General features: G+C 45.0%; 1 protein-coding gene across 1 annotated transcript; it reads left to right on the forward strand.

Annotated features, from left to right (window-relative positions):
- Positions 1 to 45957: 45957 nt before the first annotated feature.
- Positions 45958 to 210265, forward strand: LOC143808515 (saxiphilin-like). The gene is made up of 20 exons (XM_077291265.1): positions 45958 to 46085; positions 82417 to 82580; positions 90690 to 90795; positions 107802 to 108017; positions 110245 to 110451; positions 112347 to 112562; positions 138415 to 138606; positions 141510 to 141645; positions 146026 to 146081; positions 149355 to 149518; positions 150321 to 150468; positions 150575 to 150723; positions 150838 to 150934; positions 157782 to 157823; positions 159514 to 159678; positions 161499 to 161649; positions 170489 to 170553; positions 174472 to 174656; positions 209222 to 209423; positions 209800 to 210265. The coding sequence occupies exons 1-20, from the start codon at positions 46046 to 46048 to the stop codon at positions 209829 to 209831; spliced, it is 2733 nt and encodes a 910-aa protein (XP_077147380.1). The 5' UTR covers positions 45958 to 46045; the 3' UTR covers positions 209832 to 210265.
- The last annotated feature ends 44729 nt before the right edge of the window (positions 210266 to 254994 follow it).

The raw sequence follows: 254994 nt of genomic DNA on the forward strand, positions 1-254994 counted from the left end.
TTGTGGTCTCGTACCTTCCGGGATCTAAGAATGTGAAGGCTGATGCCCTTTCTAGGAGTTTTTTGCCTGATTCTCTGGGAGTCCCTGAGCCGGCTGGTATTCTCAAAGAGGGGGTAATTCTGTCTGCCATCTCCCCTGATTTGCGACGCGTGCTGCAGGAGTTTCAGGCTGATAGACCTGACCGCTGTCCAGTGGAGAAATTGTTTGTCCCTGATAGATGGACTAGTAGGGTTATTTCTGAGGTTCATTGTTCAGTGTTGGCTGGTCATCCTGGGATTTTTGGTACCAGAGATTTGGTTGCTAGGTCCTTTTGGTGGCCTTCCTTGTCGCGGGATGTGCGTTCTTTTGTGCAGTCCTGTGGGACTTGTGCTCGGGCCAAGCCTTGCTGTTCTCGTGCCAGTGGGTTGCTTTTGCCTTTGTCTGTCCCGAAGAGGCCCTGGACGCATATTTCCATGGATTTTATTTCCGATCTTCCTGTCTCTCAAAGCATGTCTGTCATCTGGGTGGTTTGTGATCGGTTTTCAAAGATGGTCCATTTGGTACCCTTGCCTAAATTGCCTTCCTCCTCTGATTTGGTTCCATTATTTTTTCAGCATGTGGTTCGTTTGCATGGCATTCCGGAGAACATTGTGTCGGACAGAGGTTTCCAGTTTGTTTCTAGGTTTTGACGGTCATTTTGTGCTAAGATGGGCATTGATTTGTCTTTTTCTTCAGCGTTCCATCCTCAGACAAATGGCCAAACCGAACGAACCAATCAGACCTTGGAAACCTATCTGAGATGCTTTGTTTCTGCTGATCAGGATGATTGGGTGACCTTCTTGCCATTGGCCGAGTTCGCCCTTAATAATCGGGCTAGTTCTGCTACTCTGGTTTCGCCTTTTTTTTGTAATTCTGGTTTTCATCCTCGTTTTTCTTCAGGGCAGGTTGAGCCTTCTGACTGTCCGGGTGTGGATTCTGTGGTGGACAGGTTGCAGCAAATTTGGACTCACGTGGTGGACAATTTGACGTTGTCTCAGGAAAAGGTGCAACGTTTTGCTAACCGCCGTTGCTGTGTTGGTCCCCGACTTCATGTTGGGGATTTGGTTTGGTTGTCTTCTCGTTTTGTTCCTATGAAGGTTTCTTCTCCTAAGTTCAAGCCTCGTTTCATTGGTCCTTATAAGATTTCTGAAATTATCAATCCTGTGTCATTTCGTTTGGCCCTTCCAGCTTCTTTTGCCATTCATAATGTGTTCCATAGGTCATTGTTGCGGAGATATGTGGCGCCTATGGTTCCTTCCGTTGATCCTCCTGCTCCGGTGTTGGTTGAGGGGGAGTTGGAGTATGTGGTGGAGAAGATTTTGGATTCTCGTATTTCGAGATGGAAGCTTCAGTACCTGGTTAAATGGAAGGGCTATGGTCAGGAGGATAACTCCTGGGTTGTTGCCTCTGATGTCCATGCTGCGGATTTGGTTCGTGCCTTTCATTTGGCTCGTCCTGATTGGCCTGGGGGCTCTGGTGAGGGTTCGATGACCCCTCCTCAAGGGGGGGGGTACTGTTGTGAATTCCGTTCTCGGGCTCCCTCCTGTAGTCGTGAATGGTACTTTGGTGAGTTCTGTCCTTGGACACCCTTTGGTGGCTTTGAGTGGAACTGCTGATCTTTGAGCTTGGCTTTCTCAGCTGCCCTCGTTTATTGCTTCTGCTTGTTTCCCTATTTAACTCTGCCCAGGCCGTTAGTCCATGCCAGCTGTCAATGTCTCAGTATTGGTTCAGATCTCTCTTGGATTTCTCAGATGACCTGTCTACTCCAGCAGAAGCTAAGTCCCTGCTAGTTCATTTGCTGTTCATTGGTTTTTGAATATATTTCTCGTTACATGCTATGTTTCTAGTCAGCTTGCTATTATGTTATTTTCTTGCTAGCTGGAAGCTCTGGGGGTGCAGAGCTGCACCTCCACACCGTGAGTCGGTGTGGAGGTCTTTTTGCACACTCTGCGTGGTTTTTTGTAGTTTTTATACTGACCGCATAGTTCCCTTTCCTATCCTCTTTCTATTTAGAAAAGATTCGGCCTCCTTTGCTAAAATCTGTTTCATTCCTGTGTTTGTTACTTCCCTCTTAACTCACAGTCAATATTTGTGGGGGCTACCTTTACTTTGGGGAATTTCTCTGAGGCAAGTTAGGCTGCTATTTCTATCTTTAGGGGTAGTTAGCTCTTAGGCTGTGAAGAGGCGTCTAGGGAGAGTTAGGCACGCTCCACAGCTATTTCTAGTGTGTGTGATAGGATTAGGGATTGCGGTCAGTAGAGTTACCACCTCCTCAGAGCTTGTCCCAGGTTTCCTGTTCTAACCATCAGGTCATTTCGGGTGCTCCTAACCACCAGGTCCATAACAGTGTGATAGCTCAAGAAAATAGTTACAAAATAACCCAATGCTACACAACTCCAGAGGTTTATACCTTCATATTTGGTGGTCCTGTCCCATTATACAAAAATTTTGGAAAATCGTATCTCAAACTTTAGATCAAGTGATACGTCTTCATATAAAACTAACACTGGAACACGTTTTCCTAAATCTTCCAAAGGTCCCAAATAACAAACTTATATCTAGATTGGCCTCCTTCATTCTGACAGCTGGTAAGCTTCTAGTACCCACTTCATGGCGCACGTCTAATATTCCAGTTCTAATATTGCAAGTGAAAATCAGCTATTCCTTAAGATTGACCAACTGTATTATACTGAAGAACTAGCAGCGCTTTCCACACATAATTTTTCCTCCTTTACACGTGTCTGGAACTCCTGGGTAACTTTTAGGAACTCGGATAAATTTATATCCATATGTGTGCCTAATTCCACACCTTGATTTCGGACATGACCGATGCACCAGCGGACCTATTTCCCTTCCATCTTCCCTCCCCCTTTCCAGGACACCGTCCTTCAGTTCCATTTACCCCTTTATGTGTTCTTTGTTTCTAGTTGGTTTCAAAACTATCTAATGGCAAGTTTTTGATCCCCAGTGCTTCAGTTAACCAACTTTATTTGGTTTATTTGTTAATAGAAATAAAAAATCTTTCATTTTCTCTATTAATGATGTTTTGACGGAGGCAATTTTTTCTTATTCCTGGCATTTTAGGTACTTTACTAGATGTCATTTATTTCTTTGAGACTTGAATGGCTTTTAAAAAAGTGAAAATTCTATGCCTCTTCTGTTTTTCGAGTTTACCCTAATTGATTCTTTGTTTGCTGATGTCAACCATCTTATGATTCTCAATAAATAAGACATTGAAAACTAAAAAGCAGCCACAAGTGAATCACAAACACAGCAATAAAATATGCGTAAAAATGTGTAAAAAGACAACATTAAAAAAGTATATGAGGAGAGATCACTCCACTGTGGTGACTGTTCAAGTGCAGCACTGTCTGAACCAAAAGAGCAATCAGAGCTATAGAATGCTCAAAGTGCAAGTGTACAAATAGGGAAAGCGAATTGGGGGCAATGTACCTTTAAGGTCCGCAAGGTCCCAGATGATGCCCACACCCCGACACACGTTGTGGAAATAATTCCTTTGTCATTATGATTTAAAAAGAGAAAACACAGTAGTTTGACAATAAATGGCATAAATCATTCATATTCTCTAAAAAAAAGGCCAAGAAAGCAAAAATTCTGCCAGGGAGACGGGCACACACCGCTGACCCGGTGGTGGGCTGGTTTCGCTACATTGACGATGTTCTGATGATTTGGAACGGTGGCAAAGCCAGCCTATCCAATTTTATGCAGGAGTTAAATCACAATACTTTTAATTTAAAATTTACCTACTCTTGGCATAAAACTACCATTGACTTTTTGGATATTACTTTATGTGTTGCCGGGGATGGTTCTATCGAGACGGATCTTTACCGAAAGGAAACATCTGTTAATTCGTTATTACACGCATCCTCGGCACACAATTATTCTGTTATTAATGCCATCCCAGTTGGGCAATTTTTGAGGAACAGACGGGTATGCTCTACGGAGGCCCGCTTCGAGAGGCAGTCCGCCATCCTATCGGAACGTTTTCGGGCAATAGGGTATAGTCGCCGGAGCATCAGGGCAGGGTATGGAAGGGCAAAGTCCACACGGAGGGAGGACTTGTTATTGCAAGGGAAGAAGTCCAAATCAGACGATGGGTCTGGGGTCAGATTTATATCAACTTCCAACTGTCAGTGGAACCGCATCCGGGAAATACTGAATAGGCACTGGTCTGTATTACAGACTGATGCCATATTGGCCTCACATTTAACGGAATTTCCCCTTATGACTCAACGTAGGGGTAAGAATTTAAAAGATAGCCTGGTGAGGAACCATTATGTAGTTAAAAACAAGAATAGAAATTTCTTGGATGCGGGGAGCCCAAGACAGGGTTGCTATCCATGTGGCTCATGTGTCGCGTGTCCGAATATCCTTAGATGTGGGGCCTTCAAGACTTCAGATGTTAAAATAAGAGATTTCATTTCGTGTAATACGACTTTTGTCGTTTACTATGCCACCTGTCCCTACTCCCTAATTTATGTTAGTCTCACATCTAGGGAATTAAAAATTTGGACGCGCGAACATGTACGTGACATTATAGCCACAAAAGAGGCAGTGGATGTGTCAGGTTTAAAGACCTTACCAAGACACTTCCGGAAGTGTCATGGATCTGACCCCAGAGGCCTGAAAATAAGAGGTATTGAGAGGATACATGGAGGGATTAGGGGTGGCAACACGGTTAAAACACTTGCACAACGTGAATGCAGGTGGATTGTCACCCTCGATACCCTAGCTCCGAGGGGATTGAATGAGAAATTAAGTTTTGCCCCTTTCCTCTGAATCCTTTGGTCCTGGACCCATATTATATGTATTATCACTCTCTTGATATTGTTACACCTGTGTAGCATTGGAAATTCTAATATATTGGACTATTTGTCCAGTTCTTTCTCTTTACTCTTGAGTCAATTCACCATTCTGTTTTAAATATTTTTGTATTAATTTGTCTTGTGTTTGTTTTTTATTGTAGTTTATTCTTTGAATATGACCATGGCTTCAGATGGCATTTGGGCTGTTTAGTATTCCTTTCCCCCATGCACAAAAATCACACTGAAATTTGAAGAAGAAATAAAGAAGAAAAAAAGAGGAGAAATAAGGCAAAAAAGAAGAATGGAGTCTTATTATTATCATTTTATATTTGTCTCCTGTCCTTTTGATTGTTTATGTGTCATGTCGGACGCTGTTAGGACCAGGTCGTTCGACAGACAGCGGTAATTCCGCTTTTGACCACTATTTGCTCATTGGCGTCGGCTGGATTTTGTCTAGCTGTTCTGGGGTTAATTTACCTGTTCCTCGGATTGGAAGCTGGGCCATGCCCATTGCCTTTAAATAGTTCTCCTGATCATTGGGCATCACCGATTATAGCTTCTGTCTTGTGCGTTGTTATCTCGGTCCGGAGTGGAGAGCTGGTTGTTGGAGATTCGTTGCTGGTGGTGTATTTTCCTTAGTCTTATTTACTCCTTCCTATATTTGTATTTATTTTGCCCTGCACATTTATAGTGTATTCCTGTGTGACTGCGGCGTAGTGTATATTTTCCTTTATCCTTGTCTGTGCTAACTGTGGGTATTGGTGTATTACTTCTTCACTGGGTGGTGGCGGTTGGTTTCAGCCTAGGGTTGAAACAGGAGACAGGGCGAGGGTCGAGGCCTGGACATGCACACCATCAGTGTAAACTACAGGTAGAGGGTCAGTCAGGATTTCCCTAGTCTGAGGGAAATTGCAGGGGCCCGGGTTGTTAGCTCTCGCTCACCTAGTCTCCCCGTGACATTATAATCGCCCCCCCCCCAAAAAAAAAAGGGGTTTCCTTTTTTTTTTTCTCTTGTCATGGATCCCATGACTTCCATAACCCGCCAGTTGGAGGCGCTGTCCCTACAGGTCACTGAGTTGAGGGGGGCAGTTCAGCAACAGGGACTAGCAGTATCTAATGTGCAAGCTGGAGCGACAGGAAGAGTTGCCGAGCCTAAATTCCCTTTGCCTGAAAAATTTGCTGGGGAACGCAGTAAATTTGTTTCTTTTCGTGAAGCTTGCAAACTTTATTTCCGTATGCGCCCGATCTCCTCGGGTAATGAGGCTCAGCGTGTGGGCTTGGTGTTGTCATTGTTAAGCGGGGATCCGCCAGCATGGGCATTTTCTTTGCCATCTGATTCTGTTGCATTTGACTCTGTGGAGAGTCTTTTTTCTTCTCTTGGGAAAATCTACGATGAACCTGACAGAATGGCTCTAGCAGAATCTAAGATACGCACTATTCGCCAGGGGGAGCGAGTTGCAGAGGATTACTGTTCTGAATTTCGTCGCTGGGCGATCGATACACAATGGAATGATCCAGCATTGCGGAGTCAGTTTATTCATGGGGTTTCTGGAAGGGTTAAAAAAGCCCTTCTGATGTACGAGACTCCTGCTTCTCTAGATTCCGCTATGAGTCTGGTTGACCGCATTGATCGCCGTTTGCGTCAGGGGAAGCATGAGACACCGCCTATGTGAGAGGGTTTAGGTTCACGTGTGGTTGCTGCAGGTGAGCCGTGCCCACGGAGCCTATGCAAATCGCAGAGGTGTCACATGTGAAGCGTCGAGCCCCTGAGCTCAGGAAGCAGGGAGCCTGTTTTTACTGTGGTAAAACTGGTCATTATATTAACATCTAAGAAATAAACAGAAGGCTGACAGCACTCATTAGCTGGGGCGCCCGTCCACGTCCAGGGAACCATCCAGGACCATAGAAATTTCAAGCAATAGAAGAACAGCGCTCCATCCAGGTGTGTAGTATAAAAAAGAAATTTTATTTTGCCATACAACAGCTGTTGTATGGCAAAATAAAATTTATTTTTTATACTACACACCTGGATGGAGCGCTGTTCTTCTATTGCTTGAAATTATATTAACATCTGTCCTCTGCTGTCTAAGAAAAACGCAACGGCGGAAAACTTCTGAGCTCAGAGGGTGTGGAGGAGACCAATCTGAGCTTATGTATATCCTCCATGGTGGTTTCTCAATGCATGCTCCCTGCTAAGGTTTTTATCGCTGGCAGTGAGCTGCCAATTACTGTTTTTGTGGATAGTGGTTCAGCCACAAATCTCATTGATGAGGAGTTTGCACGCACAGCAGGTTTTAGGATTGAAAAACTGCCTCATCCTATCCACGTGGTCACCATCAATGCTGCTCCTCTCTCTCAGGGGGAGATTACTGAATTTATGGCTGAGGTAAAACTCCACATTGGGGTTCTACATTCCGAGCGGGTTACATGTAAGGTGCTCAGGAATCTTCCTACTCAGGTGGTTTTGGGTTTTCCTTGGTTGTCCATGCACAACCCGGTAATTGACTGAAAAACTCAGGACATAATTCAGTGGAGCGAGTTCTGTCAGGAGAATTGCCTGGCCACATGTGTGGCTGCGGTGACTTCAAGCGTTCCGGAGTCACTTCTGGATTTTGTGGATGTGTTCTCTGAAAAAGGGTTGTTCAGATTTGCCGCCACATCGTCCCTATGACTGTTCTATCAGGTTTAAACCAGGGGCCAAGTTGCCTAAAGCAAGGAGGTTTAACATCTCTGGTCCGGAGTGACAAGCGTTAAAAGATTATATTGCTGAAAGCTTGAGCAAAGGGTACATCAGGCCGTCATCCTCGCCGGTGGCAGCAGGGTTCTAATTCGTGAAGAAGAAAGATGGCAGATTACGCCCGTGTTTGAATTTCAGGGAGTTGAACCAGATTACGGTTCGTGATCCATACCCGATGCCACTGATACCAGATTTGTTCAACCAGGTGGTGGGTGCTAAGTGGTTTAAAAAATCATGTAAAAATAACCCTGTCTAAAAAACCACTTTTATTATTAAAATCAAAGCAGACAAACATTGACCACAAAAGAAAACAACACAACCCAAAAAAAGTGCTCAAACCAAAAAAATTGTGTGGGAAAACTAGATGCCCCTAGCTCCAGCACCTATAGTAACCCCTACCTGTCTGCGGAGGTTGACACCCTAGGGGGAACGTTGTGGCGCCCCCGCTCCACGATGGCTGACCCTGAAGGCCCTGATGTACCCTACCACCGCTAGTGAAAAGCCTCTACCCACAGGCTATAGGGTCCTCTCACACTAGACAGTGGGCTTCCTGCGCTAGGGAAAAACTAGGTCCCCAAACATGTGAAAATAAAAACACTGTATGAACACTAGGCGCATAATCATTGGGCAACAAATATAACCGCTTATATAGAGAGAGCTACTATTCAAGTCTGTGTGATTATCATATCACTCTTATAGATCTCCCATATACTAACACAGAGATCACCAAATGTCCTGTATATCGTACTCATATAGAGACAGTGCAGTGCAGGAGATTCCTGTATTTGGTTGTATCGATATATCATTAATTTACTCCCCTGCACATTAACCTGGTGCTGCACTGACAGACACCTTGCACATAGATCAGAGCAATTGGAATATCGTTATACTCATCTCAAGATGTACTTGCGGTCATTTCCCATACGCCATTTCTAATTCGCGCCTCGACGCGTTTCACCCTTTAAGGCTCATCAGGAGGCCGATACAAAGATAATATGTGTCATAGCCAATGATCAGTAGCAATCTGCCAAATAGTATGTACCTACTTTATATATCCCGCCAGTTCCACCGCACATAGGACTCCTCCCTTTCACTTCCTGTGGCGTTCAGGGCCCTCGACTGCGCATGTCCATTCCGAACTATATGCAGAGTCAGAGGCACCTTAGCATACTCATAGCAGCGCCTTAGCGCATTACTGTGCATGCTCCCTTTGGACCGCACAACAACAGGACGGCAGGGACACCTTTCAGTGCCTATAATCAATGTCCACTTCCGGATCTCAGTCTTACGTACGAAGGGGATGTGCCAATATGATCCTACTGCGCATGCCACCTACTAAAGATGTTACCTTGGTAACCATATAGAGTCGGAGAGCGTCCAGTCCGTCCCCGTCGTTCGTGACCAGGGCAGCTGTTAGGAAGTAGGGGCGTTAGATAAGCGCCGTAGATATAGATGCTTAAGCGCTAAACATAATGTCAATACATCCCTTTATATTCTAAGCAGCTTATGCCACTGCCCACATAACCCCAGTGACCCGGGAACGTTGCAAAGGCATCTAAACGCTATGAATGCAGTATATCAATGCATCCTTTGATGTTCCTGGGTGGATTAACCACTGTCCAAACGCACTATATACATATTTTATTAGTGTGATGATTACAAATACCAGATAATATCACCTGAATCATTTCAGTCCATTGCGGGTTGGTTAAGATGCCTACAGATATAGGCCTTCATGGTGACATACATACTCCTTCATGGTGACCAAGTGGAGGTAGAGTGCCCACATCTCATGGACCTGCCCAATATCTAGAGCCTCACTGTACAATAACTTTAGCGGCCCGTGCCTTAGCTACGGGAAATAGATTTTAAATTTAATGGGCATATTCGCCATGGGTTGCCTTTATCAATCAGGTACAACCCATCCGGCCAAAGGGCACCGTATACCAATCCATCATGGTAACTCCAAATGTATTGCTGTTCAGATATAACTTGTGGTTGGTCAGAAGTGCGGAGTTAGACGGTGCATATTTAGGTAGGTACACATACAAGTATATAAGGTGATATTTCTATTAATATGTCATGGAGATCCATGTAATTCCCCAAAATATGGGGAACCCATCAAAAATCTAGTATGGCTCATTATCTTAGTAGGGACATAAAGTCAAGATTAATTTGTATTCAGATCATAAGTTTACAAGAAGCACATATAGGACATCTGTTCATTAAGGCCCTTCGGCTGAAAGGATTCCAGCCTAAAGATCCACTCACACTCCCGCTGGAGGATCACTTTATCATGATTTCCCCCCCTTGGATTCGCCTTTACCACCTCTATAATCAAGAATCTCACATCCGTTGGGTCTCCACTATGATGGGTGTGCATATGTTTAGCCAGGGGGGTATCTCTTTTATTGCGGATGTCTCCCATATGCTCACCCACTCTTCTCCTAACTTCCCTCTTGGTCTTCCCCACATAATCTCTTGGGCAGGAGCAGGACGCCAGGTATACCACCCCTTCTGACTTACAATTAGAAAATTCTCGCTGATAGAACATTTTACCCGTGGCAGAACACTGGAACCTTTTGCACGGTCTCATCCACTTGCAAAGGCTGCATTCCCCACATCTAAAGAAACCACAAGGTCTTCTGTTTAGCCATGTGTCCATAGGTTTAGGTCTCTGATATTGGCTATGCACCAGCATATCTCTGATGGATTTTCCTTTCCTGAATGTTATATTGGGATGCTCCCCTACTATATCCCTAAGGTCCTCATCGAACCTATGTATGTCCCAATGTCTAGAGAAGATCTTTTTAATATCCTGATGTTGAGTATCAAAAGTACCAATGATCCTCAGCACATCACCTGTCTCCTCCCTTGTACGTTTCTGTAGGAGGGCCTGTCTGTCTGCCCTTTTTGCGACATCGAAGGCTCTATCAAGGACGTGTCTTGGGTATCCCTTCTCATGGAATCTATTATACATGTCCCCTGCCTGACTCTTAAACATGTTGAATCTAGAGCAATTCCTCCTCAGTCTAAGGAATTGTCCCTTAGGAATCCCTCTCCTCAAGGGAGCTGGGTGATGGCTCTGCCAATGCAGTAGGCTGTTTGTACTTGTCGGTTTCCTATATATGCTGGTTACAACCCCTCCATTAGCCTCTTTTTCAATCTTTACATCCAAAAACGCTAAGTCCTTATCCGTGATCTCAGATGTGAATCTCAGGCCTACATCATTCACATTTAGATGTTTCATAAATTTTTCAAATCGCTCTCTTGAGCCAGTCCACACCAGAAAAACATCATCAATATATCTATACCAAATAGATATATATTCATCCCACCATCTCCCGTCACCCCCAAAAACAGTAGTCTCCTCCCACCAGCCCAGGAACATGTTTGCATACGATGGGGCACAGGGACACCCCATCGCAGTGCCCCTGAGCTGGTGGAAGTATTTCCCGTCAAAACTGAATGCATTGTGGGTAAGGATAAAGTTAAGTATATTAAGCACAAATTCATTGTGTGCCTGACACCTTATCGATCTTTGTTGCAAAAAGTGCCTTACTCCTTCTAAACCTGCTTGATGCGGTATGCTACTATAAAGTGCTTCGATATCAATCGAAGCCAACCACGCATCTTGCCCCAAATGCATTCCTTCTAATTTAAGTAACAGATCGGATGTGTCCCTCAAATAAGACGGGATGGAGGTGACAAAGGGACGAAGAACCTGATCTACATAGATTCCGCAGTTTTGTGTTAGGGAATCAACCCCAGAGACGATAGGACGTCCCTTGAGGGGGTGGTACCCCTTATGTACCTTGGGGAGTGTATAAAATGTCGCCACCAGGGGACACTTAGGCAACATAAAATCAAATTCACTTGAGGAAATCAGTTTTTGGACCATAGCTTCCTCCAAGATAAGCCTCAGCTCACCCTTAAATGTCTCGAGTGGGTTACTACAAAGCACCTCATATGTTGTCCTATCCTGTAGAATTGTAGTGCACATAGTGCGATATTCCAGATGATCCATAAGGACTAAATTTCCCCCTTTGTCTGAGGGTTTTATAATGAGTAGGTCATTTTTCCTTAGGGTCAATAATGCCCCACGTTCACTCACTGTCAGATTATCCTCAGTATGCCAATCCTTCTTTCCAAGTTTCTTGAGGTCCCTTTCCACTAGTAACGAGAATAGATCAATATTCCCCGTATCCCCCTGTGGCGGCATTCTCACACTCTTATTTCTCAACGTAGTGAATGGACCTACACCCTCCTCCGGGGTCCTATTATTCTCCTGTAGTAAGCCACATAGGGCTTCATATCCTTCTAGGTCTTCTTCATTCAGTCCTAGTGTATGGCATTCCTCACGGGTCTTATGCTTGAAGAATTTTTGCCATTTTAATTTTCTACAGAACAAGTTGAGGTCACTACGTTGAGAAATAAGAGTGTGAGAATGCCGCCACAGGGGGATACGGGGAATATTGATCTATTCTCGTTACTAGTGGAAAGGGACCTCAAGAAACTTGGAAAGAAGGATTGGCATACTGAGGATAATCTGACAGTGAGTGAACGTGGGGCATTATTGACCCTAAGGAAAAATGACCAACTCATTATAAAACCCTCAGACAAAGGGGGAAATTTAGTCCTTATGGATCATCTGGAATATCGCACTATGTGCACTACAATTCTACAGGATAGGACAACATATGAGGTGCTTTGTAGTAACCCACTCGAGACATTTAAGGGTGAGCTGAGGCTTATCTTGGAGGAAGCTATGGTCCAAAAACTGATTTCCTCAAGTGAATTTGATTTTATGTTGCCTAAGTGTCCCCTGGTGGCGACATTTTATACACTCCCCAAGGTACATAAGGGGTACCACCCCCTCAAGGGACGTCCTATCGTCTCTGGGGTTGATTCCCTAACACAAAACTGCGGAATCTATGTAGATCAGGTTCTTCGTCCCTTTGTCACCTCCATCCCGTCTTATTTGAGGGACACATTCGATCTGTTACTTAAATTAGAAGGAATGCATTTGGGGCAAGATGCGTGGTTGGCTTCGATTGATATCGAAGCACTTTATAGTAGCATACCGCATCAAGCAGGTTTAGAAGGAGTAAGGCACTTTTTGCAACAAAGATCGATAAGGTGTCAGGCACACAATGAATTTGTGCTTAATATACCTAACTTTATCCTTACCCACAATGCATTCAGTTTTGACGGGAAATACTTCCACCAGCTCAGGGGCACTGCGATGGGGTGTCCCTGTGCCCCATCGTATGCAAACATGTTTCTGGGCTGGTGGGAGGAGACTACTGTTTTTGGGGGTGACGGGAGATGGTGGGATGAATATATATCTATTTGGTATAGATATATTGATGATGTTTTTCTGGTGTGGACTGGCTCAAGAGAGCGATTTGAAAAATTTATGAAACATCTAAATGTGAATGATGTAGGCCTGAGATTCACATCTGAGATCACGGATAAGGAATTAGCATTTTTGGATGTAAAGATTGAAAAAGAGGCTAATGGAGGGGTTGTAACCAGCATATATAGGAAACCGACAAGTACAAACAGCCTACTGCATTGGCAGAGCCATCACCCAGCTCCCTTGAGGAGAGGGATTCCTAAGGGACAATTCCTTAGACTGAGGAGGAATTGCTCTAGATTCAACATGTTTAAGAGTCAGGCAGGGGACATGTATAATAGATTCCATGAGAAGGGATACCCAAGACACGTCCTTGATAGAGCCTTCGATGTCGCAAAAAGGGCAGACAGACAGGCCCTCCTACAGAAACGTACAAGGGAGGAGACAGGTGATGTGCTGATGTGCTGAGGACCATTGGTACTTTTGATACTCAACATCAGGATATTAAAAAGATCTTCTCTAGACATTGGGACATACTTAGGTTCGATGAGGACCTTAGGGATATAGTAGGGGAGCATCCCAATATAACATTCAGGAAAGGAAAATCCATCAGGGATATGCTGGTGCATAGCCAATATCAGAGACCTAAACCTATGGACACATGGCTAAACAGAAGACCTTGTGGTTTCTTTAGATGTGGGGAATGCAGCCTTTGCAAGTGGATGAGACCGTGCAAAAGGTTCCAGTGTTCTGCCATGGGTAAAATGTTCTATCAGCGAGAATTTTCTAATTGTAAGTCAGAAGGGGTGGTATACCTGGCGTCCTGCTCCTGCCCAAGAGATTATGTGGGGAAGACCAAGAGGGAATTTAGGAGAAGAGTGGGTGAGCATATGGGAGACATCCGCAATAAAAGAGATACCCCCCTGGCTAAACATATGCACACCCATCATAGTGGAGACCCAACGGATGTGAGATTCTTGATTATAGAGGTGGTAAAGGCGAATCCAAGGGGGGGAAATCATGATAAAGTGATCCTCCAGCGGGAGTGCGAGTGGATCTTTAGGCTGGAATCCTTTCAGCTGAAGGGCCTTAATGAACAGATGTCCTATATGTGCTTCTTGTAAACTTATGATCCGAATACAAATTAATCTTGACTTTATGTCCCTACTAAGATAATGAGCCATACTAGATTTTTGATGGGTTCCCCATATTTTGGGGAATTACATGGATCTCCATGACATATTAATAGAAATATCACCTTATATACTTGTATGTGTACCTACCTAAATATGCACCGTCTAACTCCGCACTTCTGGCCAACCACCAGTTATATCTGAACAGCAATACATTTGGAGTTACCATGATGGATTGGTATACGGTGCCCTTTGGCCGGATGGGTTGTACCTGATTGATAAAGGCAACCCGTGGCGAATATGCCCATTAAATTTAAAATCTATCTATTTCCCGTAGCTAAGGCACGGGCCGCTAAAGTTATTGTACAGTGAGGCTCTAGATATTGGGCAGGTCCATGAGATGTGGGCACTCTACCTCCACTTGGTCACCATGAAGGAGTATGTATGTCACCATGAAGGCCTATATCTGTAGGCATCTTAACCAACCCGCAATGGACTGAAATGATTCAGGTGATATTATCTGGTATTTGTAATCACACTAATAAAATATGTATATAGTGCGTTTGGACAGTAGTTAATCCACCCAGGAACATCAAAGGATGTATTGATATACTGCATTCATAGCGTTTAGACGCCTTTGCAACGTTACCGGGTCACTGGGGTTATGTGGGCAGTGGCATAAGCTGCTTAGAATATAAAGGGATGTATTGACATTATGTTTAGCGCTTAAGCATCTATATCAACGGCGCTTATCTAACGCCCCTACTTCCTAACAGCTGCCCTGGTCACGAACGACGGGGACGGACTGGACGCTCTCCGACTCTATATGGTTACCAAGGTAACGTCTTTAGTAGGTGGCATGCGCAGTAGGATCATATTGGCACATCCCCTTCGTACGTAAGACTGAGATCCGGAAGTGGACATTGATTATAGGCACTGAAAGGTGTCCCTGCCGTCCTGTTGTTGTGCGGTCCAAAGGGAGCATGCGCAGTAATGCGCTAAGGCGCTGCTATGAGTATGCTAAGGTGCCTCCGACTCTGCATATAGTTCGGAACGGACATGCGCAGTCGAGGGCCCTGAACGCCACAGGAAGTGAAAGGGAGGAGTCCTATGTGCGGTGGAACTGGCGGGATATATAAAGTAGGTACATACTATTTGGCAGATTGCTACTGATCATCGGCTATGACACATATTATCTTTGTATCGGCCTCCTGATGAGCCTTAAAGGGTGAAACGCGTCGAGGCGCGAATTAGAAATGGCGTATGGGAAATGACCGCAAGTACATCTTGAGATGAGTATAACGATATTCCAATTGCTCTGATCTATGTGCAAGGTGTCTGTCAGTGCAGCACCAGGTTAATGTGCAGGGGAGTAAATTAATGATATATCGATACAACCAAATACAGGAATCTCCTGCACTGCACTGTCTCTATATGAGTACGATATACAGGACATTTGGTGATCTCTGTGTTAGTATATGGGAGATCTATAAGAGTGATATGATAATCACACAGACTTGAATAGTAGCTCTCTCTATATAAGCGGTTATATTTGTTGCCCAATGATTATGCGCCTAGTGTTCATACAGTGTTTTTATTTTCACATGTTTGGGGACCTAGTTTTTCCCTAGCGCAGGAAGCCCACTGTCTAATGTGAGAGGACCCTATAGCCTGTGGGTAGAGGCTTTTCACTAGCGGTGGTAGGGTACATCAGGGCCTTCAGGGTCAGCCATCGTGGAGCGGGGGCGCCACAACGTTCCCCCTAGGGTGTCAACCTCCGCAGACAGGTAGGGGTTACTATAGGTGCTGGAGCTAGGGGCATCTAGTTTTCCCACACAATTTTTTTGGTTTGAGCACTTTTTTTGGGTTGTGTTGTTTTCTTTTGTGGTCAATGTTTGTCTGCTTTGATTTTAATAATAAAAGTGGTTTTTTAGACAGGGTTATTTTTACATGATTTTTTGACTGATTCCCTGATATAAATATATTTTTTGAAAGAATTCTAATACGTTCCACAGTTTGGTATGGCGAGTTTCTTAGCTGGACCTGTCAATTCTGATTTATGGTTAGAGGATGCTAACCAGGCGTTTAGTGTAGGTGGCACACAGGAGGTCGGTACAGGCCCTCTTGCCCTAAAAAATCTATTTAATGAGGTATATGGTGGATACAAAGAGTATCTCAAATCCTGGTGGGAGATCAGGACATTGGAAAACTATTTGAAAAATAGAATTGTTCCAAGGGGATTGAGGATTAATATCTCCCCTTCACAAAGGATTGCATCACCTGAATTTTTGAATATTTGGTTCAAGGAATCTATAGAATCGTCTATCAGGTTTATGCAAATCCTTTTGGCTAAGGAGAAAAAAGTTTTTGAAAAAGCCACTAGTCAGTTGAATCAACTCATTGAACGGGTTCTGAAATGTAAATCAGACCCAGATTTTAATAGAAGGGAGGGGCTGTTACAGACCTCAGTTGAGAGATACCAAGCACTGTTGAAGGAGAGGAAACATCTACAATTCCAAAGGGATCTAAAAGACTTTAATGAAAATCAGATCTTTACCCCCCAGGTAGAGAGACCTTCGGAAGCATCGTCCTCAGATATAGACACATCTGACACGGAGAGATCTAACACTACAGGGAGGGGGACACAGTTCTTCAGGGGCCACCAGACAAAACAGAGATGGCAGGGAGGAAGGGGAAGATCTGGAAAAAGGGGGAGAGGTGCACACAGAAGTGGGTTGGGCACAATGACTCCTTTTTTAGCAGCAAACCCAGCACAGGGTCAACCATCTATGGCCTCCTCATCATCCTCTGCCTCTTTTTTGGAGCGAGGTGCGGGTACGGGTTACCAACTCAGAACCCTGTTCAGCTAAATAGGGGTCAAATTATAAACCTGTCCTTGCACACACTCTCAAAGGATGAATATGGTGTACTCCAGCGAGGCCTCAGCTTCGTACCAACAAATTATTTTAACTGTTTCGAGTGGGTTAAAGACCTCAACTTGTTCTGTAGAAAATTAAAATGGCAAAAATTCTTCAAGCATAAGACCCGTGAGGAATGCCATACACTAGGACTGAATGAAGAAGACCTAGAAGGATATGAAGCCCTATGTGGCTTACTACAGGAGAATAATAGGACCCCGGAGGAGGGTGTAGGTCCATTCACTACGTTGAGAAATAAGAGTGTGAGAATGCCGCCACAGGGGGATACGGGGAATATTGATCTATTCTCGTTACTAGTGGAAAGGGACCTCAAGAAACTTGGAAAGAAGGATTGGCATACTGAGGATAATCTGACAGTGAGTGAACGTGGGGCATTATTGACCCTAAGGAAAAATGACCAACTCATTATAAAACCCTCAGACAAAGGGGGAAATTTAGTCCTTATGGATCATCTGGAATATCGCACTATGTGCACTACAATTCTACAGGATAGGACAACATATGAGGTGCTTTGTAGTAACCCACTCGAGACATTTAAGGGTGAGCTGAGGCTTATCTTGGAGGAAGCTATGGTCCAAAAACTGATTTCCTCAAGTGAATTTGATTTTATGTTGCCTAAGTGTCCCCTGGTGGCGACATTTTATACACTCCCCAAGGTACATAAGGGGTACCACCCCCTCAAGGGACGTCCTATCGTCTCTGGGGTTGATTCCCTAACACAAAACTGCGGAATCTATGTAGATCAGGTTCTTCGTCCCTTTGTCACCTCCATCCCGTCTTATTTGAGGGACACATCCGATCTGTTACTTAAATTAGAAGGAATGCATTTGGGGCAAGATGCGTGGTTGGCTTCGATTGATATTGAAGCACTTAATAGTAGCATACCGCATCAAGCAGGTTTAGAAGGAGTAAGGCACTTTTTGCAACAAAGATCGATAAGGTGTCAGGCACACAATGAATTTGTGCTTAATATACTTAACTTTATCCTTACCCACAATGCATTCAGTTTTGACGGGAAATACTTCCACCAGCTCAGGGGCACTGCGATGGGGTGTCCCTGTGCCCCATCGTATGCAAACATGTTTCTGGGCTGGTGGGAGGAGACTACTGTTTTTGGGGGTGACGGGAGATGGTGGGATGAATATATATCTATTTGGTATAGATATATTGATGATGTTTTTCTGGTGTGGACTGGCTCAAGAGAGCGATTTGAAAAATTTATGAAACATCTAAATGTGAATGATGTAGGCCTGAGATTCACATCTGAGATCACGGATAAGGAATTAGCATTTTTGGATGTAAAGATTGAAAAAGAGGCTAATGGAGGGGTTGTAACCAGCATATATAGGAAACCGACAAGTACAAACAGCCTACTGCATTGGCAGAGCCATCACCCAGCTCCCTTGAGGAGAGGGATTCCTAAGGGACAATTCCTTAGACTGAGGAGGAATTGCTCTAGATTCAACATGTTTAAGAGTCAGGCAGGGGACATGTATAATAGATTCCATGAGAAGGGATACCCAAGACACGTCCTTGATAGAGCCTTCGATGTCGCAAAAAGGGCAGACAGACAGGCCCTCCTACAGAAACGTACAAGGGAGGAGACAGGTGATGTGCTGATGTGCTGAGGATCATTGGTACTTTTGATACTCAACATCAGGATATTAAAAAGATCTTCTCTAGACATTGGGACATACTTAGGTTCGATGAGGACCTTAGGGATATAGTAGGGGAGCATCCCAATATAACATTCAGGAAAGGAAAATCCATCAGGGATATGCTGGTGCATAGCCAATATCAGAGACCTAAACCTATGGACACATGGCTAAACAGAAGACCTTGTGGTTTCTTTAGATGTGGGGAATGCAGCCTTTGCAAGTGGATGAGACCGTGCAAAAGGTTCCAGTGTTCTGCCACGGGTAAAATGTTCTATCAGCGAGAATTTTCTAATTGTAAGTCAGAAGGGGTGGTATACCTGGCGTCCTGCTCCTGCCCAAGAGATTATGTGGGGAAGACCAAGAGGGAATTTAGGAGAAGAGTGGGTGAGCATATGGGAGACATCCGCAATAAAAGAGATACCCCCCTGGCTAAACATATGCACACCCATCATAGTGGAGACCCAACGGATGTGAGATTCTTGATTATAGAGGTGGTAAAGGCGAATCCAAGGGGGGGAAATCATGATAAAGTGATCCTCCAGCGGGAGTGCGAGTGGATCTTTAGGCTGGAATCCTTTCAGCTGAAGGGCCTTAATGAACAGATGTCCTATATGTGCTTCTTGTAAACTTATGATCTGAATACAAATTAATCTTGACTTTATGTCCCTACTAAGATAATGAGCCATACTAGATTTTTGATGGGTTCCCCATATTTTGGGGAATTACATGGATCTCCATGACATATTAATAGAAATATCACCTTATATACTTGTATGTGTACCTACCTAAATATGCACCGTCTAACTCCGCACTTCTGGCCAACCACCAGTTATATCTGAACAGCAATACATTTGGAGTTACCATGATGGATTGGTATACGGTGCCCTTTGGCCGGATGGGTTGTACCTGATTGATAAAGGCAACCCGTGGCGAATATGCCCATTAAATTTAAAATCTATCTATTTCCCGTAGCTAAGGCACGGGCCGCTAAAGTTATTGTACAGTGAGGCTCTAGATATTGGGCAGGTCCATGAGATGTGGGCACTCTACCTCCACTTGGTCACCATGAAGGAGTATGTATGTCACCATGAAGGCCTATATCTGTAGGCATCTTAACCAACCCGCAATGGACTGAAATGATTCAGGTGATATTATCTGGTATTTGTAATCACACTAATAAAATATGTATATAGTGCGTTTGGACAGTGGTTAATCCACCCAGGAACATCAAAGGATGTATTGATATACTGCATTCATAGCGTTTAGACGCCTTTGCAACGTTACCGGGTCACTGGGGTTATGTGGGCAGTGGCATAAGCTGCTTAGAATATAAAGGGATGTATTGACATTATGTTTAGCGCTTAAGCATCTATATCTACGGCGCTTATCTAACGCCCCTACTTCCTAACAGCTGCCCTGGTCACGAACGACGGGGACGGACTGGACGCTCTCCGACTCTATATGGTTACCAAGGTAACGTCTTTAGTAGGTGGCATGCGCAGTAGGATCATATTGGCACATCCCCTTCGTACGTAAGACTGAGATCCGGAAGTGGACATTGATTATAGGCACTGAAAGGTGTCCCTGCCGTCCTGTTGTTGTGCGGTCCAAAGGGAGCATGCGCAGTAATGCGCTAAGGCGCTGCTATGAGTATGCTAAGGTGCCTCCGACTCTGCATATAGTTCGGAACGGACATGCGCAGTCGAGGGCCCTGAACGCCACAGGAAGTGAAAGGGAGGAGTCCTATGTGCGGTGGAACTGGCGGGATATATAAAGTAGGTACATACTATTTGGCAGATTGCTACTGATCATCGGCTATGACACATATTATCTTTGTATCGGCCTCCTGATGAGCCTTAAAGGGTGAAACGCGTCGAGGCGCGAATTAGAAATGGCGTATGGGAAATGACCGCAAGTACATCTTGAGATGAGTATAACGATATTCCAATTGCTCTGATCTATGTGCAAGGTGTCTGTCAGTGCAGCACCAGGTTAATGTGCAGGGGAGTAAATTAATGATATATCGATACAACCAAATACAGGAATCTCCTGCACTGCACTGTCTCTATATGAGTACGATATACAGGACATTTGGTGATCTCTGTGTTAGTATATGGGAGATCTATAAGAGTGATATGATAATCACACAGACTTGAATAGTAGCTCTCTCTATATAAGCGGTTATATTTGTTGCCCAATGATTATGCGCCTAGTGTTCATACAGTGTTTTTATTTTCACATGTTTGGGGACCTAGTTTTTCCCTAGCGCAGGAAGCCCACTGTCTAGTGTGAGAGGACCCTATAGCCTGTGGGTAGAGGCTTTTCACTAGCGGTGGTAGGGTACATCAGGGCCTTCAGGGTCAGCCATCGTGGAGCGGGGGCGCCACAACGTTCCCCCTAGGGTGTCAACCTCCGCAGACAGGTAGGGGTTACTATAGGTGCTGGAGCTAGGGGCATCTAGTTTTCCCACACAATTTTTTTGGTTTGAGCACTTTTTTTGGGTTGTGTTGTTTTCTTTTGTGGTCAATGTTTGTCTGCTTTGATTTTAATAATAAAAGTGGTTTTTTAGACAGGGTTATTTTTACATGATTTTTTGACTGATTCCCTGATATAAATATATTTTTTGAAAGAGTGCTAAGTGGTTTACCAAGCTTGACCTCAGGGGGGCGTACAACCTCATAAGAGTCCGTCAAGGTGATGAGTGGTAGACAGCTTTTAATACCCCTGAGGGTCATTTTGAAAATTTGGTGATGCCTTTTGGGTTGACTAACGCACCTGCAGTGTTCCAACATTTCATCAATGATGTGTTCTCGCATGTTTTGGGGAAATTCGTTATCGTGTACCTAGATGACATTCTCATATATTCTTGCGACCGTGATACTCATTTAGATCATGTCAGGCAGGTGTTACAGCTTCTCGGAGAGAATAAGCTGTATGCTAAACTTGAGAAATGTGTATTTTCTGTTCAAGAGTTGCCTTTCTTGGGTTATATTGTGTCTGCTTCTGGTTTTAAAATGGACGCCGCTAAGGTACAAGCGGTGCTGCATTGGGAACGTCCTGATAACCTGAAAGCACTTCAGCGGTTCCTTGGGTTTTCTAACTACTATAGGAAATTTATCAAGGATTTTTCCATCATTGCTAAACCGCTAACTGACATGACTAAAAAGGGTACCAATTTCTCCGTTTGGCCTGAGGCTGCTATGTGCGCATTTGAATTTCTTAAGAACAGTTTTATTTCAGCCCCCATTCTTGTGCAGCCAGACGTATCAAAACCCTTTGTTGTGGAAGTCGATGCGTCTGAGGTTGGTGTGGGGGCGGTGCTATCTCAAGGCTCATCTTTGAGTGGTTTGCGTCCGTGCGCCTATTTCTCCAAGAAACTGTCGTCCGCCGAACGTAACTACGATATCGGCAACAGGGAGTTGTTGGCTATCAAGTTGGCCTTTGAGGAATGGCGACACTTTTTGGAGGAGTCGGTACATCAGGTTACTGTTATTACCGATCATAAGAATCTGCTGTATTTGGAGTCAGCCAAGCGTCTGTCCCCCAGGCAGGCTCGCTGGGCATTGTTTTTCACGCGGATCAATTTTGTGGTCACTTACAGACCGGGGTCTAAAAACACTAAGGCGGATGCTCTGTCCAGGTGTTTTCCAGGGGGTGAACCTCGGGAAGATCCAGTACCCATCCTCCAAAAGGGTGTTGTGGTTTCGTCTCTCACTACCGAGGTTGAGACTGAGATTGCCGAGGCTCACGAGGAGGTACCATCTGAGCTTCCCATTAACAAATCTTTTGTACCGCTTCATCTCCACTTGAAGGTTTTGGCGGAGCATCATGATGCTGTCCTGGCTGGCCACCCAGGGGTTAGAGGTACCTTGGAGTTGGTGTCACGTCAGTTTTGGTGGCCCAAGATCCGACAGGACATGGTCTCATACGTGTCAGCTTGTACCACGTGCGCTAGGGCTAAGACGCCCCGCTCCCGTCCTGTTGGCACACAACTTCCTCTTGAAGTACCTAGTAAGCCATGGACAGAAATCTCCATGGATTTCATCACTGATTTGCCCTCATCAGCTGGGAACACGGTCATCTTGCTGATTGTTGATCGGTTTTCTAAAATGTCGCACTTTGTGTCTTTGCCTTCGTTGCCTAACGCTAAGACTCTGTCCCAGGTATTTGTGCAGGAGGTGGTCAGACTTCATGGGGTTCCGTCTGACATCGTGTCTGATAGGGGGTCTCAGTTTGTGGCAAAATTTTGGAAAGCATTTTGCTCACGGCTGGGGATCAAGTTGTCTCATTCTTCGGCGTTCCATCCTCAGTCAAATGGTCAGACTGAGCGTATGAACCAAAATTTGGAACAGTACTTACGCTGCTTTGTCTCTGATAACCAGGAGGAGTGGTCTACCTTTCTTCTGTTGGCTGAGTTTGCCATCAATAATCACCGCCAGGAGTCGTCTGGGGAGTCTCCGTTTTTTTGTGTTTACGGGCTACATCCTCAATTTTGTACCTTGAGTCAGAGGGGCTCTTCCGGCGTTCCGGAGGAGGATCAGTTAGGAGCACATTTGTCATCAGTCTGGAGGAGAGTTAAACAGAGCCTGTTGAGTGTGGGTGCTAGGTACAAACGTGTGGCTGACAGTAGGCGTGTGCCAGGTCCGGACCTGAGTGTGGATGACTGGGTGTGGTTATCCACAAAAAACATAAGACTCACAATACCGTCCCTTAATTTGGGTCCACGGTTTATTGGTCCACTTAGGGTCACCGCCGTCATTAACCCAGTAGCGTACCGATTGGAGCTCCCTACGGTGTATAAGATACACAACGTGTTCCACAGGTCTCTTCTAAAGAAGGTGGTGGGTTCTGTGGACGCGACGCCTATGCCACCTCCAGTCTTGGTGGATGGTAATTTGGAGTTTGAAGTCTCCAAGGTGGTTGACTTTGGTGTAGTGCATTGCACTTTACAGTACTTGGTACACTGGCGTGGTTATGGGCCTGACTAGAGGTCCTGGGTACCAGCCTCGGATATTCATGCGGATCGGCTGGTCAGGTTTTTTCATCGTCGCCATCCAGACAAGCCAGGTCCTGTAAACCGTGAGGGCCCTGTACTGTCATGTCGGACGCTGTTCGGACCAAGTCGTTCGACAGACAGCGGTAATTCCGCTTTTGACCACTATTTGCTCATTGGCGTCAGCTGGATTTTGTCTAGCTGTTCCGGGGTTAATTTACCTGTTCCTCGGATTGGAAGCTGGGCCATGCAAATTGCCTTTAAATACTTCTCCTGATCATTGGGCGTCGCCGATTATAGCTTCTGTCTTGTGCGTTGTTATCTCGGTCCGGAGTGGAGAGCTGGTTGTTGGAGATTCGTTGCTGGTGGTGTATTTTCCTTAGTCTTATTTACTCCTTCCTATATTTGTATTTATTTTGCCCTGCACATTTATAGTGTATTCCTGTGTGACTGCGGCGTGGTGTATATTTTCCTATATCCTTGTCTGTGCTAACTGTGGGTATTGGTGTATTACTTCTTCACTGGGTGGTGGGCGGTTGGTTTCAGCCTAGGGTTGAAACAGGAGACAGGGCGAGGGTCGAGGCCTGGACATGCACACCATCAGTGTAAACTACAGGTAGAGGGTCAGTCAGGATTTCCCTAGTCTGAGGGAAATTGCAGGGGCCCGGGTTATTAGCTCTCGCTCACCTAGTCTCCCCGTGACATTATGTATATGCATTATATCATTATGATAATATTGTAAGCACATGTCACTTTAAGTCCGCATAGGCACATGATCTGCATTTGTGTATTTTTGTATTTTATCTTCACTGCTATGTCGGCTGTATGGATTAGTGTGTTATTTCCCCTGTGCACCATACTTACCGTATTGTAGCAGTATTGTCTATTCACTATTGCTTTCACTTATATGGTGAGTAGGAATACGCAGCTCCATGATCCTTCTAAATATGGCCGCCGCTGTGGTCTTCTTAAAAATGGCTGCCGGGTGTGCGCATGCCCGCTGTCGCCCGGAGTGTATGTCTTCTGCTGTGGCCGTCTGTATTAGCAGGGCGTGCGTCACATGACGTCTATGGGTGGATTTCCCCCTTACGCCCGCCCTGCTATGACGGCTCAGGCGATGACGCACTTCGGGCACCACCGCGCATGCGCCGCTGTCCCGGTACCACTTCCGCTTTTACTATTATTTAAACTGCATGAGACTGGCCACATATCAACCCTGCTGAGAAAGCGAATACGCGAAACGCGCGTCCAGGAGAGCCATACCAGGAGGGGGAACCTTTTCCAAGTAATCATAATGGGTAAGCCTGATTGAATATATGGTGCATTTTATGCATCATAGCTTTGTCACCTATATTAAGGGGATACCGGTAGGACCTTATATTTGATGATTTGTGGGCTATACATCCTAGTGATAAAGGTGTGAAAGAAGCATAATACATTGTGCTTTTCCCTCCTTGTTTTTGGCTATCATCATGTCTCCTTCCTGTTACCTTTCTGTGTGTGCAGAGTGCGTACAGCACTCATTGCAGTGTTAATATTGGTGTTATTTAGATGGAATTACTTAATAAACGTTATATCTTTTTATATATAACTATGTTGTCATGGATGTTCTTGCTCCGTTTTTTTTGCATTAATATCTCTGAATGAAGTATTCCAATTGCAAATTTTTATTCATTGCATAGTGGAATGTGTTCAGAGCAATAAAACATAAAAATTATCAATGTAAATCAAAATGAATATCCCATGGAAGTCTGGACTTGGAATGATACTCAAAATCAAAGTGGAAAATCAAATTACAGGCTGATCCAACTTCAGTGGAAATGCCTCATGACAAGGAAAAGATGCTCAGTATTGTGTGTGGCATCCACGTGCCTGTATGACCTCCCTTCTGTACAATGCCTGGGCTTGCTCCAGATGAGGCAGCGGATGGTCTCCTGAGGGATCTCCTCCCAGACCTGGACTAAAGCATCTGCCAACTCCTGGACAGTCTGTGGTGCAACGTGACGTTGGTGGATGGAGCGAGACATGATGTCCCAGATGTGCTCAGTCGGATTCAGGTCTGGGGAATGGGTGGGCCAGTCCATAGCTCAATGCCTTCATCTTGCAGGAACTGCTGACACACTCCAGCCACATGAGGTCTGGCATTATACTGCATTAGGAGGAACCCAGGGCCAACCGCACCACCATATGGTCTCACACGGGGTCTGAGGATCTCATCTCGGTACCTAATGGCAGTCAGGCTACCTCTGGCGAGCACATGGAGGGCTGTGTGGCCCTTCAAAGAAATGCCACCCCACACAATTACTGACCCACTACCAAACTGGTCATGCTGAAGGATGTCGCGGGCAGCAGATCACTCTCCGCGGCATCTCCAAACTCTATCACGTCTGTCACATGTGCTCAATGTGAGCCTGCTTTCATTTGTATAGAGCCCAGGGAGCAAATTGCCAATCCTGGTGTTCTGTGGCAAATGCCAAGCATCCTGCACGGTGTTGGGCTGTGAGCACAACCCCATCTGTGGATGTCAGGCACTCAGACCATCCTCATGGAGTCGGTTTCTAACCGTTTGTGCAGACACATGCACATTTGTGGCCTGCTAGAGGTCATTTTGCAGGGCTCTGGCAGTGCTCCTCCTGTTCCTCTTTGCACAAAGGTGGAGGTAGCGATCCTGCTGCTGAGTTGTTGCACTCCTACAGCCCCCTCCACGTCTCCTGGTGTACTGGCCTGTCTCCTGGTAGTGTCTCCAGCCTCTGGACACTATGTTGACAGACACAGCAAACCTTCTTGCCACAGCTCACATTGATGTGCCACCTTGGATGAGCTGCACTACTTGAGCCACTTGTGTGGGTTGTAGAGTCCGTCTCATGCTACCACGAGTGTGAAAGCACAACCAACATTCAAAAGTGACCAAAACAGCAGCCAGAAAGCATTGGTACTGAGATGTGGTCTGTGGTCCTCACTCCTTTATTGAGGGTGTCTTGATAATTGCCAATAATTTCCATCTGTTGAACAACAGCATGTGAAATTGATTGTCAATCAGTGTTGCTTTCTAAGTGGTCAGTTTGATTTCACAGAAGTTTGATTTACTTTGAGTTATATTCTGTTGTTTAAGTGTTCCCTTTAAATTTTTGAGCAGAGTATATATACTGTATACATACACCTGTCAGAAGCCATACTGGTGAATACCTAATCAGAGCACCACATGATGACCCCTTCACAGGCCCACCCTGAGAACAGGCATATCATTAACTCAAAACTGAAAATAAAGATTAAACAACAACCACAAGATGGATTTAATCAACCAAGAAATCATTTTAATCAGTATAAAGTCGTCAACCTGACACTGTCTGTAAGTTACTGAGCGCAATCCTGCTGACAGGTTCCCTTTAAGAGGTACAGTGATAACCCCCATCCTCCAGTGAACTATAACAAGGACACTAAATCAGCTGTGAGGCATTAAGGGAGATCATATATTTGGGCTGGTATTTGTCCCCCAGGATGCGTATATAGACATACTAAATCAGCTGGAGCGCATTGTGATTACAGCAAAATGTCTGTGATAACAAAGCGGAGTAAGGCCATGTTCACACTTTGCGGGTTTTACCGCGGACCCGCAGCGTTTCTGCAGCTGCGGGTCCGCAGCAGTTTCCATTGCGTCTACATTTACATGTAAACCCTATGGAAACCGCAATCCGCTGTGCACATGCTGCGGGAAAAACCACGCAGAAACGCAGCAGTTTACATTCCGCAGCATGTCACTTCTTTGTGCAGAATCGCTGCGATTCTGCACCCATAGGAATGCATTGATCCGCTAACTTCCCGCATGTGGCTGTGCCCATGATGCGGGAAGTAAGCGGATCATGTGCAGATGGTACCCGGGGCAGAGGAGAGGAGACTTTCCTACAGGTCCTGGGAACCATATTTGTGTAAAAAAAAAGAAATAAAATAAAAAAATAATGATATACTCACCTCTCAGCGCTGCACGCGGCCGTCCGGTCGCTGCGTTGCTATGCGAGCAGGACCTGCGGTGACGTCGCGGTCACATGACCGTGACGTCGCGGTCACATGACCGTGACGTCGCGGTCACATGACCGTGACGTCACGAAGGTCCTTCTCGCACAGCATCTTTGGAACCGGACCACCGCTTGCAGTGCCGAGGAGATCGGGACGTCAGAGGGTGAGTATAAACCATTTTTTTTATTTTTAACATTACTATTGATGCTGCATATTGCTGCATATGCAGCATCAATAGTATAGGAGTAAACCCGCAGCGGAAACCGCAAAACAAACCGTGATAAATCTGCAGGGATAACCGCAGCGGTTTTGCCCTGCAGATTTATCAAATCTGCTGCGGGAGAATCCGCAGAGACCCTTCCTACGTGTGCACATAGCCTAAAAGGGAGCGTGGATTTGGTCAAAGTTGTTGACCAAGTCATATTTTTAGCCCTGACTGGGCTTTTAGTTTGGGAGGGACTGAACAGTATTAGTTCAGTATTTCTTTCAATTTCTGTTATGTATGTAGAATATAAAAAGTTCTTACAGTCATCGTACAAAGACTGTACTGAGCAGTTGGCAGTGACACCAAAATAATCCTATGACGCTAATCACTACTCACGGACGTTCCGGGGTCAATACCAAGAAAGTACGTGGATAACCAAGGGAAAAGACAAAGGTGTAAGTGAGGTCACAGTCCAGAGTCAATAACAAGAGATAGCGGATCAAAAACCGAAGAACAAGACAGAGGTATAGTTAGAATACAATATTGCCTTGCGCTGGCGTGTACTCAGGAGGACAGAGAATGAACTTCAATCCAATATTGCGGCCAGCATGCAGCCAGCGGGTAAGGAAAGGGTGAATAAAACACCCAAAAACCCTGCCCATATGACCCAAAACCGGTCCCGCCAAATTCAGGTGACAGGTTCCCTTTAAAGTGAAAGAGTGGTAAAAATTACAACATGATACAAACTGACAAAAAATGAATATAGAATTATAACATTTACTCAGACAGGGCTCCTCTATACTTCTGCAATTACTAAATCCAGTAGCGTAGCTACCGGGGGGCAGAGGGTGCGGGCGCCCCGGGCACGGTGCTCTGAGGGGGCCCACCCGGAACTACGCTACTGTAACTGTATCAGCGCGTGTAGCGCGCCGATACAGTTACATTCTGCGGCAGAGCAGGGAGAATCAATCTCCCTTCTCTGCCGCTATGGGGCCCCTGAGCAGGAGGGGGTGGTGGTGCCAACAGTGGGCCCCGGATATAAATAATCATGGTACCGCTGAAAATGTCATCTTGTCCCACAAAAAACAAGCCACCATATAGTTCCATCACCGGAAAAATAAAAAAGTTATAGCTCTTAGAATAAAGGGATGCAAAAATAATTATTTTTCATATAATAGTTTTTATTGTATAAAAGCGCAAGAACATAAAAAAATATATAAATGAGGTATATTGCTGTCATCGTACTGACTGAATAGAACTGCTTTATCAATTTTACCACACATGGAACAGTGTAAACGTCCCCTCCCCCCCGCAAAAGAAATTCATGAATTGCTGTTTTTTGTCCATTCAGCCTCCCAAAAATTGGAATAAAAAGCGATCAAAAAAGTTTTGTGCCTGAATATGGTACCAATAAAAACGCAAACTCGACATGAAAAAAACAAGACCTCACAGGACTCTGTGGGCCAAAATATGGAAAAATTATAGCTCTCAAAATGTGGTGATGCAAAAACTATTTTTTGCAATAAAAAGCGCCTTTTAGTGTGTGACAGCTGCCAAACATAAAAACCCGCTATAAAAACCTGCTATAAATACTAAATCAAACCTCTCTTTATCACCAACCTAATTAAGGGAAAAATAATAAAATAAAAAACATTTATTTCCTCTTTCCGGTTAGGGTTATGGTTGGGGTTGGGGTTAGGGTTGAGGTTAGGGTTAGGGTTGGGGCTAAAGTTAGGGTTAGGGTTGGGGTTAAAGCTGGGGTTACAATTGGGATTAGGGTTAGGGTTGGGGTTAGGGGTGTGTTTAGGTTAGGTTTGTGGTTAGAGTTATGGTTAGGGTTGGGTTTAGGGTTAAGGGTGTGTTGGGGTTAGGGTTGGAGTTAGAATTGGGGGGTTTCTACTGTTTAGGCACATCATGGGCTCTCCAAATGCGACATGGCGTCCAATCTCAATTCCAGCCAATTTTGCATTGAAAAGTCAAACGGCGCTCCTTCCCTTCTGAGCTCTGCCATGCGCCCAAACAGTGGTTTACCTGCATATGTGGGATATCAGCGCACTCATGACAAATTGTACAACAACTTTTGGGTCTAATTTCTCCTGTTACCCTTGGGAAAATAACACAAATTGGATCTGAAGCACATTTTTTGTGAAAAAAAGTTAAATGTTCATTTTTTTTAAACATTCCAAAAATTGCTGTGAAGCATCTGAAGGGTTAATAAACTTCTTGAATGTGGTTTTGAGCACCTTGAGGGGTGCAGTTTTTAGAATGGTGTCGCTTTTGGGTATTTTCTATCATATAGATCCCTCAAAGTGACTTCAAATGTGATGTGGTCCCTAAAAAAAATGGTGTTGTAAAAATGAGAAATTGCTGGTCAACTTTTAACCCTTATAACTCCCAAACAACAACAAAAAAATGTTGGTTTCAAAATTGTGCTGATGTAAAGTAGACATGTGGGAAATGTTACTTATTAAGTATTTTATGTGACATATCTGTGTGATTTAAGGGCATGAAAATTCAAAGTTGGAAAATTGCGAAATTTTCGCCAAATTTTCATATTTTTTAAAAAATAAACGCAAGTCATATCAAAGAAATTTTACCACTATCATGAACTACAATATGTCATGAGAAAACAATGTCAGAATTTCCGGGATCCGTTGAAGCGTTCCAGAGTTATAACCTCATAATGGGACAGTGGTCACAATTATAAAAATTGGCCCGATCATTAACGTGCAAACCACTCTTGGGAGTAAAGGGGTTAAAGAAAACCTGTCAGCAGGATTATGCTGAGCAACATACAGACAGTGTCAGGTCAGCACCATTATACTGATTAAAATGATACCTGGTGATGAAATCCGTCTTGTGGTTGTTGTTTAACCTTTACTTTCAGGTTGGTGTTAATGATATACCCGTGCTTCAGGCTGGGGCTGTGGGGTGTCTTCACATGTTGCTCTGCTTAGGTATTCATCGGTTTGGCTTCTGACAGGTCACTGATCCCTCAGTGACCTGCCCCCTAGTATACATAATGATTAGTATATATATTCTTTAAAAAATATCCCCTTCTGCAGGCAAGCGGCGCTGGCGATGCAACATGATCGCATCCATATTGTGCATTTAATAATTCTTTTTGATGGTATCCATAAATTTCTAAAAAAAAATAAAAATCAGTTTGAAAATTGAGCCGGCCGCTCCTGCGCAGTAATAGCTATCAGTCATCCGATAGCTGCTACTATACAGGTGCCGGCAATGCCATCTTGCTACAGAAAAAAAATGTTTCCTCCAAGATGGCACTGCTGGCACCTGCGCAGTAACATCTATTGGATCAACGATAGCTGCTACTGCACAAATGCCAGCAGCGCCATCTTACTAGAGATAAAAAAAAAATTGTCTCAAATAAGATGTTGCGAGCTAAGTAACATCTATCGGTGATCCGGCACCTGCCTGCAGAGGGTGATTTTTGCTTTTTTTCAAGTATATATAATATTTATTATGTAAAATAGGGGCAGGTCACTGAGGGATCAGTGAGCTGTAAGAAACCATACTGGTGAATTGGTGAATACCTAATTAGAGCACTATATGAAGACCCCCCCCACAGGCTGCCCCGGAGCATGAGCATATCATTAACTTAAAATTGAAAATAAAGATTAAACAATTACTACAAGACAGATTTTTTCAACCAAGGTATCATTTTAATCAGTATAACGGTGCCAACCTGATAATGTCTGTAGGTTACTGAGCACAATCCTGCTGATATGCTTAGGTTAAAGGGAACCTAACTGTGCCTTGCTCACGCAGTGAGGTGGGGGAGGGGATGAGTTCGGTGCTGTATCTCTCTCACTTCTATCTTGAGGTAATAAAGATGCTCCTGGCTGTCCTGACTGCTTCTATGATTACAGCACTCACTTCCCAGGAAGAACTTATTTATACAGCTTGTCTGATATCAGCCTGACAGGAGACTCTCTAACACACATCTTCCTCTTTGATGTCCAGGACACAATAACAACTTTGTGATCAGGGGCATGGTCAGTATCCACATTCGCCAGTCTATGCTGGTGTAACTATACCCGTTTTTCAAAGGCTTTTTTTGAATGGTCACCTGTATGCATAAAAAGCTGATCCCATTACTTTTAGCCACTATCATCGAAGAAGGCAAGGACATAAGCCCACGTAGGGGACCTGGCATACTCTCTCCCAGCTCTGGTAATTATATTTATTAGATTAGTGATTTTTGCTTCACCTTACCTCTGAGCCTTTTACTCTATTAGCATAGGTTTTGTGCTTGTTAACTAAGCTTGATTGATCACTGGATGGCGACTGATTCTCTACAATACCACTGTTTGACAACACTGGTACTGATCTTCTGCTTATGCATCTAATCAACTACTTACTCTATTTGCACGTTGGCTATCCGCAGTGTTCCCCAACTCCGGTCCTCAGGAGCCACCAACAGGTCATGTTTTCAGGATTTCCTTAGTATTGCACAGGTGATAATTGCATCACATAGACAGGCAAGCATACAATAACATGTGCAATACTAAGGATATCCTCAAAACATGACCTGTTGGTGGCTCTTGAGGACTGGAGTTGGGGAACACTGGAGCTAAAGCAATCTCATATTCTGTTTACCATTATACCATTTGCTGGGACTGGTGACTTAACTTTTGGTTCAGCTGTATTTTAAATTGGTCTAATAAAGATTTAATTCTATTTTTTTACTATCCTGCTACATAGTCCTTTCTGCACCATTTTCTATATGATCTTTAAAGAAGGATAGAATTGCTTGTTCATCTTATCCACACAAGAAGTAAATTTTCCATTGGAAGCTTGTAATTTCTTAGTACAGATTTGCACTGAGGAGCAGCATCTCCAAAATTAATTTTATCCAAAAAATCCACAGTGGGTAACTCCACATCAAATCCAGAATAAAAATGTGCATGTTACAGAATTTGATGAATAGTTGCTGTAGATTTCACAAAATTAAAATTCACAAATCTCGATTTAAAATCTCTTCCATAACTGCTCCATGTGAACAAACCCTAAACTCAAATAAATCAGTTGTTTTACAACAAAACAAGACTAAAGTAAACTAGAGACACAAAGTGTCTCCATGTAGGTGAAAGGGTTACTGCTACCTAATTCAGAGCATCCATTCAACCAAACAGTTATTTCTGCCAGAAATTCATAAAACCGAAAAAAAAAAATGAATGAGCCCATTCAGAGCTGTTTGAGGGGAAGCAGAGATGGAGTGTAATATTGGGAAATATTATGGACTATGAAGCAACATCTGCACACAGCGGCTCATCTGTCTGTATAAATGGCTTCGCTCTACCAATGGTGAGAGAGGAACACTCTCACTCCAGCCCCTAGAGACAGTGGGTGATGGCTCCTTACTGGGGTGGATTAAGAGTAGCCAGGGTCTCAGGCAGTTTAGAAGGCATGGCCACCTCAGCACATGACATGTCACATGATTTCCTTGAGAGATCATGTGATTGGTCATGTGGTTAACCCCTTTCTGACATCGGGCGTAATAATACATCCCTGTGCCCTTGGCCTATTTTACCAGTGATGGATTATTACTTGTTTTTTCATGCAACACTGCAACCAAAGTCCCGGTGATCACATTAAAATTCAGGATTCATCTTAGCTCAGAGTAGATGGTGTCGGCATCCTGGGGGGTGTCGCTGCCCCCCCCCCTAGCAACTATGATCACTGTGATCGCAGCATGTCTCAGTGTTTCAGGCAATCAGGCATGGAGTGGGCACGATCTGATTGGTGCGATCGCATGGTCCCTACATGAAGATGTAAACCTTGGATGAGTAAAATACCCCTGTCTCAAAGGGGTGGAGTTGATGGCGATCATGGGTATGAGTCTGGACAGAGAATGTGGATTGATGCCTTGGACCTGGACGATCCTAGCGTCGATCAAGTTAAACCCTGCCCCACTGTCCAGAAATGCAGACACATCTACCTTTATTTCACCCAGGTGAATTTCAGCTGGCAGAAAAAATTGTGTCCTATCCACAGAGGTGATGAGTACACCCAGGTTGCAAACCTCTCCGTAACCCAGGCCTTAGTTTTCCGGCGGTTGTTTACTGTGAGGTCGGGAAGGACACGTGCCCACGAAATGGCCCTTTTTACCACAGTAAAAACACACTCCCCCTTTTGCGCCAAACAGACAGTTTTCCAGAGTGAATTGCCACTCCCACCTGCATGGGTCCCTCAGACTTAGTCCTGATCTTCCTTGGCCCCGGACCTCCCGCATACAGGGGTGTTGTCTCCCTATGTCTCTGGTGAAGACGGCGATCAACCCGGATTGCAAGAGACATGGCCACCTCAAGGGAGACCACACTGGTCCCGCAGCCTCCAACATAATAACGTACTATTATATATAATAACACCACATATAATAGTATGTTATTTATGTTAAATATTTTACCACATTTTTTTTGCTTCAAATATTTTTTTCCCTATTTTCCACCTCTAAAACCTGGGTGCGCCTTATAGTCCGGTGCATATTATAGTCCAAAAAATACGGTATATATATATATATATATTCTCATGAATATGTTGGGTCAACCATGACGTCAGCTCCACTTGGTTGGAGCCCTGGAACAAAAGAGTTCAAGTTCTTTTAACTTGGGTCTGACTGACCCCGGTCCCCTTGATCCTGGGACACGCACACGCATTGTGCTTACTTGCAACACTTCAGGCCATTGGGCCAGTTCTTTCCTGCTCCGGGTAGCCAAACACAGAAAGTCACTTTTAACACATGGCCCAGTGACCAATTCAGCAACAGTCCATCTAGTCCTGACCCGGCCCCCTCCTTGGGTCACAAATTTCTCTCCCTCCTTTGAGTGGATCACAGGCTCTTTTACACATACGTCGGCAGCTTTATCATGGAACAGTTCAGGGTTGAGTTAGGTACAATTTGAGGAAAATACAGGTAAGATGTAGTGTTAAAACAACACAGTCCTTAAAGCAACCGCATACACAGTCCATAGTGATTAACCCTTTCAGGGTTTCAGTCCTGAAATCCAGCAGGCGATTTGCAAACTTGTGCAAATGAAACTTGGATGAGGATGGGAAAAAAAAAACACAGTCCTTTATTCAGGACCATTCAGGTCACCAACGACAATCAATCCTGGCATCGTCCTGGGCTTCCGGCCCTCTCAGAGATGCGGAACAGTCTCTTCCATTTATCAGTTGCAACCGGCGCAACTCTTTTCTTTATCACTCCACATCATTTAATGCAAGGCAACAGAGCAGCACAATGAGCTGCATTTGGGCCCTGCACCACTATGTACATGTGGCCTGAAGATCCGCTGGAAGAGGCATCCCTGCTGTTTCTCTTTTCCTTCAGCGGCAGATCCAGGGTGGATGGAGCCAAAGAGGGTGACAGCGCAGGAGTCAGTACGGCCACTGGGACAGGCACAGATTCACCACTCACCGATGCTGCGTTCAATGATCCTCTCACGTGGCCATGTGAGCCAGGGACAACAGTTGCGACTACCCCTCGCAACACGACATCCAGCATTCTTTGAGCCTCTTCTGACTCTGGTTCCTCCGGTCACATGATTCTCAGGCTCCCGGCATACTCCTTCCTCCACCATCTGAGGGGAAGCCATTCCTCTAGGTCCCTCTACTGCCAGCATCTACGATGGTCCATCCCCACCCAGGCCACAGACCGCTCCCAAACCTGGCGTCCGATGCCAACACGGACGGACATGCTTCACCTCTGCCTGTTGTCAGTCAATGGTGTCTCCCCTCCAGACACATTGGTTCGTCCTTCTGGGCTCCTCCCGTTCATGGGCAGAGTCACCTCCAGATGCTCCACCTGTTTCCTCACACTCTGTTGTACAGGCTGAAGCTTCTTCGCCTCCACCCATTTTGGGTAGGCAGTAGTCACAGTGGGATGTGGCCTTCTTCCTTTTGGCGCCTGTTTCTCATCAAGTCATCCACAAAGGGTGGTACCACTCCCAATTTTCACGCCACTGACCACTATCTTAATGGCAGCATTCGGCGCCATCTTTAAGTCACTAGCAGCCACCATTTTAACTCACAGCTGTTATATTCAAAATTTCCTTCACTTTCTGCACACACAGCATCGGGATCCTGCTGACAACGCCAAATGTAACAAGGTGGCACGGGGTGGTAGTCGTGGGCGAGTCTATTAAGCAACAGTCAGTGAAAACACCAGCACCTTGCACATGAAGAGATGGGTACTCACTGTGTCTGCTGGAATTCTAGTCCCATGAGCATCACAGAGTCACAGTTCTTTTCCAACAATTGAACTTTACTAAACAGCAAGGCTTCCATCACATCAACAGAACAGTTCACACAGGGAAACATTTCCTGTACTTTCCCTGCCTTGCAGGCAGACTCTAGTCTTTCTGTGTTTTCCTTTCCACTGCTATACGGGCAGTCCCTCTGGACAGTTTGTGTCCCAACTGTACCATCAGTATCATCAGCTCCGTGTCAGCCCCTTGACCTTCCTGGGAAAGATCCTGTTGAGCTGGTGCCCGACTGCTCTATTCTCCAGCCTGGCTTTATCTCTACGGCCTATAACTGTCTCCAGAACTGCATGCTCCTTGCCCTTGGGCAGGCTACCCCGCAGTCTGCTTCCAAAACAGGAAGTGGCTTTCCTATATCTCCCTGCACTGTACTGCTCTGCACCACTCCTATCTACTTAACTCCTTGCTGCCTGTGCCTAAACTAATACCATTATCTATCCTAGTCTCCATCTTTAATGTGCCCTTTTCCATTGTAATCCCTCTACAGTCCTACACTTCTTCCTAATCTAACCCTAACTCTATGCATTACACATATTAAAGATATCCACATTACAGTACATGTACATTGCAGTATACAACAATACATCAATAAATGCTGAGGTGCCGCAGGTAACCGTGTGAATAGTGTCCAGGAGAGAGAAGGCACACCTCCTTACAAGTGCAGAGCAGGAGGGGAAGCGTACAGGGACCTGTAGGGAGGCTGCATGATCTCATTAGCTGAAGGAGTGAGTGCATGGGTGCGCATGTGGTCACCAAGCTGCTCTCCCGTCGCACTATGGCACTTTACAGTAAAATTGTCTGGGTCCAAGCTAGGTGTTGTGTGGGCTTTGTGCCCGAGCAAGCCTCCTTTAGCCAATGGTATTGGCTAGCCAGGACCACAACTTCCATAGATTATTAAAGGAGAGTTCCGTGCAAACATGGGATCTTTAAGGGTGATGTACAAGAAATAGCAAGTGCACAGTCTTAAAGTGGTCCCATCACTACACTTTTATTATTTATTAAAAGCAGAGGCAATAATAATATTAATAATATGATAACAACAAGTGGGAGAAAAACTACCTGCCTTGGCACCAGTCTCTCATTCAGCTGAGCCCACTTCAGCTGAAGTCTCCTCCAGGGAGGGCAATTTCCAGGTTTATCTGCTCTACTGAAGTCACTCTTTCAAGATGCAGTTCAGCAAGGAAAGTGAGCAGCAGTCTCCTGGTTTGTGCTCAGGCCAGAATGCTGGTGGGCCTCTGTGCTGCTGACATTTATGTGAAGGGTAAGGCTACTTTCACACTAGTGTTGGTACGGGCCCGTCGCAGTGCGTCAGGCCGACGTACTGACGCATACTGTGAAATGAAAGCACAATGGGGGCAGCGGATGCAGTTTTTCAACGCATCCGCTGTCCCATTGTAATGTCTGGGGAGGAGGGGCGGAGTTCCGGCCGCGCATGCACGGTCGGAAATGGCGGACACGACGCACAAAAAAAGTTACATGTAACTTTTTTTGTGCCGACGGTCCACCAAAACACGACGCATCCGTCGCACGACGGATGCGACGTGTGGCAATCCGTCGCAATGCGTCGCTAATGAAAGTCTATGAGGAAAAAACGCATCCTGCGGGCAACTTTGCAGGATGCGTTTTTTCTCCAAAACGACGCATTGCGACGGACAGCAAACAACGCTAGTGTGAAAGTAGCCTAAGCTGGGCTGCTCTGGCAGGATCGCTGGGCTGCTGTATATAAAAGCAACCATTGTGCTGGTGAGTCAGCAATAACCCAGTGATCCTGCTCTGCAGCTGCTGGGTGGATCAATTGGGCAGCTCTGCACTGAAGTCACAATGTTCTGAAGACTCCAGCTTGCCAGTGTACTTATTGTGCCCCTCCCCCACCATGTCACAGCAAACGGGTGAGAGGAGAGGTGCTGGCAACAGAAACTACGTACTCAGAGAAGAAGTATGCTGGACAAGATGGGTTTTAATTATTTCCAATACTTGTACAGGTGCTTCTCACAAAATTAGAATATCATCAAGAAGGTTATTTTTTTCAGTTCTTCAATTCAAAAAGCGAAACTCATAGATAGAGTCATTACAAATAGAGTGATCTATTTCAAGTGTTTATTTCTGTTAATGTTGATGGTTATGGCTTACAGCCAATGAAAACCCAAAAGTCACTTTTTTAGTAAATTAGAATACTTTATAACATCAGCCTGAAAAATTATTTTAAAATCCGAAATGTTGACCTGCTGAAATGTATGCTCAGTAAATACAATACTTCGTCAGGGCTCCTTTTGCATCAATTACTGCATTAATGCGGCGTAGCATGGGGGCGATCAGCCTGTGGCACTGCTGAGGTGTTATGGAAGCCCAGGTTGCTTTGATAGCAGCCTTCAGCTTGTCTGCATTGTTAGGTCCGTTGTCTCATCTTCCTCTTGACTATACCGCATAGATTCTCTATGGGGTTAAGGTCAGGCGAGTTTGCCGGCCAATCAAGCACAGTGATACTGTTGTTTTTAAACCAGGTATTGGTACTTTTGGCAGTGTGGACAGATGCCAAGTCCTAATAGAGAATGAAATTTCCATCTCAAAATGCTTATCGGCAGAGGGAAGCATGAAGTGCTCTAAAATTTCCTGGTAGAAGGCTGTGCTGACTTTTGTCTTGATAAAACTGCAATGGATTATATACGGCACTCAAAGTAATTGGAATAGGTGCTCAAGTAGGGTATCCATCCCAAAATCAATATAAGCAAAAACTCGACACTCAAAATGTATCGTATTGAAAAAAAGGGTTCCAATTTATTTTGCATACAGTGATCAATTAAATGTTTTCGATCTGGGTATAGACCCTCATCAGAAACTATGGAGATATACAAAAGAAATGTGTCAAAGAAGTGACAAATACATCAAAATAAAGTGGTGGTGACGAACATAAAAATTGGTTGACATCATTGTAAAGACAATAGTAGAACGTCCTTTCTTGAATACAGTATGAGCCCTAATACAGCCAGGGAGAAAATATTCAGAGTTACGGCTATAAACAACATCACATCTTTATCAATCTTTTAGCTAGATTTTTAGAAGAGCTTCTAGCATAGCAATGAAATATAAAGGATGCAACGGTGTCCCATTGAAAAGTCAAAATGGGAGGTATTTCAGCCAGTATAGCAAAGAATAGAGCAAGAAGATCAGTGCTCTTTAGAAAGATCCAGTGTAATAAGACCTAGGGGTAGCTAGTCACCAGATACCTGGAGGGTTGAGGAAAGGGTTAATAGAATAACATGTATGTGTTCTGTCACACAAGGTAGTAGTACAGTATGTAGTAAATTTGATTACGTGCATTGTAGTGGCCATAAGGTTTTCTAACGGCCGTACCTGTATGTTGCTTGTTTAGGGAACCACGTGTCCTAGCACAGGGAAAATTACCAGTGCCGTGCGTCTGACAATCAGACCTGGTAAATGTAGTGTAGCGGTGAGGGTAAATAGGATAAATCGTTGTTTATTCTGTAATAAAGGAAATGGCTCAGTTTGAAGAACAAAAAAAGTCACATATAGTGTGCACAAAGTGGTCATATGGGTTCGATGGAGTAGTAGTACCAGTTTTCCGCTTAATGAATAAATCATGTGTCCTGGCGCAGGGAATGTGACGAGCTGCATCGCCTGTGATAAGCGCTGTTGGTCTATTGCACAGACTGGGTTTTTATATCCTGGTAAAACCAGGAAGTGCGCTGGTCAGGTGTGTCAGGCCATGTGATCTGGATGAGATCACATGACCACAGCAGGTGGAAGGTCCTGTTATATAGTTTAGCAATGTGCAACCATGTGACAATAGGAGTTGTAAGGTCCTGAAACCAGATAGTGTGTACACACTGATTGTTTTGGTTATACTGCCCTTGGCAATAGCATTTGTTAAGCTGTGTAGGTATCGTGCCCCATTATGGAAATGAGACTACTATGCAAAAAAAAATATACAGGAGGGAAGACATACTGTACTATGTGATTAACAGAAGAGGATGGTGACAAGGGGAGAATCTATCGATTCTGAAATGAAAGGATTGAGAAAACAAGCATTAGTGCAAATGGAATATGTATTGCAATGCATAACACTGTACATATAAATATCAATGGAGGCATCATTATTCCCAAATGGGCAACACATTAAAGAAAACTCGCTATGTCGTAATCTCTGTTCAGACCTTTTGGTTCCAGTGTCTGTAAAGAATAAATCCAAAATGCTTCCTTTTTCTTCAGGATTTTGTATCCTGTCCTGTCCCCTTCTGGATGGCTCAATTTGTTCCAAAACCTGGAATCTTAACTACGTTACACTGCGACTAGAGATGAGCGAATATACTCGTTACTCGAGATTTCCCGAGCACGCTCGGGGGTCCTCCGAGTATTTGTTAGTGCTCGGAGATTTAGTTTTCCTCACCTCAGCTGAATGATTTACATCTGTTAGCCAGCATAAGTACATGTGGGGATTCCCTAGCAACCAGGCAACCCCCACATGTACTTATGCTGGCTAACAGATGTAAATCATTCAGTTGCGGCGATGAAAACTAAATCTCCGAGCACTAAAAATACTCGGAGGACACCCGAGCGTGCTCGAGTATGAGTATATTCGCCCATCACTAACTGAGACCCATTTTTTGGAAGTGGTAATTGTGTTTTGTTACATCTAATGTTTGATTTATGTTGTGAAATTCTGTCCTTGACTGAACAGCTTTTGGCCAGAATTAAAGTTCACACTACTGCACAACATGAACAAGATCAACTTTCTCGACACACTGGTACAAAAGAATGACAATGGTAACCACTCAACAGATCATAGTGGATGGGATTTCATGAAATCCCATGTCCACTATGTGTGCAACGGATGCCTCCGGCTTCGCTGCGCAGACGGACAAGTGATGCGACTTTCCAGACCGCATGTCTATTTATCTTGCGGAGACACTCAGTATCTGCAAGATAAATATCACCAGTGCAATGTATAGGACGTGGTGATTCTGCACAATTCAATGAACACATGCGGAATCACCTGCGTTGCTTTGTACGGAGTGGACATGTGCTGCCTCCAAAGTGCTGCTGGTTACTGACTGTGGGAACATACCCTAAGTGCTTTCATGCACTAGAGAAAATACTCCAGGTTACATCACAGAGACAAACCATCTCTGCGACACAAACCTCCCATCGACTACGCGACCATTAGCCTCACTACAGTGTTTATACATCTGTGAACTGTTTGCATTTGTGTAAAGTGCATGCATGAGTCTAAAGTGTATAGAAGAGCTGTATATAAACATGTGCAGTGTGTACGTATACTGTATGTGCGCAGCCTGCGTGTCTATGTATACTGTCTGTGCGCAGCCTGCGTGTCTATGTATATGGAGCGCCCGCTAGGTCCGTGGGGTATTCGGGCCGGATCCATTGGTCGTTAAAGGGGTAGTCACGGTGGCTGTGACCTGGTCCGTGGCCCTGGACGTCCAAGCTAAAGGGAACGTCTTTAAAGGGGATGGCTTGTAAGAAAATAAAAACAGTATTCGTGACGCCACCTGTGGTACTCGGTCAGGGATGACCAACGCTGCTAAAGGGGGTCCTCTAGGGATGATGGTATTGCAGCAAAGATGGTCTAGTTCCCCACAGGTAGAACTTAGTCATCAAGGCTCCCGGTGTAGTTGGTAAGGATGATAGATGGTGAGGTGCAGGAAACAATTAGAGGACACACGGTTGCAGTCTCTTTACCTTTTACTGGAAGAATTCAGGCACAGTCCAGGTTACAGGTAACAGGTGATGGTGAGGTCTGGGCAGCCTGGAAGTGATTCAAAATCCCCCTAGCCAGGTGGGGTTGGAAGCCTTCCTTACTGCGCTGTGTTCTAAGTCCCTTGCTCCCTGAGGCTTTAAACAAGGTTCTCTCTCACTCTGTCCCTTAGAGGTGGACACTACCTGCATGGCAGGCAACTCGAGCCTTTTTACAGGAGTCCCTTCTCGTGGTGACTCCGGGCTCTATCTGCTGCTGTGCCTTCGGGTGTAATGATGGCCAGGAGACTTGGAATCTCCTGCCCGCCGGGTTCTGCTGTGAGGCATACAGATACCCCAACCTCGGAATTCTGGCCTCCAGTTTCTTGCGCTCAAACCTGGAGCGAGCCCAATCGCAACTCCACTCCAGCTTCTCTCTCCTCCTTTGCTCCCTCTCCACTCACAGTCTCCTACAGACTGCTCTGTCAGGAGCTGCAGAACGAGCCGTCTGCTCAGCTCCAGCTCTCCTCTTGACTCTCTCCAGACTAACTGATGAGCTAACTCCTCCTCCAGCCAGAATATATAGGGGAGTTACCCTCAAACTGGGTCTTGAGCTCCCACTTCTGGTCTGGAGTCAGAACAATGTTATGTGTACGTGTTACCTGTTAAAGGGATCTTCCTCGCTTCCAGGCATGGCATCATGCTCCACGTGAGGAAGGCAATACCACCGTAACAACCGAATTCCTGGGGTGTTTGTGCGCAGCCTGCGCATCTATGTATACTGTCTGTGTGCTCAGCGTGTATATATATATATATATATATATATATATATATATATATATATATATAGTATAAATGTGTTTCAAAGGGAGTGTGCCGTATAACGTATATGTGTGTGCAGTGTTTATATGCTGTGCATGTATGTGGGCAATGCATAAATGTGTGCAATGTATATGCTGCATATGTGTGTGCGCACATATACCATATGTGTATCAGATTCAGCTCAAATTTACCCAGGAAATTTGTTTTGGATTTAAATTATGTGAAGAGCGAAGCCGAACTGTAATGTTTGGGGTTTGTATTAGTGCTGCTGAACTCTGAACGTCGACTTCTCCCAGAAGTTCATTTTAGTGTTCGGAGTTCCGGGAGGAGAGAGAGAGGGAGGGAGACTCTGTGGGGGTACGCTGCTTCCTTTGGCAGCCCTTTTACAATAATAAAGTGTGGATCTTCATTGACGTCTTGGGGTTTTGTTAGATTTTTGGCATCCGAATCGAACATTGGACAAAAGTTCAGTCAAACCCGAACATTTCCGGGTTCGGTCATCCCTATCCAGAGCATAATAAAAGTGGGGTGAAAAATACCTTCATGCTGTCCTGTCCTACCACTGCAGCCCCCTGTCCAATTCTCATCGTAGCTCTCTCCAACCACTCCTTTCTGTCATTATTGCATTTGATGGACTTTTTCTGGATCTTCACTCTGCAGTGGGGATTTAGATGAAGAGTAGGCCTTTTATGTCACCAAAGACCACGTAGTCCTCTCTTTGGGCAATGCACATTTTGACACAAGAGGTATACCATACTTGATGCCAGAATCTGGAGATGACAGTGTCCGTGTGTGTAATACTTGCGGCACACGTGTGGCGCCCATTTGCCAGATCAGTGCCACATGGACGGGCACCGGGAAAGAAGCAGTAAAGTAAGCGCTATTCCCCAGCACCAGGTGCTGAAGACTGCTCTCATCATTCTCCCTTGCTCTGCCGGTGATCAGCTCGAGAAGGGGAGAATAATGAGAGTTGTTATTCAAGTGATAACAATGACAGGTGGCGGTGGCTGACGGAACTATTACTCCCATCAGCTTACACCTGCTGCCGCTAATAACAGTGACAGCAGGAGCAGCTGATAGGAGTATTAATGAGCCAGTGCCTGCACTATAAATAAATAATTTAAAAAACAGCGTAGGTTCCCTTCTATTTTCTGTAACCAGCCAGGCAAAACTCACAGCTGGGGGCTGCAACCCTCAGCTGTCAGCTTCTGCAAGGTTGGTTATCAAGAATATTGGGGTCCCCATGCTGTTTTTTTTTTTAAATATTTAAATAAATAATTTAAAAAAACCGGTGTGGGGTCCCCCCTATTTTTGACAACCAGCCTTGCTAAAGCAAACAGCTGGGGGCTGATATTCTCAGGCTGGTAAGCGGCCATGGATATTGTCCTCCACAACCTTAAAATAGCTGCCCTATTAGATACGCCAATTCTGGCGCTTTGCCCGGCTCTTCTCACTTGCCTTGTAGCGGTGGCAAGTGCGGTTCATATTTGTGGGGTTGAATGATGAGAGCCGTATTCAGCACCTGGCGCCGGGGAACAGTGCTTTCTGTACTTCTGCTTCCCTGGCGCCAGTCTGTGTGGTACTGATGTGGCACACGGTTGTCACACATGTTCCGCAAGTATTACACACATGGACACTGACATCTCCAGTACTGTTTTTTTCGGTAAAGGACATACCAGGATGTGTGAAACTGGCCTCAGCCGCAGCCTCCGACTTCCAACAGTGGCCAGGTGATCACGGGTGCTGGCTGCTTAAGAGAAATTAATATTCACCTCTCTCCACTCCCATAGGCATGGAGCGCAGTGAATATTCATTACCTTAAGTAGCGGGGACATGTGATTGCTCAGCCGCTGCAGCTGCTGGCAATGGAACAGGATGCTGCAAGGGAGTGCAGGGATGGTAAGAAGGATTCCAGTTCCCATCTCCTTTAAGCTGTGGATCAACCTTTGCCAGCACTGCACACTCATTGCTTTCCAGCTTCTCACTGCCTCTATTCAGGAAGTAATCTCCTGTCCCTGGCACTAGCACTCCCCCTGTGGGCTATTCCCAAACATTAACTATATCATAACTCTTCCTGTCTCTGCTAGCTATCTGTGACTGGGCAGACTACAGCTTCAAATGAACAATGTAAAACATCTCTATATACTAAGCCTATTGCACTTATAATGCTTATCCTATACTGTATATTGCTTCCATCACTACATACATTACATAGGAAAATATCTTACACTTCACATGACACAATATGTACACAAGGCACAGGACATTATTCAGATTACACAACACATTATATATATCACTGATGTCATCAAGGAGGAGCAGGACAATATGTCCATCTCCTTACATGTGTGTGAATGTGTCTGTAGAAAAGCTATGTGTATGTAAATATGCATGTAGCAGATCTTTGTGTGTCTATATGTGCATATATAGCAGAGCTGTGCGTATATATCTGCATGTGGTGTGCATGCAGCAGAGCTGTGTGTGTCCAAATGTGTATTTAGTAGAGCTGTGTGTTTTTATAAGCATATGTAGCCTGTGCATGTAGCAGAGCTGTGTGTCTGTATATTGTATGTGCATATGTAGCAGAGCTGTGTGTCTGTATATTGTATGTGCATATGTAGCACAGCTGTGTGTGTCTTTATAGTGTATGTTTATATGTAGCAGAGCTGTGTGTGTATATATAATACACACTGCAAAGAAACATTAAAAATAGCTTTATTACTTCACTATTCTACCCTAGTACATTAAAATTAGTGAAACCACCACCAGGGAAGTTTTGATAAACAGGAAATATGTTATTTCCTATTTTTTGCTGTCTGTTTAGCTTCTTAGTCACTCATCATCATCTCATCAGCACACAAGTTCTTACACTACAGACACTGTGGATCTGTGACATCTGTGACCTGTAGGAAGATGCAAGCAATCAGCAAGGACATTATACTGGCAAAACACCAGTATTAGTGACCTACCCACATGCCCTGGTTGGCAATCTAGTGGTGCTGCTCTACAGTACAGTGCTGCATGTTCATAAGAGCCCACTCATGTTTTTCGCCCAATGTGTTTTTTGGCCCCTCTCAGTCGCTCCTCTGCAGATTAAAGTTTGGCAACTGGCAGCTAAAGTTTCAAATTGGCAGAACAATGTTTGTCACATGAAAGAATAAAAAACTGGCTTTGTGCAAAAAAGACACAGAGGTGAGTGGGTCTTGTTGCGAAACATCTGTGTAAATAGCACAAGGACATCTGCTCTGCTCATTCAGCCGCCCCCTTATCAATAGAAGACAATATTATAACAGGCAAACAGCAGCTGGATGAGACGTTCTTCGCATGCTGCCTAGTAAGAAACGATGATGATTCTCCGAGTGCTGCTATGTCTCTGCCTGTGGGGTAAGTACATGTCCATACAAGCTCATGATGGAATATGTCAATTTGGAAATTGCATATTTAGTGTTTAATTTCTTGAAAGAAGAGTTCAAATTCACAATATCTTAATTTCTAGTTGGTTCCATCAGTCTCTGGATCCAAGCAGTTTTAACCCCCATAATCAGCTGTTATTCTGTGGCTGTCACTGTAAAATTACTCATACAGCAAAATATACATAAGTTGTAGTGATGAGTGAATCTGACAAATTTGGATTTGCCTAAATTTGGCTAGAAACATGAGATTTGCATTAATTATATTTGACATAACTGTAGGAAAAGACATGGACCGCAGATCTGAAAACCATATACTGTTCTCAAGCCACTAGGTAAAAATTTACCAAAGTGAACATGAGGTTCTTAGTTTAACATTCTCATCAGACTGTATGAAGCCCACTGTCACACCATGTCACCTGAACCATTATTCTGTGTGAAGGACTTTGTGGGGCCCACTATACTGTATACTAGTTGGCTCGTGACTTTGTCCAAGTTTTTAATTTTGGTCCTCTGTGTGTTTGAGTTTGCCATCCCTGTCTTAGTGGGTCCATGGCTAAAACAGTTCAGCGCCGTGCGCCAACCACTCTCAGGGTCTGCAGAGCAGTACGGTATAACAATACTATTTATTCTTTAATGGTAAAAGGTAAAGTAATCTCTTCGCAGATGGTTAATAGGCAGTAGCAAAGAGCTATTGGAACAACAAGGGTTAAATGAAATAAGCAAAATGAGTGCGACAGTCTAAGGCTACTTTCACACTAGCGTCAGGCTCGGCCCGTCGCTGTGCGTCGGGCCGACGTTCCCGACGCTAGCGTTGTCTCCGCCGCACAACGGGTGCAGCGGATTCATTTTTCCAGCGCATCCGCTGCCCCATTGTGAGGTGCAGGGAAGTGCGGGGAGGTGGGGGCGGAGTTCCGCATGCGCGGTCGGAAAAAGCGGACCGTCGGGAGCAAAAAACGTTACATGTAGCGTTTTTTGCTCCCGACGGTCCGCCACTGCTTGACGCATCCGTCGCACGACGGGTGCGACGTGTGGCAATCCGTCACAATGCGTCGCTTAATGTTAATCAATGGTGAAAAAACGCATCCTGCAAACACTTTTGCAGGATGCGTTTTTTCGGCAAAACGACGCATTTTGACGGAATGCAGTTAACGCTAGTGTGAAAGTAGCCTAAGTTTCAAACAAAACTTATCGTAGCTCCTGGTGGTTTCCTTAATCCTCAGTCCGATGGGGGGTAGTAGTACCGGCAATGGCAGGTGTAGGGTCCTCAGATGGGGTTCAAAGTTAACAATCCGTCTTCTGGCGGCAGCGGGCGGTCTCCGGTTTTACCCAATGAGCCCCTAGTCCATTTAACTGCGGAGCAAAATAGTAAAGCAATCAAAGCGGGAAAAGCTGCAGACTGTGGGGTGATGCATACTGGCCAGCAAAGGAAACCACACTTCAATGTCCTCCAACCAGCCCACGCTTCTGCAACACCCCCTAGGGCTGTGGGGTACTCAGAACTGGGCCGCACGGCTCTTAAAGGGGTGGTCACAGCAGTGATGACCAGGTCCGTGGCCCTGGGCGCGCAATAAAAATAAGAAAGGGGAAGTTCATAAGGGATTGTATGTGACACCACCTGTGGCCGATGGTGATGCAGCTGGGATGGTTCTGCTCCCCACAGGTGGAGCGGGGCTCAAGGGCTACAGGTACAATTTTGCAAGGGACTTGTGGACGTTGGGTGCAGGACTGAGGGTGCAGGAAAAACTAGAGGACACAAGGATTGTAGTTTTCTTTACCTTTAATGCCAGGTTGCAGGTGCAGTCCGGGGCACAAGTCACAGTTGGTGATGGAGATCCAGGCAGCCTGGAAGCAATTCAGAGTCCACCTAGCCAGGTGGGGTTGGACACCTTCATGCTGCGCTGTTCTCTGAGTGCTTGGTGCTTTTAGTTCTCCTCAAGTCCCTCTCTTAGTCTGTCTACTAAGTGAAACACTACCCGCATGGCAGGCAGCTTGAGCCTGTTCCAGTTGTCACTCCCTCATGGTGACTCCGAGCTCTCATATGCTGCTGTGCCCCAGGTGTCAAATGGGGCCAGGAGACCTGCAATCTCCTGTCCCCTGCATTTGGTTGCAGGGCCTGCAGTACCCACACAACCATGGACTCCGGTGTCCAATCTTCGGCGCTCAGTCCTGGAGTGAGCTCAGTCGCAGCTCCAATCCCCCAGGTTCTCCTCACTTCTTGCCTCTTCCTTCTTCTCTGTCTGCTCCCTCACACTGACTAAGACTCACTAACCTCGCCTCCAGACCAGAAATTATAGGGAAGTTCCCCTGAAAACCAGGTTAGAGCTCCCCCTTCTGGTTTGGAGTCAGGAAAGGTGGTGGATGCGGACATCAGCAAGTAAGGGGACCTCTCTTTGCTTCCAGGCATGGCATCACCCCCCTGAGGATGGCAATGCCACTGTGGCAACCGGACTCCTGGGGTGCCACACTTCTCTGCGCCTGATCTTATGTTTAACCAGGTATATGGTGCTTCCCACACTCCCTGTCCCACTGGCGTTACCCAGAGATCTTGGCTGCCGTATGTCGCAGTGCCGGGGCTCGGGGTGCGAAGTGCACTTCTCACTCTGCTGCACTCTCCCTGACGGCGAGAAACTGACCTCTTGCTTTGGGCGCTTTTTCTCTGTTTCCAGCTTAAACACGCCCCCTATTCCCAGGTCATGTGTCCTGTCCAGTCCCCTATTCCTTCCCCCCGGGCAACATGGGACGCAGCCTCGACAGTTCTGGACCCAGCTCAGTGCGGGTACCCGCAGCCCGGTCTTCCTCCTCACAAGTACGTCAGCAGGAAGAGTAACCCAGTGCTCCACACCTCCCTGGCTGCTAGGCGATACCCCCAAAGCTCCAGGCCACACAACCCCATGGGCAAATAATCACAGCATCAATGGCTGCCACACAAGTGAAAGGAGCTGAAAAAAACTCACCTTCCACAAGTTCTCAGACTATGAACTGAGAGCAAAAAATAGGTAGCACCCCTCTTAAAGTCTTCTGCAAATTAAAAACACCAGGACTGATCAACACATGAACTCTGATATTGCTGCAATCGTTAAAAATTTAAGGTAACTAGATAACATTTTTTTTAATCAAAAAGTGCAAAAGTTATCCAGCCACGTCAAAGTGTACCCAAATATGGATGTTCACTAAGGGCAGCACGTTGTCTCGGTGTTTAGCACCACAGCGCTGGATCCTGAGTTCAAATCCCACCGAGGGCAACATCTGCAAGAAGTTTGTATGTCCTCCCCATGTTTGCTTGGGTTTTGTCAATGAGGACAGTGCTGAGCACAGGCAAAACAAAAAAAAATTTCAGGTGCCAAAAAAACAATAAAAGTACACATATTTAGTATCGCCGCGTCTGTAACGACCCCACCTATAAAACTGTCCTGCTAGTTAACCCCTTCAGTGAACACGGTAAAAAAAACAAAACGATGCAAAAAACAACGCTTTATTATCATACCGCTGAACAAAAAGTGGAATAACACGCGGTCAAAAAGAAGGATATAAATAACCATGGTACCGCTGAAAACGTCATCTTGTCCCGCAAAAAAACAAGCCACCATACCTCATCATCAGCTAAAATATAAAAAAGTTATAGTCCTCAGAATAAAGCGATGCAAAAATAATAATTTTTTCTATAAAATAGTTTTTATCGTATAAAAGTGTCAAAACATAAAAAAAGATATAAATGAGGTACCGCTGTAATTGTACTGACCCAAACAATAAAACTGCTTTATCAATTTTACTAAATGTGGAATCGTATAAACGCCCCCCCAAAAAGAAATTCATGAATAGCTGGTTTTTAGTCATTCTGCCTCACAAAAATCAGAATAAAAAGCGATCAAAAAATGTCACGTGCCCGAAAATGGTACCAATAAAACCAACAACTCGCCCCGCAAAAAACAAGACCTCACATGACTCTGTGGACCAAAATATGGAAAAATTGTATACAAAAACAAAATAAGATGATGGCTAAAAAGCCATGGCCAGCTCACCGATCCTTGCAGGCGCACGGAGCTTCGTCTCGGATCCAGACGAGGGATAATTACAAAGTAGAAACAGAAGGTGCTCCAGCTCCAATAAAAGAGATTCTTTATTAATGGTTAAAATCCAGTGACATAATAGATCCTTGCTGTAGTACAAATGTGGGGGTACAGAGCCCATGCAACGCGTTTCGATCGCTGCCGATCTTAATCAATGCATTGATGCTTTGATTAAGATCGGCAGCGATCGAAACGCGTTGCATGGGCTCTGTACCCCCACATTTGTACTACAGCAAGGATCTATTATGTCACTGGATTTTAACCATTAATAAAGAATCTCTTTTATTGGAGCTGGAGCACCTTCTGTTTCTAATATGGAAAAATTATAGCTCTCAAAATGTGGATACGCAAAAACTATTTTTTGCAATAAAAAGCGCCTTTTAGTCTGTGACGGCTGTCAATCATAAAAATCCATTAAAAAAATGCTATAAAAGTAAATCAAACCCCCCTTCATCACCCTCTTAGTTGGGGAAAAATAATAAAATAAAAAAAATGTATTAATTTCCATTTTCCCATTAGGGTTAGGGTTAGGGTTAGGATTAGGATTAGGGCTAGGGTTAGGGTTAGGGTTAGGGCTAGGGTAAGGGCTAGGGCTAGGGTTAGGGCTAGGGTTGGGGCTAGGGTTAGGGTTTCAGTTAGAATTTCAGGTTTCCACTGCTTAGGCACATCAGGGACTCTCCAAACGCAAGATGGCGTCCGATCTCAATTCCAGCCAATTCTGCGTTGAAAAAGTAAAACTTTTTTTTATTTTCAAGGCTCTGCGTTATAAACTGTAGTGAAACACTTGGGGGTTCAAAGTTCTCACAACACATATAGATAAGTTCCTTGGGGGGTCTAGTTTCCAATATAGGGTCACTTGTGGGGGGTTTCTACTGTTTAGTTACATCAGGGGCTCTGCAAATGCAATGTGACGCCTGCAGACTATTCCATCTAAGTCTGCATTCCAAATGGCGCTCCTTCCTTTCCGAGCTCTGCCATGCACCGAAACGGTGGTTCCCTCCACATATGGGGTATCAGCATACTCAGGACAAATTGTACAACAACTTTTGGGGTCCAATTTCTCATGTTACCCTTGGGAAAATACAAAACTGGGGGCTAAAAAATAATTTTTGTGGGAAATTTTTTTTTTTATTTTCACGCCTCTGCGTTATATACTGTAGTGAAACACTTGGAGGTTCAAAGTTCTCACAACACATCTAGATAAGTTCCTTAGGGGGTCTACTTTCCAAAATAGTGTCACTTTTGGGGGGTTTCAATGTTTAGGCACATCAAGGGCTCTCCAAACGCAGCATGGCGTCCCATCTCAATTCCAGTCAATTTTGCATTGAAAAGTCAAATAGCGCTCCTTCCCTTCCGAGCTCTGCCATGCACCCAAACAGTGGTTTACCCCCACATATGGGGTATCAGCGTACTCAGGACAAATTGTACAACAACTTTTGGGGTCTATTTTCTCCTGTTACCCTTGGTAAAGTAAATCAAATTGGAGCTGATGTAAATTTTGTGTGAAAAAAAGTTAAATGTTCATTTTTATTTAAACATTCAAAAAATTACTGTGAAACACTTGGAGCTGCCGGCCCGGGATGATGGAGAAGCAGGGATGGGCCAGGAGGGGGTGAGTATGACGGGGGAGAGTGAGCCATGCGATATTCACCTGTCCTCATTCTACTGCCGGGCTCTGTCTTCCACATCCTCTGGCTGTGATGTTCAGGTCAGAGCACACGATGACGTGTTTAGTGCGTACCCTCTGCCTGAACAGTCACTGCAGAGACCCATAAGACACAGCGTCGCTCGATGATGGAACGGGAAAGGCGGACAAGGGGTTAAAAGTCAGTTTTTTATAACACATTTTATTGTTTAACTGGCGAAAAGCCTCTTTTTCATAGTCCCCTTGTCCACCTTTACTAAACAATTGACAACCATCATAAAAAGAGCTCAAGCAGAAGGCATAATAACTAAGGAATTGGCAGAAGCAATGATGGTTGCCGAACCGACCATTGCAACATTTTATATGTTGCCCAAGATCCATAAGGACGCGCAGTCACCTCCAGGACGGCCAATTATTTCAGGTACAGGAAACTACCTGGAAAAAGTCAATCAATGGATAGACTCCAAATTACAACCCCTGGTGGAGGAGTTGCCCTCCTTTTTGAAGGATACGGGTGAACTCCTCCGCAGGGTGGATGGTTTACATCTGGAGAGTGATGCGATGCTGGTGACGGCAGACGTAGAATCGCTGTACACCAGCATACGCCATAGAGATGGACTAAGTGCTGTTGAGTTCTTCTTAGGTATGTCCACACTCCCGCGAGGTATTAGCAAGTTAGTACTTGAGTTGTTGGAGTTTGCACTTATGCATAATTTTTTTGTTTTTAAGGGGTCCTTCTTCCTGCAGCTCCAGGGAACGGCCATGGGGGCGTCCTTTGCGCCAGCCTATGCTAACCTTTTCCTAGGGCTGTGGGAGAGGGACCTCTTCCTGTCAGATCGGGTGGAGTCAATGTGCCGCGTCCTCTCCTGGATGCGGTACATTGATGACGTTCAATTGGAACGTTGGAAACCTTTTTTATTGATTTGAACAACAATGATCGTAACATCTTTCTCACTTTCTGTAGTAGTAGTGAGGAGATTGAGTTTCTCGATGTCAAACTGAGGAGAGACACCAATGATGAGATACAAACAAATATTTTCCGTTAAAAAACGGCGACAAACATGTTATTGCATGCCTCCTCCTCACACCCCAGTCATATTATACGCTCAGTGCCAACGGGGCAGTTTCTACGCTTGCGTAGGCTATGTTCTACTGAACAGGATTTCCTTATACAGGCAGAAGATCTAAAGACTAGATTGATCGACAGGGGGTATAGTGGGAGAATGATAAAACGAGCTTTCAATAGAGCAAGGCACTCCTCTAGGGATGATCTTCTATATAAGAATCGCAATAGAGAGAATAGTGATATTGTCCGGTTCGTTACCAACTACCATTCCCAGTTCCCCATGCTCAGGAAAATATTTGAGAAATCGTGGCATATTCTTAGAGCTGACCCAGTCCTTGCCAGATTTCTGCCCGAGAGGGCTGCCATCACTGCCAGAAGGTCGCGTAATCTTCGTGACATGTTGGTTCGCAGCCACTATGTCAATAATAAACCAAGAACTTTTTTAGATACAGTGGCTGCAAAAGGTGGATGTGTCCCTTGTGGCCGCTGTGTGGCATGCCCGAATATAGAACGCTGTAATACGTTTGCTGATGCAGGAAATGCCTGAGTATATAACATCAAAAGAAGGATTACCTGCCTAAGCAGAAACGTTATTTATTATGCTACGTGCCCCTGCACTAAAATATATGTCGGTCTGACGACCAGGCAGCTGAAAGTGCGGGTGAGAGAGCACGTGTTGGGCATTCCTGCAGCTGCGGATTGTGAGGACACATCTACCTTGAAAACGATACCACGCCATTTTAAACAACATCATGGGTGTGATGGTAGCCTTCTGAGGGTCAGAGGTATTGACATGGTGGAACTGGGAATTCGTAGGGGGGATACCCCTAAGAAACAAGCCCAGTTAGAGTCTAGATGGATCTGGACGCTGGGCACCCTATATCCTCCTGGACTTAATGAAAATTTGAGTTATGCTCCTTTTCTTTGATTATCTGTCTGAACATCTTACCATATGGTTGGTTCCAATCCTGTTTACAATATTGTTTTTAAAATTGTTTTAATTTTTGTACTAATTTTTAATTTTTATTTCCGGTATTCCGTGTAGTAATCCCAGCTGCAAATTTATGCGCTATCTTCCTAATATTCGACTGATGGATTGATGTGTTGTATCGGCTCTTTTCGGACGTCTGCGCTCCACAAGTGGCAAGAAAATATGCACTGGCAACAGACTTATGTTGTAAATTGTAAATTGCTATGCTTTATAATCTATATTATTTGTTTGTGGTAGCATAGATATTATGTGCTCTTAGAATCTCTCTTTAGGAGAATGAATATAGAACAATATATATAGAACAAGTTATGGCTACATACTGTGGTGTGATATCTACACTGTAGGTGCCGACTTAGACGCCCCTGCCTGACGCGCGGTCCCATGGCTTCCGTTGGCTTCTCGGGGCACTCGGTGTCTATACACGGCATCGCGCATGCGCGGTGCTGTGTGACGCTGATGCTCCTCGGCGCCGCGGTTGCTATGGAGACGCGCACGTCACTTTCCGGCAGTGACGCCACATCCGGGCGACGCCGCAACACACCATTGGTAGCGCTATGGGAGGTTAATGTATTTAAAGCACGGGGCCCGGGGAGGTGCCCCCTGACGAAGGACGGACCGAAACGCGCGTTGGGGCGGGCACTCACCCCCCCCTGGTTTCCCACATTCACTGCGCGTTATTGTAAGTACTGAGCAACTTCTTATAATATGAGGCTGGGTTCAGTGGACCAACTTAGATATTTTCACATGGCCTGTTACTTTGCATGGCTTTTGAACTGACACTTAAATGTCTGGGTTTATTTGGAGGGTATTATTATGGTCATGGTATAGATCATACTAATTGTGGCTATATATATTTTGATACTAGTGCAAATAGCCCTAAGAGTAATAAATAAAAAAGCCCCATATATGATTAGATAGAGGGATATTTGTCAGCTTGCATTATGCGTGACAGGTGCAGGTGCACATGCACCGTTATCTAGGCCGCTTTCAGTTTGTAATATATAGGAGCTCAGTCCACACATATGGTGGGATAACTGGTGGGGGGTGGGGCCCTTGGTGGATATTGTTTCAGTTTGTAACTTCCATACACCTGGTTATGTCTTTTCTTGTATTTTAATGTTTCTAATAAAGAAGTTATATATTTTATAAATGGACTGGCACATCAATTTTTCCCTATGGGAATTAGGTTCTTTGTCTGATTAAACAGATTATTATTAGTTATGATTAGTTACTGTAAACCAATGATTTATTGTAAACTGATCGTGCATTGTATTTGATTTTTTTCATTGCTTATATTTAGTCTGCAGAAGGTCCATATAGTGACCGAAATGTTACAAATGAATATAAACCGTTTGGATCACTTCACTGTGAATAAATAACCAATTTTTGCTGAAACGGGAGTCCCAGATTTTTTTCTACATACAAATGAGGGGAGGCTGACACTGGGGTATATACATGAAGGGAGGCTGACACTGGGGTATACAAGAGGGGAGGCTGACACTGGGGTATACACATGAGAGGAGGCTTACATTGGGGTATACACAGGAGAGGAGTTTGACACTGGGGTATACACAGGAGGGGAGGCTGACACTGGAGTATACACAGGAGAGGATTCTGATACGGGTATACACATGACCGCGTATGCCGAGTACGGTCTTTTCCTTCATGTGTAATCCTAAACTGCCAAAAAAAAACAACCCATTCCTTAAATAAAAACACAACCAATTATATTCTTTTTGGATATTTTGGACACAGCGGCCAACTTTTATTAACATAAATAACATAAACAGTAATACAATCAATACAAATGTAACACCTGCACCATGGCTCCCAACCGTCCCTCATTGTGCGGGACTGTCCCGGTTTTCATGGTTTTCCCCTCTGTCCCGCACGGAACACTACTTCCCTGCAGACAACAGAAGCAGCCGTCACACGCCCCCTTGTGTTAGGCCACGCCCCTTCCCCATGTTCCTGACTGAGCAGTCTTCCAGTGCTCCCCGAGCCGGTCACTTAGCAGCGATTCGGGCTGTTCTCTATGTCCCGGCCAGCTGCATCATCACAGTGGAGCAGACACGCCCCTGCTCCCTGTGTGCGGCCTCCTGAAGAGGGAAGGGAACATGGCTGCACCTAACTGCAGGAGAGGAGCTGGTGGATGACAGACATCAGTGGGAGCTTCAGCTCTCTGTGAGGTGAGGAGATGGACGCTGCTGCTCACCTCCCGATAAGTCCAGGGCCGTGTCCCTCTATAGTATGGATAGCTCTATTATACAGTGTTATTAATGGCGGAGTCAGCTGACACAGCTTAGATCACATGACCCATGGAGATGCTCTTTCACTTTCTCCACACTTTACATGCTGTTGTTCCAGTCTACCATTCCCTGCAGTATATGTAGCAGCAATGCCTGCTGGGAGTTGTACAAGATTAAAGGGGGTTTCCAGGACATTAATCTTTGAGATAGGTCATCTTATTGGTGGGGGTAGCCCTGTCGATAAACTGTTGCTGCAGCCTTAAGTGGGGAGCTGCAGAGCACAGTGTTCTGATCGCGGTATTGATGACCTATCATAAGGGCTCATGCACAGATCCGTATTTTCCACAGAACATTGGATCGCATTGGGACCAGTGTTAGTTAATATGGGGTGGTGTACATCTGTAATTTTTTTCTTTCCTCGGACACAGCAGGTCCAAGCAAAAAGTCGCCTCACGCCAGAGTTTGATTCAATATTTGGATGGCACTCAACCATGCAAGTCAATGAGTCTGTTGGAAACATCGGACTGCACTCGGATGGCATCTGAGTGCAGTTCAATTTTCACAGAATGGACTGATCAAAGTGTCATTCGCATGATTGACCCTATTCTCTTGCATGAGAGCGTATACTCTGGTGTGACCTATAGGATAGGTCATTATTGTAACAGTCCTGAACAACCCCTTTTTTGAGGCAGACAGACGGCCGTATTCCTCATGCAAGGTCCGCATCGCAATGCTCAGACAGACCATCGGCCCTCCTGACCTGAGTGTGACAGCTGCATAGAAGTATGTCGTGCTTAGATTAGGAGAGGTGCCGGGCCAGTCCGTGCAGTGCAGTCCGATCCTCGCACGAGAAATACGGCCGTCTGTCTGCACCCTTAGGCTAAGTTCCCGTAATGAGTATTTGATGCACATTTTTCCCTGTCTATTTCTGTGACCAAAAACCACAGTACATTACAGATCCAGCAAAGTAGATGGGATTTGTAATCATCTCATGCCCACTGTGCTGTTTTCTTTCTTTTTTTATGCTGCAATACGTTTTTGAAAGTTGCAACATGTCAATTAATTTTTATAATAAAATGAGTTTTATTAGCGATTATTTTCTCCATAGACTTGAATGAGATGCATAAAATCCGCAAATAAGAAAAACACACAGATGTTTTGATTCTGTTTGTGCAGTGGAAACTCACTAAAAACGCATGTAATCTGTGTATGACGCTGTCGGTATTATTATTATTTATTTATATAGCACCATTAGTTCCATGGTGCTATACATGAGAAAGGGGTTACATACAGGGTTATAGATAGCGTTTACAGTAAACAAGTTTACAGTGACAGACTGGTACAGAGGGGAGAGGACCCTGTCCTTCCGGACTTAAGGTACCGTCACACTCAGCAACTTTGCAGCGAGAACGACGACGATCCGTGACGTTGCAGCGTCCTGGATAGCGATCTCGTTGTGTTTGACACGCAGCAGCGATCTGGATCCCGCTGTGCCTTTGCTGGTCGGAGCTAGAAGTCCAGAACTTTATTTCATCGCCAGGTCGGTGTGTATCGTCATGTTTGACATCAAAAGCAACTACGCCAGCAACGAGCATAGGGGGCGTCGCAGCGTCTCCTTCTAGCCAGTCGGTACACTCCGGCTGTTTGACATGGAGCTAACAACCAGCGAGAACGAGAAGTGAGTCACCGTTACATCACAGGATCGCTCCTGCATCGTTCTGGAGTTGCTGTGTTTGACGTCTCTACAGCGACCTAAACAGCGACGCTCCAGCGATCTAGTTTAGGTCGGCTCGTTGTCTATATCGCCGCAGCGTCGCTGAGTGTGACGGTACCTTTACATTCTACGGTAAAGTTTTATCAAAGTCGGGTAAGTCAGCAAACAAGAAGTTTTCGAAACAAAGTTGCTTTACTTAAAACCTGACCTTACCAGAAAGAGACAAAAATCAGCAACAGAAAAAAAATGCAATAAAAAGGCAGATAAACAAAAAAAAGCACACTCTAAGGCCTGTCCCACACGTCCAGATAATTCCGGTACCGGAAACAATCGGTACCGGAATTATCCGTGTCCGTGTGCCCCTACGTTTCTGGTGTACATCAGTGTGGCACTCCCTATGGGAGGTGGAGCCGCATATTCATTATTATTATTATTATTATTTATTGTTATAGCGCCATTTATTCCATGGCGCCTTACATGTGAGGAGGGGTATGCATAATAAAAACAAGTACAATAATCTTAAACAATACAAGTCATAACTGGTACAGGAGGAGTGAGGACCCTGCCCGCGAAGGCTCACAATCTACAAGGGATGGGTGAGAATACAGTAGGTGAGGATAGAGCTCGTCGTGCAGCGGTTTGGTTGATCGGTGGTTACTGCAGGTTGTAGGCTTGTCGGAAGAGGTGAGTCTTCAGGTTCTTTTTGAAGATTTCGATGGTAGGCGAGAGTCTGATGTGTTGTAGAGGGTTCCAGAGTAGGGGTGATATGCGAGAGAAATCTTGTATGCGATTGTGGGAAGAGGAGATAACAGGGGAGTAGAGAAGGAGATCTTGTGAGGATCGGAGGTTGCGTGTAGCTAAGTACCGGGAGACGAGGTCACAGATGTATGGAGGAGACAGGTTGTGGATGGCTTTGTATGTCATGGTTAGGGTTTTGTACTGGAGTCTTTGGGCAATGGGGAGCCAGTGGAGGGATTGACAGAGGGGAGAGGCCAGGGAATAGCGGGGGGACAGGTGGATTAGTCGGGCAGCAGAGTTTAGAATAGATTGGAGGGGTGCGAGAGTGTTCGAGGGGAGGCCACAGAGCAGGAGGTTGCAGTAGTCAAGGCGAGAGATGATGAGGGCATGGACTAGGGTTTTTGCAGATTCTTGGTTGAGGAATGAACGGATTCGTGAAATATTTTTGAGTTGAAGTCGGCAGGAAGTGGAAAGGGCTTGGATATGTGGTTTGAAGGAGAGATCAGCGTCAAGGATTACCCCGAGGCAGCGAGCTTGTGGGACTGGGGAGAGTGGGCAGCCATGTACTGTAATGGTTAGGTTCGTTGGGGGGGTCGTGTGAGATGGGGGAAAGATGATGAATTCTGTTTTGTCCATGTTAAGTTTCAGAAATCTAGCGGAGAAGAAGGATGAAATAGTGGACAGACATTGAGGGATTCTGGTTAGTAGGGAGGTGATATCTGGTCCAGAGATGTAGATCTGTGTGTCATCAGCATAGAGGTGATACTGAAAGCCATGAGATTCTATGAGCTGTCCCAGGCCAAAGGTGTAAATGGAGAAGAGCAGGGGCCCAAGGACTGAACCTTGCGGGACTCCGACAGATAGGGGGCGAGGTGAGGAGGTGGTGTGTGAGTGGGAGTCGCTGAATATCCGGTCTGTTAGGTATGATGAGATCGAGGATAGGGCCAAGTCTGTGATGCCAAGGGATGAGAGGGTCTGTAATAATAGGGAATTGTCCACTGTGTCAAAGGCAGCCGACAGGTCGAGGAGGAGGAGAACAGAGTAGTGTCGCTTGCTCTTGGCGGTTAGGAGGTAGTTGGTGACCTTAGTTAGGGCAGTTTCAGTGGAGTGGTGTGACCGGAAGCCAGATTGTAGGCGGTCAAAGAGGAAGCAAGAAGAGAGATGGGAGGACAGTTCAAGGTAGATGTGTTGTTCCAGTAGTTTGGAGGCATAAGGGAGAAGTGATATAGGGCGATAGCTAGATACAGAGGATGGGTCAAGAGAGGGCTTTTTGAGGATAGGTGTGATGGAGGCATGTTTAAAGCTTGAGGGGAAAACACCAATTGTTAGTGATAGGTTGAAGAGATGGGTTAGGGTTGGGATGAAGACTGGTGAGGTTTGGGATTAGGTGGGATGGGAGTGGGTCAAGTGCACAGGTGGTGAGATGTGATCTTGAGAGTAGAGTGGAGAGTTGATCTTCTGTAATGGTGGAGAAGTTGGTTTTGGAGGTGGAGGGCTGGGAAGTCGGGAGGAAGGGCTATGCGGCTTGTTGACCAAAACTGTCTCTGATGCTATCAATCTTCTGCTTGAAAAATGAGGCAAAGTCTTCAGCTGAGATGAGTGGGGAGGGAGGAGGTGCTGGGGGACGGAGGAGAGAATTGAAAGTGTTGAATAACTGTTTAGGGTTGTGAGACAGGGAGGATATGAGAGATGAGAAGTAGGTTTGTTTAGCTGTGGCGAGTGTGGTCTTGAAAGTAGTGAGGGACTGTTTGAATGCGATGAAGTGGTCGTTGGAGTGGGATCTTTTCCATCTGCGCTCAGCAGCCCTGGAAGCTCGCCTCAGTTCTTTGGTCAGGCTGGTGTGCCAGGGCTGTCTGTTGATTTTGCGAGCTTTGGTATGTGTAAGTGGGGCAGCAGATTCCAAAGCTACAGCTATTGTGGTGTTATATAGAGCGGCAGCGTCATCCGCATTGTGTATGGAACTTATGTCTGTGAGAGGGAGGAGGGATTCAGAGAATGAATGTAGGTCAAGATGTTTAAGATTTCTGCGAGGGTGTGAAAGTTTGTGGGGTGGGGATTGTAGACATGGAGTGGAGAGAGATGAGAATGTGAGAAGGTTGTGGTCAGAGAGTGGAAGAGGTGAGTTAGAGAGGTTAGATAGGGAGCAGAGGCGGGTGAAGATGAGGTCCAGTGTGTGACCATCTTTGTGAGTGGCTGCAGAAGACCATTGAGTGAGGCCGAAGGAGGAAGTGAGAGATAGAAGTTTATTGGCAGCCGAGAGTGAAGTGTCAATGGGGATGTTGAAATCGCCCATGATGATAGTGGGGATGTCCACGGAAAGGAAATGAAGTAGCCAGGTGGTGAAGTGGTCAAAGAAGATGGTGGCTGGCCCTGGGGGGCGGTAAATGGCAGCCAGTTGGAGGTTGGAGGGGGAGTAGATGCGCACAGAGTGCACCTCAAAGGAAGGGAGGGTAACAGAGGGTGGCAGTGGGATTGGGGTGAAGGAGCAGTTATCTGACAGCAGAAAACCAACTCCTCCGCCATGCTTGCTGCTGGGGCGGGGTGTGTGAGAAAGGTGGAAGCCACCGTAAGAGAGTGCAGCAGGGGAGGCTGTGTCAGAAGGGGTGAGCCAGGTTTCGGTGATGGCAAGGAAGGAAAGTTTGGTAGTAACAAAGAGATCATGGATGTAGGAAAGCTTGTTACAGACAGAGCGAGCGTTCCACAGAGCTCCTGTTAGTGGTACTGGGGAAGTGGGGGCTGGGCGAATGGGTATAAGGTTAGAGAGGTTACGGAAGTTTGTGATGGAGCGTGGATGGGAGGTAGAAATGACTGTGGGAATATGGTGAGGAGGACCAGGATTTGGAGAGATATCACCAGCAGTGAGAAGGAGGAGAGATAGTGTGAGCAGGTGGGAGCAGGAGAGGGCATGAGGGGGCTGCCTGTGCTTTGAGACAGAGAATTGTATGTTAAGGGACAGTTCTGAGGAGGAGGTGAGATGGATGGGGAGGATTGAAGAGGAGATGAACAGTTCCTTACTTGGTGTGGGGATTGGGGGTGGTAGCAGAAAGTGAAAGAATATAGGGGTGAAAGTGACAACAAACTGAAACATTGTTTGCAGTGCCTGGCCAGTTAGGCTACTTTCACACTAGTGTCGTGCTCGGCCCGTCGCTGTGCGTCGGGCCGACGTTCCCGATGCTAGCGTTGTCTCCGCCGCACAACGGGGGCAGTGGATGCATTTTTCCAGCGCATCCGCTGCCCTATTGTGAGGTGCGGGGAGGTGGGGGCGGAGTTCCGGCCGCGCATGCGCGGTCGGAAAAGACGTTTACGACGGAGCAAAAAACGTTGCAAGCAACGTTTTTTGCTCCCGACGGTTCGCCACTGCACGACGCATCCGTCGCACGACGGGTGCGACGTGTGGCAATCCGTCACAATGCGTCGCTTAATGTTAATCAATGGTGAAAAAACGCATCCTGCAAACACTTTTGCAGGATGCGTTTTTTCGGCAAAACGACGCATTGTGACGGAATGCAGTTAACGCTAGTGTGAAAGTAGCCTTACCTTCAGTTTCCTTCAGGTTCAATTCAGGTTTTAATTCCAATGTAATCCACACTTTTAGGACACACTTCTAGGGATCACACTGCAGACTGAAGTCTATGCAGACTTTGGCTATGCAATATATGTAAAACTAAGTGCGTTCAGGTGTGAAGCAGAGAGGAGTGGTCTCTGCTCATCTTGGTCAGAGAATTAAGGGTGGACCAGATGCATACAATCAAGCCTAAGTAAACAAGGTCATAAATATCACAGGGTAAGTTGGGGTTAGCTGAAAGGCATACCATGAAATTGCTAGGAGCAGAGGAAAGTCTGTGTGCAAAGCTGGGTGATGTACTATGTGCACTTCATAGCAGGAGAGCTGGGTGGATGAACATACCTGTTGGAAGAATAGAGATGCTTGTTAGAGTACGATGGTGGTAGGTAGCAGGGCACAGTCTGTATACATCTTTCAGGTTTTAATTCCAATGTAATCCACACTTTTAGGACACACTTCTAGGGATCACACTGCAGACTGAAGTCTATGCAGACTTTTGCTATGCAATATATGTAAAACTAAGTGCGTTCAGGTGTGAAGCAGAGAGGAGTGGTCTCTGCTCATCTTGGTCAGAGAATTAAGGGTGGACCAGATGCATACAATCAAGCCTAAGTAAACAAGGTCATAAATATCACAGGGTAAGTTGGGGTTAGCTGAAAGGCATACCATGAAATTGCTAGGAGCAGAGGAAAGTCTGTGTGCAAAGCTGGGTGATGTACTATGTGCACTTCATAGCAGGAGAACTGGGTGGATGAACATACCATGAAATTGCTAGGAGCAGAGGAAAGTCTGTGTGCAAAGCTGGGTGATGTACTATGTGCACTTCATAGCAGGAGAGCTGGGTGGATGAACATACCATGAAATTGCTAGGAGCAGAGGAAAGTCTGTGTGCAAAGCTGGGTGATGTACTATGTGCACTTCATAGCAGGAGAGCTGGGTGGATGAACATACCTGTTGGAAGAATAGAGATGCTTGTTAGAGTACGATGGTGGTAGGTAGCAGGGCACAGTCTGTATACATCTTTCAGGTTTTAATTCTAATGTAATCCACACTTTTAGGACACACTTCTAGGGATCACACTGCAGACATGACTGTAATCGGCGGCCCCACGTGACCGCATACAGTAGAAGGGGCGGCCAGGACAGGAAGCAGCGACAGTCAACGAGGGAAGCGGGTGAGTATTTTCAGAACAGCGGGGGGGCGCACAGGGGGTGGGAGGGCGGCGGACAGATAGATCTTTCTTTTAACCCCTTAATCCCATATGACGTACTATCCCGTCGAGGTGGGGTGGGCCTTAATTCCCACCGACGGGATAGTACGTCATAGCCGATCGGCCGCGCTCACGGGGGGAGCGCGGCCGATCGCGGCCGGGGGGTGTCAGCTGCCTATCGCAGCTGACATCTGGCACTATGTGCCAGGAGTGGTCACGGACCGCCCCCAGCACATTAACCCCCGGCACACCACGATCAAACATGATCGCGGTGTACCGGCGGTACATGGAAGCATCGCGCAGGGAGGGGGCTTCCTGCGTGCTTCCCTGAGATGATCGGTACAAGGTGATGTACTCACCTTGTACCGAGCGTCTTCTCCATGCAGGCCCCAGATCCAAAATGGCCGCGGGGCTGTATCCGGGTGCTGCAGGGAGTACTTCCGGGTCAGAGCAGGCTGATGAAAGTATGATCGCCGATCTGATAGAGTGCTATGCAAACTATCAGATCGGCGATCTGTGATGTCCCCCCCGGGACAAAGTAAAAAAGTTAAAAAAAAAATTTTCACATGTGTAAAAAAAAAATAAATAAATTCCTAAATAAAGAAGAAAAAAAAAATAATATTCCCATAAATACATTTCTTTATCTAAAAAAAAATAAATAAAAGTACACATATTTAGTATCGCCACGTCCGTAACGACCCAACCTATAAAACTGTCCCACTAGTTAACCCCTTCAGTGAACACCGTAAGAAAAAAAAAAAAAACGAGCCAAAAAAACAACGCTTTATTATCATACCGCTGAACAAAAAGTGGAATAACACGCGATCAAAAAGACGAATATAAATAACCATGGTACCGCTGAAAATGTCATCTTGTCCCCCAAAAAATGAGCCACCATGAAGCATCATAACCAAAAAGATAAAAAAGTTATAGTCCTCAGAATAAAGCGATGCCAAAATAATTATTTTTTCTATAAAATAGCTTTTATCGTATAAAAGCTCCAAAACATAAAAAAATGATATAAATGAGATATCGCTGTAATCGTACTGACCCGATGAATAAAACTGCTTTATCAATTTTACCAAACGTGGAATGGTATAAACGCCTCCCCCAAAAGAAATTCATGAATAGCTGGTTTTTGGTCATTCTGCCTCACAAAAAACGGAATAAAAAGCGATCAAAAACTGTCACATGTCCGAAAATGTTACCAATAAAAACGTCAACTCGTCCCGCAAAAAACAAGACCTCACATGACCAAAATACGGAAAAATTATAGGTCTCAAAATGTGGAGACGCAAAAACTTTTTTGCTATAAAAAGCGTCTTTTAGTGTGTGACAGCTGCCAATCATAAAAATCCGATATAAAAAACGCTATAAAAGTAAATCAAACCCCCTTCATCACCCCCTTAGTTAGGGAAAAATAATAAAATTAAAAAAATGTATTTATTTCCATTTTCCCATTAGGGCTAGGGTTAGGGTTAGGGCTAGGGTTAGGGTTAGGGCTAGGGTTATGGCTAGGGTTAGGGTTGGAGCTAGGGTTGGAGCTAAAGTTAGGGTTGGGGCTAAAGTTAGGGATAGGGTTGGGGCTAAAGTTAGGGTTAGGGTTGGGGCTAAAGTTAGGGTTAGGGTTGGGGCTAAAGTTAGGGTTAGGGTTTGGATTACATTTACGGTTGGGATTAGGGTTGGGATTAGAATTAGGGGTATGTCAGGGTTAGGGGTGTGGTTAGGGTTACAGATGGGATTAGGGTTAGGGGTGTGTTTGGATTAGAGTTTCAGGTAGAATTGGGGAGTTTCCACTGTTCAGGCACATCAGGGGCTCTCCAAACGCGACATGGCGTCCGATCTCAATTCCAGACAATTCTGCGTTGAAAAAGTAAAACAGTGCTCCTTCCCTTCCGAGCTTTCCCGTGCGCCCAAACAGGGGTTTACTCCAACATATGGGGCATCAGCGTACTCGGGAAAAATTGGACAACAAAATTTGCAGTCCAAGTTCCCTTGGTATCCTTGGGAAAATAAAAATTTGGGGGGCTAAAAATCATTTTTGTGAAAAAAAAAAAAGAATTTTTATTTTCACGGCTCTGCGTTATAAACTGTAATGAAACACTTTGGGGTTCAAAGTTCTCACAACACATCTAGATAAGTTCCTTGGGAGGTCTTGTTTCCAATATGGGGTCACTTGTAGGGGGTTTGTACTGTTTGGGTACATCAGGGGCTCTGGAAATGCAACATGACGCCTGCAGACCAATCAATCCAAGTCTGCATTCCAAATGGCGCTCCTTCCCTTCCGAGCTCTGCCATGCGCCCAAACAGTGGTTCCCCCCCCACATGTGGGGTATCAGCGTACTCAGGACAAATTGGACAACAACTTTCGGGGTCCAATTTATCCTGTTACCCTTGTGAAAATACAAAACTGGGGGCTAAAAAATAATTTTTCTGAAAAAAAAAAGATTTTTATTTTCACGGCTCTGCGTTATAAACTGTAGTGAAACACTTTGGGGTTCAAAGTTCTCACAACACATCTAGATAAGTTCCTTGGGAGGTCTAGTTTCTGATATGGGGTCACTTGTGGGGGGTTTGTACTGCTTGGGTACATCAGGGGCTCTGCAAATGCAACGTGACGCCTGCAGACCAATCAATCTAAGTCTGCATTCCAAATGGCGCTCCTTCCCTTCCGAGCTTTGCCATGTGCCCAAACAGTGGTTCCCTCCCACATATGTGGTATCAGCGTACTCAGGACAAATTGGACAACAACTTTTGGGGTCCAATTTATCCTGTTACCCTTGTGAAAATTCAAAACTGGGGGCTAAAAAATCATTTTTCTGGAAAAAAAAAGAATTTTTATTTTAACGGCTCTGCGTTATAAACTGTAGTGAAACACTTGGGGGTTCAAAGCTCTCAAAACCCATCTAGATAAGTTCCTTAGGGGGTCTACTTTCCAAAATGGTGTCACTTGTGGGGGGTTTTAATGTTTAGGCACATCAGGGACTCTCCAAACGCGACATGGTGTCCCATCTCAATTCCAGTCAATTTTGCATTGAAAAGTCAAATGGCGCTCCTTCCCTTCCGAGCTCTGCTATGCGCCCAAACAGTGGTTTACCCCCACATATGGGGTATCAGCGTACTCAGGACAAATTGCACAACAATTTTGGGGTCCAATTTCTTCTCTTACCCTTGGGAAAATAAAAAATTGGGGGCGAAAAGATCATTTTTGTGAAAAAATATGATTTTTTATTTTACGGCTCTGCATTATAAACTTCTGTGAAGCACTTTGTGGGTCAAAGTGCTCATCACACATCTAGATAAGTTCCTTAGGGGGTCCACTTTCCAACATGGTGTCACTTGTGGGGGGTTTCATTGTTTAGGCACATCAGGGGCTCTCCAAATGCAACATGGCGTCCCATCTCAATTCCAGTCAATTTTGCATTGAAAAGTCAAATGGCGCTCCTTCCCTTCCGAGCTCTGCCACCCAAACAATGGTTTACACCCACATATGGGGTATCAACGTACTCAGGACAAATTGCACAACAATTTTTGGGGTCCAATTTCTTCTCTTACCCTTGGGAAAATAAAAAATTGGGGGCGAAAAGATCATTTTTGTGAAAAAATATGATTTTTTATTTTTACGGCTCTGCGTTATAAACTTCTGTGAAGCACTTGGTGGGTCAAAGTGCTCACCACACATCTAGATAAGTTCCTTAGGGGGTCTACTTTCCAAAATGGTGTCACTTGTGGGGGGTTTCAATGTTTAGACACATCAGGGTCTCTCCAAACGCAACATGGCGTCCCATATAAATTCCAGTCAATTTTGCATTGAAAAGTCAAATGGCGCTCCTTTCCTTCCGAGCTCTGCCATGCGCCCAAACAGTGGTTTACCCCCACATATGGGGTATCAGCGTACTCAGGACAAATTGTACAACAACTTTTGTGGTCCATTTTCTCCTGTTACCCTTGGTAAAATAAAACAAATTGGAGCTGAAATACATTTTGTGTGAAAAAAAGTTAAATGTTCATTTTTATTTAAACATTCCAAAAATTCCTGTGAAACACCTGAAGGGTTAATAAACTTCTTGAAAGTGGTTTTGAGCACCTTGATGGGTGCAGTTTTTAGAATGGTGTCACACTTGGGTATTTTCTATCATATAGACCCCTCAAAATTACTTCAAATGAGATGTGGTCCCTAAAAAAAAAGGTGTTGTAAAAATGAGAAATTTCTGGTCAACTTTTAACCCTTATAACTCCCTAACAAAAAAAAATTTTGGTTCCAAAATTGTGCTGATGTAAAGTAGACATGTGGGAAATGTTATTTATTAAGTATTTTGCGTGACAGATCACTGTGATTTAAGGGCATAAAAATTCAAATTTGGAAAATTGTGAAATTTTCAAAATTTTCGCCAAATTTCCATTTTTTTCACAAATAAACGCAAGTTATATCGAATAAATTTTACCAATAACATGAAGTAGAATATCTCACGAGAAAACAATGTCAGAATCGCCAAGATCCGTTGAAGCGTTCCAGAGTTATAACCTCATAAAGAGACAGTGGTCAGAATTATAAAAATTGGCCCGCTCATTAACGTGCAAACCACCCTCGGGGCTTAAGGGGTTAAACACTATTATTCATATCTTCTATGCAGCAAACGCTGCTGCACAGAAGATATGAATGGCGGCTTCAGCACCATGTGGGGGGGACAACGCTTACTGTAGCGCTGTCTCCTGCACGCCACACGGAGAACGTCTGTGTGCGGTACGTGTTTTACACGGACCCATTGACTTTAATGGGTCTGTGTATTAAGTGCGCTCCCACGAACACTGACATGTCTCCGTGTTTGGCACACGGAGACACGGTCCGCAAAAAATCATTGACATCTGCACAGATGCATTGATTTTAATGGGTCTACGTGTGTCAGTGGCTCCGGTACGTGAGGAAACTGTCACCTCACGTACCGGAGCCACTGACGTGTGAAACCGGCCTAAATGCAATAAGGACCCAAGTAACTGAAATTAGCTAATTGATGTAGTTTCTACAAGTAAAGTTTACTTAGCATTGTCAAGATCTCTGCTTGCTGTCATCTTACAGGAGCTTTCTGGGTCATGTGATGGACATACAGGTTGCCTGCCTAGTAAAAGGGAGCACTAATGACCGTACTGTAATGATTGTGTATGCTTGTCACACAGTAAGCAGAGTTTGAAAGCATAAGGAAATTGCATACATATATGGAAATACATAAAGACTTGTGTTTTGTATGCCAGTCCTGATCCAATGTCCTTCACGCCTTTTAAAGGGGTTATATGGGACAATTTACATTTTTTACTTTTGGCCTAAAAACTAACATGCAGGTCAGTTGCTAACTATCTTCTTTTTCTACCCGGAACAAGCTCAGAGAGGCCACTGCCTAGGGCGCCGACCCTAATGGGGCGCCAGAGAAAAAATAGAAAAAATTATAAAAAATCTTTTCAAAAGGCAAAAGGTGTATGGAGCGGAGCTGAATGTGTATGAGGTGTATGGAGCGGAGCCGTGTGTGTATGAGGTGTATGGAGCGGAGCTAAATGTGTACGAGGTGTACGGAGCGGAGCTGCGTGTGTACGAGGTGTATGGAGCGGAGCGCGTGTGTACGGAGCGCAGCCGCGCAGTATGGAGTATCATGTGTGGCCATTATACAGTATGGAGCATCATGTGTGGCCATTATACAGTATGGAGCATCATGTGTGGCCATTATACAGTATGGAGCATCATGTGTGGCCATTATACAGTATTGAGCACTGTGGCCATATTTTTTGTTTAGAATTATTCTTTATGAAACAGTGTGATAGGCAGTGCTAAATGGGTGTGGTTGGGACGTGGATATGGGTGTGGCTAGTTATGAATGGGAGTGGTCAGAGGCGTGGCCTAAAATTTGCGCGCCGCAAACTTTGTCCCTCTTTCCCATCTTCAAAAGTTGGGAGGTATGCCTGCACTGGGAACTGTCAGGACAGCTACTGGTATACTGGGATTTACAGACACTAAGCAGAGCTTTGCAGCTGCTGTTATACAGGGACCTACAGACATTAGCAGATTTTCCTCTGAGCTGCAGTGGACTACAATTCCCAAGGACCCTTGGACTACAATTCCCAGAGATCTTTGTTTCAGTCAGATGACACAGCCTGGATTGGATGAAGAGGGACTTGGAGGGAGGAGCTGGGCAGAAAGTGAAAGCAAGAATTCAGAGAAAGAAAAGAGCATGGCATCTTGCTGGGAGAGACTGAGCACGGTGGATTTGCATCGCACCAAGCTGCAGGGTTGCTGTCCCCTCAGATATACCCACGCTGCTGGAGAATATGCGGCTTTGTTTTACCCTCTGGAGCAAGTTGCATCAAGAACTTGGAGAGTTCTGCCAGCACTCCCACCGTATAAAGGACTGAATCCGGCCGCCCCCAGCTGGGGTCCAGAGAACCATCTGACCGTTGGAGACGCGCAGTGAGTGCCCTTCTGAGACTTGTGATCCTACCAGTGCTATTTACAGTGAGTACATTACAGCCCAGACTATTGCCATTGATATTCGTCTAAGTGCACCAACTGTTCTAATTTGCGCGCCAACATCCGTGGCAACTGGGCCCCAACGTTTGGACTGAGTTAAACTAGAAGAAACAAAAACTCTGCTACATTATACTTGCAGGGTTGAAGTAGAATTAGAGTGTGATGCGTATATGACTTTGACAGAGCACAGTTACTTGTATTGCATGTTATTCTTTTAAATCCATCTCATTTATGCTGCATAGCAATAAACCTGTTAAACTGTTTTACTCCTGATCCCTGTGAGTGTGTATTGAGTGTGGCAGGGGCATCCCGAGTCAGCCCCTGGCAGAAGATAATAGTCCTTCTGCAGTCCCAGAGAGAGCTCCAATCAAGATTCTGGTGGAGGCACTGCGCCCTGGAGAGGTGAGACCCCCCATAACACCCAGTGTACCGTGGTAGCCCTAAAGGGGTGTTACACATAAATTCGAGGGGAGGGTTCTTGGAGCTAAAAGATCTGGCAAAACCCCACAAAAGAAGATCAACCACCATATTACCCTCAGCCGTACATCACCAGCTCGAGGGCACCGTACATCCCGTTCCGGGAAGAGAAAAACCACCAACAGCTCCCAGGGTAAAACCCCGTCCAGAGCCCATACCAAAATGCCAGATCAAACCCCACAACATTTTAAATTGCCTGTAATTATGTTCCAATTCCTTCCACCTACCAATCAGCGTCAACTCCAAGAACCCCCACCCCCCCACCATACTGCCACTGTGACAATAACACAAATAAAGATATACAAACTGATACCCAACATTCCTCCCCAAACGCATATAAAGTATACGCCCATACCCCCCTCCCTTTTTTTTTTTTTTTTTTTTACATAACTTACATAAACATATCAATATATAAAATTTACATGACAATTCCCCCCCATAAAAAACCCCCAGGCAAAAAGCAAAAAAGGGGAGGGTGGGTGGGTCTGCCTCAGCCTGGAATATGGGATGGAATGGCGGTTTTCCCGCACTTTTCCTCCCAACTCCCCCCTCCTTATAGCTCCTCCCCCACTGCAATCCTCCTATCCCGACCCACGGCATTATTCAAAAAAGACCGCCCGGCCAAAAGCAGTCATGGGGGGCCTCCGTCTAGCTGCGCCCTACGCCTCCCCCCGTCTTGACCTCGTATGCCGAGTACAGTCTTTTCCTTCATGTGTAATCCTAAACTGCCAAAAAAAAACAACCCATTCGTTAAATAAAAACACAACCAATTATATTCTTTTTGGATATTTTGGCCACAGCGGCCAACTTTTATTAACAAAAATAACATAAACAGTAAAACAATCAATACATAAATTCGAGGGGAGGGTTCTTGGAGCTAAAAGATCTGGCAAAACCCCACAAAAGAAGATCGACCACCATATTACCCTCAGCCATACATCACCAGCTCGAGGGCACCGTACATCCCGTTCCAGGAAGAGAAAAACCACCAACAGCTCCCAGGGTAAAACCCCGTCCAGAGCCCATACCAAAATGCCAGATCAAACCCCACAACATTTTAAATTGCCTGTAATTATGTTCCAATTCCTTCCCCCTACCAATCAGCGTCAACTCCAAGAACCCCCCCCCACCACCACCACACACGAACAGCCCTAACCACCTCAGGCTCGTGAGTGCCCCAATGCCACCAACGCCCTTTCCACCCCTTCTTGTAATGCCAAAGTCCACAAATCAATTCCATTCGCATTTAAGTGAACTCCGTCCTCCAACCAGTAATTACCAACCCCCGACTCCAATTCAAAATGCCTGACGCTAATACCCCCATTTCTGGAAACGAAACCTGATACTGCCCTGTTTAACTTTACCCTAGCTCTGTTAATACCCTTCAAAGATCTAGCTACCCTCCACCCCTTCCTAGGCACAATATCCGACCACACGATCAACACACCAGGAAACGATACCCGCAACCTCAAAAAATCGAACCGTATGTCTCTGATTAATTCTCTGACAGGCTGTACTACCAAATCATTCCCCCCCAAATGCACAATCAAAATGTCAGGCTGTCTATCCAAACGAACAGCACTGGATAATTCAGAAAGGGCCCTGCTCCAAACCATCCCCCTAAATCCCAACCAACGAATGACCACTTGCCGCCTACTAAAACCCAGTTGCCTACCGTCCGGCCTGACATCAGCACGCAGCGCCCCCCAATGAACGAACGAATGTCCGAAGATCCAGGCTAGGTAGGGGGAACCACCTGCAACAAGATACACGAAGAAAAACACTCAAATCAAATACAAAATCATAACACGGCACCTAAAAATTAATGACGAACGTAACTTAAGTAGCGATCCGATGTCCACCTGCCAATTCTCCGTATGTCCTCCGTGCCCAAACCCAAACTATCAGCTTCCGATGCAGCCTCGATCCTAAAGGAATGTGACCCGAACAAATCCGGGGAAAGGCCCAACTCCTGCAAACCTCTTTTCAATACTGCAATAAACTGAAAACGAGACAGAAATGACCCCTCCGCGTGACACAACAAAGGGCCTGCTCTGCCTGACCACAATCGCCAATACGCTTCCAGACATCCTCTAGGGCACATCAATGACCCGTTAACCTTCCCCAACACCACGCGTTGTCCTCTCCCAAACTGGTCAGTCTTCAAACGCCGAATCCAAAAAATGATACCCCCGTCCAAAATTCCACATCCTCTGCCAACAAACCCCCTGCCCTATCCCTGGAGCCTGACACAAGCTCACCAACACGCATTGCCCCCCACAAAAAAAAGCAAGACAAAACAACGCCGACTCAAAATTAGAGCAACAAATAGTCTCCAAAACTCCGCCCAACCGCTCCAAAAGGCTAAAAGAAATGGGACGGCGCCGATCAAGCGTCTGATTACCTCTCCTAAAACCCCTTAGTGCCTGTCTAACCAAAAAATGTTTCATAGCGTCCGCCAAACCCTGCAACTTAAAAGCAAAAGCCAGTCCAGCAACGAATTTATTTACTTTAGAAATCAACCAATTTACCTCGGCCGCCTTGCCAATGAAAAATAAAACCGCCAACATCCTATCTTCTTCGGACACCAAATGGCCCCAAACAGGCACCCAACTTTGCCATACCCGCCACGAGGCCTCATATGATGACCAGGTTTGGCTCGTAACAGACTCCTGAATCAACCGGCCCGCTCGTCCATAATCACGTTCCATAGATGCAAAGGGCATTCCTCTCCCGAGATCTCCGCATCCGGTGCCAATTCCCGAAAACGCTCCCACTGAAAATGAGACAATGCATCCGCAATTGAATTCTGGACACCTGGCACATGAACCGCCGAAATATAAGCATTCAGCTCCAAGCACCTGAAAACTAGCTCCCTCACCAACTTAATCACAGGGGGGGACTGTAAGCACAGGGGGGGACTGTTAATCACCTTAATCACCGACAGGACACTCATATTGTCGCAATGAAAACGAACCCTCCTGTTAGCGAACATTCCCCCCCAAATGGAAACCGCCATGACAATAGGAAACAATTCTAACAAAGCCAGGTTTTTTGTAACGCCCAACTCCCTCCAATGGTCTGGAAACGTCCTGCACACCACCGACCCTTGCAATAGGCCCCCTAACTAGCCGCACCAGCCGCGTCCGTGTATATCTCGCAGTCAAAATTGGTTAAAACCTCCTGTTGAATCAATGACCGCCCATTGTAATTGTTCAAAAAACATTGCCACACTAGCAAATCATCCCTGTGCTCCTTGTTCAAACGAATAAAATGGTGCAACGTCTTCACCCCCGCCGTCGCGACCGACAACCTGCGACAAAATATCCTACCCATGGGTATGATCCTGCACGCGAAATTCAACCTACCCAACAGAGACTGCAACTCTTTCAATGTCAACTTCCGCATCTTCCTAGCTCTATCCACCTCTTGTTGCAGGAGGGCCAGCTTGTCCTCCGGCAACCGACACTCCTTTCTCTCGGAATCAATTAAAATGCCCAGAAAACTCAAAACGGTACTAGGACCTTTCGTCTTTTCCGCCGCTAACGGAACCCCAAAATGCTCCGCAACCCAAAACATAGCCGTTAACGCATTCCGGCACACTGCTGAATCAGGCGGACCAATAAACAAAAAATCATCCAAATAATGGATAACTGACTGAACTCCCGCAACTTCCCTAACCACCCACTCCAAGAAAGTACTGAATGTCTCGAACAAAGAACAAGAAATGGAGCAACCCATTGGCAAACATCTATCCAAATAGTAACCACTAGGGTTGAGCGACTTTTATTTTTATAGGATCGGGTCGGGTTTCACGAAACCCGACTTTCTCAAAAGTCGGGTCGAGTGAAATCGGCCGATCCTATAAAAAAGTCGGGGTCGGCCGAAACACGAAACCCAATGCAGTGCAATGGGATACTATGGTTCCCAGGGTCTGAAGGAGAGGAAACTCTCCTTCAGGCCCTGGGATCCATATTTAAGTGTAAAATAAAGAATTAAAATAAAAAATATTGATATACTCACCTCTCCGACGCAGCCTGGACATCGCCGCTGGTAACCGGCATCTTCCGTTCCTAAGAATGGCGCTTGAAAGACCTTTCGATGACGTCACGGCTTGTGATTGGTCGCGGCGGCCCACGTGACCGCTCAGCGACCAATCACAAAGCCGTGACGTAATTTTCAGGTCCTAAATTCCTCATTCTAGGAATTTAGGACATGAGAATTACGTCACGGCTTTTGATTGGTCGCTGAGCGATCACGTGGGCCGCCGCGACCAATCACAAGCCGTGACGTCATCGAAAGGTCCTTCACGCGCTCATTCTTAAGAAGGAAGGCTGCCGGAAAGAAGCCGAGGGTGAGTATATTCCTATTAGGTATATACTCACCCTCGGACGCGCCCTGCTTCTTTCTTTGGTACCAGAGATTTGGTTAGTAGGTCCTTTTGGTGGCCTTCTTTGTCACGGGATCTGCGTTCTTTTGTGCAGTCCTGTGGGACTTGTGCGCGGGCCAAACCTTGCTGCTCCCGCGCCAGTGGGTTGCTTTTGCCTTTGCCGGTCCCTGAGAGGCCTTGGACGCATATTTCCATGGATTTTATTTTGGATCTTCCTGTTTCCCAGAGGATGTTTGTTATCTGGGTGGTCTGTGACCGGTTTTCTAAGATGGTTCATTTGGTACCTTTGCCTAAATTGCCTTCCTCTTCTGAGTTGGTTCCGTTGTTTTTTCAGCATGTGGTTCGTTTGCACGGCATTCCGGAGAATATTGTGTCCGATAGAGGTTCCCCGTTTGTTTCTAGGTTTTGGTGGTCCTTTTGTGCTAAGCTGCGCATTGATTTGTCTTTTTCTTCCGCATTTCATCCTCAGACAAACGGCCAAACCGAGCGAACTAACCAGACTTTGGAAACTTATTTGAGATGCTTTGTGTCTGCCGATCAGGATGATTGGGTGGCTTTCTTGCCATTGGCCGAGTTTGCCCTTAATAATCGGGCTAGTTCTGCTACCTTGGTTTCACCATTCTTTTGTAATTCTGGGTTTCATCCTCGTTTTTCTTCAGGGCAGGTTGAGTCTTCTGATTGTCCTGGGGTGGACTCTGTGGTTGACAGGTTGCAGCAGATTTGGGCTCATGTTGTGGACAATTTGGTGTTGTCTCAGGAGGAGGCTCAGCATTTTGCCAACCGTCGTCGGCGTGTGGGTTCCCGGCTTCGGGTTGGGGATTTGGTCTGGTTGTCTTCTCGTCATGTTCCTATGAAGGTTTCTTCCCCGAAGTTCAAGCCTCGGTTTATTGGTCCTTATAGGATTTCTGAGATTATCAATCCAGTGTCTTTTCGTTTGGCCCTTCCAGCCTCTTTTTCCATCCATAATGTTTTTCATAGATCTTTGTTGCGGAAATATGTGGTGCCCGTGGTTCCCTCTGTTGATCCTCCTGCCCCGGTGTTGATTGATGGGGAATTGGAGTATGTTGTAGAGAAGATCTTGGATTCTCGTTTTTCAAGACGGAGGCTTCAGTATCTTGTCAAGTGGAAGGGTTATGGCCAGGAGGATAATTCTTGGGTTGTTGCCTACGATGTTCATGCTGACGATTTGGTTCGTGCCTTCCATTTGGCTCGTCCGGATCGGCCTGGGGGCTCTGGTGAGGGTTCGGTGACCCCTCCTCAAGGGGGGGGTACTGTTGTGAATTCTGTTGTGGGTTCTGCTCTTGGGCTCCCTCCGGTGGTTATAAGTGGTAGTGCGGCTGTTTGTCCTTCACAGCAGTCATCAGGTGCTTCCACTTTGGACGGGGCTATTTAGTCTGGCTTCACCCTTTAGTGAGTGCCAGTTGTCCATTGTTTTTCTGGAGGATTCACATCTCTGCTTGGTTTCTCCTACTGGATTGTCCAAATCATCAAAGATAAGTCCTGGCTTTGTTTTTTCAGTCCACATGCGGTGGACTTTATAGTTCAGTGAATTGCTATGTTTTTTCTTGGCCAGCTTTTCTGTGTAAGGATTTATTCAGCCAAGTTGGAAGCTCTGGAGTCGCAGAGTTACCCTCCATGCCTTTAGTTAGGTGTGGAGATTTTTGTATTCTCTGTGGTGGATTTTTGTAGTAATTTAATACTGACCGCACAGTACTCTGTCCTGTCTTTTCTTTTTAGGTAGCGTGGCCTCCTTTGCTAAATTCTGGTTTCAGTCTGCGTTTGTAATTTCCCTCTCCTCTCACAGTCAATATTTGTGGGGGGCTGTCTTTCCTTTGGGGATTTTCTCTGAGGCAAGATAGTTTTCCTGTTTCTTTCTTTAGGGGTAATTAGTCCTCCGGCTGTGACGAGGTGTCGAGGGAGTGACAGGAACATCCCACGGCTACTTATAGTTGCGGGGTTAAGTTCAGGGTCTGCGGTCAGTACAGAGGCCACCTACTCCAGAGCTCGTCCAAGCTGCTCCTAGGCTACCAGATCATAACACGTGTCTCCTCACCCTCTGCACCGCCGCGTCAAAGGATGTATATTCAACGGAGCACAACTCTTGGGCAATGCCATCATTCACCGACCAGCCTTTCGGATAGGACAAATGCTGAATCAACCGAAATTTATTCAGCTTTTTTAGGCACTACCCCCAAAGGAGAAACAACCATCCCTTCCATTGGCGGGTGCAAAAACAGCCCCAACATCCTACCCAACTCCACTTCTTTTTTTAGCTTAGCATCAACAACCTCGGCATGCAACATTGCCGACCGCAAATTCTTAATCGAGAAAGGAACCTCGTGGCCCGGGGGAGGAATCCTAAAACCATCCGCAAAACCATGAAAAATAATACCAGCCTTTACTTGATCAGGGTACCTATTTAGAAAGGGGGCCATCTCTTGAAGCCTCACCGGGCTCTCCCCCTTGACCGGCACCCAATGCTGGCTTTCCTTTCCCCTTCTTGAAACATTTTGAAGTCCCATGGGAGCTTCTGTTACAGTGGGAACACACATGCTTAAACTTACAGGTATTCCCGTATTTACACTGGCCGTCATTAAACTGCCAGCAGGCTTCGGACTGCTCCTTTGATCCCTGTGCACCCTGACTACCGCTTCCGTGTCGCGCCTGCTGGCTGCCACCACCTCCAGCCCCGTGAAAGGACTGCCCATGCCTAGCTGGGGCCATAACCTTCAACCAAAGGCCTATATCCTTCTGGTCCCACCTAATTTCTGGCCTCACCGCCTTTCTCTGCCTAAACTGCTCCTCATACCGCAGCCACGTCTGACCGCCATATGTACGATGCACTTCCCCAATCGAGTCCAAATAGCAAAACAATCCTGAGCAATTCTCAGGCGCCTTCTCCCCCACCACACTCGCCAATATTGCAAATGCCTGCAACCAATTCACAAACATCTGCGGAATTAACCTCCACCTCCGCTTTTCTTCCTCCTCCTTTTTGCTATCGTCTTTTTTTCCTTTATCTAAGTTAAACTTTTCCAAAGGAAGCAGGGAAAAAATTTCCACATACTCATCCTGCCAAATCTTCTCTTTTACCTCCTTCTTCAAATGAGCACCCAACGGCCCTTCAAAGCACACATAAACTTCCCCTTTTGCTCTGTCATCTAATTTAACCGTATCGCCTTTTTCCTTCTCTGTCTGAACCGAAACCGATACACCTGACTATGCTACCTCCAACACCCGACCAGGACTCAACAACCCACTCCCCGACGGGGGTTCCACCCACCGCCCTAAAATCCACACCCGACTGGCGACGTATCAACCCCAGTTGCCTCCCCGACATCTAGTCTCCGCAAAATTTGTGACATACCTTGCAATAAATCCTGCAGGCCTGGCACCTCCACCACAATCGGCCCACCCCTCTGCTGGTCCTCACTCCCGACTACCCGGCTCCCCCTAGCCTCCTGCAATCTGGCCCCTGCAGGCAACAAACAAGAGATAGAATCATACTCACACCGCTGCGCGGGTGCTGTGTCCCCACCAGCCGAACCTCCGGATCCCTGTCGCTCCGTCTCTCCGTGACGATCCCTGCCGGACCCCGATACCTCCTCGCTATGTTGCCGCCCCAGGCCCGCGCCCCTGGCCTCCTCGTCACCAGGGGGGACCCGAGCGTGTTGGGACCGCTGCACCGCTAGCCCTCTTTGCCCCATGCCCACGCCCCTGGCCTCCCCGTCACCAGTGGGGACCCGAGCGTGCTGAAGCTGCTGGAATGACCCACTACTCCGTCCACGGCCATTACCCCCGGCCTTCTCGCAGCTCGACAGGTTCCGGGTATGTGCTGATCTTTGCTCAGGAGACCTCACAGGTGACCTCGACCGATCCTGATGCACAGACCCGGACGGACCAGCCCGGTCGTATACCCTTCCTCGCTGACTGGCAGGCAGCTCGACACTGCTGCCTGCCACTCTCCCCTCACTACGCTGTACCCTGGATGCAGGCAGCAAGGGGGCTCCCAGCTGCTGCCTGCCTGCTGCTTGGGCGCTTCTGGTGGTGATCCCAGCAGGCACCCTGGAAGGAGCTGCGCTGGGGGTGCCTGCCGCAGCTGGAGGGTCCGTACTCCTCACTTCCGCCGCTGCCCGTCCCTGCTGCACTCCTCTTCTTCCTGCTGCTGAGCGCCCCCTGGGTGCCGGGGACTGGCTGGAATCCAAGGGAGCGCCGGCTGCGCGCTGCCTGACTCATGCAGGCCGCACTTCCGGTCCAACACTCACAGCAGCATCAGCGGTGTCCTGGGCCTGACGCCGGGCGCATTCAGGCCGGGTAGGTGGATTCCTGCTGGAGCAGGAGCGGTGGGAGGGGCAGCACCGCTGGACTCACCGCCCGCAGGGTCCCTGGAGGGGCTCCAGAGCCTGCGCCTGCCACGCGCCGCCACTTCGGGGGAAAGTCTCTCTGGGGCCTGGCCCTCCTGCCCGGTGCGCTCACTCCGGATTCCTCTGCAGCTCCTAGGATCGAGGACAGCTGGGCTTCCAGCCAACCTCCCCTCCTGGACCGAGCCACCTCCTGCAGCCGGGACATCAGTGATTCGGCAGACTCCATGAGGTAAGTCTGCCTCAGCCTGGAATATGGGATGGAATGGCGGTTTTCCCGCATTTTTCCTCCCAACTCCCCCCTCCTTATAGCTCCTCCCCCACTGCAATCCTCCTATCCAGACCCATGGCATTATTCAAAAAAGACCACCCGGCCAAAAGCAGTCATGGGGGGCCTCCGTCTAGCTGCGCCCTACTCCTGCCCCCATCTTGAGAGGAGGCTTATACTGGGGTATTTACATGAGGGAAGACCGACAATGGGGTATACACATGACATGAGGCTGACACTGGGGTATATATGTAAGCAGGTTGCGGGATGCAGTGACAGACAAGAGGCAGAGCAAGGGTTAACAAGATATAACAATTTATTAAACAGAGAATTCACTCCTCGCAGGGAGGTAAATGGTTAAAGGAGGGATAATGGGGGTAGCAACTGTAAAGCAATAGCAGTCCAATGAAAAAAACTTAGAGTGTCCTGTATGGTCCACTGCAGCAGATGATCCCGCAGAGAGGTTGTAGAACCGGCGGCTGGGCGATGTCCTCAGATGGTGTCCTTTAAGCGATGGTCCGTCTTCTGGCAGCGGCGGTCGGTCTCCATTACCTTCCGCTGAGCCCCTAGTCCATAAGCACGAGCGGCTGAAACAAACAAGGCTGTGGCACTCTCAGAGTCAAATGTAAATGGGTGGGAAGTAATTGGCAAGTTAGGCCGCAGAAGTTTGCCCGTTGCCTTCTCTCCTCTGCACATGCACGGTACTGAGTCATAGAGCGCACAACACTTCTGTTTCTGGCAGCTACTGAGCGTATGGCACTTCTGTCACTGGCAGCTACTGAGTGCATGGCACCTCCTCTGCAGCATTACTGCTGGAGGACCAAACAACGCAGCCCATAGCGGCATCGGTGCTCAGAGGATGGAGCAAGCTGCTCACTCGGCTGCACGTGGCTGCTGAATCCCGCCAAACTGCCAGCGGCTGCACAAGCTTTGCTTTTTAAGCTGCCCCTCCTACCCGGGTTATGAGGTCGGCCCCGCTCCTCATTTCATCCCCCAGGCAACAAGGGAGGCAGCCTCAACAGTTACAGGTACCCACGTTCCAGTCTTCCTCGTTACATATACATCACATAAGGCTGACACTGGGGTATATACAGCACTGGGGCCGGGACTGCCCCATACAGTAACAGATGCTCCATGTCTGTGAAGCGATGGCCGGGGAACCACCACGGTGCAGGGAGACTACCGTACACAAGATGAAGTGCAAGCAACAAATTTATTGGAAGGCAAAGAATGAAATGGAAGAGCAAGGTGCAAACAGGGGTATGCAATGGCAAAAGATAATTTACAAGAGTTGTATTCTTTAGCTGGGCCGTCAAATAGCACGGTGCTCCAACTATTACAGAATTAATATACGTATACAAGCAAATGCAAACAATAAACAAAAATGATGCTACTCTACGTATAGCCTCTCTGGTCTCTCTAAGCAGGCCACATGGCTGCTGTGTTCTGTCTGTTAAAGCCTACACTAGGCCCTGACATGTGCACAAAACAGGAACAAACTCACGGTGACGTTGGGGACTCAGATCCAGTCCCGGGGGCCAACAGTCTAGTACAGTGGTGCGCACGGCTCTCTTCCAGCTCCGTGAAACGTGGTCTTCTCCTTGCTTCTGGGTCCTCCTTGCTTCTGAGTCCGGGAGGTGCTCTTGGAAATTGTAAATCCCTTTCTCAGTACCTTTGTGGCTTCTCAAACTAGCATTGGTCAGCCACCCTTGCTGCACCCAAAGAGTTTGTCCAATTTCACTAGACTGCTACGTCCCAGGCTGTGGATCCTCTTTCACAGCTACAAGCACCAACGTTCTCTGCAGCAGCTTTTTGCTCACACGCTCTGAAGGCTCAACCCCTCCCCTCAGCACAGCACAGGGCAGTTCATTCACACAGTCTATTGCAGGGGGGAGCAGGACATTCCATCACACCAGAAAAGGGGGTGCTGCCTCTTAAAGTGTCAGCGTGTTCCTTCCTGTCCATAAAAGCACCACCCCCTTACTTCTGGACTCACCCAGATCCTGATGAGGGGAAGATTAAAGGCAGCAACGAAGAGCAGATTCCATAGAGACAGGGACAGAGCAAAGAACGAACTACATCCACAGAAAAATTTCCTGGCCAACATCAGACATGGTGATGTCCCTCTATGCACTGTGACGGCGTCATAAGTGTGCTCATGTGCTTTCACTTAACCCTAGAATGTGTAATCCAGGCTTTTTAGGCCTTGGTAGCTTACTTTTTTGCTATTTTCAAAAAAAAAATTACTTTAGTTAGTTTTTCATATCTTACTTTGCAATTTTGAAAAAAAACTAGTAAAAGTTATTTATTTGAGTTCCTCCATATAATTTGCACAAGGGCCTCAAAGGCTTGGGTGATGTGAAAGTGTATGTTTCAGACATCACGCATTCTAGTTAACCGACAAGTGGCCGAAAACTGGGGCTGCCGGCCCACTTTGCAGCTCAGTGCTGCTGCATAGCGGGCATTTGCCAGCTTGGGCAGATGGCCTGTCCAGGCCTGCATATTACCATATCAGTGTATATCATAATATATGTAAAAGAAGCACAATCTTTTTTCACACTATATTATAACGTCATTAGTGACTTCAGGGTCAGGAGCACAACAGTACAGTCCACCACTCTTACAAGTACCTTTCTTTTTCTAACGTTTACAGCAATATTGGAGTTCAGGCATTCAATAATTGCAGTATGATGATGCATAGTGTATGTATTAGTGTCATCTGAGCATACTTGACAGACAGCACTACTGGTGGATCATGGATGGATTCAGTGGCAACATAGGATGCAGAGCTCTGGGGGATCACCATAATGGGGATAATAGCTGCAAGTCAGTGCAAAGTTAAAAATAGGTTTTATTGGTACACATGAATAATGTTATAGAGAAAACTGATACCACATTATGATTTTGTGTATAACCCTACAGGTCATTTCAGTTTCAGGACAATCAGAACTTCTGACACTACAAATCAGACTTGGATTTATTAGAAAGACATATTTTATGAATAATATTTTATTTCCTTGATTAATCTTTATTCTGAAATTTTTCAGCTCTGAGCTCTGCAGCTCCCAATGCAAGAAATGTACGTTGGTGTGTGACGTCAGATACTGAAGAGCAAAAGTGCAATGATCTGGTGACCTCTTGTCATGTAGATGAAATTCTACTCACATGCGTGAAAAAATCCAGCACCGAGGACTGTGTGAGAGCGATCAGTGTGAGTATATCGTCATGGAAGTCCACTTTAGGCATTGTCTACTTGATAGAAAGGTCTGTTCCTACAAAGTTTTTAAGGCTGAAGGAAGACTTTAAGTCCATCTAGTTCAACACATATCCTAACCTAACATGCCCTAACATGTTGATCCAGAGGAAGGCAAAAAAAAAACCCATGGGGCAAACAGTAATCTCCACATTGGGGAAAAAAATTCCTTCCTGACTCCACATACGGCAATCAAACTAGTTCCCTGGATCAACACCCTATCGAGGAATCTAGTGTATATAACCTGTAACATTATACTGTTGACAATGACCTAATCACAAAGTGTTTCGCCAGCAGGGGCCAATGACTTTCAGGTTTAATCTGTGGGGAAATTGCAAAATTAAAATCAATGGTTTGTCTGTGTGATTCAGGACAGGTCCTCTAAGGTGAAAAAACAGCTTTGTAGTCTGACTCCATTCTGGCCAACACATGAGATTGGGTATATGAAAATGGATTGTTGAAATGAGTGTTTCCAACTCTCCTAGAACATCCGGTTGATTCATGGGGGGAAAAAAACTCATGGATTTCCCAGGAGAACTGGTAAATCTCCTAGGCACAGGCCTAATCCCCTCAAAACTTTCCTGTGTAAGGTGTAACCTAGTGTAGACCTCCCTCGCAATAAAAATGTAAGCTGTCAGACACATGGTGATTAGTAGGTCATCATTTAGAGAGAAGATATCCACATGATAATACCCTTTAAGCCATTTCTTTTGTAAAGGAATAAATTTACTATTCAGTTATTTAGTTTCTGTGAGGCAAAAATTACTGTTTTTTAATCCCTTTCTGACACTGCGTCTGCCAATTTCCGTTTTTGTTTTTGTTTTTTCTTCCTTTTTTCCACAACATAACTTTTTTTATTTTTCTATCCACATAGAAATATGAGGGCTTGTTTTTTGCAGAAAGAGTTTTACTTTTGATTTGATTTGGCATTATTTAGTTTTTCGGTAGATGCAGCTGTGTGAGTACATTTTTTACTAGGAGAGAACATTTTTATTGATGACATTTTGATTAAGACATGACATTTTGGTCCCTTCTTTGGGCATTTTTTTAGGTGATGCGGTGACCAAGGAACTACAGTTTTTGAGTTTTTCATTTTTTTCTGTTTACAGTGTTGACCGATCGGGTTAATTATATTTCTATTTTCATAGATCAAACTCTTATGGTTGCGGTGATACCACATATGCATCATTTTTTCATTATAATCTCATTGTTATTTTTAATGCTGGAAAGAGTGTGTGATTCAAACTTTGTTTTTATTCATAGTTATTAAACTTTTTTTAGTTTTTACTGTATTTATTAGTCCCATTAGAGGACTTGAACCAGCGATCATCTGCTATATACAGCAGTATCATAGTATTGGCAGTGAGGGGGATCATATGCTAGGGTCGAAATGTGTCCCCCAGGATGCAGACGGAGTCCTATTAAACCCACTGGAGTGCCTTGTGTTCACAGCAGGATGCCTGACCATTTGGTCAAGAGCCAGGACATGTGGCTATCAACTGACCAGGACAACTGAACCGATGGACTGCAAGTTTACTCGCCGTATGTCGATGTATGCCCAGGCAGTTTTCACCACGGATCTGGGTCTATGCCAGGTGTTCATCAACGGACACCAGGCCGAGGCCCTCCTGGACTCATGGAACCTAGTGACACTTGTGCATGGGTCATGAATCTCAGGCTTAGAAACCACTACAAAAAATATGGGTGTTGTTTGTATTCATGGTGAACTCCGCGAGTACCCAATAGTGGAGGTCTCATTTGTTACGCCCTGTGGGGAGATTAAACATATGGTGGGGGTAGTGAAGACCCTTCCTTAGGGGGCTGTCCTGGGAAGGATTTTGCCCCTCTTCTGGTCCCTGTGAAAAAATAAAATTAACCCTTCCCGGGCAAATATTTTTCTGGGTGCAGAGCCCAAAGATCGTGACACAGAGATTCCTGCCATAGGGGCCACCCCCCATAGGAAAAGTGTATGAACCTGATAGGTTTCCCCTAGAGGTGATGGCAGGAGAGGTCGACAAGACCCCAACAATCCCCGAGCTGGAAATGGCTTTGGAACCTTTTGGAACAGCCCAGCTACAGGATCCCACATTGACCCAGGCACGGGAAAAGGTAATCAAGGTAAACGGAGTGGCTCAGCAATCAAGTGTGGAGTCGGTGTTCCCACGCATGGCGATCAACCGCGAGTTACTCTATATGGTTGATAAAATCCAGGATGAGGTAGTAGAACAACTGGTAGTACCCCAATCCTACCATCAGGAGGTGCTCGAAATGGCTCACACCCACATGCTGGGAGGGCACTTGGAGGCCAAAAAGACACAGGAACGCATATTGCAGCATTTTTTTTGGCCTGGGGTCTACGCTGAGGTACAGAGGTACTGAGAAACGTGTCCCGAGTGCCAACTAACCTGACCCACTGCAAACTATTGGAGTCCGTTGGTATCTTTGCCCATTGTAGAGACACGTTTTGAGGGGATTGCGATGGATTTGGTAGGGTCGATAGCAAAATCTGCCTGAGGCCACCAATAAATATCAGTGGTCATTGACTACGTCACCTGTTACCCGGAGGCCATTCCACTTCGGCACACCTCAGCTAAACTTATCGCCCAGGAGTTGTTTGCCATGTTCTGTCGCCTTGGCTACCAAAGGAGATCCTTACTGATCAAGGGACTCCTCTTATGTCCAAGGTGAGGAAGAAACTGTGCAGGCATCTCAAAATAAAGCAGTTGGTGTATCACCCCTAGACCGACAGATTAGGGGAGCGCTAAGGACGGAAGGGATTGGGACATGTTGCTGCCCTACTTGATATTCGCCATTCATGAGGTACCGCAAATTTCCATGGGATTTTCACCCTTTGGGCTACTGTATCGCAGTCACCCAAGGGGTCTGCTGGACGTAGCCAAAGAGACATGAGAGCAGGAACCTATGCCACATAAGAGTGTAATTGAGCACGTGGCCAATATGCAGGACTGGATTACAGCAGTCATGCCTATAGTAAAAGAGCATTTGGTGGATGCTCAGGCGTATATAACAAAAACGCCACAATACGCTCCTTTAAAGCAGGAGATCGGGTTTTAGTCTTGGTACCCACCGCCAAAAGCAAGCTTATGGCCAAGTGGCAAGGGACATATGAAGTTTGGTAAAACGTTGGGGAAGTGAACTACCGAGTTTACCACCCCGGGAAAAGAAAACCTGAACTAACTTGAGTGAATGGCACCAGAACGCACAATACTATAATGGATCGGATGTATGTAACCCTTTTCAGACCCACAGCATGCAGTGTAAATTGTAACTGCAAAGCGGTGCTCAGCTTTCAAAAATACAAAAGCCTGCAACACAAACACAGAGCCGAGAACAGAAAAAAGCGGCACTCACCAATGTCAGCGCAGTGATGTTCTTTTATGTGTCATATTTGTTAAAATACAACAGCAGGTTGTAGGCGATGAGGGTGCGGGGAGGGTGAACTGGACGACGGTCGTTTCACGCAATCAGCGCTTCCACGGGTCTAAACCTGAACTGTTGTATCATGTCAATCTGTTGAAAGCGTGGAAGGACTGGGAGTGTATGCTTATGAATACGACTCCAGACATATCATCTGGGGACCCTCCTATATCGGCCCGGATAGAGGCTGAGAGAGAGGTAAAGATAGGAGATGCTCTCGAAACAGCAGCATTGAGAGTTGCGGAAATTAGTACAAGAGAATACGGAGGTAAGACAAATACTCCAGGTAGGAGTAATTGAGAAGTCCCGGAGTGAGTGGCCTAGCCCCATTGTACTGATTCCGAAGCCGGACGGATCATTACAGTTCTGTAATGATTTCCGTAAGTTGACCGAGGTGTCGAAAATCGACCTTTATCCAATGCCCCGGGTGGATGAGCTGATCAAGCGACTGGGGAAGGTCCAGTACTTTACCACGCTCGATCTAACCAAGGGATATTGACAGGTGCCTCTTACGGAGTTGGAAAAAGAAAAGACCACCTTCATAACACCGGCGCATCTTGCCCTTTGGACTACATGGGGCACCAGCCATGTTCCAGAGGCTGATGGACATAGTGCTAGAATCCCATTGCATCAGAGTACCTGGATATCATCATCTATAGTACTGACTGGCATACACACTTGTCCCAGGTACAAGCGGTAGTGAATTCACTCAGAGCCGCAGGCTTGACAACGAATCCCCAAAAATGTGCGATAGGGCTCGAGGAAGCCCGATACTTAGGCTACGTGATCAGCTGTGGGGTTATTAAACCCAAAATAAATAAAATCGAGGCCATACTGAACTGGCCCCGGCCGGCTACCACCAAACAGGTGAGAGCATTTCTCTGCATTATCGGGTAGTACCGGAGGTTTATACCCAATTTCTCTGGGAGAACGACTCCCCTAACCAATCTCCTAAAGGAAAAGAAGTCGGTCATGGTCCGATGGAACCCTCAAGCAGAGGAAGCATACCAGTCCATGAAGTTGGCACTGTGCTGACAGCCCATCCTCATTAGCCCCAACTTCCAGAAACTCTTCGTCGTGCTGACAGATGCCTCTAACATTGGCCTAGGAATGGTCCTGTCGCAGGAGGTGAACAGAGAGGAACATCCGGTCATATACCTAAGTTGGAAACTCACCCCGGCCAAGAAAAATTATAGTGTAGTGGAGAAGGAGTGCCTAGTCATTAAGTGGGCCTTGGAGTCCCTACGCTATTATTTGCTCGGTGGACAGTTTCACTTAGTGACAGATCATTCCCCCTTGGTCTGGATGAGAAATGCCAAGTAGAGGAATGCTCTGGTCAACAGATTGTTCCTGTCTCTGTAAAATTTCAGTTTCACTGTCGCAGGCACCCTGTATGGTGACAAGTGTTCAACCTTCCAAAAATGAACAGAGGGGCGATGTTTGTGAGTCAGTGAGGGGGATCAAATGTGATTGTCGATATGTGTCCCCCTGGATGCGGACTGAGTCCTGTTATACCCGTATACCCGCTGGAGTGCCTTGTGTTCACAGCAGGATGCCTGTGAGTCACAAGGCAAAATAAAAGAAAGAGTGGATTGGGCCAAGTAGTGACTCATTCAGATTTTTAGGATAACTCGTTAAGTAATTTTAGTTTTAGAGGGATTTGCAGGTTTGGTAGTGGTGCGAATTCCTCTCTGCACTCCGGTTTTTGGAAGTGGCTCTATGGCCACGATTCCATTTAAATCTGTCAGTTTTTGCCATGGGTGGTTCAGTTTGGAGTTTGCAAGCTGCAGAGCAGCAGGCTCTGTGCAACATAGGTCTGTGTGGAGCTAACACAGAGCCAGGGAACTCAAGGCGGCTGATGCACCTAAGAGACACGACTGTGTCATTGTCCACGGTAACGGGCCGTGAACACGGACTGTGTATATGGAAACCCGGCTGCGACCCGTAGGATACCATGCCTGTATGTGAGTCTGCAAATAAAGACACTGCTTACATTGAACTTTCTGTGGTCCCTGCCTATCTGTCGCACTGCACCAACCCCGCTGCACTACACCGGCCACAGGATGACAGGCATGGAGGTCATAGCAACCCCTCAGTACCCCACAATCGCATTATGGAGGAGCGGATGGGTGCATAGAATGACGTGCCCCCATGCTGGCGCATTGTTAATCCCACTGTCAGAGTTTGATAGCTGCATTTAACTACTTCACCATATCTGTCAGAGGGCAGTCTTGGTTGGATGTAAGGGCTCATTTTCATGCAAGCATATAACATGGCTGAGTGCTATGCGATGTATTATTGCACTTGGACCAAGATTATGCTATGGGGCAGCTCAGATCTGTGATTATTTTCGCATGTCGATTCGGAATGAAAAAGCAATCACAGCATGCTGCATGTGCATTCAAGAATCAGATCACACGCACCCATACAAATCTATGGGTTCGAGTGAAATGTCGGACTGCACTCAGATGTCATTTGAATGCAGTCGGATTACCGCGGATGTCTGCATTGGAGGGGATGGAGAAATTACTTTCTCCGTCTCCTCCTCACCTGTGATGCGATTCTCTCGTAGGAGAGAATCGGAGCACAGAGCACTGACACTCCCCAATTTTCTTGGATGACAGAATATGCCCCAGGCCTTGCAGCCATTATCTGCATGGGGTACCCTGCTAGTCTGCTCCATATACTCGTTATTGCTGTGCATGTATGGCGGATGTCATTATGGGGTTAATATATGAGTAACAATGACATTACCTCTCAATAATGATTTAAAAAATATAAAATGATTAGAAATAAATCATTAAACTCTTTAAAAGTGAAGATCTGCTGTATATGAAGTATTTACTGTCTATTTGATGATAGATAAGATATAAAAGAGATTTCCTGGTGTAACCTAACAATGTAGTTCAAAGGAGCGGATTCTCTGTTCAGGAATATAGTAGCCAAAGCAGAGAATGGTTATAAAGAGCAGCACTTCTCTAATGTCTGTGTAATATTTCATCTATCCTCTCGGGGCGCTGCAGAAAATCAAGCCTTTATTGCTGAATTTGCCATAGATTCACCTGATTGCTGCAGATTATTGTGATCAGATTATAGATAGGGATTAGTGATGAGCAAATATACTCCTTACTCGAGAGTTCTTGAGCATGATCGGGTGTCCTCAGAGTATTTTTTAGTGCTCGTAGATTTAGTTTTCATCGTCGCAGCTGAATGATTTACATCTGTCAGCCAGCATAAGTACCGTATTTTCCGGCGTATAAGACGACTGGGCGTATAAGACGACCCCCCAACTTTACCAGTTAAAATATAAAATCTTCTTAAAAGTCGGGGGTCTTCTTATACACCCTATGTCGTCTTATAGGGCCGGTGAATATGTGCCTTTTGGGGGGGGGGGAGTGATCCTGATGAAGACGAGGGGGCGTCTCACAGGAAAGTGAGTATCCCCCATTACCTTATCGTAGCACTGCAGCGTGGGGGTTTCTGTGCTGGGAGCGGCGGCTGCTGTGCTGTGGTGCGGCGGCTCCTCTTCTGCAGTGTGGGGCCTCTGTGCTGTGGGGTGGCGGCGGCGTATCTTTATGCAGTCGGGGCTCCTCCGGCATCTCCTTAAAGCCTGGAGGCCCCGCCGGCAACTCCATCGGTGCAATGCAGCGGCCATTTTCCCGGAGGCAGCTCAATAGGTGCGATGCGGTGGCCTCCGGGAAAATGGCAGCTGGGGGCTGCGCATGCTCAGATTCAGATCTCGTCCCGAAATCTCGGGACACGAGATCTGAATCTGAGCAGCGGCCATTTTCCCGGAGGCCAGTCACCGCATTGTACCGATGGAGTTGCCGGCGGGGCCTCCAGGCTTTAAGGAGATGCCGGAGGAGCCCCGACTGCATGAAGATACGCCGCCGCCCCACAGCACCAGAGGCCCCACACTGCAGAAGAGGAGCCGCCGCCGCCGCCCCACAGCACAGCCGCCGCCGCTCCCAGCACAGAGACCCCACGCTGCAGCGCTACGATCAGGTAATGGGGGATAGTCCACGCACTTTCCTGTGAGACGCCCCCTCGTCGTCATCAGGACCACTCCCCCCCACCCACCATATACACCAGCGTACAAGGCGATACCCGGCGTATAAGACGACCCCCGACTTTTAAGAAGATTTTCAGGGGTTAAAAAGTCGTCTTATACGCCGGAAAATACGGTACATGTGGAGGTTGCCTGGTTGCTAGGGAATCCCCACATGTAATCAAGCTGGCTAACAGATGTAAATCATTCAGCTGCTGCAAGGAAAACTAAATCTCCGAGCACTAAAAAATACTCGGAGGACACCCGATCATGCTCAAGAACTCTCGAGTAAGGCCGGAGACACACTGGTGCGAGATACGGCCGAGTCTCGCTGGTTAAAAGCAAGCTGTGGCACCGGCACTCCGGAGCGGAGCGTGCTGCTCCATGTATTGCTATGCAGCTGCACGCTCCGCTCCGGTGTGCAGGTGCCACAGCTTGCTTTTAACCAGCGAGACTCGGCCGTATCTCGCACCAGTGTGTCTCCGGCCTAAGGAGTATATTCACTCATCAGTAATAGGGATACTTTTAACAAATAAATAGTAAAACAGATTTTTATTAGAGATGACCCTATTGTTTTTCAGAATGGAGAAGCAGATGCTATTTCTCTGGATAGTAAAGACGTTTACAAAGCTTCATTACATCCATTTAATTTGAAGCCCATCATGGCTGAAGCTTATTCTGAGAGAGGTGAGTGCTAACCATTGTTGTCACCTCTATTCATTGCTGTGGAAGAACTACATTACTTTTTAAACATATAACTAAGAAAATCCAACTGAAAATGTAACAGAGCCTTAGCCTGTGTTCCCACCATGAGTTTTTGGTGAGTTTTTGACGCTGCATATTTTGACTGCATCAAAATTGCATCAAAAACGCAGCGTCTTACAGTTCCAACAATGTGGATGGGATTTATAGAAAGCTCATGTCTACTGTGCTTTTTTAAACTGCATAAACTGACCCGCAGTGCGCGTTTCATATCCGCAACTTGTCTGTTTTACTTGCGCTTACGTTGAGTTTTCTGTGCAGATTTTCCTCATAGACTTATTCTAGATGCAGAAAATCCACAGGTAAAAAATGTGTGTATCTAAAGAAAGTAGTTTTATTTAAAGCATGACACATCAACAAGAGACAAAAACTGCAGTCAAAAACACGCTGAAAATGTATGTTTGTATGTTAAAAAAATCACACAAGAAAACAAACGCAAGTAACCTATTTTAAATAATAGGTTCAGAAGTGGTGCAGAAATTCTGTAACATGAAAAGCTCATCATGGGAATGTAGCCTTGATTGGAATTTCCAGGACTCTTTTGCAGACACCATCAATATCAGTTGACTTGTGGTCCAGCTTCTGCCAACCCCACCGATCACAGCTTCATGCGCTGCATAGTAGATGTGAATGGTATTGCTGCTCCCTGCTTTTCAATGGAGTGCGAAAGAGCGTGCATAACCAGACCGGACAACAACACAATGTACGGAGCTGTGCCAGTTCCATTGCACTGTGGTCCCAAAATCAGCAGATCGGTGGGAGAACCTATATGTGTTACGAGAAAATAACAACTTCTGAGAAGCAGGATTCATTATACAGTGGGTACGGAAAGTATTCGGATCCTTTAAATTTTTCACTCTTTGTTTCATTGCAGCCATTTGGTAAATTCAAAAAAGTTCATTTTTTTCTCATTAATGTACACTCTGCACCCCATCTTGACTGAAAAAAAAACAGAAATGTAGTAATTTTGGCAAATTTTCAGAAAAACTGAAATATCACATGATCATAAGTATTCAGACCCTTTGCTCAGCATTGAGTAGAAGTATCCTTTTGAGCTAGTACAGCCATGAGTCTTCTTGGGATTGATGCAACAAATCTTTCACAACTGGATTTGAGGATCATCTGCCATTCTTCCTTGCAGATCCTCTCCAGTTCTGTCAGGTTGGATGGTGAACGTTGGTGGACAGCCATTTTCAGGTCTCTCCAGAGATGCTCAATTGGATTTAGATCAGAGCTCTGGCTGGGCCAGTCAAGAATGGTCACAGAGTTGTTCTGAAGCCACTCCTTTCTTATTTTAGCTGTGTGCTTAGGGTCATTGTCTTGTTGGAAGGTGAACCTTCGGCCAAGTCTGAGGTCCAGAGCACTCTGAAAGAGGTTTTCATCCAGGATATCTCTACTTTGCCGCATTAATTTTTCCTTCAATGACAACCAGTCGTCCGGTCCCTGCAGCTGAAAAACACCCCCATAGCATGATGCTGCCACCACGTTTCACTGTTGGGATTGTATTGGGCAGGTGATGAGCAGTGCCTGGTTTTCTCCACACATACCACTTAGAATTATCACCAAAAAGGTCTATCTTCGTCTCATCAGACCAGAGAATCGTATTTCTCATAATCTTGGAGTCCTTCATATGTATTTTAGCAAACTCTATGAGGGCTTTCATATATCTTGCACTGAGGAGAGGCTTCTGTCGGGCCACTCTGACTTAAAGGCCCAACTGGAACTTTCTCCCATCTCCATTGTCCTGCTGGAAGACCCATGACCTCTGAGGGAGACCCAGCTTTCTCACACTGGGCCCTACATTATGCTGCGAAATTTGTTGGTAGTCTTCAGACTTCATAATGTCATGCACACGGTCAAGCAGTCCAGTGCCAGAGGCAGCAAAGCAACCCCAAAACATCAGGGAGCCTCCACCATGTTTGACTGTAGGGACCGTGTTCTTTTCTTTGAATGCCTCTTTTTTTCTCCTGTAAACTCTATGTTGATGCCTTTGCCCAAAAAGCTCTACTTTTGTCTCATCTGACCAGAGAACATTCTTCCAAAACATTTTAGGCTTTTTCAGGTAAATTTTGGCAAACTCCAGCCTGGCTTTTTTATGTCTCAGGGTAAGAAGTGGGGTCTTCCTGGGTCTCCTACCATACAGTTCCTTTTCATTCAGACGCTGACGGATAGCATGGGTTGACTGTTGTGAATTTGGATTCTGGGCTCCCCCGGTGGCCGCTTGTGGAATTGGACTTGTCATCCTCTTTCCTGTTTCACCTGGTTCCATCAGTAGTGGGTGTCGCTATTTAAGCTCATTTCTCTGGTGGTTTCTTGCCGGTCAACAATGTTATCTGATGCCTCTCAGTGCTTGTTCCTGCTTCTAGACAACTACTAGTTAAGTTGGACTTTTGTCCATGTTTTGTTTTGCCTATTTGTTCCAGTTCACAGCTGAAGTTTTGTTACTGTGTCTGGAAAGCTCTCGTTGATCAGGGATTGCTACTCTGGCGTTATGAGTTAATGCCAGAGTTTAAGGTAATCTCTGGATGGTGTTTTGTTAGTGTTTTTCTGCTGACCATGAAAGTATACTATCTGTCTTCTGCTGTCTAGTAAGCGGACCTCAAATTTGCTAAGACTATTTTCCTGCTGCGTTTGTAGTTTCATCTGAACTCACCGTCATTATATGTGGGGGGCTACTGTCTTCTTTGGAATATTTCTCTAGAGGTGAGCCAGGTCTTATATTTCCCTCTGCTAGCTATTTAGGTCTTAGGCCAGAGCTGGGCATCTAGCGATAAATAGGAAATGCTACCTGGCTATTTCTAGTTGCGCGGCAGGCTTAGTTCATGGTCAGTATAGTTCCATCTTCCGAGAGCTTGTCCCTCTATAGGCTTGCTATGATCTCTGCCTGCAGAGATCATGATAGTTTGACCGGCCTATAAAGTGTTAAAGACCCAGGTTGAGAAAGGAGAGTTATAAGAAGTCTGCTGGTATTTTTTTTTTTTTTTTTTCCTCCAGTCTGCCTTGCTGCAGTCTTTTTTCTCTCTCTCCTCCTAATCTCTGTATGCTCTGTGTGCACCTGACACTAATGGATCTCCAGAGTGTAACTGCGGGTTTGAATAATCTCATCACGAAAGTACAAAATTTACAAGATTTTGTGGTACATGCTCCGGTATCTGAGCCGAGAATTCCTTTGCCGGAGTTCTTCACAGGGAATAGAGCTAGCTTCCAGAATTTCCGAAATAATTGTAAGCTTTATTTGTCTCTGAAGTCTCGTTCAGCTGGAGACCCTGCTCAGCAGGTTAGGATTGTGATTTCCTTGCTCAGGGGTGACCCTCAAGATTGGGCCTTCTCATTGCCAGCAGGGGATCCTGCGTTACGCGATGTGGATGCGTTTTTTCTGGCCTTGGGCTTGCTTTATGAGGAACCTCATTTGGAACTTCAGGCAGAAAAAACTTTGATGGCACTATCTCAGGGGCAAGACGAAGCTGAAGTTTTCTGCCAAAAATTCCGTAAATGGTCTGTGCTTACTCAGTGGAATGAGTGCGCCTTGGCGGCAACTTTCAGAGAAGGTCTCTCTGATGCCGTTAAGGATGTTATGGTGGGGTTCCCTTTGCCTGCAGGTCTGAATGAGTCCATGACAATGGCTATTCAGATTGATAGGCGTCTGCGGGAGCGCAAACCGGTGCACCATCTGGCGGTGTCTATGGAAAAGACGCCAGAAAGTATGCAGTGTGATAGAATTCTGTCCAGGAGCGAGCGACAGAATTTTAGACGGAAGAATGGATTGTGTTTCTATTGTGGGGATTCTACTCATGTTATATCAGCATGCTCTAGGCGTACAAAGAAGCTTGATAAGTCTGTTTCCATTGGCACCATTCAGTCTAAGTTTATTTTGTCTGTAACTCTGATTTGCTCTTTGTCATCCATTGCTACGGACGCCTATGTTGACTCTGGCGCCGCTCTGAGTCTTATGGATTGGTCCTTTGCCAATCGTTGTGGTTTTAATTTAGAGCCTTTGGAGACTCTTATTCCTCTGAAGGGGATTGACTCCACCCCATTGGCTAATAATAAACCACAATACTGGACACAAGTAACCATGCGTATCAATCCGGATCACCAGGAGATTATTCGTTTCCTGGTGCTGTATAATTTACATGACGATTTGGTACTGGGATTGCCATGGTTGCAGTCTCACAACCCAGTCTTGGACTGGAGAGCAATGTCTGTGTTGAGCTGGGGATGTAAGGGTATTCATGGGGACGTACCTTTGGTTTCTATTTCGTCGTCCATTCCCTCTGAAGTCCCTGAGTTCCTCTCTGATTATCAAGACGTCTTTGACGAACCCAAGCTTGGGTCGTTACCTCCGCACCGTGAGTGCGATTGTGCCATAGATTTGATACCGGGTTGTAAATATCCAAAGGGTCGTTTGTTTAATTTGTCTGTGCCGGAACATGCTGCTATGCGGGAATATATAAAGGAGTCTTTGGAAAAGGGACATATTCGTCCATCTTCTTCTCCCTTGGGAGCTGGGTTTTTCTTTGTCTCAAAAAAAGACGGCTCTTTGAGACCATGTATTGATTATCGGCTTCTGAATAAGATCACTGTTAAGTATCAATACCCATTGCCATTGCTTACTGATTTGTTTGCTCGTATAGAGGGTGCTAAGTGGTTCTCTAAAATTGATCTTCGTGGGGCGTATAATTTGGTGCGGATCAGGCAGGGGGATGAGTGGAAGACCGCATTTAATACGCCCGAGGGCCACTTTGAGTATTTGGTCATGCCTTTTGGTCTTTCTAATGCCCCTTCAGTTTTCCAGTCTTTTATGCATGATATTTTCCGCGATTTTCTGGATAAATTTATGATAATATATCTGGATGATATTCTGATTTTTTCTGATGACTGGGACTCTCATGTCCAGCAGGTCAGGAGAGTTTTTCAGGTTCTGCGGTCTAATTCTTTATGTGTGAAGGGGTCTAAGTGCGTTTTTGGGGTCCAGAAAATTTCCTTTTTGGGGTATATTTTTTCTCCCTCTTCCATTGAGATGGATCCCGTCAAGGTGCAAGCTATTTGTGACTGGACTCAGCCCTCCTCTCTTAAGGGTCTTCAGAGATTTTTGGGCTTTGCCAACTTTTACCGCCGATTTATTGCTGGTTTTTCGGATGTCGTTAAACCACTGACTGATTTGACCAGACAAGGCGCTGATGTTGCTAATTGGTCCCCTCATGCTGTAGAGGCCTTTCAGGAGCTTAAGCGCCGTTTTGCCTCTGCCCCTGTGTTGCGTCAGCCTGATGTGAATCTGCCTTTTCAGGTTGAGGTTGACGCTTCGGAGATCGGAGCTGGGGCAGTGTTGTCGCAGAAAGGTTCCGACTGCTCCGTCATTAGGCCTTGTGCCTTCTTTTCTCGCAAATTTTCGCCCGCAGAGCGGAATTATGATGTTGGGAATCGGGAGCTTTTGGCCATGAAGTGGGCGTTTGAGGAGTGGCGCCATTGGCTCGAGGGGGCTAGGCATCAGGTGGTGGTATTGACTGACCACAAAAATTTGATTTATCTTGAGACTGCCAGACGCCTGAATCCTAGACAGGCGCGCTGGTCTTTATTTTTTTCTCGCTTTAATTTTGTGGTGTCATACCTACCGGGTTCTAAGAATGTTAAGGCTGATGCCCTTTCTAGGAGTTTTGACCCGGACTCTCCTGGTAATTCTGAACCCACAGGTATCCTTAGGGAGGGAGTAATTTTGTCGGCCGTTTCTCCTGATCTGCGGCGGTCCTTGCAAGAGTTTCAGGCGGATAGACCGGATCGTTGTCCGCCTGATAGACTGTTTGTTCCGGATGATTGGACCAGCAGAGTCATCTCTGAGGTACATTCTTCTGCATTGGCAGGTCATCCCGGAATTTTTGGTACCAGGGATTTGGTGGCAAGATCCTTCTGGTGGCCTTCCCTGTCACGAGATGTGCGAGTCTTTGTGCAGTCATGTGACGTTTGTGCTCGGGCCAAGTCTTGTAGTTCTCGGGCTAGCGGACTGCTGTTGCCCTTGCCTATTCCTAAGAGGCCTTGGACACACATCTCGATGGATTTTATTTCAGATCTGCCTGTTTCCCAGAAGATGTCTGTCATCTGGGTGGTCTGTGACCGTTTCTCTAAAATGGTCCATTTGGTTCCTCTGCCCAAGTTGCCTTCTTCTTCTGAGTTGGTTCCTCTGTTTTTTCAGAATGTTGTCCGATTGCACGGTATTCCTGAGAATATTGTTTCTGACAGAGGTACCCAATTTGTGTCTAGATTTTGGCGGGCATTCTGTGCTAGGATGGGCATAGATTTGTCTTTTTCATCTGCTTTTCACCCTCAGACTAATGGCCAGACCGAGCGGACTAATCAGACCCTTGAGACATATCTGAGGTGTTTTGTCTCTGCTGACCAGGATGATTGGGTTGCTTTTTTGCCATTGGCAGAGTTCGCCCTCAATAATCGGGCCAGTTCTTCCACCTTGGTGTCCCCGTTTTTCTGTAATTCGGGGTTTCACCCTCGATTTTCCTCCGGTCAGGTGGAATCCTCGGATTGTCCTGGAGTGGATGCGGTGGTGGAGAGATTGCATCACATCTGGGGGCAGGTTATGGACAATTTGAAGTTGTCCCAGGAGAAGACTCAGCGTTTTGCCAACCGTCATCGTCGTGTTGGTTCTCGGCTTTGTGTTGGAGATTTAGTGTGGTTGTCTTCTCGTTTTGTCCCTATGAGGGTCTCTTCTCCTAAGTTTAAACCTCGGTTCATCGGCCCTTATAGAATATTGGAGATTCTTAATCCTGTTTCTTTCCGTTTGGACCTCCCTGCGTCCTTTTCCATTCATAACGTTTTTCATCGGTCGTTATTGCGCAGGTATGAGGTACCTGTTGTACCTTCAGTTGAGCCTCCTGCTCCGGTGTTGGTTGAGGGTGAGTTGGAGTACGTTGTGGAGAAAATTTTGGACTCTCGTGTTTCCAGACGGAAACTCCAGTATCTGGTCAACTGGAAGGGTTACGGCCAGGAGGATAATTCTTGGGTCAATGCATCTGATGTTCATGCTTCTGATCTTGTTCGTGCCTTCCATAGGGCTCATCCTGGTCGCCCTGGTGGATCTGGTGAGGGTTCGGTGCCCCCTCCTTGAGGGGGGGGTACTGTTGTGAATTTGGATTCTGGGCTCCCCCGGTGGCCGCTTGTGGAATTGGACTTGTCATCCTCTTTCCTGTTTCACCTGGTTCCATCAGTAGTGGGTGTCGCTATTTAAGCTCATTTCTCTGGTGGTTTCTTGCCGGTCAACAATGTTATCTGATGCCTCTCAGTGCTTGTTCCTGCTTCTAGACAACTACTAGTTAAGTTGGACTTTTGTCCATGTTTTGTTTTGCCTATTTGTTCCAGTTCACAGCTGAAGTTTTGTTACTGTGTCTGGAAAGCTCTCGTTGATCAGGGATTGCTACTCTGGCGTTATGAGTTAATGCCAGAGTTTAAGGTAATCTCTGGATGGTGTTTTGTTAGTGTTTTTCTGCTGACCATGAAAGTATACTATCTGTCTTCTGCTGTCTAGTAAGCGGACCTCAAATTTGCTAAGACTATTTTCCTGCTGCGTTTGTAGTTTCATCTGAACTCACCGTCATTATATGTGGGGGGCTACTGTCTTCTTTGGAATATTTCTCTAGAGGTGAGCCAGGTCTTATATTTCCCTCTGCTAGCTATTTAGGTCTTAGGCCAGAGCTGGGCATCTAGCGATAAATAGGAAATGCTACCTGGCTATTTCTAGTTGCGCGGCAGGCTTAGTTCATGGTCAGTATAGTTCCATCTTCCGAGAGCTTGTCCCTCTATAGGCTTGCTATGATCTCTGCCTGCAGAGATCATGATAGTTGACACTGTTGTACCCTCGGACTGCAGGGCAGCTTGAACTTGTTTGGATGTTAGTCGAGGTTCTTTATCCAACATCCGCACAATCTTGCGTTGAAATCTCTTGTCAATTTTTCTTTTCCGTCCACATCTAGGGAGGTTAGCCACAGTGCCATGGGCTTTAAACTTCTTCATGACACTGCGCGTGGTAGACACAGGAACATTCAGGTCTTTGGAGATGGACTTGTAGCCTTGAGATTGCTCATGCTTCCTCACAATTTGGTTTCTCAAGTCCTCAGACAGTTCTTTGGTCTTCTTTCTTTTCTCCATGCTCATTGTGGTACACACAAGTACACAGGACAGAGGTTGAGTCAACTTTGATCCATGTCAACTGGCTGCAAGTGTGATTAAGTTATTGCCAACACCTGTTAGGTGCCACAGGTAAGTTACAGGTGCTGTTAATTACACAAATTAGAGAAGCATCACATGATTTTTCGAACAGTGCCAATACTTTTGTCCACCCCTTTTTTTATGTTTGGTGTGGAATTATATCCAATTTGGCTTTAGGACAATTCTTTTTGTGTTTTTTCATTTAAGACAAATTAAATGAAGATAATAATAACAAAGAATTTGTGTTTGCAATCATTTTCAGGAAGAAACTGAGTATTATCTGACAGAATTGCAGGGGTGTCAATACTTTTGGCCACAAATGTATATATATATATATATATATATATATATATATATATATATACACTCACTGGCCACTTTATTAGGTACACCTGTCCAACTTCTTGTTAACACTTAATTTCTAATCAGCCAATCACATGGCGGCAACTCAGTGCATTTAGGCATGTAGACATGGTCAAGACAATCTCCTGCAGTTCAAACCGAGCATCAGTATGGGGAAGAAAGGTGATTTGAGTGCCTTTGAACGTGGCATGGTTGTTGGTGCCAGAAGGGCTGGTCTGAGTATTTCAGAAACTGCTGATCTACTGGGATTTTCACGCACAACCATCTCTAGGGTTTACAGAAAATGGTCCGAAAAAGAAAAAAAATCCAGTGAGCGGCAGTTCTGTGGGTGGAAATGCCTTGTTGATGCCAGAGGTCAGAGGAGAATGGGCAGACTGGTTCGAGCTGATAGAAAGGCAACAGTGACTCAAATCGCCACCCGTTACAACCAAGGTAGGCCTAAGAGCATCTCTGAACGCACAGTGCGTCGAACTTTGAGGCAGATGGGCTACAGCAGCAGAAGACCACACCGGGTACCACTCCTTTCAGCTAAGAACAGGAAACTGAGGCTACAATTTGTACAAGCTCATCGAAATTGGACAGTAGAAGATTGGAAAAACGTTGCTTGGTCTGATGAGTCTCGATTTCTGCTGCGACATTCGGATGGTAGGGTCAGAATTTGGCGTAAACAACATCAAACCATGGATCCATCCTGCCTTGTATGGAGCATCTTTGGGATGTGCAGCCGACAAATCTGCGGCAACTGTGTGATGTGTTGTGAAATTGGATTTTGGGCTCCCCCGGTGGCCACTGGTGGAATTGAACTGGTGTGCATCATCCTCTCTGTTCACCTGTTTCCATCAGGATGTGGGAGTCGCTATTTAGCCTTGCTCCTCTGTCACTTCCATGCCGGTCAACATTGTAATCAGAAGCCTTTCTGTGCATGTTCCTGCTGCTAGACAACTCCCAGCTAAGTTGGACTTAGTCCTTGTTTGTTTTTGCATTTTGTTCCAGTTCACAGCTGTAGTTTCGTTTCTGTGTCTGGAAAGCTCTTGTGATCTGAAATTGCCACTCTGATGTTATGAGTTAATACTAGAGTCTTAAAGTAATTTCAGGATGGTATTTTGATAGGGTTTTCAGCTGACCATGAAAGTGCCCTTTCTGTCTTCCTGCTATCTAGTAAGCGGACCTCAATTTTGCTAAACCTATTTTCATACTACGTTTGTCATTTCATCTAAAATCACCGCCAATATTTGTGGGGGCCTCTGTCTGCCTTTCGGGGAAATTTCTCTAGAGGTGAGCCAGGACTATATTTTCCTCTGCCAGGATTAGTTAGTCCTCCGGCCGGCGCTGGGCGTCTAGGGATTAAACGCAGGCTACGCTACCCGGCTACTGTTAGTTGTGCGGCAGGTTTAGTTCATGGTCAGTTTAGTTTCCATCCTTCCAAGAGCTAGTTCTTATGTTTGCTGGGCTATGTTCTCTTGCCATTGAGAACCATAACAGTTTGACCGGCCAAAAAAGGGTTAAATTAATTGACAGAGAAAGGAGAGAAAAGAGAAGTCTGCTGAAGATTTTTTTTTTTTTTTTTTTCTCAGTTCTGAGTGTGCTTGTAATTGAATCTCTTGCAAGTCTGCCTATATTGCAGCCTTTCTCTCTCTCTCTCCTTCTAATCCTGGAATGGCTCTGTGTTCACCTGTTTAAAATGGATATTCAGAGTTTAGCTGCAGGTTTGAATAATCTCACCACGAAAGTTCAAAACTTACAAGATTTTGTTGTTCATGTTCCTATATCTGAACCTAGAATTCCTTTGCCTGAATTTTTCTCGGGGAATAGATCTTGCTTTCAAAATTTCAAAAATAATTGCAAGTTGTTTTTGTCCCTGAAATCTCGCTCTGCTGGAGATCCTGCTCAGCAGGTCAGGATTGTGATTTCTTTGCTCCGGGGCGACCCTCAGGATTGGGCTTTTGCATTGGCTCCAGGGGATCCTGCGTTGCTCAATGTGGATGCGTTTTTTCTGGCCTTGGGGTTGCTTTATGAGGAACCTCAGTTAGAACTTCAGGCGGAAAAGGCCTTGATGTCCCTATCTCAGGGGCAAGACGAAGCTGAAATATACTGCCAGAAATTCCGTAAATGGGCTGTGCTTACTCAGTGGAATGAGTGCGCCCTGGCGGCGAATTTCAGAGAGGGTCTCTCTGATGCCATTAAGGATGTTATGGTGGGGTTCCCTGTGCCTGCGGGTCTGAATGAGTCCATGACAATGGCTATCCAGATCGATAGGCGTCTGCGGGAGCGCAAACCTGTGCACCATTTGGCGGTGTCTACTGAGAAGACGCCAGAGAATATGCAATGTGATAGAATTCTGTCCAGAAGTGAACGGCAGAATTTTAGACGAAAAAATGGGTTGTGCTTCTATTGCGGTGATTCAACTCATGTTATATCAGCATGCTCTAAGCGTACTAAGAAGCTTGATAAGTCTGTTTCAATTGGCACTTTACAGTCTAAGTTTATTCTATCTGTGACCCTGATTTGTTCTTTATCATCTATTACCGCGGATGCCTATGTCGACTCTGGCGCCGCTTTGAGTCTTATGGATTGGTCCTTTGCCAAACGCTGTGGGTATGATTTGGAGCCTCTTGAAACTCCTATACCCCTGAAGGGGATTGACTCCACCCCATTGGCTAGCAATAAACCACAATACTGGACACAAGTAACTATGCGGATTAATCCGGATCACCAGGAGATTATTCGCTTTCTTGTGCTGTATAACCTACATGATGTGTTGGTGCTTGGATTGCCATGGCTGCAATCTCATAACCCAGTCCTTGACTGGAAAGCTATGTCTGTGTTAAGCTGGGGATGTAAGGGGACGCATGGGGATGTACCTGTGGTTTCCATTTCATCATCTATTCCCTCTGAGATTCCTGAATTCTTGACTGAATATCGTGACGTTTTTGAAGAACCTAAGCTTGGTTCATTACCTCCGCACCGGGAGTGCGATTGTGCCATAGATTTGATTCCGGGTAGTAAATACCCTAAGGGTCGTTTATTTAATCTGTCTGTGCCTGAACATGCTGCTATGCGAGAATATATAAAGGAGTCCTTAGAAAAGGGACATATTCGTCCTTCGTCATCTCCCTTAGGAGCCGGTTTTTTCTTTGTGGCTAAGAAAGATGGCTCTTTGAGGCCGTGCATTGATTATCGGCTTTTGAATAAAATCACGGTTAAATATCAATATCCGTTGCCACTGCTGACTGATTTGTTTGCTCGCATAAAGGGGGCCAAGTGGTTCTCTAAGATAGATCTTCGTGGGGCGTATAATTTGGTGCGAATTAAGCAGGGGGATGAGTGGAAAACCGCATTTAATACGCCCGAGGGCCACTTTGAGTATTTGGTGATGCCTTTTGGTCTTTCAAATGCCCCTTCAGTCTTTCAGTCCTTTATGCATGACATTTTCCGTGATTATTTGGATAAATTTATGATTGTGTATCTGGATGATATTTTGATTTTTTCGGATGACTGGGACTCTCATGTCCAGCAGGTCAGGAGGGTTTTTCAGGTTTTGCGGTCTAATTCCTTGTGTGTGAAGGGTTCTAAGTGCGTTTTTGGGGTTCAAAAGATTTCCTTTTTGGGATATATTTTTTCCCCCTCTTCCATCGAGATGGATCCTGTCAAGGTTCAGGCTATTTGTGATTGGACGCAACCCTCTTCTCTTAAGAGTCTTCAGAAATTTTTGGGCTTTGCTAACTTTTATCGTCAATTTATTGCTGGTTTTTCTGATGTTGTTAAACCATTGACTGATTTGACTAAGAAGGGTGCTGATGTTGCTGATTGGTCCCCTGCTGCTGTGGAGGCCTTTCGGGAGCTTAAGCGCCGCTTTTCTTCCGCCCCTGTGTTGCGTCAGCCTGATGTTGCTCTTCCTTTTCAGGTTGAGGTCGACGCTTCTGAAATCGGAGCTGGGGCGGTTTTGTCGCAGAGAAGTTCCGATTGCTCCGTGATGAGACCTTGTGCTTTTTTCTCGCGTAAATTTTCGCCCGCCGAGCGGAATTATGATGTTGGGAATCAGGAGCTTTTGGCCATGAAGTGGGCTTTTGAGGAGTGGCGTCATTGGCTTGAGGGGGCTAGACATCAGGTGGTGGTATTGACTGACCACAAAAATCTAATTTATCTTGAGTCCGCCAGACGCCTGAATCCTAGACAGGCGCGCTGGTCGTTGTTTTTCTCTCGGTTTAATTTTGTGGTGTCCTACCTGCCGGGTTCTAAGAATGTTAAGGCGGATGCCCTTTCTAGGAGTTTTGAGCCTGACTCCCCTGGTAATTCTGAACCTACAGGTATCCTTAAGGATGGAGTGATATTGTCTGCCGTTTCTCCAGACCTGCGGCGGGCCTTGCAGGAGTTTCAGGCGGATAGACCTGATCGTTGCCCACCTGGTAGACTGTTTGTTCCTGATGATTGGACCAGTAAAGTCATTTCTGAGGTTCATTCTTCTGCGTTGGCAGGTCATCCTGGAATCTTTGGTACCAGGGATTTGGTGGCAAGGTCCTTCTGGTGGCCTTCCCTGTCTCGAGATGTGCGAGGCTTCGTGCAGTCTTGTGACGTTTGTGCTCGGGCCAAGCCTTGTTGTTCTCGGGCTAGTGGATTGTTGTTGCCCTTGCCTATCCCGAAGAGGCCCTGGACGCACATCTCGATGGATTTTATTTCGGATCTTCCTGCTTCTCAGAAGATGTCTGTCATCTGGGTGGTGTGTGATCGTTTCTCTAAGATGGTCCATTTGGTTCCCCTGCCTAAGTTGCCTTCTTCTTCCGAGTTGGTTCCTCTGTTTTTTCAAAATGTGGTCCGTTTGCATGGTATTCCGGAGAATATCGTTTCTGACAGAGGTACCCAATTCGTGTCTAGATTTTGGCGAGCATTCTGTGCTAGGATGGGCATAGATTTGTCTTTCTCGTCTGCTTTCCATCCTCAGACTAATGGCCAGACCGAGCGGACGAATCAGACCTTGGAGACATATTTGAGGTGTTTTGTGTCTGCAGATCAGGATGATTGGGTTGCTTTTTTGCCTTTAGCGGAGTTTGCCCTCAATAATCGGGCCAGTTCTGCCACCTTGGTGTCTCCCTTTTTCTGTAATTCGGGGTTTCATCCTCGATTTTCTTCTGGTCAGGTGGAATCTTCGGATTGTCCTGGAGTGGATGCTGTGGTGGAGAGGTTGCATCAGATTTGGGGGCAGGTAGTGGACAATTTGAAGTTGTCCCAGGAGAAGACTCAGCTTTTTGCCAACCGCCGGCGTCGGGTTGGTCCTCGGCTTTGTGTTGGGGACTTGGTGTGGTTGTCTTCTCGTTTTGTCCCTATGAGGGTTTCTTCTCCCAAGTTTAAGCCTCGGTTCATCGGCCCGTACAAGATATTGGAGATTCTTAACCCGGTGTCCTTCCGTTTGGACCTCCCTGCATCTTTTTCTATTCATAATGTTTTTCATCGGTCATTATTGCGCAGGTATGAGGTACCGGTTGTGCCTTCCGTTGAGCCTCCTGCTCCGGTGTTGGTTGAGGGCGAGTTGGAGTACGTTGTGGAAAAAATCTTGGACTCCCGTGTTTCCAGACGGAAACTCCAGTATCTGGTCAAATGGAAGGGATACGGTCAGGAGGATAATTCTTGGGTGACTGCCTCTGATGTTCATGCCTCCGATTTGGTCCGTGCCTTTCATAGGGCTCATCCTGATCGCCCTGGTGGTTCTGGTGAGGGTTCGGTGCCCCCTCCTTGAGGGGGGGGTACTGTTGTGAAATTGGATTTTGGGCTCCCCCGGTGGCCACTGGTGGAATTGAACTGGTGTGCATCATCCTCTCTGTTCACCTGTTTCCATCAGGATGTGGGAGTCGCTATTTAGCCTTGCTCCTCTGTCACTTCCATGCCGGTCAACATTGTAATCAGAAGCCTTTCTGTGCATGTTCCTGCTGCTAGACAACTCCCAGCTAAGTTGGACTTAGTCCTTGTTTGTTTTTGCATTTTGTTCCAGTTCACAGCTGTAGTTTCGTTTCTGTGTCTGGAAAGCTCTTGTGATCTGAAATTGCCACTCTGATGTTATGAGTTAATACTAGAGTCTTAAAGTAATTTCAGGATGGTATTTTGATAGGGTTTTCAGCTGACCATGAAAGTGCCCTTTCTGTCTTCCTGCTATCTAGTAAGCGGACCTCAATTTTGCTAAACCTATTTTCATACTACGTTTGTCATTTCATCTAAAATCACCGCCAATATTTGTGGGGGCCTCTGTCTGCCTTTCGGGGAAATTTCTCTAGAGGTGAGCCAGGACTATATTTTCCTCTGCCAGGATTAGTTAGTCCTCCGGCCGGCGCTGGGCGTCTAGGGATTAAACGCAGGCTACGCTACCCGGCTACTGTTAGTTGTGCGGCAGGTTTAGTTCATGGTCAGTTTAGTTTCCATCCTTCCAAGAGCTAGTTCTTATGTTTGCTGGGCTATGTTCTCTTGCCATTGAGAACCATAACAGTGATGCCATCATGTCAATATGGACCAAAATCTCTGAGGAATGCTTCCAGCACCTTGTTGAATCTATGCCACGAAGAATTGAGGCAGTTCTGAAGGCAAAAGGGGGTCCAACCCGTTACTAGCATGGTGTACCTAATAAAGTGGCCGGTGAGTGTATATATATATATATATATATATATATATATATATATATATATATATATATATATATATAATATATCTCCTGTATATATAGTGTGGTAGTGTGGTAGATCTTCTCACTCAGCTGCACATGTAGGTAGACACGGGAACACTGTCTCTTTAAGTCCTCCACTGGTTTACTGTAGACATGCAGCAAAAACCATGGTAAAGTAAAAATAAACTTTGACCTTTGTTTTATTTTCCTGCTTTTTCCCAAAGAGGTAATGCAAAGCACAGTCCTTGTGGTAGGCACATCATGGGGTGGAGATAAGGTGGACAACCTCCCATCCAGCTCTATGGTTGTCCACAAAAACCCAGCCCTTAAAATCGCCGATTAACCCTTCTCAACACATAGTGTGCTTGAGCAAACTTCTGAGTTTCAAATCAATGAAGCTAATAACCTCCGCGAAATGTATCTCCCCTCCAGCAAGTTAAATATGACACATTCCCATTGTATTTTAGGGAAAAAATATGTATTTTTTTCATCTTTAACATTTTAAAAGTAGCATAAATAACCTTTGATCATTGTGGCCAAATAATTCTACTTTAAACTCATCAGTCCACAGGACTTGTTTCCAAAATGCACCAGGCTTGTTTAGATGTTCTTTTGCATTCTTCTGACACTGAATTTTATAGTGAGGACTCAGGAGAGGTTTTCTTCTGATGACTCTTCCATGACGACCATATTTGTGCAGGTGTCTCTAAATAGTAAAACAATGTACCGCAACTCCAGAGTCTGCTAAATCTTTCTGAAGGTCTTTTGCAGTCAAATGAGGTTCTGATTGCCTCTCTAGCAATCCTATGAGCAGCTGTCACTGAAATTTAGCTTGGTCTTCCAGACCTTATCTTGATCTCCACTGTTCCTGTAAGCTGCCATTTCTTAATTATATTTTGACCTGAGGAAATGGCAACTTGAAAATGCTCTCTTCTTATAGCCTTCTCCTGCTTTGTGAACCTCCACCATTTTCATTTTCATAGTGCTTGGCACCTGCTTAGAAGAATCCATGGCTTCTGGTTTTTGTTACATAAAGATGGGAAATTCGCATCACCTAGCCTTTCCTAATCATGATGGTGAACAAGACATAACCCTAACAGGCTAATTAATATCTGAAACCATGATCAAACTTATCTGAGAACACAAATCTCCCAGCGTGCCCAAACCTTTGCATTGGCCCATTTTCATTTTTGTAATTTTTAAAATTAATTTAAAATTATTTTTTAAAGTAATTCAATTATTTAATTAATATTTTCAATAGTAATTTGTTCACTGCAGAATTTATATATTTTTTTTCTACAAGTCACTGGCCAAACTGCATCATAAATATGTAAAAACTTTGTGATACATGTACTGTATATCACGCATGGTAAGTATTCTAACAGAACTGTAAATTAAAAATGCCAGAACAGTTATTTACTTGTCTCCTAAGGCTCTGTTCATGTTATGCTCAGTCCACATTAGGCTTTCTCCTGAAGCTTTGAAAAATGTGATTTGGACACTACGTCTGAAGGAACCATTCACTATGAGCCAAACATAGCCAGATCTCACAATCTGGCTCTGTTTTACTTTGGACGCATTAACTCCTTATACTAACTGCAAAAGAATAAATTATATAGTTCCTAAATATCTAGGAATCCACAATGAAGCATAATCATCTCTATTATGTGAATAGTTTTTCTTTACTGATCAATTTGTTTTATTTGCATAGAACATACCCCTTGTATGAGGCATCGGCAGAGTGTGCTCGGAGGAAAGAAGAATATGATGGGGGCATTTCTACCAAAATGTGATAACAAGGGAAACTACATTCCAAAGCAGTGTCATGGCAGCACCGGTTATTGTTGGTGTCTTAATGAAAATGGTGAAGAGATCGAGGGAACAAGAACTCCACCAGGCACGAAGCACCTAACGTGTGAAGATGCAGGTACTAACTAATCCACTACAGCAGTATTCTCACCTCAGTGTTTACATTGGGTTAGTTATGCCCTTTCTTCCTTCTTCCTTCCTCATTCTTTACTTTTTTAAGTCAGTTAAGACATATATAATAGTAACAGAAATACAATTCCTAAGGTTAGATAGAAATATTCACAATTAATAGCAAGTGGGGGTGAGTAGTATTCTACACAAAAGGTATGCTACCATACGACTATAAAAAGGGACCCAGGGGACATGTGAAAAAATGGAGTTGATAAGTGTTGTTGGTGGAGAGAGCCGGAGTACCATGGGACGACCAGAAAAAATATTTTTGGGGAACACTATGTAGTTTCATAGAAATAGAAATAATACAACATGGTGTAATATAAAACACAATGGTCTACATTTATCAAACATGGTGTAATTTGAGTCAAATCTTTCTTGTACTCACTTCAACTCCACCACTAGAGATTTATCAAATGTTGCCCATAATGATAAATTTGGTGTAAATTAAGTAAGTACAGCATTTTAGGCATGGTAGTACAATTCCAATGTTAAAAAAAGAGCTGGAGACCAGTCTGTCAAATCTTGAATAGTCATGTAATTTTGTAAAAATTGTGACTTTATATGCATGTTAAAATTGGTTGGAATTTAAATGTAAGGTATTTGTTTTATGCCTTTTTTTAAGACAGCCAGGGTCATGACGATGCACTCCCTCTCCCCAATTTAAACATCATTAATCCCTTGGCAAAACTGAACGTAGCAGTACATCCATGCCAGGGTTTGTACATGATACGAGTTTTTCTCGCACCCATAGACTTTCATTGGCTTTTACTGCCGATATACGGTGCAAATCGCAACATGCTGTGATTTCACTCGCACGTATAATACAACCGAGAAAATATCAGATGATGGGAGCTGCCCCACAGATTAACATTGGTCCGAGTGCTATGCGATTTTTTTTATCGCATAGCACTCATCCGTATTACGGTCTAGTGTGACTCCGGCCTTAGACTCACAGTATGCGGAGTTTTCATGAAATCACACCCACTTTGCTTGGACATTTGGACCGTGTTAATGCTTTTTTCTGGGGGGGGTTTTTTGCACAGAAATTCTGCTTGTTTAACTATGCAAACAAAGAGGATATGATTTCATGAAAACTGCATTATACTCTATGGGGGGCTGCATTATACTCTATGAGGGGCTGCATTATACTCTATGAGGGGGCTGCCTTATACTCTTTATGGGGGCTGCATTTTACTCTATCGGGTTCTGCATTATACTAATGGGGAGGCTGCATTATTCTCTATCAAGGACTATGGGGTGCATTATACTATATGTACTACAAAGGAGAAAATAAGTATTTGATAAACTGCTGATTTTGCAACTTTACCCACCTACAAACAATGAAGAGGTCTGTCATTTTTATTGTAGGTACACTTCAACTGTGAAAGACTGAATCTAACAAAATAAAATCCAGAAAATCACATTGCGGCTGCATTATACTATATGAAGAGTGCATTATACTGTGTCAAGGACTATGGGGAGGATACATTATACAATCTAGGGGACTATGGGGAGTGGATTATACTGTAATGAAGACTATGGGGTACATTATATTGTCTGGAGAACTTTGGGGTGGATTATACTATATGGAGGACTATGGGGTGTGCATTATACAACATGGAAGAGTATGGGATGCATTATACTATGTGGAGGACTATGGGCTGTATTATACTAAACAAGCAAAATAATGCCTATTCATCAAGTGTGCAAACCAGTCTGAAATCCCTAAACACTCCGAGTAGGGAGCGATATAGGTTAACCAGAAAAAGCACAAAAAGTACAAAATTGTAGTAAATCAATAGACAATCTTCATTATAATCATGATAACATTCAAATGTATCTCCTATTAAAAGGATGCCTCAAATGCGAGTGACGTTTTAGGCTAAGAACCCTGCTATACATCAACTGCCAGAATAATGATGATATAAGGTGAATTATTACAGTTCATCATAAATTCTGTATCAAGCTTACATTTAAAAAAAACACCAAATAATATCAATTATAAAGTGCATGTGTAAAACAAAAATAAAATTAAGTGAATGTAGGCAAGCTATGAGCTGGTTAAACGCTTAATCCATCGTCCTCCTTAAAGAATGTAATGTACAATACTGGTAATGTGTTTGTATCATTCAGTTCTCATCAACTTTCACTCATCTTATATCCATTTTCAGCAAACAAACCTCCCTGCTTGAAGAAACGTCAAAAACTGCTCAGTTCTAAACCTTTACCCACAATTTTTGTTCCGGAATGTGATGAAAAGGGTAACTATCGACCTCAGCAGTCCCATGTCTACACCTGGTGTGTGGATGAATATGGGGAAGAGGTTTCTGATTCCAGAAATTTCCCTGGAAAACCACCAAAACCATGTGAAGCTTCTGGTAAGGATCTACTTTACTCTTCCATCCTCTCCCTGTGTATCGATGTTATTACAAGCAGTGATTACAGATACAGTGGGGCAAAAAAGTATTTAGTCAGTCAGCAATAGTGCAAGTTCCACCACTTAAAAAGATGAGAGGCGTCTGTAATTTACATCATAGGTAGACCTCAACTATGGGAGACAAACTGAGAAAAAAAAATCCAGAAAATCACATTGTCTGTTTTTTTTATCATTTTATTTGCATTTTATGGTGGAAAATAAGTATTTGGTCAGAAACAAAATTTCATCTCAATACTTTGTAATATAGCCTTTGTTGGCAATGACAGAGGTCAAACGTTTTCTGTAAGTCTTCACAAGGTTGCCACACACTGTTGTTGGTATTTTGGCCCATTCCTCCATGCAGATCTCCTCTAGAGCAGTGATGTTTTTGGCTTTTCGCTTGGCAACACGGACTTTCAACTCCCTCCAAAGGTTTTCTATAGGGTTGAGATCTGAAGACTGGCTAGGCCACTCCAGGACCTTGAAATGCTTCTTACGAAGCCACTCCTTCGTTGCCCTGGCGGTGTGCTTTGGATCATTGTCATGTTGAAAGACCCAGCTATGTTTCAACTTCAATGCCCTTGCTGATGGAAGGAGGTTTGCACTCAAAATCTCACGATACATGGCCCCATTCATTCTTTCATGTACCCGGATCAGTCGTCCTGGCCCCTTTGCAGAGAAACAGCCCCAAAGCATGATGTTTCCACCACCATGCTTTACAGTAGGTATGGTGTTTGATGGATGCAACTCAGTATTCTTTTTCTCCAAACACGACAAGTTGTGTTTCTACCAAACAGTTCCAGTTTGGTTTCATCAGACCATAGGACATTCTCCCAAAACTCCTCTGGATCATCCAAATGCTCTCTAGCAAACTTCAGACGGGCCCGGACATGTACTGGCTTAAGCAGTGGGACACGTCTGGCACTGCAGGATCTGAGTCCATGGTGGCGTAGTGTGTTACTTATGGTAGGCCTTGTTACATTGGTCCCAGCTCTCTGCAGTTCATTCACTAGGTCCCCCCGCGTGGTTCTGGGATTTTTGCTCACCGTTCTTGTGATCATTCTGACCCCACAGGGTGGGATTTTGCTTGGAGCCCCAGATCGAGGGAGATTATCAGTGGTCTTGTATGTCTTCCATTTTCTAATTATTGCTTCCACTGTTGATTTCTTCACTCCAAGCTGGTTGGCTATTGCAGATTCAGTCTTCCCAGCCTGGTGCAGGGCTACAATTTTGTTTCTGGTGTCCTTTGACAGCTCTTTGGTCTTCACCATAGTGGAGTTTGGAGTCAGACTGTTTGAGGGTGTGCACAGGTGTCTTTTTATACTGATAACAAGTTTAAACAGGTGCCATTACTACAGGTAATGAGTGGAGGAAAGAAGAGACTCTTAAAGAAGAAGTTACAGGTCTGTGAGAGCCAGAAATCTTGATTGTTTGTTTCTGACCAAATACTTATTTTCCACCATAAAATGCAAAAAAAATGATAAAAAAACAGACAATGTGATTTTCTGGAATTTTTTTTCTCAGTTTGTCTCCCATAGTTGAGGTCTACCTATGATGTAAATTACAGACGCCTCTCATCTTTTTAAGTGGTGGAACTTGCACTATTGCTGACTGACTAAATACTTTTTTGCCCCACTGTATATCACTACACAGAGTCACTATCATTTATCACTGATACATTGTGACTCTATAATTGTGTAACATCATGAAAACCCATTGTTGGGCTCCTTGTTATTGTATGCTGAAGTGATAGAGAAGAAGGTGGATCTAAGTATGAAGTACAGTATGAAGAGCATCCTTCATTACAGTCATACATATACTAATATAATAATACCAATTCTATATTTGTCTTATCAGGGGAAACAATCTGTATAAAAGAACGTAATAAAGTGCTCAGCGCAATAGAACCTTTACGAGGAGCCTTTGTACCGGACTGTGATGAAAAAGGCTACTTTAGTCCATTGCAGTTCCACGGCAGCACCGGATACAGTTGGTGTGTTACCAAAAACGGTGAAGAGATACAGGGTACAAGAACTGAACCAGGGCAGACACCCCCTACATGTGAGGTACCAGGTGAGGACCTACAGAGTTTTAGTGTATAAACTTGTGGAATACCGGTTGATCAAGGCCCCTTTCTCTAAGACCCATTACAACTACAGAAATGCTGTACTTGGCCCTTAAGGCTTAAAAGGAAGGTCGGCAAGACAAGGTTAGTGCAGGATGCCGAAGAAGGGAAATCAGGTCAGCGAAAGGGTTAAGTGGTCGGAAAAGGGGGACTGTCATGATAAAGGTTAGGGCCATTTGGGTGAGGTAGAAGGCTTATAAGGTGGTGACTGTTGAGGGAGGACAGCCATTTTAGACAGCCATCAAGGAAGCAATCTCCCTATGCCCCTTTTGGCTGTTTTTTCCTCTCTCATTAAAGTTGGAATTTGTGGACCTGATGCTGCAGCAGCTGGTACCAGGGGAGCAGATTGGTTGCATGCATCAATCCAGAGCCTGTTAAAAGGGGCTGGCCTAGCTCAGCCACCCCAATATGGTCGCCGGCCATGGAGGACAAGGCCTTCAGCGTGCCTGAGTCCAGAAGAAACCCCTCCAGGTCAGGTTGCGGCCCAGACTGCTTCCTCCTGTCCTTCCCAGCCTGGGAGGAATCCACATTCACGACGGGGCCTGCAGTGGGGAGAGAAGTGGTCCTTCCCCTTGTTTGCCAATGGAGCATGTAGTGACAGAACTAGGAGCAGTTGGCCTCCAGGATGTGCAGAGACCCGCCCGGCGAAGCGCTCACGGCAGAGAGCACAGGAGAGAAAGGCAGTGGGGGTTCCATCCTGTGGCCTCTCAGTGTCTGGAAAAGAGCAAGCAGAAGTCAGCTGGCCCCGCCCCTAACAGCCAGGTAATGGCTGCGTTGGCATTGACCCCAGCCATAGTCCATGGGCGGCAGTCAGCTAGCCCTGCCCCTAACAGCCAGATAATGACTGCGCTGAAATTAAGCCCACATTTAATCCACAAGCAGCAGTCAGCTGGCCCTATGTTATGAACTGACCTGGGTTGGAGTAGTGGTATTGCAACCACTAAGGGCAGCACCAGCAAGTGGGATAGTCAGGAATCAGCCAGAGGTTGATACACGAGAGCAGTAGTACAGTTTGAAGGATAAACAGGTTGCATAGTCAGGAATCAGGCAATGGTCGGTCCTCGGGAGCAGCAGTATAGTTATGGATCAGGCAACAGGTGAAAGGAGAGCTTGACTAAAGTCTGGGAGCTCAAAAATCTTGCAAGGAAGGAAGTTCAATTCCAGGTTTACGGTCAGTAAGAAATTCAATCAGGAGATTACAGGTTGGAGCCAATCAGAAATAAAACTAATATCTTGGTTAGCAAGGAACTGTCCAGCGAGCTGAAGAGCTGCTACCTGGGGCGCAAGAGCTGCTGTCTGGTGCTACCTTCCTATGAAGCTAGTGAGTTTTCCTGTGGAGTCGATGGGGAATGTATTCATGGGGTTACGGGATTTAGCGATTGGGGTCCGGGGATATGCAGGCTGGGGTATTCCCTGCTGATGAATGGACGGGGGGGTTGAGGTTTGGGGTTATAGAGTCCAGTTATATCACAAGTGCAGAAGTTCCTATGGTTAGTAATTAAGGGTCAAGGGTTCCAACGTACATAGTTACATGCGTTGACAGGTCAGACAGAAAGAGAAGGAGGAGTCTGTTAGTCTGGACAATTCAGAGAGAGGAAAGGTGTATGTGTTTTGAGGATCTTTGGGGGTTCATTTGAAGCAGAAAGTAAGGGAAAAAGTATGGAAAAATTAATACGTTAATACGTGGACAATTTTTTATTGTTAGAGCGTTTTAATCTGGAAATGTTAAAGAAAGATAAACAAAAAAAAGAGGATGAGGAAAAGAGGAGGTACCACCTAATTCCGCTTACCTGTTTTAATTGGCTGCAAGCATTTGCCTTTTTTTATTGCGTGGTAGGGGAGAAGCATCTAGAAAATGGTTCACATATTTTTTGCTACATGGATGCAAATGAGGAGGCCTGCAGGGTGTATGGGGGTCAGGGTTGATAGCGCTACAATGAAAAATGTCGTTAGTGGAAGGCGGTCTAACATTCATTGGGACCATAAGGATATCGACTTATGGATGGTGGTGAAGTCTCCTAATAGGACTGGACAAGGGGGCCAGTTCTTTCCAGGAAGCACCGGGTGTCCTGGACAGTCAGGACATTCTGTGGCAATGCAAAAAGGAATGTGCTTCTAATTTAAGGAGGGAGTTTGTGGATTCAGGGTCAAAAGCAAATTGAAGAACAAATGCTTCTCTTGTGGGGGAAGTCACAGTGCAGCAAAATGCTTTCAGAGTGGAAAACAAAAAGGAGGAGATAGTTAAAAAAAAAGGGGTGACACCGATTCGTCTGGCAGAGATGGAACATTTTCTAAGTAGATACCCAAATAAAATTTCAGCTGTTTTGTTGGAAAATGGGGTTAGGGAAAGTTTTAGAAACACATTTGTTAAAGGAAGAATGATGCTCTCTACATAAAATCTGAAGTCAACGTTACAATTTCAGGAGGAGGCTTCTGAAAAGCTATAGAGGTAGCTTTGTGCAGAATGGCAGGACCATTTGCATAGGTTCCCATTCAAATTTTGAGGGTGTCATCATTAGGGGTGGTGCCAAAAAAGGAGCCTAATAAATTTTGGTTGATTCATCACTAGTGTTGAGCGATACCTTCCGATATTCGAAAGTATCGGTATCGGATTGGATCGGCCGATACCGGCAAAATATCGGATCTCGCCGATACCGATACCTGATACCAATACAAGTCAATGGGACAAAAATATCGGAAGGTATCCTGGATGGTTCCCAGGGTCTGAAGGAGAGGAAACTCTCCTTCAGGCCCTGGGATCCATATTCATGTAAAAAATAAAGAATAAAAATAAAAAATATGGATATACTCACCCCTCCGGCGGACCCTGGACCTTAGCGGTGTAACCGGCAGCCTCCGTTCCTAAGAATGCAGAGTGAAGGACCTTCGATGATGTCGCAGCTTGTGATTGGTCGCGTGACCGCTCATGTGCCCGCTCACGTGACCAATCACAAGCAGCGACGTCATCGCAGGTCCTACACTCACTGCATTCTTAGGAACGGAGGCTGCCGGTTACACCGCTAAGGTCCAGGGTCTGCCGGAGGGGTGAGTATATCCATATTTTTTATTTTTATTCTTTATTTTTTACATGAATATGGATCCCAGGGCCTGAAGGAGAGTCTCCTCTCCTCCAGACCCTGGGAACCATACACTGGGAACTTCCGATTCCGATTTCCGATATCACAAAAATATCGGAACTCGGTATCGGAATTCCGATACATCGAATATCGGCCGATACCCGATATTTGCAGTATCGGAATGCTCAACACTATTCATCACTAGTGATGAGCGAGTGTACTCGTTGCTCGGGTTTTACTGAGCACGCTGTGGTGGTCTCCGAGTATTTATGACTGCTTGGAGATTTAGTTTTCATGGCCCCAGCTGAATGATTTACAGCTACTAGCCAGGCTGAGAACATGTGGGCTGTTATGGTTCTCAATGGCAAGAGAACATAGCCCAGCAAACATAAGAACTAGCTCTTGGAAGGATGGAAACTAAACTGACCATGAACTAAACCTGCCGCACAACTAACAGTAGCCGGGTAGCGTAGCCTGCGTTTTATCCCTAGACGCCCAGCGCCGGCCGGAGGACTAACTAATCCTGGCAGAGGAAAATATAGTCCTGGCTCACCTCTAGAGAAATTTCCCCGAAAGGCAGACAGAGGCCCCCACAAATATTGGCGGTGATTTTAGATGAAATGACAAACGTAGTATGAAAATAGGTTTAGCAAAATTGAGGTCCGCTTACTAGATAGCAGGAAGACAGAAAGGGCACTTTCATGGTCAGCTGAAAACCCTATCAAAATACCATCCTGAAATTACTTTAAGACTCTAGTATTAACTCATAACATCAGAGTGGCAATTTCAGATCACAAGAGCTTTCCAGACACAGAAACGAAACTACAGCTGTGAACTGGAACAAAATGCAAAAACAAACAAGGACTAAGTCCAACTTAGCTGGGAGTTGTCTAGCAGCAGGAACATGCACAGAAAGGCTTCTGATTACAATGTTGACCGGCATGGAAGTGACAGAGGAGCAAGGCTAAATAGCGACTCCCACATCCTGATGGAAACAGGTGAACAGAGAGGATGATGCACACCAGTTCAATTCCACCAGTGGCCACCGGGGGAGCCCAAAATCCAATTTCACAACAGTACCCCCCCCCCTCAAGGAGGGGGCACCGAACCCTCACCAGAACCACCAGGGCGATCAGGATGAGCCCTATGAAAGGCACGGACCAAATCGGAGGCATGAACATCAGAGGCAGTCACCCAAGAATTATCCTCCTGACCGTATCCCTTCCATTTGACCAGATACTGGAGTTTCCGTCTGGAAACACGGGAGTCCAAGATTTTTTCCACAACGTACTCCAACTCGCCCTCAACCAACACCGGAGCAGGAGGCTCAACGGAAGGCACAACCGGTACCTCATACCTGCGCAATAATGACCGATGAAAAACATTATGAATAGAAAAAGATGCAGGAAGGTCCAAACGGAAGGACACAGGGTTAAGAATCTCCAATATCTTGTACGGGCCGATGAACCGAGGCTTAAACTTGGGAGAAGAAACCCTCATAGGGACAAAACGAGAAGACAACCACACCAAGTCCCCAACACAAAGCCGAGGACCAACCCGACGCCGGCGGTTGGCAAAAAGCTGAGTCTTCTCCTGGGACAACTTCAAATTGTCCACTACCTGCCCCCAAATCTGATGCAACCTCTCCACCACAGCATCCACTCCAGGACAATCCGAAGATTCCACCTGACCAGAAGAAAATCGAGGATGAAACCCCGAATTACAGAAAAAGGGAGACACCAAGGTGGCAGAACTGGCCCGATTATTGAGGGCAAACTCCGCTAAAGGCAAAAAAGCAACCCAATCATCCTGATCTGCAGACACAAAACACCTCAAATATGTCTCCAAGGTCTGATTAGTCCGCTCGGTCTGGCCATTAGTCTGAGGATGGAAAGCAGACGAGAAAGACAAATCTATGCCCATCCTAGCACAGAATGCTCGCCAAAATCTAGACACGAATTGGGTACCTCTGTCAGAAACGATATTCTCCGGAATACCATGCAAACGGACCACATTTTGAAAAAACAGAGGAACCAACTCGGAAGAAGAAGGCAACTTAGGCAGGGGAACAAAATGGACCATCTTAGAGAAACGATCACACACCACCCAGATGACAGACATCTTCTGAGAAACAGGAAGATCCGAAATAAAATCCATCGAGATGTGCGTCCAGGGCCTCTTCGGGATAGGCAAGGGCAACAACAATCCACTAGCCCGAGAACAACAAGGCTTGGCCCGAGCACAAACGTCACAAGACTGCACGAAGCCTCGCACATCTCGAGACAGGGAAGGCCACCAGAAGGACCTTGCCACCAAATCCCTGGTACCAAAGATTCCAGGATGACCTGCCAACGCAGAAGAATGAACCTCAGAAATGACTTTACTGGTCCAATCATCAGGAACAAACAGTCTACCAGGTGGGCAACGATCAGGTCTATCCGCCTGAAACTCCTGCAAGGCCCGCCGCAGGTCTGGAGAAACGGCAGACAATATCACTCCATCCTTAAGGATACCTGTAGGTTCAGAATTACCAGGGGAGTCAGGCTCAAAACTCCTAGAAAGGGCATCCGCCTTAACATTCTTAGAACCCGGCAGGTAGGACACCACAAAATTAAACCGAGAGAAAAACAACGACCAGCGCGCCTGTCTAGGATTCAGGCGTCTGGCGGACTCAAGATAAATTAGATTTTTGTGGTCAGTCAATACCACCACCTGATGTCTAGCCCCCTCAAGCCAATGACGCCACTCCTCAAAAGCCCACTTCATGGCCAAAAGCTCCCGATTCCCAACATCATAATTCCGCTCGGCGGGCGAAAATTTACGCGAGAAAAAAGCACAAGGTCTCATCACGGAGCAATCGGAACTTCTCTGCGACAAAACCGCCCCAGCTCCGATTTCAGAAGCGTCGACCTCAACCTGAAAAGGAAGAGCAACATCAGGCTGACGCAACACAGGGGCGGAAGAAAAGCGGCGCTTAAGCTCCCGAAAGGCCTCCACAGCAGCAGGGGACCAATCAGCAACATCAGCACCCTTCTTAGTCAAATCAGTCAATGGTTTAACAACATCAGAAAAACCAGCAATAAATCGACGATAAAAGTTAGCAAAGCCCAAAAATTTCTGAAGACTCTTAAGAGAAGAGGGTTGCGTCCAATCACAAATAGCCTGAACCTTGACAGGATCCATCTCGATGGAAGAGGGGGAAAAAATATATCCCAAAAAGGAAATCTTTTGAACCCCAAAAACGCACTTAGAACCCTTCACACACAAGGAATTAGACCGCAAAACCTGAAAAACCCTCCTGACCTGCTGGACATGAGAGTCCCAGTCATCCGAAAAAATCAAAATATCATCCAGATACACAATCATAAATTTATCCAAATAATCACGGAAAATGTCATGCATAAAGGACTGAAAGACTGAAGGGGCATTTGAAAGACCAAAAGGCATCACCAAATACTCAAAGTGGCCCTCGGGCGTATTAAATGCGGTTTTCCACTCATCCCCCTGCTTAATTCGCACCAAATTATACGCCCCACGAAGATCTATCTTAGAGAACCACTTGGCCCCCTTTATGCGAGCAAACAAATCAGTCAGCAGTGGCAACGGATATTGATATTTAACCGTGATTTTATTCAAAAGCCTATAATCAATGCACGGCCTCAAAGAGCCATCTTTCTTAGCCACAAAGAAAAAACCGGCTCCTAAGGGAGATGACGAAGGACGAATATGTCCCTTTTCCAAGGACTCCTTTATATATTCTCGCATAGCAGCATGTTCAGGCACAGACAGATTAAATAAACGACCCTTAGGGTATTTACTACCCGGAATCAAATCTATGGCACAATCGCACTCCCGGTGCGGAGGTAATGAACCAAGCTTAGGTTCTTCAAAAACGTCACGATATTCAGTCAAGAATTCAGGAATCTCAGAGGGAATAGATGATGAAATGGAAACCACAGGTACATCCCCATGCGTCCCCTTACATCCCCAGCTTAACACAGACATAGCTTTCCAGTCAAGGACTGGGTTATGAGATTGCAGCCATGGCAATCCAAGCACCAACACATCATGTAGTTTATACAGCACAAGAAAGCGAATAATCTCCTGGTGATCCGGATTAATCCGCATAGTTACTTGTGTCCAGTATTGTGGTTTATTGCTAGCCAATGGGGTGGAGTCAATCCCCTTCAGGGGTATAGGAGTTTCAAGAGGCTCCAAATCATACCCACAGCGTTTGGCAAAGGACCAATCCATAAGACTCAAAGCGGCGCCAGAGTCGACATAGGCATCCGCGGTAATAGATGATAAAGAACAAATCAGGGTCACAGACAGAATAAACCTAGACTGTAAAGTGCCAATTGAAACAGACTTATCAAGCTTCTTAGTACGCTTAGAGCATGCTGATATAACATGAGTTGAATCACCGCAATAGAAGCACAACCCATTTTTTCGTCTAAAATTCTGCCGTTCACTTCTGGACAGAATTCTATCACATTGCATATTCTCTGGCGTCTTCTCAGTAGACACCGCCAAATGGTGCACAGGTTTGCGCTCCCGCAGACGCCTATCGATCTGGATAGCCATTGTCATGGACTCATTCAGACCCGCAGGCACAGGGAACCCCACCATAACATCCTTAATGGCATCAGAGAGACCCTCTCTGAAATTCGCCGCCAGGGCGCACTCATTCCACTGAGTAAACACAGCCCATTTACGGAATTTCTGGCAGTATATTTCAGCTTCGTCTTGCCCCTGAGATAGGGACATCAAGGCCTTTTCCGCCTGAAGTTCTAACTGAGGTTCCTCATAAAGCAACCCCAAGGCCAGAAAAAACGCATCCACATTGAGCAACGCAGGATCCCCTGGAGCCAATGCAAAAGCCCAATCCTGAGGGTCGCCCCGGAGCAAAGAAATCACAATCCTGACCTGCTGAGCAGGATCTCCAGCAGAGCGAGATTTCAGGGACAAAAACAACTTGCAATTATTTTTGAAATTTTGAAAGCAAGATCTATTCCCCGAGAAAAATTCAGGCAAAGGAATTCTAGGTTCAGATATAGGAACATGAACAACAAAATCTTGTAAGTTTTGAACTTTCGTGGTGAGATTATTCAAACCTGCAGCTAAACTCTGAATATCCATCTTAAACAGGTGAACACAGAGCCATTCCAGGATTAGAAGGAGAGAGAGAGAGAAAGGCTGCAATATAGGCAGACTTGCAAGAGATTCAATTACAAGCACACTCAGAACTGAGAAAAAAAAAAAAAAAAAAAAATCTTCAGCAGACTTCTCTTTTCTCTCCTTTCTCTGTCAATTAATTTAACCCTTTCTGGCCGGTCAAACTGTTATGGTTCTCAATGGCAAGAGAACATAGCCCAGCAAACATAAGAACTAGCTCTTGGAAGGATGGAAACTAAACTGACCATGAACTAAACCTGCCGCACAACTAACAGTAGCCGGGTAGCGTAGCCTGCGTTTTATCCCTAGACGCCCAGCGCTGGCCGGAGGACTAACTAATCCTGGCAGAGGAAAATATAGTCCTGGCTCACCTCTAGAGAAATTTCCCCGAAAGGCAGACAGAGGCCCCCACAAATATTGGCGGTGATTTTAGATGAAATGACAAACGTAGTATGAAAATAGGTTTAGCAAAATTGAGGTCCGCTTACTAGATAGCAGGAAGACAGAAAGGGCACTTTCATGGTCAGCTGAAAACCCTATCAAAATACCATCCTGAAATTACTTTAAGACTCTAGTATTAACTCATAACATCAGAGTGGCAATTTCAGATCACAAGAGCTTTCCAGACACAGAAACGAAACTACAGCTGTGAACTGGAACAAAATGCAAAAACAAACAAGGACTAAGTCCAACTTAGCTGGGAGTTGTCTAGCAGCAGGAACATGCACAGAAAGGCTTCTGATTACAATGTTGACCGGCATGGAAGTGACAGAGGAGCAAGGCTAAATAGCGACTCCCACATCCTGATGGAAACAGGTGAACAGAGAGGATGATGCACACCAGTTCAATTCCACCAGTGGCCACCGGGGGAGCCCAAAATCCAATTTCACAACAGTGGGCATTGGCTGGTTGCTAGGGAATCCCCACATGTAATCAAGCTGGCTAGTAGCTTTAAATCATTCAGCTGAGGCGATGAAAACTAAATCTCCGAGCAGTTATAAATACTCGGAGACCACCAGAGCGTGCTCAAAAAAACCCGAGCAACGAGTACACTCGCTCATCACTATTCATCACCCATCATTTCCAAAGTGTACCTTGGTAAATGACAGCATTGATCCGGATTTATGTACTGTAATTTATACGTTGTTTGACATGGCAATGACATGGGTTAGGTTTTTGGAAAAGTAGCTGTGCTAGCAAACTGATATCGACTCAGCCTTCAGATATTTACCTGTGCATTCGAATAGTATACACCTGTTGGGTTGTTTTGGGGGTGGGTGTTTCATCATAGATTGTTGTCTTCCTATGGGTTGTTCACTGTCTTGCGCTTATTTTGAGACATTTAGCACATTTTTGAGTGGCTAGTAAAGGATGTTTATGTTTTGAAATCTTGTATCCACTACTTGGACGATTTTTTGATTATAGATCCAGCAAATTCTTTCAAGTGTTCTGTGTTGTTACATACCGTGGAGAGTGTAGCTAAGATTTGGAGTTCCGCTGGCAGAGGAAAAAACGGTAGAGCCAGTCACAGTTCTAAGTTTTTGGGGTATTGTTATTGATACGGTGGTGTTGGAGTGTAGGTTGTCTGAGGAGAAGCAGGTGGATCTCTTGGTGGAAGTAAACAGTTAGTAAACTGTGAAAGGTTACGTTGAAAGATTGGCAGTCTTGGCTAGGAAAACTGAATTTTGAGTGCCGCATCATGCCAATGGCAAAGGTTTTCTGCCAGCGATTGGCTATAGCAACAGCTGGGATGAAAGCCTCATACCATTTTGTTAGGTTAAAGAAGGAATTAGGACTAAAAAATGTCTTAGTTCAAAGCTATAAAGCCAATGAATGGCACACATTGTTGATAATTGTACACACTTAGGTAGATCAATTCGTTTCGACAAAAGTCTTCCTCATGATCTAACCCTTAGACAGAAGAAGCATTTATTTATAGTGTGTCTGATGTTATGATTAGACACACAATTAAAATAATCAGCATAATCAAATTAGCTGAATATAAAAGCATGTCTTTTCTCCACCTATGAGACCTATTGTTGCAGGAATTGGATCTTTGGGGGAACACCTGGGACCATGGGTGGATCACTATCTTCATCCCCTGGTACAGGCTACCCCAAGCTACATAAAGGATTCCAAATTGGTTACCACAATTTTTAGTGAATTTCATTGGGAAACTAAATTTTCATGGTTATCCTGTGACGTTACTGCTCTTTATCCCTCCATCCCCCGTGACGTGGCGGTCATGAATCTATCATATCATTTAGACACATACAGTGTCTATGATGTGGAAATTAAGGAATTTCTTGTGTCAGCAGTTGATTTCTTACTTAAGCACAATTATTTCTGTTTTGATAACAGGTTCTTTCTACAGAAGACTGGAGTGAGTATGGGGGCTAAATTCTCCCCAACACTGGCAAATATTGTCATTTCTCGATGGGAAGAACTGTTTGTGTTTACTGAGGATAACACATTTAGTCGTAACATTGTTTAGTACGGATGCTATATCGATGACCTCCTCTTGGTGTGGTGTGGCACACGAGAGGAGGCCATCAGTTTTGTTGACTACATTAATGTTAATGATTTCAATTTGAAATTCACTTATTTTTTTGATGAACACTGTATTAATATGTTGGATCTGACACTGTGTGGAGATGTCATAAATCATTCTGTCATAATTTCTCCATACAGAAAGCCGACAGCTAGTAACTCCATATTAACAGCTAATTCCTGTCACCCTTCCCATGTGATTAAAAACATTCTATATGGTGAAATTATCAGGCTAAAACGCAACTACACTAACAAAGAAACCTTTACCAAGGAGTCCATCAGAGTCTGCGAAAGATTAGCACAACAGGGCTACCCTAAGTGAAATTTGGATAAAGCCAAAAATTATGCAGCTAAACTAGATCGAAACAGTTTATTAGTGATCAAAAGTAAAATGAATCAAAAGACTAATATCCATAATTTTGGGGGCACTTTTACTACACAGTTTAGTTCACAATACAATGAAATAATCTCAATCATCAGAAAATATTTACTCATGCTTAATCAGGATGACAAGTTAAAAAACTAAAAAACATCTTGAAAAATAATGTTCACTTTGCAGCCAAAAAAGCACCCACCTTGGGTTCAATTTTGTCCCCGAGTATGTTTCACAGCAATTCAAATGCAGGTAAACAACATAAAAATTGGCTAGATATAAGAAGTTTTTTTTTTAATTCGGAGCATCGAGATGTAAAGCCTACGAATTTAAATGTTCCAATCTACACACAATTCGGCTATCTTTTTCATTAAGTCTACATTAATTGCAACACATCTAACGTGGTCTATCTAATAGAATGCACTAAATGCAACTTACAATACACAGGATGTAGCACGTCCTCTTAAAGTCCGTATCAGACACCATTTCTCTGATGCAGTTAATCCCGGTGCACTTTCAGTTTCTGCAGCTTCCAAGTATTTTTGACTAGTTGTCACAAGGGCAGTCTTAAATATTTTCAATTTTGTGCCATAGAAAAAGTTTACAAACCGCAAAGAGGTGGCGACCATAGGCATAAACTACTTAGCAGGGAGTCATACTTATGCTTGACACACAAACTCCGCATGGTTTAACTGCCAGACAAGACCTTATGAAACATTAAATAGTGATAATGTTCTGTTTCTTTTCTGTAATAGGATTTTTATTGTCATCCAATTAATTTGTTCTATCCAAGGTGTTTCTTTGTATATGTTTTCCGCTGTCTTTTAACCCGTTACATGCTTTTATATTCAGCTAATTTGTTTATTCAAATTATTTTATTTGTGTGTCCAATCATAACATCAGACACACTATAAATAAATTCTTCTTCTGTCTAAGGGTTAGATCATGAGGAAGACTTTTGTCGAAACGTGCTGATCTAGCCAAGTGTGTACAATGGCCAACAATGTGTGCCATTCATTGTTTTTATAGCTTTGAAATAAGAGTTATTTTTTATCCATTCCAAGCCGTCGCTGGATCCTTTTCTTCTTTTTTTCTGATCCATTTGTGTCTGCTGGTGTCTATTATTTGCAGATATGGGCTCACAGCTAGTATGGATCATAGGCCATTTATTCATACTCTGGGCGGCGTTACTTGCTGCAGTGTGACCGTCACGGTGTCATTTGGGAATTCCGAGAGAAGAGGCCACACTCAGATGGATTGGTAAATGGGGCATGGTGTGCAATCAGTTCTTACTAGAATTCCATTGTTTTGTCAGGTTAGATCGGGTCCCAGATATACTTGTGCTCCACATCGGGAGTAACAATTTGCAGGTGATGCCATGTTGTGAACTGATAAAAAACATCAAATCTGATTTATTGAGACTATGGGCAATGTTTCCTAGGGTGACCACCGTTAGGTCAGACATTATTCTGAGAAAGGTGTGGCATGTAGCAAGGTCTTTAGTTGGCTTGAACAAAGCCAGGATAAAATTTAATAGAGCAGTAACTTGTTTTATGGTTAGAAATGGACCACTGGCATTGCGTCATGTGGATCTGGAAGTCTTCGAATTTGGTGGAGGTGGCTAATGGTGGTAATGAGGCGGGGTAGCCTAGGAGATTGTGAACAGCACAGGTGGACTTAATTAAGTGGTTACGGGCATTAGAATAATCCCAGGTTGAGAGATTGAAGGATACGGGGGTAGTGGAATATGACATTTGACAGGTTGGCTAACAGGTGACTCTGCGCTGGTGCTTAGCGGTTAGAGGCAAATTACAACCTGAGCCAAAGTCGACATACTATACAAGTTTTGTACAGGCTTCGAGGACCACCCCTCCTGTGCAGTGATAATTTCATGGGGTATGTGGTGGGTTAGGCCGGAGTCACACTTAACGTATGAAAAATCGGTCCGAGTCTCCCTGCCAAGAGTCACACAAGTGTTCTCTGTATCCATGTGTAATGCGTTTGCAATGCGATGATGCGATTTTCTCACACCCACGTATCCATATGACATCCGTATGACATGCGTATGGCTTTACATTTCTCACTGCTTTTCCCCATTATATTTAAAGGGAATCTGTCACCTCATTTTTCGCAAATAAGATGCGGCCACCGCCATTATGGGCTTATCTACAGCATTCTGTAATGATGTAGATAAGCCCACGACGTAACCTGAAAGATAAGAAAAACAAATTAGATTATACTCACCCGGGGGGGGTGGTATGGTCCGATGGGCGTCGAAGGTCCGGGTCTGGCGCCTCCCAACTTCATGCAATGACGTTCTCTTCCTTGCTTCTGTTGCAGCTCCTGCACAGGCGTACTGACTTGCCCTGTTGAGGGCAGTGTAAAGTACTGCAGTGCGCAGGTGCCGGGCCTCTCTGACCTTTTCCAGCGCCTGCGCACTGCAGTACTTTGCCCTGCCCTCAACAGGGCAAGTCAGTACACCTGCGCAGGAGCCGCGATAGAAAGCAAGGAAGAGGATGTCATCGCATGAAGATGGGAGGCGCCGGACCCAGACCTGCAACGCCCATTGGATCCGGACCGCATAGTACCGCCCCTGGGTGAGTATAATCTAATTTATTTTTCTTATCTTTCAGGTTACATCGGGGGCTTATCTACAGCATTACAGAATGCTGTAGATAAGCCCCTAATGGTGGTGGCCACAGCTTATAGGCGAAAAATGAGGTGACAGATTCCCTTTAATGGCTCAACGGGCTGAAATGAGAAAAATGTGTGCGTATTTGTTGCAAGCTAGACAATGGTCTGTGTGGTGTCCGAGTTTTTCTCGCACCCATAGGCTTGCATTGGCGAGTCTTGGTCGATATACGAGTACAATCACAGCATGCTGTGATTTTACACGCACATCGAATACGCCCGAGGAAAAATACGGTGATGTGAGCTGCCCCATAGATTAACACAGGGCCGAGTGCTATGCGATGTTTTCTCGCATAGCACTCGTTCGTAATCTATGGTAGTGTGACCTCGGCACACTACCATAAGGAAAATCAGTCCGAGTCTCCCTGCCGAGAGTCGCACAAGTTTTCTCCTTATGGTCATCAGTGTGTAATGTGTTTGCAGTGCGATAATGTGATTTTCTCGCACCTATGTATCCGTATGGCATCCGTATGACATGCGTATGACTTTACATTTCTCACTGCTTTTATCCATTGAATTTAATGTTTCAATGGGCTAAAATGATGAAAATGTGTGCGTATTTCTCGCAAGTCACACTGATGGTGTGTACCTCTGTCTGCCATGCTCACCCATTTTTTAATCAGATACATTTTTTTAATAACGTTTTTTGTTACATGAACAAAAAACCCCAAACTCACAATCCGACCCCATTTAATATTCAGTGAAGCATCAAACTTCGCGGTGGAAAGTGCTGTAAGCTCTATTGTTTTAATACTGTGGTTTGCTACTGTTGTAGATACACGTACATGTTCTATCAGTATTTTTCACAGATATAACATGTACCGATTATAGTCTATGGAGCTATTCACATGTCCATTTTTTTCCAGCAGCATTGATGAAAAGTGCCAATGCAGATCTATGGGTCCGTGAAAAACACGGACTGTCCGTATTTAACATTGCAAAGGAAAGAAGAAGCTTTGTACTATTTATCCATCCGTGAAAAACCCTGATGACCCACTGACCAATCTCTGATGACACACTGACCAAACTCTGATGATCCACTGACCAAACTCTGATGACACACTGACCAAACTCTGATGACCCACTGACCAAACTCTGATGACCCACTGACCAAACTCTGATGACACACTGACCAAACTCTGATGACCCACTGACCAAACTCTGATGACACACTGACCAAACTCTGATGACCCACTGACCAAACTCTGATGACCCACTGACCAAACTCTGATGATACACTGACCAAACTCTGATGACACACTGACCGAACTCTGATGACACACTGACTGAACTCTGATGACCCACTGACCAAACTCTGATGATACACTGACCAAACTCTGATGACACACTGGCCAAACTCTGATGACCCACTGACCAAACTCTGATGACCCACTGACCAAACTCTGATGATACACTGACCAAACTCTGATGACACACTGACCAAACTCTGATGACCCACTGACCAAACTCTGATGACCCACTGACCAAACTCTGATGATACACTGACCAAACTCTGATGACACACTGACCGAACTCTGATGACACACTGACTGAACTCTGATGACCCACTGACCAAACTCTGATGATACACTTACCAAACTCTGATGACCCACTGACCAAACTCTGATGACCCACTGACCAAACTCTGATGACCCACTGACCAAACTCTGATGACCCACTGACCAAACTCTGATGACCCACTGACCAAACTCTGATGACACACTAACCAAACTCTGATGACCCACTGACCAAACTCTGATGACCCACTGACCAAACTCTGATGACACACTGACCAAACTCTGATGACACACTAACCAAACTCTGATGACCCACTGACCAAACTCTGATGATACACTGACCAAACTCTGATGACACACTGACCAAACTCTGATGACCCACTGACCAAACTCTGATGACACACTGACCAAACTCTGATGACACACTGACCGAACTCTGATGACCCACTGACCAAACTCTGATGACCCACTGACCAAACTCTGATGACACACTGACCAAACTCTGATGACACACTAACCAAACTCTGATGACCCACTGACCAAACTCTGATGACACACTAACCAAACTCTGATGACACACTAACCAAACTCTGATGACACACTAACCAAACTCTGATGACCCACTCACCAAACTCTGATGACCCACTGACCAAACGCTGATGACACACTGACCAAACTCTGATGACCCACTGACCAAACTCTGATGACCCACTGACCAAACTCTGATGACCCACTGACCAAACTCTTATGACACACTGACCAAACTCTGATGACACATTAACCAAACTCTGATGACCCACTGACCAAACTCTGATGACACACTGACCAAACTCTGATGACACACGAACTGAAAACACTGAAGACTCTGTTACCAATTATTTTGCGAGCAGGAAAAATACTGAAGTCTGAATGAGGTTTAAGGCCGGGGTCAAACTACCGTAGAATACGGACGAGTGCTATGGGGGAAAACATCGCATAGCACTCGGCCCAGTGTTAATCTATGGGGCAGCTCCCATCCCCATATTTTTACTCATTTTACTGAGGCATATTCAACGTAATACTGCATGCTGCGAATGTATGTATATCGTCGGAGACTTGCCAATGCAAGCCTATGGGTGTGAGAAAAACTGGGACATCACACGAACCATCTGTGTAGCTTGCGACAAATGCGCATTAAATCCCCATTAAATTCAATGGGAAAAATCAGTGAGAAATCTAAAGCCATATGCATGTCATACGGATACATGGGTGGGAGAAAATCGCATCATCGCATTGCAAACGCATTACACACGGATGACCATATGGAGAACACTTGTGTGACTCTCGGCAGGGAGACTCGGACTGATTTTTCATACGTTACGTGTGACACCGTCCTAACAAGAATTTCTTGCCATGTAATTCTTTTTAGGTATCCTGAATCTCATCAAAACGTGCATGTAAGTGTATTCCACGCATTACTACGTGTGACTGTACTTTTAGGCCGGGGTCACACTCAGCTGCATAAAAATACATGCAGCCGCATGCTCCGGTCCTGAGTGTCAGCGGCAGTGCCGGGTATTGAGGCGAGAGACTCGCGCGAGTTTCTCACATTGCACTCGCAAGTGTGACCCCGGCCTTACACTGTTGATAAATGCTGGAATGTTTAAATATTGCACGGGTAAAACTGGGGGATTCTGTTAATTAACAAAGATATTCTTTGGTAATTACATGATTTCACCTCGTGCCCCATGTGAGGATGTATCTCAGCGAGGAAAAGTAACGTATCAGTATCATCTGCATGAAGATCTATCAGAGTTGGGTTCCATGGCAATAACAAACAGTATGGCCACGTACACATGTTCAGTATTTGGTCAGTATTTTACCTCAGTATTTGTAAGCCAAAACCAGGAGTGGGTGATAAATACAGAAGTGGTGATGTGTTTCTATTATACTTTTCCTCTATTTGTTCCACTCCTGGTTTTGGCTTAGAAATACTGAGGTAAAATACTGACCATATACTGAATGTGTGCACATGGCCTAACAGTGATTACCAGCCTTGCTCTCTGGTCCTTTTATTCAATGAAAACATAGAACAGAACATGTCATTTATATAGTTATACTTCATTTTTCCCATGGATTAAATTGATTGTTTCTCATTACTTATAGAGCAACAACATATTCCGCAGCACTGTACAGATTTGATCGCTCATATATCACTCGTCACTTCACTTCTGTTCCTAATGGGAGTCACAATATAATATCCCAATCTCAAACACACCGGGGCAAATTTAATATGAAGCCAATCAAACCTTTAAAGGGAACCTGTCACCCCGTTTTTTCCGTATGAGATAAAAATACTGTTAAATAGGCCCTGAGCTGTGCATTACAATAGTATATTTTGTGGACCCCGATTCCCCACCTATGCTGCCAAAATACGTTACCAAAGTAGCCGTTTTTGCCTGTCAATCAGGCTGGTCTGGTCAGATGGGCGTGGTGTCTTCCCCCAGATCTTGCTTAGTTTTCCGTTGGTGGCGTAGTGGTTTGCGCATGCCCAAGTCCCGAATCCACTGCACAGGGGAGTGAAAAGAGCGCGATCTGCGCTATTTCCCTGGTGATCGGTGGGGGCGGCCATCTTCCTTTGGCCGCGCGTGCACAGATGGAGCGCTCTGCTGCCCGGGGCTTCAGGAAAATGAAGCAGAGTTCGCATCTCGGCTTCAGGAAAATGGCCGCCGCGATCTCCATTTGCGCACGCGCGGCATTCTGCGGCCATTTTCCTGAAGCCGCGGGCAGCAGAGCGCTCCATCTGCGCATGCGCGGCCACAGGAAGATGGCCGCCCCCACCGATCACCAGGGAAATAGCGCAGATCGCGCTCTTTTCCCTCCCCTGTGCAGTGGATTCGGGACCTTGGGCATGCGCAAACCACTACGCCACCAACGGAAAACTAAGCAAGATCTGGGGGAAGACACCACGCCCATCTGACCAGACCAGCCTGATTGACAGGCGAAAACGGCTACTTTGGTAACGTATTTCGGCAGCATAGGTGGGGAATCGGGGTCCACAAAATACACTATTGTAATGCACAGCTCAGGCCCTATTTAACAGTATTTTTATCTCATACGGAAAAAACGGGGTGACAGGTGCCCTTTAAGTGCCATATATTGTTTTGGAAATAGAGAAAAAAACATTGAATCAGCAGAAAATGCACACAAACACAGAAGAACATATAGACTCAATGTAGGTCTTGTCTTTGAATTTGCCAACCAATGAGCCATCTAATTTAAACAATTTTAGTTAAACCCAATTTGTTTTGTTATAACTTTAAATTTTATGTTCACATCAGCATCAGATGCTCTGTCACACCTCATTAGAGCCCTGCAGACCCAATTGTAAGACATCAAGGTACATCAAGCTGGTTGGTGACCTTAGCATGAGGATATAGAACAGGAGAAGGACTTCTGGCTACAGGTAAGCTGAGCAGCAGTACTCAATGTCAAGCAGCAGCTGCCAAAGCAAACAAGATTTTAGAATGTATAAAAGAGAGCTAAAATCCCTCAATCTCAATGTATTTTTACCTGTAACAATAATGCTGACGTCCCTGCGTGTTCACTCCCCCTTCTTCCAGAGGTGATACCGACATATTTACTGCCCTGGCTGATTGGCAGTGTCCTCGTTCTCTACCATGGTTCCCCTACACCTGTGCATGCTGCGCAGGTCTCCCTGCAGCGCGCTCCCTCTTTTTTTTAGAGGACTCACTTTGGAAATGCTCCTAACCAATAGCTGGAAGGCATCAAGTATATAAGGCAAGCTCCCAGTTGGAAAATGTTGCTCAGGCACATCCCTTTTAGAAGTATTGTGCAACTAGTTAGTTGCCAGTTCCTTTTATCCTGTGTTGTATATGTCTGAACCTTTTCCCATATCCCCTGTTATGTAGTCTAGAACCTTAAAGTCACTTAAGTAGTACCGGAACCCTGAAGCCGCACCTGCGGTGCCTAAACCCTGATACCACAAGTGCAGCACCTGAACCCTGACACCACTCTTGTGGTACCTGAGCTGACATCGCACCGGTGGTACCTAACCCTGAAGCTGCACCTGCGGTACTTAAAGCTGCACCTGTGGTAACTGAACCCTGAAGCTCACCTGTGGTGCCTGAACTCTGAAACCACACCTTCCATACCTGAACTCTGACACCACACCTACAGAACCTGAGCTTAACACTGCTACATCGGTACCTGAGCTTAAAATCACACCTACAATACCTTTATTCTGAAACCACTCTTACGATACCTGAACTATGAAGCCAATCTGGTGGTACCTGAGCCTGACACCGCTCCGGTGGTACCTAAGCCTGAAGCTACTCCGTAAGTACTTTAACCCTGAAACCTTGACAGAGGAACCCGAACCAGAAACCGTTATGGAGGTACTTGAACCAGCACCAGTGTCTGTCCTGGTTAGTGTTCCAGAGTCCGTACTGTCGCAGCATGTTCCAGTATCCGAATCCTGTCTTGCCAGTGACTCCGCATCTGTGTGTATTCTGCCCGTTGACCCAGAACCTGTGTTGTCTGAACAGAGTCCGAATCCTGTTCTGCCAGTGACCTCTGGGGTCAGCAGCTGCAGTTCTGGGGACTGCCTTGGAGCAGTACCTGGCGGGTACCTGCAGCTCAAGACTAACTCCACCACCAAGAGCTCTAGCAAAAAACAGCCCAGTGGGTCCACGATCCATGTGTTTGGCATTACCCCTGTATAAATCATTTGTAAGACCACATATAGAATATGGGATGCAGCTTTGGGTTGCATGTTTTAAAATGAATATTGAGAATTTAGAGTCAGTTTAAAGGTGGCAACTAGATTATTACATGTGATGGAAGGCCTCTCCATTAGGCCGGGGTCACACTAGCGTCGGATGCGATATGCTAATGACACTCGGCTCCTGCTGTGCTGCCAGCAGGAGCCGAGTGTCATGCGTCTGTGCTCCAAGCCTCTCGCAGAGAGTGAATTGGAGCACAGCTGCGGAGAAGGCGGAGAAATTAATTTCTCCATCTCCTCCATTGCCGGGGTCAGCGTATATCTGAGTGATGTGCATTGTCTCCCTCACACCCATAGGCTTATATGGGTGTGAGTGAGCAGAGACTCAGCCGAGTGTCGGTGACAATCGCAGCATGCTGCGATTTCACTCGCACACTGAAAACGGCCGAGGAAAAAAATGGTTATGTGAGCTGCCCCATAGAAGAATACTGGTCTGAGTGCGATGCGATTTTTTTTTATCGCTTAGCACTCGTCCGTATTACGTTGCAGTGTGAACCCGGCCTTAATAAGAGGTTGGAAAAGTTGGGCTTGTTAGGTTAGAATAAGGACGTCTCAGAGGAGATCTCATTTATATGTATAAATATACAAAGACATATGACTTTTTCCTTACAAAGACCTTAAAAAGGACAACTGGACATTGCAAAATTGAAAGGCGATTCAGCAAGCTAAAAAGGAAAGGGTTCTTTACGGTTAGATCAGTCAGACTGTGAAATGCCCGACCACAAAAGGTAGTAATAGCAGATATTTTATCAATATTTCCAAAAGGTAAGTGATAGAGAATGTAAAACTGGTGGAGAAAAGTTGAACTTGACTGACCTGTGTCTTTTTTCAACATGTATATGGAGCGCCCCCACACCGCCGCAGGGCCGAGGGGTACCCGGAGCCGGGCCTCTAGTTCTCAGTCTCGGGGTTGTCACGGTGGCTAGACCCGGTCCGTGGCCCTGTCTGTCAGTGGGGGACGTCCGGTGCAATAAGTGGTGTAGTAACGGTGTAGCGGTGCAGTTGTGGGGTGCAGGTCGCGGTAAATAACGAGGACACCAAGTTGCAGTCTCTTTACCTCTTTACTGAAGCTCTCTGGGTCCTCAGTCCAGAATACGGCTCACCAGGCTGCGCAAGTCCGGCCGGTCCAATGGCACTTCCAGAGCTCTCCTTGCAGGTGGAAATCGGTGCCTTCCTTCTAGCGCTATGTGTTGCAGTCCTTCCCTGCTGTGCTTACGGAAAGTACCCCACAACTGTTGTGTCTGTTTCTCGTGTTCCCTCACAACAACTTAATTCGCAATGATCTTCCTCGTCCCTCCAGATACTATGGTAGGAACGCACCCGTATGACGGGGAGGCTCGGAGATCTTCCGGGACTCTATCTGCGCCCCTCTCCTGTTGGTACCCCCCTTTGCCTTCCTGGGTGATGCGTGAGACAGTCCGCCTAAAGCTAACTGCCCTGCCGTAGGTCTGAGGTATGGCTTGAAACTCTTTACCTCCTCGGCGTTCCGGCCACCGGTAGTGCGCCTCAGTAAGGTGCTGCCTCTTTCAGCACAACCCTCACTGGTATCTCCTTTCGCTTGACTTCGTTTCTCACTCAGCACAATCCATCTCGCTTCTAGTCCTTTCTTGAGTCCCGCCGCTTCCAGGAGCCTGCGCGGACCCGTTACGTTCTTTCAATGCCAAGCCTCTGCCAGGATCCCACCCCTGGCAGAGACCCTACAGTCTCTCCCTTCACAACACCCCCTGCCACAGGGTGTTGCTCCGTTCAATCCCGTCAGCGTTCTCTCTAACTTCCTGCCTGACCCCCAGTTTACCCACTATGGTGGGGAGTGGCCTAATGAATAGCACCCTTAGCTCCCCCCGGAGGCCCAGCTGTGAAATGTATTGGTGACTGTGATACCTGCTCAGAGAACTCCTTCAGTGCCATCGAACGCACCATGGCCCCCCTTAGTGGCTGAGCCATGATACTGCAACAACCAGGACTCTGGGGCGCTGCACTCCCCCCTGGTTAAACACAGTACTCCGGGACTGGGAAGAAAAACAACAATACAGGTTAGCAAAAAGACATACAATTTTGTTGAGTGCAAATAACAATAAGTATACTTAAGTAGGCTTCCCTTTATGGGAGGTGAGGACACTTTTAACGTTACAAACATAATCAACATTATAAATTACAGAGCATAAATAACTTCTGTTACCCAACCGGGTATTCTACTTAGTGCAATTTTTAGAACAATAACTTAACATTGCCTTTAAGAAACTCACACTCTTAGTCTATCAAAGGCCTTCCTATAATCACATTATAAGGCATTTCAACTTTACATTCTCCTTCTTGTGAACCTGCAGGACCGCCTGTCCCTACGGCACCAGACCTACTGCCTCTCCTTTCTTTTACAGGACCGCCCTGTTCAGCCAGGGCCTTCTGCCTTTCGCTACTATACACAGTATAGACATAACATTCCTTTCGGTTGAAGAACTCTGAGCCAGCTCTACTCGGCTCCTTTAAGGACTCACTCTCTAACCCCTACGGGTTCACTCTCTGTCCTTAGTAACAAAGTAACTTTTCAATGGGGACGCGGGGTTTACCTTCTATCCTCACCTTCATTATTACTTCTTTTACTTTCAACTATGCAGGCTTCCACTTCTACCCCTACGGGCTCTCTGCATCCTTCCTGTCTTCAAAACATTATTCAAATTTCACATTTTAACAAATTCAACACATATAACTCGGCATGTAAAACAGTTACATTTTCTTTTCAAGGCATCATTACCACATTACTGTTCTGTAACAGTATCGCTTTCAAGTACAATTCTTCACATCCCCTTTAAGAGGGGACCAGGTCTCTCTGAGGTAGCTCGTCTTCTCAGCCTACCAGTCTCATGCAAAGTTCCGGTCCGGTATCTTCACAAAGTGTCTTTAACTAGAACCGGTAGGAAAGATATCTTCACAAAGTGTCTTTGGCTCAAACAAATAGGGCAAATATCTTCGCAAAGTGTCTTTGGCTAAAACCAGTAGGGAGCACCTTTAAGAAGGTGCAAACTATTTACAAGGGAAGTTCGAATCATGCACAGTCCATGATTTCTGCAGTTTGTATAACTTTTGTGGAACACAAAGCAAAAATGAAAGTGAAAGCAAAAATAAAAAGCAATAGGAATCCCGGGTAAACAAAGGGATCCCTTTAAGAGTTAACCCAGGACGGGTTTTAGCAGCAAAACAGCAAGGAAATAAACAGTTAACTATTTACAGTTTCAGGTTTCCGAGGCTTAGTTGGACGGCTTCCAGGGCAGCACCTGGCACTTAACCCTTCCTGGCCTGGGAAAAGTGAGGTCCAGGGCTACACCCAGTGCTGGACACATGCCGTTAATCCGTCTTTCATGTATGGTTAAATCATGCGCAGCGATGGAGGTCTGCGCAGCTTGAGTATGGGCATTTGTGGCAGCAAAGGTAACGGCTGCTGCAAGATCAGTCACTGGAACCGAGTCAGCAGCTGTGGCACTAGCAGTCACTGGAGTGGTGTCGGTCGTCAGGGCAGGGTGGCTCTTCCTACCTGCTTCAGATGCGGTTCTCCCGGTGCCGGTCTGCTCCGTCTCCGCTGGGGTCTGGAACGCTGGCTGCGGGGCCTTGTGCTGCGACGCTGTCATCTCTGCTTGCAGCACCTCGCTTTCCGGCAGGGCCTTGCTTTCCAGCTTCGGAGCGCTGGGACTTCTTTCCTGCTCCGGACCAGATGAGGCTGCCGACAGATGTCTGGTGAGGCTCCTGATGATGGCCTTCTTCCACCCGGCCTCAGTGCTCAGCTGCGTCCGCCGGGGTCGGTCGCTGAGCTCGTCCACTCCGGCCTGCAGGAATTCAGCATCAGCGGTGGACGCCTGGTTGCGGTGCCCCTCCGGGTGGCTGGGGGAGTCCTCTGCTCCAACCCCACGCTCCGGCTCCGGGCGGCTCGCCATGGCGTCCTCCATGTCGCTCGCTCCTTCTTCCTGGTCCTTTTCCCGCTCTCTCCTTCGTGGGCGGTTTCGTTTTCTCTGTCTCTGCCCACCATTGAGGATCAGGAGGCGGATCTCGGCTGCTGACGGACACGTCCTCAAGGGGCCGAGATATTTAGACTGGGCGGCCATTGTCTTTCGCGCTCTTCAGCTTGTTCACGCCCACTTCCACGCCCTTCTTCTTCTCCTGCGCTCTCCTTAGCGCTGTAATGGCGGCGGTTTTGGCGCGAACTTTTGGCGGCAAGTGACACAGCACAGTCTTTGCAATAAAGTACAGTCCAAGCACAATAAATCACAGTTCCAAGGCACACATGACCTGATTCCTCAGGCTTAAGTAGATCCTGTTCGTGACGCCAAGTTGGAGCGCCCCCACACCGCCGCAGGGCCGAGGGGTACCCGGAGCCGGGCCTCTAGTTCTCAGTCTCGGGGTTGTCACGGTGGCTAGACCCGGTCCGTGGCCCTGTCTGTCAGTGGGGGACGTCCGGTGCAATAAGTGGTGTAGTAACGGTGTAGCGGTGCAGTTGTGGGGTGCAGGTCGCGGTAAATAACGAGGACACCAAGTTGCAGTCTCTTTACCTCTTTACTGAAGCTCTCTGGGTCCTCAGTCCAGAATACGGCTCACCAGGCTGCGCAAGTCCGGCCGGTCCAATGGCACTTCCAGAGCTCTCCTTGCAGGTGGAAATCGGTGCCTTCCTTCTAGCGCTATGTGTTGCAGTCCTTCCCTACTGTGCTTACGGAAAGTACCCCACAACTGTTGTGTCTGTTTCTCGTGTTCCCTCACAACAACTTAATTCGCAATGATCTTCCTCGTCCCTCCAGATACTATGGTAGGAACGCACCCGTATGACGGGGAGGCTCGGAGATCTTCCGGGACTCTATCTGCGCCCCTCTCCTGTTGGTACCCCCCTTTGCCTTCCTGGGTGATGCGTGAGACAGTCCGCCTAAAGCTAACTGCCCTGCCGTAGGTCTGAGGTATGGCTTGAAACTCTTTACCTCCTCGGCGTTCCGGCCACCGGTAGTGCGCCTCAGTAAGGTGCTGCCTCTTTCAGCACAACCCTCACTGGTATCTCCTTTCGCTTGACTTCGTTTCTCACTCAGCACAATCCATCTCGCTTCTAGTCCTTTCTTGAGTCCCGCCGCTTCCAGGAGCCTGCGCGGACCCGTTACGTTCTTTCAATGCCAAGCCTCTGCCAGGATCCCACCCCTGGCAGAGACCCTACAGTCTCTCCCTTCACAACACCCCCTGCCACAGGGTGTTGCTCCGTTCAATCCCGTCAGCGTTCTCTCTAACTTCCTGCCTGACCCCCAGTTTACCCACTATGGTGGGGAGTGGCCTAATGAATAGCACCCTTAGCTCCCCCCGGAGGCCCAGCTGTGAAATGTATTGGTGACTGTGATACCTGCTCAGAGAACTCCTTCAGTGCCATCGAACGCACCATGGCCCCCCTTAGTGGCTGAGCCATGATACTGCAACGACCAGGACTCTGGGGCGCTGCATATAAACATGAGTTGTCCATAAAATATATAGAGAGCCTAAAGGTTTTTCTTCATTCTAAGTTATACAAGGTGTAACCATGTAGTCTAGTGTTCTACCATTTTTTTCCTGAAAAAAAAATTATAAAATGTTTAAAACATTCTTACACATTGTTACATCGTTAATTATGTATTTCAGCTCCTGTGACGCTGCACTATGCCGTCGCTGTGGTGAAAAAATCAAGTAGCTTCCAACTTGGTCAATTGAAAGGCAAGAGATCTTGTCATTCTGCGGTGGGGGAGGCAGCAGGTTGGGTTGCTCCTTTGAACTTTCTCCTTATGAACAAATTACTATTGTGGGAAGAACCGGAACAAAAATCTATTGAAAAAGGTATGAGAGGGTACGGGTATAACAGAGTATGGGGGAAGCGTAATACCATTTTATAAGCTAATACAATCAAATGCAGTATTTAGGCTACGTTCACATTTGCGTTGTTGTGCGAAGCTTAGGCGATGCGACGCACAACGCATGCACAACACATGCATAACGCAGTGTTTTGTGACGCATGCGTTCACTTTTTTTACGCCAAAAAACGGCATCATGCAGCGTTGTCTGCGCCCTGACAGTTGCGCCAAAAAAGACACATGCGTCACAAAACGCAAGACAACGCATGTCCATGCGCCCCCCATGTTAAATATAGGGGTGCATGACGCATGCGTCGCCGCAGCTGCGCCCGACGCAACGCAAATGTGAACGTAGCCTAGTGTGACCTGACCATGACCGAGCTGATGGCTTAAACTCCAAAGCAGCTAGCGGAAGCAACGATGACTCTGAGCTAGAAATTCATCCAGCTTCATATCAGCGCTTAAAAGCTAAATAGCAATCAGCTTGCAAGTGCTATCTCATTGCCTAGGAAACTTTCCAGCTCTGATGTAGCTGGAAACCTAAGCAATGAGCAGTAAACTATAGGGTCAAAAATCCCTTCGTTCTTGAGAACAAAAATAATTTTTGATAAGAAGTAAATTGTCTCATTTTTACAAGCACTTTGCAAATGTATCCATTTTAGAAAATGAGAAAAAAAATAGAAAATCCCTTTAAGGCCGGTTTCACACGTCAGTGGCTCCGGGACGTGAGGTGACAGTTTCCTCACGTACCGGAGCCACTGACACACGTAGACACATTAAAATCAATGGATCTGTGCAGATGTCATTGATTTTTTGCGGACCGTGTCTCCGTGTGCCAAACATGGAGGCATGTCAGTGTTCGTGGGAGCGCACGTATTACATGGACCCATTAAAGTCAATGGGTCCGTGTAAAACACGTACCGCACACGGACATTCTCCGTGTGCCGTGCAGGAGACAGCGCTCCAGTAAGCGCTGTCCCCCCCACATGGTGCTGAAGCCGTGATTCATATCTTCTGTGCAGCAGCGTTTGCTGTAAAGAAGATATGAATAATCCATTTTTTTAGTGGTATTTCATGTTTAAAATAAAGCTCCATGTCCCCACCCCCTGTGCGCCCGCCCTCTGTTCTGAAAATACTCACCCGGCTCCCTCGTTGGCTGTCGCTGCTTCCTGTCCTGGCCGCAGCTTCTACTGTATGCGGTCACAGCGTATGAATCGCAGCTTCAGCACCATGTGGGGGGGACAGCACTTACTGGAGCGCTGTCTCCTGCACGGTGCGTGTGGTACCCAGTGGGCACACGGGAGGCACACGTGTGCCACACTGATGTGCCACATAAACGCAGGGGCACACGGACACGGATAATTCCGGTACCATTTTTTTCCGGTACCGGAATTATCTGGACGTGTGGGACAGGCGTTAAGGATATTTTTCACAGATCTAACATTTTCAATTCATAGAAATGTATTGTAGCAATGAAAAAGAAGAAAATGAGGGCAGTCACCAATCTTTCACGTTCTTAGTCCTTTATTGCAACACGATCCAGTTAAAACACATGGCCGGGGAAGAGCTGTTTCGCGCTGTGCTTTGCGCTTCTACAGGTCTATAGGACCTGTAGAAGCGCAAAGCACAGCGCGAAACAGCTCTTGTCTCGCCTGCTCACACGGGCTTCGGCTCTCTCTCTTCCCCGGCCATGTGTTTTAACTGGATCGTGTTGCAATAAAGGACTAAGAACGTGAAAGATTGGTGAGTGCCCTCATTTTCTTCTTTTTCATTGCTACATATTTATGGACACATTTTCATTGAGGTGCACCACCAAGTCACCACTGTATGGTTTGTCCATCCGAAGTCTGCACAAATGCACCTTGACTAGAGCCTATGAGAAGTCGTTAAGACACAGGCAATGCCGCTCTTCTCCTTTTTTCTTTTGATTTTGGACATAGAAATGTATTGGCCCAAACTGAAAAGGTCATCATATGTTGGTAACAACCTATCTAATCCAATCCAAAGACAGATTCATATGCACCATTGATATCTTGTGATGAACTTGTCTGGGCCTAACACCAGGTCGAAAAGCAATGTAAAAGTTCAGGAAAGCTGAGGCACCAAAACAGGAGGTTCTTGATAAACTTGTTCTTCTATTCCATGTCAGCTAAAAACATCAAAGGAAGACACAGCAGGAAACAACAACAATTTTTGTTATCAAGAACCTGTTGTTTTGGTGCCTCGGCTTTCTTAAACTTTTATAACCCATCCAATTCAGGCTAAGAAATCATTATAGATGTCCATAAATTATGGGTAATAATGAGAGATGACACAGGGAAAAAGTATTGAACACATGAAGAGAGGTACAGAAAGCCATGACACCAGCTGAAATCTATCAGTACTTCAAAAGCAATCCTGCGTTACGAGTCTGAGAAAATGGCGACACGACCAAAATATTTTTGGGGTCAAATTTCTCAATTTTTTCATCACTAAAATATTTTAAAAAACTAGACAAGTTTGGTATCACCATAATTGTACTGATAAGAAGAATTATATTTCAAAGTTTTTTTTGCACCTTTTTACCACACAATGTACACCGTAAAAACAATTCACAAAAGACAATATCAAAATGGCGGGTTTTTTTGCAATTTTACAGCACTTGCATTTTTTTCTTATTTTCCAGTACACTATGCGGTAAAATAAATGGTGTCAATCAAAAGTAAGAAATAAGCCTTGATATGTATGTGTGGACAGAAAATAAAAAACGAATGGCTCAGTCAGAAGAAATTGGCCACAGCAGGAAGAGCTTATTACCGAATAACATTTATTCCTAAAAAAAAATTTCACTGGTCATATTAAAGAAATAAATAGTGCTCTACTATGTGTATTGGTCTGTTTCCACCATAGTTGCCTCAGAGATCTTCTCAGCGAGCTGTGCCCCAGGAGCCCAAGAGGCGAAGCTGTGTGAGCAGTGTGCAGGCCAGGAAGATAAGTGCACACGTGGTCCTGGAGAGCCGTACTATGGGGATGAAGGCGCCTTTAGGTGAGTTACAATTTAATGTTTGTTTCATTTTTGAAATTTTCCTTTTGACTTTTTAATTCCATTGTAGAGAAACAGAACCAAGTAAGGCATTTTGCCCTAAGAAAAAAACAAACACACCTTAACTTTCCAAATCATTGGTTGAGAATAAAAGCTAAGAAAAAGTCAAGCAAATCTATTGAGGGGGAATCTGCTTTGATGGAATAGTGAAGGCTGCAACAAAATCAGCGCCCACTAGTGGGCTGCAGTGGTCACTTGACATATTAATGTCAAGTGACTGCTGGGAAATTCATCACCAACATTATTGGAACAGCACTACTCTGGGAGAATAATGTCAATCGTTTTTTACTGTAAGATGGGCACTGTAGCTATTAAGAAAGTTTGTCTAACAGTGGACAACCCCATTAAGGCCCCCATGCATATTAGTTTAAAGTAGTCCGAACCTGACAATTTTAGTGTGTAATGTGTATGGAGCCCTTCTAACTCACTCTACCCTGAAAGATAATGTTGGGGAGATAAGGATCGTGTGTTTTGAATTAAAAAAATCCAATCTTTTGATCTTTTGGCAGAACATATCAGCATTTCACCAAGAATTCATGTGTATGGGGGAGTCAGGACTGATAGCTTTCAACCAACAATTTAAGGTGTATGGACACCTTTCATGTTGTCATGTAGTGCAAATATTGCATCTTTTTGCTGCATCTTTTTTGTACAGAAAATTAATTGCGTATAACTGTCCAAGTGTGGGGCTGTAATATCTTTGAAAGTAATTGTCCACTGAGCATTTAAAGACGCTGTTGATTTGTTCAGTTTTGTTGTATCCGCATCACTGTCATACAAGTCTACTCAGCAACAACAACTGCTGAGGAGGATGCTGAAACTATTCTATGATCAAATTAAAGAGGAAACAGACAAGATGCCAAAACAAGACTTATTCATTATCATGGGAGACTTGAATGCCAATGTGGACCCAGGCAAACATGGAACCTTTGCTGAAACTTTGTACAACAAAGCAACTGTCCATCATGAACACTTTCTTCCAAAACCACAAATGGAGACACTACACTTGGACATCAATGAATGGAGCCGATAAGAATCAATTCGACTACGTTCACCAAAGAGGGGGTCGTCGATCATTACCGTAAAAATAAAAGCAGGAGCTGACTGTGGAACTGATCATGAATAGTGATGAGCGAGTATACTCGTTGCTCGGGTTTTCCAGAGCACGCTCAGGTGACCTCCAAGTATTTGTAACTGCTTGGAGATTTAGTTTTTGTTCACACAGCTGCATGATTTACAGCTGCTAGCCAGCCTGAGTACAAGTGGGGGTTGCCTGGTTGCTAGGGAATCCCCACATGTAATCTAGCTGTCTAGCAGTCGCAAATCATGCAGCTACAGCAAGGAAAACGAAATCTCCGAGCAGTCACAAATACTCGGATAAGACCAGAGCGTGCTTGGGAAAACCTGAGCAACGAGTATACTCGCTCATCACTAATCATGAACTTTTTCCATCAAAGATTAGAGTCAAGCTGGGCAAATGGACTACACAACTGGCTGTTTCCAACTTCGATTTGACCAACATACCTTTTTATAAAAGGTATGCACAACTGATTTACATCACAGGACATGTATGAAAGAAAGCCTAAGGAATTATGGACACATATAAAGAGAAGAAACCAGTAACACAATAAACAAGAGGCAGAAGAGACCCCCGCAACCATGGTTATTGAAAGAGACGCTAAAGATAATTAAAAAAAGACTAATACAAAGGCAAAAGTTAACAAGCAGGTCTTGTTCAAGCAGGTCAATATCAACAAGCAGGTCAATATCAACAAATATTTCACTGGTGATGAAGACACAGCTTGAACATAGTCTGGTCTTTTATTTGGTAACTTATGGATGCAAAACCTGGATGATGAAGAAACAAGACAGTAGAAGAATTGACACCTTTGAAATGTGGTGCTGGTGAAGAATGTTGTCAATACCACAGATAGCAAGAAAAACAAACAAATCAATTTTGGTACAAATCAAACCACACATGTCACTCAAAGCAAGGATCACCAAGCTATGACTTTCCTACTTTGAACACATCATATGAAGAGATCTGTCACTGGAGAAGGACATCATGGTAGGAAGAAAAGAAAGAACAAAGCGAAGAGGAACACCAGTAAACCAATGGCGTGATACTATACTATAAATAACAGTGGAAAACACACTCGTGGACCCATTTAAGCTTCTATCCATCAAGTCGCCATGGCTAGAGATTCAGCTGAAGGCCATTAACCCCTTTCTGACCTCAGACGGGATAGTACGTCCAAGGTCAGATCCCCTGCTTTGATGCGGGCTTCGGCGGTGAGCCAGCATCAAAGCCGGGACTGTTTTGAACAGCTGACATGTGCCCGCAATAGCGGCAGGTGGAATCGCGATTCACCAGCTGCTATTAACTAGTTAAATGCCTCTGTCAAATGCTGACAGCGGCATTCAACTAGCGCTTCAGGCCATCGGGCCGGAAATTAGCGCAATGCTGACCCCCGTCACATGATCGGGGATCAGCGATGCGTCGGCATAACAACTAGAGCTCTCCTTGAGACCTCTAAGGTTGTTGATGCCGAATTGCTATGAGCGCCATCCTGTGGTCGGCGCTCATAGCAATGCAGGAATTCAGCTACATAGGAGCGATCTGAGCTTCGCTGCTATGTAGCAGAGCCGATCGAGTTGTGCCAGCTTCTAGCTTCCCATGGAGGCTATTGAAGCATGGCAAAAGTAAAAAAAAATATTTTTTTTTAAAAATATGAAAAAAAAAAAAAATAAGCTTAAGGCTGCCAAATGGTGTGCGGATTTTTCCGCACTGATCTTGGTAAATCCGCAGGTAAACCGCACTGCCGATTTACCGCGGAATTACCACAGTTTTTCTGTGGTTTTTGTGCGGATTCCACCTGCGGTTTTACACCTGCAGATTCCTATTGAGGAGCAGGTGTAAACCGCTGCAGAATCTGCACAAAGAATTGACATGCTGCGGAATATAAACCGCTGCGTTTCCGCACATTTTTTTCCGCAGCATGTGCACTGTGGATTTTGTTTTTCATAGGTTTACATGGTACTGTAAACTCATAGAAAACTGCTGCAGATCTGCAGTGTCATATCCACAGCGTCTGCACATAGCCTTCATCACTCCCCTTTCGTCCCATTCAAAATAAAACAATAAAAAAAATCAAATATACACATATTTGGTATCGCCGCGTTCAGAATCGCCCGATCTAGCAATAAAAAAAGGATTAACCTGATCGCTAAATGGCGTAGAGAGAAAAAAATTTGAAATGCCAGAATTACGTTTACGTAATTACGTTTATTAAAATGCAATAACGGGCGATCAAAAGAACGTATCTGCACCAAAATGGTAGCATTAAAAATGTCACCTCGGCACGCAAAAAATAAGCTTTCATCCAACCAGAGATCACGAAAAATGGAGATGCTATGGGTATCGGAAAATGGCGCAATTTTTTTTTTTACGCAAAGCTTGGATTTTTTTTTTCACTACTTAGATAAAAAATAACCTAAACATGTTTGGTGTCTATGAACTCGTAATGACCTGCAGAATCAAAATGGGAGGTCAGATTTAACATTTAGTGAACCTAGTAAAAAAGCCAAACAAAAAACAAGTGCGGGATTGCACTTTTTTTGCAATTTCACCACACTTGGAATTTTTTTCCCGTTTTCTAGTACATGACATGCTAAAACCAATGATGTCGTTCAAAACAACAACTCGTCCTGCAAAAAATAAGTCCCAAATGGCCATATTGACAGAAAAATAAAAAAAGTTTTGGCTCTGGGAAGGAGGGGAGCGAAAAACGAAAACGAAAAAAACGAAAATACCCCTGGTCATGAAAGGGTTAAAAAAAGGCTTGTACAGGAAGCCTGGAAAAACATCTGTAAAAATTGAAGTGCAGAATCAAAGCATTCATGTATTGAAAAAAAGCAAATAATTCAGAAATACAAGAAAAATTCATCAAATAAAGGTGGAAATGCATGAAGAAAATAATTATCAGAGAAGATTGTTGTGTGTGCGCATATCTGAAGAAAATTTCCCAATAAAAAGGAGCAGAATAAATGCATAATTTATATTATGTTTGAACATGGTCTTAGATTCCTCCCAACAAGTAGGCCACATCTTAAGCCATGCATGACTTTAAAAGGTTTCTCTGCTCTCACAAATTAAATAGAACATTGCAAGGGTTCAAAATACCCAGCATGTCGTCACTCAGTTAATATATTAAACATAATATAATTACTACACACTTTCAGTATCTATAAGTAAATTATCCCTTTAGCAGATACGCTGTATGGAATAATCACTAATGGCTACATGCTCTTTTTTTTGGTCAGGTGTTTGAGAGATGATAAAGGAGATGTGGCTTTTATGGAAGACACGGCATTATCAGGTAATGTAATCATGTAGGTACCATTTTCATTGTTATACTAGGATCCATACAGCCAAATCATGGGTTTCAGTTGTAAAATAATCCCGATACCTTCCCTTGAATATCCATTTAGGAGTTCTACAAGATCTAGATTTTTTTAGATTTTTGTTCTCTCTTCTGTGCAACAATAAATTTTATTTGTATGTGCTCTGTGTTACCATCAGTGAAAATTACAGCAGGGATGCCTCCCTGATGAGGGAACCCTGGGTTGCATGTCTTTTTGTAGAATATCCTCACAGTATTCTAGCACATTTCCAGAGCATTTCACTTTTATTCTGTGGTAACATACGGATGCGAAACTTCGATGATGAACAAACAAGACAGAAGAAGAATCAACGCTTTTGAAATGTGGTGCTGGAGAAGGATGTTATCAATACCATGGATGGCAAGAACAACAAACCAATCAATTTTAGAATAAATCAAAATTAGCAAGGTTCACCAAGCTACGACTTGTTTACTTTGGACACATCATATGAAGAGAGCAATCACTGGAGAAGGACATCATGGTTGGAAGAATAGAAGGAACAAGGCAAAGAGGAAGACCAGCAGCCCGACGGCTTGATACTATCAAAATAACTGCAGAGAAGACTTTGGTGGACCTATCCACTTTTGCACAAGATTGACCTTTTTACAGATCATTCATTCATCAAGTCATCATGGCTCGAGATCAAGTTGAAGGCTGTTAAAAAAAACCTCTAGCACATCTCCAGTGCATTTCACTTTTATAATGTCTGATTGTTGCTCTATGGCACACAGGTATAAACCACCAGCGGGTTGTCTGTGTTTTCGTATGATATATTTACGTATAAAAAAAGAGTCCAGGAGCAGGTAACCAAGTCAGAATGGGCAAAGCATTCCTTTCAATTAAATCACAATTTCAATTAAAGAAGTGCATGTAACATTTTGGAGCTTTTAATGAATACACTGAAAAATCACCCCTTATGCCATATTGGCGTGATTACTCAAAGGAAACAAGAACACGTTTCCTCCCAACAAGGGCAACAAATGTATGATCAATGTATATTATTGATACTTTCAATAACCTTAAGTAAATAATTATGAAAGGATCTTAATAGGGCAGATGTATAGTGTGGATCGCAATTAATATTTTTACTCCTGCTTATTTTGACCCTGGTTAAGGGTGTGGGGCTTGTAATGCTTTAGAAAGGTATGACCCCTTATGTCTCCATTACTCCTCTCCAAGGCTAGGCTAGGGAGAGTAGAAAGTTGTTATAGAATCCTTATATTATGAAGGATATTTAAAAAATATAAAATCTGATAATTGTGATGTGACTTCGCCTTTAGCACCCCAGAGCCAATAATTTGTAGCACCATCTTTCGCTTCAAGTCTTTTGTGGTATGTCTCTACCTGCTTTGCAAATCTAGAAGCTAAAATTCTTGCCCATTCTTCTTTGCAAACTAGCTGTGACACTGAATCACTTCTTACTTCTTAAGATGTGAGTCAGGACAGAAAAAAGTCTGAGGTCAAAGCCAGGAGAGTACGTCATAAACAGAAGAAAGAGACAAAGGTGTAGTCTGGTAACAGTCCAAGGTAAAAATGCCAGGAAGATAATGGATCAGAACAAAGTAGTTAAACAGACAGCTTGTCAGGACAAAATTCAAGGTCAGGCAATGAAAGATCAGTTCACAGAACACAAGGAAAAGAGACAAACCACACAAAAGATGAATGTATGTCTGGCAGAGGTCTGGGACTAACAGCCCAGTTAAGAGCCTGGCAATCACCTGGGACAGTGGACACCTGGAGACAGCCAGTACTTCCCATTCTCAAATTGGATGTTCGAACTGTCAAACACTGACAGCTCAGCATGACCCTGCACCAGACTGGACACTGAGCTTTCAATTAAAGTACTAACAGCTTCAGAATGCCCCTTCACCAGATTTGACAGTTGAGTCATCAGTAACTGTATCCTAGACACACTGAGCCGTGAAATCGTGACACTAGCTCTAGTTCAGTGAGATTAAATGGAGACCATCTGCAAAGAGCATTTTTTAAGTCTTCCCACATATTCTCAATAGGATTTAGATCTGCACATTGACTGGGACATTCAAACACATGAATATGTTTGATCTAAACCACTCCAATGTAGCTCTGGCAGAATGTTTAGGGTTGTTGTCTTGCTACAAGGTGAACCTATGCCCAGTCTCATGTTTTTTTGCAGCCTCTAACAGGTTTTCATCTACCATTGCCCTGTTTTTAGCACCATCCATTTTCCCATCAACTCTGATCACCTTCCCTGTCCCTGCTGAACAAAAGCATCTCTACAGCATGATGTTGTCACCACTATGTTTGATGGTTGGGATTGTGTTTTCAGTGTGATGTGTAGTGTTAGTTTTACTCCACACATAGCATTTTGCATTTAGCCCAAAAAACTCTAGTTTGGTCTCATCTGACCAGAGCACCTACTTCCACATGCTAACTGTGTTCACTAGTTGGCTTTTTGCAAACTACACTGGACATCTTATGACTTGCTTTCAAAAATAACTATTTTTTGCTACTATTTCATAAAGGCAAGTTTTGTGGAGTATACAACTAATAGTGGTCATGTGGACAGAGTCTTCCACCTGACCTATGGATCTCTGCAGCTATTCCAGAATGACCATGGGACTATTGGTTGCTTCCCTAATTAGTGTTCCCCTAGCTTGGGATGCCAGTTTAGGCGGACGGCCATGTCTTACTAAGTTGTGCCATACTCCTTCCATTTTTGTATGATGGATTGAACAGTGCTCCGTGAGATGTTCAGAGATTGGGATATTTATCTTTATTCTTCTCCACAACTTTATCCCTGACCTGTCTAGTGTTATCCTTGGTTTTCATGATGCTGTTTACTCTCTTATGTTCTCATACAAACCTCTGAGGAATTCACAGAACAGCTGTAGTTATACTGAAAATAAGTTGCACATAAGTGGACTCAATTAACTAATTAAGTGACTTCTACAGGCAATTGGTCACTCAGAATTTTATTTAAGACCATCAGATTACAGGGGGCTGAATACACATTTTAGACTTGACACAATTTTCAGATTTCTATTTTTAAAATATTTACAAAACCATGCATTATTTCCTTTACACTTCACAAATACTTGCTACTTAGTGTTGGTATATCGCATAAAATCCCAATTTAAATTGGTGAGAGTAGCGTGAAAAAAATGGAAAAGTTATTGTAAATATATACAGTATATGCCCCCATATAAATTCCATGTATTGTTCTTCAGGGCAATACTTGGACAATTTTGAGCTGTTGTGTCCAGACAATACTAGAAGACCACTAAGCCAATACAAAATCTGTAACTTTGGAAGAATCCCCAGACATGCTGTGGTGACCAGAAGCACTGGAGACAAGATGAAGGATATCACTGAGTATCTTATTGGAGCTCAGGTAAATTTATAAGCATCATCTGAAATTATTAATATAGTCATACAAGGCGAGTGTAGGAAGGCAAGTGATGCATTTACAGATACACTTCTCTGAAGAATTCTTATATCAAATTGTAACGTTAGGTACAGAAATACAATTCATTTAGGTAATACTCAGCTTAATAAGTAGGAATTTACTGGAAATAAACTGAAGGTAATTTTTTCCAGTAATTGTTTCAAAATTCTGTGCTAAAAATTTACGATGCCAGTAAATGGGTTTTGGGAAACTATTTACATACATGGAATATAGATTGCCATCAGACACAATACCAGGTACGGACTGGGACTGAAATTCAGCCCTGGCATTTGAAATCACACAGGCTCATGTTGTTCCCGCCCCGAGCACCAGATGGGCATATATTACTAATATTACCTTGGATGGTGGAAAGCAAAATTTACTACAAGGCCAATATTTCTAATGATACATGTGGCCTGCTAGGGTAAGTGACGGAGTCAGTGACTTTGTGCTCCATCACAACTCTTAACCGTATGGGTGTCTTGAGAACACATATTCTGCAAACAATGTAGCCGACAAGACAGCCCACAACCAGACAGGCCCTTCTGGCATTTGCCAGAATTGCCAGATGGCAAGTCCGGCCCTGCACGATACTCATTTGGCACTTACAATTAGAAAAAAAAATTAAGTGCAAGGACCTTCATCAATGAACAACACAAGGGGAGGATTGTGTCAGTCACCTTTCTAATGAAGCTTTTGTAGTTTGTAGTAACTTGTGGTTTATGTTATTTTTTTTTCAAAATCACAGAACAAAGAGTGCAAACTATTCAGCTCCAATCACGGGAAGGATTTGCTATTTGAAGACACCACCAGCGCTCTGATAGCTCTTCCATCAGCAATGGACACTTTCCTCTTTTTGGGACCAGACTTGTTTAATGGCATGAAAACACTTGACGGTAGGAAACATATGTGGAGTTATTCTGATATTGCATGACCTCAATAATCTCTCTAATTCATTTGTTTAAATTTACTTATAGTAGCAATTATTTTTTTTCCCATTAGGAGCTCGTCCTCCATCCAACACTGAAATTCGCTGGTGTACACAGAGCCAGAATGAGAAGAAAAAATGTGATGACTGGTCCTCAGTTAGTGGTGGAGCCATTAAATGCACAGAGCCGACGTCTGCTCTAGAGTGCGTTGAAAAGATTCTGGTAATTGATCTTTACTAGCAGCAATAAGCACCATGTATGATGGCTCAGAGATGGCGAACAGAGGAGGTGAGGACAGAGTATATCAGTAACATGACTTTCTTTTATAATTTGCAGAAACATGAAGCTGATGAAGTAGCTCTCGGCGTAGAACACGCATACACAGCACTGAAATGTGGACTGGTCATAGCATTTGAAGAGTACCGCAATAAGGGTAACTTCAATTAGACCCAAAACATTTTCAATTTAACTCCTCACATACATTTTAGTTTTACTAACATTCTGAACAATGGGTAACAAAGGATAAAGGGCTGGCACCAGCACCCAGTGAGCTTGGGCAAGTTCTCAGGTCAACTGCTTTCCATAGCCTTATCGGCCCTCTGTGCACTGCATGTGTGGAGTGGGCTAATGTCCACTATAAAAATAACACAACCAGTTCACCCCTCCACTTAAGTGCACAGATCTAGGCTCCACAGAAAAGGCAATCCAGAAGCAATTCAAAGGACAGAAGGTAAACCAGCACTTTGTTAAAAAATGCTTTTATTTGAATCCATTAGGAAAATGTGATGGCAACATCAATGACAGAGGAAAAACATCCCCCCAGAGATCTGTTACGGTTGACACTTTTCAGAGTGATACTCCTTAAGGTACCGTTACACTAAACGACTTACCAACGATCACGACCAGCGATACGACCTGGCCGTGATCGTTGGTAAGTCGTTGTGTGGTCGCTGGGGAGTTGTCACACAGACAGCTCTCTCCAGCGACCAACGATCAGGGGAACAACTTCGGCATCGTTGAAACTGTCTTCAACGATGCCGAAGTCCCCTGCAGCACCCGGGTAACCAGGGTAAACATCGGGTTACTAAGTGCAGGGCTGCGCTTAGTAACCCGATATTTACCCTGGTTACCATTGTAAAAGTAAAAAAAAAAAAAAACACTACATACTCACATTCCGATGTCTGTCACGTCCCCCGCCATCAGCTTCCCGCACTGACTGTGTCAGCGCCGGCCATAAAGCAGAGCACAGCGGTGACATCGCCGCTGTGCTCTTCTTTACGGCCGGCACTGACAGTCAGTGCGGGAAGCTGACGGCAGGGGACGTGACAGACATCGGAAATGTGAGTATGTAGTGGTTTTTTTTTTTTAACTTTTACAATGGTAACCAGGGTAAATATTGGGTTACTAAGCGCGGCCCTGCGCTTAGTAACCCGATACTTACCCTGGTTACAAGTGAACACATCGCTGGATCGGCGTCACACACGCCGATCCAGCGGTGACAGCGGGTGATCAGCCACCAAAAAAAGGTCCTGATCATTCCCTACGACCAACGATCTCCCAGCAGGGGCCTGATCGTTGGTCACTGTCACACATAACGAGATCGTTAGCGGGATCGTTGCTACGCCACAAAAAAGCGTGACGTTGCAACGATATCGTTAACGAAATCGTTATGTGTGAAGGTACCTTAACGTATAACTTCAGATAAGAATGAGATCCTAACATGATAACAAGATCTCCTGCTGGCAAACACCCCCCCCCACACACACACACACACACACACACACACACACACACATACACACACACACACACCCCCGGTGAGAAAATCAATTTGGTAAAAAAAAAAAAAAACATTAAGATTATGAAATATAAAAAATTACTTTCTCGAGAGACAAAAATGTGGTGGAACATCTCTATACTGTACAAGTATGTGGGTAAAGAAATGGTCCCTGGAAGATTTAGGATTAAACAATATTCCACACATACAGTCATGGCCAAAGAAAGAAACTGTTCCAGAAAATGAAGTATTTGTTCCAGAAAATTATTGCAATTACATGTTTTATTTATTTCCTTTCTGTGCATTGGTTAAACACAAAATAGAGGAGAAAAAAGTCAAAGACAATTTTACACAAATCCGCAAAAATGGGCCAGACAAAATAGTTGGCACATTTCCAAAATTGGTGGGTAAACAACTTTGTTTAAAGCATATGATGCTCATTCAAACTCAACTTTTGCAAGTAATAGGTGTGAGGAAAATCAACATCACACCTGAAACCAGATGAAAAGGGAAGAAGTTGACTAAATCTTTGCATTGCAAGTCTGTGTGTGTCACACTAAGCATGGACAACAGAAAGAGAAGGGACCGGACTGAGTACTTAAGAACCAAAATTGTTAAAAAATATCAACAGTCTCAAGGTTACAAGTCCAACTCCAGAGATCTTGATGTTCATCAAAATACAAGATTGAGTCAGGGGATTCAGTTTGCCTCCCCCAGGACCGGAATCCCGACTCAGTCTTGTATTTCGATGAACAGGTTGTTTACAAAAGTCTGCAATACCTTTCAATTCAATCTGATTGTCATGAATTCGAGGTGAATTCTGCCACCAACTTTATCACTTGTATCCCACATTAGTTTTATCCCATTCATTCCCGGGTTCTTATCTTAGATAAATTTCAAGAACTTATCCAAATTGATTTGAAGGAATTGTATGTCACCAATGATAAATCAAGTTATTCTAATTTACAGAAAAAAGATAGGGAAGCTATATCAGTGATAAGAGGTATTTGATAATAAGACAAACCAGCAAAGGTGGTTCAGTTGTCCTTCTGAATAATGAACATTATTTACAATTGAATTCAGATAAATTGAGGAACAATACCACGTACTTGAAATTAAGTTAAATTCAACACACAATTAAAAATAGATTTGATTGGTTTACTTATAGAGGGGCTCTCATCAGACGTTCTCTCTAAAATAGAATATGACTTTATTTTAGTGGAAAATCCTTTATACCAATTTTACATTCACTGCCCAACGTCCACAAAGATAGGTTCCCTCCTCCATTGAGACCCATTGTCTCGGTTATAGGGTCATTAAATGAACACCTTTGTGAGTGGGTTAATTCCCTATTACAGCTGATTATTAAAAAATGTCCAGGTCACCTTGGTGACAATAAGCATGTATTGCTTCTATACAGGACATCGTTTGGGAATAAGAATATTCATGGATTGTGTGTGATATTGAATCCTTATACATATTGTGGTAGATTGGCCCACTCGGCTGCACACGGAGGTAGACAAAAGAACACTGTCTCTCAATGGTTTATTGGGAGTGTTGCATAAGCCAGTGCAGAGTTAGCAAAAATAAACAAGGCCTTTCTGGCCTAAGGGAAAACAAAGCATAACATACAACACAGTCCTTGTGGTTACGGGGATCCACCCGTTCAGGAAAAATCAACATGCACTGGCTCAGCTTCCCTGTCAGGATACATAGCACTGGAGTTCCCCTCTCCAGGCCTACCAAACACTGAATGCCTCAGAAGGCCAACCATTTAAACCGCAGACCACACCCTGGGGTGGAGATAAGGTGGACAACCTCCCACCCACTCTATGGTTGTCCACAAAAACCAGCCTTTAAAATGGCCTATTAACCCTTCTCAATACAGTGTGCTGGAGCAAATATCTGGGTTTCAAATCACTGAAGCTATTATTACTATTCTCAGTGAAACATATCTTCCCTCATAGCCTCCAACGACTGCACCACTAAGCAGTAGATGAGAGTCCTATTCTTCAACCCGTGTCTTTTTCCCTTTAGAGGAGCTACTGGCCTTTCTTAGCTTCTTTGCTTGGCAAAATCTTGGAACTACCTCACGGGGCACTCTCTCTTCGTTCCACTTTACTTTTCAGTGCTACATCGTCCCTCTAGGCTTCCTGCCCCAGACCATCATCTCCAGAAAATCACTCGCTCCTTCTAACACTTTTCCTTATATTCACTCGGGATCACGCTATCCGTTGCCTCGGTCTCCGCTCACTTTAGGGGCACCCACTTCATGTTGTTCTGCTGACTAATCCGACCAGAGGTCAGCTCTAGCTGCAAGACCTATCTGTCTTCCTGACAGAAAACTCCCCTTGTCCCTTCACTTTAGCCCTTCCCACTGTGGGCTAATCTCAACCATTAACAGTAACTGTCACTAATAACACACATTACTAAACAAATTGCATATTAAAAATACATTGAAACGATACACGTCTTCTAGGGGGAACGTGGCCAGAATTTCCATATTCTTACATCGATTCAAATAAAAGCCTTGTTTATCAAAATGCTGGATTAACTGCTGTCCTTTGAATTGCTTCTGGATTGCCTTTGCTATGGAATGGGATAATGAGCTGACTCCACTCTACACAGCACAGGTACCAGTTGTGTTGTACATTTGGCACCTGAGTCAAATTGCTGAAAATGAAGTCAGCTCTGATAGTGTAGGGGCCGACCAGGGGCACAGTCGTGGCCGGGGATAACGGGTCTGGTAGACCCTGGTCTCCCTCTACATAAAAATCACATCTCACTTTGAGCTTACCTGTGTTCCCATTTTCTGCTCCTTCTGGATTCCACTCTGCTCTTCAGGGTTACTTTCAGTTGCTTCTGAACAAACAGACACACAGTCCAATTGCAATTCAAAATGGGCAACTTTACTTGACTTACTTCACAGCACATCCTTGTCAGAAATCATTATAGCATCAAAGTCCATACAGTTCACATCCTGTACTCCACTCTGTGTCCTCACGTACATTACAGGGTAATAGCACCTTAGGAGGTACCGCAGCATCATCCTGGTGTAGACTCACTACATTTGAGAATTCACTCGTCCGTTTAGCCCCGGACCTTAGAGTTTCAGCCCAAGCAATGACCTGCCACATGATGAACAATCTGTGCCCTTTACATCTTCCGGACTACTTCCTCTTCTAAGATTCCCACTGCTGAAACGCAGGCGCGTGACGTCTCAATGTAGTCTCTGTGTAGCGGGTAGTACCCCCGTGCTTAAAGGTGGCTAGCATGGGTCTGAGTCCACTGGGGGGAACCGCCAGAACAAAGTCTCGCTCCGTGGTGTACACAAGACCTTGGTAGAGGGGCTCTGGCCTAGCCATCCATCTCTCTCTGCATCGCACACTCAGTGCAATCCCTGCCCTGTGGACCTAAATGCAGGGGTCTGTCAAGTATGCAGTCACCCTTGGGGGGAGCGTGTGCGGTACTCACTATCACACTGGGAACAGCACCCGGCTTGGCTCTGCACGGCTTGGTTCTGCAAGACTCTGCTCTGCACGGCTCTCTCTGTTGGCGACTGGGGCTCCTTCTATATGGCCCGTTGCCACACCGGTACCCTCTAGTGGGGTAGGCAGGGCACGCCGCTCACCACTCTGAGTGCTGCTTTCTGCACTGCCCTCCGCACTGCACTCCGCCGGTGCCAGACTACTCTGCTTCGCGCACTTCCTTCTCTTATCCTCCCGATGCTGGGCGCCCTTTTCAGGTTCTCCACTCCCCCTGGGACAGCAGGAAGCTCTGTCTCACTAAGGCTTCCCCCTGGCTGCAGGGAAGGTCCATCTCTCTAAAGCTTCCCCCTGGAAACAGATGATGAAGCCCTTTCAGTTCTGGACCCGGCATGCAGGTACCCACGGTCTGGTCTATCTCCTTACAATAGTGAACAAGCCATAACTCTAACAGGCTAATTAAGGTCTGAAACCTTGGTCAAAGTTATCTTAGCACACAAATCTCCAAGGGTGTCCAAACTTTTGCATCGGACCATTTTCCTGTTCATAATTTTCAAAATATAAAAGATGAAAATGTATACACCATATTTTTCAGTTTATAAGACACACTTTTTACCCCCTAAATTTTGGGGGAAAGAGAGGTGTGTCTTATAATCCTAATTCTAACTGCAATGGAGCTTACCGGCTGTGGTGGAGCGTGGTACTAGAGTTGCTGCTACCGAAGACAGGAGTCGGGCAATGGCTTCAGATCTGAAGCTGGTACAACAAGGTGTTTGGCAGTGCGAGGGCTCCACCAACATTTTGTAACAGCCCGGAGCCTCTCACTTTCCATTCTCTTCTATGCAGTGGACTCCAAGAAAATGTCTCGAGTCCCGAGATCTTAATTGTGCATGTGCAACCTCCAGCGGCCATTTTCCTGGAGTCCACCTCATTAGATGGTATGGAAGGTGTGGGGCTCTGGGCTGTCACAAAGTTTCGGTGGAGCCCCCGCACCCCTAAACACCTCATTGCACCAGCCTGGGGCCCGCATCCATGGTCAAACTCCTGCTGTCGCCGAACAACCCATCCTACTAGCCTGTCACCCGCAGCATCTCCTGCCTCACCAGCAGAGCGACCCTGCCAACTGAAACACCGCTCCAACATCACTGCCCCCAGGTAAGTTACCACAAAAACGGAATATAACACGCATCATTTTATTTTAAAAAACATTTTTTTCCTGTTTTCCTCCTCAAAATTTGGGGTGTGTCTTATAAACCGCAAACTACAGTATATATTTTGCTTAAAATACAAGGAAATGTGTCATCTTTAACTTAATGCCATTTAGAGATAATTTCATCTTCAACTTGCTTAACTGTTCACAATTACAGTAATTTTGACCAGGGGTACCCACATTTTTACATGCCACTGAAGGTCAACGAAGGCATCACTAGCCATCGCTATCTGCACATGGGCAACAGGCAGCAGCAATGGAAAAAATAAATGGAACTTAGAAGATGGCGAGAAAACAGTGAAAGTCTAAAAGAGAACAATTATATGTTCATATCTATGTGTGTATGGAAAATTCACCTTTCAGTCTACGAGAGTGGGGCAAGAAGAGGCCACCAGAAACCTGCCTCTGACTAGTCATGCAAGATGCATTATTCCCTATGGTGTGTATAGGGAAAGACTTGTGAGTCTAGGGAAGAGAGGAGATGAGCAGGGAGAAGCCACTGAGGATCTGCATCTTGGACAAGACAACTTAGATGCATATTCTCCACAATTACTTCGGGCACGTCTGCATGACTGAAAGCCAGCAGCTCCCAGAAGAAAAAAAGTTAATTTTCTCCCTTCTCCCGGGTGATGTACTTTCAGTACTGAGGCAGAACACTTTAATATAGCTGTTAACCTGCAGATTAACGCTATATCTGCAATTTAATAGCGATATGCAATCTGGCAAGTTCCCATTAAGGTACACAGTACATACTGTTTTAAAAAGTTATGTCTAAAAATTACATCTGACTTTTTTCTTTTTTCGGCAGATGACTTGATCCCGTGCCAGATACCTGGGGCAGAATATACAGGTAACATGCAGTATACATAATATAGGTACAGTACAGACTCTAGTGAATACTGTAGTTATAGATCTGCTGATATCACTGACATAAAACCTTATACTTTACATCAGAACATCACTTCGAAATTTATCAGCGTGCCCTGAACACATACCTCCCAAGTTTAGGGGAAGGGAAAGAGGGACAAAGTCAGCGGCGCGCGTAGCGCGCTGCGGCAAATTTTAGGCCACACCCATTTCACAACTAGCCACGCCCCAACCACACCCATTTAGCACTTCTGATCACAATGTTTCGTTAACAATAATTATGAACAAAAAAATATGGCCACACACGACGCTCCATACTGTACAATGGCCATTGGCCACATTATGCTCCATACTGTATAATGGCCCCACATGATGCTGCGTACAGTATACTTGCCCCACGTGATGGTCCATACAGTATAATGGCCCCACACGATGCTGGGTATAGTATAATGGCCACACAATGCTGGGTACAGTATAATGGCCCCACACAATGCTGGGTGCAGTATAATGGCCACACATGGTTACCCCACCCCCATCATTGCCTTCTCCATCAGTACACACAAACACCTTTCACCGCGCTCCCTCGCAGCAGCCGGCAGCTTCCACTCCCACGGCGCTGAATGGTGTCATCCAGCTGCGCCGCTGACTGCTGTATCCAGCATTACAGCTCAGTCCCCATAGAATGTAATACAGCACAGCCCCATAGAATATAATGCTGCACAGCCCCCATAGAATGTAACGCAGGCAGGTGGCAGCCCCCATAGAATGTAACGCAGGCAGGTGGCAGCCCCCATAGAATGTAACGCAGGCAGGTGGCAGCCCCCATAGAATGTAACGCAGGCAGGTGGCAGCCCCCATAGAATGTAAGGGGTGCTGCACCAGGTTGGTGGAGAATCCGATGGATGGGTACCAGGGGGAGAGTGGGAGCGGGGTGCGCGCACCATGGGGAGACAAAGTTTAGTTTGTCAGTCCTCCTATGCTGTCAGAGTCTCTGCTGTAACCGCAGCAGGGCAGCGCTGCATGGAGAGGGGGAGAGACACATACATTCACTTACAGTCTGGAGATCCGCTCGCTGCTCCCGCGGTCACACAGACACGGAGTGTCTCACAACTCTGCCCCCGTGCCAGAAACCAGTCCGGGTGCTGCCGCTCTGTCCTCAGAGTCCGCCCACGTCTATAGTTGAGGAGGAAGCCGGAGGCGGGCGGTGAGGCAACTCAAGGGGGCGTGGCTACACGCAGTCCCAGGGAACGGAACGAACAGCGGGTACTAATCGGGCTCTCTCTACGTCCCGGAAGTGGGCGGGGCTTCACCGGCGGCCGCAAATTCGGGATTTTAAATGCCCGAAGCGGGACAGCGGGACCCCGGTGCCAAAGCGGGACTGTCACGCTGAAATCGGGACGGTTGGGAGGTATGTGAACATTACCTACAGGTCTCTGTGAGGTAGTTGTGTGTATGGGGGATCTCTAACTAAATCTGTCTATTCTTTGTGCCAAATTAATTACAGATTTTACCCTTCATATTACATAGAGGAAAAGCCACTCAAAATTTTACATGTAAAACATATGAATTGTATCACTGATTTGCCTCTGTTTTCCCTCCAAATGAAATATCCAGCTCATTACTGAGGTATTTTAGAGGTGTCCTGTATTTACTGTGAATCTTTTTTTATGCAGAATTTGGTGCAAACAGAATTGTAGTCTTAGTGAAGAAAACTGATAAAGATCTCACATGGAACAATCTTCAAGGCAAAAAGTCCTGTCACACCGGTGTTAATGACATGGTGGGATGGAAAATTCCTCACTCCTTAATTTATAAGAAGACCAAAAATTGTGATATTGGTGAGTATCAGCTGTATATACCGTATATAGTGTACATCTGTATCAGCTGTATATAGTGTACATCTGTATCAGCTGTATATACTGTACATCTGTATCAGCTGTACATACTGTACATTAAGCCAGTTGGGTCCCCTACATGGCATGTGGCAGAAGATGCTCTGGTCAGGTGAGACCAAAGTAGAATTTTTAGGGCTAGATGCAAGACACTATGTGTGGCAGAAAACTAAAACAGAACATCACTCTGAAAATACCATCCCCATCGTCAAATATGTTGGCAGCAGCATGATGCTATGAAGATGCTTTTCTTAAGCAGGGACAAGGAGGCTGGTCAAAGTTGATGGAAACATGGATGGCGCTAAACACAGGGTAATCCTAGAGGGAAACCTGTTTGAGGTTGCAAAAGACTTAAGCCTGGGACGCAGGTTCATCTCTCAGCAGGACAACAATCCTAAACATACTGCCAAAGCTACAATAGAGTGGCTTAGATCAAAGCATATTCATGTGTGTGACTGGCCCAGTCACAGTCCAGACCTAAATCTCATTGAGAATCTGCACAAAGCTTGAAAATTGCTGATCACAGACACCTCCATCCAATCTCACTGAGATAGAGCAAGTGTGCAAAGAAGAATAGGCAAACATTTCAGCCTCTAGATTTGCAAAGCTAGCAGAGACATCCCCCAAATGAAAAGGTGGTCATAAAAAGTATTGACTAAGGGGGGCTGAATATAAAAGTATGGCACAATTTTCAGATTTATATTTTTTAAATAATTAGAAAACCATGTACTTTTCCTTGACACTGTAGAAATACTTGCCACTTAGTGTGGTCATATCACATAAAATCTCAATAAAATCCATTAACGTTTGTGGGTCTAACATGAAAAAAGGTGGAAAAAAGTCATGGGGTATAAATAATTTTTTGAGGCGCTGTAGGTAAAATGAAAGTCTGCTGTGAATCCAAATCTATGGCTAGCAGCCAGAAGGTCCTTCAACCAGCCCCAGGATGTCATAGCAATCCATCATCCCCCTTTATCGCGTACGTTGGGTGCCCAAAACCGCACAACAATGCCACTGGTAAAAATTGATAGAAGCATTTAAGGGGTTCAAAGTAGCAAGCGCAGATAGTATAACTCAGCTGGTATCTGTTATCTTCTGTGTGTGCAGCCGACTCCGCTCTTGAGCCCAATCCATACATTTGCACCGAATGTGTAATATACATGTATGTCACAAACCGGGAAAGGGGTTAAAAGGAAGTGTGATTTATTACAAAAAACAGTACTTGCCTGATAAGTCTACACAATGGATCCATAGATGGATCTTAGACCTCTACCGATCAAGAATTCTGAAAAATCTATGATACATGGCATTATGACGTGTCACAAAACAAGTAAAAAGTAAAACTGATTATTTTAAGAGCAATTTAGACAACAAGAAGTGTGTAATAATTTTCAATAATTGGTACTTGGGGGCTGGGTGTGATGCAAAGAGTGAAATCAACTACCATACTACATTTGCTACAAAATCTACTGCAAAAACTGTAACACTGGAGGATTATTACTGTGAATTCACTGCAGATTTGCAGCAAATAAACAGAAAACCTACTCTTAGGCCCTCCTAACGCTGATTATATTCCTGCTCAAACATTATTGGAAGTACAAGGTTTTTCAACTGTGATGAAAATCATGGACTCATCATAATTTATTCTGATTTGTAGCCTAAAATTCCTTATTTTTATGGACAGTCTGTAAAGTTATGGTCAGTTGATATGGATAACCCTGCTGAGAAAATAAATGACCATGCTGATATGTCTCTGTCCCCAATAGGATCCTACTTCAGTCAGAGCTGCGCTCCGGGATCCCCCATTGATTCCAATCTCTGCAAACTGTGTATTGGTGATCCACAAAACACTAAGGCAAATACAACATGTTCTCTAAGCGACAAAGAGGCGTATTACGGCAATGAAGGGGCCATCAGGTAAAGTAGTCTAGTAAGATCATTCCTAGCCATTCGGCTGTCATTTTATATCTATTGAAGGCTGATTGTTGGGTCTTCAGTATATGGAGATATAAACTTCATAGGATATGTGCACACGTAAGAAAAGAGGTGCAGAATTTTCTGCACAAAATCCGCATCTCATGGCAGAATCCGCAGCCTTGCTGCGGATTTTGTGCGGTTTTTATGCGGAATTGATGCGGATTTTGTGCGGATTTTCTGCGGTTTTTACCACTGCGGAATTTTAACATGGAGGGGTGCAGAAACGCTGCAGATCCGCACAAAAGAAGTGACATGCACTTCTTTGAAATCCGCAGCAATTCCGCACTGATTTTTCTGCACCATCTGCACAGCTATTTTTTTTTCCCATTGTATAACATTATACTGTACATCACAGTGCGGATCTGCAGCGTTTCTGCAAGGAAAAATCCGCTGCGGATCCGCAGCAAATCCGCATCGTGTGCACACAGCCATAGGACGCAGCAAATTCCACATTCTGTTAGTAAAGACTCATTTAGAAAACTCATAAAATAGTAACCACTTAAACTGCTGCTGTCAAGTGTGACAAAAGCATATAACACAGGTACCTTCTGAAGGCCTCCATGTCTTCCATGTGAAATCTTCTACGAAATCCAATCTATGTATAATAAGAGATTGTTAAAATTACAATACTCTGCAACGCTACAATAATGCAAAGTAGGCAATCAAGATATCACTGGTTAAAGTCAAGGGAACTAATAAAAATGTAAAAACAAAATAAAAAATAAATATTAAATAAAAATAAATATAAAAGTTTAAATCACGCCATATGTACGGTAAATAGCAAACGTAAAAGGAGAAAAAAGAAGATATTTGGTATCTTGTATTTGGTATTTTGATTTTGAGAGGTTTGGTTTTTTTCATTATTTTACAGCACTTAGAATCTTATATCTTATATATATATACTAGACTGTGGCCCGATTCTAATGCATTGGGTATTCTAGAATATGCATGTCCCCGTAGTATATGGACAATGATGATTCCATAATTCGTGGCAGACTGTGCCCGTCGCTGATTGGTCGAGGCAACCTTTATGACATCATCGTCGCCATGGCAACCATTATGACATCTACGTCGATACTGTGCCCATCGCTGATTGGTCGAGGCGAATTCGCGGCAGACTGTGCCCGTCGCTGATTGGTCGATGCAACCTTTATGACATCATCATCGCCATGCTGTGCCCGTCGCTGATTGGTCCAGGCCTGGAGGCCTCGACCAATCAGAGACGCGGGATTTCCAGGACAGACAGACAGACAGACAGACAGAAAAACCCTTTAGACAATTATATATATAGATATGCACAATATACGGATGTACAACTCTAATACAGTAATCTCACTACAGTATACAATAATATAACAGTATCACACAGTAAAAACCCACCCTGAATTACCTGTCTAAATTACCCAAATCACACATACAATATCAGCCCTCCCATCTATGGCTAGCTAACCCTAATAAATAGTACTGGGCCTATTAAGAAAAGGGGATACAGAATATACTTAAGCCATGTGGGTCCATCATCATTCCAGGCAATGCGGGCACAGCAAAAGAGGCAGAATATGCATGTCCCCGTAGTATATGGACAATGATGATTCCAGAATTCGCGGCAGACTGTGCCCGTCGCTGATTGGTCGAGGCAACCATTATGACATCATCGTCGCCATGGCAACCATTATGACATCTACGTCGATACTGTGCCCGTCGCTGATTGGTCGAGGCCTGGCGGCCTCGACCAATCAGAGACGCGGGATTTCCAGGACAGACAGACAGACAGACAGAAAGACAGACAGACAGACGGAAAAACCCTTAGCAATTATATATATAGATGTATATATGTATATATATATTTCATACAGCGCTAGATAGCATAAAAGCTGGTAATTCACTTTCCAGCTTTTGCTATCTCCTTATCAAACCCGACAGGATATCAGGATATGAGACATGGTTTACATACTGTAAACCATTTCATATCCATTTTTTTTGCATATTCCTCACTAATAATGTTAGTAGAGTGTGTGTGCAAAATTTGGGGGCTCTAGCTGTTAAAATAAAGGCTTAAATCACGGAAAAAACGCGCGGGAGCCCACGCTAAATTTTCTCAGCCAGAGTGGGAAAGCCAGTGACTGAGGGCAGATATTAATAGGCTAGGGAGGGACCATGGTTATTGGCCCCCCTGGCTAAAAACATCTGCCCCCAGCCACCCCAGAAAAGGCGCATCTGTAAGATGCGCCTATTCTGGCACTTAGCCTCTCTCTTTCCACTCCCCTGTAGCGGTGGGATATGGGGTAATAAAGGGTTAATGTCACCTTGCTAATGTAAGGTGACATTAAACCTAGTTAATAATGGAGAGATGTCAATAAGACACCTATCCATTATTAATCCAATAATATTAAAGGGTTAATAATACACACACATTAAGAATAAAGTATTTATTGAAATAAATACACACATGGGGTTGCAAAATCTTTATTGTACACTTAATCCACCTGAAGACCCTCGTTCTGTAAAAGAAAAAAAAGAAAAAAGCAACAATATCCCATACCTTTCCGGCGCTCAGTCATGTCCCACGTTGTAAATCCATCTTAATTTTACAACCAGGAGCCTGCTAATGCAGCTGTCGCCCCTGGCTGTAAAATCTGGGGAATTAATTGAAAGCAGGGGAACGTAGCAACATAGACTTGCGGTGCTGTGCCCCCTGCTGGCATAACCTCATATGAACTCTAGCGTGGGAATTTTTACGAATATTTTCTCACGCTAGAGTTCATATGAGTATGGGGGAACCACACGCCGTGAACCACACACCGTCATGGACACCAACGCGCTATGGTTGCAGCAACCAGCTAGGAGAGGTGAGTATTTCATTTTTTTAATCATGTTTGGAGCAATATATGGGGCCCATCATACACTGGAGCATCATATATGGGGCCCATCATACAGACAGACTTGGTTTGTTGCAATTGGATTGCTATATAGCACAAGCAGTGAAATAAGTCGATCTGATGTGTTCAAATTTTCCTGTGATTATAATCTTGCAAAGTTCTTTTAGCAGGGAAATATTATACGCCATTTATACTACTCCAGTTGTGAATTAAAAGCATACAGCCAGACTTGATTGATAAAGAATAGCATTGCTATATTGCTACTGCAGTGTAACAAGTCCATCTGAGGTGGGCAAATTCCCTGTGATAGTAATGCTGCAAAGATTTTTCAGCAGGAAAATATTATACACCATTTATACTGCTCCAGTTTTGCATCAAAACCATAAAAACCAGACTTGATTGTACTAAATTGTAACAAGTCCAACTGAGGTGGGCAAATTTTCCTGCGATCCTAATCCTGCAATGTTTTCCCAACAGGGATATCATACATAATTTAAAATGGGCAAGGCGCGTGGTAAGGGATGGGAAAGTGTAAGTGATGCAGATGTGAACGCAGAGGCCAAGGCCATAGGCAAGGTGAAACAGTACCTGCTGTGGGAGCACAACAAACGCTTCATGTCAACCTAGATTCCTGTCCAACTTTGTAAGGGGCGTGGAACACCAGTCTTGAAACCAGACCAGTGTGGAAAGGTTGTTGGATGATTAGCATATAATGCTTCCAGTCAGTTTGCCAGCGCCACCCTGTCTTCCATACGGTCCAGCCTCAGTAGCCGTGATTTTGTACCATGTAATCCTCAGACTGATCCTCCTTTCTCCCACCATGCCGAGTGCCCAGAGACAAATGATCCCACATCTCATGATCCAGACCGGGTTTTGAGTCCAGTCTTCCCTTTTCCTGGTCTGATCATGTCAGGGGTTAACTTTTCTCAGCCTCAGTCTGGCCTCAGGTTTGCTATTTAGCCCCGCTGTGTCCTGCAGATCATGTCAGTTATAGTTTCTGCCTAGTGCTGCTGTAAGCTGACTCTGAGTGCTCCGATTTGTCCTGCTGCACTTGCTGTCTGAACCCGTTGTCTCTGTTTTCCCCTGTTCCCATCTTGACTCAGTGTTTCCCTTTAGTGTGCAGACTCTCTGGTTTTGACATGGTGTGTATCCTGACCTGTTTCTGTCATTTGTCTTTTGGCTTATCCGCTCCTGACTGTTAAGGACCCCCTGTCTCTGACCGCGAGTTTGCTTATTCCTTTTGTACTGCGCTACAGTCTAGGATTTGACCCTGCTTGTTTTGACTATTCTGCTGCCACTTGTGGTAGCCTCACTGTTGCACTGCAGGTTAGCTCTGTTTAGGTGCAGACCTGCTTCCACTCTATTGTCATCTAGTGAAGCTTGCACCTACCTGCATTGCAGCAGCATGAAACCACACTTGGACACTCCGAAGAGCTGTTCACATTTCTTTTTATAGATTCTGACCTCTTGCCTGTCCATTTCAAGCGGGAAATAAGGAGATCGCAGGTAGCAATGCCCAAATATTTGAGCAGCCACGGTTACAGGAAGGCGATGGTGGGAAAATGCAATTACTGTCGTAAGAGATGGATAATGATGAGACACAATTGCCAACACGTGATGTTGTTAAGTTAACAAGTCAGGAGGAGAACCAAGGTGTGGAAGTGGAAGACTAGGAGGTGGAAGATGAAGTCACTGACCTGGAAAGGTGACATGCAGAGCAAGGACAGCATTGCAGAGGGGGAGGGGTCCCCAGCACCACAAAAGTCAGGAAGAGGCAATGGGGTGGCCAGAGACACAAGGTGGGCAAGTGTTCCCGGAGCATCAACAAGTTGCCAAGCCAAGGGTTAGGTGTTCCCAAGTCTGGTGCTTTTTTTAAAAACAGTCCAGTTAACGCCCAAAAAAGCCATTTGCGACATCTCCCATGCCAGCACCGGCAGGGGCAGCACAACTACCAGCCTGACCAACACCAGCATGCTCAGGCACATGACAGCAAAGCACTAGTATGGCTGAACACCAGTTAAAAAAACACCACTGCCTATTTCCCTGTTCTACTTTCACGCCAATCCCCTGTCCATGGTGTAGGCAAAGATGCCTCCCGCCCTGCACCTGTTGTTGCACACTTGTAACCACGTCAACGTAGTTGTCCCAGCGCAGCGTTCAGTTGTCCCTACCCCAGTCCTTGGAACGCAAGCGTAAATAGGCAGCCACCCACCCACAGGCCACAATACTAAATGGACACATTTCCAGACTGCCTGCCCTGGAAATGTTGCAGTTTAGGCTTCTGCAGATGGAAGCTTTCCACAACCTCATAGTGGCGACCATCTCTCGGTACTTGGTCCCCAGCTGCTACTATTTCCCTGGGATTTCATCCCCACCGTACACAAGCACATGTTGCATAACATCAACTGTGCCCTGACCAACGCTGTTACTGGGAAGGTCCACTTAATCATGGACACATGGACAATTGCTTGTGGCCAGGCATGCTACATTTCACTGACGGCACACTGGGTGAACATTGTGGAAGCCGGGACCCAGTTGGACCCTGGGACGGAACACATGCTACTGACACCGAGGATTGTGGGCTCTGGTTCAGTCAGGGTTTACTCCACTTTCTTCAGCAGTTCTTGCACCTTCTCCTTCTTTTCATCTTTTCATCCTCCATCTCCAAAATGACAACATCAGTCACCATCGAAGAGTTATGGAAAGGTCTAACAGACCAGACTGATCTGTGGCTCTCACCCCTGAACTGACAATCAGGCATAGTCATGTGTGACAATAACCGTAACCTGGTGGCAGCTCTGAAGCTTGGCAACCTCGCACACGTACTATGACTGGCCCACGTACTCAACTTAGTGGTTCAGCGGTTTCTCAAAACCTAACCAGATCTGCTTTTGCTTCTTGAGAAAGTACACCATGTGTATGCCCATTTCCGCAGCTCCAGGTGCAGCCGCCCTGGCAGTGTTTCAGCCGCATTTGAAACTTCCAGCTCACCGACCACACATTGGAACTCAACGTTACATATGTTGGCAAAGCTTTGTGAGCAGCAGAGGGCAGTAATTGAATAGCAGCTACAATATGCCCGCTGCTCACAAAGAGGAGGCTTTGCAGGTGGAGCAAGTTGAAATGGAGCAAGAAACTATGCAAGGTGATGCCACACAGCCTATCCTCATCTCATCTTCTCAACATGGATTAGGTGAGTATATGAGGAGGAATAGGAGCTGATTTGCCTGTGCTACAGATGGCACAACCCACACCACCTTCATCCCATCTGTTCAGCGTGGATCGCCTAAAGACAAGGAAGAGGACTAGGAGGAAGACCAAGAGGATAAGATGGACATTCGTCCTCTTGGTGGGGACAGGGAAATATTGACTGTTGGCAGTATGGCACACATGTCTGAGTTTATGTTCCGCTGTCTTTCCCGTGACCCTTGCGTATGCATTTTGGCCAACACTAATGTCTCGGGGTTGCCACGACAGTGTGGAGCCAGATGAGAACAGACGGAGGGCTAACTTAGCAGATAAGTCAAGGGTGGAGGCCCTTGTGTTCATAACAATACAACATAACAATTATCAATGTAAATCAAAATGAATATCCCATGGAGGTCTTGATTTGGAATGATACTCAAAATCAAAGTGGAAAATCAAAATACAGGCTGATCCAACTTTAGTGGAAATGCCTCATGACAAGGAAAAGATGCTCAGTATTGTTTTTGGCCTCCACGTGCCTGTATGACCTACCTACTGTACAACACCTGGCATGCTCCTGATGAGGTGGCCGATGGTCTCCTGAGGGCTCTCCTCCAAGACCTGGACTAAAGCATCTGCCAATTCCTGGACAGTCTGTGGTGCAAAGGGACGTTGGATGGAGCGAGACATGATGTCCCAGATGTGCTCAATCTGATTCAGGTCTGGGGAATGGGTGGGCCAGTCCATAGCTTCAATGCCTTCATCTTGCAGGAACTGCTGACACACTCCAGCCACATGAGGTCTGGAATTTTCCTGCATTAGGAGGAACCCAGGGCCAACCACACCAGCATATGGTCTCACAAGGGGTCTGAGGATCTCATCTCAGTACCTAATGGCAGTAAGGCTACCTCTGGCAAGCACATGGAGGGCTATGCGGTCCTCCAAAGAAATGCCACCCCACACCATTACTGACCCACTGCCAAACCGGTCATGCTGAAGGATACAGGCAGCAGATCACTCTCCACGGCATCTCCAGACTCTGTCACGTCTGTCACATGTGCTCAGTGTGAACCTGCTTTCATCTGTGAAGAGCACAGGGTGCCAGTGGTGAATTTGCCAATCCTGGTGTTCTGTGGCAAATTCCAAGCGTCCTGCACGGTGTTGGGCTGTGAGCACAGCCCCCCATCTGTGCACGTCGGGCACTCAGACCATCCTCATGGAGTCATTTTCTATCCGTTTGTGCATACACATGCACATTTGTGGCCTGCTGGATGTCATTTTGCAGGGCTCTGGCAGTGCTCCTCCTGTTCCTCTTGCACAAAGGCAGAGGTAGCGGTCCTGCTACTGGGTTGTTGCCCTCCTACGGCCCCCTCCACATCTCCTGGTGTACTGTCCTGTCTCCTGGTAGTGCCTCCAGCCTCTAGACACTATGCTGACAGACACAGCAAACATTCATGCCACAGCTCGCATTGATGTGTCATCCTGGATGAGCTGCACTACCTGAGCCACTTGTGTGAGTTGTAGAGTCCGTCTCATGCTACCACGAGTGTGAAAGCACAACCAACATTCAAATGTGACCAAAACGTCAGCCAGAAAGCATTGATACTGAGATGTTGTCTGTGGTCCTCACCTGCAGAACCACTCCTTTATTGAGGGTGTCTTGATAATTGCCAATAATTTCCATTTGTTGTCTATTCCATTTGCACAACAGCATGTGAAATTGATTGTCAATCAGTGTTGCTTCCTAAGTGGACAGTTTGACTTCACAGAAGTTTGATTTACTTGTAGTTATATTCTGTTGTTTAAGTGTTCCCTTTATTTTTTGAGCAGTGTATATATCTATATAAAGATATACGTTTTGGGACACTTCCCTTCTACACCCCACATAGTCCTCCATCCAATATAATGAGCCCCACAATACCTTTCATACAATATAAAGTGCCCCACATAGTCCTCCATACAGAGTAATGGGCCCCACATCGTCATTCGTACAGAATAACAGGCTCCACATGGTCATCTATATAGAATAACAGGCCCTACATAGTGCTCCATACAGAATAACAGTCCCCACATAGTTCTCCATACAGTATAATGGGCCCCACAGTCCTCCATACAGTGTATTGCAAACCATAGTCCTCCACACAGTATAAGGCACCCCACAGCTCTCCATACAGTATAATGCACCCCATTATTCAACATGCCTCTACAGTTGAAAGATGTCATGGGGCCACATTTAATCACCCTGATGGCAAGATTTGACCTGGGGGACAGAGTTTGACGTGTGTGTCATAATGTCACAGAAAAATGTCACAGATTCACAGAAAAATGTGCAGTGAGAAAAGGGTGTTGTCCTTCACAGTAACAAGATTTATTAGTGTGGAATCTTTATCTTTGGGGTTATCTAACAGGCAGGATTTATGAAACTAAACTCCATACCACTTATCAACTGACTCCATAAGTTGAATTTTTAAAAATATTTATAAATTTAAAATATGGAAAGTCTAGTGTTATAGAAGGTGAACATAATGAGGTGGAAGCAACTGTGCAAACTGCTGACGAAAACCACTTCCAGCGTCTAGTGAAATAGGTCATTCCTCCATTATCTATTACTGTGTACAAACCACACAAGGGAAGCAGAGATTTAATGTTGACGTCCCACCATGTAACTTACCTACTTTACTTTAGCTCAGTAACACTTTTCCTTTTGATTTTAGGTGTCTGGTGGAGAAGGGAGATGTGGCGTTTGTGCCGCACACGGCTATATTTGAAAACACAGATGGTAAGAGAACAAGTATCTGACCCAAACATGGTAACCAACGGTATCAGTACAGTTTCCTGTATATACTACATCAGATTGTTGGAAAATCTATCTCCTTCAAAAAACCGTCAAATTAAAGCTATCATGTCAAAAATACAATATAAGTTTTCAATTACGGGGTTAATTTGCAGATTAATAGCGTTCTAAAACTGCTCGTCCGCAGCAATGAAAGCCCAGCTATCGGATGGAAATGAACTTTATTCCTCCCAGCAGTCGCTTACTTTCATATAGGCGTGGCCGAAGCAGTTTCAGTATCCGATCAGTACACAGTGAGTGGCGGCTGTAACCACATCCCGACACTGACTAACGTCTGGATTAGCAGTGCATCAGTACAAAGCTGCCTGTGAATCAGCGCCAGGGGTGAGATTACTGTCACGATCAGCTGCAGCCGCTGGTGCGGCCCAGCCCATTGACGCCCCCAAGCCTCAGAAGGCGTGGGGCGCGCATCCCCGGGGGACCCAGGCCTACCCGAACTAGGGGAGGGCAGAGACCGGTGTTCTGTGGCAGCTGAGCATGTGGACAAGGAAAGAGACACGTAGGACTTGATTACACCGCACAACTTCAGGTATAGAGAAAGTAAAGTTTACTAAAGTAAAGTCACACAGTACATAAATCAAACATGACTATGCCAGGCTCCCGATTCCACGCCTCCCAGAAGGGTACCACCCAGTGGACCTCAAGGCACCAACGGATCACCGAGGCACACATAGGCGGGACATCAGGACACAGGCAAGACATCAGGACACAGACAGGACGTCGGAACATCAGGGTACATGAGGTCATCAGGACATCAGGGTACACGAGGTCATCAGGAAGCAGGCAGGACATCAGGGTACAGACAGGACATCTGGACATCTGGACACAGGGTCACCAGCAGACATCAGATAGGAGTTGTTCGGTTCTGGACATCCAACACAACCTACAGGCACCATCACAATCATCAGGCTCCAAGCTCCAGGCAGCGGTCATCAGGTTCCAGACTGCGGTCGTCAGGCTCCGGGCATCGGACCTAGGAAGGAACTCAAGTGGGATGGTGCTAGAACCGCAGGATGGCTGGACCTGCCAGGAGCTAGCACCGCATGGTAGCCAGAGCACAGAGTAGTAGATGCTCAGCAGAAACACCGGTTACAAGAGACTCAAAGTCAATGGGTGCAAGGCTCCAGATGCAGAGGGATTCCAGGAACATAATCACAGCAGACACAGTTCAGACAGGTTCAGGTACAGGACAGGTACAGGATCAAGGATTCAGGCCTGGATATACCACCTCCAGGACAAGCACCAGAACAGAACAAAACAGAAATCAAGGCAAGGACTTTGGTACCAAAACATAGACAGGAGAGGTGCAGGAACACAAACACACATAGCAAAGTTCAGGAGCTTTGTGAGTAGCTCAGGCCCCGCCCATAGGGCAGGGTAACTATATATAGGAGCTGCCCCTCAGTAATTGATTGGGGACAGCATTTCAAGCACACACACTAACCCTGATAAAAGCAGGGGAGGTGTGTCTGCGCATGCCCTTAGCACAAACAGAAACCATTACAGCACAATCAGTGCAGGAACTGAGGCTCAGGCACCAGGCTGTGACTGCGCGCACTGACACACGTGGAAAGTCATGCATCAGCTGCAAATGACCTCACAACCCGTGGACAGCTTCCACAGCGGCAACCAGGGACCGCACATGCGGATGGTCAAACAATAGAAAAGACCTAACCACCATGTACGACTGCGCAGCAGAGCAGGGAACTGAGAAGGCTCCATACAGGTAACAGCCAACAGTATCCAAGCTCAAATTAGGGGGAAAGGAGCAAAGGGTTAAAGCAAAGACATGCCTTGTCATGCCAAAAACCAAATACAGCCAGAACGGCTTGACAATTACAACCTCAGCTCACTATATACTGAGCGATGACTGAAGCCACAATGGCCACGCCTCTATGACGGTCAAGTGATATTTTGTTGGATAGCACTCAGCCCAATGTTATACTATGGGGCAGTGCCAGCCAGAACTTTTTTCTCATGCCACAGTATGCTGAGAGTGCATCCGATAGTCTGATGACACGCACCCATACAAATTTATGGGTGCATGGAAATCATCGGACTGCACTCAGATGACATCTAAGTGCATTACAATTTCCACAGACTCATAGAATGGAGAAGATGGAGTAATTCTGTTCTGTGAATCTTTCATGAGAGACAATCGGATCACATTGGATCAAACTCTAGCAGAGTGTTATTAGCATAGTCGTCTCGATTCTCTTGCAAAGGAAAATATACAGCAGTGTGAATACAGCCAAGGCCAGAGGCTGCAGAGGGGAATAAAGTTCATTTCCTTCCAGTTGCCGGGCTTTCGGTATGGCAGCCAGGCAGTTTTAGAACATTATTAACCTGTAAATTAACCCCATATCTGCAGGTTAATAGCGTTTTTTGATATGACAGGTTCCCTTTTTGCCAACATTTGGAAGCTTATTCCAAAATGTGCAAATAACTCGCCCTATAGGAGCAGTAATAATAATAGGCAGATACCAAATAGTAATTGAAGGGTCTGCATATTATATCTGTATATTTCCCTTTAAGCATTACACAATTAAAATGTTTGCAGCTGTCTTATTCACTTTGTTTTTTCAATTTCTCATCATGTTTTAAGATTTCTGATTGCTGGCAATGAACGAAACATTCTTCATTACATTTAGAATTAAAACCTCCATCCTATGTAGCTAAATGGCATGAAATAAATATTCAATTCACTGACAGCAAGCAGACATTTTGTATATGATGACAAGCAGAAACACAAAGGTCATTAGCAGGTTCCTTTGTGAATGATTTATTTAATAGGTAAAGGATCACTTTGGATACAATGGGTACATTTCCAAATGCCCATGCTCTCTTTACAGCAAGGTCACATGCCCCATAGCAGATTTTGCCCAGAGCCCCATTAAGGCTGCCGTCACACTAGCAGTATTTGGTCAGTATTTTACATCAGTATTTATAAGCCAAAACGAGGAGTGGGTGATAAATACAGAAGTGGTGCACATGTTTCTATTACACTTTTTTCCTCTAATTGTTCCACTCCTGGTTTCGGCTTACAAATACTGATGTAAAATACTGACCAAATACTTCTAGTGTGACGGCAGCCTAAGGCTACTTTCACACCAGCGTCGGGCTCGGTCCGTCGCAGTGCGTCGGGCCGAGGTCCCCGACGCTAGCGTTGCCCCGCCGCACATCCGTGCAGCGGATGCATTTTTCCAGCGCATCCGCTGCCCCATTGTGAGGTGAGGGGAGGTGGGGGCAGAGTTCCGGCCGCGCATGCGCGGTCGGAAAAAGCGGACCGTCGGGAGCAAAAAACGTTGCATGTAACGTTTTTTGCTCCCGACGGTCCGCCACTGCACGACGCATCCGTCGCACGACGGGTGCGACGTGTGGCAATCCGTCACAATGCGTCGCTTAATGTTAATCAATGGTGAAAAAACGCATCCTGCAAAAGTGTTTTTTCGGCAAAACGATGCATTGTGACGGAATGCAGTTAACGCTAGTGTGAAAGTAGCCTAACACTGCACCTTTATGTCCACTTGTGTGTCTGTGTGTAATGTGCATGTCCATTGTGTAATCCACGTATCATTTTAATAATGAGTCACATCGCCCCAAAACAGAGCAGACGTCTGCCCCATAAGAAACAACAGCAGTAAAAAGCCTCCAGACTCCTAAAGTTGTAAGTGATGGCTACAGTGCATAGGTAATTCACAAAGGAGAACAATGATAGAAAACGGTTTTGTTACATGGCTTTGTATTATATTCAACAAATATATACCTGAGTCTTAGTAATACGAGTGATTCTCACTGATTATTACTGGATAATGTTTACAAATTATGTTATTTGTCCTTAAGGTAAAAATCCGGCACTTTGGGCAAAGGATGTAAAATCTACGGATTTTGAGTTGTTATGTCCTGATGGATCTCGTGCTCCTGTGAGTGACTACAAAAAATGTAAACTTTCAGGCATCGCCAGTCAAGTTACCGTCACCAGACCAGAGAGTCTCAGAGATGTTATAAGAATTACACAAAATCAACAAGTAAGTGACTTACATGAAGTTAATGTCTGCTGAGCCAAGATAAACATAAACACTCTATAGCGGGGCAAAGTTGCATTTTGCATTTTGCTCCCTCATGACATATATATTATATACACACATATACAGCTCTGGCAAAAATTGAGAGACCACTGCAAAATGTTCAGTCTCTCTGATTTTTCTCTTTCTATATTTTTGAGTAAAATGTAAATTGTTCTTTTATTCTATAAACTTCTGACAACATGTCTCCGAATTTCGAAGCAATAAATTTTGTATTTTTTTCCTCACTAAGAAAAATGGTCAAAATTAAAACAAAACCGCGTGCTTTCAGACCTCAAATAATGCAAAGAAAACAAGTTCATAATCATTTAGAAACAACAATACTAATGTTTTAACTCAGGAAGAGTTCAGAAATCAATATTTTGTGGAATAACCATGATTTTTAATCACAGCTTTCATGCGTCTTGGCATGCTTTCCACCAGTCTTTCACACTGCTTCTGGCACAAACAATTGAGCAGTTCTTCTTTGTTTGATGGCTTGTGACTATCCATCATCCTCTTGATTACATTGCAGAGGTTTTCAATGGGGTTCAGGTCTGGAGGTTTGGCTGCCCATGACAGGGTTTTGAAGTGGTGGTCTCTTAATTTTTGCCAGAGCTGTATGTATGTTATATATATATATATATATATATATATATATATATATATATATATATATATATATATATATATATATGTGTGTATATATACATATACAGTATATATATATGTATATATATATATATATATATATATATATATATATATATATACATATATACTGTATATCAACATAAACAGAAATGAACACTTGAAATGGATCACTCTGTTTGTAATTACTCTATATAATATGAGTTTCAGTTTTGTATTGAAGAACTGGAATAAATTAACTTTTTGATGATATTCTAATTATGTAAGAAGCACCTGTATTATACGAGTCGTTAACAAGTCCATTTGAGGTGAGCACATTTTCCTGTTATGCTAATCCTGCAAACTTTTTTTCAGCAGGGAAATATTATACGCCATTTATACAGCACCAGTATTCCATGAAATGCATACATCCAGACTTGATTGGTTAGCATTAAACAAAAACCCAGTCTCAGTAATTAGTGAGCAAAAGTACAAATCATACACTTTGCCACAATAAAAACCACTCCACTGTTTATGTTATATTTAAATACAAAATTTTTATTGGTACAAATACATGAAGGACAACATAACATAAAAAGTGCAATTAAGGACACACAGTAGTGATGCTCCAAAATACATATATAAATGATCACTACTTATTAAGGATACATAGTTGATTATAGTGGTAAGAAGTACCATATATATTTCTCAAATGCATGTGAACGAGTTCCTCTCGTCACAGTTAATTGTATGTCCACCATCAATGAAAAAATGTCTCAGGTGTATGAGGATCGCAATAATATACATGAGCCTAATCACTTGGTTACATCTTTAAAGAGAATGAATATATATATTCAAAACCATGCTGTCATAACATTATATGTATAAATAAATTTGAGTCATCTTATCAACCCACCCAGACCCTTTAACGACCCCAACGCACATTTTGCCAGCTAATACATCATGCTTTCTCAAGAGGAGATTGGTTGGTTAGCAATAGCATTGCTAATAAGTCCATTTGAGGTGGGCTATTTTCCTGCAATAGTAATACTGCAAAGTTTTCAGAACAAGAATATATATTACGTAATTTAAAATGGGCAAGACACGTGGTAACGGACAGGGAAGTGGGCGTGATGCTGATGGTCATGGGCAAGGTAAAACTGTGCCTGCTGTGAAAGCACAACAAACATACACATCATGTCGACCTCGCTTCCTGTCCCACTTGTTCTGCGTACACGCCAATCCCCTGTCCATGATGCAGGCATGCAACCATGATCCTGTGGTTGTACACTTGCAACCACCATCAGCAACCACGCCCTTGTCCCAGTGCAGCGTTCAGTTGTCCCTACCTCAGTCCATGGAGCACAAGCATAAATATGCAGCCACCTGTTGTGAATTCCGTTCTCGGGCTCCCTCCTGTGGTCATGAGCGGTACTGTGTGAGTTTGTTCTGGGGCTCCCTCTGGTGGCCTTTAGCGATATGGCTGGGCTCAGCTGCTTCATTTCCTGCTATGCTGGGCCTATTTAATTCACCTGGCCCTTCATTTGTTGCCTGCTGTCGGTGTATTCAGTCCTGTTTCTGAGAGCTCCTGAATATTCCTTGTGACCAGTCTCCTGCTGGAGAAGTTAAGTTTGTTTGTTCATTTTGCTCATTATTTCCTTGAAAATGTTTCTCTGTATATGATGAGTTCAGTCCAGCTTGCTTATATGTGATTTTTCGCTTGCTGGTTAGTTCTGGGGTGCAGAGTGCGCCCCTCACATCGTGAGTCGGTGTGGGGGTTCTTGTATTCTCTGCGTGGTTTATTTTTGATAGTTTTTGTACTGACCGCACAGACTCCTATCTATTTTCAGTCTATCTAGTGTTAGCGGGCCTCATTTGCTAAACCTGTTTCATTTCTACGTTTGTCTTTTCCCCTTAACTCACCGTTATTATTTGTGGGGGGCTGACTAAAACTTTTGGGGTTATTTCTCTGAGGCAAGTGAGGTCTTTGCTTTCTCTCTAGGGGTAGTCAGTTTCTCAGGCTGTGAACGAGGCGTCTAGGATTTTAGGAACGCTCCACGGCTGCCTTTAGTGTGTGTGGATAGGTTCAGGATTGCGGTCGGTATAGCTTCCACCTCCCCAGAACTTGTCCTATATTCTGGCCATATGTGTCAGGTCAGTTTTGAGATCCTACCACCGGATCATAACAGTACAGCAGGCCATAAAGTGTTAATGCAGCAGAAGAGGGAGAAGAGAAATCCTGAAGTCATTTTTTTTTTTTCCTCTGCACTGTGTTTAGCCTCTCCCCTCCCCTTAATCTTTGGGTGGTTCTGAATTCAGTTGCAGATATGGACATTCAGAGTCTGTCTTCTAGTGTGGATCATCTCACTGCAAGGGTGCAGGGCATTCAGGATTATGTAGTCCGCAGTCCTATGTCAGTGCCTAAAATACCAATTCCTGAACTGTTCTCCGGAGATAGATCTAGGTTTTTGAACTTTAAGAATAATTGTAAGTTATTCCTTTCTCTGAGACCTCGCTCCTCAGGTGACTCTGTTCAGCAAGTTAAAATTATTATTTCTCTGTTACGTGGTGGCCCCCAAGATTGGGCATTCTCTCTGGCGCCAGGAGATCCTGCATTGCTAAATGTGGATGCGTTTTTTCTGGCACTTGGAGTGCTTTATGAGGAACCAAATCTGATAGACCAAGCAGAGAAGGTTTTGCTGGCTCTCTCTCAGGGTCAAGATGAAGCAGAGGTTTACTGTCAGAAGTTTAGGAAGTGGTCTGTGCTCACTCAATGGAATGAGTGCGCCCTTGCGGCGATTTTCAGAAAGGGTCTTTCTGAAGCCCTTAAAGATGTTATGGTGGGGTTCCCCACGCCTGCGGGTCTGAATGAGTCAATGTCTTTGGCCATTCAGATTGATCGGCGTTTGCGGGAACGCAAACCTGTGCACCATCTGGCGGTATTTTCTGAGCAGAAACCTGAGCCTATGCAATGCGACAGGACTCTGACCAGAGTTGAACGGCAAAACCACAGACGTCAGAATGGGTTGTGCTTTTACTGTGGTGATTCTGCTCATGTTATCTCAGAGTGTTCTAAGCGCACAAAAAGGTTCGCCAAGTCTGTCACCATTGGTACTGTACAACCTAAATTCATTTTGTCTGTTACTTTGATTTGCTCTCTGTCATCCTACTCAGTTATGGCTTTTGTGGATTCAGGTGCCGCCATGAATTTGATGGATTTGTCATTTGCCAGGCGCTGTGGTTTTATCTTGGAGCCTTTACAATTCCCTATTCCACTAAAGGGAATTGATGCTACGCCATTGGCCAAGAATAAACCTCAGTATTGGACTCAAGTGACCATGTGCATGGCTCCTGCACATCAGGAGGTGATTCGCTTTCTTGTGCTACATAATTTGCACGATGTTGTCGTATTGGGTCTGCCATGGCTACAGGCTCATAATCCAGTCCTGGATTGGAAAGAAATGTCTGTGTCAAGTTGGGGTTGCCAGGGAATTCATGGCGATGCCCCTTTGGTGTCAATTGCTTCTTCTACTCCTTCTGAAGTCTCTGAATTTTTGTCGGACTACCAGGATGTATTTGATGAGCCCAAATCCAGTGCCCTACCTCCTCATAGGGATTGTGATTGTGCTATAAATCTGATTTCTGGTAGTAAGTTCCCTAAGGAACGACTTTTTAATTTATCTGTACCAGAACATGCCGCTATGCGGAGTTATATAAAGGAGTCCTTGGAGAAGGGGCATATTCGCCCGTCCTCATCCCCTTTGGGTGCGGGGTTCTTTTTTGTGGCCAAGAAGGATGGTTCTCTGAGACCCTGTATAGATTATCGCCTTCTAAATAACATCACGGTCAAATTTCAGTACCCCTTGCCACTGTTGTCCGATCTGTTTGCCCGGATTAGGGGGGCCAGTTGGTTCACCAAGATAGATCTTCGAGGAGCGTATAATCTTGTGCGCATAAAGCAGGGCGATGAATGGAAAATAGCATTTAATACGCCCGAAGGCCATTTTGAGTACTTGGTGATGCCTTTTGGGCTTTCTAGTGCCCCTCTGTGTTTCAGTCCTTCATGCACGACATCTTCCGAGAGTATCTGGATAGATTTATGATTGTGTACCTGGATGATATTTTGGTCTTTTCTGATGATTGGGAGTCTCATGTGAAGCAGGTCAGGATGGTATTTCAGGTCCTGCGTGCCAATGCCTTGTTTGTGAAGGGCTCTAAATGTCTCTTCGGAGTCCAGAAAATTTCCTTTTTGGGCTTTATTTTTTCTCCTTCTACTATTGAGATGGATCCAGTCAAGGTCCAGGCTATTCATGACTGGACTCAACCTACATCTGTGAAGAGTCTCCAGAAGTTCTTGGGTTTTGCTAATTTTTACCGTCGCTTCATCAATAATTTTTCTGGCGTGGTTAAGCCTTTGACGGATTTGACCAAGAAGGGTTCTGATGTGACGAATTGGTCTCCTGCGGCCGTGGAGGCCTTTCAGGAGCTGAAACGTCGGTTTTCTTCGGCTCCTGTCTTGTGCCAGCCCGATGTCTCTCTTCCCTTTCAGGTCGAGGTTGATGCTTCTGAGATTGGAGCAGGGGCTGTCTTGTCGCAAAGAAGCTCTGATGGCTCTGTGATGAGACCATGTGCTTTCTTTTCAAGAAAGTTTTCGCCTGCCGAGCGGAATTATGATGTCGGTAATCGTGAGTTGTTGGCAATGAAGTGGGCATTTGAGGAGTGGCGACATTGGCTTGAGGGAGCCAAGCATCGTGTGGTGGTCTTGACTGATCACAAGAATTTGACTTATCTCGAGTCTGCCAAATGGTTGAATCTGAGACAGGCTCGATGGTCGCTGTTTTTCTCTCGTTTCGATTTCGTGGTTTCATATCTTCCGGGTTCGAAAAACGTGAAGGCTGATGCCCTTTCTAGGAGTTTTGTACCTGACTCCCCGGAAGTTTCTGAACCTACTGGTGTCCTCAAAGAAGGGGTGATTTTGTCTGCCATCTCTCCTGATCTGCGACGGGTGTTGCAGGAGTTTCAGGCCAATAGACCTGACCGTTGTCCACCGGAGAGACTGTTTGTCCCGGACAGATGGACCAGTAAAGTTATTTCCGAGGTTCCTTCTTCAGTGTTGGCGGGTCATCCTGGGATTTTTGGTACCAGGGATTTGGTGGTGAGGTCCTTTTGGTGGCCTTCCTTGTCGCGGTATGTGCGTTCCTTTGTGCAGTCCTGTGGGATTTGTGCTCGGGCTAAGCCTTGCTGTTCTCGTGCCAGTGGATTGCTTTTGCCTTTGCCTGTCCCGAAGAGGCCTTGGACGCATATTTCCATGGATTTTATTTCAGATCTTCCTGTCTCTCAGAGGATGTCTGTCATCTGGGTGGTTTGTGATCGTTTTTCTAAAATGGTCCATTTGGTACCCTTGCCTAAGCTGCCTTCCTCCTCCGATTTGGTGCCGCTATTTTTTCAGAATGTGGTTCGTTTACATGGTATTCCGGAGAACATTGTGTCTGACAGAGGATCCCAGTTTGTGTCCAGATTTTGGCGGTCCTTTTGTGCTAAGATGGGCATTGAATTGTCTTTTTCATCGGCCTTCCATCCTCAGATGAATGGCCAAACCGAACGAACTAATCAGACCTTGGAAACTTATTTGAGATGTTTTGTTTCTGCTGATCAGGATGATTGGGTGACTTTTCTGCCATTGGCTGAGTTCGCCCTCAATAATCGGGCTAGTTCTGCTACTTTGGTTTCACCGTTCTTTTGCAATTCTGGTTTTTATCCTCGTTTTTCCTCGGGTCAGGTTGAGCCCTCTGACTGTCCTGGGGTGGATTCTGTGGTGGATAGGTTGCAGCAGATTTGGAACCATGTGGTGGACAATTTGACGTTGTCCCAGGAGAAGGCTCAGCGCTTTGCTAACCGCCGTCGCTGTGTGGGTCCCCGACTTCGTGTGGGGGATTTGGTATGGTTGTCTTCTCGTTATGTCCCGATGAAGGTTTCCTCTCCTAAGTTCAAGCCTCGTTTCATCGGTCCTTATAAGATTTTGGAAATCCTCAACCCTGTGTCATTTCGTTTGGACCTCCCAACATCGTTTGCCATTCATAATGTGTTCCATAGGTCATTGTTGCGGAGATACGTGGGGCCTGTGGTCCCTTCTGTTGATCCTCCTGCTCCGGTCTTGGTCGAGGGGGAGTTGGAGTATGTGGTGGAGAAGATCTTGGATTCTCGTATTTCGAGACGGAAGCTTCAGTACTTAGTTAAATGGAAGGGCTATGGTCAGGAGGATAATTCCTGGGTTGTCGCCTCCGATGTCCATGCAACCGATTTGGTTTGTGCCTTTCATTTGGCTCGTCCTGATCGGCCTGGGAGCTCTGGTGAGGGTTCGGTGACCCCTTCTCAAGGGGGGGGTACTGTTGTGAATTCCGTTCTCGGGCTCCCTCCTGTGGTCATGAGCGGTACTGTGTGAGTTTGTTCTGGGGCTCCCTCTGGTGGCCTTTAGCGATATGGCTGGGCTCAGCTGCTTCATTTCTTGCTATGCTGGGCCTATTTAATTCACCTGGCCCTTCATTTGTTGCCTGCTGTCGGTGTATTCAGTCCTGTTTCTGAGAGCTCCTGAATATTCCTTGTGACCAGTCTCCTGCTGGAGAAGTTAAGTTTGTTTGTTCATTTTGCTCATTATTTCCTTGAAAATGTTTCTCTGTATATGATGAGTTCAGTCCAGCTTGCTTATATGTGATTTTTCGCTTGCTGGTTAGTTCTGGGGTGCAGAGTGCGCCCCTCACATCGTGAGTCGGTGTGGGGGTTCTTGTATTCTCTGCGTGGTTTATTTTTGATAGTTTTTGTACTGACCGCACAGACTCCTATCTATTTTCAGTCTATCTAGTGTTAGCGGGCCTCATTTGCTAAACCTGTTTCATTTCTACGTTTGTCTTTTCCCCTTAACTCACTGTTATTATTTGTGGGGGGCTGACTAAAACTTTGGGGTTATTTCTCTGAGGCAAGTGAGGTCTTTGCTTTCTCTCTAGGGGTAGTCAGTTTCTCAGGCTGTGAACGAGGCGTCTAGGACTTTAGGAACGCTCCACGGCTGCCTTTAGTGTGTGTGGATAGGTTCAGGATTGCGGTCGGTATAGCTTCCACCTCCCCAGAACTTGTCCTATATTCTGGTCATATGTGTCAGGTCAGTTTTGAGATCCTACCACCGGATCATAGGCCACTTTACTAAATGGCCACATTTTCAGACTGCTTGCCCTGGAAATGTTGCTGTTTAGACTGGTGAAGACAGAAGCTTTCCACAACAACATGGCTGCAGCCATCCCTCGACACTCGGTCCCCAGCAGCCAATATTTCTCCCAGTGTGCTGTCCTTGCCTTACACAAGCATGTGTCCCACAACGTTAGCCATGCCCTGACCAATGCTGTTACTGAGAAGGTCCACTTAACCACGGACACGTGGACAGGTGCTTGTGGCCAGGGATGCTACATTTCCCTGGCGGCACACTCGGTGAACATTGTAGAAGCCGGGATCCAGTTGGACCCTGTGACAGAACACGTGCTACCAACACCAAGAATTGCGGGCTCTGGTTCTATCAGGGTGAACCTCACTTTCTACAGCAGTTCATGCAACACCTCCTCACACTCCATCTCCAAAACTTCAATATCAGTCGCAAGCTGAAAGCACTGCAGAACTGCATCGACCAAGAGGCAAAGGGCTCTGCTAATCTGCTTAGATGACAACCTGCTCGCCACTGCAGAGTTGTTGAAAGGTCTAACAGACCAGGCTGATCTATGGCGTTTGCCCCCGAACCTACAAACAGGCATGGTCGTGTGTGAAAATGGTTATCTGATGTCAGCTCTGAAGGTTAGCAACCTTGATCCGAGTGTCATTTGCATAATCGGCCTGATTCTCTTGTATTAGAGAATCTATGACCATCTGCACCTGCCCTAATACTACCTCTTGTCATGTGGCAGAAGAGCCTTCGAATTCCCTCCATCACCTTGGCCTGGATATCACTGTACTATCTATAGTTATACACCCGGAACTTTTTTGTAAGGTAATGTCAAAATGTTTTGTTTCAGGTTGCTGCATTTATGAATAAAAAAATATAGATTGTGCATTAGTAGTAGGGTTGAGCATAATGGATCGAAGGACTGTGATTCAGTGTCAATCCGCCATTAGAATGCAGCATGACACATACATTACTTCACAGGGGCCTTCATTAGGAGGTTAACAGTGCTCTAATATAGCAGGCACAGACTATCGACATAAGGATATCAAAAATTAACCACATCAAAATCCAAATAAAAAACTTCCAAGTGAGTACAGTGGGGATAAAAAGTAATTAGTCAGCCACCAATTGTGCATGTTCTCCCACTTAAAAAGATGAGAGAAGCCTGTAATTGACATCATACTGTAGGTACAGTATACCACAACTATGACAGTCAAAAAGAGGAAACAAATCAAGAAAATCACCTTGTCTGATTTGGCAAGATTTATTTTGCAAATTATGGTGGAAAATAAGTATTTGGTCACCTAAAAACATGCAAGACTTTTGGCTTTCACAGACCTGTAACTTCTTCTTTAAGAGGCTCCTCTGTCCTCCAAACATTACCTGTAATAATGGCACCTGTTTGAACTTGTTATCAGTATAACAGACACCTGTCTGCAACCTCAAACTGTCACACCCCAAACTCCACTATGGTGAAGACCAAAGAGCTGTCGAAGGACACCAGAAACAAAATTGTAGCCCTGCACCAGGCTGGGAAGACTGAATCTGCAATAGGCAAGCAGCTGGTGTGATGAAATCAACTGTGGGAGCAATAATAAGAAAATGGAAGACATACAAGACCACTGATAATCTCTCCCGATCTGGGGCTCCACGCAAGATCTCACCCCGTGGGGTCAAAATGATCACAAGAACGGTGAACAAAAATCCCAAAACAATATGGGGGACCTAGTGAATAACCTGCATAGAGCTGAGACCACCATAACAAAGGCTACCATCAGTAACACCCTACACCGCCAGGGACTCAGATCCTGCAGTGCCAGACGTGTCCCCCTGCTTAAGTCAGTACATGTCCGGGCCTGTCTGAAGTTTGCTAGAAAGCATTTGGATTATCCAGAAGAATATAGGGAGAATGTCTTATGGTCTGATGAAACCAAAGTAGAACTGTTTGGTAGAAACAAAACTCATCATGTTTGGAGGAGACAGAATGCTGAGTTGCATCCAAAGAACACCATACCTACTGTGAAGCATGGGAGTGGCAACATCATGCTTTGAGGCTGTTTCTCTGCAAAGGGACCTGGACGACTGATCCGTGTACATGAAAGAATGAATGGGGCCATGTATCATGAGATTTTGAGTGCAAACCTTCTTCCATCAGCAAGGGCATTGAAGATGAAACGTGGATGGGTCTTTCAGCATGATAATGATCCCAAGCACACAACCAGGGCAATGAAGGAGTGGCTTCGTGAGAAGCATATGAATGTCCTGGAGTGGCCTAGCCTTGCTCCAGTTCTCAACCCCATAGAAAACCTTTGGAGGGAATTGAAAGTCCGTGTTGCCCAGCGATAGGCCCAAAACATCACAGCTCTAGTGGAGATCTGCATGGAGGAATGGGCCAACATACCACCAACAGTGTGTGCCAACCTTGTGAAGACTTACAGAAAACGTTTGACCTCTGTCATTGCCAACAAAGAATATATAACAAAATATTGAGATGAACTTTTGTTAATGACCAAATACTTATTTTCCACCATAATTTGCAAAATATATCTTGCCAAATCAGAAAAGGTGATTTTCTGGATTTGTTTTCTTATTTTGACTCTCATAGTTGTGGTCTATCTATGATGTCAAGTACAGGCCTCTCTCATCTTTTTAAGTGGGAGAACTTGCAAAATTGGTGGCTGACTAAATACCTTTTTCCCCACAGTATATCCAAGTGAAAAATCAGATCTTTCAAATATTGTGATGCATTTAGGAAAAATAGGCAAGTGTAATGATCAAAAGCGACTGAGGTTAGAACTATGATGGCTAGACTCCTGGATCAGAGCATTTTCAAAATGGCAGATACTGTGGCATATTCTTCATATGTGTATCAACTCTGCTGGCATCACGGCATGGCCTCTCATCTCTCACACTATCTTACCCACTGCTCCAGGCCATGATGTGGTTTCTGTTTCATGCCAGCTCCATGTTCTGTGTCTCTGCTCTCTGCATGCTTCATGGCTGTGTGTATAGGGGGCTTCGCCTGAACTCTCTGGTTCTTATAGGAATCAGGTGCATCTGTCTAATCTGTTCCTGACCAATTGCCAGGAGGCCTCCAGTATATAGTGCAGCTCCACCCAGTGGTCTGGGCCTGTGCAATGTGTTAGCTCAGTTAGTGTTTAGATTCTGAATTTGCCAGGCCTTGCTCTGAGTTACTCCCTCTCTGGAGGCTTTTCCCTGTCTTATTGCCTTGATCTTGTTGTCCGCCCTCCAGGAGGCAGAATATCCTGGTCCCTGTGTCTTTGTCCTTGTTTCTTGTCTTGTTCCATTTCCTTGTCTGAACTTAGTCTTATCTCGGTCTCCTTGTCTTTGGCTTCCTTCCCTGCTGTGTCTTCCCTCCTGTTCTCAGTCTGCTTACACTCCGCACTCTTGCGGCTCTGCCTGCTCTGTACCTTTGTGGCTTTACCTCTGCTCCGCACTCCTGCGGTTCAGCTCCTTTCTACTCTGCTTATCTTCTGCTGCTGCAGTTATCCCTTGCTGCAGCTCCTCTCCACATTCCTTGTGGCTCCACTCTGCTTAGCTTTTGTTGCTACACTATCTCTTGCTGCTCTACCATTCCTATCCGCAGCCTTGCGGTTCTCTTCCTGTGTGAACAGGTCCCAACCTGTTCCTTCATTCTCCTTTCCTTCTGGCTCGTTTCCGTACCTACATCTCCTGTGTGAACAGTTCCCAACCTGTTCCTTCATACCTCATTCCTTTCTGCTTGTTTCCTTTCCTGCACCTCCTGTGTGAACAGGTCCCTACCTGTTCCTCCACACTACATATCCATACCTGCACCTCCAGTGTGAACAGGTCTCTACCTGTTCCTTCATAAATCACATCAACCAGTCCTGTGTTCTCTGCCGTGCCTTCCAGTCCTGTGTTCCTGCCATCCTAGCCAGTCCTGTGTTTCCTGCCGTCCCTGCCAGCCCTGTGTTCTCTGCCAGCCCTGTGTTCTCTGCCAGCCCTGTGTTCTCTGCCAGCCCTGTGTTCTCTGCCGTGTCTCTGCCAGCCCTGTGTCTCAGCCGTGCCAGCCTACTCGTTTGAGTTTCAGCCGTGCTCTTCTGCCAGTCCTGCCTGATGCCCACACCAATCCTGATATTCCTGTCTCCCAAGTGGGATCAGCAGCCACAGCCAGACACCACCCTGGAGTAGCACCTGGCAGCTGCCTGCTGCACAAGCCTGACCTCACCATCAGGGGCTTCAGTGAAAACCTAGGCAGCTGTCATAGTCACGCCCCTTCCAGGGTAGTCTGGTTTGTGGCACAGTGGGACCACAAACCCCCCCGAGCTCACGCCCACCAGTCAGGGCGTGAGCGTGACAATATGGAGAGGTTAGTATCTCCTAAAAGTGGTCCAAGAAAGGAAAGCCATTAAAATTAGAGATGAGCAAATTTGATCGGAAAATGATAGCCAAAAATAAATTGGCACAAATATGGCACATTCGGATTCATGATCGGAAACCCAAGCAAAATTTGATAAAATCGGTAAAAATCGGTAACATTTGGTAAAAGTGCGGGAAAATATTTTCGTTGCCACAGAAATATTTTCATCACTTTAGCAAAGATAATGGTGGTGTATCATGAGAATTTGGCATGTGTTTGATGAAGGGAGAGGGTTTGCGGAGCTCAGAGACGTGGCGTTCTTGGAAGCACAGCACAGCAGTCATTTTTTTTTTCCCTAACTTTGTGTGCACATTGCGGCTAGCCAATCAGAGCACAGGAAACACCCACAATGTCCTGACACAACAGCTTGTGTCATTGGCTAATGAAATCACATGTCCCTCTCCATATAAACAGCGGACATTTTGTTTTAGCGTCATTTTGACACTGATACAACGCAGAGAAGGCTGCTCCAGACGCTGCCACTGTTACTAGCAAGATTTCATCTATGTAGTTAGGCGGTTGTATATCAGTCAGATAGTGCAGCTAGATAGTGACCAATGTGGCTGTAAAATTTATCTTCCAGAATTATTTTTTTTTGTGGCATTACTGATGTTGTCAGACAAAGCTATCAGGCACATGTCCTACAAGTGTGTTGTGCACTGCTTCTATAGTGCTGCATGCATGAGTATAGCATTCTAAATGATATTATTTCAGAAGGTAAATGTGAAAAAGCATGCTGTATCCCACATTTTAGCTAGTTAAATAGGTGGTTGTATATCAGTCAGATACTGTAGGTAGCTAGTGTCCTGTGCGGCTGTTAAATTTACCTTCCAGCACATTTTTTTCTTTCTTGGCCATACTGAGGTGCACAAACAAATCCAGCAGGGCACGTGTTGTGCACTAATTCTATTGAGATCGATGCATGAGTATAGCATTCTAATTCACATGTACCTAGTGAAAAAATATTCAACTGCCTGCTGTATCCCACCTTGTAATTTAGTGCTGTTGTGAAGTAAAACTGTCTGCAGACCTAAGGCACATAAAAAAATATATATAATTTTTCAGTTGCACAAAGTTAGACGACCCTCTGTATCACACTTTGTCATTTGTTTGGGTTAAAATTAAGCTGTAGAGGCCTGATACATAGGCCACAAACAAATTCTTCTTTAATTAACATCATACAGTAAGGGACCTGACTTGAAAAATAGTTTGTAGCTTCTAGTGTGTTATAGAGGCCTGATCCTTGGTCCAAACAAAAATCTTTTTTCTGTGACTAACATGATACAGCATGCCATGTTTCAACTTTGAATTTAATGTCACTGAAATTCAGCTGTTTGCAGAGGTGGTGCAGAGTTTAAAATCTAATTTGCGGTTGTTAATACTGTGCTCCTACCACACTATCTGAGCAATATGACTGGAAAAAGCTAGGCCGTGGTAGAAGGGGAATTAGGCTTGGTGTTCAAGGTGTATGTGGGATAGGTGGCAATGTTTGTGAAAGCACTAGTGAAGCAACATCAAATGCAAATATAACTGACAACTTATGTTACTGTACAGGCTACACCACTACCTTTCTTTGGCAGGCGCATAGTGGTACGCCTTGTTGTTGATGCCCAGAAAGAGCATGTACTTGAGTGGATGGCAAGTGCAGCTTCAAGTGGCCTCTCTGTTGTGAATTCCATCTGGGCTCCCTTTGGTGGCCTTTAGCGATACTGCGGGTCTGGAGCTGGGCTCAGCTGCCTCATTTCCTGCTTTTTAACTCCACCTGGACCTTTACTTGTTGCCTGCTGTCGTTGTATTCAGTACTGGTTCTGACCTCTCCTGGATTTTTCTGGTGACCTGTCTATTTCTGAGAAGCTAGGTCTTGCTAGTTCTTTTTGCTCATTGTTTCCTTGAATATGTTTCTCAGTATATAATGTGTTCAGTCCAGCTTGCTTATATGTGATTTTTCGCTTGCTGGTAGCTCTGGGGAGCAGAGTGCGCCCCTCGCTTCGTGAGTCAGTGTGGGGGTTCTTGTACTTTCTGCGTGGATAGTTTTTGATAGTTTTTGTACCGACCGCACAGTTCTCTGCTATCTTCTGTCTATTTAGTGTTAGCGGGCCTCATTTGCTTAAACCTGTTTTTCATTCCTACGTTTGTATTTTCCCCTTAACTCACCGTTATTATTTGTGGGGGGCTGTCTAAACTTTGGGGTTATTTCTCTGAGGCAAGTGAGGCTTTGCTTTCTCTCTAGGGGTAGATAGTTTCTCAGGCTGTGAAGAGGCGTCTAGGTTTTTAGGTAACGCTCCACGGCTGCCTTTAGTGTGTGTGGATAGGATCAGGATTGCGGTCGGTATAGTTCCCACATCCCCGGAGCTTGTCCTACTATTCAGGTTTACCTATCAGGTCAATTTTGTGATCCTACCACCGGATCATAACAGTACAGCAGGCCGATAAAGAGTTAATGCATCGCAAAAGAGGGATAAGAGAAATCCTGAGTTCAATTTTTTTTTTCCTCTGCAGTGTGTCTAGCCTCTCTCCTCCCCTTAATCTCTGGGTGGTTCAGAATTCAGCTGCAGCTATGGACCTTCAGAGTCTGTCTTCTAGTGTGGATCATCTCACTGCTAGGGTACAAGGCATTCAGGATTATGTAGTCCGCAGTCCTATGTCAGAGCCTAAGATACCTATTCCTGAGCTGTTCTCCTGGGACAGATCTAGGTTTTTGAACTTTAAAAATAATTGCAAATTATTCCTTTCTCTGAGACCTCGTTCCTCCGGTGATCCGGTTCAGCAAGTTAAAATTATTATTTCTTTGTTGCGGGGTGACCCTCAAGATTGGGCATTCTCTCTGGCGCCGGGAGATCCTGCATTGCAAAATGTGGATGCGTTTTTTCTGGCGCTTGGAGTACTTTATGAGGAACCTAATCTGGTAGACCAAGCAGAAAAGGTTTTGCTGGCTCTCTCCCAGGGTCAGGATGAAGCAGAGGTTTTCTGTCAGAAGTTTAGGAAATGGTCTGTGCTCACTCAATGGAATGAGTGTGCCCTGGCAGCGATTTTCAGAAAGGGTCTTTCTGAAGCCATTAAGGATGTTATGGTGGGGTTCCCCACGCCTGCGGGTCTGAATGAGTCAATGTCTTTGGCCATTCAGATTGATCGGCATTTACGGGAGCGCAAACCAGTGCACCATCTGGCGGTATTTTCTGAGCAGAAGCCTGAGTCTATGCAATGTGACAGGATTCTGACCAGAATTGAACGGCAAAATCACAGACGTCAGAATGGGTTGTGCTTTTACTGTGGTGATTCTGCTCATGTTATCTCAGATTGTTCTAAGTGCATAAAAAACTTCGCTAAGTCTGTCACCATTGGTACTGTACAGCCTAAATTCATTTTGTCTGTTACTTTGATTTGCTCTTTGTCATCCTACTCAGTTATGGCTTTTGTGGATTCAGATGCTGCCCTGAATTTGATGGATTTGTCTTTTGCCAGGCGCTGTGGTTTTATCTTGGAGCCTTTGCAATTCCCTATTCCACTAAAGGGAATTGATGCCACGCCATTGGCCAAGAATAAACCTCAGTACTGGGCTCAAGTGACCATGTGCATGACTCCTGCACATCAGGAGGTGATTCGCTTTCTTGTGTTACATAATTTGCATGATGTTGTTGTGTTAGGTCTGCCATGGCTGCAGGCTCATAATCCAGTCCTGGATTGGAAAGCAATGTCTGTGTCAAGTTGGGGTTGCCAGGGGATTCATGGCGATGCTCCTTTGGTGTCAATTGCTTGTTCTACTCCTTCTGAAGTCCCTGAATTTTTGTCGGACTACCAGGATGTATTTGATGAGCCCAAGTCCAGTGCCCTACCTCCTCATAGGGATTGTGATTGCGCCATAAATTTGATTCCTGGTAGTAAGTTCCCTAAGGGACGACTTTTTAATTTGTCTGTACCAGAACATGCCGATATGCGGAGTTATATCAAGGAGTCTTTGGCGAAGGGGCATATTCGCCCGTCCTCGTCCCCTTTGGGTGCGGGGTTCTTTTTTGTGGCCAAGAAGGATGGTTCTCTGAGACCCTGTAAAGATTATCGCCTTCTAAATAACATCACGGTCAAATTTCAGTATCCTTTGCCACTGTTGTCCGATCTGTTTGCTCGGATTAGGGGGGCCAGTTGGTTCACCAAGATAGATCTTCGTGAAGCGTATAATCTTGTGCGTATAAAGCAGGGCGATGAATGGAAAACAGCATTCAATACGCCCGAAGGCCATTTTGAGTACTTGGTGATGCCTTTTGGGCTTTCTAATGCCCCTTCTGTGTTCCAGTCCTTCATGCACGACATCTTCCGAGAATATCTGGATAGGTTTATGATTGTGTACCTGGATGATATTTTGTTCTTTTCTGATGATTGGGAATCTCATGTGAAACAGGTCAGGATGGTATTTCAGGTCCTGCGAGCCAATGCCTTGTTTGTAAAGGGCTCTAAATGTCTCTTCGGAGTCCAGAAGGTTTCCTTTTTGGGCTTTATTTTTTCTCCTTCTACCATTGAGATGGATCCAGTCAAGGTCCAGGCTATTTATGACTGGACTCAACCTACATCGGTAAAGAGTCTTCAGAAGTTCTTGGGTTTTGCAAATTTTTACCGTCGCTTCATCACTAATTTTTCCATTGTGGTTAAGCCTTTGACGGATTTGACCAAGAAGGGTTCTGATGTGACGAATTGGTCTCCTGCGGCCGTGGAGGCCTTTCAGGAGCTCAAACGTCGGTTCTCTTTGGCTCCTGTCTTGCGTCAGCCGGATGTCTCTCTGCCCTTCCAGGTCGAGGTTGATGCTTCTGAGATTGGAGCTGGGGCTGTCTTGTCACAGAGAAGCTCTGATGGCTCTGTGATGAGGCCATGTGCTTTCTTTTCAAGAAAGTTTTCGCCTGCCGAGCGGAATTATGATGTTGGTAATCGGGAGTTGTTGGCAATGAAATGGGCATTTGAGGAGTGGCGACATTGGCTTGAGGGAGCCAAACATCGTGTGGTGGTCTTGACGGATCCCAAGAATTTGACTTATCTTGAGTCTGCTAAACGGCTAAATCCTAGACAGGCTCGATGGTCGCTGTTTTTCTCCCGTTTCGATTTCGTGGTTTCATACCTTCCGGGTTCGAAGAACGTGAAGGCTGATGCTCTTTCTAGGAGCTTTGTGCCTGACTCTCCGGGAGTTTCTGAACCGGCTGGTGTCCTCAGAGAGGAGGTGATTTTGTCTGCCATCTCCCCTGATTTATGACGGGTACTGCAGGAATTTCAGGCCAATAGACCTGACCGTTGTCCACCGGAGAGACTGTTTGTCCCGGATAGATGGACCAGTAGAGTCATTTCCGAGGTTCATTCTTTGGTGTTGGCGGGTCATCCTGGGATTTCTGGTACCAGGGATTTGGTGGCTAGGTCCTTTTGGTGGCCTTCCTTGTCTCGGGATGTGCGTTCCTTTGTGCAGTCCTGTGGGATTTGTGCTCGGGCCAAGCCTTGCTGTTCTCGTGCCAGTGGATTGCTTTTGCCTTTACCTGTCCCGAAGAGGCCCTGGACGCATATTTCCATGGATTTTATTTCGGATCTTCCAGTCTCTCAGAAGATGTCTGTTATCTGGGTGGTTTGTGATCGTTTTTCTAAAATGGTCCATTTGGTGCCCTTGCCTAAGCTGCCTTCCTCCTCCGATTTGGTTCCACTGTTTTTTCAAAATGTGGTTCGTTTGCATGGTATTCCTGAGAATATTGTGTCTGACAGAGGATCCCAGTTTGTGTCCAGATTTTGGCGGTCCTTTTGTGCTAAGATGGGCATTGAATTATCTTTTTCATCGGCCTTCCATCCTCAGACGAGTGGCCAAACCGAACGAACTAATCAGACCTTGGAGACTTATCTGAGATGTTTTGTTTCTGCTGATCAGGATGATTGGGTGACTTTTTTGCCATTGGCTGAGTTCACCCTCAATAATCGGTGTCATGATCTCAATGGCAAGAGAACATAGCATAAGCATATATAGGAACTAGCTCTTGGAAGATGGGAACTGAGCTGACCATGAACCAAACCTAACGCACAACTAGCAGTGGCCGGGTAGCATGCCTACGTTGATTCTAGATGCCCAGCACCAGCCGGAGGACTAAATAAAACTAGCAGAGGAAAATATTAGTCCTAGCTCACCTCTAGAGAAATACCCCGAAAGGAGACAGAGGCCCCCCACATGTATTGGCGGTGAGTTGAGATGAAATAACAAACGTAGTATGAAAATAGGTTTAGCAAATTTGAGGTCCACTTACTACATAGCAGAAGACAGAAAGGACACTTTCATGGTCAGCTGAAAAGCCTATCAAAAACACCATCCAGAAATTACTTTAAAACTCTGGCATTAACTCATAACACCAGAGTGGCAATTCCTGTTCACAAGAGCTTTCCAGACACAGTAACGAAACTTCAGCTGTGAACTGGAACAAAAATGCAAAAACAAACATGGACAAGAGTCCAACTTATCTAGTAGTTGTCTAGGAGCAGGAACAAGCACAGAGAGGCTTCTGATAACATTGTTGACCGGCAAGCAACTAACAGAGCAGCAAGGTTATATAGCGACTCCCACATCTTGATGGGAACAGGTGAACAGAGAAGATGAAGACACCAGTTCAATTCCACCAGTAGCCACCGGGGGAGCCCAGAATCCAAATTCACAACAGTACCCCCCCCTCAAGGAGGGGGCACCGAACCCTCACCAGAACCACCAGGGCGATCAGGATGGGCCCTATGAAAGGCACGAACCAGATCGGAGGCATGAACATCAGATGCATTCACCCAAGAATTATCCTCCTGGCCGTATCCCTTCCACTTGACCAGATACTGGAGTCTCCGTCTGGAAACACGAGAGTCCAAGACCTTCTCCACAACGTACTCCAACTCACCCTCAACCAACACCGGAGCAGGAGGCTCAACGGAAGGCACAACCGGTACCTCATACCTGCGCAATAATGACCGATGAAAAACGTTATGAATAGAAAAGGATGCAGGGAGGTCCAAACGGAAGGAAACAGGGTTAAGAATCTCCAATATCTTATACGGGCCGATAAACCGAGGCTTAAACTTAGGAGAAGAGACCCTCATAGGGACAAAACGAGAAGACAACCACACCAAATCCCCAACAGAAAGCCGAGGACCAACACGACGGTGGCGGTTGGCAAAAAGCTGAGTCTTCTCCTGGGACAACCTCAAATTGTCCACCACCTGCCCCCAGATCTGATGCAATCTCTCCACCACAGCATCCACTCCAGGACAATCCGAAGATTCCACCTGACCAGAGGAAAATCGAGGATGAAACCCCGAATTACAGAAAAACGGGGACACCAAAGTGGCAGAGCTGGCCCGATTATTGAGAGCGAACTCCGCCAATGGCAAAAAAGCAACCCAATCATCCTGGTCAGCAGACACAAAACACCTCAGATATGTCTCCAGGGTCTGATTAATCCGCTCGGTCTGGCCATTCGTCTGAGGATGGAAAGCGGACGAAAAAGATAAATCTATGCCCATCCTAGCACAGAATGCCCGCCAAAATCTAGACACGAATTGGGTCCCTCTGTCAGAAACGATATTCTCAGGAATACCATGCAAACGAACAACATTTTGAAAAAACAGAGGAACCAACTCGGAAGAAGAAGGTAACTTGGGCAGAGGAACCAAATGGACCATCTTAGAAAAACGGTCACACACCACCCAGATGACAGACATCTTCTGAGAAACAGGCAGATCTGAAATAAAATCCATCGAGATGTGCGTCCAAGGCCTCTTAGGAATAGGCAAGGGCAACAATAATCCACTAGCCCGAGAACAACAAGGCTTGGCCCGAGCACAAACGTCACAAGACTGCACAAAGCCTCGCACATCTCGTGACAGGGAAGGCCACCAGAAGGACCTTGCCACCAAATCCCTGGTACCAAAAATGCCAGGATGACCTGCCAACGCAGAAGAATGAACCTCAGAGATGACTCTACTGGTCCAATCATCAGGAACAAACAGTTTATCAGGTGGGCAACGATCAGGTCTATCCGCCTGAAACTCCTGCAAGGACCGCCGCAGGTCTGGAGAAACGGCTGACAATACCACTCCATCCTTAAGGATACCTGTGGGCTCAGAGTTACCAGGCGAGTCAGGCTCAAAACTCCTAGAAAGGGCATCCGCCTTAACATTCTTAGAACCCGGTAGGTACGACACCACAAAATTAAACCGAGAGAAAAATAATGACCAGCGCGCCTGTCTAGGATTCAGGCGCCTGGCGGTCTCAAGATAAATCAAATTTTTGTGGTCAGTCAATACCACCACCTGATGTCTGGCCCCCTCAAGCCAATGGCGCCACTCCTCAAAAGCCCACTTCATGGCCAAAAGCTCCCGATTCCCAACATCATAATTTCGCTCAGCGGGCGAAAATTTACGGGAAAAGAAGGCACAAGGCCTCATCACGGAGCAGTCAGAACTTTTCTGCGACAACACTGCCCCAGCTCCGATCTCAGAAGCGTCGACCTCAACCTGAAAAGGTAGAGCAACATCAGGCTGACGCAACACAGGGGCAGAGGAAAAACGGCGCTTAAGCTCCCGAAAGGCCTCCACAGCATCAGGGGACCAATCAGCAACATCAGCACCCTTCTTAGTCAAATCGGTCAATGGTTTAGCAATATCCGAAAAACCAGCAATAAATCGACGATAAAAGTTAGCAAAGCCCAAAAATTTCTGAAGACTCTTAAGAGAAGAGGGCTGCGTCCAATCACAAATAGCTTGAACCTTGACAGGATCCATTTCAATGGAAGAGGGGGAAAAAATATATCCCAAAAAGGAAATCCTCTGTACCCCAAAAACACACTTAGAACCCTTCACACACAAAGAATTAGACCGCAAAACCTGAAAAACCCTCCTGACTTGCTGGACATGAGAGTCCCAGTCATCCGAAAAAATCAGAATATCATCCAGATACACAATCATAAATTTATCCAAATAATCGCGAAAAGTATCATGCATAAAGGACTGGAAAACTGACGGAGCATTAGAAAGACCAAAAGGCATCACTAAATACTCAAAGTGGCCCTCGGGCGTATTAAATGCGGTTTTCCACTCATCCCCCTGCCTGATTCGCACCAAATTATACGCCCCACGAAGGTCAATCTTAGAGAACCACTTGGCCCCCTTTATGCGAGCAAACAAATCAGTCAGCAACGGCAATGGGTATTGATATTTAACAGTGATTTTATTCAAAAGCCGATAATCAATACATGGTCTCAAAGAGCCGTCTTTTTTTGACACAAAGAAAAAACCGGCTCCTAAGGGAGATGACGATGGACGAATATGTCCCTTTTCCAAGGACTCCTTTATATATTCTCGCATAGCAGCATGTTCAGGCACAGACAGATTAAATAAACGACCCTTTGGGTATTTACTACCCGGGATTAAATCTATGGCACAATCGCACTCTCGGTGCGGAGGTAACGAACCAAGCTTGGATTCTTCAAAGACATCACGATAGTCAGACAGGAACTCAGGAATTTCAGAGGGAATGGATGATGAAATGGAAACCACAGGTACATCCCCATGAGCCCCCTTACATCCCCAGCTCAACACAGACATAGCTCTCCAGTCGAGGACTGGGTTGTGAGATTGCAGCCAAGGCAATCCTAGTACCAAATCATCATGTAGATTATACAGCACCAGAAAGCGAATAATCTCCTGGTGATCCGGATTAATACGCATAGTTACTTGTGTCCAGTATTGTGGTTTATTATTAGCCAATGGGGTGGAGTCAATCCCCTTCAGAGGAATAGGAGTCTCCAAAGGCTCTAAATCATACCCACAGCGTTTGGCAAAGGACCAATCCATAAGACTCAAAGCGGCGCCAGAGTCGACATAGGCGTCCGTGGTAATAGATGACAAAGAGCAAATCAGGGTCACAGATAGAATAAATTTAGACGGTAAGGTGCAAATGGAAACAGATTTACCAAGCTTTTTAGTGCGCTTAGAGCATGCTGATATAACATCACCACATATATATAAAATCACCACAATAGAAACACAACCCATTTTTCCGTCTAAAATTCTGCCGCTCGCTTCGGGACAGAATTCTATCACACTGCATACTCTCTGGCGACTTCTCAGTGGACACCGCCAGATGGTGCACTGGTTTGCGCTCCCGCAAACGCCTATCGATCTGAATAGCCATTGTCATGGACTCATTCAGACCCGCAGGCACAGGGAACCCCACCATAACATCCTTAATGGCATCAGAGAGACCCTCTCTGAAAGTCGCCGCCAGGGCGCACTCATTCCACTGAGTAAGCACAGACCATTTACGGAATCTTTGGCAGTAAATTTCCGCTTCATCTTGCCCCTGAGATAGGGACATCAAAGTTTTTTCTGCCTGAAGCTCCAAATGAGGTTCGTCATAAAGCAACCCCAAGGCCAGAAAAAACGCATCCACATTGAGCAACGCAGGATCCCCTGGTGTCAATGAAAAAGCCCAGTCTTGAGGGTCGCCCCGGAGCAAGGAAATCACAATCCTGACCTGCTGTGCAGGGTCTCCGGCAGAGCGAGATTTCAGGGACAAAAATAATTTGCAATTATTTCGAAAATTCTGAAACCCGGATCTATTCCCCGAGAAAAATTCCGGCAAAGGAATTCTCGGCTCAGATACAGGTGCATGACAAACAAAATCTTGCAAATTTTGTACCTTCGTGGCGAGATTATTCAAACCTGCAGTTACACTCTGAAGATCCATTACAAACAGGTGGACACAGAGCCATTCAAGGGTTAAGAGGAGGTAAGAAGCAGCTAGACAGCAATTAAGGGCTAGGCAGCAAAACTCTGAGGGGGGAAAAAAAAAAAAAAAAAAAAAAAAAAAATTTCCCTTCAACACTTCTTTTTCTCCTGCTTCAGCCCAAACAATTAACACTTTGAAGGCCGGTCAAACTGTCATGATCTCAATGGCAAGAGAACATAGCATAAGCATATATAGGAACTAGCTCTTGGAAGATGGGAACTGAGCTGACCATGAACCAAACCTAACGCACAACTAGCAGTGGCCGGGTAGCATGCCTACGTTGATTCTAGATGCCCAGCACCAGCCGGAGGACTAAATAAAACTAGCAGAGGAAAATATTAGTCCTAGCTCACCTCTAGAGAAATACCCCGAAAGGAGACAGAGGCCCCCCACATGTATTGGCGGTGAGTTGAGATGAAATAACAAACGTAGTATGAAAATAGGTTTAGCAAATTTGAGGTCCACTTACTACATAGCAGAAGACAGAAAGGACACTTTCATGGTCAGCTGAAAAGCCTATCAAAAACACCATCCAGAAATTACTTTAAAACTCTGGCATTAACTCATAACACCAGAGTGGCAATTCCTGTTCACAAGAGCTTTCCAGACACAGTAACGAAACTTCAGCTGTGAACTGGAACAAAAATGCAAAAACAAACATGGACAAGAGTCCAACTTATCTAGTAGTTGTCTAGGAGCAGGAACAAGCACAGAGAGGCTTCTGATAACATTGTTGACCGGCAAGCAACTAACAGAGCAGCAAGGTTATATAGCGACTCCCACATCTTGATGGGAACAGGTGAACAGAGAAGATGAAGACACCAGTTCAATTCCACCAGTAGCCACCGGGGGAGCCCAGAATCCAAATTCACAACAAATCGGGCTAGTTCTGCTACTTTGGTTTCGCCTTTTTATTGCAATTCTGGTTTTCATCCTCGTTTTTCCTCAGGTCAGGTTGAGCCTTCTGACTGTCCTGGGGTGGATTCTGTGGTGGATAGGTTGCAGCAGATTTGGAACCACGTGGTGGACAATTTGACGTTGTCACAAGAGAAGGCTCAGCGCTTTGCTAACCGCCGTCGCTGTGTGGGTCCCCGACTTCATGTGGGCGATTTGGTATGGTTGTCTTCTCGTTATGTTCCGATGAAGGTTTCCTCTCCTAAGTTCAAGCCTCATTTCATCGGTCCTTATAAGATTTTGGAAATCCTCAACCCTGTGTCATTTCGTTTGGACCTCCCGGCATCATTTGCCATTCACAATGTGTTCCATAGGTCATTGTTGCGGAGATATGTGGTGCCTGTGGTTCCTTCTGTTGACCCTCCTGCTCCGGTCTTGGTCGAGGGAGAATTAGAGTATGTGGTGGAAAAGATCTTGGATTCTCGTGTTTCGAGACGGAAGCTTCAGTACTTAGTTAAATGGAAGATTCCTGGGTTGTCGCCTCTGATGTCCATGCAGCCGATTTGGTTCGTGCCTTTCATTCGGCTCGTCCTGATCGGCCTGGGGGCTCTGGTGAGGGTTCGGTGACCCCTCCTCAAGGGGGGGGTACTGTTGTGAATTCCATCTGGGCTCCCTCTGGTGGCCTTTAGCGATACTGCGGGTCTGGAGCTGGGCTCAGCTGCCTAATTTCCTGCTATGCTGGTTCCTATTTAACTCCACCTGGACCTTTACTTGTTGCCTGCTGTCGTTGTATTTAGTACTGGTTCTGACCTCTCCTGGATTTTCCTGGTGACCTGTCTATTTCTGAGAAGCTAGGTCTTGCTAGTTCTTTTTGCTCATTGTTTCCTTGAATATGTTTCTTAGTATATGATGTGTTCAGTCCAGCTTGCTTATATGTGATTTTTCGCTTGCTGGTAGCTCTTGGGAGCAGAGTACGCCCCTCACATCGTGAGTCGGTGTGGGGGTTCTTGTACTTTCTGCGTGGATAGTTTTTGATAGTTTTTGTACCGACCACACAGTTCTCTGCTATCTTCTGTCTATTTAGTGTTAGCGGGCCTCATTTGCTTAAACCTGTTTTTCATTCCTACGTTTGTATTTTCCCCTTAACTCACTGTTATTATTTGTGTGGGGCTGTCTAAACTTTGGGATTATTTCTCTGAGGCAAGTGAGGCTTTGCTTTCTCTCTGGGGTAGATAGTTTCTCAGGCTGTGAAGAGGCGTCTAGGTTTTTAGGTAACGCTCCACGGCTGCCTTTAGTGTGTGTGGATAGGATCAGGATTGCGATCGGTATAGTTCCCACATCCCCAGAGCTTGTCCTACTATTCAGGTTTACCTATCAGGTCAGTTTTGTGATCCTACCACCGGATCATAACACCTCTCCTCCTCTTCCTCCAGCTCAACATCACACCCAGTACAGTCCACAGATGTGGCACCCATTCCCCTTGCTTCCTTCTGCGTCCCAACTATTCAGATGTTCAACTGACTGTATGGAACCACAGATGGGTGCGTCTGAAGAGCTGTTAACACATTCTATGCCATGTTCATCAGACGTGTACTCAAAATCTTCACAGAGTCAAGAGGAGGAAATCTGCACCGATGCCCAAAATTATTTTAGCTTGGATCTGGGGCAGGAAGAAGTATGGTCTGAACAGCATCCTAACCCTCGTCATCAGACATTAACCCCTGGGGGGAGGTGATCCTGATGAGACTCAGATATCTGAGGCTTATGCGGACTGTTTTGTGCTGTCAGGGCAAGAAAAGGAGGGTGACTCCAGTGGCGAAGAATGTGATAACACTGAGGCTGATGATGATGAGGTGTTAGATCCCAGTTGGCGTGAATATAGAGGCACACAGTTGAGTAGGTCATCTGAGGAGGAGGATGAGGAGGTTACATAGTGCTGTCTGTTGCAGACACGTAGTGATGCAGCCACGATGAGGATTCATCCTCAGCCACAACTGTGCCTCTGACCAGCAGCGTCCATGGGTCTGCAGCTCGCAGGGGTGGCAAGGGCTGCCTAGCCTGGGCCTTTTTTGACACTGCAAAGGATGAGTCAACTCACGTAATCTGCCAACTTTGCAAAAAAAAAATCAAGGTAAAAAGTGCAATAATTTGACTACTACATATATGAACCTTCAGATGCGCAGTCAACATGCTTTAGTGTAGTAATCCCACTGCACAAAAATGCGGACCAGCGGACATCAACCACCATCAGCCGCTCCATCAATCGCATCTGCTTCTTCCTCCTCCTCTGTTACCTGGCCAACTATTGAGACACAGGACTTTGACCGCAAAAGCTCCGGATTCTTTACCCGATCGAGTCACACTGACTGAGAGGCCGCCTTCAGCTGTAACGGAAGTGGACATGCCTGCTCTTTTTGACCGATCTCAGAGAACAATCACACCACAAATTTCTCTATCCACACTAACATCTCTGCCTGCACCTCTCTCATGGTCCAGCAGTTTGTCCGGTTCACCGTACTCAGCCCCCTCACAGCACTGCAGCCAGCCCACGGTTCCGCAGTTGTGGTCACAGAAGATTGTTTCCTCCTACGCATGACAAAGCTAAGTCGTTGAACTGCACCATCTCCAATTTGTTGGCCATGGAAATGCTGCCTTTTCACCTGGTGGATACCGACAGTTTCCGAAAGCTGATGGCCATCACAGTCCCCAGTACCAATTACCCAATCACCATTAGTTTTCTAAGAAAGCTGTGCCTGTGCTACACCAGCATGTAGCAGAGAACATCACCCATTCCTTGACAAAATCTCTGTCTGCCAGGGTGCATTTCATCTCAGACACTTGGACAAGTAAGCATGGCCAAGGGTGTTACATCTCACTGACTGGACACTGGGTGACTCTGGTGGCAGTGGGGACAGGTGCTGCTCCACAAGTCTTGGAATCCCCAAGGTTTGCAGGCCAAACCTCTAGATTTAACACTTCCTCCACGCTTTTGCCTCCTCTAACTCCTCTAAGGCCTCCACCTGCGCCCTCAACCTCAGCCTTTAAGAGACACACGTTCTAACAGTGCATAGCGAACCCCCACCACCTCCATACTGTGCGACCAGGGCTCACAGCAATCAGGCAGTCTTAAAATTGATTTGCCTTGGAGATTGCAGTCATACAGCTGAAGAGTCGTGGACAGCTCTCCAGGCTGAATTTCATCAATGGCTGTCTCCGCTGAATCTGCATCCAGGGAAGGCCGTGTCCGATAATGGTGCGAACCAGGTGGCGGCCCTATGGCGAGGCAAGCTCACACATGTGCCTTGCATGGCTCACGTCCTCAACCTGATGGTACAGCATTCTCTCAGCCACTATGCCGGCCTGTGTGACCTGCTCCAGAAAGCACATAAGCTGTGTGCTCATTTCTGCTGTTCGCACCCCTCTGCTCATTGACTTGCATCGATACAGAGGTCTTTGCCCATGCCAGTTAACAGGTTGATATGCGATGTGCCGACATGGTGGAATTCCACTATGCATATGTTGCAGCAACTGTGGCAGCAGCGACGAGTCCTGAAGCAGTATGCCAAGGCGTATAGCCTGGGCCAATGCAGTAGGGAGGTGGCGCATATCACGTTTACAGAGTAGGCACAGATTAAGGACCTCTATACCCTTCTGCACAGTTTTGAAATGGCTACCAAGATGGTTAGCACTGATGACGCCATCATCATCATCACTATTCCAGTCATTTAAAGGCTGGAGCAGACTTTGAATAGCCTGGGGGAGGAGACGGTGGTCCCAGAAGAAGGAGGAAGCAGAGGAGGCTGCGGAAGGGATAACATTGTCACGAAGTTCAAGACTGTCATCACACAGTTGGGTGCCGAGGGTGGATTACTGCAATTGAGGGGAGCTGGTGATGATAACAAACTATTATCGAAGGTGCAAGATCCGAGGAACAAATGGAGGAGGGAGAGGTGATGGGCGATCAACTGTTGGATGAAGAGAATAATCCTCCCCTCTCTGTCATTCGGGGTTGGCTGGAGGGGACAGAGGAAACGAGCCTCCAACACAGCATGAGCTCGGACCTCATGGTAGAGGCCGACATATGAGTGCCTTCTTGCTGCATTATCTGCAACATGATCCCCGTATAGTAATGATTAGGAATAATGCTGACTACTGGGTTGCCGCTATATTAGATCCACGTTATAAAACCACATTTTGCCAGATGATTCCTGCCCTAGAAAGGGACCCATGAATGCTGGAGTATCAAAACACACTTTTATACAACCTTAAGAGAGCTTTTCCCCAAAACAGCAGTGAAGCACACAGTTCGCATCGAAGCTATAGACTTACAACCTCTGGCCCGTCAATTCGTCAATGCCAAATCATTAGCAGCAGCAGTGGTGGAAGTGGAACAAGCAATTTCTACGAGTCCTTTGACACTTTTTTTAGACCAACTTGTGCACCAGCACAACAGAGTCCAAGTCTTCCACATGGTGAATGAATAGAGAGGATGGTGCAGGAGTATCTAGAACTAAATATCAATGCCGTCAGAGAGGGTTTGGACCCTTTCACATTTTGGTCTTCCAAAATGAATGAGTGGCCTGAGCTCGCCTCACATGCCTTGGAGGTTTTATCGTGCCCGCCAGCCAGAGTTCTCTCAGATCTTGTCTTCAGCACTGATAGTGGTGTCCTGATGGATAAGCACACATGGCTGTCTCCTGAAAGTGTTGACGGCCTAACTTTCATTAAGGGCTGTCCCACACGTCCAGATAATTCCGGTACCGGAATAAATCGGTACCGGAGTTATCCGTGTCCGTGTGCCTGGGAACTCACGGAGGCCATACGAGCGGGACACGTGTGCCGCCCGTATGGCGAGTGGGTACCACACGGAGCGTGTGGTACCCACTCTGCATGGTGCTGAAGCTGCGATTCATATCCTCTCTGCAGTAGCGTTTGCTGCAGAGAAAATATGAAGAATAGTGTTAAAAATAAAGATTTAGGTGTCCGCCGCCCTCCCACCCCCTGTGCGCCCCCCCGCTGGTCAGAAAATACTTACCCGCCTCCCTCGCTGCTTCCTGGTCTGGCCGCGGCTTCTCCTGCATGCGGTCACGTGGGCCCGATCATTTACAGTCATGAATATGTGGCTCCACCTCCCATAGGGGCGGAGCCGACTATTCATGATTGTAAATGATCGGCCCCACGTGACCGCATACAGTAGGAGGCGCGGCCAGACCAGGAAGGAGCGAGGGAGCGGGTAAGTATTTTCTGACCAGCGGGGGGGCGCACAGGGGGTGGGGGGGCGGCGGACACATGGATCTTTATTTTTAACACTATTCTTCATATTTTCTCTATAGCAAACGCTGCTACAGGGAAGATATGAATACCGGCTTCAGCACCATGTGGGGGGGACAGCGCTTACTGTAGCGCTGTCTCCGGCACGCACACGGACCCCAGACGGAGAATGTCCGTGTGAGGTCCGTGTTTTACGCGGACCCATTGACTCTATTGGGTCCGTGTAAAACGTGCGCTCCCACGAACACTGACATGTCTCCGTGTTTGGCACACGGAGACACGGTCCGCAAAAAATCAATGACATCTGCACAGATGCATTGATTTTTATGGGTCTACGTGTGTCAGTGTCTCCGGTACGTGAGGAAACTGTCACCTCACGTACCGGAATCACTGACATGTGAAACCGGCCTTAGATGAACAAGTCATGGATCTCCAAGGACTTTTGCACCCCAATTGCAGACTGTACAGGCTAGATGACTTTGCATTTTTTAGTGTGATGCATTAATGTCACATAACTGTGATATTTTTAGTGTTGCTTCTGTGGCTGCTGCTGATATTAATACAAATTTGTGGAAATGTGGACAGTCATGGTTGGTATACATCTGCTGTGTTAGCTGTAGTGGAAGACGTGTTGGTCCCAATTATACTATTTCTATTCTCATGAAAGTTATTCCACTTCGGTGGTCTCAGGCCCTTATTTTTTAAAATGTGAGCACTCCTGGTTGGGTGTCCATCTGCTGTATTGGGTGTAGAGAAAGACCTATTGGTCCCTATTAGACTATTTTTACTGTTGTGAAATTGATGCCACTTCTGCCATGTAAGGCCCTCATTTCTTTAAATGTGAACACTCCTTGTAGGGTGTCTGTCTGCTGTATTGGGTGTAGTTAACCCCTTCACCCCCGGAGCTTTTTCCGTTTTTTCGTTTTCGTTTTTCGCTCCCCTCCTTCCCAGAGCCATAACTTTTTTATTTTTCCGTCAATATGGCCATGTGAGGGCTTATTTTTTGCGGCACGAGATGTACTTTTGAACGACACCATTGGTTTTTCCATGCCATGTAACAGAAAACGGGAAAAAAATTCCAAGTGTGATGAAATTGCAAAAAAAGTGCAATCTCACACTTGTTTTTTGATTGCCTATTTTGCTAGGTTCACCAAATGCTAAAACTGACCTGCCATTATGATTCTCCAGCTCATTACGAGTTCATAGACACCTAACATGTCTAGGTTATTTTTTATCTAAGTGGTGAAAAAAAATTCCAAAGTTTGCTAAAAAAAAAAAAAAAAAATGTGCGATTTTCCGATACCCGTAGCGTCTCCAATTTTCATGATCTGGGGTCAGGTGAGGGCTTATTTTTTGCGTGCCGAGCTGGCGTTTTTAATGATAGCATTTTGGTGTAGATACGTTCTTTTGATCGCCCGTTATTACATTTTAATGCAATGTCGCGGCGACCAAAAAACGTAATTTTGGCGTTTTGATTTTTTTTCGCGCTACGCCATTGAGCGATCAGGTTAATCCTTTGTTTTTATTGATAGATCGGGCGATTCTGAACGCAGCGATACCAAATATGTGTAGGTTTGATTTTTTTTTTATTATTTTATTTTGATTGGGGCGAAAGGGGGGTGATTTGAACTTTTATATTTTTTTTATTTTTTTTATATTTTTAAACACTTTTTTTTCTTAATTTTGGCATGCTTCAATAGCCTCCATAGGAGGCTAGAAGCATGCACAACTCGATCGGCTCTGCTACATCGAGGTGAAATACAGATCACCTCTATGTAGCAGAAATGGTCGTGTACTTTGAGCGCCGACCACAGGGTGGCGCTCAAAGCATTCGGCCATCAACAACCATAGAGGTCTCAAGGAGACCTCTGGTTGTTATGGCGATGTACTGCTGACCCCCGATCATGTGACGGGGGTCAGCAGTGCGAGCATTTCCGGCCGCGCGGCCGGGAGCGCTAGTTAAATGCCGCTGTCAGTGCTTGACGGCAGCATTTAACTAGTTAATGGGCGCGGGCGGATCGCGATTCCGCTCGCGCTCATTGCGCGCACATGTCAGCTGTACAAAACAGCTGACATGTCGCGGCTTTAAGGTGGGCTCAGCGCCGGAGCCCACCTTAAAGCAGGGGATCTGCCAGCTGACGTACTATTCCGTCAGCTGGCAGAAAGGGGTTAAAGACCTGTCGGTCCCAATTCTACTATTTCTACTGTGGTGAAATTGATGCCACTTTGGTGGTGCCTGCCAATTATTTTTGGAAACGTGAACACTCCTGGTTGGGTATCTATCTGCTGTATTGGGTGTAGAGAAAAACCTGTCAGTCCCTATTAGACTATTTCTACTGTGATGAAATTTATGCCACTTCTGTGGTGTAAGGCCCTCATTTGTTTAAATGTGAACACTTCTTGTTGGGTGTCCATCTGCTGTATTGGGTGTAGTGAAAGACCTGTCGGTCCCTATTTTACTATTTCTACTGTGGTGAAATTGATGCCATTTTGATGGTGTCTGCCAATAATTTTTGGAAACGTGAACACTCCTGCTTGGGTGTCCATCTGCTGTATTGGTGTAGTGAAAGACCTGTCAGTCCCTATTCTACTATTTCTACTGTGGTGAAATTGATGCCACTTTGGTGGTGTCTGCCAATAATTTTGGGAAATGTGAACACTCCTGGTTAGGTCTCCTTCATGTGTGTTGCCTGTAGCAGTAGGCCTCCGGGACCGTCATGCCTCCACTTCCTTGTACTCAACTACCCGTGTTACTATCCTTACATTTTTCTGACAATGGTAGTCTAGAAAACTGATACTTGTTCCACCTGAGTGTGGCTTTGCATGAAAGCAGGTTTACGTGTTGCATGTGGTGTCAGGGCTCCCAGCAAAGAGGCCCAACACCGATCCCTCACCCACCTCATCTTACTGTGATGTTCATTGGAAAGCTTTAAATGCTGTCCCAGACCCTGATACCTCATGCCTGGCTGACTGCTGCAGTTCCATGCTGCAATTTGTACTGTGGGTGAAGCAAGGCCACTTTCTTGATGTCTGTCCCTCATTTGATGTGTTTTGGCAGCATTTGGGGCCATTCTAAGGTATTGTGCATGTGTTTGTTTTTGACTCCCATTGACGTGAATGGCGTTCGGCTATGTTTGGCGAATATTCAACAAATTAATCAGCCAATATTGCAAATTCGGCGAACGTAATCAAAATCAAACTTTGAAATATTTGCTTATCTCTAGTTAAAACCAGCAATAGGGTCATAATTGTGCAAGTTTCACTTATATATGTCCAATCCATAATGGCAGCACCTCATAACTTACAGTAATTTAAGTAGTAGTCTAAATTAATGGATGTACATGGGAAGCAGTAAATGTAAAATAATAAACTGCCAGTGATTGGCTACAAATGTTGAATGTTGTATAAAGGCTGTGACTTTTGCAGGCAATATAAACAGAAGCATGGGTGCGCTATTGCTGTCAAAGCTAGAAGGACGAGTATATATTAATTTCTCATTTTGCATGTATTGATGACCACATGCAGGAATTTCATAATTTTGGGCAACCTGTTTAAAATATCTGCCGCTGACTTCTTGGAGCCATAAACTACAGGATACATTCATAGGTCTTGTGGATCCCAGGCCTCCAGAACTGTTTGGGTGGAACAATGGAGACCTATACACTGTGTGCAGAATTATTAGGCAAGTTGTTTTTTGATCACATGATACTTTTTATACATGTTGTCCTACTCCAAGCTGTTCAGGCTTGAGAGCCAACTACCAATTAAGTAAATCAGGTGATGTGCATCTCTGTAATGAGGAGGGGTGTTGTCTAATGACATCAAAACCCTATATAAGGTGTGCTTATTTATTAGTCAACTTCCTTTCTTTTGGCAAAATGGGTCAGAAGAGAGATTTGACGGGCTCTGAAAAGTCCATAATTGTGAGGTGTCTTGCAGAGGGATGCAGCAGTCTTGAAATTGACAAACTTTTGAAGCGTGATCACCAAACAATCAAGCGTTTCAAATAGCCAACAGGGTCGCAAGAAGCGTGTTGGGCAAAAAAGGCGCAAAATAACTGCCCATGAATTGAGGAAAATCAAGATGCCAAGATGCCATTTGCCACCAGTTTTGCCATATTTCAGAGCGGCAACGTTACTGGAGTTACAAAAAGCACAAGGTGAGCGATACTCAGGGATATGGCCAAGGTAAGGAAGGCTGAAAAACAACCACCTTTGAACAAGAAACATAAGATAAAACGTCAAGACTGGGCCAAGAAATATCTTAAGACTAACTTTTCAAAGGTTTTATGGACTGATGAAATGAGAGTGACTCTTGATGGGCCAGATGGATGGGCCAGAGGCTGGATCAGTAAAGGGCAGAGAGCTCCACTCTGACTCAGACGCCAGGAAGGTGGAGGTGGGGGACTGGTATGGGCTGGTATCATCAAAGATGAACTTGTGGGACCTTTTCGGGTTGAGGATGGAGTGAAGCTCAACTCCCAGACCTATTGCCAGTTTCTGGAAGACAACTTCTTCAAGCAGTAGTACAGGAAGAAGTCGGTATCGTTCAAGAAAAACATGATTTTCATGCAGCACAATGCTCCATCACATGCCTCCAATTACTCCACAGCGTGGCTGGCCAGTAAAGGTCTCAAAGAAGAAAAAAATAATAAAATGACCCCCTTGTTCACCTGATCTGAACCCCATAGAAAACCTGTGGTCCCTCATAAAATGTAAGATCTACAGGGAGGGAAAACAGTCCACCTCTTGGAACAGTGTCTGGGAGGCTGTGGTGGCTGCTGCACGCAATGTTGATCGTAAACAGATCAAGCAACTGACAGAATCTATGGATGGAAGGCTGTTCAGTGTCATCATAAAGAAAAGTGGCTATATTGGTCACTAATTTTTGGGGGGTTTTGTTTTTGCATGTCAGAAATGTTTATTTCTAAATTTTGTGCAGTTATATTGGTTTACCTGTTGAAAATAAACAAGTGAGATGGGAATATATTTGTTTTTTATTAAGTTGCCTAATAGTTCTGCACAGTAATAGTTACCTGCACTAACAGATATCCTCCTAAGATAGCCAAATCTAAAAAAAAAACCACGTCTAAAAATATTAAGCTTTGATATTTATGAATCTTTTGGGTTGACTGAGAACATAGTTGTTGATCAATAATAAAAATAATCCTCTAAAATACAACTTGCCTAATAATTCTGCACACAGTGTACAATATTAGGCAGGTGACTTTTAAAGTCATGGACTATCATGTCTACATGTATATTTATAAAATATTTCTATGACTAGTTGGGAGACAATATACAGATATATGTGCTAGTGTTGGAGTTGTAATCCCAGTATTTGCTTCTATTTAGTCTCTCTATGGACGGACAGGATCCCAGAAGGACATATTTCAGTTGTTTTCTTCCAGTCACGGCCAAGACCTCCTTTTCAATGATCGCACACAATGCTTGTTTGAGTTTGATCGCATGCTGGATAGAGACATTGTTGATGATTATATCAGCAAATTCATGCAACAAACAATATTAGATGGCAACGAATGCTACCCAAGATCAGGTACATATTGTGATTTATTGGTTTACATGTCTGATATACAAATATTATAAGGACTGAACAGCTATGTATGGGGCATGTGGAATTTACACTTTCAGGCATAGAAATCACCACTTTCAATCATAGTAAGTAAAAAATGGAAACCACTGATAACCTCACTGGGCTGGCTACATATATCCTACACCATATATATCCCTCTAATCACATACCTATGGCATATCCAATAGATACTGCAGATGTAGGGAAACTGGGAAGGACAATTTGTAAGATATGTTTGGATCTGTCAGAACCCATAAATCAGCAGTCCTGGGAAGGTACAGAAGGGGAGATCGGCTGTTTTCTATAAAATAGTAACTTTTGCCTCTTTTTGTATCTACAGCAATGGCCACTGCTTGCTTATTCCATCACTGATGAGAAGACTTAAAAATGGACACCTGGTCATCGAGCTCCTACTATTCTTTTAATTTCTATATTTTTATCCTTCCATTTTACTAATTTCAGTTTTCGCAGTCAATATACACTGATGTGCACGACTGATTATATAAGATTTATCGTTTGATTTATTCATAACATATTTCATTAAAACAAATTAAAAACCAAACAAGCACACAATGACAATAGTGTCAACCACAAAGGACATATTGCACAAAGCAACAGAGTTACAAAGTAAGGTTCAGTGCAATACCGTAAATCAGATATACTACAGGGCTAAAAAATGAATGAATGAAACATGTTGAAACAGGTAAAAGCCATAGTTTCTAGACCTGTTCCACCCTCCAAAGCCAATGCACCATTAATACACAGGAAATTTCCGTTTGTCCAATAAATAGCTTGAATTTACCAAACTTGTTTTTTAATTATTTATTAGAGCGAATGAGCACATCAAACATAGGGATTTGTTACAAAGAAACATTTTATTATTTTAACCCCTTTACAACCTATGACTTGCCTATACCTCTCCTTTTACAACCTATGACTTGCCTATGCCTCTCCTTTTACGACCTCTGACTTGCCTATACCTCTCCTTTTACGACCTATGACTTGCCTATACCTCTCCTTTTACGACCTGTGACTTGCCCATACCTCTCCTTTTACGACCTATGACTTGCCCATACCTCTCCTTTTACGACCTATGACTTGCCCATACCTCTCCTTTTACGACCTATGACTTGCCTATACCTCTCCTTTTACGACCTGTGACTTGCCCATACCTCTCCTTTTACGACCTATGACTTGCCCATACCTCTCCTTTTACGACCTATGACTTGCCTATACCTCTCCTTTTACAACCTATGACTTGCCTATACCTCTCCTTTTACGATCTCTGACTTGCCTATACCTCTCCTTTTACGACCTATGACTTGCCTATACCTCTCCTTTTATGACCTGTGACTTGCCCATACCTCTCCTTTTACGACCTATGACTTGCCCATACCTCTCCTTTTACGACCTATGACTTGCCTATTCCTCTCCTTTTACGACCTGTGACTTGCCCATACCTCTCCTTTTACAACCTATGACTTGACCATAGCTCTCCTTTTTATGACCTATGACTTGCCTATACCTCTCCTTTTACGATCTCTGACTTGCCTATACCTCTCCTTTTACGACCTATGACTTGCCTATACCTCTCCTTTTATGACCTGTGACTTGCCCATACCTCTCCTTTTACGACCTATAACTTGCCCATACCTCTCCTTTTACGACCTATGACTTGCCTATTCCTCTCCTTTTACGACCTGTGACTTGCCCATACCTCTCCTTTTACAACCTATGACTTGACCATAGCTCTCCTTTTTATGACCTATGACTTGCCCATACCTCTCCTTTTACGACCTATGACTTGCCTATACCGTCCCCTCTTTGATGTGGGCTTCAGCGCTGAGCTTGCATCTTTCCCGACACATGATAGCCACGGGTGGAATCGTGATCCACCCACTGCTGTTAACATGTTAAATGCCTCTGTCAATCTCTGACAGTGGCATTTAACTTGCTCTTCAGGAAAGCGCATCACAATCACTGCCCATCAGCTGCCCTGTCACATGATCGCGGGGCATTGATGGCTTGACATGACAAACGGGGGTCTGCAGGAAACCTTCGTTTTTATCATTGCAGATTTGCTGTGAGTTCTGCACCGTGGCCAGCTTTTATAGAAGATGATCATTTCTGCTACACATTGTGCAATCAGATGAGTATGCTTTATATACCTTCCCTCTGCAGCTGACCGTCTCATTTCAGCCATACTGCTGTAGTAAGCCGGTCAGTGAAAGACCAGTTAGGGTTTATCTCTCTGCTGTTTGTGTTCTTTACCATGTACCTATCTTCTGTTTCTTTTTAGGAAGTAACAGTACATCCTATATTTTGTATTTCATGGTTTATTTTACTCACTCTGGGATCCATATCAATGTCACACACTTTCCCTTCTGTAGGTAACTTACACTCTTCTTTGCCCTGATTTTTTTTAGGAGGAATGGGTCCAAGTTGCCATTGACTAGTCTGTGGTTAGAGCTTTCTCAGCTCACACAGGAAACTCCAGGAACTGCAGGATCAAGATCTTTAGTCATTACCAAAACCGGCATGGTCAGTAGCAGTTTTTAATGTGTTACATATTACATATGTTACACATGTTACATATTACCAGCCCACTCCATTTTTGTGCACTGAGAAGCCATCATGGATGCTGTGGACTCCCTGTCCGCATTGCAGCACTTGTCTTTGGAGGCGACAAACATCAAGCAGCAACAACACCATGCGTTGTCCGCTGCTACGCAGGTTCAACTCCACGAAAAACAGTCTTTTGAGCCTAAGGTAAAGTTACTGAATTGTTTCGACGGAGACCAAAAGTAAGGTTACCATCTTTTTTTATTCGTGTAAGTTATATTTTCATCTCCATCCTGCCTCATCCAGAGGAAAGAGTCAACGCATGGTTATAGTTCTGTCGTTGCTCTGTGGAGATCCTTATGCTAGGGCATTTTCTCTGCATGAGGATTCTCCAGTCTTTCCCCAGTTGATGCTTTTTTCTCTGTTTTGGGAACTCATTTATAACAGCCTTGATAAAGTTGCTGTTGCTGTATCAATGATCCCCAGGTGGGTTTGAGGATACCAGAAAGTGGAGTAGTACTGATTTCAATTCAGACGCTGGGCAGTGGAAACCTCCTGGAATGATCCAGCTCTCTGCTGTCAATTCTGCCAGGATCTTTCTAGCCAGATACGAGATATGATGGTTTATAGTCCCTCCACATTGTCCCTGGAAGAGGCCATGTCACTGGCAGTGCATTTGGACAGATGTCTTAGGACTAAGAACACATTTAAGGGTGTTTTTGTGACTTCTCCCTTTCATCCTATTGAGAAAGGAGAACCGATGCAAATGGTGTCCTGCAGAGAGTCAAAGGAGGGAATTGAACTTGAAATACTTGCTCATTTTCATCGAAACTGCAGTCTAACTGGTCTTGTAATTATGAGTTAAAAAACGATAAAGGTTGCACCATTATTTACCAAGAATGATTACTATAGAACATTGAAAATACATTACTGCCATAGAAAATAGAACAAAAGGGCTATATAATGTACACATGAAATATTTATCTGCAAAAATTGCTATGAAAAAAAAAAGATATTTGGCGCATAAATTGGCCAATGTATGTGAGCCCAATTGCCATGTCAAGGCGTCCTTCGTAATTGGGTCCTTGTCCTGATTTGTCACCTCTCCTGGGCAAAAAAGCCTACAAATTATGGGTCAGGAGTGGACCAGCTAACTACTTAAAATCAGCTGTGGCTATTGGGAGAGGGAGTGCACATGTCCAAAAAGGCTTAATACAAATAGAAAACAAGACCAGCACATCCAAGCTAGTGTGAACAGGCGCCAACCAAAAATACATATGAGTTTTCATATGTTTTTTATCTAGTCTGTGTCAGCAAATCTGACCCCTTGGGTCAGCAGTTGCAGTACTGGGATCTGCCCAGAAGTGGTACCTGGTGGCTACCTGCAGCCCAGTCTCTCTCCCCCATCAGGAGCACCAGTGAACACCAGGTAGTTGCTTAGCTATGCCCCTTCCTGTGCAGGACTGGTCCTGTGTCATAGTAGGTCCACAAATCCACTTGCGACACTGTTGGGTGTAACAGTTCGCTTGGCCATGCTCGTAACAACAGCCTTTTCTAAAGCTCTTGTCCTCAGTGAATCCGATATTGATTTGCCTTTTGTGGTTGAGGAAGAAGCCTCTTTTGTGGAGTTGGGTGCTGTTCTTTCACAGTAGAACGGTTACTTTCATCCTTGTGCTTTTTTTTCTCAAAAAATTCTCACAAGCAACTATGATATAGGTGATAAGGAGCTCTTGGCTGTTAAAAAAGCTTTCGAGGAATGAAGGCATTGGCTGGAAGAGGCAAGGCATATGGTAACGGTCTTTACTGATCACACAAATTTACTGTATGTTGACGCGGCTATGTGCTTGATTACTAGACAGGCCCGGTGGGCCCTCTTTTTCGTGCGGTTTCATTTCTCCCTGGTACTAAGACTTAAGGCTCATGTTTTATCACATACTTTTGTTCTGGAGCTGAGGGATGAAAATCCAGTCAAAATTACTAGTGAAGGGGTGGTGGTGAGTGCTCTGAAGATTGATCTCAGACAGCACATTGTGGAAGCCCAGGTTGGTGCACCAGAGGGCTTGTCACCCAGCAAGCTTTTATATCGTCTTTGCTTCGCACTTGTTAACGAACTGCATGGCCAGACATCCTGGTTCCTCTGTCACCTGGAGAGCTGTTTCCAGGTCCTTTGGGTGGCAGAGTGCTCTAAAGAATATTGATGAGTATGTCCGTAAGTGCAGAGTTTATGCAAGGTCTAAAGCTTCACGACGGGGCCTTGAAGGGTTTCCTTTGCCTAACAAAGTTCCATCTCAACCTTGGACTCATTTTTTCATGAATTTTGTCAGTGATTTGCCTAATTCTGGTTGTAATTGTATAGTATGGGTGGTGGTGGACCGTTTCTGCAATATGTTTCATTTGGGTCAACTACTAAAATCGTCTACAGCTAAGAGGTTAGGTATATATTGTTTATCTCTCACATCATTAAGTTACATGGTGTTCCTAAAAACATTATTTCCAATAGAGGGGTTCAGTTTATGTCTAGCTTTTGGATTTTGGCATAGCTTTTGCTTCAGATTAAGAATTATACTTTTGTTCCCCTCAGGTTATCATCCTGAGACTAATGGTCAGACAGGGAATAAACCAAGAATTATAGCAATATTTAAGATGTTTTGTTTCATCTAATCAAGAAGACTGGGTGGATTTTCTTTCTCTGTCTGAGTTCGCTCTCAAAAACCACACCTCTATTGCTACCGCTACCTCACCTTTAGTTTGTGGGGGTTTTCATCCAGTTTTTGGAATTTTTTCTGGCTTGCAGTATGTGATCCCAGAGGAGGAAAGATATATTCTTCTCCTTTGATAACTGTCTGGAGAGAAGTTGAAAAAGGTTTTTTTGATAACTTGCGATCCGACCAAGAGTACTGCATACTGCAGGAGAGCCCTTGTCTTTCAGCTGTAGATTTTGTTTGGATACCTTCAAAAACTCTTCATCTTAAAATTCCATCAGGCAAATTTGCACCTAAATTTGTTGGTTCTGTGAGGCTGTGACCCTTGTTACAGCTAGGGGGCGCTGTTTGTGCTCCCCAGAATGTGCTTGCAGAAGAATGAAGTCCATAGGTGTGCATGGGAGTCACGGATTTTCAATCCGGGTTTTCCATGTGGCTGAAGGCCACAGGTTTGTGTGTGTTAAAAACCCTGAAGTAAGGGGTATGGGTGTGTCAGCTTTTGAAAAGTCCACATACACTATGTCCACTGCGTTCCCTTGGTCCAGTCCGGAACTTACCTTTTCATAGCAATTGATCAGATTAGTCTGACAGGAACGGTCCCTAGGTTTGTGTGTGTTAAAAGCCCTGAAGTAAGGGGTACAGGTGAATCAGGTGTGTGAGGTGCACGTCAGTGTCAGTCTGGTGTGTGCTGGTGTGCAGAGCAGAGGCCTGCAGAGCGCTGGCTGAGTGCATGAAGGCACACTCCAGCGGAGCCAGCACCCAGGGCAGCTGAATAGCCTGGCACCCGCAGTGTATGCAGGAATGCAAGTCATCCATGGTACTGGTCTCGGATGTGGACAGTCCTGTGCCCGAAGGAGTCGGATGTGGACAGTCCTGTGCCCGGAGGTGGATGTCCTGTGCCCGAAAGATGACCAGCATGTGTAACTGTGTAACGATTGTAAACAGGTGGATATGGTGCCCGGCTGGTATCCGGAGGATATCCTGGGCTGTGTACGACTGTGTGAGTAAAGAGACTGTGATACAGCGATGCAGGACAGTCACAAGAACTAGCAAATAGATCAATGGCTGCACTCAATTGTACTAAAGCAAGGAAATGTGCGATACATGAAATGTGCATAGCATAATGGCTTGTGAAATCTATGAAAAAACACATGAGATGCTTAGAACAAAATTTGGCCAAAACATGTGAGCCCATCCACCAACATCAATGTAATTTCATGGATCGGATGGGTCCCTGACCTAACTACCTAGATTGAACACTTACCTCTGGCTAATAACATGGTAAAGCCTGCATTTATAGGAAGGTCGGAACCAAATATGCTTGAATGTAATTAAAATCACAGAATGGTGAAGGGAGGGGTGTTCAAGTCAGAAAGGATAGTACATAGCAAATAATGGTAAACTGACTGAACAGAGAACTAGTCTGAACTGGTGCATAACCAAAAAAGACATACATAGCAAATAGATCAATGGCTGCACTCAATTGTACTATAGCAAGGGAATGTGCGATACATGAAATGTGAATAGCATAATGGCTTGTGAAATCTATGAAAAAACACATAAGATGCTCAGCACAAAATCTGGCCAAAAAATGTGAGCCCATCCACCAATGTCAAGGTAACATATAGTAACATAGTTATTAAGGTTGAAGGAAGAATTTAAGTCCATCTAGTTCAACCCATAGCCTAACCTAACATGCCCTAACATGTTGATCCAGAGGAAGGCAAAAAAAAACTCATGCGGCAAATAGTAAGCTCCACATTGGGGAAAAAAATTCCTTCCCGACTCCACATACGGCAATCAGACTAGTTCCCTGGATCAACACCCTATCAAGGAATCTAGTGTATATAACCTGTAACATTATATTTTTCAAGAAAAGGCATTCAGTCCCCTCTTAAATTCAAGTAATGAATCACTAATTACAACATCATACGGCAGAGAGATCCATAGGCTCACTGCTCTTACAGTAAAGAATCCACGTCTGTTATTATGCTTAAACCTTCTTTCCTCCAGACGTAGAGGATGCCCCCTTGTCCCTGTCTCAGGTCTATGATTAAAAAGATCATCAGAAAGGTCTTTGTACTGTCCCCCCATATATTTATACATTAAAATAAGATCACCCCTTAGTCTTCGTTTTTCCAAACTAAATAGCCCCAAGTGTAATAACCTATCTTGGTATTGCAGACCCCCCAGTCCTCTAATAACCTTCGCTCTTCTCTGAATCCGCTCTAGTTCATGTATGTCTTTCTTATACACCGGAGACCAGAACGGTACACAATATTGTGTGGTCGAACTAGTAACTTGTATAGAGGTAAAATTATGTTCTCCTCATGAGCATCTATGCCTCTTTTAATGCAGCCCATTATTTTATTTGCCTTTGTAGCAGCTGCCTGACACTGGCCACTAAATGTGAGTTTGTCATCCACCCATACACCCAGGTCTATTTAATTGATGGTTTTGCCCAGAGTTTTAGAATTAAGCACATAGTTATACATCTTATTACTTCTACCCAAGTGCATGACCTTACATTTATCCCCATTAAAGCTCATTTGCCAAGCTTCTAGTTTACATAAATCATCCTGTAATATAAAATTGTCCTCCTCTGTATTGATTACCCTATAGAGTTTAGTGTCATCTGCAAATATTGAAATTCTGCTCTGTATGCCCTCTACAAGGTCATTAATAAATGTTAAAACGAAGAGGGCCCAATACTGACCCCTGTGGTACCCCACTGCTAACTACGACCCAGTCCGAGTGTGCTCCATTAATAACCACCCTTTGTTTCCTATCCTTGAGCCACCTCTTAGCCCACTTACACATAGTTTCCCCTATCCCCATTATTCTCATTTTATTATTTCTCTTAGAATACCCTCCAGGATTTTACCCACAGTAGAGGTTAAGCTTACTGGCCTATAATTTTCTAGTTCAGTTTTTGTCCCCTTTTTGAATATTGGCACCACATTTGCTATACGCCAGTCCTGTGGTACAGACCCTGTTATTATGGAGTCTTTAAAGATTAAAAATAATGGTCTTTCAATGACTGTACTTAATTCCTGCAGTACTCGGGGGTGTATACCATCCGGGCCCAGAGATTTGTAAATTTTAGTGATTTTTAGACGCTGATCATATTGTCTGCCATGGAATTTTCTTGAGTAAATATTGATGAAAAAAAGTCATTTAGCATATTGGCTTTTTCCTCATCCTCATCCACCATTTCACCCAGACTATTTTTAAGGGGGCCAACGCTATCATTTTTTAGTTTCTTACTATTTACGTAGTTAAAGAATATTTTGGGATTATTTTTACTCTCTCTGGCAATGAGTGTCTCTGTCTCAATTTTTGCTGCCTTGATTTGCTTTTTACAGAATTTATTTAATTTTCTGTATTTAATGCCTCATCACTACCTACTTCCTTTAATTCTCTAAATGCTTTCTTTTTGTCACTTATTGTGCCCCTTACAGCTCTATTTAGCCATATTGGTTTCCTCCTAATAAACGACTCCCATTTTCTTTGTGTATTTTTATGTCCCAGTTAATTGCACCAAGATCATCTCTCATCCGTTGGAAATTTGCCCTCCTGAAGTTTAGTGTCCTTGTAACCACTCTACTACACATCTTATTAAAGGATACATAAAAACTTATTATTTTATGATCACTATTCCCCAAGTGACCCCCAACCCTTATATTTGATATGCGGTCTGGCCTGTTGGTTAATATTAGGTCTAGCAGTGCCCCCCTTCTTGTTGGGTCCTGAACCAGTTGTGAAAGGTAATTGTCTCTCATAGTTGTCAAAAAACGATTACCTTTGCTGGAACTGCAGGTTTCTTCTCCCCAATCTATTTCAGGGTAGTTGAAGTCCCCCATAATAATGACTTCTCTTTGAGTCGCAGCTTCATCTATTTGCTTTACGAGGATATTCTCTGTTGCTTCCATTATTTTTGGAGACTTATAAAATACCCTTATCAGTAATTTATAACTTTTTCCCCCTCCCCTTATCTCCACCCACAGGGACTCTACATTTTCATTACATTCACCTATATTATCACGCAGGATGGGTTTTAAGGATGATTTTACATATAGACACACCCCTCCCCCTCGCTTATCCGTTTGGTCATTTCTGAACAGACTATAGACCTGCAAGTTAACAGCCCAGTCATGGCTCTCATCCAGCCATGTTTCAGATATCCCCACCATGTCATAACTATGCTCCAACAATTCGTCCATTTTGTTGGCGAGGCTTCTGGCATTAGTATACATGCACTTTATGTATCTCTCTTTACCTCTATTCTTTCTTAAATTATTAATTGTTCTAACCCCACCCCCATGCCACCGCCACCCCCAACTTCCTTATTTGTGCCCAGGTCTCTATCTGCACTATCTTCCCCTCCTATAAAATGAATACCCTCCCCCCCAATCCCTAGTTTAAACACTCCTCCAACCTTCTAGCCATTTTCTCCCCCAGCACAGCTGCACCTTCCCCATTGAGGTGCAGCCCATCCCTAGTGTAGAGCCTGTAGCCAACTGAGAAGTCGGCCCAGTCCTGCAGGAACCCAAACCCCTCCTTCCTACACCAATTCTTGAGCCACATATTAACCTCCCTAATCTCCCGTTGCCTCTCTGGCGTGGCACGTGGTACCGGCAGTATTTCGGAAAATACCACGTTGGAGGTCCTTGCTTTCAGCTTGCAGGCTATTTCCCTGAAATAGTTTTTAAGGATCTTCCACCTACCTCTAACTTTGTCATTTGTGCCAATGTGCACCTTGAGCGCTGCGTCCTCACCAGCCCCTCCCAGTAATCTGTCAACCCGATCAGCGATGTGTCGGACTCGAGCACCAGGTAGGCAGCACACCGTTCGACGATCCCTGTCTTTGTAACAGATTGCCCTATCTGTTCCCCTAATAATTGAGTCCCCCACTAACAGCACCTGTCTGGTCTGCCCTGCTCTCCTATTTCCCTCCTTACTGTAGCAGTCACTCTTCCGGCTTTCACAGGACATGCCTGGCTGCAGCAGTGCTACCCCTGTACTGGCACCCCCCTCATCTGCCAACTTAGCAAACTTATTGGGATGTGCCAGATCAGGACTAGCCTCCCTGGCACTCTTCCCTCTACCCGGCCTTCTGTCACCCAGCTTGCTGCTTCGCTGTCCTGCAGCTCCATCCTACCATCCACCCCCTCATCTATCCCATTGAGCATCTGCTCAGTGAGCAGAAGACTCCTTTCCATATTGTCAATGGATACATTTTTGCTTTTTTCAGGAAGCCTGCAAGTTGTACTTAAGGCTCTCCCTCGTTTGTCAGGGAGTGAGGAACAGCGTGTGGGGATTATAATCTCCCTTCTTTAGGGTGGTCCCCAATCCTGGGCTTTCTCCCTGCCAGCCAGTTCTCCATCTTTAAGGTCGGTGGACGAGTTTTTTGTGGCTTTGGCGTTGGTGTATGGGGATCCTGATGGCATCTCCCTGGCAAAATCCCAACTGTGTACATCAAGCAGGTGGGTCGGCCAACTGAAGAATACTGCTTGGAGTGCAGGAGGTGGGCCACTGACACACAGTGGAACGACCCTGCCCTTATGAGCCATTTTAGGCAGGGTCTGACTCCAAGGTTGCAGGATACTCTTGTACAGTATGCCGCCCCCAGGTCATTGGAGGCCACCATGTCTCTGGCCATCTGATCTGGGTAGATAGATGCTTGAGGGAGAGACATACACCAAATGTGTCCCGGTAGTCCTTGCTACGGAGGGGGACACACCTGTGCAGACAAACCCATGCAGGTGGGAGGAGTTGGTTCCCAAACGGGATTGCCTGCGGTGTTCCATGGTGTGGGACATGTTTTTACTGTGGGCAGACTGGTCATTTAATCGGTGTCTGCCCAGCTCGCGTGAGAATAACTGAACCATCTAAGAAGCCGTGTCCTCCATGTCGTGTGCAGGGAGGCGACCAGGGAGTGCATATTTCCTTCACTTTTACTCAACCCTCACCACAAGCTAACCCTGAGTGTCGGAGTCCCCTTAGGAGGGGTCAGGGGAGGGTGGTGGTTCCCTCTGAGCATTGTGGGGGTATGAATGTAGTGACACAGGGGGACGCCTATGTTGTCAATTCCTCAGAGAATTCACCATCTTGTGGCAAACGTATGCATGGAAACAAACGTTCAGGTAAAGACCTGTGTGTGAATGGGTGTCAACCAAAAACATCAGGTGGAAGTGTGCAACTGGGACCTGGAGTTCCAGGGTGATGGGGCCATATCGGGTGTTGGACATTCTCAGCCCGGGGACTTTTCAGTTGGAGTTACCCCCAGTTATGCATGTACACGACTCATTCCCCAGGTCAGCACTCTGGAGATTTGTGGCGCCTCCGGAACCTACGTTGTTGGCATTTCCATCAGGCTGCGTTTGCCATAAACCTGAGGGACAGGTGATTGCTGAGGCGAACTCTGGTGGACTGAGGCGTCTTCACTGTAGGTTGTTATCTGGTGAGGTCTGGTGTTGAAGGTCCAGAGGTCCCTCATTGAAAGGGGGGTACTGTTACAATCCATGTTTGGATCTGTGGCAGATCTGGCCTCTCAGATTAAAACTTTTTCCTTTCAGGCTATTGGGGGAGTTAATGCAGTTTTTCCCCGGTGGCCGCTGGTGTAATTGCATTGCTGCTGATGTGGGTGGTGACCACTTCCACCTTCCTTTAAAAGGTCACCTGAGGCATCAGCTGACTGTTGGTTATACAGGTCCTTTTGGAGACCAACCTGGCTGGAGAAGGAGCTTGCTGAGTGCAGTGGTGTTGTATTAGTGTAGCGGTGGGACCAGTGCTCTCACCTGCCAGTTCCCTACTTAGGGATAGGAGCAGGGCAAGTGAGGGACTAGGTATTCTGCCCTGCGACGGGTTGAAAGAACCCATATAGGGATGCTAGGAAGAGCAGGGCACATCCTCAGGTGAGTGCAGGGGGTGTCCATTCCCCGTTCCGTACCGACAGGGTCCACCATTGTTAAAGTGTTCCCGGTGTACCCTTGTGTGTTTCGCTGTTTGGTGACCGACCATTCGATTTGTCGGGTCGGGTCACACTAGGACAGTCACTTCGTGACAACGCCCTGGCAACTTCGAGAATAGGTCACAGTTTCGCTGCAGTTCTCAACACTGTTGCTTTTGTGCCGGCATTAGAGTCTCTGCAATTGAGACCTCCTCAACTTTGGCTTCGTGACAGGCCCCCAGGAAAGGAGCTTCCAGCGATTCCTGATCTTGCCATCTTGTTCACATGGTAAACTTGGTGCGGCGTCCTTCGACCGGGCTGGTGTACCTTGTAAATCACCTCACCCACTTTTTCCACCACCTCATATGGGAGTTCCACTTTGCTAGGAACTTGCTCTCCACTGTAGGGATAAGAGAAATCACTAATCGTTTGAATAAAATCATTACTATCCTTGAAGTATGACGGGATCTTCTTGAGGAGTGGTCTCAATAGCCAGTCCATGTACTGGGACAGGGGCTCAGTGAGAGACCCAATCCCAGACACAATGGGGCAGCCAGGTGGGCGGGACATGGAATTGTGTAACTTGGGAATGTAGTACTAATGCACTTTTTTGGGGGGACTCCAGTAGAAGCTTCTCAGCCCTGTTTTGATACAGTGCCTATTTCAACATTTTTCCTAAGTAAAAAACGTAGCTCATTTTTATATTTGTGGAATCATGCGGGAGTTTGGAATATATTATGGTGTCGGAAAGCTGCCTATTTGCCTCAGCCAGATACTGCGTTTTAGGTAGCAACACTGTGTCGCCACCCTTGTCGGCGGCCCTTACATCCGTTTCCGACCAACTAGCAATATCTGCTAAAGTCTGTCTCTCAGATTTAGTCAAATTAGGAGTAGATTTCTGATAAATCAAAGCCTCCATATCCTTTACTACCCACATTTCAAACAGGTCAATCACATTTCCTGGGGAAATAAGAGGCATATATGAAGATTTTACACCTCCTGTAAATGGTTCAAATATTGGGAGGTTGATATCTGGCCTCATGTTCACATCGTCATCAATGTGAATGTCAGTCAAGCTGCTTAGGGACATTGCATCAACTGTTAAGTCAGCAAATGCACAGTTGTCGGCGAGAAAGCCAAGCGGACCCACAGTACATGGGCTCTCCCTGTGTGCTGAAGTACCAGTCTCATATTTAGATATAAAAGACTTTTATGCAAATGAATTTTTCTAATTGCTTTGAATAGGTCAATTTTGAAATCCACCAGATGAAATTCTTTTGGGATACAAAAACCAAGCCCCTTGGACAAAAGACACACACAAGTACTAAGTAACGCGGTCAAAGGAGCGCTGAGAATTATCACAGGGGATTATTCCTTTATTCCACAGTGCATTTCGACGGCTACAACCGTCTTCATCAGGTGACTTACCGCTAATTTAATCTATCCAATCCCTCTGGCCTCATCTTTAGCGCTCCCCAGAGACCGCAAATCTGCTCTTTTCCTTGGACAAAAGAGACACATGTGCAGGACCCAAGATGTGGTCAGTCAAACTTATTACAGTCTTTGGTACAAACTGTCTCTGATTCCACAAAACCGTTTTCCTCTTGTGTTGCGACGAGAATCTTCCTCTTCTTGCCCCCTCGCCTGGTTCTCTGCCTAAAAGGGCTTGGGCAGATGTAGAAGCACTATCATTACAAGTGGCCTCATCTAATAGTCCACCCATGTTAAGGGGATCCTCGCCTAAGCTGGAGTCAGAATCAGTGGTTAAATAGTCTTTTCTATTGGGATTTTTCTTGTAATGTTTTTTATTTATTTTAAGTCAAACCTGTCCAAGCTTATGATTACCATGGCCTGAGGTCGATTTATTCCAATCAAAAATATGTCCAGACTGAAAGTCACCCTTATCCCTTATAAACTTATCCCATTTCCTTTGCTTGATTTCTGCCTGAACGGGAATTAGTTTATTGTCCATCTTTTTTGTTAAACAAAGTCCATTGTTGTTCAGTAAATCATGTTTTCAATTCTTCCTTAGTTTTCATTATGTCTCTGTTAAGTTCCTCTCAATTGGCGGTATTAAATTTCAAAACCATTTGTAAAAGTTCTTGGGAACATTTTAAAAATAATTTTTCCCATTCAATTTTGAATGCTTGGTTATCCATTATAAATTGTGACATCATTATAAACTCTCAGTCCACGAGGGACCCTGCCGCAATCTGCATATGATTTCAGTGAGCTGTTAGTCCAGAATAACTTAATATCTCTTTCTGCAAGGTTCATCAATTTGAACTCCAAAGTTTTTGTACTTAGGTAAAAAATTTCCTGCACCCCTGTTCCCATTCTCCCGCAGAAGATGCTTCAATAAAGTCTGAAAAACTAGCCTGGTGAGTGCCATTCGTTTGTCTATATTTGATATAAAAGCATAGTTAGGTAACGTTCCGAGGTCAGAGTACCAGGAGGATAATGGATCAGAGGTGTAGGGGTTAAACAGGCGGACGGTCAGAATGAAGTCCAAGGTCAGGCAACAGATCAAGCATACAGAACTCAAGGCACAGGAAATACAAACCTCACAAGCTGAATGTACCTCTGGCAGAGATCTGGGAGACACAGCTCAGTTAAGAAGCATGGCAATTACTTGAAAGAATGAACACCTGGAGACAGCCGATGCCTCACAGTCTCAGATTGGATAGTCGAGATGTCAATCAACACACTGACAGCTCAGCACACCTCTGTACCAGATTGGATGGCCAAGCTGTCAAAGTACTGATAACTTCAGCACACCCCTATACCAGACTGGATGGCCGAGCTGTCAGTGACTGTATCCCAGACACAATGAGGGGTAGAACTGTGATAGCTGCAACCACTTTTGTACTAGATGCAACATCTGCGAGAGGGGGTTTGTCGCCAGCATACACCCAGCACTGGACTCACCGAGTTCTAATGGACATAGTTACTCCCAGGCGTGCCAAGATTTCAGTCTTAAATTTGGCAAATTCTTTGGCATCCTGGAGTGCTACGTCATAATACGCCTTTTGAGATTCTCCCGACAAATATGGCGCCAGCTCCTCTGCCCACTGCTCTGGCAGAAGTTTCTCCCATTCAGCCACCCTCTCAAAAACAGTCAGAAAAGCTTCCACATCATCCCCAGGGGCATATTTTGCATGGCTCGTCCTACCGCTTTTCAGACGTACGAGTCATCACCTGGACTTGGGGAAGAGACTGCCGGCTTCCCACAAACCGCCTCTGTAAGGAGTTCCATTTGCCACGTTAGTGCCTCCTCTTGCTGCTGCTGTGGTTGGAGCTGTTGTGCTAACAGTTTATTCCTTCCTGTTGCGCCATTTGCTGCTGTTTTGTTCATAAACTAGTTTATTTATTAATTGTGAACAGCATATAGTTACATTTCTAAATATAACGAAAGAGGTAGTTTTCATTATAGTGGTACAGGCCATAGTGATACTGTAAAAAATGTCAAGACAATATGTTAACATCAAATCACACATCAGAATACCCTTTTTTAAGAAAAGTGTGACATATTAACAAATTGTTAATTCTTCTTGCAATCAAATTGGGCTTTGTCAAGCCTGACAAAGTAAAGAAAATAGTTTTTAGTAGAAAATTATAACAAAATAGAAAAGTCAAGAAGAGATCCTAAGGGGAGAGGAAGAGATGAGCAAGGATTATGAGTCCACCCAGATTCAGGTATGTACAAGTACAATATACGAAACAAGGATTGAGGAGTACTTCGGGGAAACTCTGAGTAAAATCCATTCTTGCCAAGTATGGAAAGGTTGTCTGAGCTAATTTTATTATGAACAGAGAGTCTTTCCACACTACACAATAAACCCATTTCAAGAGACCATTCTTGGATAGATGGAGCGATTCTAGAATGCTAGTGACTGGGAATGACTGTTGTAGTGGCGGATAAACAGTGCCATTGCCAGGCCATGCCCCCCATTTGCTGCTGTTGACTAGCCAGCTGTTGCTGCTGTTGAACCTGGACCAGATGTTTCACAAGCTCCTCCATGCTGCCAGACATCTTGTGCTGGATGGCAGCTTTTATTCAGGACATGCAGTTTGTCCACAGCCACTATACATTTTCCTGGATCGTTGCCCGCATTCGAAACACGTGTGAGGAGTTGACTCACTCAGCTTCTTGCAAAGGTAAACACAGGAATGCTTCTTAGGTAAGTCACCTGCTGGTTTATTATAAGACAGCATGAACCGTAGCAGTGTTCAGTAAAGTAAACATGGCCTTTCTGGCATAACGGAAAAACAAAAGATAGCATATAGTAAAGCTCTTATCTCTAAGGGGTTTGCACGCTCAGACCACCATGTGTCTTTAGCTCCTCCTGCAGCCACCATCTGGAGACTCTCTTCTTCAAAACACAACACCAAGAGAAAAAAAACAGTGGCTGTACATTTAACACTCCATCCACACCCTTGAGGTGGAGATATGGTGAGTAGGTGTCCCGCCCATCTCTGACCTACTCACGTACACACCCATCCCTTATCATGGCTGCTTAACTCCTTCAGCACATAATATACTAGAGAGAAACTTATGGTTTCTAGATCACGGAAGAAAGCAATCTCTGTGATACATATCTCCCCTCACATACAGTGCCAGTGATCTTGTCACAAGTGTTTAACCCCTTTCTGCCATCCGGGGTACTATCCAGTCCATGTGCCCTGGATCTGTATGCCCATGGACGGGATAGTACATCATGTGCAATCAGCCGCACTCATGGGGGAGTGTGGCTGTTCACGGCCGGGCGTCAGCTGATTCTCACACCCGGTTTATAAGTCGGGTCGTTAAGGACGCGGCGATACCAAATATGTGTACTTTTATTGTTTAGATTTTTTTTCATTCAAATATGTATTTAGTGATCAAATAAATATTGATTTTTTATATATATATATATATATATATATATATATATTATTTTTTTTTTTACAATTATTTAAAAAAAAAATTATTTCATTCTAAGTTTTACACTTTTGTGCAGTCTGGTCGTTTCTATAGCATGCAGATCTGCATGCTATAGAAGCTGTCAGTGCTGCAACTTCTATTACACTGACCTGAGAGACTTCCTGGTCATCACTGCACATGACAGGAAGTCTCTCAGGTCTCCATGGCAGCGATCGGGACCCCACGGTCTCCGGCTCCAGAACACTGTGATCATGTTTGATCACAGTGTCAGGGTTGGGGTTTGGACTAGGGTTAGGGTTTAGATTAGGGTTAGTATTAGGGTTAGGGGTTTGTTGGCTTTAGGATTGGAGTTAGAATTGGGGGGTTTCCACTGTTTAGGCACATCATGGGCTCTCCAAACGTGACATGGCGTCTGATCTCAATTCCAGCAAATTCTGCGTTGAAAAAGTCAAACGGTGATCCTTCCCTTTTGAGCTCTGCCATGCGCCCAAACAGTGGTTTACCCCCACATATGGGGTATCAGAGTGCTCAGGACAAATTGCACAACAACTTTTGGGGTCCAATATCTCCTGTTACCCTTGGGAAAATAAAAAATAGGGGGCAAAAAGATCATTTTTGTGGAAAAAATATGATTTTTTATTTTCACGGCTCTACGTTATAAGCTTCTGTGAAGCACTTGGGGGTTCAAAGTGCTCACATCACATCTAGATAAGTTCCTTAGCAGGTCTAGTTTCCAAAATGGTGTCATTTGTTGGGGGTTTCCACTGTTTAGGCATATCAGGGGCTCTCCAAACGCGACATAGCGTCCGATCTCAATTCCAGCCAATTTACATTGAAAAGTCAAACGTCGCTCCTTCCCTTCCGAACTCTGCCATGCGCCCAAACAGTGGTTTACCTGCATATATGGGGTATCAGCGTACTCATGATAAAAATTGTACAACAACTTTTGGGGCCCAATTTCTGCCCTTTGACAAAGAACCTCGCTCGTGTTCGCTTGTGTTCGAAACGCATAGCTGCACATATGGGTGCCATGTCACTATTTTAAACGAATTTGGAATGAACACAAGCTTTTTTATCAGCTGGACTCATCCTGCCTTTTTTTTTTCATTCAACACTCAAGTGGTACGCTTGGAGTCTGTGCTGTTACACACCGAGGTGGTAAGCTGGCTATTTCTTTCTCTGCTAAATCAAGAGACCTCTGCTCCTCTTATTCCACCTTAACATAACACACAGTAAAGTCCTCAGTGGTGGCACCCCAATTACCCTTGTTTTTCCCCACATCACAACTCTCTAACCGCCCAACTGACTGTTGGGAACCACAGATGGCTGAGTCTGCATATCTCTTCACACATTGTATGCCATGGGCATAGGAAGTGTACTCTAAAGATTCACAGAGTCAAGGAGGAAATTATCTGCACCGATAGCCAAATTTTTTCTAAGTTTGATCCATGGCTGGACGAAGTAGGGTGCCAGTATAATCCAAACCCTCTTCAACAGATGTTAACCCCATTGGGTGAAGGTGATCCACACGTGACGAGACTCAGATACTTGAGTTGCCTGCAGACTGTACTGCGCTGTCAAGGTAGGAAGAGGAGGAGGGTGACTCTCAGGGCGAGGAGTGGGAGAACAGAGGATGACTGTGAGGTAGTAGATCATACTTGGTGTAAACCCAGAGTCATGCAGCTGAGAATCTTAGGAGAGGAGGAGGAAAATGAGGAGGTTACATAGACACAGAGTTATGCAACCACAACAATCAATGCATCCTGAACCCCAACTCTGGCAGTAAACAGCAGCGTTCGCAGTTCTGCAGTTGCCTATCTTGGGTCTTCAGGCCGACAAAAATCTAAAAAATCACGTAATCTGTCAACTTTTTTAAAAACAATCTATTAGAGTAAAAAAATGAAATAATTTCAGTACTAAATGCATGAACTGGCACATGCACAATTAACATGCGTTAATCTGAGAATGTCATTGTGCTAATACGCAGACTAGCGAGCCTCGCCAACCAACATCCACCATATCAGACACATCTTCTGATTCTTCCTCCTTCCTCACCATGTTAAGTGTTGTCACACAGGTCTCCGACCGAAGAACCTCCACTTGTTTACCCCCTACAGTTGGGGTGACTGAGAGCCTGTCAGCTGATACAGAATTGGACACACCTGCTGTTTTTGACATACCAAGCACACCCCATATTTCTTAACCCACCGTATCATCTCCGCCTACACCTCTCTCGCAGTCCAGCAGCTTGTGGTGTTCACCCTACTCCACCCTGTGTCGGCATAGCAGCAAACCCTTGTTTGTGCAGTTGTGCTCATATGAAAGATTCTTTCCTCTTACACATGGCAAAGCTAACAGCTTGAACTTCACCACCTTCAATCTACTAATAATAGTAACCTTTATTTATATATCGCAAACACATTCCAGTTCATATAAAACAGTCAAAAGTTACCAAGTTTAAGATAAGTTCACAGAAAGGAAAAAATATCTTTGGGGACAATTATCCTTAACAAATTCACAGAAAAAATCCCCTGTGTTGGTTGGATAAAATACCTTTTATTTCTTATTATATTAAAATCCAAAAATTGGTGCACTAACAAAAACCATCACCATAACAGCAACATACCATAGGAAAGACCAGGGTGGTGCCTAACCCTGTACTCCACTACCTGCACCCTACCTGCCTGCGGAGGTTGGCACCCTATATTCCTGCACATCTGGCGCCCCCGCTCCTCGTCTGCTATCCCTCCTACCCCTGTTAGGTCCTGATAGGACAGGATAGGAAATTAATGCCAATCATAACAGATCACCCATCATCAATATTCAAATTATTAGAAATATCGATAAAGTGGCAGGCTTCTATCTGCAACTATCCTGCCCCTGCCTAACTGCGGGGGTTGGCACCCTATTATGATACGACAGTGGCGCCCCCACTCCTCGACTGCTATCCTCTATCCTGTCCCCTATCAGACGGTTGAGGGAAAAATAGTTTTATCATTAATGTGCTGTAGTGCTTTCAAGATGTCACAAAAAACTCCTCAGGATTATAAATGTAAATCCGGATCCCCTTGATAACAACATTCACAGCGCATGTATACCAGACACAAAACAGCTTGATGTTTCCCAATTTCAAATATCAGATCTAGCACATCGCCAGATCACAATGGTGCACCGCTCCAATTTGATGTTGCACACTTTCAAATATCAAATCTAGTATACAGCCAGATCACCCTGGTGCACTAGTACATCTAGTCCATAATCCCTTAGTATACCCGCTGTTTTGAGATACCGAAAAAATCCTTTGGACACAATAGTTTATGTACCTATAGGTATATCCCTTATAAACTCCGTTCACATTATGTACCCATAAGTATATCTCTTAAACACTCGACGTGTTTCCCCTCACAAATTGTATGAGGTTCATCAGGAGCAACAATTTGTTACCAAAGGGTTACTTAGCTCTTATCTTCAATATTGGTGTGTTTTAACCGTTTGCACAGCTCGGCATTCCAGGGCGGGTCCCCTCTTGATATGATGCCTTGAAGAAAGTGCCGAAGTGCATGCGCTTTATACCTTCCATACGGCTCACTATTATCACCTGGTGGCTCGGCGTGCGTATCAACCTGAACATCCGGTTACCTATTTGCGTTCCAAATGTGTCCCGTGGCCCTGATCATATGACCATAGGGCCTGACGTGTATCTGCAGATGTCATGCGCTTGCGCAGATGCCACTGCGTTCCACAAGTGCGTTCCATTTTTTCGCCTGCGTGCTCTTCTCCGTGCCCCATAGTGAGAGAGACATTTGTGCTAATGCGCACGCGTCATCACTACGGCAACCGGAGAGACCTCATGTGCTCTAAGTTCACATCTTACATATAGCTGTTGCGCCTGCGCTGTTCCTTCAATGGAAGCGCCGGACTTATCGATGTACATGCTTCATCATTAGGGCCGCTTGGATACCATATATTGTAAATCTGGTAAGAAATGCATGAAGTTCCCATGTATTCTAACGGCAGCTATAACTTGGTGTCAACATGCATGTACTTTGGTCATTATATCATTATGCAAGCGCATAAAGAGTTCAGATATAGCACACCGTTTATATGCATGATAACGCCTTTTTTTATATTCACTACATATACTATTATTAAAATGCCATCCAGGGTTGGTATAACCATTCATCTCAAAGTACCTCTTGCCATATGGCCATATATTAGTTCCATAAGTATCTTTTGGAAATTGGGTATCTATCCTCCCCATTTCCATTATATAGCTGACACTAACATATAGTCACATCAGCGCATGTCACCATCTCATTCTCATATCAGAAATTACGCCTTCACCAGATGAATACAAATATAATATCCTACAATTAGGAAGGATGAATTTTACACTACATTTAACCCATTCGGGTCGATACTGCAGGCCAACTCTTAACCAATATTTTATCAACAGGGAATAATTCATAAATAACAACCAAAGTTCATCTGTTCATTTAGCCCCTTCGGGGAAACAGTGTCCAGTCGATGGATCCACTTGACCTCCTTCTGTAAAATATTTCTATCCCAATTACCACCTCGGACTGATGGAGCCACCACTTCCACAACCACAGGGTTACTTAGCTCTTATCTTCAATATTGGTGTGTTTTAACCGTTTGTACAACTAATCTCGTGATTCTGGACTGTGATGACTATAGAAATATGTGCCTGAGAATATTAAAGGATGAATCAACATATGGGCTAATAAAAAAAGATCCCACTGATAAATTCAATTCTGAACTTAGCTATATGTTGGATGGGGCCTTGAATTATGGGCTAATATCTAAGAATGAAAGGGATTTTATGTTACAGAAAACACCAACAATACCTGTGTTCTACGCCCTTCCAAAAGTGCACAAAGGGTTGGTACCCTTAAAGGGACGGCCGATAGTTTCGGGTAACGACTCCATCACACAGAATTGTGGCATATATATTGATAAAGTTTTAAGAAATTTCGTGACAGCCCTACCATCTTACGTACGGGATACTGCTGATCTCTTATTGAAAATAGAGGATATCACGGTCGGAGAGGAGGTGTGGCTAGCATCAATTGATGTTGAAGCTTTGTATAGCAGCATCCCCCATGATGCAGGTCTTCGAGCCGTTGATCATTTTTTGAAATCCAGAGGGATCCAGTTTGTGTAGCATAACCAGTTCATAGGCCGTCTTTTACAATTTGTGTTGACCCATAATTATTTTCTTTTTGATGGGAAGTTTTACCACCAGCTCAGGGGCACGGCCATGTGTAGCCCATGTGCCCCTACCTATGCCAATCTGCTCCTGGGCTGGTGGGAGGACACGGTTGTATTTGATGAGGGGAGGTCGTCCTGGTGGTGCCCCCAGATATTATTCTGGGGGTGTTATATCGATGATGTTCTGATTCTGTGGATCGGGGATGCCACCTCCTTCAATACTTTTGTTCAGGATTTAAATAAGAACGATATTGGTCTGAGATTTACAGCTGAGATTGATAAAGAGAAAATCAATTTCCTGGACGTTACAATTAGAAAAGACAGTGAAGGCCGCCTGGGGACTGCAATATATAGGAAACCAACCTCTACAAATAATCTACTAAAACAGAGGGAGCTATGGCTTAAAAAGGTAAACATTTTATTTAATTCAATATGTAAAAACATGCATGAAGATGCTGAGAATAAAAAAGGGGAGAGAACAATCTCTCAGCAGGGACACAGTGTACAATATAAGCGGACCAGCCTATGGAGGATAAGGTGCTAAGGAGGCCTTTATAGAAGTCAGATGCAGCGACAAAGCTTGCAATATACAAAAGGTTTAAGGTGCAAGTGCAGCTTAAAGTGCGATTGAATATGAAGGGTTAATTGCCCTAGGTATAAAGGATCCCCCAGAAAAACAGATATGCGCTCAATAGCGTGGTTACATTACCTCCGTGGGCATGGACCGGTTCCCCGACGCGCGTTTCGCGTGCAGCTTTCTCGAGGGGTGAATTCACATTCACCCCTCGAGAAAGCTGCACGCGAAACGCGCGTCGGGGAACCGGTCCATGCCCACGGAGGTAATGTAACCACGCTATTGAGCGCATATCTGTTTTTCTGGGGGATCCTTTATACCTAGGGCAATTAACCCTTCATATTCAATCGCACTTTAAGCTGCACTTGCACCTTAAACCTTTTGTATATTGCAAGCTTTGTCGCTGCATCTGACTTCTATAAAGGCCTCCTTAGCACCTTATCCTCCATAGGCTGGTCCGCTTATATTGTACACTGTGTCCCTGCTGAGAGATTGTTCTCTCCCCTTTTTTATTCTCAGCATCTTCATGCATGTTTTTACATATTGAATTAAATAAAATGTTTACCTTTTTAAGCCATAGCTCCCTCTGTTTTTTCTGATGTATATGTTTCATACGAGCTAGCTATACCTAGGCATGACAAATCTTCTGAAGTCAATAAATAATCTACTAAGATGGAGCAGTCACCACCCTTATGGAGTCAGGAGGGGGATACCTAAGGGTCAATACATGAGGGCTAGGAGAAATTGCTCCTCAGACTCGTCCTTTTATGTGGAGACTCGGAATCTAAGGGATAGATTCCGGGAAAGGGGTTATCCCAATAACATTCTTCGGGAAACATTTAAGCATGTGGAAAAAATCCCAAGAACTAGCCTCCTACAACCTAAGATCAAGGAACAAACTGACTCTATTGTGAGACTCATTGGTAATTTTGATGACTGCTCCCGGGAAGTAAGGGATATTATTGGGAGGTACTGGGACATCCTGCTGGCAGATACAGACATCAAAGAATTTTTGCCTGTAACACCTATGATTACATACAAGAGGGGGAGGTCCATTAGGGATCAATTTGTGCACAGCACCTTCACCCCCCCCCCCAAAAAGAGTGGCACTTGGCTTGATAAAAGACAGATGGGCACCTTTCGGTGTGGGGGTTGTTCCTTTTGTGGTTTTATATCAACAGGAAACCTCTTCTCTAGTGCGAGTACAGGTCAAATTTTTGAGACCAGACATTTTGCCAATTGCAAGACGAGTGGTTTGGTATATTTATTCAAGTGTACCTGCCCAAAAAACTACATTGGAAAAACTAAAAGGGAATTGAGGAGAAGGATAGGGGATCACCTGGGTGACATTAGACATGCCAGGGATACTCCTATATCTAGGCATGTCCGCGAAGTACACCAGGGCGACCTTGGTTCCTTCTCTTTCTGGGTTGTGGAAGTGGTGGCTCCATCAGTCCGAGGTGGTAATTGGGATAGAAATATTTTACAGAAGGAGGTCAAGTGGATCCATCGACTGGACACTGTTTCCCCGAAGGGGCTAAATGAACAGATGAACTTTGGTTGTTATTTATGAATTATTCCCTGTTGATAAAATATTGGTTAAGAGTTGGCCTGCAGTATCGACCCGAATGGGTTAAATGTAGTGTAAAATTCATCCTTCCTAATTGTAGGATATTATATTTGTATTCATCCGGTGAAGGCGTAATTTCTGATATGAGAATGAGATGGTGACATGCGCTGATGTGACTATATGTTAGTGTCAGCTATATAATGGAAATGGGGAGGATAGATACCCAATTTCCAAAAGATACTTATGGAACTAATATATGGCCATATGGCAAGAGGTACTTTGAGATGAATGGTTATACCAACCCTGGATGGCATTTTAATAATAGTATATGTAGTGAATATAAAAAAAAGGCGTTATCATGCATATAAACAGTGTGCTATGTCTGAACTCTTTATGCGCTTGCATAATGATATAATGACCAAAGTACATGCATGTTGACACCAAGTTATAGCATGTAGTCCGGCGCTTCCATTGAAGGAACAGCGCAGGCGCAACAGCTATATGTAAGATGTGAACTTAGAGCACATGAGGTCTCTCCAGTTGCTGTAGTGATGACGCGTGCGCATTAGCACAAATGTCTCTCTCACTATGGGGCACGGAGAAGAGCACGCAGGCGAAAAAATGGAACGCACTTGTGGAACGCAGTGGCATCTGCGCAAGCGCATGACATCTGCAGATACACGTCAGGCCCTATGGTCATATGATCAGGGCCACGGGACACATTTGGAACGCAAATAAGTAACCGAATGTTCAGGTTGATACGCACGCCGAGCCACCAGGTGATAATAGTGAGCCGTATGGAAGGTATAAAGCGCATGCACTTCGGCACTTTCTTCAAGGCATCATATCAAGAGGGGACCCGCCCTGGAATGCCACTGTCGTATCATAATAGGGTGCCAACCCCCGCAGTTAGGCAGGGGCAGGATAGTTGCAGATAGAAGCCTGCCACTTTATCGATATTTCTAATAATTTGAATATTGATGATGGGTGATCTGTTATGTTTGGCATTAATTTCCTATCCTGTCCTATCAGGACCTAACAGGGGTAGGAGGGATAGCAGACGAGGAGCGGGGGCGCCAGATGCGCAGGAATATAGGGTGCCAACCTCCGCAGGCAGGTAGGGTGCAGGTAGTGGAGTACAGGGTTAGGCACCACCCTGGTCTTTCCTATGGTATGTTGCTGTTATGGTGATGGTTTTTGTTAGTGCACCAATTTTTGGATTTTAATATAATAAGAAATAAAAGGTATGTTATCCAACCAACACAAGTTTAAGATAATCTAATAATTAAAGCAAAAATAATGGCGACCCTTCCCTTCAGAGATTACAATCTACAGTGAGGTGAGGGGGTGACACAAATTACTTGTGCTTATTGGCAATGATGGCGCAACCACCTTGAGGAAATGGGGGTAGATAAAAGCTACATGAGCCTTTTGGGTACGGTTGAGTTTGATGGCAAATTATGTTTAGAGAAGTAGAGAATAAGCTATAAATATATTATTATTATTATTTATTATTATAGCGCCATTTATTCCATGGCGCTTTACATGTGAGGAGGGGTATACATAATAAAAACAGGTACAATAATCTTGAACAATACAAGTCACAACTGGTACAGGAGGAGAGAGAGGACCCTGCCCGCGAGGGCTCACAATCTACAAGGGATGGGTGAGGATACAGTAGGTGAGGATAGAGCTGGTCGTGCAGTGGTTTGGTCGATCGGTGGTTACTGCAGGTTGTAGGCTTGCCGGAAGAGGTGGGTCTTCAGGTTCTTTTTGAAGGTAAAGCGCCACATGTAAAGCGCCATGGAATAAATGGTGCTATAATAATAATAATAATTAGGGAACGTGATAGGCCACCCTAAACAGATGTATTTTTATGGAGCACCTAAAAATGTCTAAGTGGTGGTTATACTCCGAATTTCATGGGGGACAAAGGGTAAGAGGTCAGTCATCTAGGTAGGAGATTGAACTGAGCCAGACAAAGTCCACCGTCTTTGTGTGTCTCAGAGTTTGAAAGTTGTGAGAGGCCACAAGAATTGGCTAGAGGTAGAAGCTGGGATGCAGTTAGGGAGGTGGGGCTGTTAAAGTCTCCTAGGATAAGGGTTGTCAATTCTGAGGACAAGAAGTATGGCAGCAATGCATAAAAGTGGTCAAGGAAGTGGGTGGGTGAGCCTGGGGTCGGTATATGACTGCTACTCTGAGGGAGAGGGGATGGTGTGAACCTCAAAAGAAGAATGGTGTCCATCGGCCTGTATTTATTTATTTGGTTAAAAACAGAATTGTTGTTGACAACGAGGAGTGTAGGTTTATTGTGGAGTTAGCAGTGATTGTACGGCGGGATATACACATAGTCCATGTGTACTAATTTGAATATGGATAAGCCATACGCTCACTATTACTTTTCTATTTTTACTGTGAACAGACGTGGCCTCCTCGGATGATTCGTCGCCCAATCATGTCATTGTCTGACAATATTGGCCAGCTGAGAGCTATTCACTACAAAGATCACAGTGCTTATTCTGCATGACTCATGGCTTGTGGATACAGTCTCCGAAAGCTGATGGCAGTTCCCCAGTACCAGTTGCTCAGTCACCATTACTTCTCTAAGAAGGATGAGCCTGTGCTACAGCAACAAGTAGCAGACAACGTTACCCATTCCCAGAAAAATTCTAAGTCTGCCAGGGTGCATTCCAACAATGACACCTGAACGAGCAAGCGTGGACAGGGGAGTTATATCTCGATGACTGGGCACTGGGTGACTGGTGGCTGTGGGGGCAGTCAGGGAAGGGGCTGCTCCACAAGTCTTGCAATCCCCATGGGGATGGAGAAATAAACTACTACACATCATAAGATGAATAATTAACTAACTAGACAACAGGGATTGGAGAACTAAACTACTAAACAGCTAGGTTTGTAGAACTAAACCACTACACGCCATACAATGGATAACTAAACTAATAAACAACAGGGGTTGGAGAATTAAAGTACTAAACAGCTATGATTGCAGAACAAAACAAAACAAATTAACACCAGAATATGGAGAACTAAACTAATAGACAACAGAGGTTTGAGAACTAAACTACTTGATAACTTGGATTGGAGAACTAAGCTAGTACACACCAGCAGATGGAGAACTAAAGCAGTAGACACCAAGGTGTCACTATACACTAAGTCATGGAATCCTCAGGGCTTGCGGAACAAACCTGTGCTTCTAACAGTTCCTCCAGTGCTTCTGCCTCCTCCACCTCCTCTTGGGACTCCACCTGCACCCTCAACCTCTGCCTTAATTAAACACACATTCCAATACTGCAGAGAATCCCCCCACCTCTGTATTGCTCAGCCAGGGCTCACCGTAATCAGGCTGTGTTTATATTAATATGCCTTGGAGATCACAGTCATACAGATCAACAGTTGTGGACAGCTATCCATGCCGAATTTGAGCAATGGCTGTCTACACTCAACCTGGACCAGGTAAGTGTCATGTCGGACGCTATTCACACTAGGGCATCCGACAGACAGCGGTAATTCCGCATTCGCCCACTATATGCTCAGTGGCGCCTACTAGATTTTATCGGGTACTCGGGTTGGAGGCTGGGTCACGCCCACTGCCTTTAAATAGTTCTGCTGGACTTTGGGCGTCGCCAATTATAGCTTGTGCCTCGTGCCTAGTGATTCCGGTCTGGAGTGGTGGTCTTGGAGTAGAAATATCGTATCTGGTGGTGTATTATCCTTTGTCATATTTCTCCTTCCTATATTTGTATTTGTTTTGCCCTGTGCACGTTATAGTGTTTTCCTGTGTGACTGCGGCGTGGTGCGTTTTTAGTTTTCCCTGTCTGTACTTTCTGTTGAGGTTGGTGTGTGGTCTAATCACTGGGTGGCGGGTGGAGGTTTCAGCTTAGGGCTGAAACAGGAGTCAGGGTCAGACATGGTGGCCCAGACAAGCACACCATTAGTGTAAATTCTGGGAGAGGGACAGACAGGGTTTTCCCTAGTCTGAGGAATATCGCAGGGGCCCGGGTAACCAGCCTTAGTCTACCCAGTACCCCCGTGACATTAATGTCTTTTTGTGCTCCCTTCTAACGCTGCAATATGAAGCTTTATAATTTTCGCGCCATACCTGTATTATGTTCGGTGGGTTTGTTTTTTCCACCAGACTTAACCGCCTCCCATCTGCCGATCATCCCTTCAGTGCGCCGGGCACCGCGTCCTCTGTCTTTAGTCACATACCCGGCACCTGCACTGTGCTTTCCTTTTTCGTGCATGCGTGGATTGTGCTGCCCTTCAACTCACATCACCTGATGTATTCATCTCACGCCTGTGTGTAGTCGAGGCCCGAGATCCCGCCCCACAGTGTGTTCTGATTTATTGCAGCCTTAGTGAAGCACAAGGTGGCTCTTTTACTTAAAATGCCCGGGGGGGACAGGTTCCCTTTAATATTTTACAACCTTATCTCGCCATGTGGTGTGTGACACATCATCAGACACATCCTGTTTCATTTATGAAGGAGTGACTCTGAAAGTCACAAAGCCTATTTTTATAGGGCCATCAGGCAGCTGTTACTATTCTTACAGGGCCAGCAGTCAGCCCTCATTATTCTTAGAGAGCCATCAGCCGCTTATGGTTTGTTGTTCCCATTATTAAACTATACTGTTATGGTGTATGCAGTGAGTGGCAGGCCTGCCCAAAATTTGGACGCACCTCAATATCCCTTTGAAGAGACGCATAGGAGGGCCTCCTGAAAACAATTTTCCCATTATTAGGAAGGAAGTTTGTCTCCCATACTGTTTGCCTATGCAGTGAATGCAAGGGCTGCCAAAAATTTGGAGGCACTCCAATGCCCCTTGGAAGAGAAGTAGAGGAGGGCCTCATGAAAAAATGTTCCCATTATAAGGAAGTGATTCTCCCATAGTGTTTGCCTATGCAGTGAATGCAAGGGCTGTCAAACATTTGGAGTCACTCCAATGCCCCTTGAAGAGAAGTGGAGGAGGGCCTCATAAAAAAATTTCCCATTAGAAAGGAGCAGGTCTCCTAGACTTGTAAGGCCCATGCACTAAGTGTATGGGCTGACAAACATTTACCCCTGGGGGTACACATGAACATATTGTATAGCAATTTTTTTTTACGGGCATAATAAACACCCTTTAAAAAAATTCTGTGGGTGTTGCTCAACCCAACATTGTTCATTTTTATAAGAGTCAGCCTGTCAGCATTTTCAGTTGACAGGCGGATGCGCTTATCAGTTATAATTCCACCAGAGGCACTAAAACCTGCCCTGAAAAAACGCTAGTGGCAGGGCAGGCAAGGACTACTGATGAGCGAATATTTCTCGAGCATGCTTGGGGGTCCTCCGAGTATTTTTTAGTGTTCGAAGTTTTAGTTTTTAGCGCCGCAGCTGAATGATTTACATCTATTAGCCAGCATAAGTACATGTGGGGATTCCCTAGCAACCCCCACATGTATTTATGCTGGCTAACAGATGTAAATCATTCAGCTGCGGTGCTAAAAACTAAAACTCCGAGCACTAAAAAATACTCGGAGGACCACCGAGCATGCTCGAGAAATCTCGAGTAACGAGTATATTCGCTCATCACTAGCAAGGACCTCTAAGGTGTAGAGAGCCAGTTCATGCCACATGTCCAGCTTGGATACCCAATAATTATAAGGCACAGAGGACTCACGGAGGATATTGGTACGGTCAGCAAGATACTCCCTCAGCATCTTCTCAAGCTTTGCACTTCTTGTGAGAGTACTCCACGCCTCAGGGCCTGTGCGATGGGAGGGTCTGAGAAAACTCTCTCAGAACTTTGACAGTGTTCCCCTGCCTCTGCTGGATTGGAATTGTGTCTCTCTCAACTGTATTCCTTGGTTGTCCAATGAACTGTGACCTATGCCGCCAACGTTGTCAGGGAAAGGGAATTTTTTTAATAATGGGAAAGGCAGCGTAACATGAACTCAGCCATGCGTGCCAGACTGCTAACAGGCAAGACTTGCATGCCCTCAACAAGAGGACTGGGGTATGGACAACTGAACGCTGTGCTGGGACAAGGATGTGGATGTGCTTGCTGATGGTGCAAGCTTAGTGTATGCAATGACAGGTGCAGGGTTGGAGGCATCTTCACATGCACCATGGACAGGGTATTGACTTGCACGCAAAACAGCGGAAGAAGCAGTGGTGTCACCTGCAGCCACTGTTCCTGGACCCTGGGGCTTGGCCCACAAAGTCGGGTGCTTTGCTGCCATGTGCCTGATCATGCTGATGGTGGTCAGGCTGGTAGTTTTGCTACCCCTGCTGATGCTGGCCTGGCAGGTGGTGCAAATGGCCTTTTTGGGGTTATAGGCAGAGTCTTTAAAAAACAACTAGACTCGGGAATAACTAACAGTTGTACTGGCAACTTCCGTCGTGTTGGTGTTACGGGGAACAGTTGCCCGCTTTCTGCCTGTGGCCACCAAATGCTACTTCCTGCCTGTTGGGGTGCTACACTTCCCTCCCCCTGTGTGCTGCTGTCCTCACTCTGCATGTCCTCCTGCCAGGTGGGGTCAGTTACTATATTATCCACCACCTCGTCTTCCACTTCCACACCCTGGTCCTCCTCCTGATTTTCTGGCAATTGTGTTTCATCATCGTCCACCTCTTGTGACACTTTCCCACCATCACCTTCATGTGACCGTGGCTGCCCAAACATTTGGGCATCGCTACATGCGATCTCCTCTTGCCCCGCTTAAAGTGGACGGGGCAAGAGGCCCGAATCTGTAAATGGAAAAGTGAACAGCTCTTTGGAGTGTCCAAATGTGGGATCAGTTGTCTTCTGGCACTTGGCATGGTGGGAGGAAGAAGGATCAGGTTGAGGAATATGCAGCCAGACTGATGGCTACTGAAACTTGACCATATGGAAGACAGGGTGGTGGCAAAGTGACTGGAAGCATTATCCGCTATTCAACCAACAACCTTCTGACACTGCTCTGCGTTCAATAGTGGTGTGCTGCGGTCCCCTAGTAATTGGGACAGGAAGGTCGGGCGAGAAGATTTGGGTGTTTGTTATGGCACAATTTCAGCTTGCCCACGGCCTCGGCCTATGCATGCACCATCACCATCACTTCCAGTTACCTGCCTCTTGCCACGTGCCTTGCCCATTTTAAATGGAGGACAATATTTTTCACGTTCACTATAAATAGCTGAATTTGGAGCGAACTTATATGTGATTCATGTGATGGAAAGCCACAGTTTTAAATAGCTGTCCTGTAGGAAACTATTTTTACCAGCAGACTGGTGTCAATAACTTCACTAACACACTGCAACAAAATTTAAATGGAGGAGAACAATGGTAAATCACCTGCGCTAGTGTGTGGGTCTGCAGTTGCACTAGAGGTTGTGCATGAGGGCAATGATAGGCAAATAAAGGGCTTACAGCAGGTGTAATCGTGTACTTACTAGATGCCGACACGGTGGTGTGAGTGCGGATCCTCCTGGTGCTGGGAGTCCGGTTCCGTGCTGCAAGGTCGTGGAATCAGGGGATAGGAGTCGCGTCTAACTCCGCGTGAGTTAGGTCTGCTGGAGAGACGCAGGAGTCTAGTGGGAACCACCAACTTCTGGCGTGCCCCGGCCGGAAGCAACGCGGTATTTAGTGTAAATAACAAGAACTAGATTCGGGGCGTATGGAGAGAAAACTGAAAGACATAGATAAGAGGATTTGTGTCGTCAAATGGGTTATGTGTAGTGTTGAGCGATACCGTCCGATACTTGAAAGTATCAGTATCGGAAAGTATCGGCCGATACCGGCAAAGTATCGGATCCAATCCGATACCGATACCCGATACCAATACAAGTCAATGGGACTCAAGTATCGGACGGTATTCCTGATGGTTCCCAGGGTCTGAAGGAGAGGAAACTCTCCTTCAGGCCCTGGGATCCATATAAATGTGTAAAAGAAAGAATTAAAATAAAAAATATCGCTATACTCACCTCTCCGACGCAGCCTGGACCTCAGCGAGGGAACCGGCAGCGTTGTTTGTTTAAAATTCGCGCTTTTACTTGGTTACGTGAAGTCCCGGCTTGTGATTGGTCAGGGCGGCCATGTTGCCGGGACGCGGACCAATCACAGCAAGCCGTGACGAAATTACGTCACGGCTTGCTGTGATTGGTCCGCGTCCCGGCAACATGGCCGCCATTAACCAATCACAAGCCATGACGTCACGGGAGGCTGGACACGCGCACTTTTTAAAATGGGCGCGTGTCCAGCCTCCCGTGACGTCCCGGCTTGTGATTGGTTGCGCCGCGGTCAACCAATCACAAGCCGGGAGGCTGGACACGCGCGCATTTTAAAATTTTAAAATGGGCGCGTGTCCAGCCTCCCGGCTTGTGATTGGTTGATCGCGGCGCAACCAATCACAAGCCGGGACGTCACGGGAGGCTGGACACGCGCCCATTTTAAAATGCGCGCGTGTCCAGCCTCCCGTGACGTCACGGCTTGTGATTGGTTGCGTCTCCCATGTGACTGCGACGCAACCAATCACAAAGCCGGGACGTAATTTTAAAATCCTTAAGGACCTGAAATTACGTCACGGCTTGCTGTGATTGGTTGCGTCTCCCATGTGACTGCGACGCAACCAATCACAACGCCGGAACGTAATTTTAAAATCCTGAAGGACCTGAAATTACGTCACGGCTTGCTGTGATTGGTTGCGTGCCGGTCACATGGGCGGCACGCAACCAATCACAAGCCGGGACTCACGTAAAGGAAAGAAAAGCGCGAATTTTAAACAAAGAACGCTGCCGCTTCCCTCGGTAAGGTGCAGGCTGCGTCGGAGAGGTGAGTATAGCAATATTTTTTATTTTAATTCTCTCTTTTACACATTTTTACATTAATGTTGTTTCGATACCGATACCCGATATCACAAAAATATCGGATCTCGGTATCGGAATTTCCGATACAGCAAGTATCGGCCGATACCCGATACTTGCAGTATCGGAATGCTCAACACTAGTTATGTGGTGAGAGTAACATTTTGATACCCTAGGACTTAGGCTTAATTAGATGGTAAAAGGAAGGGGATGACATGAAATATGCAAATATAAAAACTCCGACAACTTTATTAGTGGAGTAATAAAATATAATATATAATATGTAAAAAATATGAAAGATAAAAATGGTACATTATAATAAGTCCTAATCTTTCTCTCCATACGCCCCGAATCTAGTTCTTGTTATTTACACTAAATACCGCATCAAACATGCTTCACCAATTAGGCACTCAGGTGAATCCCCTTTTTAAGGCTCTAATCCATGGCCTCCCCGCTACTTAGTGCACTAATCGCGCTGCAATCTCATTCAAGTACGTTAATCAGGGATACCAGGTAGTTTTTTCTGTAGGGGGTGGGCAAGTAGCCACTATATAATAGGAGGGCCATATGGGGAACTCCAGCCCTGACGAAGAAGGATCGCATCCTTCGAAACCCGTTGGATTGGTTAATCCGCATACGCGCCCGCCCACTAGCTGTGACGTCACACTGCTTGCCATGCCCCTTCCACACTCCGCCACCGCTTCGGCGTTGCTTCTGGCCGGGAGACTCCTGCGTCTCTCCAGCAGACCTAACTCACGCGGAGTTAGACGCGACTCCTATCCCCTGATTCCACGACCTTGCAGCACGGAACCGGACTCCCAGCACCAGGAGGATCCGCGCTCACACCACCGTGTCGGCATCTAGTAAGTACACAATTACACCTGCTGTAAGCCTTCTATTTGGCTATCATTGCCCTCATGCACAACCTCTAGTGCAACTGCAGACCCACACACTAGCGCAGGTGATTTACCATTGTTCTCTGCTATTTTCAGTACTCACAGGGTGGCACACAGACCCTGTTTCTATCACCAGCAGCTTTGATTGTTGTCCCCTTTTTTTTCTCCCCGTCCTTCCCCCCACCCTCCACTCTCCGAGCGCCAGTGTACTGCTTTTTCTTCATAAAATTTAAATGGAGGCCAGAAATGTTAGAATTTTGAGCGCAATTATATGTTATCCATGTGATGGAAAACCACAGTTTTAAATAGCTGGCCTGTAGATAACTATTTTTGCCAGCAAACTGGTGTCAATAACTTTGCTAACACACTGCAACAAAATTTAAATGGAGGCCAGACATGGCAAAATTTTGAGCGCAATTATATGTGATCCATGTGACGGACACACCACAGTTTTTAACTTCACTAACACACTGCAACAAAATTTAAATGGAGGCCAGAAATGTCAGAATTTGAGCGCAATTATACGTGATCCATGTGACGGAAAACCACAGTTCTAAATAGCTGGCCTGTAGGTAACTATTTTTACCAGCAAACTGGTGTCAATAACTTCGCTAACTCACTGCAACAAAAATTTAAATGGAGGCCAGCAATGGCAGATTTTTGAGAGCACTTTTTAGATTTGATCCGTGTGATGGACAAACCACAGTTTTAAATAGATGGATTTTTAGCTATGTAATATGGAAAGGATCTGCCTGTATTCTGCAGTTTCAACAAGCAAATGGAGAAGTGTTCTCTGGATTGCTTTTTAAGCAAATAATCAGGATTAAGATTAAAAAAAATATTGCTGGCCCGGATACCTGGGGCTATGTGTAGAAATATCTGTAATAGCAGCAGCAGCAGACAGAACTGGAATGGACCCTCTTGCTATAAGCACTGAAGTATGCTACATACACTGCCTGCCTAAGATGAAGAGAAGAAAATGTATGTTCCAGCTCCTTAAAATTTACAAAAGTCTTTATTAATCCATATAAAATTTAAAATAGGAGAAATCCTTGCACACAATGGATGCGGACAGGTGGAAAAGACAGCTTAAAGCAACGCGCTTCGATCTAAAAGATCTTAATCATGGCTTACTGCATGTCGGCACTAATGACCTATATATAGTGTTAAATGACCTATCACAGCAACATCGCTGATCACGTGATTTTTACGAAGGTCCTAACAGCTCACAGCACCATAGAAAAGTAAGTAACTATACATATATTAAAACATTCAAATGCACAAACATTTTTAAAACATTTAAAAATAATGATACATAATTTCGTTTTTCTTATTAAGACCAAAAGGGGACCTGGTTTGCAAATTATAGATCCAAAACTCGTCTCTCGTTAGGAGGCGTCTTTTTATGTTCCCCCCCCCCCCCCCCCCTGCGATTGGAGCATTTAACTTGTTCTATACCTTGAATGGACATTGCTGAGATGTCACCACCATGGCAGGTAACAAAATGTTTTGCAACCATAGAGGTATTCTTATTACCTACATTAACATTGCCAATATCTCTCAAATGTTCGCTTATTCTGGTTTTAATTTTCTTGTGGTACACCCCACATACGAGACTCTACAGTCTAAGCAATTGATTTTGTATACTACATTTTTAGAGTGGCAATTAATAAATTCTTTTATGTAGTAAAAGCCTGGCGCTGATATCTATGCAGATTATTAGTCCTCAGAAGGACTGCTAGTTGAGATGGATATGTGTATAATATATGGTACACACTAAGGAAGAACCAAGCAAATCTCTCCCTAGCGCAGCAGCAACTCTCCCTACACTGCCTAATTCTGTAGTAGACTGTGACGAGCATGGCAGCGCCAGGTCTGACATAGACCTGATGACGCTGTGCGGCCAGCAGGTCACTGTAATGCCACAACCAGCATGTCTGTGGCTTTACAGTGTGTGGCAGACAATCCCTGCATGTACATTGCCTCTCTAAAGAGTGCCAAACATGCAGGGCGGGGACCCGAGCACCCGCCAAGCAACCCCGGAAATACTCAGCGAGCTCCAAGCATCTCGAGCAGTGAGATACTCGGGAGAGTACCGAGTAGTGGTGAGCATGCTCGCTCATCACTATACAACACGCTAAAAACTACAACATCCAGTAAAAGAAGTTGTCAGTTGTCTTTGGACAGGACATCACATTGTTGGCTCACTAGTGTTTTCAGAAATATTAACACCTACCCCACATACACGTCAAACACCAAGCTTAATCCCCCTACAACCACGGCCTCACTTTTTCCCAGTCGTGTAGCTCAGATAGTGTACTAGGAGCACACTATTAGCAACTAAAAATTCGATTTTTTACTCTGCATAACCTCTGCACAAAGCTGAATTTCAGCAGCACAAAATTGAAAGGTGAAATTTGGCATGATGAATGACATTGCTCACAGAAGAAAATAATTTTTTCAGTGTGGATAAGGTCTGTATGAGAAAGAAGATCTGCTCCAAAAAATTTCAAAGTGAGATGTCCCTTACTGCATGACGTTAGTATAAGATTTTTTTTGTGTGTGTATGAGACCTGTATAACATTGACTACATGTTCCAAACAATTTCTATGTGAGATGTTCCCTTTTTAATTACATTAGTAAGAGAAGAATGTTTTGGGCCCGTCGATGAGGCCTGTATAACATAGACTAGATGCTCAAAACAATTTCAAACTGAGATCTCCCCTTCTGGATCACATTAGAAACAAAAAATATATATATTTTTAGTGTGGATGAGGCCTGAATAATCTAGAAGATTGTCCGTGGAATTGGAATGCCCTCTTTCCTACAGTCTTCTGTTAAGGTGCAGGTTTGCCGGAGAAATATGACTGATGTATCGTTACTTGAACTCATGATGAAGAGGCATGATGATGGCGGGAATGAGATTGGACAACAGGATCAATAACAGGGCAGCTAAGGGAGGTATAAGATCCAGGATCCATCCTACAACGATTACTGGTTTACCCAATACCAATTACCAGGGAGCGCTTGATGTTTGTTAGAAGATAAGTAACAGCTGCGCATCTCTCAAGCTAGGCATAAAAGATGCCTGTGAGAAATTGGATGCCAAAGATGCACATAATCTAGAAGATAGGCTAAAAACAATTTCAAACTCAGATCTCGGCTGCTGTATCACGTTTCTAAAAAAAACTAAACAAAAAAGTTTTAATGTGCAACAGCTCTGCACACAGAACAATTTCAATGCCACTAAATTAAAAGGTTGGATATAGCGGGCTGTATCACATTTATCAACAGAAAAAAATAAATATTTCAATGTGTGTTAGGTCTGCAGACAGCTTCATATCACCGCCACAAAATGACAATGTGGAATACGGCGGGCTGGATGATATTTAGCAACAGAAAAAAATGTATATATATTTTTTTAATGTGTTTGAGCTATGCACACTGTTGAATTTCACAGCCACTAAATAACAAGGTTGTCATGATCTGGACTGGGTTTTGAGTGCTGTCTTCCCTTTTCCTGGTCTGACCATGTCGGGGGTTAACTTTTCTCAGCCTCAGTCTGGTCTCAGGTTTGCTATTTAGCCCGCTGTGTCCTGCAGATCATGTCAGTTATAGTTTCTGCCTAGTGCTGCTGTAGCTGACACAGATTGCTCCGATTTGTCCTGCAGCTCTTGCTATCTGAACCCGTGTCTCTGTTTTTCCCTGTTCCCATCTTGACTCAGTGTTTCCCTTTAGTGTGCAGACTCACTGGTTTGACTGGGCGTGTATCCTGACATGTTTTTGTCCTTTGTCTTTTGGCTTATCCGCTCCTTACCGTTACTGACCCCCTGGCTTGTCTCTGACCCCGAGATTACTTTTTCATTTGGTACTGCGCTACAGTCTAGGATTTGTCCCGGATTGTTTTGACTATTCTGCAACCTGTGGTAGCCTCACTGTTGCATTGCAGGTTAGCTCTGTTTAGGTGCAGACCTGCTTCCTCTCTACTTCCATCTAGTGAAGCCTGCACCTTCCTGCATTGCAGCAGCAGGACAAAGGTGACATATGGCCTTGTGAATTATGCTAGCAATTGCCCCCCAAAATATTTCTTCATGCACAACAGCTGAAATCACAGAACAATGTCACCACAGCACTAAATGACAAAGTAGGATATGGCCATCTGTTTCACATTTAGCTAGTAAAAAAATATTATTTAGAATGCTATACTCGTGCATGGAGCACAACAGAAGCAGTGCACATCACACTTGTATCATGTTTGTCCTGCTGGCTTTGTCTATTGACCTCAGTAATGGCAAAAAAATGCTGGAAGGTCAATTTCACAGCTAGTGGACAGTAGCTAGCTAAACTACCTATATATATAATTGAAGATCCACTTCCATCTGTCTGTCTGTAACGGAAATCCCGCGTCGCTGATTGGTCGCGGCCGGCAGGGCGCGACCAATCAGCGACAGGCACAGTTCGGCCTCGAATTGGCCCCTCCCTACTCCCCTCCAGTCAGTGCCCCCTCCATACTCCCCTCCAGTCAGCACCCACATAGCGTTTCAGACGTCTGTTAAATGGACTGCGTTAAACCATGGCATAACGAGGTGTAACGCAGTCCGTTAACGGTGCCATTAACCCTGTAAGTGTGACCAACGTTTTACTATTGATGCTGCCTATGCCTATGCAAAACCCATTATATTCTCACCTTCCGGCGTCCATGCCAGGCTTTCCCGCTCCTCGTGATGCTTCGGTCCCAAGAATGCATTGCGCAATGACCCCAGATGATGTAGCGGTCTCGCGAGACCGCTACATAATCACGGGTTATTGCCGCAAGGCATTACTGGGAACGGAGCGTCGCGACGAGCATCTCTAAATGCCTGGGCTGGATCCAGGGGCCGCCGGAAGGTGAGCATATAACTAATTTTTATTTTAATTCTTTTTTTAACAGGGATATGGTGCCCACATTGCTATATACTACGTGGGCTGTGTTATATACTACGTGGGCTGTGTTATATACTGTGTGGGCTGTGTTATATACTGTGTGGGCTGTGTTATATACTACCTCGCTGTGCTATATACTACGTGGGCTGTGCTATATGCTACATGGCTGTGCAATATACTACGTGGCTGTGTTATATACTATGTGGCTGTGCTATATACTATGTGGTCTGTGTTATATACTGCGTGGGCTGTGCTATATACTACGTGGCTTGTGTTATATACTGCGTGGTCTGTGCTATATACTACGTGGGCTGTGCTCTATACTACGTGGGCTGTGTAATATACTGCATGGGCTGTGTAATATACTGCGTGGGCTGTGTTATATACTGCGTGGGCTGTGCTATATACTACATGGGCTGTGCTATATACTACGTGGCTGTGCTATATACTACGTAGCTCTGCTATATACTACGTGGCCGGCTGCGAACAATATACTACGTGTGCTGTGCTATATACTACGTGGCTGTGCTATATACTATGTAGCTCTGCTATATAGTACGTGGCCGGCCACGAACAATCAGCAACAAGAGCAGTCCTGCCGCGAATTGCCGCGGGATTTGAACCACGCTTCGCTAATTGGTCGCGCCAGCCGGCCGAATCCTGTGTATTCATTGCATTATTCTGAAATCTTCATAAATAAACTACATACATATTCTAGAATACCTGATGCATTAGAATCGGGCCACCATCTAGTCTGATTAATAAACAACCGCCTAGCTAACTAGCTAAAATAATGTTGCTAACAGTGCCAGCGTCGGAGAAGTAGTCAATGACACAAGCCATTGTGTCAAGACATTGTGGATGTTTCCAGCTCCCTGATTGGCTAGCCGCAATGTGCACACATAAAGTTAGGGGAAAAAAAATACTGTTTATAAGAACGTTGCGCCTCTGAGCTCTGCAAAATCACTCCCCTCATCAAACACATGCCAAACACTCATGATACACCACTATTATCATTGCTAAAGTGCTGAAAATACTTTTGTGGCAACGCAAATATTTTCCCACACTTTTTACCAACTGTTACCGATTTTTTCCAATTATATTAAATTTTGCTCGTGTTTCCGATCACAAATCCGAATGTGCCATATTTGTGATGAATTTATGTTTGGCGATCGATTTCCGAACAAATTTGCTCATCACTAGTCAGGATCTCTAGTGTACAGGAACAGCAGGGTCTGTTGTAGTTTTTAGTTTTTTATTTTCCCTAGTGGGTTTCTACTCTAGAATTACACAAGCGCATTGCATTTTACACATTACAAGTCAAGGAACTGCCTTTTCAACAGCCTCAGTCAAAAACAGAAAAAGTGACCGTAGATGAAATAATAAGTCTTTTCTTAATTGCTGTATTTTTCAGACTATAAGATGCACTTTTTTCCTCTCAAAATGTGGAGGAAAATGGGGGGTGCATCCTATAGTCCAGATGCATCTGCTCTGGCTGTGAATTGTGAGGTGGGGGTGCAGCAGCGGCGGAGCAGTGGGTGACAGGAGGCAGGAGCTCGCTGTTGTGGCTAACTCCTGTACCTGCTGCTAAAGAGAAATGAGAGGGGCCCATGGGAGTGGAGGGGGGCCATGCATACCAAGATGGGGATGAGTTGGTCATGCATACCAGGATAGGGATGAGGGACCATGTATACTTGGATTGGGGAGATATATATATATATATATATATATATATATATATATACAGTATATATATATATATATATATATATATATATATATATATATATATATATATATATATATATATATATATATATATATATACGAGAATAGGGGATATTAGTACAGAACCGACAACATTTTGCTTCTATTTTTGTTTCTAATTTCCTCCTCTAAAACCTAGGTGTGTCTTATGGTCCAGTGTGTCTTACAGTCTGAAAAATACGGTATATGTCATTATCATTGATTCACCTCAGTATTAAAGATGATTAGGGCGTCTTTACATATCATTTTTTTCTCTGACACGAAAAACGGTGATTTTTGCCAGTGTATGGAATCTCATGGTCATTTTTGCTATATGTGTGTCATCCTTTTTTCTCTTACAAGAAACAAAAAAACAATTAAGGTTTCCTAATCTCCACCTAGCAACCAGAGGGACAGAATAAGGCTACTTTCACACTAGCGTCGCTTGCTGTACGTCGCAATGCATCGTTTTGGAGAAAAAATGCATCCTGCAAAGTTGCCCGCAGGATGCGTTTTTTCTCCATAGGCTTGCATTAGCCACGCATTGCGACATATGGCCACACGTCGCATCCGTCATGTTTTGTCGGACTGTCGGCACAAAAAATGTCCGTCGGACATTACAATGGGGCAGCGGATGTGTTGAAAAACTGCATCCGCTGCCCCGTTGTGCTTTTATTTCACAGCATGCGTCGGTACGTCGGGCCGGCGCATGGCGACGTCCCCGTAATGACCCTAGTGTGAAAGTAGCCTAAGGAAGAAACACAAATGTCATCTTTTTTGTTGTCCTGTTTTCTTTGGAACCCTTCACTAGAATAGACAAATTTGATCCACAAATTGGATCAAAATTGGATCTGCATACATTTTTTTGCTTTCATTTCTGCTTTTTTCAATGCTCTCCAATTAGAAAATCAGAACAGAAAGCAGTCAGCCTTTGATCACAAGTATGCAGGTCAAAATCGTCACTACACCTGTATATAAATTTTGATATTTTTGTATATACACTCACCGGCCACTTTATTAGGTACACCATGCTAGTAACGGGTTGGACCCCTTTTGCCTTCAGAACTGCCTCAATTCTTCGTGGCATAGATTCAACAAGGTGCTGGAAGCATTCCTCAGAGATTTTGGTCCATATTGACATGATGGCATCACACAGTTGCCGCAGATTTGTCGGCTGCACATCCCAAAGATGCTCCATACAAGGCAGGATGGATCCATGCTTTCATGTTGTTTACGCCAAATTCTGACCCTACCATCCGAATGTCGCAGCAGAAATCGAGACTCATCAGACCAAGCAACGTTTTTCCAATCTTCTACTGTCCAATTTCGATGAGCTTGTGAAAATTGTAGCCTCAGTTTCCTGTTCTTAGCTGAAAGGAGTGGTACCCGGTGTGGTCTTCTGCTGCTGTAGCCCATCTGCCTCAAAGTTCGACGCACTGTGCATTCAGAGATGCTCTTAGGCCTACCTTGGTTGTAACGGGTGGCGATTGGAGTCACTGTTGCCTTTCTATCAGCTCGAACCAGTCTGCCCATTCTCCTCTGACCTCTGGCATCAACAAGGCATTTCCGCCCACAGAACTGCCGCTCACTGGATTTTTTTTCTTTTTCGGGCCATTCTCTGTAAACCCTAGAGATGGTTGTGCGTGAAAATCCCAGTAGATCAGCAGTTTCTGAAATACTCAGACCAGCCCTTCTGGCACCAACAACCATGCCACGTTCAAAGGCACTCAAATCACCTTTCTTCCCCATACTGATGCTCGGTTTGAACTGCAGGAGATTGTCTTGACCATGTCTACATGCCTAAATGCACTGAGTTGCCGCCATGTGATTGGCTGATTAGAAATTAAGTGTTAACAAGAAGTTGGACAGGTGTACCTAATAAAGTGGCCAGTGAGTGTATATATTTGTATATAATTTTGTATATTTTGATGAGCGAGTGTACTCGTTGCTCGGGTTTTCCCGAGCATGCTCAGGTGGTCTCTGAGTATTTATGACTGCTCGGAGATTTAGTTTTCATCGCCCCAGCTGAATGATTTACAGCTACTAGGCAGCTTGATTACATGTGGGGATTCCCTAGCAACCAGGCAACCCCCACATGTACTCAGCCTGGCTAATAGCTGTAAATCATTCAGCTGAGGCGATGAAAGCTAAATCTCTGAGCAGTTACAAATAGTCAGAGACCACCCGAGCGTGCTCGGGAAAACCCGAGCAATGGGAACACTCGCTCATCACTAGTGGTGTAGTTTTTAAAATGCTATCTCTTGAGGATTCTTCTCTTCTGGCACGTAGGGGGTCTGTAAACAGAGTTTGCAAACTATGCTACAATCATTTGTTCTCCAAGGGTCAAATAGCGCTCCGTCCCTCCTGAGTCTCGCTGTGTGGCTAAGCAGTACTGTAGAGCCACACGTAGGGTATTGCCACGTTCAGCAGAAATTGTGGGGCAAATTTTGTTGCCAATTTTACTCATTTCCTTATGGGAAAATGCAAAATCTGGGGCTAAAATATCATTTTGTGGTAAAAATGTACCGTACTCATTTTTTCACTGCCCAACAGTATAAAATTCTGTGGCACACCTGTGGTGTCAATATGATGACTACACCCTTAGATAAATTTATTGAGATGTTTAGTTTATAAAATGGGGTCATTTTTTAATAGGGGTTCTGCTGTTCTGGCACCTCTGGGTTTCTCCCAGAGGGTCATGGCACTGAAAACCACAACAGTAAAATCTGCAATATAATATGGTACTCCTTCCATTCTGAGCTCTCCGCTGTGCCTAAAACACAGTTTCTGATTATATGTAGGGTACTGGCGCACTCAGGAGAAATTGCAAAACAAACTGAGAATTTTTTCCTAATAAACCTTATATACGGTAAATTAAACACTTTGGGCTATAACATTTTAGTGGTAAAAAATGTAATTATTCTTTCTTCACTGGCCAATGGTATAAAATTCTTTAGGGCACATGTGCTCACTAAACTCCTGGATGAATACAGTAGATGTAGTTTGTAAAATGGGGTCATTTATGGGGAATTCTGGTGGACTTGCATCTCAGGGTCTCTGTCAATATGACATGGCACCCTCAAACCATTCCAGCAAAATCTGAACTCCAATATGGTGCTCCTTCCCTTTTGCGCTTTCCACTAAGCCTCAAAAGTAGATATCAACCAAATATAGAGTAATGGCACACACTGGAGAAATTATGTAAAAAAATGGTCCATTTTCTCCTATTATCCATTTTGAATATTAAAAACTTGAGGTTCCATTCCATTGACTCAGCCCAATGTTATACAATTCTGTGAACTGCCTGAGGGTTAAACATGCTCACGACACCCCGAGGTAGCGGCGCATTCAGGAGAAATTGCACAACAAATTATATGGTCCATTTTCTCTTGTTACCCTTGTGAAAATGAATAATTTGGGACTAAGGCAACATATTTATGGGAATAATGTGGTACTTTATTTTCACAGGTCAACGCTATAAAATTTTGTGATGTAACTGCAGGTTCAAGTTGCTCACCACACCTCTAGATAAGTTCCTTGAGGGTATAGATTAAAAAATGGGGTCACTTGCGGGAGCTTTCCACGGATTAGTCACATCTTAGGCTCTGCAAAATGCTGCATGGCATCCGCTATCTATTCCAACCAATTTTGCGCTCTAAGGCTGCCGTCACACTAGCAGTATTTGGTCAGTATTTTACCTCAGTATTTGTAAGCCAAAACCAGGAGTGGACCAATTAGAGGAAAAGTAGAATAGAAACACGTCACCACTTCTGTATTTATCACCAACTCCTGGTTTTGGCTTACAAATACTGAGGTAAAATACTGACCAAATACTGATGGTGTGACGGCAGCCTAAAGGTTTAAGGGATCTCCTTCCCATCCGAGTCCTGCTGTGCACCCAAACAATAGTTTTCCATCACATATGGGGTATCCCCGTACTCAGAAAAAACTGCACAACAAATTGTATGCTCCAATTTCTCCTGTTACCCCTTTGAAAATGTAAAATTTGGATCTAAATCAATATTTTGGTGGGAAAAAGTAAAATTATATTTTATTTTTTTCCTTCCACATTGCTTTAATTCTGGTGAAGCCCCTGAAAGGTTAATCAACTTCTTGAATATGGTTTTGAGCACATGGGGGGTGCAGTTTTTTAAAATGGTGTCACTTTTTTGGTATTTTCTGTCACATAGGCCATCAAAGTCACTTCCAAATTTGGTCCCTAAAAAAATGAGTAAAGGAGTTTATAGTTGCATGTTCATCGCATCCGGTGTGAATTTCGTATCTGCATATTATGTCATACTGCAGATTTTGACTGAGAAGCAGGATTTGCGCAACAAAATCTATCCCAAAAATCTTTGGTGAATTCCCAGCTGGGTCCGCAGTGAGTTAACTTCACATTAAATCCAGAATCAAAATGTGCATGTTACAGAATTTGATTGCTGTAGATTTCGCAAAAGTAACATTCACAAACCTGGACTAAAAATCCGCCCTGTGTGAACAAACACTAAACACAGAGGAAGAGACATCGGTTATTTTACAACAAAACAAGACTAAAGTAAACCAGAGAAACAAAGTGGAAACTTCTGAATTCTATATCTCCAGTCTTCATGCAGGT

Source organism: Ranitomeya variabilis, chromosome 2, assembly GCF_051348905.1.
Source record: "Ranitomeya variabilis isolate aRanVar5 chromosome 2, aRanVar5.hap1, whole genome shotgun sequence".
Lineage (NCBI taxonomy): Eukaryota > Metazoa > Chordata > Amphibia > Anura > Dendrobatidae > Ranitomeya > Ranitomeya variabilis.

Coding starts and splice junctions, on each gene's coding strand:
- LOC143808515 (XM_077291265.1), top strand. CDS start 46,046: ATGATGATTCTCCGAGTGCTGCTATGTCTCTGCCTGTGGG. Junction 138,607..141,509: donor ACAAAAATCTATTGAAAAAG/GTATGAGAGGGT, acceptor TTTCCACCATAG/TTGCCTCAGAGATCTTCTCA. Junction 150,469..150,574: donor TGGCATGAAAACACTTGACG/GTAGGAAACATA, acceptor TTTTCCCATTAG/GAGCTCGTCCTCCATCCAAC.